At 48.8% G+C, this 286,365-nt stretch overlaps 4 protein-coding genes and 1 long non-coding RNA gene across 9 annotated transcripts; 2 read left to right on the forward strand and 3 right to left on the reverse strand.

Moving 5' to 3' along the window:
* Nucleotides 1-6,209: 6,209 nt before the first annotated feature.
* On the forward strand, nt 6,210-16,217 carry NEURL1B (neuralized E3 ubiquitin protein ligase 1B). The gene is made up of 4 exons (XM_035559863.2): nt 6,210-7,609; nt 10,403-11,110; nt 11,882-12,007; nt 12,761-16,217. Exons 1-4 carry the CDS (start codon nt 7,021-7,023, stop codon nt 13,003-13,005), a joined length of 1,668 nt encoding a protein of 555 aa, XP_035415756.1. The 5' UTR covers nt 6,210-7,020; the 3' UTR covers nt 13,006-16,217.
* A 4,461-nt stretch (nt 16,218-20,678) lies between these two features.
* Nucleotides 20,679-93,163, reverse strand: SH3PXD2B (SH3 and PX domains 2B). 2 transcript variants are annotated; one of them, XM_035559564.2, is made up of 14 exons: nt 92,278-93,163; nt 79,713-79,793; nt 59,446-59,521; nt 48,704-48,780; nt 45,721-45,812; nt 35,622-35,647; nt 35,162-35,197; nt 29,374-29,508; nt 27,789-27,893; nt 25,903-26,020; nt 24,489-24,715; nt 23,879-23,928; nt 23,633-23,758; nt 20,679-22,803 (listed from the first exon to the last, which is right to left on the reverse strand). In XM_035559564.2, exons 1-14 carry the CDS (start codon nt 92,347-92,349, stop codon nt 21,373-21,375), a joined length of 2,652 nt encoding a protein of 883 aa, XP_035415457.1. In that variant the 5' UTR covers nt 92,350-93,163; the 3' UTR covers nt 20,679-21,372. The 2 variants fall into 2 exon arrangements, with proteins under 2 accessions (XP_035415457.1, XP_035415458.1); XM_035559565.2 differs by lacking the exon at nt 35,162-35,197 and having other exon boundaries at nt 92,278-93,161.
* A 5,140-nt stretch (nt 93,164-98,303) lies between these two features.
* Nucleotides 98,304-146,825, reverse strand: STK10 (serine/threonine kinase 10). The gene is made up of 19 exons (XM_035559825.1): nt 146,514-146,825; nt 134,921-135,085; nt 119,930-119,978; nt 117,814-117,963; nt 116,018-116,090; nt 115,098-115,292; nt 113,871-113,952; nt 112,597-112,731; nt 110,817-111,377; nt 106,900-107,030; nt 105,446-105,569; nt 103,573-103,752; nt 103,246-103,338; nt 102,954-103,083; nt 102,420-102,544; nt 101,871-102,059; nt 101,480-101,605; nt 101,120-101,233; nt 98,304-101,023 (listed from the first exon to the last, which is right to left on the reverse strand). Exons 1-19 carry the CDS (start codon nt 146,667-146,669, stop codon nt 100,883-100,885), a joined length of 2,919 nt encoding a protein of 972 aa, XP_035415718.1. The 5' UTR covers nt 146,670-146,825; the 3' UTR covers nt 98,304-100,882.
* A 7,613-nt stretch (nt 146,826-154,438) lies between these two features.
* UBTD2 (ubiquitin domain containing 2) lies at nt 154,439-214,861 on the reverse strand. 3 transcript variants are annotated; one of them, XM_035559793.2, is made up of 3 exons: nt 214,737-214,861; nt 184,128-184,364; nt 154,439-161,221 (listed from the first exon to the last, which is right to left on the reverse strand). In XM_035559793.2, the coding sequence occupies exons 1-3, from the start codon at nt 214,804-214,806 to the stop codon at nt 160,824-160,826; spliced, it is 705 nt and encodes a 234-aa protein (XP_035415686.1). In that variant the 5' UTR covers nt 214,807-214,861; the 3' UTR covers nt 154,439-160,823. The 3 variants fall into 3 exon arrangements, with proteins under 3 accessions (XP_035415686.1, XP_035415688.2, XP_035415687.1); XM_035559795.2 differs by lacking the exon at nt 214,737-214,861 and adding an exon at nt 214,063-214,172; XM_035559794.2 differs by lacking the exon at nt 214,737-214,861 and adding an exon at nt 190,322-190,566.
* Nucleotides 213,258-229,002, forward strand: LOC126913472 (uncharacterized). Of its 2 annotated transcripts, none has more exons than XR_007708834.1 (2): nt 213,258-213,414; nt 228,686-229,002. It is a non-coding gene; the product is annotated as an uncharacterized LOC126913472 (long non-coding RNA). The 2 variants fall into 2 exon arrangements; XR_007708835.1 differs by lacking the exon at nt 213,258-213,414 and adding an exon at nt 218,725-218,821.
* Nucleotides 229,003-286,365: the final 57,363 nt, after the last annotated feature.

Consider the following 286,365-nt stretch of genomic DNA (forward strand, 5'->3'; position numbering starts at 1 on the left):
GTGATTCATCGGAGGGTGGGAGCGGGCTCCAGACGTGCCCGAAATAACAGCCATTGGAAAAAAACAGTGTAGCATTGTGAATCCATGGGGGTTAGACATGAATAGCCCATTTCTGCATGCATTTTGTAAACCAAAGCAGAACCCGACGGCTGCGGAGAACACGAGGGTTTTCCACCCCTCTGCCCCTCTCCTCCCACCTGGGTCCCCGGCTGAGTTTGTTCCCGCAGCCCCGTCTGCCCAGCCTGGAGCGCTGGGGCTTTTGGTGCTCTCGGCCTCGTCCTGCGCTGTGTTGTCTGCTCCTGGAGAGCAGTGAAAATAATAAATCTTAACGATACGTACTTTAATTGCTGACTGACAAGCTGAGCATTTAGACTTGGAAAATATTTAGTCTCCTAGCGCAGCAGTCGGGAACCGTTTGCGGAGTTGCTCAAACAGATGTCCACTGCTTATTTCTTAGAGCTTTTGATCGCTTCCCAGAATTGTGCTGTGTGCTCTGAGCTCAGGATTAGAAGATGAAGTGAGCTAGGCAGCCCTCTGCTCTCCCTGCGGTACCCTCAACTTTATAAAAAAGGGAACAATTGTGCAAGCAGATGATGCATCGAGTAAGAAGCCAGGGTGTGTGCTCTTGGTGTATGAAACCATACGCTTTATTATTTCATTTATTTACTTTTATTATTATTTTTTGTTTTTTATTAGTGAACATAGTCCAAACATTCCCAATAAGAGCTATTTATAGTAAGAGTGGCTGCTCGATGGGTTTTGACAAGGTGTTTTTATCTTTGGCCAGTAGACAAAAGTTTCATCTAGTTCTGCATCCCGCATTTTATGACTTTCAGATCCCCAACATCCCTCAAAGGCTCTGTGAGCTCTTTTTTTGGCTCTTGAGCATGGCCTTCCGAGCAGCACAGGTCTGGGTGCTGGGGCCATGCCGTGGCATCACTTCCAAGGCTCCCCATCCATCTTGCAGCTGCTTTCATCGCTCGCACCGAAGGACTTAAGCAGGGATTATGCCACGAACCCTGCCTTTCCTCCATCTCTCTCCCGCTCGCTCTTGCTCTGTCTGTCATTAACCGAGTCTAAGAATTTGTTACTAGAGTTGCAGACTCATTGACCCAGATTTGCTAATAATACGGGAGAGGAGATTTCTTCCCTGCTTAATCTCTGGCTTCTGTATATTCTTAGAGCTACTTATATGCAGGAGAACTAAAAACCCGCAACAAAGATGGGACCAACTTTGCAGCAGAATTCACGCGTGCACAGCGAGAGGCACAACAGGAGAGAACGGAGGGGAGTGCAGGGGACTTCCCTGTACTTGCAGGCCCATCGGAAGATTTTGGGATAGCAGACCCTGGGGGATAGCAGACGCTCTTCTGAAAATACTGCACCATCAAAGCCATACGTACACTGGCTTTGGATGCATCGGGCTTGCTTTCCTTTACCACCAGAAGACAGTTTCTTGGCTGCGTCACCTGGGCAAGAAAATAAATAAATAAAACCAACTGTAGGTCAAAGTATTTTTTTCATTTGGATCCAGATTAGGAAATACTATTCTGTTTTTTGTTTTTGTTTAAACGTTCTTTCATTTGCAGGTGATGAAAAGATTTATTTCATTAAAACAAAAGCAAATCTATAGCCAAGTTTAAGGGCCAAGCACCTTCAGCCTCAATAAAAGAAGGCAATAACGAGACGTGGAAACTCTTGAAGGTACCAGACAGAAGGAAACTGTTCTGTGCGTTGTTACGGTAGGGAGGCACAAAGGCAAAGAGACATAAAGACCTATGAACAGAGAAGGAATGAAGAAGTGATATGTCCCTGTTAGAGAGCGTGTTTCTGATTACCTGGAGACAATGTGCTGACGTTTTGCTGATTTCCAGCCCGGCTGGATGAGCCTGACCTTACAAGCACGTGCCGGCAGCGCTGCGAGCATTGGATGCGCTCGCTCTTCGTGCCAGAGCTGCCAGGTGGGGACGTGGCCTCGGAGAGGTTCCTGCACAGCCGAGTCCTGGGGCTGGGTGATGGCTTCTCGCTCACGGAGGGGTTGCCTCAGCACCTTTCGGCCTTGGGACAGGCCTTCTGCCGTGGTTTATTTTCTGCTTCGAGCCAGCTGGTGCAACGTGGAGGTTGACGGTGGTGCTTTAGCTGCACTTTTGGTTTTCTGGCTCCGATGCTGCCATCGTTACGTGGCATTCAGTTAACTGGGAGAGCGAGGGCCTGGGGTTGCTTTTCCTGCCGAGGCAACCATTCTTTGCCTGCTGCTTTTCAGATGGCGTGGTCGCGCTTTGCATTTGCAGGAGCTCCCCACGGCATGCAAGGTGCCTGCTTCGCCAGGTAGTTATGTTCTGTAAGAAACGTGTCTTTCCTCCTCTCCCCTCCTTCCCAAGTTAGTCTTGTAGAAAATGTCACCAAAGCCATGTTTCCTGTGAGTCTCTCCAGGCTCTTACATCTCCTTTACACCTCAATTTCTATCTCACTGTCACAAGCGAGCTGTGTGGATTTTTTAACTGGCTGGAAATTTGTCTGGGCTTAGAGGCACAGGCAGGGAGACCTCTCTGTCAAAGCAGGGCTCTGGACTGGTCACGCAAACCACAGGAATGTAAATGGGGATATTTATTAATTGTACGGTTGTGTTTTCCAATCGGCGCATGTTTGAACCACCAGGATGTCTGGAAACGAGGTGGGTCTCATGCAGCAGCCGTGCGGTGCCTTTGGTAGCCTGACTACAAACTCACCCCGCCGAGCGTGGAATACGTGAAAGCCGGCACTTCCCAGAGAGCTCCGACACGTTTTCTGTATTAAAACACGAAACCCAACCGCCAGCAAAACATACCGTCTAGGCAGTGGGCTAAATTTATATGTGAACAGATTTTTATCTCTTGTTCTCAGCAGATAAGATCGCGCCGGGGCAGCACGGGGCTGGGCTTTGTTCAACGCGCACCGGGGCGAGCGCGGCGCGGACCCCGCTCCTGCCGCACCGTGGTCACCTTTCGGTCCGCGAGGGCGGAACTGCTGGCGTGTGATGGGTGCACGAAACGTGACCGCATCGTCCCGGCCTGCTGGGATTTTCCTGCTTGAAAGCAAAAGCCACCTTGCCCCTGCTCTCCAGAAGGCTTGTTTAATGTTCAACGGAGTTGTTGCAGCGGCGCCCCAGCTATCCACTGTAGTAGGAAAAAGTCGTAATGCTGCTGATAGAGCGGCGGCCATAAAGATAAGACACGGGGCGTTGGGTGGGTTCCCTTTCTCTTGTGCAGTGAGCGTTAGTGGGTTGATAACACCCTTCAGCCTTTTCTCTCTCCCCATATGAACAACACGGGACACCATACGGCAGTGGCATGCTGACGCGCCGTGCCCTGCCAGCTGCTACCACCAGGACTGCTCCCAGAGATTGCTGTTCCCCTTACATCCTGCTATATCCTGTACGTGTTCCTGTTCGGCAGCCGGCTGACCCGTATCTTGCTTGCCCCGTGATCCTGCGCTTCATTTGTCACGGATTTATCCGTGGGTCCCAAGGAAAGGGACACGGGTCACAGCAAATGTCTCTTCATGCAGCGGTTGTACAGTCAGTGCAGACCCGGGATTTACGCATGGCGCACCAGGAGCACGGTGCCCTCCTCCTCCTTTTCTCCCTCCTCCTTTTCTTCCTCTGCCTTTTTTTCCTCCTCCTCCTCCTCCTCGCAGTGCTCCTGCTGCCCTGCTGGTCTGTGTGCATGGGGCCGGGTCGGGCAGCGTTGGGGTCAGCTCCCGGCCAGCTGCCCAGCCTTGTGCCCTGCACAGCAGCGGCTTTCAGAGAGCTCTCGCTCTGAATTTCACCTGCTGCTCTCAGGGGGAGTACTGTGCTGCAGCAGACCTGATGCTGTGAACAAACGGGTGAAAAAAATGTGTATTTTTAGAACTGGAACCGTGATACATATGTGGAGTTTGTCCAGGGTCTGCCTGCTGTATCTTCTTGACATGCAAAGTGTGTGTTTGTTAAAAAAACCTCTCCAAAGGTCAGCACAACCTAAGAAACGAACGTGCTGGGCTGTTGGGAAGCAGGTGAAGTTTCGGATGTGCGCTGACACAGCTGGGAGCCTGGGTCCCCATTAGCCCCAGCCCGTGTCACACCGCGAGGATGTGGCCGTTAATGCCGGCTGCCTTCCAGCCAGGGTGTCTGCGTCGGGTGTCAGCAAGAAGCCCTGCCTGCACCCTTCTTAATTCTTCGGTTCAGCTTTTTCATTCCATCTTCTGAAGCCCCCCTTGTGTTTGAGAGACCAAGGCTGTGAGCGTCGTGTGCGGCTGGTGAGGGTAGGAAGGAAAAGCAGAGAACTCCAGCACGAAAAGCAGCAAAACACTGGATGGGGTCACAGGGCATCACCTGGGGGTGCCCAGTGGGTTCGTGTGCCATCCGATGACCCGGGGCTGAATGATGATTCAGGGACTGCAGCATCTGAGAGCCTCAACATTTGGATCCTCCTGGCTTCCCGCAGGCTGGAGGAATGCTCTTTTAGTGAGAAGTGAGGCGGAAGGAGCAGAAAGGACTTGCTCAGAGCGTTGTGGGAACCTCAGGGCTGAAGGAGGAGTTGGCGTAGCTCCTGACTGCCCAGCATAGCATTGGGCCCCCAAGCGGGTGGCGTTTCTGCCCTGGGTTTGGCTGTCATTACCCCTCTGACATGTTTTTGGGTGGGAAAGCCCAGGCAGGAGAGGGGAGGTTCAGTGGGGGTTAGAGAACTAGCAGAGGGACTGAAAGGCGAGCCAAACCGTGAAAGCTGAGCTGCAAATGAGGGCAATTCAGATGCACAAACATCCTGTTGAGCTTGCCTCGTCCCCTTCGGTACATAATGAGTAAAACACATGCCCAAGTTCAGCGCCGAGTGGGTTTCGGTGGGAAAGCTGTGCCTCCCCTGCCTCGGGTTATGTCAGGCTCTAGTGCTGGTGGCAGCCGCCAGGTGTTCGTGCAGGGGGAACGGCGTTATAAATAAATTATCCCTTCATTTCCTTCGGGAGGCTTTCCTATTGTTTACTCACAATATGCTTTCCTGTTTTGAAAAAGAAAACACACCAAAAAACCAAACAAAAATAAAACCGAACACTGTCCCGAAGTTGCTTTCTGGCAGGGCAGACGGGAAGCAGCGCTGGAAGGGGGTGCCCCCTGCACCCTCTGTCCTCTGTGCGCCATCGCCATCCCTGCCGGCAGCCCCCTGCGCGTGGGCACCACGGAGCCTGTCCTGGGAGCACTGCCAGAAATTAAAACTCTGCCTAACGTTAAGATCAATTTAATTTCATAATTTTAATAATTTAAGCGGCTTGAAGGCCCCGTGCATCCAGGAGGAGCGGGTGAGTGCATGCACAGCCAGAAGAGCGGTGGCTCCTCCGCGGTGGTACGGCTTGCCGGCACCATTTGCAGGCAGCCCTGTGGAGCAGCACCCAGGTGAGCTGAGGGTGGTTCTGTGATGACAGCGGCCATCTTCTGTGCCTCATTTTTTTGGGAGGCAAACACCCAGGCTCTCTGCTGGGAACTGGGGGGAGAAGGGGCTCCCGCAGCCCCTCTGCTGCAGGTGGCAGTGAGGATGGCACCACGGGATGCAGCAGCCGGGGCTCCCTCCTGCCCATCTCCCCCAGGTCGCTGCCTTCTTGCCCTTGGCGCTGGAGGGGTGAAGGCCTCGCAGGCACGAGGGCAGGGACGTGTTTGCTCACGTTCGTGTACAGCAGGATGAACGGTTCACAGTCACGTGCGGGTCGAACGAAGCGCGCACAAAGGCCCTTTTCTTTAGCCACTGCGTGTTCCTGTCGTAATTCACGACTGCCCCGTTTGCTCAGTGGAAGCAGGAGCTTCCAGCCTTAGCTCTTCGGCCCCTGTCGCAGACGGATAATGCAGTGCCCAGCTCCTGCCCTGCTCCTTTTGCAGTCACAAAGACAGCGGTTACTTCCCCCTTCATTAATGCCGGTCGTGAACACAAGCCCCAGCTTCTCGCTGCCCAACCCGGTAGGCTTTTTCCTGCTGAAATGGTCCCAGCCGAAGTGGTGGTAGCCCCGTGGTGGTGGTCACAGGGGAGCCTGGTCCCACTGCATTTGGGGCTGTGCAGGAGGGAGCATCTCTGCCTCGGGGAACTTACAGCTAAGGCTTAAGATTAGAAGTGTTTCTTTTTTTTTTTCATTCCTGCTTCATGCTTCTGTGAACTTCCCTTTAGGCCTCAAATCTGCTTTTTCTTGAAATCGGTCTCGAAATTGCTATTGACTTGAAATGCTGCAAGATCTCACTCATAAATTCTCCTTCTCCCATCTGTAAAGGGAGGGCGGCAGGATTTCTGCGCCATCTGTGGTGCTGCGAAGCTGCAAACAAGCGTCGGTTATAAGGAGCTTTGAGCTCCAACGGGAGGTTGTGTGTAAAGGCGAGGCTTTGCGGGATGAACTGTGCCTTCCTATGGCTGCTGGATCTGGTATCCGAACCAGGGGCTGGGCTGGCAGCTTTGGAAGAACACACTGGTGATGCAGGGGGAGTGCTCCAGCTGCTAAATGTCTGGGTGTGTGCACTGCTCAAAAGCAATGTTCATCATTACAAAATTAAGGGACGGAGGAGCCGGTGGCTGCACAAAAACCCGAGGTATGCCTTTCATCCTGAGCACCTCTGATCTTAACATGCGTGGGTCTCAGAGATTGTGGGAATCTGGCCCCAGCCAGCCAACGTGATTATTTACCAACACGTGCATTGAAATAGGAAACGGGGAGCCACAGTTACAGCATCAGGCCCTTCCGACTGCAGGAGGATGCATCTGACGAGAACAAAAGGATGCTCTCTGCCCAACTTCGCAGGGTGCAGAGGGAAGCTGCCTAGCCTTTGCCCCCAGGAGCCACATTTGCCTTATATTTGCATAAAGCTGGGGGCCAAGCTGCTGGAACAAAGAGCAGCTTGTGGCCGAGCACAGCATTTTAAGACTAAATAGCCCTGTTCCCAGCGAGCAGTGCAAAGCGCCACGCCGCCGCCCGGGGAGAGCCCGCAGCGGAGCTTCCCGGGCTGAGCAAACGCGGGGCTGGGGCCAAGCCCTCATGCTGGGTGCCGTTTTCTCTTCCGCAGACACAAGCCACCAGACCCGCTCCGTCTCCAGCCGCCCCTACTACAGCCTGCCCAACAGCAGCCATGAGAGGCGCTCGGTCCTCGCCGTCACGGAGCCGCCGCGCTTCCACTCCCAAGCCAAGGGCAAGAACGTGCGGCTGGACGCCCACTCGCGCCGCGCCACGCGGAGGAACAGCTTCTGTAACGGGGTCACCTTCACCAACCGGCCCATCCACCTCTACGAGAAAGTGAGGCTGAAGCTGGTGGCCGTGCACCACGGCTGGAGCGGGGCCCTGCGCTTCGGCTTCACCATCCACGACCCCTCGCAGATGAGCTCCGACGACATACCAAAGTACGCCTGCCCCGACCTGGTCACCCGGCCCGGGTACTGGGCCAAGGCTTTGCCAGAGAGGTTCGCCGTCAGGGACAATATCTTGGCCTTCTGGGTGGACCGTCATGGGAGAGTCTTCTACAGTATTAACGACGAGGAGCCGATATTGTTTCACTGTGGTATTAAAGTTTCCAGTCCTCTCTGGGCGCTCATAGATGTCTACGGGATTACCCACGAAGTGCAAATACTAGGTGAGTGTGCAGTTGGGCTTGCTCTGCTCGTTGCTCTTTCCACAGTGGCATCTTCATGGAGAGAAAATGCATGCTCTCTCTGGTTGATTGCTTCTGTGGGACACTTAAGAACAACTAATTTTGCCTGTGTTCATCAAATTAATCACTTCTCTTTTGGCAGCAGCGAGGATCCAGAAAGCAGTACGTTTCAGGGATGTCAGTGATGGGAAGTGCTAAGGCTGTGCATTATAGCAGCTGTGTGATGGGCTAGATGGAAATCTCTACATGTAACTTTCCCCAGCTTTTACTTAGCTAGCTGTGCTGCTATGGCATGGAAAAACGTGGTGCTGCTTGCCAGCACGGTCCCAGGGACCGAAGAGACAAATACAAGCAGCTCTGGCTTCCCTTTTCTTTCCCAGCTACTGCCAGTCCACTGGAAAATTATGACCCATTCCCCATCTGTGTCCTGGCACCCTTCCCCAGCCCCTCTCTGAGCTCTCGGCCTTGGTGGCCACCTAATTTGGCAGTTCAGCGAGCCATGTTTGCAGACGTAACCTGACTTATCCTTCCCTTCCACATGGGCATCACTGCACGTCTGCAAAGCACCGGCTGCAGCTCAGGATGAGGAGAGGTCAAAAAATACAGTGCAAAATACAGTCCAATACCCTGGGCACTGCACGTCACACCTCCCCTCACCCCTAAGCAGATTCCTGCAATCAGGGGGGTGCCTGCCTGGCTTACAAGGCACCATCCCTGTGGAAGGCTGCAAGAGAAGATGAATTAATCCCCATTAGCAAGCTGAGCCGGGTGCCATGGAATCACTTTTCTTCTGTGACTTTTACAGCAAACACGCTGAGCTCTAGATGGAGATGGAGTGTTTTGAACTGGTCTATACCAGAGGGAATCCTTTTAAAATACAAGTGTTGCCCTTTCCTGGGGGCTCCTAGGAGCTGATTTAGTGTTAGCAGGCAAGCTGAGCTGCACCTGCTGGAGGGGCTGGTGCCTCCGTCCTCACACCGAGCAGGCACCGGCTCCGGGCTGTGAAATGGTTGGGCTGGTGGGCAGGCAGCTCTGCCACACATTCTTCAGAGCAGTACCAATTATTTTGCAGCTGAGAACGCTACGCATAAACAACACTTTGACCTGCCTGCTCTGCCTCAAATGCGTAATTAAACCTTACCAGTAGCTTATCCTGTAATTGCAGCCGTGACACGCTCCAGCCTCTGGTGCTCATCACAGAGATGAGGGAGCGTTTGCTGCATTGACCAGTGCAGCTGCTTCGCCAGAGCAGTCCTTCTTCCTCAGCACACTGTAGTTAGGAAAACAAAATGCTGCTTAGTTCTGCCCTCACGTCTCCCTGCAGCCCTGCCTGCGGTGGCCAAGAGCTCAGTGAAAGCCTGTGCCTGAGGGCTGCTGTACTCTGCCTTGTTTTGGATCAAAGTACCAAGCCCCACAAGCTGCCCCAGGCATCAGGGCGATGCTCAGCCACCTGAGACATCAGTGGATGCTGCCTCTTCCTACAGATGTGGTGATGCCTTAGGAGACGTGTTTGTCTCTCAAACTCCTCCCAAAATTTCGCAAGTTGCGAAAGCTGCGATATACAGACTGAATGCAGATGCACAAAACGCGTCTTTCAGCATCATGAAGCTTGGATGTGGCTTACTCCTCCCCTGGGGGAGCATTTCTTGCCAGATGCCCTGTGCTTGCTAGAAGCAGCTGGTCCAGCCACCAGGACTGCACTGGCAGCCTCTCCTGCGCAGGCTCCTGATCTAAGGCAGCCCTTCCTTCGCAGCCGCTGGATGCATTTGGGGAGTTACCTCCTTTGGTAAAACCCTGGTGATTTTCTCCTCCGAGTAGCTGGCAGTGTTGGTGCTGGGATGCTTCACGCCTCCCCGTCTTTGGGAAGATGAGGAGTCTGCTTCGTTCCAGCACTCTGACTTCCGTGGGCTTTGGCTTTGCTTGTTTGGTTATTGCCTTCCCTCTGGAGTGAAATGTCCAAGCCACCCCGGGCAGTCCTGGAGAAGGAAGGGCACTCCTAAACCTCCCCACATCCTGAAATCCCCCCTTGGCCTGGCATGGCCAAGGTGAAAATATGGTTAATGAGTTAAGAGTCAGAATCCTGACCTTCCCTTTGCTGTGAAAGGGGAAAATAACTCTCTTACTGTAAAAAAAAAAATCACCTTTCTAACACCTGCAGCAAGGAGCTTCTGTGACAAACTCTCAATTCAAAATCTCTGCAGTGGTGTGAACACCCCTGAGATACAAGGCTTGAAATCTTGTCGTAAAACAACGTCTCTTGGGCACACCTGTGTCTGGACATGTCACAGTTTAAGGCAGCGATGAGTGTGAAAGGAATATAAAGTCATGCTTGTGCTCCTTCACCCAACACTGTTGCAGATTGGGCTCGCACAAGACCTTTGGACATGGGGACATTGAGACATTTCCTCCTGAAGAGAGCAGCCTGAGAGCAATCAGACCCCTCCGCTAAGAAATCTGTAGAACCAGGCCGGTTTACAGCTTTGCCCAGTTCACCAGAGCAAGGAGCTCGCAGGTGACGTGGGTATTTCACAACACTTGTTTCTCCTCAGCTGGTGCCAAGTTGCAGCCATTCCTCTGCCTGCTGCCTGCCCCACGTGAGATTCTCCAGCCCTGTGTTCATTAGTGGCTGACCTCTATCTAATTTTTCCATTGTTTTTCCATTTGGAGGAGCAGAATTCAGACAATCCCTAGGCTGAAATAATAACAATAGTAGCGGTAAGAGTAGCCCGTTGTGCCTTGTCTCTAACGCCCCGTGTCGCTGGCTTTATCTCGCAGATAGCATGTTTGCGGAGACCATGACCAGCGCCCGTCTCAGCACCGCCCGTCTCAGCACCTGCCTTCCACAGAGCAACCACGACTCCGCCAACTTCAACAACAACGAGCTGGAGAACAACCAAGTGGTGGCCAAAATCGCAAACCTAAACCTGAGCCGGGTGCCGGGGCTCGCCACAGACAACCACCTCATCCCCTGCTGCCCAAACCGACGGCAGCGCGCCCCGGGGGTCCCAGCCTTCCTGGACACGGACCTGCGATTCCACCCCACCCGCGGACCTGACATCACCTTTTCTCAGGACCGGATGGTTGCGTGCACCAACTGGCAAGAAAGCAATAGGACCTTGGTGTTTTCTGACCGGCCTTTGCACATCGGCGAAAGCCTCTTTGTGGAAGTGGGACACCTTGGGTTGCCCTACTACGGGGCCCTCTCGTTTGGCATCACTTCTTGTGATCCGAGTACTTTACGGACAAACGAGCTCCCAGCAGACCCGGACTTTCTCCTGGACCGCAAGGAGTACTGGGTGGTGTACCGGGCGTTCCCGGTCCTCAACAGCGGCGACATCCTCAGTTTCATGGTCTTGCCGAACGGAGAGGTGCACCACGGCGTGAACGGAGCCAGCCGGGGAATGCTCATGTGCGTGGACACCTCTCAGTCTCTCTGGGTGTTTTTTACAATCCATGGTGTAATCAACCAGCTCAAAATATTGGGTAAGTGCGTTATTAAAAGGAAGAATGATGGGGAGCACCTGGCTGGTGAGGTGCCCTGGGCCAGAAGGGGGGCGGTGGGCTGCCTGCAGCAGAGCTGCTTGCCTGAGCAAGGCGGTCACTGATATGAGTAAGCAGCTTCTGACCCGACCTTGCGCTGGCAAACAGGAGCAAGCGAGACGTGGTAGCTGTCACACAGATGTACGCAGCCTTTGTAAGGCCACCAGAAAGGGCTGATAGCTGAGCGGTAACATAAGCAGCAGGTAAGGAGGCAGGGACAGCTGTGTGTGGGGCTGGCTGGTATCAGAGCTCACTTTTTAAAGTATTGCTGGTGCACAGCTGTAGTGCTTCTCCCTTTCCCCTTAAGGACAGCCAGAAAAGCACACCTCGGTGACTTTGTAAAGCGGGTTTACATTTAAAGCAGGGCATTTTCCCAGCTGCTTCTGCCCCAACACCGAGACAGCGACAGCCTGAGGCTGCTGTGCTGCAGAGAGCAGGGCTGCGGGGAGGCCGCTTGCACCCTGCACCGTGGCTGTCAGAAGCCGGTGCTCACCTGGCTGAAGTACCGACAGAAACCATACGGAGGCATAGCAAGGCCCAGGAGGCAGTGAACCCAGAGGTCCCAGCTAAAACTCTGTGCCCCTGACACGGCTAAGGGGCAGCACTTGGCTCAGCGGCTCTATGCAGGGTGGGAGCAGCTCACCACGAGGGCTCAGCAGAAGGGTCCGTGCGTCCATTCGCCCGCTCGGGCTGAGCTCTCTCCTGTGCTTGCAGGCACTGTGCAGTCCAGCCCAGTGACCGTCTCGCCCTCAGGGTCCCCTGGCGGCTCGCAGTACGACAGCGACTCGGACATGGCCTTCAGCGTCAACAGGTCGTCGTCTGCCTCCGAGTCTTCACTCGGTAAGGAGAGCCCAGCCCGCGGCACCCAGCTGGGTTTGCCAAGCCAGGAGCACACCAAGGCTTGAACACCGACTGCTGAGGATGCTAGGGCTATGTAAGATAGTGGGGAAAGCTTAGGGGGAGATGCTTCTCCTACTGCAGGGCCAACGGAAATAATTGGAAGGAAAAGCAAACCGTTGGGAAGTTTTCCACAGCCTGAAGGAGAGCCCTGGGTTACTTCCCACTTAGTCTAATGGAAGACGTTGCAAGGGAGCTGCTGCGCTAGCAGGGGTGTGCAGTTTCTGGTCTGGGTGTGTGACACGACCTGGGCTGCTGCTCCCTGCACTGCTGGGTACCCCCATAAATGCTCATCTGCAGTTGTTTGGCCTCAGGCAGGCGGCTGAGAGCTCCCCGCTGGCACCATCCTGGGCACGAGCCACCGTCGTGCTGTGCTGCGGCAGCCGAGCACACAGGGCGAGGCATAGAGGTGCCCTGCGAGGTGCCTGGCTCCTTCCGGAGAGCAGGGGGTCTCTGCGCACCCACACCCCCTGCAAAGTAGTGTCCCTGCCTGGGGGAGCCCCAGCAAGCTGCACTTTGCCTGTCTGCCTGAACGGGTGGGCATGTTCCGCATGGAGGCAGTACGCTGGGTCTTTTTTTGGCCAAATAATACGACTAAGGAAGGGCGGGCCTTAAAAAATTGACTCGAGGGTGTTGTAGGCAGGCTCGCCCCATCCTGGTGACTGACTGATCTTGTTTGTCTCCCCTCCTTTGCAGTGACTGCTCCCAGCTCCCCCCTGAGCCCCCCCATCTCTCCCGTCTTCCCCCCTCCGGAGCCATCAAGCAGCAAGAACGGGGAATGCACCGTCTGCTTTGACAGTGAGGTGGACACGGTGATCTACACCTGCGGACACATGTGCCTCTGCAACACCTGCGGTCTTAAGCTGAAGAAGCAGCTCAACGCCTGCTGCCCGATCTGCCGACGGGTCATCAAAGATGTTATTAAAATCTACCGCCCTTAGCGCCCGGCTCGGGCTGTAGGAAGGGAGAACGCCGCTAGCAGTAACCATGCCTTTCCGTCCCTGCTTATGGGTTATCGTGCTGGTCAGTCGTTATCAAGTGGCTCGTTATCTGTGTTTCCTTATTTGACTGGTAGGGCACAATTCAGGGATAAAATTGAGCTGAGGATCACATGGGGCCCAAAGCCAAGGCTGCCGTGCCGGCCGGGCTGCGTGCCCGTGGGTTAATTGGGTGAATTGTGTTAGGGACCTGCCCCGGCTGCCAGTGGGAAACTCCCTGTGCAAAGGCTCTTTTTTCCCTCGGAGGATGAGGCTCGTGGTGGTGTGGGTCAGGACGGGGACGTTGCCATTTGTTCGGTGCTGGGTGCCACTGGACTTCCCAGCCCCAAAGCCCAAACAGCCCTGGGGTGCCTGTGCTGTGTTGGAACAAAATTAGAATAAGGCCCAGTGGGAGAGCTCAAAGTGGACAAAACTGATCTGAAAATGTAATATCCATCCATTTAAGGTGAACTCGCTAAGGCCGAAATGGTAGCACAGCCAGATTCTCACTTGTTTGGGTTTTGAGTGGAATTCTGGGGCACTTGGAGAAGCTGGTTTGGCCTCAGATAAAGCAGCTTTTGCTTTTTGTGGCAGAGCAGGGACTATTGGACAGGGAGGCTGGGACCTGGGGAGCAGCCGTGGGGTAGCAGCAAGGTGCGCAAGCCCAGCAAGAGCCCCAGACAACCCAAGCTGCTGCAGCAGCAGCGACGGGCAGCAGCAATGGGCAGCTCACACACCGTCCCCATGTCTGGCTGCTGATGCAGCCGTAAATTTCAGCCTGTGGATTAGACTGGTGTTCGGACGAGCGGGCTGTAAGCCCAGTTTGGGAAAAGCGATGGGCTGCCATCGGCTGAACCGAGTTTTTGTCACACGCAGGCACGTGCGCCTGCATTTTGCTCTGCTCCTCCAGGTGCAGGGAGGTGAATCTCACGGGGCCCTGCCCGGCTCATGTCCCTCACCCTGCCCCTGCCGCCAGTGCAGGGCTCAGCCTCCCTCCCTGCCCACCACGAGGACTTTTTGGAGCCTGTGGTGAGAAATCCACATCTGCCCCAGTCCCTGTGGGCTCACCTTTTCTTTCTGGGGACTGCAGATGTGTTGGCTTCACCTTCTGCGTTTCTCCTGCCTCTTCAGGTGTCCCAACATAGCTCCCACTGCCCGGACACTGGGTCCCAAGGGAGGCTTCAGCCATGGACAAGAGCTTATCGAGATGACCAGGGTTGAAACTTGGTTTTACTTGGGAGAAGGAAAGAAAAAGGCTCTGAGGCTATTATCAGATGTTGGGACTTAAAAGGTAGATGGATTTCAGCTGTGATGTTAGACAGCCACAAGCAGCAGCAACCCGGAGGAGCTGGGAAGTGTACAAGCAGGCAGCAGCGGGGGCTTGGTGTCCTCCTCCTTGATGCTCCTGCAGGAGCTTCCCTCCGTCCTCGGCCCCCTTGCAGGCCTCCCCTCTGGTCCTTCATCCCGAGCACACCCCAAGCCTGGTCCAGCTTGGTAAAGAGGTGAAGAGCAAGGATGCAAACGGCACGATTAGAGAGGGGCCAATGCCGCTCTCGCTCAGTGACCGTGTGCCACCAAGCACGAAACCCACCCAAGCACACCCCAGGGCTGCCTGCCCAGGGGGCGGCCTGCTCCTGCCTGCCACTTCTTGCTGTGGGTGCACCGCCGGCTGTCCTGCTACTGCTGCCGGGCTGGGGGCAGGGGCGTGCTGCTGGCAGCGTGACGGGCTGTGTGGCTGCTCTCAGTCCCTGGCCCAGAGCCTCTCTTACCTCATGGGAAGCACACCCAGGGAAGCAGATAACCCGTCCCACGTCGGGCCGCAGCTGCTCGGAGGCTGGCCGAATGTGCCAGCTCACAGGGCACGGAGAAAACTTTTTTTTAAAAAAAAAAAACTTGAAGAGCTAATTAGCATTTCCATTAAGTGTATAAATGAGAGGCTACTTCAGAGTGAGAGCTCTCAGACACTGCCCTGCTGCATCAGCGCGAGAGCCTGCTGGCTTTGCAGAGCCCTTTTTAGAAACTCGGCTCAGCGCTGGCCATGCAGCATCAGCGCGTGCTGGGCCCCGGCAGAGCCATCGGTGCAGCGACCGCTGCACGTTCACCTTTGCAAAACGCAGCGGTGAGCTTTCCAGTTTGCTGTTTTGCAGTTTTCCAGCGGCTGAAGCCTTGTGCCGAGCTTGATGCTGCCCAGCTGAGGACCTCCATGGTCCTGCCCAGCCCCCGGTTGTAGATCAGGGTCCAGCCGTGGTCACCGGGCACAACGCCGGGTGCCGTGGTGGCAAATACGTGACTGCAGGGTGAAACCCGGCCAGGTGGGTTAGGCTGTGCCCTTCTGTGAGCGGGCTGCGGTGGGCAGCTTTGGCCTGACGAGGAAGTCAGGGAAAGCTGTCTGAATTGACAGTGAGCGATGCTGGCTTGGAGCATGCTGGGCTAACAAACGCCAGCAGCCGGCCCCACGCCACAGTCCCTGTTTTGGGGTGCCCAGTCCTGTTCGGAGCCAGCACCCCTAACGCGCAGAGCCCCTTCACATGGCCGAGCCCTCAGGTCTCCAACAAGCAGGGCTGGCTGCACGCCTGGCTTAGTTCTTGGTGTAGCTCTTTTCTTTTAAGCCAACATGGAGAAGCAGTGAAACCACTCGCTCCAAGCTGGCACCCGAGCTGACCAGGTTGCACAGGTTTACTTTTCGCTGTAGCAGCTGCGAGTGATTTCAGGGCACGGCATCCAGCAGGGCCGTCAAGGGAGCGAGCTCGCTGCGCGTAAGGAACCTCGCCGGGGTGCAGAGTGCGGCCGAGCAGCGGGGCGGGGAGCGAGCAGCGGTGGCCGTGGCGCCCTGCCTACCTGAGAGCGACAGGGGTGTTCAAAATAGGTGCAGAGGCCTCTTAAAAAGATTTCCAGGAAAAGGTAGCCTCTTACAGATTCAATCGTTAGTACTCGTATTGCTATTTTTTTTAACCAGTCCGATGATATATGATTTGTACAGAAGATCTGTTTGTGCCTTATAAGGGTGTCTGTGCACTTTTTATCCTTTCTAAAGCAACTTTTAAAAAACAAAGAAAAATGGGGAGAAAATATCACAGATCAATGGTAGTTTTATAGATTTTTTTTGTGTTCATCGAGAATCCTGCTTTATATATATATATATACATATATATATAAATTTAGGAGTGAAAAAAAGTGTTTATTTCTATTGATTCCCCCCCGCTCCTATTTGTTTAAAAAAAAAAAGGAAGAGAGAAAGCAAAAGCGGAGTAGGGGAACCCTTTGACCTTCCCCCTTTCCAAGCCAGTTACTCTCTTGTTGTTACCTTTACGAGTCAATACTGTGATCTGTACGTCATGGCGAAGCTGAATCAGACGGTGCACCTCTGTATTAGGCTTTCCAAGCAAATCATCGGGGGACCGGGGTGGGGGTGGGTCGCACGAGGGAGGGACCTGCACTTGTACATGTCAGTACTCTATAGCGTTGTGTTCAGTGCTGTGTGTGTTTTATTTTTGTCCATTTATCTGTTTTACATTAATATAATTTTACTTGTTTATGAAACAAATAAAATTTTGGCTTGTAAAGAGGGCTCCTTGACATTTAAAAGTGACCAGAAGGCCGAGCAAAAGCTTTTCTTCCAAAGTGGGCTAACAGGAATAGCTAGAGGCTCGGGGATGCTGCCTGCCCCCTGCCCCTGCTCCAGGACAATGGTTAAATACCTTGCAGGAGCTTTGCTTTGCTCCAAAGTCACTGCAGGTCACTGCAGTGCTCCGTCCCTTGAAGGTTCATTTAACCTTGCAAGCCCTTGAAAACTTGGCAGCCCCTAGAGTAAAAAGCAAGGTGCATTTCGGGGCTAACGAGGTAGGAGGGGGTGCCTGCTCCAGCCGCTTGCACCTCTGTTCAGGGAGGGGGCCAAGCACCTCGGCAGGAGGGCTGCTGGACTCTTTATTTTTTTATTTTTTTTTTATTCTGCCCCCCACCCCAAGCTGCCTGGCTCTTTATTTAACAAGCCGAGGTCAACAGGAGGCTGTGCTGTAAACTGTTTATATTCTGAAATGTGGCTGGTTGAAGCCAGACACCAGTCAAATCACTTCAGATGTGGTTTGAAGCGGAGTAGAAGAATTCATTCATAACTCTGCCCTGGCAGGAGCACAGCCACGCTGACGCGTTTGCGCTAAGACCCACGCAAGCTGCAGGTGGTGAAGGAGCCCGACAATGGCTATTTATGGCCAAATGCCTGGGTACGGGCTGTGTGGCCCAGCTTTATCCAGGGGGCTGATGCTCCTGAGCTGCCACCAGCCTCACGCTGCAGGTTTCAGGCAGCACTTGGTGTCAGAGCAATGCACCCGTGCAAGCATGGGGCGAGTCTGCAGGACCATTGCCTGCTCCCATCACTTGTACCCGCAGCCACCAGCCTGGGCATGGTGACACACGTACCATGCGCCTCCTGTGGCCGCAGACCAGCTCTCGTTAGGGCTCTGCCAGCTCAGCTCGCGGTGCTGGCTTGTGGGGCAGCCACGCAAGCGCTGAGCGTTGGGCTGCAGCCAGCATCGCACGGTGCCAGGAGCGGCGAGCCCCGGCAGGGTGGGGAGCAGCGCATCTGCAGGGGTGCAGCGTGGCACCGCTCCCTGCCCCTCCGGCTGGGGACAGGCCCCGTGCGCGGTGGTGCAATACCCCAGGTTATGGCACCGGCCCCGAATTTCTCCCCGATTCACTCCTGCTGCGTGGTGGCTCCGTGCAGAAACCGGGCCCCGGGCTGTCGATGTGCCAGCCACACAGCGTGGGCTCCCAGCACGGGGCACATGCTGCAGGCAGGTGAGCCAACGGCAGCCGTAGGCAGAGAGACCGGCCCTGACACTGCAGGTAATTCAGCAGGCACTGGGCCATCGCCTGCTGCCTGCACAGCCCTGCCTGAGCTCCTCGCAGCCCTGCGCAGGACGGTGACCTGGGGCACAGCAGTGCGGGGGGAGCTGGGTTATCTGTGACCTGGGACTGTAAGACCAAAATCCGTGCTCAGGGCTCCTTGATGTCACTGCCATTGCAGTGACAAGCAGCAGCTCTTTGCGCATGCTGTGTCCCCCCTGGGCAGCCCCCCGCCCTGGTCATCCAGCCACATTTCACACCTTCAGGACACTTTGCTCAGCGCCCAGACCCGGTCCCTGCGCAGAGCTGCCACCGCGCAGACAGGGAGCAGCTCAGCCCAGACACACGCCAGCCAGGGGTTCACAAGGTGCTTGAAACCAGTCAAGCCGTTTCTTTTATTTCTTAAAAAACAAACAAAAAAACCATAAAAACAAACCACAAAAAAAAAAAAGCCCCCAAACCCCCAACGAATTAAAAATAAAAAATAAAACTCAACCCCTAATGGTGAAAGTATAGATACGGCATTTACACGGCTACATCTATCTTCCGCTGCCACCCCCACCCGCCCACAGCAATGTCGATTTATACGCGCTTACATAATACAGCGAGACACAGACAAACAAACCGGCTTCGGGAGCGCGTGAGACGGCGTGGGGGCCTCCAGCCCTCCGCTGCCCCCCGGCCGTGGCGATGCCCCCGCCTCGGGCTGTGCTGGTGGTGGGCGAGGAGGAAGCTCGGGCTTGGACCACGGCGGTGCTCAGGGCCCCGAGCATCCCGGGCCACCCTCCTCCTCCTCCTCACGAGGTAGTCGGGGGGCTCGGCCTCGTGTGACGTGCGAGGCAGGGCGAGGAGACGCGGTCTGCGTGGCCACCAAGCACGTCTCCCCCACTGGGGTCTGGGTTTTCCAGCCTGCGGTCCCTTCGCAGACAGAGGAGCAGTAGGAGGGGTAAGGCTCCCGGTGTCGGCACCCTGCGAGGGTGAGTGACCATGCTGGCACGCACCCTACCTCCTGGGAAGCTCTTTGGGAACAAGGGACCGATGCTGTCACGCGCTCGATGAGCCAAATACAGTACTTGTGTCAGCAAAATGAAGCACTACCAGTTCTGAGGCTCAGTCTGGGAGGAAAGCAGAAATAGCCCTCATTTAGCACGGAAGCAACAGAAAGAGCATTGTTCCCTACGAGGAAGAGGGGGATCAGTGAGGTCTGTGAGGCAGAGAAAGGAGAGAGCCTTCTGAGCCTGAAAGGACACTCAGCACTGAGAGCAAGGATGCAGCGCCATGGGAAACAGGCACCCCTGCCACCCCCTGCGTGACTGCCAGCAGCCAGAGCGGGTGGGGGGACCCAGCTCCTCCTGCCCCCTCCCCAAGCACGGTGGGGCTGCACCTGGCTGCTGGGCAGCTCTGCCCTAACTGGCCTGTCCCCCGTCCATTTCCATGGCAGGAGAGTCTTCATGGAGCAAGGGATGTGCAGAGACAAGGCAGTGTTGTTCCCTGCAACTCTCCTTGGAGCACATCAACACCTCTTTATGTGCCACGCAAGCAGCTTGGTTGTTGGGTTGGGTTGCAGATGTATTGCTTAGTGCCAGCTCAGGTGAGTCAGCCCGATCAGAGGCTGACGTGTGATCAGAGAAACCTGTAGGTGGGAGGGAGAGGAATCAGCCAGAGATCGGGGTGCATGAGTTCCCAGAGCTGAAAACAGACCTCGGGGTTTCTGGGTGGACTAGGACGGTCAGGGCTTCTCTATCTATGAAACAGGGCTGGGACAAACTGCCCCATCACCTTTCCAAATGACCCTGCCCTGAGGCACCACCACATCTATTCTGTATGTACAAAAAGCTATCTGTAAGTCCACATTTCCAGCATAGAAAGCATGGGACGAGGGAAGGCAGCAAGTGCTCAAGGGAGCGGACGACACTCCTCTGGCATGTAGAGTGCCCTCAATTCTGCTAGCTTCAAATTAGAGGGAAAACTCTTAATTGTTTTCAGCAGCAAAACAACGTAGCCGCAGAACGGCATCTGCAGCACTTACACTTGCAATTAGAATAGAAAGGGCAAACGGGCTTGGTCAGCCGCAAACCCACAGAAGTGCTGGGCATGAAGCTCTTCCAGAGAGAGAAACGTGGCCCTCGATCTGCAAGCAGCCACGTACGGACAGGAGGAAAGCAGCACAAGGGAGCAATAGGTGAGGAGACCACATCCATCCTCCCTCTGGGATAAAAATCACTGCTAGCAACATCAGACCTGGCAGGCAGGATGGTCAGCGTGGAAAAAAACCCAGGCTCCATCTGACCCGAAGCCCCCAAAGCTGACCAACATACAGGGGGAACTGAAAGAATCCGGGGGGCAGGATGACAGAAAGCTGGGGTGGCAAACAAGGCAGGGAGCAACCTGAGCACCAGACACGCCTCACAACTGGTTGCGATGAGGAGCTGAACTCCCACATTCTGGATTGCACTTGATAATATCAGCACCTACTGAGGGACCCACCTTCTGGCTGCTGCCCGCCAGCCCCGGGAAGCTCGGTGGGTCGCAGGAACAGGCAGTCCCCTATTAGTCCGACAGGCAGCGCAGTCTGTGTTGCAAGGAAAGCAAAGCATCCTCTTTCCAGGGCTTTTGGGGTCATTCTGGTCCTCTGTGTGTTGCATAGTATTCTTCAGCTACCGAAGCAAAACACCTCTTGTTTGCTTGTAATACTGCAAGCTACGGTCTGCATAGTGCCCTGGGTCAGCAGAGAGGACCTGTTATGTGCGTGCGCATGTTTGCATTTTTTTTTCTTTTTTTTCTATTTTTTCCCACCAGAAGGATGTTTAAGTTAACACTTGTCATTGCAGAGTGGGGAAGGACCATGGGACTGTCCCATGACGTGTGCAGGGGAAAGCAAGGCAGAGCGTGGAGTGCAGCACCTGGCCCCCAGTGTGCAGTCATGGCTGCACATGCACGCAGAGCTATAGGGACCCTGTTCTGAGCAATCATCCCTCTTTTTTGCCACATCTCCTATGACTCTGCTACACATTTGGACTAAGCAATGCGACGTACAACATTCAACCGTGACCCTGAGCCTCAGGGAAAACCAAATCCCTCCATGAGGCCAGATTTCCTTCACTGGTACCAGGGCCAAGCTGCATTTCTCTCCCTGGCTGCTGCCACCTCTTCATTTTCCGGTATAGGTGGCAAAAACCACCTATCGAGGTCTACTTCCTCAGCATGGAGAACCATGCTGGGGCCCATACACCACGAAGCGTGGCCAGGACAGCCCGTGGCAGCCAGCCAAGGGAGAGCAGGAGCTCAGTGGGACGCGGTGGGAGCAGGAGGCTGGGCTGCACAGGGCGAGCGCGCTGCCTCCAACGGACACCAGCTGGAATGTGTGGTATCTCAATTACTATTATTTCTTTTTTAAAGCCAGCCTTACGGAAAACTATAAATTAATAGGCTAATTAAATACTCAGGTGGGAGAACGGGGAACCTCCGACCATGTAAACAGAGGACAGGCTATGGCTTCTTCCGCAGGTAGTTGGAAGGGATCCAGCCCTCCCAGCAAGGGCCCCCAGTCAGGACCTTGCAGAACCACCAGCCGCTGCTGTTCTTCTCACGCACTTCAAACAACGTCCCTTCTCTAAAGCTGTTGGTCTCCTCGTCACCTTCAAAATCTGCTACTGCCACGTAGAGAGCTTCCTTGGAGATGTCCGGGTTGGAGAAAGGGGCTGATGTCCTCTCCTTGGCTTCCCCTCTCTCCACTGCCTTGGATATTACCTTTGGGCCTAAGCTGCTTTTCACTTTGCCTTCGTCTTGGATCGCAGCGGACAGGAAGGGTTTGGCTTTGGGAGGAACCAGCATGGGTCTCCCCGGCAGCGGGGAAGCCCTGGCCTCGGGTGCGGGGCCAGCAGCAGGACACGCTGTTTTTTTGGGTGGCGGTGGCCTGCGGGGCGGTACAACCGGGCGCTGCGGCGCGGGCTCCCGGGCAGCCGGGACGATGGCTGGGCCCGGGGGAGATTTGGGCAGGGGTTTGCTCTCCACGCTCAGTCGCTCCTGAAACCTTCCAGAAGCCTCCGGGGCGACTGTGGTGTTACCGCAGGGGCTTTCGCTGGCAGCGGTGTCCGGCTCAGAGGGTTTCTCGGGGCACTTTGCAGGCCTCAGCTTGCTCCGCAGGCTGCAGATGTCCAGTTTATCGTCGGCTGGAGGGGGGTCAGTCCGGGGGGCTGCAGCAGGTTTGGGCCTGATCTGAGGTCTTGACTTCAAGAAGGGGTTCTGGGTGATTGGCTCAGGCTTGTCCTCCACGGGCTCAGGTTTTGGTTTGGTTGGCTTGACAATGGGTCGGAGGTTCGGCTTCTTCACCTCCTTGGCTGACACCTTGTGTCCACATTCCAGTCCCATTTCGTTTTTCAGCTGGAAGAGTTTGCCCTTCTCTGATTTCAGCTCGGGCTTCTTGCTGTCTTTTGGGGCTACCGACTGCTTTGGCGGGATCATGGGCAAAATCATGCCTGGGGGCTTGGGGGGAGGCCTCTGCCTCTCCAGTAACTCGCCTTCCGACTTAATGATGGACTCCTTCCTGGGCGGCAGGCTGGGCTTCTCCTCCACGTCACGGTCCGAGATCTCCTCATACCCACAGGCGAAGGCAAGGTCACTGCTCTCAGTAGCCTCCTTCCCCTTCCAGTCCTTGGCCCACTTCATACCGCAGTCCATGCCATTGGGGGGAGCCTCGGGCAGAGGTCTGCACGGTCCCGTGGCTTCCTCGCTGGCACTGCTTTCTGCCGCGGCATCGCCCAGCCGGAGCTGGGCCATCTCGTTGGGCAGCGGAGCCAGGAAGTTCGGCCTGGACGCGTTGCTGGTTTTCTTGTACTTGTCAATAAACGTAGCGGGCGCCCAGCCTTCCTTCTCCTCAATCTGAATGTACCACCAACCACTCAGGTTCTTCTCAATGACCTGCGGGAGGAAAGGAAACCTCAGACACACACTCAGCAGCCCCCTCTGCACAAAAGGAGATGCTCAGTGTCTCCAAAAGGGGATCCTCAGTATCTCTGAAATAATATCAGAGTGGCATGTGGCTTCCAGGCTCCTTCCTCCCCAACCTGATATCCAAATGCCGTATAATCACAAGGAAAACGAGCACAAATGATTTTTACAAGTGGGTGTTCAGCTCAGCACAAAAAGCACAAGACCAATATCCAACCAGGAGGGAATCCTGCTAAGGGGACCTGCACATCATGAGCTGGGACCAAGGAGTGACATAGCCACGTCGAGGATGCTGCAGCAGACAGGAGCAGGACGCCAGGTACTGGCAGTGGCCACTGCGCGGCACTGTTGGAGCGATCAACCGGCAGCATCACTGCACTGATCAGCAGCCATCCGGCCTGTACGCACTCCAGAAGTAGGACTGGGATGAGCAGACTGGGGCAACCATGGAGGAAAAATCCTCTTAAATAATCACAGTGTACATTTTGAAAAGCAAAATCACATCTACAACAGGGATTCTGCCAGCAAAACTGGGTGTGGAACTCTGGAAGGGCTTTTAGTGTTACACCTGGCCTAAATAAGAAAAAAAATGTAATTTCTACCCCCATTTGCGATGAAGTTTTATTTCCATTAGCTCAAACAACACAGCACCCACATACTCAAGGGATAGGAGGCCACCAAGAGCACCTGGGACTCTAAAGTCTCACAAGCTCCTGCTGTGTGATGTTAACAGTCCACAGAGGTAATCACAGGCACTGTTCTGATGGGAAGATGCGAGGAGGGAAGATGACAGACTCACCTCTACTTTCATTCCTGCCTGGAAGCTGATGCCGTCGGGGATGGTGGTCTGGAAGTCAGCGATGGTGTAATATTCCTCTTCCACTTGAGGAGGGACAGGAGGTTTAGGCAGGTTCAAACCACGTGGCTAAGACAATGAAAAAGAAAACCCATCAGCATGTCTCTACAGAAGGTGTAACACAATGTCCACATAGACAGAGGAGTCTTAAGATAGCAGAGAGGTGGTGCGCATGCTTTATGCACTTACTATTGTGAGATCTCGGCGAGGAGGGGGTCTCTGCCGCATCTTCGGTGACTCTGTGGAGGAAGAATTTCAGATGCTGTTGAGGGTATGGCTTTTAGTCACACATGCATTCCCATAAGGCAAGTGAAAGAGAAGGCAGAAAGGCAAGGACCAAGCCTGCCTCAGGCAAGCAAGCCAAACGAGGAACCTCTCTGCCTGGTATCCTGAGTGACACGGGTCACCCAGGTTCCAAGGTTATCCCGCTGGAAGAGGAACCAGCTCTGCACCATCAGGCGCTGCTGGGAAATGCAGCTGAGGTGACCCCATGGAACTGCTTTTTCACTGCAGGCCTGACCCAAAAGACCTGACCTGCTGAGGGATTAAACTGTGCAGCTCCTGCGAGAAGAGGAGTCTGCAGCTGAACCTGCAGGCTGAGAGGCTCCTATTCGCACCTCGTCTGCAGCTCCTCAGCAGACCCCTGGGCAGCGCTGTGCCCATGCCCTGTGTAATGCCACCTCCAGACCTTGCTGCAGAGCTCACAGTGCCTTGCAAGCCTCCTGCCTCCCATTTGAGCTTTGTTGCCCAAAATTCTGCAGGACAGGCTGCACTGACACCTTCCCAGCTGGCCACTTACTGCGTCGGATGTCAGCGTTGGGCAGGGGACGGCTGTCGAACCTCCCATCCCTTTGGCCGGCGAGCCCATCCTTCTCTCGGCTGGCCACGATCTGCTGCCGGGAAATGCCATCCAGATCCAAGGCACAGGAATGAGTGGAGGAGCCCGATCCCAGCTTCTGCGAGAACATCTCTCCATTCCCCTTTTTGAGATAGGAGGCGGGGGCCCAGCCTTCTTGGCCCTGGTACCTGCAGTGACAACAATGGCAGCGTCACTGTGCAGAGCCTCAGTGCTGCCCCAAGCCCTACCAGGTGTCCCTGGCGCCAGGGCTCAGCATAAGCCTTGATCTGGGCAAAGTGAGCTTGCTCGGTGCCAGGCTCCATGCCAGGTGGCACCTGGAGAGCGGCAGCAATGACTGATGCTCCCACGCAGGCCGGCTGCAGCCAGCAGGCCGAGGGCTGGGAACGGCGAGAAGCCCGATTTCCTTTTCACCTCAGCAGTGGCACTGGTTCAGGAATGAAATGCACTGGCAGGGGAAGCGAAGGGGAAAACCAGAGGGTTGCTGCTAGGATTGATGTACCTGTTCTCTGGATGAAGCACAGCCTGGATCCCTTCCCTGCTCTAAATCTGCGCTGTTTAGGAGAGAAACCAGTGCTGTGATCTGATTGAAAAACCACATCCACGGAGTCTCCCTGCCATGCTCGAGGGTCTTGCGCCAGTGTCAGAGACTCTCCTGCTGGCTGCGCTGCAGCCACTGCACTCACATGGCACCGGATCCTGAGCTTGTAATTGCCTTTGGAGCTCTTGTGGCAGCTCTCCTCGGCTCAGAAAGTCAATGGACATTTTTCTGGGGATTTGCTTCTGCCAATACCACAGGTTCAATGTAAGGTTAAGAAAACCGTGGCATATGCTCCCACCCTGCTCAAGTCCAGCCATTAGCTAAGACCATAGAGAAGCAAAAACGAGCTTCCAGGAGAAAACAAGTATCAGCTCAGGATGACCGGGAGTGTTTGGCCTCAGCACACCCTGTACACAGCAGAGCTGGCCCGGACAATGGCCTTTCTCCGCAAGAACCTCCTAACACAGCCAGAGGATCCAGTCTGCCTCCAGGACACTCGCTGCTTTTCCTATCAGCAGCACATGATGTAACGTTAATGCTCTCGTACCCGTTCTCTTTGCGCTGCTGAGGCATGTGATGCCGTGACGCAGTCCACCTCCCCAGCACAGGAAATTGAGGGATTTTCAAGATGTTTAACCACAACTATGCTTGGCTGAAACCTTGAACTACAGTTAGCCTTAGTATTTAGGGACGGAGAGAAATGAGTTCTGCTACTCTGCCCTCCCCATTGCCCTAGGCTTGCCCTTGGACTGTGCATCGGGTCTCTGCTTTGCATAGCCTGCAGTGCCAGGGAAGGGCAAGAGGCGGGGACGGTACCTGATTTTCCACCAGCCCTCCAGGTTCTTCTGGATCACCTCCACCACAGCCCCTTTGTCCAGGTTCATTTCATCCTGGTCTCTTGCAGTGTATGGGTAAATAACTGTGTACTTCTCCTCTGTAGAAAAGAAAGTGGAGTTTTACTAAGATATTGTTTTACAGAAACCTGGACCAGTCAAACAGTGGTTAAGTGTTTTCTATGAACAGCAATTCTTGTTGTAACATAGGTGCAAACACACAGAGATACACAGCTATTGAGAAAAGAAATGCCAGTGAAATGAATTCCAAAACAAACCCAGTTGCATTTTGAAATGTAAGCTTTGGTGAGCTTCCCCTATGAGAGCCAACGTGAAGAGCCACTGAATGCCCACTTCCTTTCCTTTCATCCTCTCACATTCCTCCAGTCTGTGGTCCCAGCTCTTGCTCCAGGATCCTGTGCCACTCACTGATCACAAGGATACAGCATAGGAAGCTGCTCGACTCCAACAAGAACCCAATCCCAGCTACCACCATGGTTTTTAACCACTTTCATACATCACTCAAGCTTCCCCTTCCAGTTGCTTTTTGCCTTTATTCTCCTAAATAGCTACTGTTCCTGAAAATGCACTCCTCCAGGGCTCAAAAACACACCCAAACTGGATGCCCAGCCCTTTGCCCTTGCCTTCTTGGAAAAGCACAGCTCTCAAAAGACCTGATTCCCCACCCACTTCATGCGAATGAGTCAAAGCAGCAAACGTCCTGTCCCATCCAGCAAAACCAGGTGGGCTCTTCTCTTGGTGCTGCCTGAGCCACCGACACCAGGACCATGGCTGAGAGCAGGGACTAAGGGAGCAGCTACAAGAAGTTTGCATAAATGTGTTGGGGGACAGCAGAGACTCCAGTCTCTGTACCCAAAACAAGCCTCAAAAAGTTAGAAGGAACGGCTGATAGAGGAAAGAGAGGAGGACGTGAGTGGGCCTGATGGAAGGCTGAGGAGCATTTATAGCACATACCAAGGACTGACACAAGCAGAGTCCCTCCCATGCAAAGCAAACAAACATGCACACAGCAAGGCTGCAGGCACAAAACAAGGGCAGCTGAACACGTCTCTACAAAGTCCACCTTGACCCCATCCATTGGTGTACAAGTCCCCAAGGGTCCGACGGCGGCCAACGTGCCTGGGCAGAGACCAATATCTCCACGGGACTGGGAAGAGCATGTTGGGGAAGCAGGAGAAGGACAAGAGAGGACGTAAGGAGGCAGCACTTCGGGTCTAAGAGGAAACAGGGTTGACAGCAGAGAGAGGCACAGAGCTGTACTCACCTGGAGCTCTCTGGGGGCCCTCCCTGGTTTGAACCCCCATCCCACCTCCATCTCCCCAGGAAAAGGACTGAGCAAACTACAGCACTGCATTGAGCATACAGCGGTCAGTGCGAAGGATGCGTGCTACAGGGTTGTTTCAGATTTACTGTATGCAATGGTTGCAGCTTTGCTATTCTCATAATGTGAACTCATGCGTGAGTCACTGCACGACATCAGAAGACACAGGAATTGTCCTAGGATCTGAGGTTTGCTCCTCCTCCAGTACAGGCAAACCACCTCCCTGGGAGTACAGGGGACGTCGCGATGGCAGGACTGGGTGTTCCCCAGAGGTGGTACCTCCAGCCCCTCTGGGGGAGCAGGAAGGCCAGCAGCTACACTGCCAATATCCCACTGCCCCACTCCTGGTGCAGCACTGGAGCAGAGTGGGCAGACCATCACGGGCAGACACGACTGTGGCACTTGTGGGTTTGTCCTCCCCAGAGTTTTTCCCTTCCCTAGGCCAGAAAGGGCTAAGCAACCCTGCAAGCCGCTCAGCATAGCTCAGCACGAAGAAGCTGGGACAGTTGTCTCCAGCCACCTCTTACCTTCGTCGGGCTGCATTGAGAACTCATCCTGGACGCCATCCTGGGCCTCCAGACAGGTCGCTGGCACCCAGCCTTGCTCCTCTGATGTGCTCACAAACCACCAGCCTGGGAACAAAACAGCAGGAGGATCAGCCAAGGGCACCCACCAGCCAAAAACCACCTTCCTCCCGACAAGCCATGAGTCTGGGGGGCTTTGTCCCATCCGTGCTGCCACATGGGAGGCTGGGGTTACCCCAAAGCAACAGAGCCAAGCGCCATCCGAAAGGGAGTGCACACAGCAGCAAGGGAGAATCGCAGCTGAGCGATACCCAAATGTACAGCTCCCTCCCCACGGTAACAAAAAATGGGACAACTCAGAAGTGAATGACTCCAGCCACCTCATTTGCTTTCTTTTTTTTTTTTTTTTCCTTCATGGTTCATTTTCTCTCAGTATGGGTCAGCAAGTCCAGTCTAATTAGCCGAGATGAATACACTGTCTGCAAATCGATAACTGACTCCTGCTGTGCTCTCGCCTTCTTTACATTTGTGAAAACAGCAAAATTTAAAAGCTAAGAGCAAATGCAGGATTAAAACACGAGCTCTCCCAGCGGAAACCTGGCCAGCTCCACAGAGGCCGCTAGCAATCCCGAGCCACCCTGGGTGTCCAATCAACATAAACGCGTGCTCCTCAGTTATGAAAAGCACAAGCTATTTGTGTCTTTAGGGGGGAAAAAATAAAGACCAGCATTATTTTCAGAGCCTCACCAGCAAGTCATTTAGAAAGACAACGATTGTCAGGAAGGGAATCAACAGCTACCTGCCTGGAAGTGAAAACCAGGGCTGACATTTCATAAATAAATGATTTGCCAAACCTTTTGAATTGGCTGTGCTAATAGGTTTCACTTGCTTTAAGATTGCTTTTATTTTCCTCATTCTCAAGCATAGCTGCTGGTTCAACTCATCCTCTTGGGACTGGGTTTCCTGAATTTAAAAATCTATTTTCTTGATTTATCTATAAACCCCCCTAAGCAACTTCTATTACCTTTGGGGAATAAAATCCCCTTTTCAACAAACTCCAGAAGGCGGACCTATGACATAACACATTCCCCTTGCAGAGGTTAAGAGCAAGTTTAAGCTTTAGCAAGCGAACGTCTGGGCTGCCTGCCCCTGCCCCAGGGCCGAGTACTGCATGGTGTTCTCCTTTGGAGGAGGCAGGAATTGCGAGTGCACAAAGGGGGCTTTACATGGTGCTGCTGCCCAGCGTCCCCCTCATCAGCCACTGTATTTTTCAGCACAAAGAAGCACAAAATGAGAATGTAAAAGATGGACGGCGCCTGGCGCACAGCACAACAGGTAATCAGACCCTTCCTTTAGAGAGAGTCCCTAAGCCTTGTCCATGCTCATACAGAAATCCTACAGGCTGATGCCGCTTCCTCCACATCTCACTTAAGCTGCCCATCCAAGGACATCCCTGCGAGCTGCCTGGAGGCTGTTTTGCTTAAATTCCTACTAAGAAGACATTGACAAATACAGGATTGCTATTCCTGTCGCTGCTCTGAGACGCGGAGCAGATCCGAAGCCCTCTGCCAAGCCAAACTCTCTGTACCTGATTCGTTCTTCTCAATGATATCCACCACCTGGCCCACGCACAAGCTGATCTCGGAGCTCTCCTGCTTCTGGTAGTCCGCCACCACGACATACTGCTCCAGCACCAGGGGATCGACCGACGCAGAGTCAGCTCCTGCACAGGGGGACAAGAACCCAGCCGTGTGCCGGGGTCAGCACCCGGCTCCCGAGCGCCTGCTGGCCTGCGAGCAGCTCCAGGACACCCTGGGGACCCCAGCGTGAGAGAGGTGAGCCAGAGGCTTGGGCAGAGTGAGGACAGAGACCAAACCAGCAGCCAGGTGAGATGGGGACAGCCAGGTGAGACCTCGCGCTTGCTCCCAGCTCCTGCTCTCAGACGGAGCTGTCCAAGCAACACCACCACCGCCACAGGCGCACAGCATCCTGCTCCCTGCTGCTGGACACCAGTGCGCAGAGCAGCTCAGACCCCAGCTCAGCACACACCGCCTGCAGGGAGTTTTGCTGGTCCTAAAAAGCCTGGCCACCCAGACGGAGGGGCATTTGTAGGACACAGCAGCATCCCCCAGCCATCACTACCTTTCTTGTGACTCGCTGGCTGTTTGCTGTCCCAGCTACTTGCTCCACTAACCCTGCTCAGCTCCTGCAGCAGATCCTAATTTGATGCCAGAAGAGCAACCCACTGAGACGAAACACCCCAGGAGGGGCAAACGGGCAGGGTGCTCCGAAAGCAAAGCATTCCCTGAGGCAGGAAGGGGCCTGCCAGCTGACGGAGGGCTGGATGCGCCCATGGGAGCCTGGTGCAGCAGCGCTGGCTGTGCCGAGCCTGGCCAGGCTGAAGGTGGCACTGCAGGCTAAGGCGAGGGGACAGCCAGCAGTGCCCCCCCAGCCCTGTCAGGGGACCAGCAGGCACCAGCCAGGCACAGCAGGGCGACGCTGATTTATTTTTTCCAAGCACGTTTTCATTTAGGAGAGTGGTCTGGATATGGATCCCTTTGCTTGGCGCCTCTTACCAGGACACTACTGGGATAGAGTTTTCAAGTCAAATCCATTCTGCTTTAGAAACACGGCCCCAAGTTTGTCTCTATGCATGGAGCAAAACTCCCCTGTTCCCAAAAGTGCAGGGCTGTGCTGTCACACTGTGTGCAGGGAGATCACGAAGCGACCCAGGGCTTTGCAGACCTGGGGGTGCTCAGCACCAAACCCAGACTCCCCAGCCCCTCTGGGAGGGCACTCACGTGGGCTCAGCCTCACGCTGAACCAGCCACAAGGCACTTGGGTACCCAGAGCACAGGCAGCACTTGCCCAGCTGCCTGCAAAAGCCTCCGAGGAGCAAAAAGGTGTCAGAAACGCCCGCACTCTTCTCCCCTCCTCCCCAAGGCTTGGCTGTAGCCTCCAGCCCAACACTTTGCCTTGCAGCTTCCCAACCTGCCAGCTGAGGATAGACTTATATTACCCAATTCTCCCAGGTGCAGTAGGAATTAATTAGTATTTGCCCAGTGCTTTGGAATTAGAACAGTATTAATTATTATAGCAGGAGTGATTGTGGGTGTTAAGGCATACTTCCAGGGGCTGTGCATGTACTCTGAGCAGGGGGCCTCACGTTTTGGATCAAAGGCAGAAATCACATCTGCTCCAGCCCGCTGGCTGCTAAAGCATGGCAGATACATGGGACAATTACCTCCCAGTCTCAGAAGGGTGTGAGAAAGAAATGATACAGAGAGCGGTGGTCCCTCGGGATATAAAGGCAAAGCACAGCAAAGAAATTGCATCTGTGCTTCAGGAAGAAATTTCCACAGACTGCTATGCTGCAAGAGGACCCAGTGGCTCCCCTGCCATGTGAAAGATCTCGGCCTGATAAAAGAACTTTCCTACGAGGGAACCTATTGCAGGGCACAATCCCGCAGTGACCAGAGCAGGAGGGTTGAGCAGAGATGGACGAGATCCAACAGGTCCTTCAGCAGGGCCGCAACGCTCTGCTCCCCCACTGAGAAGTTCTCCTAAGCCTGAGGTCACCACCTCGCAAACTGGATCTGAGAAAGAAAGACCACAACCACAATTTAACTGAAATGCTTTTTCAGGACAGTCTTATTTAAAGGAGGAAGAGGCTAATTGTCCATGTCATCCTGCCATAAACAGCTCTCTGCAGAGCTGCAGGTGAGCTGGCCAAGTGCAGAGGATCTGTTACCACTAATGAAAGCTTCCTCCAAGCCATAACCCAGAGGTGGGGCACCAGACAAAACTAAAAATAGCCCTTTAAAGTGAATGGAGGATGCTAGGAAATTGGGGACTATCTGTTCTACTAGCTCAATTAAAGGTTTGTGCTTAAAGTGATCAGAGGATTTACCCAGCCCCTGAGAGCAGAATAACAGCTACAGGAAGAGAGCTGTGCTCTCCTTTCTGCCTCCCTAGCTGTAATTACACACAATGCCGTGAGGCTATTTGTAGTTTCACCAGGCAATTCTGGAGCCTCCAATGTACCTATTAAACCAGCAACAGAAGTGGTAAACTAAGCTTGGAGGAAGAGGTAGGAGTTAATTTCAGGAGTCCTTTCACCTGGCATAATCATCCCCAACCACAAAAATACATGGTCAAGTTACAATAAAACATCCTATTTATGGGCAGACTTGGTCTCTTAAGAATAGCAATGGCATAAACTTAATCATCTAAAATAGTACCTAAAGCTCTGTAGCTGGGGAGGGGAGGAAGGATTAGCACAGTACAGAGCCCACAGGAGAGGAGTTGTGCAGAACAACAGTAGCTAGGAGCACAAAGCTTGTATCGCCTGAATATTTTTGAGACTGACACAAAGGTGGCCTAGAGAAGGGATGTGCATTGAGCCAAGAGACCACTGCGGTCCTTGGACTTGCAGAACAGACGCTGGCTATAGATGCCGGAGAGCCGCAGAGGAGATGCACTCACCCAAAGCAGTGAGGTGTACAAAAACAGGTAGGAAATCTCAGATACAGGGTTGCTCCAAGATTTCATGTTTCCAATTTCTGCCTTTGCAATATCAGTGCCAAAAGTGAGGACTCTCTTAATGGTATGGACACTGATGCCTTCAGAGAGAAGCAAAGAGCTCAGGACTGAAATAAAAGTGGGGGCACAGGTATTTGGGTATTTGTTTTTAAATGCCTGTCCTTGCTATACACTCAAGCCCTTGCCTACTGCACTTTCCAAAAATGTCACGCTTTGGATAAACTTTCTTTGTTCTCTGGTCTGTGCTGATCAGACCCAGTGCTCTCAGGCCAGCCCCTCTTCTCCCAGACCTGACGAGCATGCGAAGATCAGCACTGCAATCCCTCTCGTCCCTCCAGGGGTTCTTCCTGAACTAGGAAATAATCACATGTAAATAGCATTCACCAGTGGAGTTTCAGAATGGCCCTCCTATCGCTTCTGTAGGAGAAGAGCTGTGCTTTCGCTGTCCCTTATTAGACCAAACACTGTGGTTTGGGGTCTCTATGCCACTGCGGGAACATTGCACAGCACAGCAAAAGGAATGAAGCCATGCAAGAAAGCATCTAAAATAAAACTAGCAGGGGGATATGGGAGCTCTTCTGCCAGCCTCCTAGGGCAGTTCCACCCAAATAAAAACTGCTGAGAGTTTCAGGCTCCTCTGCACTACATTAGTGCCACAACAAACCCATGAATCTCCATCTGCTTTCTGTAGAACTCAAAAAGGAGGAACAAATAGAAATGTTTGAAACAGTACTGGGGACTGATTACGATGATTACTTTTAGACGTACCTAAACCAGTGGCCAAGTTGGGCTTCAGAGTCCCAGAGCATGGGCAATAATGAATAACGGCAAATATTGCCCACCAGCTCACACCGTGCAAGTCCCTGCCTCTGGGCCTCCTCACAACACCAAACATTTGTCCCTTGAGCCTCTTGGTCACCGAGGAAGGCTGTAGGTACCACTGCAACCCACTTTGCATCCCAGTGCTCGGTTACAGCCCATTAGAAAACAGGGCTCGCTGCTGCCAGGCGCTCAGGAGCGTTTGTTCTTTCCAGTGCTACCCTAAAGAGCAGCTCACCCCCGCTCCGGGGGTGCTGAAGAAATAAGTGACTGGGAGACAATTCCAGTTGCTTTTGTTTGTCAGCAGCTGTTGGATGCCCCCTCCTCAGGGAGATCTCATATTAAAAGAGCCTTTTTTGTGCCATGCTGTTCTGCGCTCAAAGCAGCCCTGGCTTGAGCTACTGATGAAGAATCAGGGGCTTCCTCAAGGTAGACAGGGCTCCATGTGACAGCAGCAGAGCCAAATTTGGTTTCTTTTTGCCAGAAAATGCAAGATGGTGAGAGGAGTCTCTAAGCATGTCTGGCACAAAGCATCAGCCCTTTGTAGTGTTACACAAACACCTCTCCCTGATGGCTACTGCACATATGCCATGGCCAAACAAGGGGAGTACAGTGCCACGGTCTAAACATCCCATCCTGTCCTGCCAGAACAGGGCTCTGGCTGGGAAGTTACCCCAAATCTCCCTCTTCTCTCCCTCACAATGGTGGCAAGCAAGCAGCATCCCAAAGAGCATTTTCTCTTTGACCTCACAACATCACTGTGTCACACATAACCCTGCCATGCCTACAGGGCTGGGGGCAAGAGGCAAGGTGGAGCTGCCCATAAACCTGCTTTGCTAATGGGTCTATGTGAAGTGGGAAGGCAGAATGAAGCTGTGTGCACAAACAGGAGAAAAAAATCTGCTTCTCCAACAGCCAGCATCCTTGAATTAAATTCTGCCCTCAAAGAAAATTTCTGCTGCATAACTCAGATCTTTCTCTTCTCCTCAACCCTAGAAAGGTCCTCTTTTTTTCTCTTGCTTAATGTAAGCGGACTGGGTTCAAAGTGATCTAAACACACACTGATCTCACAGGGAAACATAATACCCTTCCCTACTCACCAGATCTTCCTACTGAGCCATCAGACGAGAGACATTTTGAGACAAGGGATTCTGTGTCTTTATTTTACCTCTGCTTTATCAGAAGAGAGGAGAAGGAAAAAAAAAACATAGCCTGTTTTCATCCCCACCCACAGCCAGATGCTTCTCTCTGCCTCCACATGGGTTTGTACTGAAAGCAATAACTCAGCTTGAAGCAAAACCTTCAGCACATCTCCTCAGACAAAGCCAGTGGAAGACCCACCACTTCAGCATGAGAAAGCCAGTAAAAAAATCCAGTCTGTGATTGCAAATGGCTAATGAGAGCTATAAAACTACCTTCCCAAAGTCGAGCTTTGACAGACATACCTTGCGGCTGTCAGAGTTTGACGAGAGCATGTTTTCCAAAGGTTTTAACCATATCGGTAAACCCCTGATAGTTTACCAGGAGACCACTCAGTTATGACCTGCCCATGAGAATGGAATAAAACCAAGAGCCACTGTTCAAGCAGACAATACGTGAGTTTTTCATACACATCCTACCGCTAGTCCAAGATAAGAGACTGGGACATCAGCCGTTCTTGAAGGAGGGATGCCCTTCAGCTCCAACAGAAAAGAAAGTGGAATTAGGTCTTTGAGTCTCTCCTATACCTTTCCTCTCTCCTTAGGGAGGAACCCACACATCTACAGGTAAATTTGCTCACACAGCTTATGGCAGTGTCAACTCCCAGGCCAGAAACCTTGGGCCTGCAGCCAAGCGCCTGTCCCGCTCCCACTGCACCTCCTGGCTGCTGCTGCCCCGTGTCCACCAGGCACCACAGAAAGCTACGGGGGACGTGACAGCTTTTTGCAAGGGGCTTGCCCACCCAGAAAGAGCAGGTGTCCCCCGGCGAAAGGCGAAGCGAGAGCAAGGCCCAGGTAGCGCGCGGCTGTTACTACCTCTCTGCAGGAAAGAGGCCGTTCTCTGGATAAACCCTGATGGAGGAACAAAAACGATGGGAGACAAGGCGTGAGGAGAGGAGGGACACGACCACGGGGGTGGCAGCAGTGGTGGGAACGACTCGATGCACGAGCGAACGGGGCGGTTGGTGTAGCATGCGGAGCTGTAGGCGTCCGTCAGCCCCGTTCCTCCCTGGGACGCCTGCGGGCCCAGGGGCAGCGAGGAGCCCCAGCCCCTGCTGTCCTCAGCCCTGTCCCTTCCTTGGGGGAGCAGAGGGACATGGGGCTGGGACTTGGAGGGGACATGCTGTGTCAGGAACCCCGTGCCCCGCAGGGGAGCACAGCAGGGGTTGGCAGCGGTGCTTGTCATGGGGCCAGGCCCCCGCACCCCGTGACAGGAGACCAAGGCTGCAAGTGAAAGGAGGAGGTGGTGAAATGGGAGGAGAGGAGGAGTGCTTACCAGACCTCTTCTTTCCAATGGGCTCCCTGAAAAAGAGAAGGAAGAGCGTCAGCAGAGGGATGGGGACGGCTGGGTTGCTGGCCACAGGAAAAAAACATGCAGGAAAACACAGCAGAGCTGGCCTTGGCGGTGCAGCTGACCTCCCTCACACCAGCTAATGTCCCCGTGGCCAATGTGGGGCACAACCAGCTGTGCAAACAGGCTGTCTCCCCACCTCTTTTTGAGTAATTTAATGCTTTTGTCTTTCCCAAGATGAGGGTTGCTGGCCTGGACTCCTCAGCGGCTTGCTCTGACAGCCACAACTCCCATCGTGTCACTTGGAAAAGGAGGAGGGCTGGGACAATCTGGCAGCAGAGTCAGGTGCAGGGGAAACCCAAACCCCCAAAACTGCTCTCAGCACAGACCACAGCTCCCACAGAAGTGGACACCACTTTGAAGACAATGAGGGAAACACTGAAGTTGCTCCATGTCCTGCACCCTTCTTGGGGACAAGGATGGGGAGTGGCTGGGGAAGGGGCAACGATTTATGCCCGAAAAGAAAACAACTCGCTAAAATGGTGTAGAGAGGATGAACACAAGCAGGAGCTACTGGCAGTTATGAGGAGGCAATGAGGTAGCTCCAGCACAAGTCCTCTCATTATGAACAGCAATGGCCACACGGATGACAAGATGGGTTAGAAACCAGAGGTCCTGAGTCCCTTCTCTTATTTGAATGCTGCTAAGAAACATGGTTGCTGAATAGCCTTAAACCCAGGGCATGATTAAAAAACAAACAAACCCAAGAACGCATGGGCTGAGACAAGCCTCAAAAAAATCACAGATAATAAACCAAATTACCAAACCAGGGTGAAATCCAAACAAATGCACCAGCACCGTCCCCAGCTCCAACCGCAGTGGTCTGTCTTGCTACAAAAGAGCTCTCAACACTTTCACACAAATCGCCACTGTGGCCCTGAAATGTTGCTGTAGTATGGGGTGATGATAACCTATAATTCCTCTAGCTGTGAGCTGCTTGACCACTGCTTGGAAAGGCAGCTGGACCAGCCCAGGTAGAGCCTAGGAGCCCCTTCCTCTGCTTATGAGATCCACTGGCAAAACAACCTTTCCCTGTCCCTTTCAGGCCGAGCAGAGAAATCCCTCCATGCTCAGCAAGAAAGCCAGCCAAAGCTGGGCTACGCTTTGTTCTCTTTCAAGCTTATCTGCATTTTCAGACCATAATTACTGCAGATGTTTTATTCCGCCAGAGCGACGGGGTGATGCAGGGACTCGGCGGCCTTCAGAGCCTGCCTGCAGATCCAGGCCGTGCATTCCCTGTATGCTCGGCCCAGGCAGCACTGCTCCTACTGTTCCGGGGGGACCCACACAAAACCATTCCCTGACCTGCAGGATGGGACAAGAAGGGAGCCAGGGACACAGGAAAGCACCAAACTGATACAGCAAATATCTGCTTTTTAACCCCTCCTGTGCAAGGCCCTGAGAAACACATTCAGACCTCCCTGGCTGAGGGGATGTAGCATGGGCATTCACAGTCCTGATCCCAAATGAAGAGGAGGGCACAGGAGCTATCGGACAGCCTGGCATTGCCCACTGCTGATGCCCAGAAGTCCCAGTGAGGAAGCTCAGCCCTCCAGCCCTGTATCCCAAATCCTGTGTCCTAGCCTAGTCCCACTAGTAACCCCCACAGCCTCTTCTTTGGCCTTAGGTGGGCACTGAGGAGTTAACCTCTTCTGCTAGCAATGCTTTATCCTCCCTGTCCCCCTGCTCCCCCTTTCCCTTTGCATCTGAAACCTCTGGAACTTGCCCACTGAGCCATCAATAAAATTAAATTAAATGCAGCAAAGACGGAGCAGAAACAAATGCAGTGTTGTGCCTATCTGTTAAGTTCAGAGAGCACAGAACCATGTGAAGACCTGAACACCATGTCCCTGATGCAGACACCAAGGAGGAATCTTTGGGACAGTGCATCTCTAATACATTTCTAAGCAGAGACCAAAGCGCAGAGCTAAATCCGAGCCCCACCACAGGCTGCTGCAGGGCAGGGAGGAGAAGGGAGGCCTGGCAGGCATGCAGGAGATGGCAGGCGGGCACTGCATCACCCTGATGGAGAGAGCTGCTGCATTTCCCCTGCCATCTGCTAAACTTCTTACTGTAACTCATCCCCCTGCTTCCTTTCGCTGCCTGCTCCGTCTGGGTGAGGGGGCAAGGAAGGAGCTGCAATTTCACTTTGCTGCTGGGTTGTTTCTGGCACGGATGCAGAGAGCCGCAGGTCTGAAGACCAGCAGCCCCGGCCCACCACCTCAGAGGGGACAGGAGCTCAGACAAGACAGGAAGCAGCAACAGACTCCCAGCAGCATCTCCTCCTCCTCCGCCGGTCCCCACGGACCAGAGAAAGGCACGCAGCATAGCCTGCATGCACAGCCTCCTGGAAACCGGTGGCTCAGGCAGAGGAGGAGGAAAGGCCACTGCCTGCCACTGGGAAACTCATTTAACTCTCTCCCTCACAGCAGTTGTGCTGTGCAGATGAACCACGCAGCACGACTACAAGGCACCAGCACATAGTGATGACAACGTGCCTCTACAGAGCTCCCCGAGAGCTAAAACCCAGCAATGGCTCTCCAGCCACTTCCCAGGACTTTCCCAGTCCTTTGTCACGAACACTGAAGGCAAAGGTTCCCATGTAACAGGAATCTCACTTAAAACTCTTTAAAACAAACAGAAGCAGGCTGTTCTTCAATTATATGTATTAAGCTGTTAACCTCCTTACTGCAGGATGTTGTGGATGCTGAGAGTTTTCGCAGGCTTACAGGGTCACAATTCAGACAAGAAATGCTAATTATAAAACCAGGAAAGCCCTGAAGGCTAGGACGGTGTCTAGAGAGGAGCTTCTACAAGCTTGCTTGACTTTAAGCAAGCACTCGGGTTTGGTGGCTGCTGAGCTAGGCAGGTGGTGGTGCTGCAGAGGTAGCTCTGCAGTGGCTGTGCAGTGGGGCTTGGGGGAGGAAGATCCCATGGGAGGGTCCTGGGAGGAAGGCTCCGGCATGGCACAGCGCTCACAGACCTCAGCACCACCCACTGCCCCAGCCAGGGCACAGAGAGGGAGAGGGACAGCAGAGCACAAACATGAGTATGGCAACTCCAGCGGCTGCAATGCCATCCACGCAGGACCCACAATCGGGATGAGATGGGTCTGAAGTCACCATTCCAAGAAAACATTCCCCACAGAAAAGTCTAGCTCTTGTAAAGAAAAAAAAAAAAAAAAAAAAAAAAGGAAAATAAAATATCCTTCCATAATACAGCAATGTCATCAAAATAGCTATCAGGAGGACGTTCTGCTTGGAAGCACTCAGCAAGCGTGGAGATGTTAGAAGCCTTAGCAAGGTTTATGCGAGCAAGACAGAGAGAGAACTGGGGTACAGCAGGGCTCCTGTTTAAGAGAACTGATGTTTAGCAAATGCTCCCAAAGGACTGAAAGGGCCCCTGTCACCCAAACCGCAGTGCCTGTGCCAGTCCTGTATTTAACTACTGGAGAGCTATCTGAGCCAAACCTTTGGGCTCAGAAGGCTGCCCTGTGCCCTGTTAGCACAGAAAACCAAGTGCTCTCTCCATGCAAGGAGCTTACGCTGGAGCAAATCATGTTTCAACCCTGTTAATATTTCTTTCTATTATCATCTAGGAAAGACAGCTCTCAGCCGTGAGGGAGGGAGACCACTATTTTGGTTCTAGCCTGAGCTCCTGGTGAATCTGCACGTAGGCATCAGCAGAACTGCAAAACAAACAATTCATTATACAAGCTGTAATTTGTCTGGATAGCAGGACATGGCTCAAAAGCCACAAGCCAACAAGCCTCCTTACCCAAGTCATCATCCATCAACTCAGGGAGCTCTAGCTTACTGGCAAAAGTGACTGGAATGGCTTCCTACATGGGGCAGCCACTCCATCCTGCAGCAGGGACCTGAGTTTCCCCATTTTCTATTAAATCCCCATCACCTGGCCCAGGATTTGAAGCCCCTATCGCCCCCCAAACACCACACAAGGGTTACAAAGAAAACTTTTGCTCCTGGCACAGCTCAGCTACAAGGAAAGGTAAGCTCATGAAAAGCTACGGAGAAGCAGGAAGGAAAGAGACTTGCTTCAGGGAGACACTGGTTATGAGTCTGCTCACGTTTATGGAAATAAGGGAGAGGACCAGATTTGCCCCCTGTTATACTGGTGGAAACACACTTCAGTCTAGCATCGTCTCCTGGTGCTTTGGACATAACACAAATCTTTCACCCGCCAAGGCTGCTGGCACAGCGGCCCTACGCAGGACCTCTCAATCACACGTATGGAGACAAGCTGGCACAAGCTGATCACAGCCATCTTGAGTCTCATTTTGGCCCAGCAATCCCTTTGCTGATTTATTGGAGCTGGTGACAGCCTGGTGTCCCCGTCAGTCTGGGTGCAGGAAGCGATCCATTACTGTGAGCGCCATCGCCACTCCACTCGACTGCCCAGCACCAGAACCTCGGTGTTAATAGAAGCACGAAGGGCTGCTGAGGTTCGCTGCAGGCACAACACGCTCTCCTCCTCTGGTCATGCCCCAGCTCATCACCATGCACCTCCCCTGGTCCTCCACCCCAGCAATGAAAACCATCCCCAGCAGCAGAGCTGGACTGCCCTTGAAACACTCCCAAATCCTCTCTCTGTAGCCAAGGGCTGTTTGGGAGAAACAGCAGGAATGCAAGCTGGGGCTGTGAGCTCAGATGGGGCCTGCACGTCCATTAGGGAAAGAAGAAAATGATTTCTAAGAGTTGCCCTGGACTTTGGCTGCTGTTAGTGGCCCTGCTACAACTGGAATTTGCCCTGAGTGTTTGCCCCGAGGAACTGCAAAGCTGTAGCCACACAAGGCAGCCAAACCGATGGGGACATTTTGCTGAAGCCCCATGGGAACAGAGAGCTCCAGGTGGGCTCCAGGCCCCGTGAAAGGATCCTGTCCCTGAGTGCCAAGCAGACTCCCAGGCAGGCACAACTGAAGCACAGGTCAGTGCCTTGGGTGAAAATCCTCAGGGAGGCTTGCCTGGAGCTCGGTGACAGAGCCAGAAGACACCACCAGAATCAAAATGCAGCTTGTTTTTGCTTTTTCTCTCTGTTTACAACATCTTTGGTGTGTATAGATGTACACTGTGGCAGTAGAAGCTGCTGCCACTGAGCAGGGACCCAGGAGGGCTGGGAAGCTTGGGCAGGGACCCACTCCTGTGGGGTAGCAAATCAAGGCAGAAGGGACAGCAGCTGCCTGTCCGGGCTGCCTTCCTGCCAGGAGAGGGGACACAACCCAGCCCAAGAGGCAACCTTCCAGAGCTGAGCACGAGCCTGCGGCCCCACTGCTCTCAGGACGCTCAGCAGCTGCCGGCTAAGACAGAGACAGAAAAAGCCACCAGGTCTCGCTTCGAGCAAGCAGCTTTGCAGATCGGCTCAACTGGGAAGCAGCAGCCAAAACGATGTGCACAATGCGTTTCCTGGAGGCTGTTTGCTCAGCAGGAGGAGGTTTCTCGTTCATCTGCAGACCAGGCAAGTCAGACGTGGTGTTCCTGCGGCTCCCACCACCATGCAGCCCAGCTAGCAGGCGCAGGGCTCTGCTCCCAGTGCACGCATTGGGGTGGTAGGGGCTGGGAAAGCCGAGCAGCCTCAGCAAGCACGGGGGAGCAGAAGCTGAAGCTCCCCAGCAAAACTCCCAGCTGGGGGTCTCCAAAGGCAGGACCGGCACAAGGGCAGCCCCACGGTGAGACACAGACTCTACCTCCACTGCCATCTGTTTGTGCAGAGGTCATGATCCCCTACTAAAAGGCCTTTAAAGAGTGGGGTGCTGACACTGGTCTCCACACCAACCCTGCACTAAGTCTCGGCATGCTGTGGGGGCTGCCAAGGGGCATGTGTCGGACATACAGCCCTGTCCTCCCTTTCCAGGAGACTCACTGCGCTTGGGCACACCTAGAACCTAAGGGAAAAACTGTCTGAAAGAAGGACAAGAGGAATTTACATATTTTAGAGACAACATTGATATCTCCTGAAGCCAGTAGCTTTCAAACTGTGAATGCAGAGTGCATGAGGACATCTTTCAAGCACAGTAACAGACAATAAATTTGCTCTACAGGTGCCCGTGCTCCCACTGGAGGGAAAATAAAAAGGAATTGGCTTTGTACGCTGAAAGGTTCAAAACAACTTCTATTGTCTTTCAAGACAAGACAGGATGCCCAGCTACAAAAAAGAAAGCAGCCTTTAATGAAAGATGCCTCTCATGATGAGGTTACCTCCTGTGTAGCTCCTCAGCCCTTGGGCAGCAGATGATGGCTTCTTCCCCAGTGCTCCTCAACTGCACAGCACCAAAAATTACTAAAGGACGCCTCAGGACCTTGCTTCACTACAGAGTTAACCTGGGCTCCTGCACGTGGCAGAGCAGAAATTCAGCTGGCGAGGAGCGCGAGCAGCTAAATGCCTTGACTCAGCAGTGGCTTTGTGCCCAGCAGCTCAGACTTCCCCAGCCTTATTCCAGCAGCTCTGTGCTGTGGTTAAATGACTGCTTTAAACTGAAAACGGGTGGCTGAGGGGTGAGGGGGTACACATGGCAACTTCCCACCTCAACAGCCAGGCATCCTGCTGCTGGTCAGACCTGCTGAGATATGTGGTGAGCAGGAATTTGATGATTCCTCTCCTTTGAAACTACAGTTTTCAAAAGGCTTTCATCCAACACCAGGAGAAAAACCCCCACAGCCCCACTGACAGCTAAGTTTCTGGATGATTTCTCTTTCCATAACTACTTCTGTTCCCCCACCTCCATTCCATCCCTGCAGACCCACTTCTTCCCAAATTTAATCAATCCATCCAGATTACAAGCCCACTCCTACCCACCACTGGGCAGCTCTCTGAGGTGGAAGGGATTGAATTATCCCGTCCACAGACTGCTGGACAGGGATCCACGTCACAAAAGCCACCAGGCATCTCTGCCAGTGGAAACACCACAGCCTCAATCCGCTCCCCTGTTTGAAGTGGTCCCTGTGGGCAAGAGGACGCTGGAAAGTTGGCATGTGTGTGCGGAGGGGATGGAGCGAGGGCTTCACCTCCCTCTTCCACCCCCCAGCTGCTGGAGACTCCTTGTCTCAGCTCTGCTTTGGGCTCTGATCCACTGCCCAACTGGAAGCAATGGGGGAAAAAGGATGCATTTGTCTCTTTCCCTCTCCATTCAGTCCCCTTCTCCTCATTCTTTCTTTGAACATGTCAGCAGCAGGGCTGGGGGGTTGTAGAGTGAGTGAGAGACTAAGATTTGTTTCTGTTGGTGCTCCCAACAGCATCGAACAGACACCAAAGGGAACTTTGCACTGCAGGAAAGCACAAAGCCTGGATCAGTCCAGGAAGAGCTCCAGCACTGGGGAAAACAGAAACGGGAGGCACCCAGGGATAGATGCATGGGCTGTCCTGCCTCCTCTTTCCATTCCCAAACGCTGCCAGATCCAAGAACTAAATTCACCCTTTGCAGTCAAACAGAGCTCTACAGTCTGCAGTCAGCTGCAGCTCTTGAAAGTGGCTGCACATCCCAGCACACTGCGAGATGGGTGGATCCTCTCTGCGTAACCCAGGAAAAGGAAAGCAGAGGGCACATCCAGAGCACCCAAGGGCACGTCCCTATCACCAACAGCCCCTGCTCCGTGCTGTGACCCAGGACAAGCCCTGGGGCATCAGCCAGGGAAGACAAATGACAGGGGACATGGAGCAGGAAGGCTCCTGGCCATGGTGCCATGAGAGCAGCTGCTTGGCTTGGCACAGAGCATGCTGACCAGCCCTTTTTTCCTCCCTCATTCCCACCTTCCAGCCACCCAGCATAAAAAATGTTTATTTTTTTTTTTTAAATACTCCGCTCATGGCCTGGCTCCCTTTCAAGTTCCCGGAGAAAAGTATTTATCTGCCTCATGAATGATGACATCCGGCCAAACCCCAGACACGCCATCACGTCTGATCCAGCCCAGCCGTCTATCACAGCTCTCATATCGTTAGTGGTAGGCTGGCCGCGTGCCAACGCTCAGGGCTCGGGAAAGGGCTCCCACCAATCTCTCCAGAGGAGAGAGTCAAGGACTTTTATTAATTAGCATTTTGAATTGTAGCTAATAAATACCCCTTCGGCATTCAGGCGGGGATATGAAACACAACAGAGACGTCCTTGAGATGCTGTAGCATTTTGCTGCTGGAGGCGAATGGACAAGAGTCACCCGCTAAGTCCTTCTGCGTGCTGCAAACTCTCCTCTCAGGAGAGCAGCAGGCAGGGGGAGGCAGCGCAGCCCACCACCAGATTCAGTGGTGCCTCACCCACTCATCTGCCAGCACTCCAAAAGTCAAACACACAGCAGTTTTGCACCGAGTGCAGTTTTGCACCCAAGAGCTGTCCTGCAGGACACCGCAGGATGTATCCAAGGTTGGATCTTGTGACATAAGCACATGCTTTGGATTATATTTCGGGCTGGTGCCCCACACTTTACCTCTGGTTAGTTCTGTGGGACACAAAGCAGAGAGATGATGAGCAGGACATAGCACTGATTGCTGCTTGGCCAGGTAGCCAGGAGCAGCAAACATAGCTGAGTGCAGACAGCTGCACCACTTTGAGCTGATGCTCAGCACCTGAAGGTCTCCACTCCTGAGTGTGCTCCTTGTCAAGGCCACGGCCCCACCACACCTGATTTCAGGCCAGCATCTGGCTCAGTCTGTGAGGCAAAAGGAAAGGCTGGAAGAGTGGGTGCAAGACTGAAGCTGCCCTTCAATTTCCTATGCGTGCTGGTGCCCCAGCTAGAGCCAGCTCCAGTAGGTGACTCCCTTTGCAGAGCAGCTCATCGTCTTCTCATGCAGGGGTCAGACACACACAGAGAGCTCCCCGTGCCCTGAAACAGCCTCAGGGGCTGTTAACCCCTATGATAAACCCTCACTCAGTGTCTTTGCAAGCTTGTCTTGTTCTTCCGTCTCTTGCTTGCCCCTGAACTGCCAGCTTTGCTGAGGGACGACCACCAGGTTGGCAGATTAAGTGGTGAGCAATAGCGGGGCAGGATGGATGAGAGCAGCAGCTGACAGCACGCAATTAGTTAATGGGCTGCGGGGCCCTCAGACCAATCTCATCAAGTGACTGTGAGCTGCAGAAGGAATGACGACAGGCCAAGTACTAGAAACAGAAGCCAAAGGAGGAAAGCAGGGATGGGGGAAGGGGAAATTAAAGTGAACAAACAAATAAAATGTAAAACCCATGGAGAAGACAGAATCCACACAAGCATAACACCTAGCTGGAGACCTGCAAGACTCCATGCTCCTGCTCAGAGGAGAAAAACAAAATCCCTTATCTACCTCCGCACCCTTCCAATAGAGAATGATGTCAAATCAATTTATTGCCTTTCCTTGCACAATTAATCAAGCCTCCTCCGTTGCTCAACCTTTGGTAGAGCTGCACATAGTGTCACATGCAGCATAAAGAGCGAGCTGCATAGCAGGAGATGGAGGCGGCTGCTCAGACTTATGCTGCTTGTGATTAGTAAGAGATGGGTGGCTCCTGGCCAAAGTAGCTCACAGTCACAAGACTTATAACCACACAGAGTTGCGTAAGGCACGCGAGATTCCTTGCAAACATTCCTTGTTTTGCATGGAAAAAGTCAGGAGTGGTTAAGGATGGGGCTCACAGACATTACTAAGGGAAAGAGCCTTCAAACGAGGCAGAGGACGCGCAGTCCCAGCCTGGTTGCTGCCGTATGAAATGAGGCTTTTCAGCCTGACCATGTTTCTGAAACGAGCATTTCATTGAACAGAAAGTGGCACTGTGTCTGGCTGGCTTGGGGGGAAATGAGCACTTGATGGAGTCCCAGAGAAGTACGTCCACTTCCCTGGTGGAAAAGGCCACACCAGGACTTGACCGAGGGGGTGGAGGTATCCACCTGAAGCCGTGCAGCCCCCATTCCCTCTCCAAGAAACCATCCAAATTCCAGATCTGTGACTCCTGGGGTAACCATCAAAGCCTGTCAAATACTTGGATGCTGGCAAGTTGGAGGCAGTGTGTTTCAACACCACCCCAGTGGCAGCAGCCACCCACCCAACTTACTCTTTGGGGGGAGTCAGGTCGTCGGGTCGGGTCTCAAAGAACTGCAGAACCTCCTCACACTGCGAGATGTAGGGAGGCAGCTGGATCAGGGCCTGCAGGTGAAACAGAGACATGGGTGATATGAAGCACTGCCATCAAGACTGAGCAAGGAGCATCAGAGAACAGGAGACCAGGTTATGGCATTGCAGAGCACCTTGTTGGTCCCTGCTTGCTTGAAGGAATAGGGCCGTGGGTGATGGCAACTGCAAAAAGTAAAACTGACATGCAACTGAAGATCTGAAGTCAGGGAGCAATGCTGCAGCCCTGCTTCCCAACCTGGAGCAGATGTTTGACCAATTTTCTATATAATTCCCCCACCCTCCATTTGCTGTCACAGCAGTCTCATGAAAGGAGTGCGGGCAATCTGAATCTCCACTCCTTTCTGTATCAGAGACAAAGCCACATCTGCAAAGCCCTGGGGTTACCACAAGATCAGATGTGGCTCCATACTGAACTAATTGCTGGGCCCCAAAAGCCCTTCCAGCCATTCAGCACACGGTCATTCCCTGCCAGCACAGCAGACAGTCAGACCACTAATCACAGCCCTGCTGCAAACAAGATCATGTGAGAGACACAGGAGAGAGAAAAGCACTCACTCTGTGGATTTTGTGTGCAGGGAAAGGCTATCCAAAGACCGAGCTTTGCATGGATGCCATCCCCACACGGGTAGCACTCCCCAACACCAAGCATCCCATGATTTGCACAACTTCCCTTCTGCAGCCTGGAGAAGGGATACACATCCTCTGATAGCAGGGAACGGTCACAGAAAACATCTTGCGCTGGGAGCACAGAAGGCAAGACCCGCAGCTCATTTTTCAGGACGTCTTGCAGGAAGCCCAACCAGCGCTGACTCAGTTGGTGCAGCTGTGGCTGAGTCAAGCAGGCCACCCTGAAGCCCAGCTGGCCGTGGACTACAGCAGTTGTGGCCACGAACACAAAAACAGGGACATGAATAGCGTGATGTCTGTCCCACCTCTGGCTCTGACGTCCAAAGGAGTGAACTGGCAAGGGCTGTCTGCACACGGCTTCAGACCACGGTGTTAGAACCACATTAAGTCACTGTGGTCATTTATTGGACAAACCCACCTTATTGCATCAAAATCCATTTTCCAGGGTGTGAGAATGGATTATTCTCTAGCAGGGATTTTTTTTTTTAGAGGTTCACCCAGTCCTGTTGGGCTTGAATGTTGCAGCATTGCAACTCCTCCATCCACACCCCACTAACAGCTTCTCAAAAGCCCCTATATACAATGAAGGCAGAGCCCACTTCAGGGGAAACACCAACAAGTGCAGAGTACAGAGAATAAACTGGAAAAAATGGTAAGAAACTTCTGACCTCTGTTGCTTTCTGAAAGCAGTGGACCCCTCCTTTATAGCTCCCCTCACCTGCTTCCAGCCCAAATCTCACCCACCTTTCCAGGGCTCTCCCAGAGAACGAAGACACCTCCTTTACTCCACCAGGGGATGGCAAGCAAGCAGGAACATTCCTATGCAGTTTTCTGCAGGAACCTGATCACAACAGGCTTGCTTAACCCTCAATTCTCATTCAGCAGGCTGAGGGAGATTTTTTATTTCTGCTCTGCGCCACCACACTCTGAGCACACACAACGTCCACCTCTGATGATAACAGCAGGGAGAGCAGGATGGGACCCCACGTCTCAGCCCTGCAGCGCTACGTGCCCTGGAGGAGATGTCTCTGCTCCCACTGACTCCTTGCTCATCCCACGTCTCCGCAGCTCTTCAGTCCCACACCCACCTTGGAGCTCAGCAGCAGCTTTTCAGCTAAGCAGCAGCATCGGGAAGGCCAGGCCCAGTGTGCGTGTTATTACTTGGAAATGCATTAACGGGGGGAGGAGACAGCAGCTCTCTAAGTGGGTCATATACCATCAGCCATTATGTTCCAGTTGTTAAGTCAAATGGATTCATTATATTTTATGCCATTAGTGGCATCATTCTGAAACAGACAGCTGCAGCATCTCATCATTTAGGGACGTTTTCTTCTCAAAAATTAAATTTATGGCTGTGTCTGTGTGGAGCTGGCACATTTTAGTGACTCGGAAGACAAGGGGCTGATCACTGCTGGCTGGAGCCAAGTTATTTGCACCGTCAGCTTCCCTGGTGCTGCTCCATTTGGAGCTCACAGGTCTAAGTACACCCTGCACCACATCTCCATCACTTGGCTGTCATCTGCTGTCCTGGCCCTCCACAGTTTTCACCCACAGCCCCACTGCAGAGCTGTCAAGATGCGTTCACTAATTTATCTTTACCCTTGTATTTGTTCCTGCAGCCACAACAACCCTTCCCTAGGTCTGGCTGAGGCCACACACCCACAGTCCCTCCTGCCATGCAAAGTCCCAGGCCATGGTCACTGCTACACCTCCTGCACCTAAGGAACATAACAAAAAACTCACTGTTTCCCCGTTTTCTCCACCAGATTTTGCAGTCTGTGTATATGTTTCCAACTGCATGTATAATGGATTCCAGTAGTACCAGTCCTGCCTCCAGACCATTTCATGGCTGCTGCAAATGTAATTCTTTGACATGATGAGACGTGGTGTATTTTGTGTAAATGGGGAATTTACATTTTTTTTAATGGGGAAAAACAAAATACTAACAAAAAACTCAGCAACAACAACAAAAATGTCTGCCCTGACATCATAACTTGCTTTACACTTTAGCACAGTCTTGTATTCTTGAAGAGTATGGATGAAATTGTTTCAGCATTCCTGGTGAAAGGTCCCAGTCTACTGTACCTTGCCTCTGTGATGACACGACCGATGGGTGGGAGAATCAGTGGTAGGTTTTCATCACCAAAAAGGTTTGGTGGTGAGGGACAGCTCACACTCCCCATTCTGCCAGCACTGGGGCACCATTATATGCTACCAGAACAGAACTGAGACTGCTCAAGGTGGCTTCATCTTCAACACTAGCAACCTTCCCTTACCTTGCAGTATTCATCGATGGGTATCAGGCGCTTGACTGCAACATCACGGATGTGACTGCGGCGGAAGAGGATCTTCCCTGAAACAGGAGAGATGAAGAGAGAGGAGCAGGTCAATGCAATGCTCAGGGACGCTCTTTTGAATCACTCTGTTGGGACCTATTCTCACCAAAAGCACCATACCTAAAGCACATTCCCTCCTGTGCATTAAATATTAGAACAAAGCATATTTAAAGTGGCAAGCATATTTAGGCAGAGAGAAGAGGAAACAACTACCAGCAAAGTGCATCCCCTCACCAGTGTGGCAATGACGGAGGAGCAGCCCTATCAAAGCACGTGTCCCATACCTTACTGCCTGTCTGCAACGTGGCGTGGGTGTACAAATCCACCAGAAATGCCAGCATTGGCCAGAGAAGCAGACGTCCCTGCTACAGGCAATGCAAACGTGACCTCTGCTGCAGGCTACGGGCTCTGAACTCAGCTCCAGCACGGGCAGCAGCCAGGCCAGGGGGGTTCTCCCTCTGTACCTCCGGTGTCGAATCGGTCCTCGAAGCCACAGTGTCGGGACTGCAGCTTTGAGTCAGACCTATAGGATTTTCCTTCCTGTCTGGGGTTTATTTTTGTTCTCCATTAATGGGATCCTCTTGCCACTCCGCTTCCTCCCCTCTCGCTTGTGGTACAGACCTATTTCCTTTGAAGTCTAATGAGTCCTAAATGCTTCAAGCTGCTTTCACAGAGAACTGCTTCTCTGGCATTTAATGAGACAAAAGCCATTAGCAGACAGCAAAACAGATATATACAGAGACTCAGTGATCAAAAGGACCTGTATGCGGTAGGATTTCAAACTTCCAAAATACTACGAACATACACTGGCACTACTTTGCAATAAAATAACCAGAAAAAAAGGTGCTTTGGAAGGGGGTGATAAAGTTCCCTCGAGTTCCTTCCAACATTTCCTATACTGTAGGAAAGTCTTGTCTCTTTTTGTCCCTACCTGGGTTTCTAATCCCACCACCAAACCTGCAGCAAGTAACTAACGTGTCTGTCCGTGCAATCCCTTCACTTATCAAGGAGGTCACCACTGGGCAACCCAGAAGCCAAACACCAATACACACTCATTACAAGCAGCACCAGAAAACTGAAAGCACTCTGAAGAGTCAGTAAGCTCTTGGCCGCACCGTGGCCACTTTCAGCCACTCCAGAAAGACTTCACAGGAGCCATGGCAGCGCTGGAAGTAGAGGCTGGATGCTACCACGTTACCCGTGAGCAGGCTGTGTTAAAACGGCCACATACCTACCGCAGCTTTAAAACCCTCCACTGCTCCCTGACTGGTCCAGGATCTGGAGCATGACTGACTCGTGCAGCCTGCCAAGATATTTTTTAAGCAGAGATGAACTGAAATGACCAAATTTCAGCCTACAAGGAGCATGAAACAGAACTTTATGGAGGAGCCAAATCTCTCATTAGGCTCAGTTAATGCAGAATACCTTCAAAACTGGACTGTCAGAGGGAGCACACAGGAATCACACTCAGTACTAGAGCTATGCTTGCCCTCAAGTGAAATGCAAAGAGTCAGACAGGCTCATACCAGAAGGATTGCTTCTCCTTTATGTCCCACTGACAGTGAGGGACCGAGACAGTCATGGTGGGAAATGCTCTCCTCTGAAACGCATTCCTTCCTGCAGTCCGTCTCAGCCAAGTCTGGCAGCCTTTGTGATACAGTGAAAAAAAAAATGCGCCTCTATTCAATCTGTCTTTCAGAAGGGTGAATAGCCTGGGAACGCAGAATTTGTCTGGAAAGGCTGGGAGGGAAAGAGAGCGACAACCAGGTCCGAGCTCCCTACCTTGCCTATAGCAATTATTTTCCATCAGACAAACAAATGATTAACAGTTTTCTCATTAGCAGTCGTGGTGTATTTGCTGTGTAGATTTCTATTTGAATGATTTTTAAAAGATGAATGGATCGGGATAGCTTTGTTGCCAATTGTAAGGAATAGCTGTTTAGTTTTTACATCTGCCAACATGAAATCCCTGATGGATGGGCACATTATAAATGTCTAAAGGAGCAAACTCTGGGTGTGGGAATATTTAAATGTTTAACAAACAGATGCAAGTGAATAATAATAAAAAGAATATAGTTACAGTGAATAAATGCTTCACAACAACTGAAGTGATCTTAAATTAGCCCAGGCACAGAGCACAAAAAACAGCAGGAAATCCAGCTCATCTCTTGATTTGCTCTAGATCTAGTATTTTTCAACAATGAAGTTTATTTTCTAACAGAAAGCTGTTTTTCCATCAAAATGCCTAATTAACATAATTATAGACCTTCCAGTGCTGCCAAATACTGCTATCTACATCCTTGATTTGAAAGGCAGGAGAGAGCAGGAAACTGCTTCCTTCCCTCCTGGGCCAACGAGACAACATTTTCTTGTGCTCCCTTCCCTTAGACCATACCTCCAAAATGGGAATAGCAGTGCTGTCTCTGGGGCTTTTCATGGGGCTGAAGACCATATAATGCAAGAGAAACATCTGACATTATTCATCTTATATCTGCATCCCTCCTTGCTGTAGCTCCTGCCCTCAGCTTCAGCATAAGGAGCAAGAACCGAAAAACCCGAAGGCAGGCAGTTTAGCACGTCTTGCTGACTAGTGTAGGTTTCCATCAGCTGGTAAGGTCACTGGCACTGCAGGCTCCACTTCACCACCTTCTCAATCATGGTGTAACTCAAGCACTTAGAAATGATTAGTTTTTCATGTATTCCTACATATAACGTTTTGCATGCACAAACAGAGCAATGAGTCTCCCTGTTAGCACAAGAGAAGTCACTGCACAAGGAGGTGCAGTAAAATACACCGTCCTTTACACACACAGAGCTGCGAGCAGACTGAACTTTTATCTCCTGGGAATATGTCAGGTAGGTTGATTTTGGAAAAAGAAACCAAGAGAGAAGGCACTGCAATAGAGCGGCTGCCCTGACAAGTCTCCCTGTGCAGTGAGAAGCACCCAGCCTCTGGGACACACCGTCTGCTTCATCTGGATCTGAAAACCTGGTAATACCTACAGGAAAAGAGTGGTGCCTCTGAGGAGGACAGAAGGCACTCTATGTACAATTTAGGAAGCATTCTTTCTCCAGATTAATATACAACACTTTATTTCGGTGAATACATTTATGATGCGCTACATTACCTTACTATAACTGTAATCTCACTAAAGCATCACACCTGCCTTGCTCGATATAGATTTGTTTCACAGCAGAAGTTAGGCGTCTTGTAAGCATATGTCTTTGAGCACAGCCTGGCAGTATTATTATTCTCCATCGGTGTTTTGACTGGAGAAGTCTGAGCAGCACAACCCATCCTTTTTCACTTTTATTTCCTTTAACTGTAAAGAGAGATCTGAAATACTAACGACTCCTAAATCAGAGCAAATGAAGTCTCTCTTTGCTGGTCTTCAGTGCAGCAGTGGGAGGATGCTCCCTGTCTACCCCTGATGTCACTTTTTGCACACTTATTGGCTGGTTGCAGCTGCAGGGGAGAATTAAGCAATGCAGACTCGTTTATTATTGTAGGATTGTTCTGGAGCAGCAAGGATAAGTTTCATTTAGAAAAAAGTAAGACACCATAAATATTTATATCAATAGGACATCGAAGTCAAATGCCAAATGCAGAGCTTTCGAGAAAGCGCCAGGTGTTTTATACACAACACAGAAGCAGCTGGGACGAGTAAGGCACTTCTGCTGCAATGTCCAGGAGAATCCAGGAGAAGTCCCCCAGTTGTCCGTTGTCCCCATGAACAGCCCAGGAAAGGGGCAGGACACAAGGGGCAGCCCTTGGCAGAGGATTCACCAGAGGGGAGGAATCCCACGGGCAATCGATGCCAGTTCTCACCCCGCTGCTCCTCCCCAGCCCCTGGCACCTGTGCTGCTGCCAGCGCCAGCTGTGCTCCTCAGAGGTGGCTTCCAACCCACTGGGGCTTCCACTTACCCAAAGGCAGGACAAATTCAGGAGCAACACAGCGGCAAAAGCCATGTCTCTGGCTCCCCTGCTGACTTGAGCATTTGTTTACTCGTTTTATCTCCTCATTGACCTTGGTTTGTTCTTACAACCAAGCCACCTGGATGGGTGGTTCAATGCTAGGGGCGCCCAGCACCAAGGGCGCTCAGAGAGGCACAAAGAAGGGGGGAAACTTAACAAAAAACCCCAACCCACCACAAAGCCAACATCTGGCCACATCTGAAGGACCTCGAGTCAGCAGCAAGCATCCTGTCTCCCCAGCTCAGGACAACCAGAGACCTTGCAAGCAGCCTGGATACACGCTGCGGGCACTCACCCTGCCCCTTCCCTTTGCCCTGCCTGACCTCCTCTCCCTTCCCTTTTGACCTGCTGATATGATCTGACCAGCTCCGGGGCTCCCTTTGTGTCAGTGCTTCCATTTCCTCTCTTTCACTGCCCTGAGCTCTGCACTGACAGGAGGGAGCCGTAATTGTTCTTTGCCCAGCTGGCGGGGAAGCCTGGAAAGCCACAGCAGAGAGTTGGTACTGCTTTGAGACTCCATCAGCCAATGCATACAGCTCACAGCCTGCTGGGATGTGATGCTCCCTGGTTACAAAGCTCTACGTCCCACCACCACAGAGGCACTCCTCTTTTCTTCCCCTTTTCCACAGGGACATTCCTCTCCCTCCATCACTGCGGCCAGACAAGCACTTTTGCTTGTCTCACACCACCATCAAATTAACAAACTCTGCAGTAAGCACCTCCATTCTTTGTCCCACGCTGTGCCTCAACCTAGGGAGACTTCTCCTGGAAACACGGTTGTACCACTGGCATGGTTTTCTCCAAACCTCTCCTTCAAGCCTTTCTTTTCCACAATCCCTGCACTCATTTCCCCCACAAAATCCCCCCGCAACAGAGCTACAACCAACACAGTTCAGCCAGGACACATGGGACAGCCTGTTGCCTTTTACCCCCCATCCAGCAGTGAACTTGCTGGAGCAGAGGCTGCCCTTCTGAGTTTAAGTTGTGCACCACTGGGCTCAGGGGTTTGACAGCAGAAATAACATTGCTGGGCTGCCCTGTACCCAGCTGGACGGGAGCAGGGGATGCTGCTACCCACCACCCCTGCTCGGGGCACGAGCTCTGACCCAAGCAGAGGAGCTGCATGGTCCGGCCAGAGAAACTTCACTGAAGACACACTGTACCCATGAAAACCCCCTGGGGCCAGAAAGTTTCTCCGCTCCCAGGCCTGGAAGAAACTCCTCTTTGTGGCTGATCAAAGCTGCTGTGCTTTATCTGATTGTCTGAGAGCAAAAGGTGCCGCAGCAGCTCGGGAGGGGGGTGCGAAGCAACACGGAGCAGCACAGCCCCCGCTGCCTCAGGGATCCATCAGGGACTGCAACGTGTCAGAGAACAGCGTGAGGAAAGCGCTGATAAGGACCGTAGGTCTCCAGCGGGATGAAATAGAGCAGGCAGGCCACAGGAGGAGTTAAGCTCTCCAAACAAACAGGTAGGGAAAGAGGGCTGTACAAATTATCCCCTCCCATGGGGATTCTCCAGGCAGAGCTGACAAGAGCAAGCAGAAGAAAACAATGCAGGGGCTTCTCCATCAAAAATAGTTGAGGCTCTTGATCCAAAGGCTGTTACTGGGTCTCAAGCAAGCTGGAGGGGCAGAGAACCTTAAACATATCACCCTGCTGATCACAGCTGCAAGTGAAGCCAGAGATTTCCAGCCTGGAAAAACGTCTGTGCCTCTCGCTTTACCCTGAAGGACTCCCCCCACTTCCCCCACCCCACTGCCTCGGAAAGAATTTACTTCTCTGCACCTTTCAAATCACATCCAGATTTTGCCTGGCACGGGTTCCAAACTGACTTAAAAAAAAAAAAAAAGGCAGCCCCAAATGTACACATAATTAGTCCCAGCCCATGGAAAAGCCAGCTAGCTACGTGGGCTATTCCTAGGACAGGGAAGCAGACGTGGGAGACAGCACTTCCAGGAGCCCTGCACTTAGCATCTGTTTGGCAAAGTTGTGTGCTGAGCACATAGCCTGGAGAAAAGGAGGGGGACCAGCTAAGCACCTCCGTGGCCGTCATGGGAATATCCTGAGCATGAAGTCCTGTGCGTCTGTGAAACGAAGGTGAGCTCAACAGTGCCTCTATCAAGCTCATAGGCTGAGATCATGCTGGGAAGAGCACAGCTAGTTCTGTTAGTTTGCCAATAATCTGAGAGAACTACAGAGCACAAGAGATGGGGCAAGAAACCTCCCAGGTATTGGGTGTGAAGGCCAGAGGAATAGATCTGAAGAGATGAAACCTCCATGGAAGAAAAGAGGGGGGGGAGCCCTTGAGACTCCTATGGGTGCTGCTGGTCACCTATGATACAAAAGAAGGATTTTGGTCTGGGCTAAAACAGTGAGGCTCCTCAGCGCACCACTGGGCCAGGCTGATGATGCAAGAGAAGCTGCTTTTTTGTCCCCACCAAGCTCAGCAGCAGACCTCAGTATCTTGACTTCCTTACTACCAGAAACAAAAATAAAACATTTCTGAAAAGAGAAAAGGTTGAAAAAATAAAAGGAGGAGGAAAGGCAGCTCCCCAGCTTAGTAAATCCTTGCGAATTCTGGTTATCCTATCAGACTCAGCAGCTTCTCTTCATGAGTAAGAGTGGAAGCACATGGAAAGAAACCCCCAAAATCTTCCCAAAAGCCCTACTGCAAGCCATCCATATAGGAGCCAACTGAGAAACGCAAGAGTTCCCTGGAGCAAAACATTCACAAGGCCACTGTTCCTAGGGTCTGCTGGGCCACATAATGGAGAAAAACATGAGATAGATTTGTTTAAAGGCAGCTCAAAGGTCAGAAGCAGAGCAATTACCTCTACATAGGGCTCTGCTTGCATATCAGCAGGATTCATTGAAACCCTACAGAAAAGGCAACCGTGCACATTATGGGCTGCAAAGGAGCCTGGGACTGTCCACACAACATTGCTATGGCAGAGAGGCACATCTTGCTAGAGCAGAAAATAGTAACTAGGACCTCTGCACACCTCCAGCTCTGATGCAGATGCAGTGGGAGTGGGGAAAGTCAGGTACCACAGCTGGACAAGGGACGAGTTGTCTTCCACCTCCTTCACGAGGCCTTTGTGGGAGCTATCAGCATCCCCACAGTTGTCCTGGGAGAAAAGCCCTAAAGGATGCAGACAGCACTGATACCTGTGCCAAGCAGGTTAGTGGGCTGGGAAGGGAGTAGAAAGGAGGCATCATTCTGCTTTTTAAACTGATCCCACCAAATCCTCTTTCCTCTCCTCCCTTCTTGGGAGTTTGCTATTGTCTGTAGCTAAAGCTTCCTAAAAAGCAATTTTACAGCCAGTTAGCTCAGCCTCAGGCAACCCCTCCTTGCTGAGGTTCACGTTTCCAGCGAAGCAGGCTGGCCAGGATCAGCTCCAGGCCACTTGGGCTGTACAGCGTTTGGAAGGCTCCGCTCTCCTTATAAAAGCTGTTTCCTGAAAGATCTGGCACAGCCCTTACACAACTGGCCCAACTGAGCTCATTTGTTTTCTTAGTTCATTCTTTCCTGGGGTCTCCATACCATCATCTCTCCCAGCCAGCATATGTGTAACCCTTAATGGGAATTCCTGCAGCGAGGACGGAGCTGTCATGCCTGCCCTGCCCTGCCCAGCACGCCGTCCCCTGGGATCTTCTCTCCCACCAGCTGCTCCTGACACTGCTCCAGGGACCACAGCTGATCCCATGCACAGGCTGGTGCAGCCAGCGCTGTTTCAAAGGGCCATCCTCAACACCACATGAAGCTGGGCAGGCTGTGCCAGCGGCTCAAAGCCAGCAAAAGTAGCCAAGAGTCCACTTCACATTCCCCTATACAGCAGCAGAGGCTTTCCAGGCACAGTGCTGGAGCTGCAGCATCCCGCCAGGCCAAATCTGACCCCACCAAGCTGTGCTACAGATGAGGTTGGGGCTTATACCTGGGAAGGAACAGCCCTGGCCCTAAACCCCTCAAGTGCAACTGCTCCACTCCCCTTTGGAGAACCCAGCTTTATGACTGAGTGGGCTGAAGGACTTTCACTTGTGAGAGCACTTTCTGATATACAGATCTACTTCAAAACTCCCAAAATCTCTAGAAATTTCCAAGAAGCAAGTCCTCAAAACAAACAGCTATAACAAAAAGTGACACAACGCAAACGGAGTTCCTCTGGGCTGGATGTTGTAATGATGGAGTAATCATGGAGCTTTCTTCCCATTCCAGGAAACCAGCCTGACAAATAAACCCAGATGACACCTTCTCAGGTCACGGTGGTGACCCTAAGTTTGGGAGGTTTAGGGCTTTGCCAAGAAAGCCAGAGCTGTGTGAGGCACAGGGTCACAAGAGACACTTTGGAGAATTTCAGTGGTCACAATGTCTAACGTTACTCTGCAACCATCTTCCCAGACAGCAGCATGCTTTTAGTACATCACTGGAGCCAAATCTCCACCGGTAATGAAATTCAGATGCTAAAAACGTGGCTTAAAATGGGATTGGGAGAAAACTGCAGTACTCACAGAAGCTGAACATAACCAAAAACCTAGCGAGTCTGAGCATACTAGAGCCACATTTTGCAGGGAGAGTGACCCAGGCCCGTGTGTGCTGAGCTCACTCAGATGGCACCCCTAGGCTGAGATAGATGAAGTCTGGGTTCAGCTGCATGGTACAAAATCCACCGCCACCCCAAACTGGGAAGGCCGAGAACTACTGCAGAAAGGAACCATCCTCCTTAGCACATCCCCCAGCACAGCCAGAAAATAAAGCTTTCCCTTACACCCAAGTGAAGTCCTCTTTCAGAAGCAGAAGCTTGCAAGCCATCTCACTGAGGAGGTACGGCTCGTGGGAAAGCCACCATCTCCCCACTTAGTAACACAACTTCCCTGAAGCAAGAGCGCTTCTGAAAGTGTCCCATGGGGATAGAGAGATAGGAGATTTCCTATCTAGTGACGATCTCCTGCTTAGAGGTAGGCCACCATTCCATGCCGCTGTCTTCTCACCACAGCCAGCCCTTACCCCTTGCTGGCACCTGAAAGTGCAAGTGGTAAATAAACCCAAAGAGGCCAACTGTTGTACATCAATGGTCTCTCTTCTCAGCTACTCTAAGCCATTGCAGAAGTGAAAAAAATAATTCAAGAAAACCTTCTGCATCTAGCATGGTCTAGCAGTTTTCCACATCATGTGACTATCTCTAAAACCTGTATTATTTAATCCTGTTGTAAAAAGGGAACCACAGCAAAAGGGCAAACACCTCTACAGAAGAAACACACAAATGCACAAGTTCCTGTAGAGGACGGTCATCCTCACTACCCCGAATTGCTTTATTACACAAGATCCAGGCTTTACTTTCCGGGAACTTCAGCTCCCTTTTTTCCTCCAATGGAAATCCCAGTGACATGCTGCTTAGCGAAAGGAAACTATTTCAACACAAAGAAGAACAAACAAATATCGATGAGTCTGCTGTGAGAAGCAGGGCTCCAACCAGGCTTCCTGAGCCTGATGCTACCTTCCAAAAATAGCGGCATTTTGGTGGGAATTCTTTGCAAGTGCAGCGCAGCCAAACTGTAAGTCCAATTTTTCCAAGTTATGCCCTTTGCCAATTTGGCTTCCTTTTTTTTTTTCTCCCCAGTCTTTGCTGGCAGGAGTGGTTGTGCAGCAAAGGCTTTTCCTCGGTATTAATGTCAGGTGTACTTTGTTTTTGCTGATGTTACAACACAAGGAACAAGCCAGAAGCAGAAATCCCTCGGTGAGAAATCCAGACAAGATTCTCTTACTCTCAGAAGGGGGTGTAAATGATTTTCTTCAAGCCAGTCAGAGAAAACTAAACCCCACTGAATGTCTTTATGTGTCTAGAAAAGCCAGGAGGCAGAACACAGCACAAAGGGCTACATTAAATAAGCCTGACAGTCACTGGAAGTGATTATGGTACCGTGACATTTCTAAATATGCCCGTTAGCTACTTGTGGGTGGGGGTAAAGACAACTTTGTGGTCAAACACATTAGCTATGGGTGCATGAAGGGCTCCCAGGGTCCCCTCAGTCTGGGTATTTTTGCATGCCACATTAGGGCTCTTTTTTCCCCCTGTAACATCAGCCTCAGAGGGCAACCACAAGCAATCCTCTCCACCACAAAGTCTGAAATGGGCCACTGCATCTGGTACTTGGGCACACAAATCCTCCGCTGCACGTTGGACCGGTGGTACATGCGCCATGCCACAGAAATCCTGTCTTTGAGCAGCCAGTCCCAAACATCACAGGAGGAAGCCAAGGCTGTCAGTCAGCTTGATTTAACATATGGAATTCAATCGTTACTTCTTTCTCTCTGGACGGCCCTTTGAATTACATGGGACAGGAAAAACAGCATATGAGCATTTCCTGGGGAGCCTCACACCATCCTCAGCTCTGCGTCATGCTGGCCGTGTCTTTCCCAAAAACAAGCGGGCTGCTGTGGGGTTGCTCCTGGCAAAAGCGGTGCAAGTGGGACTGCTGGCTGAAGTCACTCGTTAATGCTTTCTGGAGGGAGAGGGAAGGGGCTTCACACTCACGGGGTGCCCTGCTAACACATACAGACGTTTTAATGGGCACAGCGCTGTCTGAAGAACTTGCTCAGATGGCTCAGGAGGTAAAAGCTGAAGCATGTGTATATTCTCACATGTACTGGGACAAAGCTCACTGCCATGACAAAGCCAGCATGGTTTTACTGGAGCCCACTCTCCTACCTGGCAGGAAGGGGATGATCCTTTGCTTGGGGTCTTTCTGCCCTCCTTCCATCGGAAACTTGTCCAGCATTTGCATCTAGAAAAGGAAATGCAAGAAAGGTGATTAGAGTCAGTAATATGCCCACAACACAAAGCCACGCTCCCCAGGAGGCAAAGCCTGTTTTCCAAACTAGCAGTGTCCTGAGACATTGTACACAGCATGATCAGTCAGGGTACGGTGACCACAACACCAAGGATCCAAAGAAGTGCCAGAAACACAAGATCTTACCAGCGTTTCAAGTCATTTCTTACCACTGATGCTGCTCACCACTATCATTTTGCTCAGCATGGGTGGTTAACACCACCTGCATTTCTGCAACTAAGTGTCATCCTGATGGACCTCAGTCACTAGAGCTCAGAAGCTCCTCACAAAAAGGCGTATTTTAAGCTCAAGGAATATATTAGCTCAAGCATAGCACAGCACTGACACAGCTCCTGGACTACAACTGACTTGGACTCAGAGCACAGCCTCATGCTTGCAGGCAAGACCATAAAGTTATGCGTCAACTTTGGGGAACGCTTTGTGCTACAAAAGCTGTGACGGATAAATGTTTGAGAACTTCAGCACTGAACGAATAATTTCCTGATTGATGCAACTGCACGGAGACTGCGCTCGGTAAATTCGGTCAGCTAAGAGAGGCGATAGACAACTCTCACTCTTGTCGGTGTCCACTGGGTGTCTGTACTGGTGCTTCAGGGCATGTATACCCCTTACGTAGCTTAAGACCAAGCCCCTAGCAGGATCCATATCCTTAGCATTTCCCACATTCGGCCTTGCTGGAAAACACTACCTGGATTGGACTTTGCACTTAACAGAGCAGAAGAGGGGAAATGTTCATCCACCCATCCTCCAACTCAGCTACTCCCTCCTTCGGAAGGAAAGGGATGGAGATGCAAACTCTCCCTTCTTTCCCCTAGGGTATGGGTCTGAGCTCTGTCTCCCATCACTTGAAGAGCTCCCTGGTCCCCCAGGTGTTTGAAGCGGGCTTTACACCCTCTTCTGTCGGAGCTATTGCACTCCGCATAAATAATTAAGCGCCTATGGAAGCAATGGAGACAATCTGCCCAGGAATTGCCCTAAGCACACCCTACTACAAAGCCTATACAGTCATTTTCCTCTCGCACAATTAATATTTAAAGCATTTCATGCAGAGAGGAAACTACGCAACTGGAGAGACAGAGACACCCATCCTGCAGCAGCCCCACGGGAGGCAACACCGTGCAGCCAGCCAAACATACCGTGCTCCCCTGTGCCAGCTGCTCAGCCACAAAACATCAGAAACCCCCTCATCACAGGGAGCCCATCGAGAGCTGCAGGGTCCCAGCACCTGGGTTTTCATGGATCTCGTTTGGCACCTATTTTCCCACATTTACAGGAGCCATCTGCCCCTAGCTGAAGGCTGTGGGTTCCTCCTCTGCGAGGCATGAGCTTGTTTCAAGTGTGATGGTGAAGCTAAGCCCCATTTTTGTCCATAGAGCACCTCTGCTCTGGCACATCAAATACTTGCCTTTTTTTCCCTTGGATCTTAAATGCACCAGGATAAAATTCTTGAGACTTGGTGGAGAGGGGGCAGAAGGAAGAGGGCATTTTTCCTACTTTGCAATTAAAAAATATATATATAAACCTCCCCCGACACTCCCAAACACAACAGGAAAACCAAAAGAATCTCTCAAATATTCTCTTCAAAATGAAAACAAGCCATCTCCAAACCAGGATGACAATAAGCCCAAGCAGACCGTGCTTACAGCTTCTTTCCACTACAAATTTTAGTGTGTGTGCAACAGAGAAAACGAGCGCAGACTCAGCAGCAGCCAGGGACGGCTCTGACGTTACCGGCAGCCACAAGCGAGCACGGCCAAGGTAGCACGGCTTCACCAGGCTCCCGGGGCACGTAAAACCCTCCCGTTCTTCCCTCAACCCACGAGAACGAAGGATGGCCCAACAGCTACCCTGCACAACACCCACGCTGTGCCACGGCGGGGAGCGGCGGAGCCTGACCGCCTCTAACCCCGACTCTTCCTGTTTGGAAGAGCTCGTTAGGGCTTGTGACAGGCGAGGGACGAGCAAAACAAAACAAGTCACAAACGCCGCACATCTGATTGCTGTTAAGCAGCGCAATATTTGAGTCCCTGGAAGCTTTCCCCTCCTCTCGTCTTTGAGCACGAGCTGAGCATCTCTCATTCCTGGAGCACCAAGAGCCTCCAAGGCACAGGCGGAGCAGGCTGTGGTTTCTCCAATGCGCACGTGCCTGGACGGTGCCCCTGGCCAGAGCTGCTCCCAGCCGTGTGATCCCACCAAACCAGGCCAGAACTTCAGCCCAGAAGCTCCCCGTTGCCTGCTGTTTCTTGACTAAAGTGCCTCTCATGGCAGCAGCTCAGCAGAGCAGGAGGAACCCCGGGGCTCTCCTGCTGCAGCTGCCCTGCTCCCCCATCCCTTGAAGGAGCAAGGCAGAGGGCTCAGTCCCCCGCATCCCACCCAGCCCGGCTGCCACATCACACAGCTCCAGAGAAGGCAGCAGCACACGCCAGTTCATCAGGTTTGCTAGACATAAGCCAGTGGTTGAGGAACAGCTAGAAACCCACTCCAAAGAAAACAGCCCCAGAGCTGGCTCCGAGCACGGCAGGCAGTCTGTGTTAGCAAGATACAACAGCCCACGTCTGCAGAAACCAGCCTGCCAGTCACGGGCTGGAAGGTCTTCCACTGCGGCACCACAACATAAAGCTGCAGCGAGGAGAAGAATGTAACAGCAGTGGGAAAAACTCAGCTTCGGGGCTGGGAGGTGCCACTGGAGAGCTGGAGGAACCCAGCCGGCAAGTCTCGGCATTTTGAGGTTCCCTGGACCCTTTTCTGGCCCAACCTGTCCCAGCTGATTTTGCAGGACAGAGACTAGAGCACAGATTGTTGCACCGCTCTTGCCCCAGAACCCTGGAAAAAGTATAGAAAATGGGCAAACGCCCGACAACAGCACACGCCCTGGGGGACAGATGCACAAACAGACACCAGAAGATGGCCTGTAGAAACCGAGGCACACCAGCGAGAAGCCAGGCACGTTTCTTCGCAGAGCACCTTCCTGCTCAGCCTCGGCAGGGAAATGCGCTCCCCAGCAGGCAAGGAATTTTGGAACAAAGGCAGCGAGCACAGGGAGACTCCCACAAATCATGTCAGCAGCCAGGGTTTCCATCCAAGCTCCGAACGAGACCGATCACATCACATTCCCAGAAGGGAAAACTCGCCCAGCCATCCAAGATCCAGGGGAGGGGGGGGAAAAACAGGCAGACAAGCAGCAGACAGACGCAGAGCCCTTTGGAGCGCAGCTATCCATGCGGAGCGTGGGGCAGCGCAGAGGCTAAGAGCCAGTCTTGCTCTCAGCAATGCAGTCAGCAAGGGTGGGAAAAAAAAAACAATAACCCTATTGTTTCTCCCCCTCCAAGATTATTTAAAAGTACTGGAGGCAGAACCTTAAAAAAAGAAGTAGATGCAGTAGATGCATTTTGGTGCCTTTTTGTTAGGCAGGAACTCGAAGCATTGCAGGCACTTTTCACCGATTCATTTGCAGAAATCGCTGGGCTGGACGGTGCTCACACCCACCCGTGCCCTGCCTCCCTGCACCAGGACCATGGCACGGAGGTCCCACCAACCTGCAGCAGGGCTCCTCCTGGCAGCACATCAGGACAGGGCACAGAGCCGTGGTTATCCCATTATATATATCTCCACCACCAATTTACCTTATCTTATCAATTTGCTGTTTTCCTTATTAACCTGGAGAAGACAGTGGGGTCAGCACTCGTGGCATGAGCCGAGGAGCTCTGCGTTCCCCTGTCGGCCCGTGGCCGGGCTGTCCATCAGCAGGACAGGCGATAACGCCGTCTGGGCACCCGGGGAGAGCGAGCCCTTCGCTAGCAGCTTTGTATCAACAGCTAACACACTGGCAGGCAGCTTCTTCGTTAACAGGAAACTCGTAAGATAACATCCTAATTGAATCAATTATCGGTGCTGCGGGCTGCCAGGGATCCTAGGGGAGGGAGAATGCATGCACTCAGCAGTATTCCCAGGAAGCAGAGCATTCAGGAAGGGCTTTGCCCAAATAAGAGCTGCTAATGCAGACAGCATAACGCCGCAGGGATGGATGGCTGCTGGAGGAGCAGAGCTGCCAGCATGCCCTATCGCTTTCTGGCCCCAGCCAAACCCAGAGAAGTCTCTGCAAAAAATTAAACCAAGCGCCAGTAGCTAATAAGGCACATCATCGCTTCGCTTCTTTTCCACTACGGAGTGGAAAAGTTTCTCACCTTCATATTTTGGTGGGGAAAAAAGATATATTATTTTTCATTTAAATCTGGTGTGGTGGAAAGAAAAACGTGATAGCGAAATGCATTCCCCGACAGCAATGAAGTGGAAGGGGCACAGGTTGACTCTTGCTGCAAGTGCTCTGCAACTGGGGGGGACTGTGGGATTGCTCTTGTCGAGCTGCTGTGGCCAGCTGGGAAGCTTAGGATTTCTGCTTCCAAGTGTTGCGACTTGTGTGGGTCACCCTGGGACTGCAGAAGAGAAAGCCAGTCTTTGCCAGCTCACCAAGGGGATGCTGCATGTCACCGAACAGCCAGATACACCAGCAGGGGATGGTGGTGATGAAACACCCAGGCAAGGACAACAAACTCTTCCACTCTTGCACAACACCAGGACATGATGCATGGGCTGCGCTGAGCTGCAGTTGCAGGGAGAGGGAAGTTCCCTCTTCTCTTCTTGGCAGGATTTGCTTTGGCTACGTGACGGGGGTTCGGAGTGAAGCCGTATTTCTCTGCTTCGGTCTCACAAGCAAGAGCTGACCTAATCCATGCCTGCACCGGGCACTGCCATTATTACCCTGAGCCCAGAAGTCAGCTTTCGACACCACCCAAAGGGGAAAGAAAAAAAAAAAAAAAGAAAAAAGAATTCAACAAAACAAAAGGCTTCACAATCCGGTTCGGCGTGGGCAGCAGAGTCACAGGAGGCTCTTTGTGAAAGCGACAGCCTCCCACTGAGAGGAGGCAGCCGCTTCCCATGGGGAAAAGATGGGCCTGAGCCAAACCCGCTCTCACCCCACACTCCAAAATTCCCCTCGGTCCCTGTCCCTAGGGAGAGGGGAAGGCAGCAGGCGGACGAACAACCTGCGTGCCCCACTGTTCCCATGGAGGCCAGCTCCAGCCAGGGACATTCACACGCACCCCTCACTCTGACCTCCTTGACTCCCTCAGCCAAAATCTCCTCTAGACGTGTCCCACTCATCTCGAAAGGCAGCGGGAAAGGGAAGCAGGTCCAGACACTGCCTGTTTTCACAGCAGCACCCACAGGGCCACTCGGAGACGTGAACCGAAGCCTTTGCAAACGCTCTCCTGCAGATCAAAGCACCCTGGCACCCCAGAGCCAGCTTGCTCGGGGAACATCTGCCAAGCAGACAGTCTGCAAAGAGAGCAACATCTGGCAGCGGCTCACGGGCAGCTGCTGTTTAGTCTCCTTGCTGTGCTCTGAGAGGCACCTTCCCGTCATCTCCACGGACTGCCTGGGAAGAAACAGGAGGCGGAAGCACAGCAGCCCAGGAGACAGAAGGACCAACGTGGAGCAAGCTCAGACCCCAGGCGTTGGTGATGCCGAGCCTGGGGAAGGACTCACTGCTCTGCTGGTGCTGCACCACCACTTTGACCATTCAAAGCCACCTGTCCTGGAGCACCCAGCTCACTTTGACCATTCCGCGCGAGTTGGGTGTTCAAAAGACAGAAATTAGAGGTGACAGCACGACCAAGCAACGTTCCCTGATGACCACAGCTTCTCCCCAGTCCCTGCTTTTCTGATGCAAGGGATGAATTGAAGCGCGTTTGACATGTTACTGGGCAGGGTGATCCTGACCTGCTCAGCACTAGGAAATGGCATCACAGAGGCCAGATTGTGAAAACCTGATGGAAAACTTTAAGCGTGGCTCAGCAATAGACAAAAAAGAATTAACTGAGGTCAGAGAAAAGGGCTACACAAATTGGCAGCAGCTGCCACGGCAAGAGAAATTTCCTATGAAATCACAGGAAACGTTAGACAGAGAGATGTCAGTGTCTGTGAATAGTTCCCTCGCATGGAAAGGGAAGCGGGCACGGGGCAGGAAGCACCCCCGGCCACGTCCTGCCCCGGGCAGCCCCCCAAAAGCAGCGACCGCCAGCTCCGCACCTCCCTGGCCCTCCTGTTCCTGTCCTCCACGTGGGTTCAGGGAACCAAGTGCAACGTGAGGTCTCCAAGAGCAACCGAGCAAAATGCTTCTGTTGTCCAGAACCGGAGATGTTTCCAGCCAGAGCACACGCTGGTTCTCTGAGCAGAAACCTTGCCAGCGCTTGCTTGACACACATCAGCTAGAGCAAGTGAGAGCCAGCAGACTGGGCACTGCACCGCCACCGGGTATTCCCAACAAAGCAACGGCTGGACCCAAGCATCTAACCCCTAAAAGCCTTTATTTGACCTCAGTGTAACGAGTTTTGCATTTCATCATCCAACCTTGAAACTTAAAACCTCAGAAATCACTAACGGATTATCCAGGTCAGTCATTCATTGTGAGAGGCTGGGAGTTTGTAATCACCGATGTCACCATCACAGCCCCACTGCAGCAGATGGGCCAAAGACAAAGTCATGGAGGGAGAACAAGGGATACCCTCGTCTCCAGATACAGCACGCTCTGGGCAAGTTTGGCCCTACTTCCTGCAGTGTTTTGTTTTTTTTTTTTTTTTTTTTTTTTTTTGCTAATGGATTTCCAAAAGCACTGAAAACTCATGTCCGAAGATGTTAGAAGCCTACATGCTTTCACAAGCAATGAGTAGCCCTGGGTGTCCACTCTGAGGCACCCAGAAAGCAATCCGACAAATCTGCACCTTTGCAGAGCCCAGCTCTAGTAAGGCATCAGGTGAGGCACCCCAAAATAGTAGGATCCAGAATCATCACCCATTCCTGGATGGATCAAACTATTCCTGAAAAGCACTACTTGTTTCCCCTTCTATCAAGAATATATTTGGGAAAGACTATACTGCTCTAAAAATAAATTAAAAATAATAAAAAAAAAAAGAAAACCTCACATTTGGACAGGAGCACAGTGCCTCTGCCCCCAGCGATCCCAAAGCAGTGATCTCCATTAACACAGCCTCCTCACCACGTCGGCCCCTCTGTCTGCTTCTTGGGCCATTCAAATATATATAGCTCTTTACATCCGATTTAGGGGTAGTGAATCCTGGAAACCATCATTCTCTGTACAGTACTTTACTAAACCATTTCCCACAGTTTCTGATCACTGCGGCACAGCCTTTAGATGGCATCAGGCTGGGCAGGCTGGCCCCAGACCATACCAAAGAGCACTGAAAGCTGCAGCTCTCCACGTCCACACCAGGAGCGGAGCATTAACGCCAAGCAATCAGTAAGCATCCACACCTCACCAGGGTGACCCAGCCACGGGAAATGACTCTTGCCAGGAGACGCGCTTGGGAACTGAGCAATACCTGGGGGTGATGCTGGTCTGCGCCGCTTCCTCTTCCCCTTCCTCGCCATGGGAACTTCCCCATCCAGCACACCTGGCACCGCGTCAGCCCTGCAAGGAGCCTCAGCACGGGAGCAGGGAAGAGCTGAGCCACCTGCCTCAGCCCAAAGACCACAGGGCAACCACCGAAACCATCCCCTGAGCTGTCCTGGCAGCAGTGGTCGCAGGGAAGACTGCAGAGACAGTTTATATTCACCCACATCCTGCTCTGGGATGCTAGAGGGGAGATCCGCCTGGAAGACCACGAGGTCATGAGACTGGGTTTCTGTTGTGGAAATGGGAACACCGGTGGAGAAACACCAACACATTTACCCAATTTTGTGTGTTGAGCAGCTGAGGTGCAGTAAGGGGGAGGGAGCTGAGGTCAAAGGCTCCAGGCAGGACTTGTTTCACGTCGAATGTCGTGCTTCTTGTGCTTCATACCAAGATGTAACCTCCAGTCAAACATTTCAGCAACCAGCCACCCAGCAGAGGCTCGATGTGCGTGCCACCCCGTTCCAGGCCACGTGCTTGCCAAAACCTCTGGATGACTTCTCACTAGCTTCTTCCCCAAACAGCTCACGATCCAATTTCTGTTCAACCCCTCCCTTCTCAAAAATCTTCCCCACTCCAGCAAACGAAGAAAAGCAGACTGGTGTGCATTCCTTCCGTGAAATTAATGTAAAGTTTTAAATCTGTGGCAGGCCCGAACGTGACAAGACAAAGGAGGCGGCACTCGAGCTACAGGCAGCACCGCAAAAGCTGCAGTCCTACCACTCGGGAGAGCATTGCTGGTCAGAAACAGGAGCCTCATGACCTTCCTCTTGCATCAGACTTCTTCCCAACCAGCTATTTTCCCTGCTGTTCCTTCTCTAAACACATACCCCATTTTCCAGCTGAGCAAGCACAGTCAGCAGAACGGCCTGTGTGGAGGTTTTTTCCCCTCCACGCAAGGGAAGATTTCATCCTGCTCAGGTTCATGGGGGTGCCTGTCACCAGCAGCTCCATAGGAGCCATGGAAATTACACAAGTGGAACAGAAACACGAGATAAGGCAAACCTTTGAGGTCTGTCTGCCCGAAACAAGGTTTCCATATAAAACACATGCCTTCTTAGCATGACCTTGTTCCTTTCCTCCCTCTCCTCTTTCCTCCAGCAGCATCTCTCTGGGGAGCATCCGAGCACCAGGCTGGGTGGCCAGGAGCACCACAAGCTGCCCTTGTATTCCTCTGTTTACAGAAAGGGTGGGATTTAGAGGTGCCAAGTTCAGCAGTGCCCAAAGCCTGAGCACGGCAGGAAGCCTCCACAGCCAGCGCACACACATGCACTCTGGGGCTTCAGAGCTCTACCGAGTCCAGACAGTCCTTGCCAGAGGACTGGAGCTCGCCAAGAAACTCTGCTTATTGCAAAACCAGAACGCTGCTGTTAAAGGATATCTGATGGGGGAGACCGGCCCCGCAGCTTACCGAGGAGTTAATGCACTTACCAGGGCAGCGCTGCGCTGGCGCTGTGCAACGGAGCTGGGATCTCGGGGAGCCTTCAGGAATGCACAAAGCCAGATGCATTGCCTCTGCGGGAGGCAAGGAGAGCACCCTCCTGACCCGGGACACTCATTATTTCCCAGGAGACCGAAGCCAGCGAGCACAAAGCCCCGCAGCAGGCAAAGAGCAGCCCCAAACTTTCTGCTCACTAGAATGCAGATTTCAAACACACACACACACACAGAGTTCAACCCAAACCACAAAGCTGGAACCGCATCTGCTTTTTTAGGACCCAGCAGGGATAGGAGGAGAGAGAGAGACGCCAAGAACTGTGAGCACAACTAAACCCCTACGGAGCATGAACCCGTAACAGCACCCAAACCCTCGGGTATGTTAGAGCTCTTCTCTATCTTACTGTAAAGATATTAAAAGAGAAAGCCTGAAAAGCCTCTGGTCAAATCCACAGGCTGATTAAAAAAAAAAACCACCAGGGCTTTGAGGCTTAAAAGAAGGCACCTGTTTACAGGTGGAAAGAAGCCGCCTCTGATGCAGAAACCTTGGAGCTTCCCAGGACGTCCCAGCAGGACTTTTCTTTTTCCTGGAGGTAGCCAGAGGGGGAGAGGAGGGGAGCTGGAAAACAGCTGACTTGCCACAAGGAGAGATCAGCAGATGGGTATCCATTTCAATTAACATTTCAATTTCAATGGTAAAAGCTAGCCACTACGATAAGAAGGAATTTACATGTTAAGTGACTCATCAATAGGAAAGTTATTTTTTAAAATTAATAATTAACAGCAAGAATTATTGATAGTAATTATTAATTAATTTTTAAATTAAAAATGAGGGAACATTTTACATGTACTGAACTGAGTTTCTTTCTTCGCTAAAATTTAAGCACTAACTTTCCTCCCAGCGCAGGACAAGGAAACTCGATCATTTTGCAGAGCTGCCTGGCTTCCCAGCCTGCTTGGCACGCTGTGTGGCCCAACACAAAGGCTTCTTCAGGGGCCGTTCCAGCACTCATTTTCATCATGTACGCATGCTGTTAAAAAAAAAATACGGGATTGCAACTTTCTGTTTGATGAGGTTGGGTGAGAACTCCAAGATTGTGTGTCTCCACCATGAGTGCTGATAGTTTCTATCACCCAGTTTTTCCTGGGACAGGAGAGTGGTGCCTGATACCAGCAGCAGCTCTGCAGATAGAGCTTTTCAGAGAGGCAGGCAGACCCACAACCTAAGCTTTACGGAGAGTAATGTTTCCCTCATTTTTCAGCAATATCTTTCCCTAGAAACACTCCCAGAAAAATGTCAGCTGCACTCTGTGAGGCTGAAAAGCCCCCAGACACCAGTTCAGGTGACCCTGCAGTGCCCGAGACAAGCTGTCCAGATACCTGAGAGCACAGTTGCACAATACAGCTGAAACAAATTTCTGCCTGCAGCAAGATACAGGGATGGGTCCCACCTCCACCTTCCTCTTCCTCATTCCTGGCCCTCCAGGAGCCACCCTGAGCCCACAGGAATGTTCCTCCACCTCCAGATGATGCTGCACTGCTAACGGGGATCTATCGGCCTTCAGGAGCATCGTCTCTGTCACAAAGCCACTTTTTGAGGGAGGCATTTCCCAAAGTCTGTTATGACAAAATAAGCAACTATCTTCTCTCTTTCCAGAAAGGTTGAGTACCTGACCATTGCTGACTGCAAACGAACAGCAAGCTCTGCTTGCAGAGAAAACAGGAGCACAAGGAGCTCTTGCACGTATCAGAATACACCTCATTTGGCTAATTTAAGATGGTACCAACGCTGGATGAAAAAAAAAAAAGAAAAAAGAAATTTAAATACTATTTCTTGCCCAAACATTAAACGTTCTATCAAAGACAGTATTAAAACAATAATTTCACCAACTTTAATTGCATCTACTAAACCTAATCTCTAAGATCTAATTTCCACACTGCCAGGTAAAGACAGCCACAACCATCATTTGTTATTCATTCACGGCTCATTGACTCACCACCATTGCCAAGGCCTCAAGATATGGTCCCAATAAGGCAGAAAGTATTTTAGAATCAGGGAGGTGAAACTCAGACAGGGAAAATGTTGACTCTCCTCATGCAGACAGCTCAGGAGAGAACATTTTTCACATAGCTTATCACCGACATTGCAATCCTAGATAACATCAGATGATGGGAAGATGAGCAGAAGGGGTGCGATGCACAGCAGCACCCCCAAGTCCCAGCTGCTGGCAGAAAAAAAATGAGGAGCGGCCATGGAGGGGACGTGCAGGAGCCCTTCAGCATCCACCCGCTGGCACCACTGCATGTTTTCCCCTCTCCATTTTCTGGTTAATGAGGTCCCCCCTTCCTGCTGCCGGCCAGCTGGAAGGCATGAATCACAGAGGAAGGGCAGATCCTGCACACCCATCCTTCTCTCCAAATCCATCCAACAGAGCAGCCGGGCTGGCACAGACCTGCCTTCCTTTTTGCTAAGTGTCACATACCCAGGAAAAGCCCGTGCTGGGTCCCAAAGATGGGGACAAGGAGCCAGACAAGCCTCAGGGCAGAATGCATGCTGGAGAAGGAAAAAACAGGCAAGGAAAGTAAAAGGAGAGGAGCATCACTTCTTGGATGGAGCAAGAGTGCCAGAAAGGGAGAGCAAGCAGTTAAACGTCACTTCTCCCCAGGCCCACTGGGACCCCATGGGGATCATACCAGACGTCCACGCCTTGTTTTGCGGTTGGACTCTCAGAGCACTGGGTCCTTTATGGAAAGCTCTTTCAGCTGCCAGAGCAGGTCAGGATTTCCAGCACCACATGAGACCTGGGAAAGCCTGATGCAACTGAATGGAAGGCACAGAAAAGAAGTGAGAAATGAGAACCATGAAAAACCCACCATCCCTTCACCTGTATCACTTCCCTCTGCAAGGCCAGGAAAAGCCCAGAACCATCGCTCTCCATCTCTCCCTGTTCTCACTTGCACCTCCCGCTTGCCATAAAGACACATGGATAGCTCCCATTTCCTAGATGCCCACGCTGTGTGTGTGGTGCTTGTTACAGTCAGTACTACATCATACACACTTAGCAATGTGGCTGGTTCCTAGCCATTTCACGAAAAATTCAGTGCATCTGACTCCTTCGAACTGATCTACTGCTCTCAGCCCTCAATTCCTCCCAAGCAGCATCAGTCAGTATTTTCTTATCAAACGATAAGCTTCAGACTCAGGGCTGAGACAGAAAGAGGGGTGTAGGTCATCTCCTTGTGGTACAAGACAACTTTTAAACACTGCGTTACTGAGATCTGCACCAAACAAAGCCACATTGTATTTCCAGAAAGAGAACTTCGCTTAGTCGCCAAGGAGCCCGAGCCGCTTTAACCACGCCGTGCATCTCCCTCCAGGGGTGAGGCTCAGCACAGCTCCCCTCCGGATCACACCCACAGAGCGACCCTTAGCTTGTGCCATACATCCCACAGGGCTGGAGAGCAAAGGCTGTGACTTGCATCCCCTCCCCGCCAGATTTCCACAGGAGAGGCTACTGGGGGTGCCAAAGAGGCCGAATGAAGGTGCACCATGAGGCCACCGCAGCAGATCCAGGAGCAAAGCTGAAGGGCAAAGGCTGGCCGTCAGCTTGGAGCACAACAAAAATCATCGAGAATTGCTACCAGCAAGCTGCTCAAGAAAGGTTGCAGCTACAAGGATCAAACTTGCTGAGGGTGCCTGCTTGCCCCAGGTGTGCGCTGATCCTGGGGACTTTCATCCAACGCCATCCTTCTGGGAGGACTGGCTGCAGCGTCCCAGGGGCAGGCATGGCTTTCAACAGCTCGGAGCCCTGCTCGGCTGCCAGGTAAAGAATTTAGCAGCTAGTCAGAGTGCCAGCGAGAGCCAATTATAACTCAACTGACCTGCCTTGGCGCTAACACGCACGGGAATGTGCTGGCTGCAGGCTGCCAAATGCTGGAAAGCTATAAATGGGAGACGTTTGGAGAGAAAAGGATTAAGGAGCCAGCTTTTAACCAGGCTGAAGTGCATAGGACTGTACGTATTCTTTACGGAGGGAGAGAGAATGAGTAAGATCTTTGATGTAGTACTGGAAAAATACAGGCTCGCTCTTCTACAGACAGCAGTAGTCCTTACTTAATGGAAAGTGTTTCTTCTTTTCTCAAGTTAGATTATGACAATTCACCTTTTCTATACTTCTGCATGTTGCTTAAGCTCGTTATTCTTGGTAAAGTCTGGACACAGAGGAACAAAGGAAAAAGCCTTGCCCGTGCTTTGTAGCAGGAACCTCACCATAGGAAGTTGTGGGTTTTTTCTTGGATTTGGTCATGCAAGTGCCTGTCTTTCATGATCCAGCTGTCTAAGGGAGAGATCCTGTTGATTTATATTTGTGGCTGGGTGCAGTCATTTCACACACAAATGTGCAGAATTTTGCTGAACTCCACAAACCCTGGAAAAAAAGAAATTCCCAAAGTGTTGAAATAAGATCCCTGTTATGAAATAGCTCTCAGAAGTGCCTTGTTTACAATCCCTGGACACAAAAAGACATCCATCTTCCTAAGCAGCAGAGTGACCGAGCCGCCTTAGGGCCTTTCCTCCATCAAAGAGGCCGTCAGAAACGCCACCAGCAGCCCAGGACAGGCGTGAAATACAAGCGGCAAAGTATGCTGTGTTTCCACCTTGTGCTGATGGGGACAAATTGCTTTGCATTCCTGCCCCTGGAGAATTCTGTGTCTGGAGAATGAAGATAATGCTCACTGCCCTGCTGAGAGCTGCAGCCCCCGGCACAGCGCAGGAGGAGGAGGAAGAGGAGCACAAGTGGAGGAAGACCAGTATAGTGCTCACAGGGTCCACACCCTGTGCCAGCATGTCTCACAGCATGGAAGCAATGCACCAGGCTCATTTTAATTTTTCAAGAGGCCAGCAGCCTGAAACAAGCTGACAAGAACAATTCTCCTCTGTGTGCCAGCCAGCGTCTTCTGAGTCCATTTTAGTGTAACCTTTTATTTTAAAATGGGCTGAATTACTCAAATACTGACATTCCCTCCCCATCTTTGCCTTGGTGCTGCACTTGCGTGGCAGGTGAAGAACCCCCTCCAGAATGGCTAATCTGTCTTTCACGTAGAGACAACATGCACACACCACTGCCTTTTGCCAGTTTTCTCATAAAAAGTAGGCACCACTTCAGCAGTCTGTTTTTTTTTTTTCCCCTTCTTACACACAAAGCTGTTGGCCTGAGGGATGCAGGACTCTCTCCAAGATGACATAGCTCCAGGTGGGTCAAGGCTGAAAGTTTCCAGCTAAGAACCTGAAGGATTTGTTAAACATATGGACAGAGCAGAGGACTGGGAAACACACTCGATGCGCATGCAGTGGTTGAGAAAGCCAGAGCCATTTTTAAGTATGCTTAAAATTCTCATTTTGTCTGTCTCTGAACCATACAGCAAGCACATTTGCTGCAGACTATGTCACGTCTCCTTCCCTGGGCTCACAATTAAACCTTTGTGCAGAGAAGCAGCCACATGGCATCACCCTCCCTTCCTACAGCCTTCAGCTGGGCGGAAGACTAGAAGAAAAGTTTCTGACTGCAAGCAGAAAAATCATGGGTTAACCTGTGCCCAGGGAGGGCACCCCTGTACCGCAATTTGAAGCTTAAGGGCTTGCAGCTGCCTGCCAGAGGAGATACTCCTGCTTTGGTGGCAAGAAGGCAGGCCATGGCGTGAATGGCAAAGCCTGCTCGAAGTAGAGGCTTGGTACCTCCATCACGACTCGCTTCCTAACGGATCGGATCCATTCCTGACTGCAGAGACATCAGTTTTGCTGTCCCCGATACAAAACTCAACAGGACCAAAAATAGCCAGGGCGGCTGCAGCAGAAAGGCAAAGTAAGCAGAGACCACAGCACAGGGCCCTGCCTGGGCAGATGGGCAGCTGACAAGAGCGTGAAACGTGTTAAAGGGTCGAGTTTGGGTGTAAGGACACATCAGGAGCATGGCAAGACAACCATGGCTCTTAGTCACATGAGGACTTGAAACAACTACCACCATGGCTGATGAGCTCATAATTATGAAGTGTGGAAAAAATGTTTCTTTTTTGGGGTTTCCATAAAAAAAAACACAAAATGCAAGCCAGTATCTATTCTCTAACCAATACCGTCTCTCCAGACAAGGGTTTTAAGAGGAGCCTTCCAAAAGGCTTGCTAACCTCCTCCCAAGCAGTGCATGACGTGACCCAGCGGAGTGCCGCAGTCACGGCCAGCCCCTCACCTGCAGGCAGTGCTGGGAGCATCTCTGGGGCACACAAAATCCTGATCCTTGATCTTTGTCTACCAGAGACAGCCCTTCACGTATCCGATCACCAGCTTCTGTGCCAGCAAAAAATTTCCAGCATACCTGCCAGCCTCAATTAGCGTCCAGAACACAACTGGCATCCTTGCAAGCATCAATCTTATTGCCTTTATTTCTTAGGAACAGCATCCATCTGCTCCCAATAGCTCACATCTGGCATGCCACGAGGTATGAAAGAGCCTCAATGCCGTTCGAAGGAAATTATTCCTCCAGCCAAGAGGCTCATGCAGAACCGAGTTTAGTATTTGTCGTTACAAATTTACTACAAATCACACAGTTAGTTACCTGAGGTTTCAGATTTCAGAACTGCAACTTCATGTAGGGTTTGGTTCTGATTTTTGTTTTGTTTTTATCTGTAAAATGTTAATATTATGTAAATTGCCGTGTGATGGAAAACATCACACAGCGGTGGAGAAATACTGAGAATGAAGAATACGGAGAAAAACAGGGAGTGGGAGTAGGAAGCTTAATATAGAGATCTACGTACACAGAGCAGCAAAAATGCTCTGGAGCATTAACCCAGTGCCCTGATTTCCTCCTGCAATGAACAGCACATAGGAGGAGAGAGGTATTAGCCTGTTCAAGCATTCCCTTCCCAATTTCACTGCCTGGCATGGTACACCAAGCCTTCTCGTGATAACCCCAGAGCAGGTCCTGCATACTTCCCAACACATGAAATATTGCATTTATATTTCCAAACAGCTGTGAGGTGAGGAAACAGCCTCAGCCTCATGCTGGGCACACACTAGTTAAATTCCAGAACAAATGTTGGTCACTGGTCACTGTATGGGAGCTGACCATCTCCTGTGCAACCAAGGGATGGCCTATGCTGCAGCCAAAAGGAGGAAAGCAAATAATTTGGCAGAAATAGGTCTTGCTCTGCTTAAAGAAAAGCGGGGTGGTGCTTGGGAAGGCTGCTGCAGCCGTTACCTCTAGAGGGAATAGCAGAGGGCGGCAGCACCCAGCACTGCCCGAGGCCATGGGGTGACTCACTGCACTAATTAGCCAGGTCTGCAAACTAAGATCTTTATTGGTGAGATATTAACTTATTTTATTACCACAAATCCATTGCTGCTTCTTTCTTTTATCCTACAACCTTACACAATGATAATACTGAATTTCCATAGTTTTTCCATTATCACGAACCTGGCAAGTCTCAGAAGTGGCAGACGGGACCTCTCCTGCAGGGCTCAGCATCTAAGGACACTTCTGCCCGTTGGCCCAAACAAAGCAGGGGCTTCCTCCTCTCATCTGCACAAATCAGTGCAGGGAACAGTGAGTGAGAGGTCTTTGTGGGAAAGGGATCTTGCCCCAGCCAGTAAAGTTGCTTGATACACAGCTAGGAAAGCATTAGGGTCCTCAGGGAGCTTACAACCACTAGCAGCTTCCAACAAGAGAACTCAAAGCCTTAAACAAAACACTGATTATTTGGGGATTTTCAGGATGAATTTCACCATAGCTTTTCTCTTGCAACACAGGACAGTATTTATATACCTGCATTTGTGCCAAACTAGGACTTTCGCACACACGAGCCAGTCTCTCAGTATCAATGACAGCCAAAGGAAAGAGCTGTATAAGTTCACAGTATTCAAACAAAAGCTCGAATGCTCCTAAGGTGATAACAGCACATACTGCGGGCAATACCGTGACCACCAAGGTGGCTTTGACATTGTGGGAAGACAAATCCTGAATAGGCGATAGAGATGGGGGCACGGAGCAGTGGGCGTTGAGCACATCTGGGCCAGAGGGCGCATTATTTCAGTACGGGGGACACAGCCACTCTTGCATGTCTGTGTGCAGAGGCAGGGAACAGCACCAGGTTCGCTGCACGCTTCACCCCAGTTCAGCTGATCTGGCAGTTCCTGTTTCAAGCACCGTTCCCATCCGGCTGGGGAGGGAAGGACCCAAAATAGCCCCTGTGCCCTGCAACTGCAGTGGGAGCAGGACAGCCAGCGAGGCTGTCAGTAGTAAGAGTGCATGTGTTTGACTTGGCCCTACTCCTAAAATAATTGTTTGGCCACAATGGAAGGTGACAAACGATTCAGCTGCAACCCCACTGGGGAATACCAGGAGAAAATCCCCAGCCACTCACGCAACTGTGCTGGGACTGCTCTGAAATACCAGCATCACATCAGCCCCTGAGGGCAGCCCCCATCTGGTCCCACTGCCCTCACTGAACCCCAAGAACATCATCTCCCCTCTCCTGCTTGGATCAAACACCCTCCTCATCCCGCTGCCTGGGCTTAGCAGGAGGCTCCCTGACAGCAAAGGAGGGTACACCAACCTTCACCCAAATGTGGCCAGAGCTGCTGTTGAAAAAACAAAACCCTGCTCAGCTTCTGGCAGGAGTGTGCAAAGTGCAGCCAGAATCGCTGGAAACACAGATATTAAATTAACAAATATCTCTCCCCAAACATGCATGTACCAAGATTGCTCAGAGCTGTGAGTATGAGCAAGGCTGGATGGATTTTCACTGGATAATCCAAAAGACAGTTTTTCTTGACACAGGGATCACCTGTGGCTCCAGTTTCCAATTCTTCCTCTAATGCATCAAAAAGATCATCAGAATTGGACACATGAAAACTATTTTTCCCCTCTTACTATGTTTTCAGAAGCAGCTGAAACCTTTTAGCCAATTACTTTTTTTTTTTTAATAGCCAGCAGCATGAATAATTTCCAGCATGGAAAATTTCTGCCTAAAGAGCTAAAATTGGCATAGAATCATAAAACAGTCATATAATAAAGGCCTCCAGCAACTGCAACAGTCACTGCTACCGAGCCTACCTAGAGCATTTTTTTCCACTGTGCTAAGAGGATCTGTTTCACTCCTCTCCTTTCAATCCAATTTCCACTGTACTGCACCACAAGTTTAAAATAAGGACACCAGGAAGCATGTGCGATAACAGGGAAGGAAGGGAAAAACCACAATTTCATTCATTCTTTCAACAGAGCCAAAAAGGAGCAGTTACTTTTTTTTTTCTTGTTCAAGAAAATGCTGAGGGGAGCAGGGAAGGGGGATGTGCTTGGTTTGAACTTTCCCATCTGTACCACGATACTGTAAAGCAACTCTTCCTCTAGAGGTGCCCCAGGGCGTTTTGCAGACTTGTGCTTGCAGCACAGCCAGATTGTGTTTCTGTCTCCAAGCAGCCTCTGGTGACTACGACTTCCACCTAGGAGCATGCACAGCTCAAGCCAAGATGCAAGGGGAAGAAGAGAGGAAGGACAGCCACGATATCCCTGTGCGCCTTTCCCCACAGCAAGGCAGGCCACACAACGACAGGGGACACAGCACAGCTGGAGGGAGGCACTGCTTTGGCAGACACACACCACCAAAGTTTGCCCCTCTTGCAGCAAACGACGTCCCGAGCTTGGCTCTGACCTTGGAGCATCAGCGAAGAAGATGAGATGCTGCGGAGAAGGAAGAGCTGAGCTCCATTTCCTTCCAGCCCTGGCCGCAGCCCAACAGCTGTTCCCTGTTTATTTACTTTCATATTTCCTTGGTTACACAAGCAGCTGCTCGCAGCTTAACCCCTGCCTGCACCAGCAGTGACCCGCACCGCGCTGCCCACCTTGCCTTGCCCCGGCACGATGCTGCGGGTCAGGGGGAGGGCTGCTGAGGTCCTGAATGGAGCTGGGCTCTCAAAAGGGCTCAAAACATGGACATCCTCACGTCCAGGGCTCTGCAGAAGGTGCCTTGTCGGGCAGGGAACAGGGCACGCCTCGCCCAAACCCACCTGCACACCCACGCCGACAAAGGCTTTTCAAGTTGACCTGAAGCAAACTGACCAGCTGAACCTGCTAAAGCCATCTGGATTCCCCCAGGCTTACTTTGCTATGCGGGCCCAGATGCGCTGTAATTTTAGTAGCCTATTTGTGTCAGGATGCATCCAACCCCCAGCCGTTTAAAGAGAGGCATCCTCATTCCTGGGCAAGCACAGCACCCATTGAGATAAAGCATAAGGCTGCCCACAGCTTCGCACGAGCAGGGCGCTGGAGGGTGCCCAGCTCCTCTCCCAGTCCCAAACGCGGGCCAGGAGGGATGTGCCAGTGAGTTTTCTGGCAGGTCCACAGATCACTTCGTGCATTTTCCTTTCTCATCTGTACAGAGCCTGTTCCAGCAGCTCAGTTTGCGTTCTGGCTCATAAAGCTCAGCCAGACCCCTTGGCTCATCTCCACAGTACAAGGAGGGGGTGGAAAACACCCTTTGCCTGCTCGCCCAGAACACCGGCTCCAGTCTTCTGCAGCCCAGCCTGTCCCAATTGCCTTTCCAGCCTCCTCTCCCTCCATTCCTCCTTCATCTTCCTCCCAGCTGCCTCCTCTACCCCACACCGGGAGGTAATTGCTAAAGCAATGCACCTCGCTAGATAACAGGAGCTCCCAATTGCTTGCTCCCTGAAATGCCAACCTATGGCACAGGGACCCTGGGAACTGGTGTTTCTCAGCAGCGCCCCATTTTGGTGTGCTAGCAGTTGTGAAAGGCATGGAATTAGCTCCACAGGAGTGGAATTTGGGGCAAACTGTAACACACACACACAATAAAAAATGACCCACCACCACCTGCACAAATTCCAGCTGTGGGAATTCAAACACACCTATGTCCCCCCTGTAGCCCAGGGAGTGAGAGATGAAACTAAGACTGGGACATGCAGAAGCCCCAGGGTGTCCACACTGCATCGTGAGAGACACTGGAGCTAAGAGTGCAGCTTTTGAGGTTGCTTTGTTCTTGCTTTTTCAAGGATGTCCAGTACTGCACTTAAGTTTCCCCAGATCTAAACATTTTCTGGTACATTACAAAAGGAATGCTTGCCCCTAGCATAAAACATAAACCATTCTTTGCAATTTACCATGTCTTTCAATCCTCTGAAGTCCAAAACCCAAGATCTGGAGAAATGCTTACCTGCAGGTCGAAGAACTTGCTGTACCGTCGGTAGATGACTTCTGTGGACCCATTGGACCAGGTGACTTTGATAATGTACACCTGTAGGGAGCAAAGGAAGAGATCAGATGTGAGTGACAGAACAACCCACGGCACAATCCAATGGCTGCTAAACAGCTGGGCATCAACCAGGGAACTGCACAGAACACTTCAAGCAGCACTTAAAGTAGTTTCAGCAATACTAGAAAATAAGCCTGAATTATTAAGCTCCATGCTACAACTTAGCTGTCTACAAAATGTTTATTCATAATCGTGAATTGAGACAGATCCCTATCGCTAACTACAGCTATACAACAAACATGAAAGGGTGCTTCTACATAAACACACAGTCTCTCCAGACAGATACGTGATGAGTTAATAACGATGCCCTGGTGATCCTACCTATGGCTGCAGCATGGTTTGAGCCCCTGATTTCAAACCTGCATCCTGCTACGCAGTCCCCAAGGCCAGTCTGCACCCCAGAATGGGGCTTGTGAGGAGAACTCAAACCCCATACCATCCAAAATTCTGTTTTCCAGAAGCAGCTTTGCTGTCACCTTAAGGTTTTGTTTTCTGAGGGTTGCTGGGGTGCAGATTGCCCTCCTGTTACACAAAACGCTACACAACTAATACTAGCAATTCTAGGTTATTCACAAATCACATGACCAGGCTTTTACTGGTGATGAATGAGAGGGGGGGAAAAAAGGAAGAAAATACCCCAGCTTTATTAATCTTCCACGAAAGACAACAAGAAAATAACAGAATTGGGAAATTATTTATTTAATGTCCTTGCTTGTTGTTCACAGAAACCAGAGATGACCCTTGATGAGATGCCAGCATAACTCTCAAGTGTTGCAAACCTCATCCTTCGCTAATTGATAGCAGATTGGGTAAGCAGAACAAGGGTACATTCATTTTTCTTCTTACTATCATGTTCCACATATTTCCACCAGAAATTCCAGTATTAACTCACTGAAGCAGGAACAAACCATTCAGAAGACCAGGTGAACAGACCTGTTAGAAACTTCAGTCTAACATAATGAAGAGTGAAGGCTCTTAGGATGGTGATGTTCTGGTATTTAAAACACAGTCCCTTAACAGTTTCACAACGTTTCCCACAGAGACACATTTTTCCAGATGCTGGAACACAACCAACATCCCAGCCCAATATCCGAACTCAAATACCAGGAGACTTAAATGGCTAGCACAGCAGTAAACTGTTTGAGCTAACCAAACCTACTTGAATACTGTACTAAAGCTCTAATCGAAAGGCCATTCTGCTTCCCAAAGGGCTGACGCAGCACGAGCTACCAAGGTGAGGGGACTCGTAAGGAACCACAATCTCTTCCCAGTGGAACCACTTACAAGCTATGATGGAGAAGGAGGCAGCGAGATGAAGCATGTGCTCACCGCTAAAATAAAAAAATTCAGTAGTTTCAAGCCAGCAGTTCAATGACCACTTGTCTTAAGCCAGATGCTCAGCTCAAACACAGCTGCTGCTGCTTTGCTACCTTGCAGCAAGATGGCTGGGAACCACCACCACCACCTTCTCCCAGGCAAATTCAGAATCACCTGGCTTCACCTCCTGGGCCTTATTCAGCTAACCACAATCCTCTCTTTTCACTCAAAATATTATTTTGAACTGAAGGACCTGCACTTTCTGCACACTAACTCAAGGAAGACAGAGGACTCCCGCAGTACACTATTTGCAGCAGCTGCGAATATCTGGATATACAATGATACGTTACAAGAGGGGCTCTGACAACATGCTCAGTTACTACCAGACATGGCTTGACAAGTATTTTCCACTGGATTAGGCCAATACTTGTTTAAGCACATGCTCCTAGACCTCAACAGGTGAGAGACAACTTGGCTGAACTTAGTTTGCAATGAGAACAGGTTAAGTTGCATGACATGGCCTCAAATTCCTGAGAGCATCTGTACAGGTACCACCACTTACTGACACAAAGAAGTCACCTAGCCCAGCTGAACTTGAGCCTTGCACCTACTGCTTACATTTTGTGGATCATACCACCAGCAAGCCAAGCGTTAACTTCATGCTAAGCAAGCATCCAAGCTGCCTTTACCCTCACCCCAGGACTTGCGGGCAGGCCAGCATGAGCTCATTTTGGTTGGAAGCTCAGCTGATATCCCAGCTTTCTTACCAGTCTGCAGCACTTCATGGGGTTATATCACTGCTGGCTGCCTGCCTGGAGAACGCCTTCCACTGGGGCAGGAGGAAGAGCCAACTTTTCTTCATTGTTTATTCCTATTCTGCCTTTATTTGGAGTCAACAGTTTATTAGACTAGGATTTTAATCAGGATGTGGATTTGCTCAAGCCAGAATTAATTCAATGCTCAGAAGGGTAATAAAGCCATGAGATTTGAGGGCACTCCATGCTTTATTATACCCTTTGTAACTGAGGGAAGAAGACCTTCTCCCAGCTGATGAGCTCACTCCTGTTTTGCTGGAAGGCAGATCTCCCTGGGGTCAGGATAATGGTTTCTTGCTCATCCCATTTAAATAGCCGACAGGTCTCTGGGGATATCTCCTCATCTATCTGTGAAAAACTGAAGAGATAGGAAACCCCGCAAAACAGGGAGATCCTCAACATCCATAAAAATACTGTCTTCATGAAGCTGATTCCCCCTCTATTTGTGAGCATCCCTTGTCCTTGACTCCAGTGGCCCCATCCCACCAAGGTACTCTAGGCCAAAAATGCCACAGCTCTTTGATAATTCCCCCCGAGGGATGAAAAAAGAGACACCAGAAAGCAAAACTCAGGTGTTCATTAATTAACAAGGAAGCTGCAGATTTTGAAAGGAATAAATAGTACAGTTGGCCACTCTATGATGTTTTCACAGCCCCAACAAACTCAGTTTAGCCCTGGTAATCACAGGGACTGCACTGAGCAGCTCGCTCCTGCAGAGGCTGCTCTGAGGAAGGGCTGTATCCAAGCCTGGCTGTGTGGGTGAGGGCATGTGGAAACTTATTTCATGGGGCTTCTCCAGCTTCAAGCGAGCACTGCTGGAAGGGGGGAGCCACAGCCCAGGCCCCACAGCTCCTGGAGGGGTGGGGAGGGCCCAGCAGATGGCAGGGAGGCAGCGGGCGGCCGGGTCCAGGAGGGGGCTGCAGCCCCATCACGTGGGCCGGGCCCATGGCCAAAACCAACAGGCGAAGCTATCTAAATATTTACAGGCTCGCCCAGGCCAGCGGTGGTTTCTGCATGGTGGAGGGGATCTAGCTGACTCCGTGAAACCTGGAAACCGATGGCTGCCCTCACTCCAGAAAGGAAACCTCGCTCTCCCCACCCCGAGGGTCCCCATCCCTTGCCCTCCTCCAAACCACACTGCCACACGCCCATCACATCAAACCAGGCTCGATGGCTGAAGGCACCCTAGGCCACACTGAGCTTTGGGACAGGCAGTAATCACGAGGACTGAAACCTCCCCAGCTTAACTGCAGCCATAGGTCATGGCAGCACAGCTGAAACTCATGCCCCTGCTTCCGAAATTGCTGAAATGCAATTCATGGTGTTTGTCCCACTAGTGCACAGTACAGAGGAGGGGTACAAAGTTTTCAGTGCTACTCACGTGCCACATCCTGAAAAACCTGAGCACAAGGCCTTCCCCGCAAGCCTGAGCCTCAGGGCAGGGGGAATACTCAACCAGGAGACACCGTCACAGGTGGCCACCACCAAAACAAGGGAACGAGGTCTCCCCCGTTCCTCCACAGGGCTCCCCTTGGGCAGTGGGGAGACCAGAGGCCACTGGGACATGTTAGAGGTGCAGGTGGGGCTTGTTCAGCGCTGGTGGGGTGGAGCACTTCACAGTAATGCAAAGAACACCATGTGCTCCCATCCCTTGGAGGGATGGAGTGGAACAAATCCTTCACAGAAAATGGAAACCAACAGATGCGAAAGGCTGAACTCTGACAGACACAGCAGTGTTTTGGCTCCCTAGACTTCCTGCAAAGCTCTACGTTACAAGCAATTGGCTGTATACCAACTGTTTAAAAATTACTGATCAAGGAGTTTACCATCAGGCTCTCCATCTTCCAAGATTCTCCTTGGTCATGTTTGAAACCAAGTACCCTAAACAGGAATATAAAGATGGAAAAAAAAATACTAAAATAAAATACTGTAGCTTTCCCAGTCCATCGTCCTTATTCACCAGCTTGGTCCCTGCTGTCTCTTCCATGGCCTGGTGTGCAGTGCAGCCCTCCCACTGCTCCAGCGTTCCTGGAGACGCAGTTCAGAGGGAGACCGAGCCAGTGGAAAGTGGGACTGAAACCCTTCGTACTGGAACTGTCAGAAGTGACAGGTTGCTAAAAGCAATGCAAATGGCACCTGGCCAACCGTAACAGAGCTGTCAACAAAAGCTGCCAGTCAGCCATCATGGCAGCAAGGACTCTGGCAACCGTGGGGGAAATGTGCTGGCAGCTGGAGAATGCTTCCCTGGCTCCACAAGGGAGACCTGTGCTCCCCATGGAGTGGGCTGGGACATCCCTCCTGGGAAGGAGGGCCATAAGAGCCAGCATGGCAGGCACCAAGGAGGCTCCTCCGCTCGCCCAGATGCTGGGCACCACCTGGAGAGGCCAGGCAAGAGAGCTCACGTGCAAACCCACAGTGGTCAGAGGCCCAATGGCCGGGAACTGAGAGAAAGGGGAGGAGAAGCCACTGGAAATTATCTCTATCTGAAAGGCAACCCAGAGATTTTTTTTCTTCTTTTAAATAAATGGAGCAGCATGCCTGAGTCCTGGGAGCTGCCAGACCTGGGAGTGCTCTTCCTGAGACTGATACGAGTCTCGGTGCTGCAGATAACAGCGGCTTCTGGTGACTTCCACAGCAAAAAGTGGCTGAGGACTCTGAAGGCCTTCACAGGCCCTCAGTTTTACGCTTCTCCAGGAGGCATGTTGTCACATAAAACCATGGCTACAGAGCACAGATGGTTCGATGGGCTGACTTGAAGCAATGGGATTAGGAACAGAAACAAAAAATAAAAATAGTTCCCCATTCTTGAAACGCAAGGCCATATGACCTTCTAGAATAATCACGTCTGGACTCCCTACGTAAACACACTAAGGACATGCACAGAGCACAACCAGGAATCTGCCTGGACTGCTCAAATTTGGGGAAGAAGGCAGACCGCAGCTGCAGGAAAGCCCAGAGCTGCGGCTGCAGCCTCTCTCCTCCCACAGCTTCTCCAACGAGACTTGGAAAATGTCCCGGCTGTGGGGGTACACGTACTGCTCTGGGGAGAGGGCAGGCGCTGTGAGCTCTCTCCAGTCCGTGAGCTCTCTGAGGGCACCCCAGTCCCCAAGGAGGCTGCAAGCCCACCCAACACAGCTCAGCCCCATCCTGCCACATCAGCTTGAGCCCAAGGGCAGCGCACCCACACCCGCACAGCACTGCCAGACAAAACTCTTTCTGCAGGCCACTCCAGCACACTGCCGCAGGCTGGCTGGCAGCAGCCCCCACCGAGCTCCCATGTCTCTGAAACAACTCCGTGCCCATAGAGAAAGAAGGAGTGCCCAAGAAGGGAGAACACGGCTACAAGGGATTCTCCTCCTGCTCACGTGGCAGGAGAAAGCCCTCTCTGGCAGCAGGCAGGCTGGAGTCTCAGCCACTGGGGGATCTGGGGCAGCATCCCGCTGGCTCCCCTGCATACTCAAAGGCTTTCCAGGTTCAGTGCCAGCCAGATGCACATGAAGAGCAGCAGATGAGAAAGCACTGTTGCTGTCACCTACAAAGACACTTCCACAGGGGTCCAGAACACCCATCTCTACCCACCCGTCACTGACAAGCATCAGTGTCTGTCCACAAAGGTTCAGCAGAGCTCCGAGGGCACAGTCAGACATAACAGCCTCCAACAGACAGAGCTGTCTGCAGAGCTGTTTCAAATGGGTTTGAGTCTGTGTGGTCCTGGGCCCAGAGAGACTACGTACAATAAACCTCTCTGTGGAAAACTCCACAGATTTAAAGCATCTTTCGCCAGCAGAGGGGAAAAAGCATCAGTCTCTTTATTCCACATGCCCTCTCTCACACCCCGAGAGGCAAGGAAACAATGAGAGAGCCTGGGGAGCCGACAGCCCCAGCCACGAGAAAGGAGCACCGAGAAATTCAAAGGGGCAGAGAAACCAAAGCAGCTGAGGGAACGAACCAAAACAGACCAGGGTTTAATATAGAGAAGGGAGTGGGAAATTGTAAGAGGAAAAGAGAAAAAAAAATAGAGGGAGGTGGCTGGAAACAAAGAAAGTTCTTGGCGGCAAGCTGCTGTGCTTGGCCCTTCTCCATCAGCCTTCTCTGCAGCAGGAGCACAGGGCTGCCGAGGGGAGCAGGGGCTCTGGTGCTGCATGACACCATAACTTGGAGCAAGAGGGACAGCAAGCCCCAGCTCCATCCTTAGAGACCGTGCCAGCCCTGCTTTGAGGACAGGAAAAGCCAGAAGGGCCATGCTGTTTCAGATGGCACCGAGAATGCCACAGAGAAGCAACAGATGCGGGACATTTCGGATGCTGCTGTGATTTCTCTAGTTTAGCAGAGGAAGGGGGAAGAAGCAGGAAGACAGATTGCAGGGAGGAGGTGGGTAACAGGGATACAGGTGGCACAAGGACGGGAACATCCTCACCGTCACGTCAAATAACCAAAGACCACGTGCCCAGGAGCTGCTCAACTACAAGCCAACCACATCCCCCAGCTCTGACTCAACCCTTGTTCCACTGTACCCTTCCTTACAGCTCCAGTGAGCAACAGATCATCCTGTCCTGCTGCTGCAAAGCTGTGCACAAGTGTGTGGTCACGCAGGTCACAGGGACCCCAAGGACAAACCCACCAAGCCTTGCTCAACTATGACGCAGGCTCCTCTCACCAAACATACACACCGGCTTGTTTGCCATGAGTCATGCTGAAGGTCAAACATGGATGCTTTTGTTTCCTATTTCCCACTGCTACGTGAAAGGGCCGGAAAACAGATATACCCTCCAAAGCAAAGCTGTGAGGGACCAAGGTCACCAGACCCCTGAGCAGGCAGTGCAATGGCCCTGACACTGAAGTTCACTGCTGGGATTGCATATGAGCACCAGCTTTCCAGTCTGCAGGCAGAGCCTCAGCAGACACTTACCAGGCAGGATTTGGTCCTTCCACCGACCTGTGACATTCAAGATTTTCACCAGCATTAGGTAACGCAAACAGGGAAGAAAAACAAAGGAGAGTTTGCATTTGATTGTTGGTTTCACCCACAAAGCCAAAAGTGCTCCCTGAAGCCTCAACTCTCTTAAGGAGCAAGAAGTCGGAAGGATTGATCAGATCTCTAACACTGCACAACAGACACAAGAATGGATCCAAATTTCACCCCATCTACAGCTCCAGGCACCCTGCCTTTGGCCTGCCACAAACAGGAGAGCATCAGGCAGCTGACAGGAAAAAGGACTAGATACAGCAGAACCACAGGACAAAGCAGCAAAACAATGCTGAGGATGCTAAGAGCCCTCAAACTTTCAGGGCCAAAGGCCAGATGCTCAGAAACTCTGCTGCAACAGAGACTCCAACATCACGGGTTCAGCCTTGCTTTATATGGTCTAGTTTCACTTTTCCCCTCTTTAACTCCTCACTTAGTTAACAGCCGCTGGATGGATTTCATTCTATTCATTTTAACCTTCTGCTTCCTCTGTCTCAGTGCACCCAGCTCCTCCGGGTCCCCACAGGACATTCCAGCCATGCCAGCAGCACGGTCACCCTCCGCAAAGAGCATCACACTGGGGAGAGTCATCCCCCGATGTCCTTTTTAAGCCAAACAACCGGTGTGATTCACAACAGAAAAAATAAAGCAGCTGTACGTGGTAACTTGGGGCCAGGTCCCCTCGGACCTGTGTTCCAATGGACCACGTCAGGACTGGGCAACTCTGACACAAGCCATGGGACAAGTCGTTCAGAAGGCATCTCCTGCTCTATACATATAAGGCACTGAGGAACGACTGAATCTGTAGATCAGCAATCTTCTTTCCCTTGCCAGTAGAGCATTCTTCTCCGAATACTGAATAATCAATTCCAGATAAGCAATAGGGTTGGGCTGCGTGATGAATTAAACCACAAATAGTCTCATGACTACAAGGCACAGGAGCAGAGAAGATACCTACTAACACTTTATAAATTCACAATTTAAAATAACAACACGTTAATTTTTTGAATGTGGTTTTAATCAAACTTGTTTTAAAATATCTATAGACTCTATAACCTAGACACCAAATTCCAACACCCACAGTTAATTACTTTTACAAGGCAGCTGCAGATGCAAATGAGGCAGTTAAATATGCATGGATATTCACCTTGTTTAAAGTTTGCAATCTTGTTAACTGAGCTTGTAAAATAAATGTATGCTGTACACTTTGTTTAAATTTTCCTTTTTCAAAGTGATATTTGTGTGCATTGAGGCTGGGAAAGGAAGTCCCTGCAAGAGCATAGTCCAGGTTTTCCAATAACCTAGCAAAAACATACAGCATGCTGCTCTTCCCCCCCCCCCGTCAGATGTATATATAATTTTGTTCTGTGCTCTTGAGCACACATTTTAAAACTATATGAGTTATGGAAGTATTCTTAGTGGACAGGATCATAGAAATGAAGGTGCAATTCAATGGCATGGTTATTAACACATAGAACAAAATGCAAAAGCTGCAGCTGTATTACAAAGAAAGCTCCTAAAGCTTCCTTAAGGGCAAGAAAACAACTAAGATCTGGATTTAGTAAGCAAAAGCTGTATTTTTGAGACTTCTACTAGGAATAACAAACACAAAGCTATAAAAAGATCCTGCATGAAGTCCTTTAAAGGAAAATTTAGTCTGTTTCAACTACGGTTTTGTTTTGGGTCTTTTCTGAATAAACATCCATTTATCAGAATTTGAGACTTGGCCAGACAATAGAAATGACAGTCTGCTACTCTGTCGCCCAGAATGATTATTTTTAAACTTTGCTTTTGGATTTTGTCTTTTCAAATGAATTTAATTTGCAATACGGTTCTGGAGCCCTCGCTGCCAGTGTCCCTGAGCACTAGACCTCCGGGACATGAGCTGTAATCACTTGAAATGCGATTGCATCGGAAATGTCACCGCAGGGTGACCCTCACCCTCTGCCTGATGGGAGGGAGTCTTTCTTCTTCATTCCGATGGTCCCAAGCTCAGCTGTTCTCCTGACAGAGCCCGAGCAGCACATCCAGCAACTCACACCTGCCAAAAAATCATTTCTCCAACTGCCCTATCCATAAAAATATTATTTTAATATATCAGTAAAAAAGCTTAAATATACAAATGGCACAATTTAAAGACCAGGGTTAGGAGGTCAGGAGAGAAGGTACAACAACAATACACCGAAAAAGGGTTTCACAGCTAGAAGAGCAAACTCGAGGCTCCTATCACTTGGAGCAAGAATCTAGGTTTTCCTTCCCCTCCTGGCCCTTCTCCTTGTACAATCTGAGTTGGTTTGACAAGAACAGGAGGCAGACGTGTTGGCCTCACACCATGCCAACACTACAGCAGTAAAAAACCTTCCAGGAGTACAAGGCTAGCTGCAGGGACAAAAGCAGCGAGACAGCAGCACTGCCTCTCTTCCACCGGGAAAATGCACAAACAGATGCACTTGACTGGCAAGGTGCAGAAGAACACTGGGCAGCATTAGGGTCCCCAGTTAAATCCTGACACAGCACACGTTAAAGCTAGCGTTTGGGTACCCCCACCCACCGGCATGCATCTCGTGGGGTCCTTATCCTTGTGCAGGGCAGAGCCCTGCATCAGGGAGCGATGCTGCTCCTGGCTCTGCCTCCGTCTGAGCAACCCCTGGCCTCTTCCAGCCAGAAAAGCAGCATCAGCCAGCTGGGAACGGGCCATGAAGGGTTAGGAAAGGATGGAAATACAGAGGCCCCGTGCAGCCTGTGTCCCTGGAAACTGTTACATGTGACATTTCTCGCAGGGCTGTGAAACTCGGAGGCGTTTGAGGGTGAAAGGCCGAGGCAGGGATGGAGGGTGAGCTGTGCTCATGGATGAGCAGCACCGGGAAACACAGGGAGAAATGCTACTGCCCAGCACCAAAATGGCATTTGATCACTTTTTGATAAGGCAGGCAAATACTTCAAAACCACCCCCTCCCCCAGCTTAGGAAATGCGTCTCCTGCTTCACATCAGAGCTTGCAAAAGCACAAGTTTTTGTCTCGGTTGCACAATGCTCTCTGTATCGATTACCAAGGTGATGGGTGAACCCTGCCAGCCCGAACAGAGCTGGCCTCTTCAAAATCATCCCACCGCAGGAATAAACAAGGACTTTGAAACACTGGTTTGCTATCACTTCTCTGGGAAACTGGAATTTCACGGTTTTTTGCTGTGGCCTCATGCAGCCAACACAACTGCACCTTTGTCCAGCACAAAAGAAAAGCCTCACGGATGCAGAGCGGAGGCCAGACCCAAGCGTTACAGGTCAGCCGTGGGTCGGGCAGAGCAGAGGCAACGGGAGGAAGAGCCACAGGGCTCCCCGCGAGCTGCTGCCTCCAGGGATGGCAGAGAGCACATTTATTTCGGAGAGCAGAAGCGAGCAAGCAAAGGTTTAGCACACACACTTAGTGGTTGACTTTGCTTTGCTGTTTGCCAACAGATACAGTCTGAAGTGAGATGACTCAGCCGGGATTTGCTGCCTCTCTTCGCAGAGGAAGGGGAGGAAAAAAAAAAAAAGGTTTTGATTCCATATAATTAACTGGCTTTGTGGATCTGCCTCGTTCCTATCGATCCCCTCCAGCAAGGCGAGCGCTCCCGTTTACTCCAGCACTGCTGCAGGGAGGCCGCTGCCTGCCCCTCCCTGGGCTCAGCCCGCCCTGGCTCGCATGGCCGAGTTTGGGTCCAAGACAAGTACAGGGAAAGATTAGAGGCAGAGGACTCGAGCCGCCAGTGGAGAAGGGAGCGGGCAGCCAAGCAGCCGAGCTGCACAGCTGACTGTCATGAGCTCTGTGCAGACACTTCTCCGCCGTCTCCTCTGCACGCTCAGGATCCGGCCGCGGAGCTGCCGCCCCGCTGCACCCACCCAGCGATACGTCTTCATAAACACTGCTGTCCCCATTTTCCAGCCCAATAGGATTATTTGTGCTATGCCCAACTCCACCCGCTCCCCCACTGCAGAGCTGTGCGGGAACCCTGGCAGGCGAGCAGGGATGGTGCCCAAACGGGACGGTGCCCAGCCCGCGGGTTGCATTTCCCAGCAGTGGGGACTCGGATCTGGAGGGACAGCAGGAGCCCAAGGGCTGTGAGGTGCCCTCAGCCCCTGCAAAGTACAAAAAGGCCCAGAAGAGAAAAGGGAGGAGCAGCCCCAGGCAACCCCAGCACACCCGTTACAGGACCTGAGGGCGAAGCAACAGATCTGCCAAGACAAACACAAGCACACACAACTCATCAAATTTCCTCACGTACGTGTTCCTCCGGACCTGATGCACAGCCCAGCTAGGGTGAGTGAGTCTGGGGTGGACAGAGCAGGAAGGGGGCACATCTGGAGCTGGGGCCAGGCTCGGCCAGACGCTGATAAAACCACAGACAAGGTAGGAGAGGAGGAAAGGGTGATAAAGGGTTGGGTGGTGGCCACCACATCACAGAGCTAAGGCGCTTCACTGGGTGCAAAGAGGGGACATCGGCCATGTTTACCCTCTCCTCAATCCTGGCTACAGCCAGCTTGTTCTTTCACTTTCCTCTGACTGTTCCTGACCGCCACAAGCCAGCTGGGGGGGACCCAAAACAAAACCCTGATCTGCACAGAGCTCAGGCTGCCTGGCTCTGCTGACACGAGGCACTCCAGCCGAGCGCACAGCCCGTCCTTGTAACCCAAATGCAACACGAACAGTGTGTCACTGGGTCACCCCGGTCTAAGGCGAACGGGGCGGGGAGAACATTTTGGTCTTTGTTTTACAGTTGCTGCCAAGATTCACCCACAAGGTCTCCATGGATGCCTGGAAGCGCACCAAAGTGTAAATAACAACAACAATAATAATAAAAAACTCGAGAAAAAGACAACCCCGCAGCTGTTGGGAAGATGCCCTGGAGAGTGCAGGAATGTGCTCCCCAGGACAGCGGGGCAGCAGGGGCACAGCAGGCACGGAGCCACCTTGGCAGGGGACAGTGGCACCGTCCCAGGTGCAGGAGGATGGAAACGGGGGGGTCCTTGTGTGGGGACCCCGCAGCCAAGAGTCCCCCCTGACTCCCCCCACAAACGCTGCCCCTCACCAAGGCAGAGACACTTTCCGGAGGTGACTCCAGGGGTGCAGGCTGCCCTAGCAGCCCCAGTCCCGGCAGCACCCCCTGGCACGTCCCTACCCACGTTCTCCCCCCACTTTGCCCGGGTGAGGAACGGGTCCCGGTACCGGGACAGCCCCAGCAGCGTTGCCCTCCTCCTCCTCCTCCTTCTCCTCTTCCTCCCACCGTCCCGGAGCAACCTGGGGACCGGCAGCGCCCGCCCTTTGTTTGCCCAGGGCCGGGCCGGGTGCGCGCCCCGAGCCGTGCCGAGCCGAGCCGTGCCGTGCCACTCACATAGTGCTTATTGGGGATGCGCCTCTTCTGCACGTCCAGCACCTTCACCTCCGCGATGCTCCTCCTGGGCATGCCTCTGCCCCTCGCAGCCCGGCGCCAGGGGCCCGGCGGGGAGCGGTGGCGCTGGGGGAGGCACAGGCGCACGCAGCCGGGACCGGAGCTCGCAGCCGAGCCGAGCCGAGCCGTGCCAAGCCGAGCCCAGCCACCCGCCCGCTGCCGGAGGCGGGAGGCGGCCCCGGCCCGCCCCGACCTATCCCAGCCGGCGGGGCGGCCCTACGAGAGCCCGCTTAAAGGGGCGAGCGTGGCCGCCAGCCCCACGCGTGTCCGTCTCCTCCACGCGTGGCCGCCCCGCTAAGGGTGCAGCTGGCACGGGGGGGGCACCCGGCCGGCTTCTGCCTGCCCGCCCCCACGCCGTCCCCTGCCCCCAAATCAGGGGGGAAAAAAATGGAAAAAAGCTGGCGTGGATGCGACACGGGAGCAGCGCAGGGATGCGGCGGCATCGGCCGCTCCGGGCTTTTCGCTGTAAGTCGCCAAGGTCAGCGACCTGCTGCTCAGCGGCTCCCCGCGTCCAGTGCTGGGAAGCAGGAGTTGTGGCAGCCCACGAGCGGTGCTTTTCCTAATAACACGTGTGGAAAAAGGAGTGTGAGGCAGCGCAAGTCCTCTGCGGCTGCCCTCTTTCTTTCCCCTTCTGCTCTTTTGAAAAGAGCAACCCGAGATGATGTCAAAGCACGAGAGTCAGTCCAGCGCTGGTCAGGGGCAACTTAGCTGTTTCTCCAGGAGGGCACGGCTTCTTTGGTCTTCTCTGCTGCTGTTTACCTTCGTAGGAAGCTGCAGAGGGTAGAAGAGGGTCCAGGCTGACGCCTCCTGCCTGACATGGGGGACCCGTGTGTGGGCTCCACGCCCAGGGTTCGACTCTTGACCCCGCTCTTGTCCCATAAGAACTGCCCCCAAGGCTTTGCTGACGTGGTTTCCAACAGCATCAGCCCTAAGGCATTTGGGGAATGAATTGAGTAGAAAATAGAGGCTTTGTTGGCTGTGGGTATGATCGGGTCACCAGAACAGCCTTACCCAGGACAACCTCTGTACCCTTTGAAGCTGGGAGCTGAGCCACTGCACCCCACTTCTCACTCACAGCCCACTCCATCAGGCCATGCCCTTGCAACAGTGGAGAAGACAACGCAGCGAACTGGTGCTTCTCTGCACCAGCACCACCCTTGGCCTGCTTCTTCCCAGCAGCTTCTCAACACGTGGCATAACCACAGCCCTCTTCCCTGTTGGGCTTTTAATTACATTATAAAGTTACCCAAGACTCATGCTGGCAGGTCATTAGCTTTCATATGAATTTAATTTAATCATAAACAACTCATCTCACTCCTTGGCAGCTCCTTAAATGTGGCCCCTTTTTTTTTATGCTGTTAGCTTTGCTAGCGCCACCATGAAGAATCGGGGAGGTGCAGGCAGGTTGCCAGGGATTTATCACCCCCCTTGCCCTCCCAGAGCTCTCATCTTCATCCTCTTTCCCCTCAGCTGAGCGCAAGACTTCTGTGCCCCTGCAGAGGAGGTGGTTGCAAGAAGGATGCGAGGCTGTGCGAAGGGGAAACTACACCACTGGCACCTTCTGGCACTGCCCCCACGGGGTACACAAGGATCAGTTGTACATTGCTCCCCTCCCTGAGTGCTACTTAAGAGTCAAAGCCTGGGGAAGCACCAGGGCAGACAAAACGTGGCAGAACTGTAGCTTTTCATCACTTGGGTGGCATTTTGCAGGCACAAGCAGCTAGAGTTGTACTGGGTTTAAAGCCCTGCTAGATGGGCAAATAAATAATCTAAAGGATGACCAGAAAATCATTGAAAGAAGCTGTGTATAATGTTGGTAAGAGAAGAAACTAATACTGAGGAGATGAGGAACACTGGAGAAAGTGGGAGTAAGAGAGGAATTAAGTAATTACTGGTCTTTGTGTGCTTAAAAGAGAAACAGGGAGCTGCTGAGGGCATTGCAGCTGAGCTGGGTGGAGGAGGATGTAACCTGAAGAGCTCAGGACTGAAAGGCTGGGTAGGTGATCACGGGGAAACAGCAGGAGGTGACTGGACATGAAAAAACACACACACAAAAGAAGCACAGAAACCTACTAAACAATGCAATGGATGTTAAACTGCAAGGTGATGGGAATTGAGTGAGACAATTGAGTTACAAATGCTACAGCTGCCATCCCTCCTGCTTCAGGTGCTGGTTTGTTCTGTTTAGCAGTGACTGCTGGATGCCAGGCATCTGCAGGGAAGGTGCTTGGGCTGCTGGTCGTCTGTATGCATAGCTGCTCTCATGCATTCTGGTAATTTGGTTTTACAGAGTGCACAGACTGACCCTACACCCCTCGTGCTCTGAAAACAACAGAGCCAGGCTGATCGTTTTGCTGCCCAGGCCATCTGTACATCAACACAGAGTCATCTAGACCCCTTGGACTCACAACCACGAACCCTAGGATCAGTCTATGCATGCCCAGGAATGTCAGTGAATGCAAACACCAGTATAAAACCACACGTGCAGTGAGTTCTTAGTTTCTGCTGCTTTCCTCATCAGAAAACGGCCGGTTAGCAAAAAATAGTCAGAAATAAATAGGAAAAAAAAAAAAGCTGGAAAGAGCAAATAGAGAATATGATAACAAGTCCCTGCAGCCCACAAGGACACAGTCAGGCTTTGTCTGGGGAAGCTTTGCTCTCACCTCCCGCTTCTCAAAACCTACTGGCATCCCCTTGCTGATAAATCCAGTCCCCAAATGCCACAAGATCCCCCTGTGGAGACTGAAAGCAAAAAGGAGAAGGTGTGAATGAGCTGTCATGGCATCTTGGACCCACCTGCTCCAGGACCGAGACCCTGGTTTCCTGTCTTCACCCTCCCAGCTCCTTTCTGGGCACTGCTCTGGGTGCAGCAACATGCTGCTGGTCTGTCGGGCCATTTCTTTACATCTGGGATAAATCACATGTATGAGATAGCCAGCTTGTTACGCACAGGAGGTTATTATTTTATCTGTGTCTTCCAGGACAAACCCACTCCAGGCTTACGGACACTGGCGGAGAGCCAAGGGACTGCACGAAATCAATCGGAAGCACTTAAGCATCAGCATTACTTCCCCAGGGCTGTAATCTGCTTAGAGGGGGCTGAAGTGACTCCATCGCACCTGGACCCCAAGAACACAGACAGTGTATGTGGCTCGATCACTTCCGAGCACCCAGGAACAAGCAGAGGTTGGAACTGATTGCAGCTGATGCTGTCAAACGGCTCCTGTGTTTAATTAACAGGTCTGATGAGAGCTGTTGAGGAGACAGAGCGTGGCTTTGCATGCTGACCTGGTCACCTCCTGCGGGAGGCATGCCAGGAAGCCAGCTGGAGAGCCTTGGCCGGGTCTCTGCTGTTCCTCAGTTGTGTATCAAGGCACTTGTGATGGCCCTGGAGTCCCATGCTTGCCCCACACCTCTGGTATGGTTGCAGGAGCAGCAGGGATGTGGCAGCAGCACTTCCCACGCTGAGGTTACGTGGTACAAGGGTACAGGTGCAACTGGGGGGAGTTTAGGGATAAATGAGTTGTTCTCTGCTGCTGGGTCACAGCTGGGCTGTCCCCAGGGTCTGGCAGGTGTCAGAAATGTAGTGGAATGAGAAGTGGTGCCCACAATCACCCAGAACACCTGCAGCCTTTCTGCCGCAGACAGTCCACTATTTCTGCTTGCTTTCTTAATTTAAGAACTGTGAGTATTCTCCTAATCCTTCCTCGCATACGGAACAAATTCATTAGTCTTCCCCGAGCTCCCTGACAAAGACGAGTCAAAAACAGGGCTCTTACCACAATATTTTACGGGGCAGGTCTTTGCAGCTGGAGCACAGCGAGGCAGTGGTTACACGCTGTATTGCCACAGCTGTCTTGCACCAGTTCTCAGCCACCTCCAGCAACGATTTCCCACTGGTTTGACCCCAATATTGCCAGGTTCAGCTGCATGTGCGGATGACACCGAAGGCAGCCAGCCTGGCGGCAGAGTCCTGTCCTCCTGCATAGAGGTCTCACAGCAGGGAGAAGCAGAGCCCGTGCAGGGGCACTCCGTCCTTGCCCTGTTTTCACGAGGACAACGCTGGGGACAAAGTACTGAAGCACCAAGGAAAAGCAGAGATGAAGGCAAAGGTGTGCCAGAGCAAATGCCAAACCCGGCTTCCAGGATTAAAGCTGTGCGAAGGGGCCAGCCGGGGCGGCCGTCTCAGCGTGTGTGCCACCTAGTGCCCGAGAGGGGAACGGTGGCCGGAGGTTTAACCTTGTCCCCAAACCTTGTCCCCAGACCTTGCCCCCTGCAGCAGGAGAACGTGCAAAGGCCCGCGGCTTACCGGGGTGCAGGGGATTTGGGGAGACAGCCCCTTGTCTCCAGCTGCGCTCCTGCAGCGAGGGATGGGGAGAGGATGCAGCGATAGCAGGAGGGCAGCGGAGGCACAAAGCCCGGCTCCATGGCCCTCCCTGCATGCCCTGATTTTTCTTCTCCCCTGAGAGCATCGCCGTCCCCATCACAGCAGGAACGCTGTGAAAGGCCCTGGGCAGCTGCGAGGATGTGACAGGACAGAGAAGGTAATGAAGAGAGCCGAGAACAGTACGGCTTGTGCAGCACTACATACTTCTCAGGGCTGTCATCTATTATTATTATTATTATTATTTTTAATAAATAAAGAAAGATTTGTCACTTTTGCTCTGTTTTCAGTGTTCCACCAGGGCAGGTGATAGATAATGGTTATTTCTGGAATATACAGTACTTTCCACGTATTTATAAATTAAGTATCCTCACAGTTGAAGCTCCCCCCAGGCACTGCCAAGGCCGTGCAGATGAAGTTAAATACTCCCCTGAGCTCCTGGGGGTACACTGGGGGAGACCATTTTTGACCAGTGCGCTCCAGGGGATGGTGCAGTCCTGTCACAGGTAAATGAAAGAAGTGGTTAATTATGTGTCCTCAGCTAGTTCCTCTCTTACTATCTCAGAGCAAGGAGACAGACACCTTGCTCTCATCCTTCTCTCACTGCAGTGCTGCTCAATTAACCCCCCCCAGCCAGCTGGTTTGCACTAGCAGCTCCCTCTGCCTTTCACCACTTCCCCTTTGGACTCCCAGCCTGCACTTTTATGTAACCAGGGTGGACCCAGGTAGCAAGGTCACTTCCAGCATGGCAGAAGTTGGTAGGTTCTGGAGCAACTTTCCAAAAACTAGGGGGAAAAACTCACAGCAATTGCACCAGTACCTTTCAAAGCTGTTGTTGTACAGTGCATGTCCCTGCTTGGTGCAAGGCATCTACGTGAAAGAAATAATGAAACCTGCAGGTAAAAATCTCCAAGCAGCAAACAGAGACCACACAAGCCCTGGGGCTGGTTACAGAAGCAGTGGGACCTTTTCTGAGCAGCCTGGGGGAGTAAGGAGAGGTGTCCCCCCTGCACTGACAGGGGAAGACGAGGTTTGCATCTTGGTCTCATGACATGGCCCTAGATCCAAGCAAAACCTCAGCAAGAGCAGCAGGACATAGTGGGGAGGAGACAGTGAGGCAGCCCTAGGACATCCTTGTCCCAACAAAGTATGGGAACTGAGGCATTTGTCTGGTATCTTCTGCTAAAGCCAGACTACCTCATCAAAAAAAAAAAAAAAAAAAGTCATGCATAAACAATTTGCACTCTTCAGACAGCTGGATGCAATACTCCCTCTTCGCCAAGCAGAGGCACCCAAGCACTGTTCTAACACAAGGAAGGCACCGAGGGAACTGCTGACTGACTCGGGTCTGCCACAGTTCCAGTTTCGGAGCAAAGATGTTACCGTCAGTGAGCTGCAGCACACAGCAGAAGTGTTTCTGAAACAACTAGCTGCATTTTAATGAACTGGAATTTCAGCCTGGCATGGTTCACATGCCAGAACTGGCTCTGGAGCTTTCCGTAAGTCAGCAAAACCCAGACCGTAAAAGCAAAACTGTGCTGATTTGAGGCCACAGCCAGCAATCATGCGGGAAAGCAGACACATGCCTGGGTTTCTCAGTTTGTTACTTTATTAGAAGGCTCTATACATCAGTGGTCACCCCACTAAAGACATTTTACAAAATATTAAAAAAAAAAACAAACTTTTATTCAAAGCCACATTTTTAAAAATGGCACCCCACCTCCCCTCAAAAATAAGTTGGATTTATTCATGGTTACTTCTGAACAGGAAACATCAAGACATCCTCTTTTTCAAGGGGGAAAAATAAGCACCCTGTAAACATGACAATCATAAGACGTGCTCCCCTGCCCCCTTCTAGGAGAAGGGTTTGGTGTTAGAGCCTCAACACACCTGGAGAAGGAGCTGAGAACAGGCAAAGGGCAGGGGACAAAACCATTCCCACCCTCTGTTAGCAAAAGCAAAACTATGTTGCTAGCTTGAGGCTGCAAGTAAGGTGGACTGGAGGAGGGGACAACCGATTCACCTTGTGAGTACTTACATCAGCCCTTTAAAAGCCCCCAGAAATATCCTCCATACATTCTCATGGCTGCACAACAGAGAGAACTGATGCTCCTGGGCTGGTGCAAGAAGGCAGTCAGAAGCTACAACCCCCTTCAATGAGACCAGGTACATTATGCTGCAGGTACAGTATGCTGCAAGACATCCTTCCACTAGTCACGCACAACACATGAAAGGCCAGGCCCTGGGTACTGATTTCTGCAACAACAACCATTTCATGGAACAGCTCCAGCTGACCCCAACAGGACAGGGAACAAAACCTCAGGGGCTGCTATCACACATTTCTATTGGAGCTAAAAGGCTGAAACCAGCACATTGTCCTGGTTCAGGATCACCCCTGCATTCATTCGTTTTTATGTTAGCTCCCAACTGGTGCTGTCATTATATCTGAAAGGCACAGTCAGTGTTTTTGGAGACGGGACAGACAGTCTCCCTAGGACAGGCCAGTTCCTGAAAAGCCACTAAGCAGTCTGCTGGCAAAGGGGCCCAGCCCTTAGAACTCTGTCTAGGCTACGTTTGTTAATAAAGATAATAATGGTGTGGATTCAGAAGAAACTTGGAATGGCCCAAATGGATGTAGTCTTGCTAGTTTGCAGGAAGCTTATTAATATGTATTATGAACTCTAAATGGTGGTGAATGCACTCCTCAGATAAAGAGGTGCTAGAGACCTGGGGACTGACTCCTTCAGCTAGGCACCTAGAAGTGTAGCACGTCACATACCACCTTTTCTTGAAATGCCAATATGACTCTGAACCTACATGTGAGATTTTAAAATATATATATATATATATATTTTTTTTTTTTTTAAAGGGACATTTCATTTTGCTAGGGAAGCAGGCATTTAACAATTGTCTGGAGATTAAAGAGAGAAAAACTTAAGTGCTACCACATACCCTTTGGTCACTGCCATTGCATAAGGAGGGTGCTGCCCAGTGACGTCTCTGTCCCCTTACCCAGGTCCATGCTCTGGGACCTGCCCAGGAGCTTGGCCAAGCAGTGCATGGTGCAGGTGGGGAAAGAACAGCAGCCCAGCCGAGACACATCGCCAGGGAGCAGAGAGGATGGAGGGTTGGACCTGCCGCTGCTCTGTCACTGCAGCCTGACTGTAAGTTGAAAGCCCGGAGAGTCATCCAGGAAACTGGCACTTCATGAGAAGATGAAACATCAGTGGAGAAAGCAATGCTGAAGGTAACGAGCCACCGAGACCTGTCTGCATCTCCCCTTCCCTTGCTTCAAGAATCCTTTATTCCATCCTGTAACCCTGACTGCAGAGTGGCTGACCTACCTGCCCACATACAAGGCACTTAAAAAAATATCTCAAGCACCTGCGTGACCGTGAGGGCTGTGGCAATGACACCCTTCTGCCCTTCACTGACTAAAGGCACATGGCTGTGACCAACACCTCGTGGTGTCACCGCAGGACTGGACGCCATTCCAAACCTCCCCGTCCGCACAAGCACGTACTCTTCTGTAAGAGACAAAAGCCTGCACAGTCTGTACTAGGAGCACGAGGAAAAAAGGAACCCAACCCTCCCTGCTAAAAGGAAAAAAAAACCAAATCGCTGTCTCCCTCGAGCACAAGAAAGCCACAGTAGATACAAATAAGGCGAGTGTGGGGGGCCGCAAGGCCAAGGTTAGCATAAGACACCACCAAAGCTGCTTTGCCCCAGGCCAGCCATTTACAGAGGACCAGGAGGAGAAGGAGCAGCCGTGAGGAGAGGCTGCTGGCCGTGGGCTGGGTGCGTGAGGGCTTGCCCGCTCCTCCTGCTCGGGGCTGTTACTGCTCCAGCCTGAGCTGACGGGCCTAGTGAGCACCAGGCTCACGTCCAAGGCGATGCGTTCAGCTAACGGTGCCAGTACAACCACAGAAACAGCCCTCCCAGCCTCCTCACTGAGCGGGCCAGCCTCTGGAAAAGCCAAACCTTCCCGCCAGCACCCCACGTGAAGGACAGAGGCCACGTTTCTCCCAGACAGAGTGAGGGGACAGGCGGCTGCTGTCGTGAGCAGAGGCTGCCAAGAGGGTCTTCCAAGTCCAAGAGGCCCCCCTGCAGCCCAGGAGGACACGGCAAGTACCAGCTGGGGGCCTGCCAGCTGCCACCTGGGGGTTAGGAGCTCTCTGTGGAGCTGAACGGGATGAACTTGGCATGTTTGGTTGGGGATGCGGGGGTCTGTTCATCTGCCTCCTCGCTCAGCTTGAAGAACATCTCCTGCTCACGCTTCTTCTGGTTCAGCTCATCCTCCAGGGCCTGAAGCAGAAGGGAACACATGCAACAAGAGGTGTTTGGCATTGTACTCGATTTATGGACTTTGTTCCAAGCAGGACACCACGGGGGAGGCCATACCTTCTTCCGCGGCCTCAGCTTGTCCCGCCACTCCTTCATGTGCTGGTTGTGGTTCTCGTCCAGGGACTTAAGCTTCTGGGTTTCGTGTTCAATCAAGAGGTGACACTTTTCATTCTAAATGCAGACCACAAAACAAAACACTCATTAAGGAGCTGGGACTCTAAGTCCTGTGCTCCGGCCGGCTGTGCATCAATCAACCAGAGGCATTCAGAGCTCTGAGCTCCAGGGCATGTCAAGACACGGCCACAAAAGCCTCTGAGGCAGAGCTGAGGATGCCAGTTCTAGTTCTCTGCAGCCACTTCTGACAATGGCCAGGACTTTTCTGCACCCCTGAGAGGCCAGACCAGGAGGCACAGGTACCTGTAGCTGCTGGAGCTCGTTCGTGTTGCTCTCGCACTGGGCTAGCATGTCCTTCATCTGCGTCTCATGCTTCTGCTGCTGGTGCAGCCGCTCTGCCTTTTGCCTCTTCTCTTCCTGCTGAGCAAACTGGAAGAGAAGAAAGCAGAAGCGTGTGTAAGAATCGCTTCCTTGAAGCCAGTTAAGAGACCAGTCAACTTGTACTACTACATAAGAAGGAAAAGAAAAGCCCTGATGATGCTCCCCAGTGCTACTCACAAAAGCAAAGACCTCTGTCTCCCTGCAGTGGGTTAGAAATTTGGGAATGGTGGCTTCTTTCCAACTTCCCTTCCTCAGAGAAGTAACTGTACCCCCAAGCCAAGCCTCAGCCCTGGTGTCCTTTGCACGGCCTGACCTGTTTTATCTTCTCCCGCTGCTCGGATGCGCTCCCACTGGAATGGATGTGAAGGCTCTTCTTGTACATGGCCATGCGCGTTTTCCCTTCGCTCCGCTGGATTTTGGGCAGCCGGGCCTTTTCCTGCTGTTGCCGAACCTTCAGTTGCTCTACCATGCGCTGGTTGTATCGCTGCATTTGCTCCCTTTCCTGCAAAGGCACAGGACAAGGCATCAGAGCAGGAGACACACATCAGGTGTGCCAACCTTCACTCAGTGCTGTGGGAATCCACCAAACCTCATACCGGACAGTGAGAAGTTTCCAGAAAAGCCCCCCAAATTCACAGCTGCTTCTTGGATGTTAAATGCAGGCAGCACAGAATATACATCCCAAGCAAGTATGCTGACCCCAGTGTTATTCTGGTCCCTTTGGACTAACTTTGACCAAGTCCCTCAACACTTAGCCCATTCTCCACCCTCATTTAAATCCTAAAAGGGATGTTTTTAGGGACACCCTTGCACCCAGCCGAGCAGCACCTGGCACCAGCATGGGAAGGAGCTAACTCCTCACCTTCTCGTGCTTGCGGAGCAACTCGTGCCTCTGGAGGAAATACTGGTCCTTTAGCTGCTGCTTGACAAGCTGGTGTTTCTCCTGTTGCTGATGCTCTTCAAGATCCCAGATGCACGCCTCCCGGTCTGAGGAAGGGAGAAGAGTCAGGAGAAAACCCACCCAAGCCTCCCAGCTCGGTCACACGCAGCATCCCAAGCACGAGTGGTCCCTACACACGGGAGCAGCACAGCAGATGTGGGGTGTGACTGTTCACCACCTGTTTTCCAAGAGAAACTGGTTGCAAACCATATCAGAGAATCATTCTCGTAATTACGAAGCCTAATTGGTTCATATTTGTAAAGCACTCTGAAGATTAAGATGCTAAGTATTATTATTGTTAAACATTTAGACAGGATCTGGCAGGGCTGTTTTTTCTAAATCCTATCCTGCCAGCTTGCAACTCTGCCGCAGCATCTGTTGCGTGGGAAGAGCCAGCAGTGGATAAGCCCATCGTCACAGCATTTGCTTTCTTCCTCTTCAGCCTTTGCGACCCACCTCTCATGAGCTGCTGCTTTTTGTTGAGGCACTCGCGCTCCTTGTCGCAGATCTCTTTTTTGTTCTGGGCAGTTATATTCTTCATGGCTAGCTCCAGGTCTTCCTTCTGCTTGGCCAAAAACTCCTGTTCCTGGAAGGAAACAGCAATAGCACCATGAGCCCTCCTCCTACTGGAACCTGAAAAGCATCTGGTGGTAATTTACAGACTACCAGTCCTTCAAGGGAGAAGGGTGCTTCAGTCTGCTCTGCCCTATCCAGTCTCTGAGTTGTGGCAATATTCTCTCTGCCTTACCATGATTTGCTTTTTTTGGGCAAAGTCATCCATCTTCACCTTCATGTTCTCCTTGCGCTGTTGCCGTGGCATCTTTTCAACCTCATTCTTGACCTTCGGAGAGGGAGAGGAGATTTATCAGCAGGTAATTTAGGCCAAGAAAAACCCAACCTAATGTTGCTAAACAGCAGAACCTCAGGAAAAAAACAAATATACCAAAGAAAAGCAAGAGCTTCCTGCTAAAATGCCAACTGCTTCCTCCTCAAGATCTGCTATGGAGAAAGGCTGATGCTTTCCTGAAAGAAACAGATGCAGGAGACCACGATTCCTCCATCCTACCCCACTTACCTCCTTCTTCATCTGCTTCAGCTGCTCCATAAATTTCACATGGTCCCGTTCCTGCTCTAAGCGAATGCGCTTGGCCTCCTCCCGCCGGCGCAGTGAGTGATCCTGTTCCATCTTCTCAATCTGCTGCTTCTGCTGCCGCTCAAGGTTCTCCAGTTCAGTGTCGTAGAACTTCTTCTTTGCCTGTATGGGAAGGAAAGAGAGGTCAACCTCAGTCTCCTCTGAGCTTTGTTTTCTTACAAAATTGTATTATTTTTTTTTAAGTGGGGTGGTTGTCCTAGCATGAATCGAGTCTTTTTACTGAATACAGAGGAAAGAAATTTCCGAAGAACGACCCATGAAGTACAAGCCAGCTCTAGTCTGAGCACGAAGCATTTCTGAATTTTTTCTAGTGCCGATGCATTTCAACAATTGCTTAAGTCCTGTTCTGTAACATCCCACTGGGACCCACAGCCCTGAGCAAATATTAGCAGGCAGTGGAGCTCAAGCATAACACTTCTTTCTCTGCAGACAAGGATTTTCACATTTGACGGTACTGTGTTCCGACGGTGCACTTGTGCCTGGTATCTCTGCGAGCAGCAGGGACAGAGAGCACTGCTATCAGTAGGACTGGATTGCGAACTGCCACAGGTAAATGGTAAAAGAAGCACATGTGGAGCTTTTGCACATCACACTGCATGGTGAATAATTTCTCACAAATGAGAAGTGACTGGCCAAGATGGAAATTTACAGACATGGCACGTCAAGACTTCAGAAATATAACAGAGCACATGAATGAATGATGCCTCCCAGCCTGCTGCAGGATGGGGTTATCAGACGCACAAGCTAGGTGAATTAATAAAGGGGTATTTAGAAGATGGCTTATGAAAGCTTTAAAAGGATTTACCTATAAAATCATTCTACTTCAATGTAAGCTGCCCATGGAGGAACTAAATAAGCCAACCCAGTTTATCTTTATTCAGTTTATACTCAAAGACTTGCCAGTTTTTCTGCTCTTGCACTCTAACCACATCACTTTCTTATTTGAAGGGTTTTTTCTGTTAAACACAACAGTACTGCTTCTCACAGTAGGTAGGAAGGGACATACAAGAAAAGATCACTGAAGAGGGAAAGTCCTGAACAACTTTTTTCCTGCTACACCCTGCAATGGCAATCAGTGCTCCCTGAGCACTTAACACCCACACAAGGCTCTGTCCCCCGCAAATGCATCCTGTCCCTCAGATCCCAAAGGGGCTTCTCAGCTGTTTTGCTCCACCCCAAGAAGACGCCCCAGGATTTTTGGGCCCCTTGCTACAAGAAGGACGTCGAGGTGCTCGAGAGAGTCCAGAGACGGGCGACGAGGCTGGTGAGGGGTCTGGAGAACAAGTCTTACGAGGAGCGGCTGAGGGAGCTGGGCTTGTTCAGCCTAGAGAAGAGGAGGCTCAGGGGCGACCTTATCGCTCTCTACAGGTACCTTAAAGGAGGCTGTAGCGAGGTAGGGGTTGGTCTATTCTCCCACGTGCCTGGTGACAGGACAAGGGGGAACGGGCTAAAGTTGTGCCAGGGGAGGTTTAGGTTGGATATTAGGGAGAACTTCTTTACTGAAAGGGTTGTTAGGCATTGGAATGGGCTTCCCAGGGAAGCGGTTGAGTCACCATCCCTGGAGGTCTTTAAGAGATGTTTAGATGTAGAGCTTAGTGATATGGTTTAGTGGAGGACTTGTTAGTGTTAGGTCATAGGTTGGACTGGGTGATCTTGGAGGTCTCTTCCAACCTAGACGATTCTGTGATTCTGTGATTGCCACAACCCAGACAGCACTGCCCTGTGATGGGGCTTGCGGGGCATCTGCAGAGAAATAAAACCAGCTGGCAGCCAGCAGCTTCCCCTGCTTACGTACCGTCATTTCTTGCTCAAAGCGCCTGAGCATCTGCTCCAGCTGCAGCTGGTGCTTGCTGTTGAGCTGGGCCTGGTTTCGGTGCTCCTCCTTCTGAAGGAGACGCAGCTCCCGCAGCTCTTGGCGCCTGTAGAGAGTTATAAAAGGGAAGGGGAGAGAGAAATAAGGTCAGACGAGGTCAGAGCTGCGTGCCTGAGCGGAGATGGCAGAATCAATAACAAGAGCACTGCAGGAGTGAGGGAAAAGTGCACGGGCATCCCTTAGCACTCAGACAGTTGCTTTGAGCATAGACAGGAGGTAAATGCCAACTGAGGGACGTGCTCTTGGGCTCTGCAACACCAGCCCACTGCAAGGAAGCAGGGTGCTAATTACATTAACTGTTGGCATGCTGTCAGTTTTCACAGGTAAGGCCTGTTAGCATTCAAGCCTTCTCCAACAAGCCTTGACAAAGCTCCTAAAGTGATGCTGCAAGGCAATTCCCTCCAGTCAGGATCCAAAATATCCCTTCTGCCATAAAGATTAGTGCACACTGGTCTTCAAAACACAGCTCAGGCCAAGCTGGCGTTGCCCTGGCCTTGCTCCCACGCTCCGTATCCAATTGTGCTCACACCCAGAGGGGCAGAAAGGGCAGTTTTCCCAAATTGTGACCTATCTCCCAAGGTCTTGTGTCACTCCTCCCACTGAGTCCCCCAGCTTCATAGCTGGTGAAAGGGAGCCTCTGCTCGGTCAGGAGGTTGTGTTTGAGCCTGTTTCCTGAGCTTGTGCCCCAACCAAGCTGGAAGCCAGCAACGTACCACTCAAAAGGAAAAGCAGCAGCAGTTTCCCTGCGCAGGATCCCCACTGCTGCTGTGCATTAGTGCTACACACTGCAGTGCAACTCTCTGGGGGCCCTATTGGGAAAACCACTTTGGAACAATTTCTTCTCTCAAAACAAACTCAAGCCCCACTAAATCAATTGGCTCAATAGGATGGGCTCTCTTCTAATTTCATTTTCAAATCGATGCCTTGGTGTGTTCCAAAAACTCAGAAGCAAGGCTCCTAAGTGCAAAACAAGATGCCAGGAGAGTTCACCATGCCCACTAGGTAGCCCCAGTAGAACAGCCACTTTTCCCAAAAGATGCTCAGGGACCTGATACTTTCCAACTCCAGCCTCTCTGTCCCTTCTTCCTCCTTGCAAATGGAGCAGGCACCATCAGAAAGGAGGATTTTTTTTCAGGGATGCTGTCTTCACGGGAATAGAGCTCAGCTGAGACAGTACAGCGAGCCCCCTGCCTGGCACAAATACTACTAAGAGAAGACTAAAGGAAGTGGTGTCCACACTAGACACTTGTCCTGTCCAAGTTGGACCAAGGCAGGAAACATGAGGACTTTAGGTCGCTCCTGGATTTGCTTGTGGAGAAGAAAACACTGCCCAGTGTGTTGCCCTGCCCTCCCTTCCACACTGGTGGCCAACTTGCCTGAGAAATCTCATCTCTTCATCCTTCTTCTCATCCTCGCTGATGATCTTCGAGGTGGTGACACTCACCTCCACTCCATCTACCACAAACTTGCGGGTGCGTTTCAGCGTCTTGTTGTGCATCCGGGAATCCTGAGTTTAGCAAAGGAGGAAAGAAAGAGGCCATGAAGCAGCTCCCCAGCTTGCTGCTCGGGGCATACAGCTGGAGGTCTCAGAGCAATTTTGGTGTTGTTGTTGATAAAGAGCAAATGCAAGCAAGGAAACTGCATCAAAGCAAATGTCATCAGCAGATCTGGAGGTACTGTTCAAATCATGCAGACTTTGCTGCATGATGGAGTGAGGTGTGATTTCCACCCTGCAAAACTGCAGTTCATAGAAATCCACACAATGTGATGTTTGCAGTGTTTCCTTTTAAGTCCCCTGGGCCATCTGACCCACAGGTGCAGGGCAGCCAAGGCCTCTGCATCAGGCTGCGGCTGCAGACACAGCTATGGGGAGAGGAGCCAACCCAGCCCAACATCTCTGCACTCCTGTCCCTCTGGCCCTCATTACAGTACCTCACTAATCACAAGCAGCTCCGAGCCCCTTACGGCGACCTCCCCAAAGCACAGTCCAGGCTTGTTTCCACTGGAGTAGGGGAAAGTGAGCAAGCCTGCCTCGCTCTGCATCCGCAGCCTGGCTGAAGGACTGTGACCAGGGACTTGGCTGCTTTGACAAAAATAATAGGGGCACAAACGACTTGAATCACACAGTCCTACACAGAATGCGCAGGGGTAGAATGGGCTAAGACTCCCCCAGATCCTCTCATTCTTATGCTGATGGCCGTTACAGATAGAGAACACGGCACAAGAGTTTCCCACGAGCCTGCAGTGGTCAAAGCAAGCCCCCAGAGAGCTTCCAGCAAATGGAGGAGTGCTGTGGCTTAACCTCAGTGAGCAGCCCAGCACCACACAGCTGCTTGTTCACACACCCCCCCAGCTGGAAGCGGGGAAGAGAATCAAAAGGGCAGAAATTAGAAAACGAGTGCGTTGAGATAAAGACAGTTAAATAAGAAAGGAAAAGGAAAAAAAAGAAAAAGAAAAAGAAAACAGAACCCCCATAACTGAAGGAAAAAACAAGCGATGCACAATGCAATTGCTCACCACCAGCCGACTGATGCCCAGCCAGTCCCTGAACAATGGCAGCCCCCCTGCTAACTCCCCACAGCCTTATCTCTGAGCATGGCATCCTATATGTTATGGGATATCCCTTTGGCCAGCCTGGGTCAGCTGTCCTGGCTCTGTCCCCTCCCAGCTCCTAGCTCCTTCTCCCTGGCAGGGTGATATGAGAAGCTGAAAAGTCCTTGGCTTGGTCCAAGCACTGCTCAGCAACAACTGAAAACATGGGGATGTTATCAGTGCTATTTTCATTACAAATCCAAAACTTAGCACCCTGTGAGCTACTACAAAGAAAATTAACTCTACCCCAACCAAGCCAGGACAAGGAGCCAGAGAAACACTGAGGCCACACGACTTGCCCACTGTATAATGATGTAGCAGTATATTAGCAGTTAAACCAACACAGAGAAATTGGTGCAAAAAGGCTTGTATGAGATCAGCTTAGGTCACTACGACTCTTACTGCCTGGAACCTGAATTAAAACAGCTGGCTAAAACTCGGCATTTCCGGGGTGAGAAAATGCCAACGTTCAGCAGGTCCAAGCAGTACCCACCTGGGCAAAAATTCAAACTACATACTCAAAATGAGGATCTCCTCCCACAAACAGTTCTATCTGAGAAAGTTTGCTTTACCTTTTCAAAACCCTATCTGTCTCCTTCTACCTGCACCCCATTTCTGACTGCTTTCTCTGCCAGCTGCAGCCTCCCAGACTCACCTGTAGATTTCTACCCTTAATGTTTCTAAAACAAGATCTGAATACTTTCTGGTGGAATTTTTGTTTTCTTTTTGACTAAATTATAAACAACTGGAAAAGGAACCCGGTAACGAAATAGTGATATTAACTTTGCAGTTTAGCCTGTAATAAAAGTATTGTAACAGTTAATGTTCACAAACAGAATTTGGTTTAACTCTTTGTTGTCCCTTCTCTGGCTGCAACCTGCCTGGCACCCTGTGCACATAACCCAGCATCACCAGAAGCACTAGCAGGGGCAGAGCAGGGGAGTCTACATCCACAAAGCTAAGCCTGGGGATAGTCTGTGTGGACAAGCCAGGGGAGGCAGCAAGAGAACTCTCCTTCACCCAAAGTAAATAAATAAGCACAGCTATTTCCTTCAACTGTAAACAGCAGCCCCTGGAAATCACAAAACATCCCAGCCTGGGGCAGTCCCCAGCAGCTGGGAGGAAGAGGAATTCAGCCACAGACAAACTCAAGAGGAATGAAGAGCACTGAAACTGCTGCCAGGTGAGGAGGGAGCAGCACAGCCTGTACTCTCCATGCACTAACAGCTCATTGAGCAAAGCAGAGGCACCACCAGGGCACCCAGGGCCCTCCAGCAGCATCACGCCTGGAGAACAGCTCTGCTTGGAAGCCTTGCTTGGAGATGTGATTTAGTCTGTTGTGAGCATCGTCTCTCTCTGGGTCAAATCAAACTGTCATCTAACACGACCATCTCTTTGGAGATTTACTCCCTTTAAAAACTGAAACAATCCATTTCCCCTTCTAGGGGACCAACTGGGGAGAGCAATTACATGTGTGGCACCACATGCATCTGTGGCTGGCCTCGAGGAGACTGGGTGGCACAGGGAAGGCAGCCCGGAGAGGTGAACAGCTATGCAAGAGTGTCACACCTCCCTCCTTAGCAGATCCACAGCGAGTGTGGGCTCTGTAGGGGATGCCAGCTCTCCTGCTCACAGCAGCAGAGAGGAGGGGAGGTCAGTTTTGCCAAGAATGGTATTTGGGCACGTTTCTGTGCTGGAAAGCTATCACTCATGCAGGCAATTGCAACACATGCTCTGCCCCCTCAAGTTGCCTAAATTTCTTCTCCTGAAGCTCAGCAAATATCATTCGAATTATTTTGCCTCTTCATCTAAGCCATGCTGACCTTGCTGGCTCTGGCTCACAAGCATTCCTAGCCTCCAGAAAGCCTTTGCAAAAGCCAAAAAGCCTGGGAGGTCTTCACGCAAATCGCTGCTGACACAAACCAGGCCAGATGTACAGCAGGTTGCAAAAACCGAGAAAGCCACCAGCCCAAATAAGCTTTCTCTTTGGTTTAGATGTTCTAGGAAAGAGCAGGGAATGATGGGCAACATATAAAGTTTAGGAAGTGACATTTTGGGTTTCATACTTGGGCTTGCTCATACTGTGTACGACTGCACAAGTCAGGCAAGTGGCACAGCTCCTTCAGATTTCTCCAGGACCTACAAGTAGCCTCAAAGCACTGGACTTTCATTAGATTTCAGTGGCCTGGGACAGCAAAGGACATGCAACAGCTCCACTGAGAGCTTCTCCTCCCTTTCAAGACATGCCCATGGCACAGCTTAACCCAGCACTACCACAAGCCTTTCACTGACCATCTCTGCAAGGCTATCCCACTGAACAGCACTCTGCACCACGGTGCACCTGGGGCACCTTTAGCATCGTGCTCAGGGGTTAAAGGTGAGGTTCCTAGACCCTCTGCTGTCATCCAGCCTCTGTGCTCTCCTACTGTACACGCTCCCAATCCAGACACATGGAAGACTAGGGGCAACTTACTTTCTCCTCCTGCAAAGAGTAAAAATCTAAATACCTAGAGTAAAAATCTTCAAGAAAAGCATTCTGCTTTCTCAGGAAGGACTTTCCTGGACTATGGCTGATGCATGCATGTGCTCAGCCTCTCAAGGAAAGGATCTGAATGTCAGGAACTTGGTGAAAAAGAACACCCAGCATTTACCATGGGCTTGCTGCCCTTTCTTCTCTACACCCCCTGCCCACCAGTCTCACCTTCAGGGAGATGGAACCGCTCTCTCTGTTGAGGGACAGGTCGGCAGACAGGGAGATGGTGAGGTCCATGCTTTCTGAGGCCGAAGTGCTGCCAGAATCTGAGTCCCCTTTGGACCGGCTGCCAGGGAACGGAGCTGAGGAATCCAAGCTCCCGTTGGTGAGTTTCTCCTCTGTGAAGTTCTCCAGGTGGCTACTCTCCGGCCGGTCCGCGATGCTGCTCCGCTCCCTGCTGCCAGACTTGGGCTTCTTGTCCCCCTCCGTTGAATTTCCCAGCTGTCCGGGCTGAGAGATGACGTCTGGTTTGCCCGAGGTGGCTTTCCCATCCTCTGGGCCAGAAGGAGCAGAGCTGGCAAGGGTTTTTTTGGAGTGGTTGTTCACCAGTTTGTCATTGTCATTGCTTAGTCCTTCATCTGAGGCTTTGTCACCCTGTCCATTTGCTGTCTCCTTGCCAGTCCCCACAGGGCCATTAGCTGTCTTGGGTGAGGAAGAGTCTGGAGGCTTCTCCCCATCAAAGCTCAGCTGGCTCACTTCAGAGGGGTCCCTCTTGTGCTTTCCAGGTGGCTGAAAAGGTAATGAAGGGAAGATATTGGGTTTTGCACCACCCCTTTAACACAACTGCAGCATCTGTAAGTCACTGCGCTTCAGAGCAAAGTCACCCACAGCTAAAGAGTTACTGGGAAGAAATCTTCCCTGTTAGGACATTTGACCTGGGATACTGATGTCTTTCTCCAGTCCAAAGTGCTCCGGACACTGGCTGGAAGGAAAGAGAACAGTGGAGGAGCTCTGGGAAATGCAAGCGCTTAAGAGGCAGCCTAGGAGTTTGCATACTGGACCCCTCTTCCCTTGGCTAGCACCACCATGGATTCACCATTGACTTTTGCCACTGATCGGAGGGTTCGGGACATCTGCAGCAAAGCTGCCTGGGCAGCCACATGCTGTGCTCCTTCTGGGAGCCCAGCTCAAGGGCAGGACTGCCCAGCTCCCTCCTGGGGCTGGTGGTGCCCACACTGCTGTGCAACATGCCACCCTGTCTGCACCAGGTCCTGTTCTGCATAGAAACATCTTTTAGTTTTATTTAGATCCAGTCATTGTTTCTTTGACTGGGAAGGGGGGTGGCATTTCCTAACCACCCCTAGGGTTAGGAAGCCTGGGCTCCATCGCCTCCAAGCTCCCCCATGCCAGCATGTTCAGAGTCCTGCCCATGCACTGCCCTTTTGCTCCTGGCCCACCAGATCAACTTTAGACCCTGTTTTAACTCAGGATTTGTCGCTTCCCTTTTCAAGGACGACCTATCTCAAGAAACCAGCAACCTGCCACCCTCCCACCCACGCTGCAGCGGTGGGACACAAACTGGAGCCAGGGGTGCTCAGCGCACTCAGCAGCCACCCCAAGCCCCGTGCAGACAGCACTGCCTGGCAGAAGGGGTGGAGGAGAAAGGCAGCTCGGTGAAAACCCAGGCTCTCCATCCTTCGCACGTAACCCAGCCTTGCCCACAGCAGCAGCTCTGTGCACACCCCTCCCGCTAGTGGGCAGCCGGGCTGCCCGCCAGCGCCATTGTTTCCCTGTGCCCTTGACAGCCACCGAAACACAGCTGCTCCCTGGCCAAGAAACTGCTTTCCCATCCACCAGAGGGGCCCCAACAAAGCAGCAGCCTTCTCCCATGGGTGTCTGGGGGACGTAGCCATGAAGCAGCCTTTGGGAGCCAGGCTGGGGGCTTATCCCCCCGCTGCTGCCCCACTCTGTGCAAAGCCTGGTGCGGGGCTGGCAGGGCAGTGCTCACCGAGGCGGACTCTGATGAGTCGTCATCCTCTGCTTCATCCCGACTGTCCTCGATCTCCTCCATCACCTCGGCCTTCGCCTCGGCCACCAGCTCGCGCAGGGCTCGGTTGCTGGTCACCTTGCTCACGAAGGGATGCTGAAAAGCCAAGCACAAAACACCTATGTGAATCACACAAAAACAGAGGGATGGCAAGGATCACTCCTTGCTTTTAAACAACTGCAAAGACCTAAGGACGTGGTTCTCGCCAGCATCATGAGGCTTAACCCCCTAAATGGATTTACAGCTTTGTACAAGTGAGGAAATGATGCCGAGGTTAAGTGCTAGCTCTGCAAACGTTCAAAGCACAATGCTCTGCAAAGCTGCTTTAACATCTCCCCCCTAAAAGCACCAGCTGCATTTAAACAAGGGGCTCTTGCTGCAGAGGCAATGCCCTCCCCTGCTGTGGGCAGGCTGAACCCCGATGCAGGTCCGAGCCCAGGGGACATCACTGGGGCAGAGCAGGGCAGCGGGAAGCCTGCACGTAGACACAGGGTGGGGGAAGATTTAATTGAAATTGGGCGCAGATCACTCAGCAAACAGTGGCATATTTGTGCTGAGCTTTGTCAAGAGGCTGGGGAGTCCCTGTGGTTTCCAGAGCGCATCGTGCGCTTCCTCCTGTTGAGCTGGGTAAACATGCACCCACCAGTGACAAGTGGAGCTGCTCCTCTCCCGCCCACCTCCACACAGCACCCTCTGCATGTGGGGACAGAGCCCCCAGCACACGCCGAGCTGAGCTGCAAGTTGGATGGGATTTGCAGGATGCAGCAAACGTGCCCGTGATGCAGACAGAGCATTTGCAATTAGTGCAAAAAAAAGCACCTTGTAGGGTTTCGTTGTTATTTTGGAAGGGGACAGGAGGAAAAGGGTTGGATTTAAATTTGGTATAATCAGTTATAAAGCAAGCTGACTGCCACATGGACATTTTTAGGAAATGGGAGCCATATCTACTCCAGCTGGCATCAATAGGAGCTCTGCAATTTGCTCCAACGGGAAAAACATCACTGCTCCATCTGGAGCATTTTAGTGGCTAAGTACTATGGACTTTCTGAGAATGAGCAGATTTATCTTCAGCCAGTCTAGGACCATGAACACTTTCTATTTTTTCTTTTTTTTTTTTTTTTGAGTTAAAGAAAAAAGTAGAAGGAGGAGGAAAGAATGAGGATGTACAAACACAGGGACCCACGAAGACACAGGTACCAGTGCAGACCCACCCCGGGGCCGGTGCTGGTCCCTACCTCCAGCAGCTGGGCTGCGCTGGGCCGGGTCTCCGGGTTCTTGTCCAGTGCCGTCTTCAGGAAGTCTCTGAACTCCAGGGACCTTCAAACACAGTCATTGCCAGAAGCTCAGAAGAGGGAAAGGCCTCAAATGCCCCAGGGGTCTGCTCAATCTCTTGTAGGTTGTGTCCCTGTTTGCATCTGACCACGATCCCCATTTCGCTCACAGCATGGGAAGTGCAGTGCTCAATTATTCTGATTATTTGTAAGAGAATCATCAATCTGGTCAAGCAAGGGATTAGATTTTCCTTTACCCAAGATGGCAACAAGACAGCAGGACTGAGCACTGGCCACTGTGCCCACAGCCAGGACAGAGAGATTGGGAGAGGGCACCAACACTTGGCTTCCCAGGTGAAGCTTGGGGACAAGGATGCTCCAGGACCCATCCCCTCAGCCTCAGTGAGGCAGGACCACTGTGAAGGATCAGAAACCCCACAGAAGGGCACCATCAGCCTGCAGAGAGCAGCTCCCGGATACAGAGTGTGTCCCAGATCCAGTTCTGGCTTCTGAGCAGCCCCACAGGAAGCACTCCTGTGTGGAGCGGCGGGCTCGATGCTTACCTGCCACCTGAACCCTGTAACTGCACTTGTGGCCCCACTGCTCTCCCAGCAACTTGCTGCAGGCTATCACCCAGCAGGTTTAGTCACAATAGGAAATCAAACGAATAGGTTGGATTTTTTTATTATTATTACTATTTGGGATTCTTTTTAAATGCAGAAGGTTTCCAAACTCCAGGAAAGGAATTCTGGAGTTCTTGGCCATCTCCAGGTTTAGAGGAAAATTTGCCTTCCATATAAGAATGGGACATTTTGAAACTAATGAGAGGATCCCTCCCGCTTCATCCAGCCAGGCTACCGGGGCTTCCTCCATGCTGCCCTGGCACTTGCAGCATGGTCACAGCCCTGCAGCGCCTGCTCCATCACACCCAACACCGAGCAGCTTCCTTCACACAGCAGTGCCCAGGGCCCCAGGCACACAGCTGGACCCCAAACCCTACGCTAGGCTCTCAAATTAAACAGCACAGTGATAAAAGATTATTTTTTCTCTCTTGAAATACTGCACAAGCTGCAAGATGTGTGTTCCAGGCTTTGCTGCGCAGCTGCACCTTCCGAGGAGGAGCACTGCAGTGCGCATCACAAATCCCAGGGTGCCCCCTCCCAGGAGCTGCCAGCCAGGGCCCCCCCTCACCATTTGGAAGGGCAGCTGAGCGTGGGAGGGTCGGACTTGGCGATCTTCAACAGGACTCGCATGGGGTTGAGCTCATGATGGGGCGGCTCGATCTGGGCCATTTCGATCAGCGTAATTCCCAGGGACCAGATGTCCGCTTTGTAGTCGTACGGCGTGTCCTTCATCGTCTCGCACATCACCACCTCTGGGGCCATCCTGCAAGGGGCACAGCAAGGAGCAGGGATGATGCCACGGCTGCTGCCATGCCTCTCAGCAGAGATTAAAAGTGCTTGAAATAGTCTGCAGCATGGCACAAAAAATGGCCTTTCCTCCTAGCTCTGGGTTTAGGAAGTAGCAGCATCTTTTCTAAGGGTCACGGTCCAACCTCCTCCCTCTTCTGCAGACCAGCCGAGACAGCCGAAGCAGCCCATGAAAACCCTCAGGCCATTGACATCTGGCACGGATGTTGCTTCAGAAAATAAATTAATACTCGCCGACCCCGTTCCTTCAGCGAGTCGGGTGATTTAGAGGTTGCATTTCTGGAGCGAGGCGTTGTGCTCATGTGCTTGGAGCTGCTTCAAAGCACACTCCACCACCCAGGCAGAAGGGAGCAGCCAGAGCACACACGCGAGCACATGTGCGTCCCTCGCTCCTCCGAGTCTGGAGCACGGCAGCACCTCGGGGCACTCGTGCTGTGCAATGCTCCCATGCCACCGATACTCCTCACAGCTCCCTTCAGGCAAAGGAAACCCTTCCGCATGCCAACGCTGGCCCAGGCTCCTTGTTAAAAAATCCTCCCGCCCATGCTTGGTAAGGCAATACGGACAAACACGTCCCAAACACCACCAGCTCCATGTTTCTGAGTGTGCCTGATTTCCAGAAGTGAAGCCATCACACGGCCCCTTATGAACACGGCATTGCTTACCCATCAGGTCACTCACCAGTAAGGGGTCCCAATGAAGGAGTCTCGCTTCTGCAAGGTTTTCATGTTTTTGGCAGACACTCCAAAGTCAGCTGCAAAGAGCAGTAACATTAGATGTTGTAGGAAAACTGAAAGGCCCTTCTGAATTAGCACACTTGGCTGAAATGCAGATTTAAAAGCAAACACACATTTAAAGAAAGAACATGATATAACGTGCTGTTTCCTCTAAGCCGAGCATCAGAAATTCAATTTGCTTTTGGGTACGCAGCCACCAGGGACCTCTCCCTCCCATGTACGATACAAGGCCATAACAAGCCACCCCTGCTGTAACCCAAACCCCTACGTATTTACGGGGAAGTTGAGACCTTTTCCACAAACAAAAGCAGCTCCATGACAAATTTCTCTCGGCACTACTATTTCATAGCAAAAAGTCTCATTTTACACCAGAAAAACCAAAGCATTGTTACATTCTTTGCCTCCCCTTCAACCCTGTACTGTGTGATGCTGTTCCCTGACTTTGTCCTCCTACAGACAGCTGCTGAAGCCAACCCAACCCATTAAGACCTGAAGGGGGTACTAAGCCCACCCCATGTCGGTTTTCTCTCCATGACATCCCTGGTGACCTTCAGAGGAGCTGCTGTCCATCTGCACCCTGGGCCCAGGGCTTCCCTGACTGTGGGTCCCCGTTGGCTCAACCCAGCAGAGCATTTCGTATGGCAGAGCACAGCCCATGGTCGCAGGAAGGTATCCATCATCCTGGGAGGGCTGTGCTTGGGTTCCTGCTGTACAGGCCACCCCTGAGTCTCCATCGGCACCCACAGACACACCTCATGAACACCCACAGCTGCTTGCACCCCTTGGCAGGCTCTAAAAGGGATTTGCACCTTTCTGATCAGACCCCAAAGACAAAGCTGCCTTCTCAGCCCCCAGCGGCTAGCTGGACACGAGCTGAACTCAGACCTGTAGCGAGTTGGCAAGGCCACCCTTTGGCATAACTCGCCCTGTCACCACCAGACCTGCTCTGGAGATAAGACGAATTCTTCCAGCTCCCGGCCCTGCCAGTTGGCACCCTTCACAGGATGCTCGGCAGGCCAAAACACATAAAAATCAAGTTCAAAACGTGATTAAACAAATTCATGAAAGAAAAAGTCCATCAAGGCTCTGGCTGGGGTTGGGGGGTGTCTCCTCTCTCCCGTGGTTTAGCGCAGAGCCCCTGCACCACGGCGCTGTGCTCAGCTGCGTTTAGGGACATTCATCGCAGTGATTTCCTGATGCCAGCACGTGGGGTACACATGGGCTGGGATCCCCGAGGAGGGAGATACTGATGGCCCCTTTCCCATCTCCTCTCTCGCTGACCTATCTGTGGGGCAGTGTGTTTGATAGCTGACCCCAACTGCCTGCTCGGGACCAGGCAGCAGAGCTTCCACTCTTCCCAACCATTTCCTTCCCAACTGTCTTTAACCCCTGCCAGGTTACAGAAAGCAACATCACATTTCTATTTGCAGCAGCTATTAAGAGAACTCCCCAGTTGAGCACAGCCTGATGGTGGATTCAGCCCCCCATGTAAAAAAAAGTTTTTCCCCATCCTTTCCTGCCCAAGCTCAGCAGACAAGAGGCAGGGCTGTGAAACCCACGCACAGTCCCAGCCCTGCAGAGAGCATCCCTCAATCCCAACCACATTTGGGCACAGCCGATTGCTGAGATACAGTGCCCACAGCAGCCTCCCGTGGCACCTTAGCATGAAATGGCCCCAAAAGCACCACCGTCACTGACGGCCCCTCACCGAGCGAGTGCCCGCACCACCCCTGCGCTCACCCAGCTTGATGTCCCCGTCCTGGGTGAGGAGCACATTGCCCGCCTTCAGGTCCCGGTGGATGATCTTCTTGCTGTGGAGGTAGTGGAGGGCTTCCAGCATCTGGCGGCAAATCACTTGGATCTGGGGCTCGGTCAGGCCCCGGTCCAGCTCTGTTGGGAGAGGAAGGGCAGTTAAATGGGATGGGGATCTGGGCTGGGCTCCACCTGAGCAGCAGCAGGGCATGGGCTACCCAGCAGACCATTTAAAAACTGCTGTCTGTGTGTCAAAGCAGCGGGAGACCAATGCAAATCAGCTCATTAGGGTAATTTATTCTCAAAGCCAGCACTAGCAGCTTGGAGCTGCTGGTTCACAGCTCCCTCCCAGGGATGCGCGGCCAAGCCGCTTGGTCCAGGAGCAGCGGATGACGGGGATGAGAGGCAAGCGAGCCCGTGGGGGGACTGCAGCATGGTGGGGTCCCTGTAAGTTTGGGAAATGGGACCCTGCAGATGAGCTGGGTCCCACCCAGCATGGGGACACGAGGGGATGGTGCTGCACAAAGCAGGGAGCCGAGCTCAGCTGCAGGAGGCAGCAGGGCCAAATCCCAGTGTGTGATCCCCATCCACTGCTCCGAGATGGTTTTCTGGTGGCAGCAGGTACCAGCACACCCAGATCATCCCACTCTGTCCCTCCCTTTTTCTGGAGTTTGCAGGGACACGCGACCACTGGCACAACTGCCCTGCTGAGCTCTGCCTGGCTACCTTCACCACCTGAGACCACTTTCCAAAGCAACTGCTCTGCCACCCAGCAAACCTCCAGGTGGTGAGCATCAGCCAAGCCTTCCTCCCTCCCTCTGCAAGCCCTTGGCTGTGCATACACACCCTGTATGGTGGCCAAACGTACCACCGAGCGTGCCAAAACCAGAACAAACCTCAGCTGACTCCAGCCACCTGAGCTGCATGTCTGGGGTGGGGGCTGATGGATGGACCCAGCGAGTGGTAACCTTCTGGTAACTCAGTTAATGCAGCCCCCAGCTCGTGGTGCCCCTCGGCTGGGAGGTTACAGCACTCAGCCAGGCCTGGCTCACAACTCCCCAAGTGCCCTTCTCCCACCCCACCTCCCAGGTCCTCCAGGAACCGACTGCCATGGCCCCAGGAAAGTGCCGAGGGGATTTTGGTGTCCCATGGGACAGGGCACTCCTGCTCAGGTTTTCCAGGGGGAAGGCACTGCTTCCTTCAGCACTTCAGCACAGGCACTTTTACTTGCAGTGATCTGAACCCATCGTTAAGAAGTTCCCTAAATGAGGCGTGCATTTTAGGGGCTGAATCAAAACCAATAAATTTGGGTCCAGCTTCACTTTTCTTGGAAATAAAGAGAAAGTGAAGCCTTAGGAAATATCTGAGGCCTGAAAGGGAATAACCCCCTGGAGTCATGGCTCTGGCCCAGGGGCTTCCCACAAATGGGAGCTGGGAGTTGTGCTGCCCTCCAAGAGGGAACATCACCTCCCCGTCACCTCCCCACGTCCCCACAGCCCGGGGGTGGCTTTGGGGCACACCCACCCGCTCCCAGTCCCAGCGGTTCTACGTGGAAGGGAGGAGTTAAAAACGGGAAGGTTTCTGGAATTACTGCAAACTGCAGTTTGTTTGGATGCTTGGGCTGTTTCCCCAGATGACCGATACCATACGAAGAAGTCAGCAAGAGGATCCTGAGGGAATCACCACGACGGGTGCCTAGATTCAGAGCCTCAGCCCCAGTGCCCTCCCCCGGGAGCTGTGGGAACAGGATCCCGAGCACCCTCAAGCCAATAAATATTAAAAACCTCCTTCCCCCTTCAGTCAGACTCTCCCTTCTCCCCCAAGCTTTGTGATCTGCTGATCCCAGCAGCATTTAAATCACAAAAGGACAGCAAAAATAGCTCAGGAAACACCCAGGGGATGCCACACCTTGTGCTCCAGGTAAGAAAATATGCAAACTCATGGGAGAGAAACAGTAGCTGGAGAGGCTGAGCTGTCTGCTGCCTTCAGGTTAAACCTGGAAGCATGCCCAAAGCTGGATGCTCGTGGGCATCGCCCCGAGTGCAGAGCGTGTCCCGGGCACAGGGCTGGGAGCAGCAGGGGCAGCACGGAGCGCGGCACTCACCCAGCATGGTGGCATCCACTGCCCCTCCTGGGCAAAACTCGATCATGATCTGCGAAAACAAAGACAGAGGAATACAGTCAGGGCTGGGTGTCACCAGCAAAAGCCCGCAGGGTAGGGACGAGGAAACGAAAGCGTTCGTTTTGCCACTTCCGCGCGTGGCAAAGCTGCCCCTTCACACCGTGCAGACCTCAATGCCTTCCTCGTGCCTCCCCGGGGGCACATACCCAGCACGAGCCATCACCCCAGCCCCGGAGCCTGATCCTGCACAGCACCCAGCTGGGAGAGGCTGCCCGCAGCACCCCGGGGAGCAGAGCACCCCGCAGCCCCAGCGGCGGCACCTGGCCTCACTGCCCTACCTGGAGGCCCGTCCGGAGCAGTTGCCCCCAGCTCCGCTCGCTGCGTTTGTTTACATCTTTTTCGATAGCATTTTGGAGCGAGGGCTGCTCCAGAGATGCGTGGCCTTGCCAACAGGATGAGATAGCTGTCATAGCTGGGAGCTGACGTGGCTGGGAGAAATCAGGCAGGATTTTGTTTGGCAAATAAGAGATGGGGAGGGCTGCTTGGGTCTGGGTTTTGGTTTTTTGTTTTGTTTTTTTTTTTCCCCTCCATTACTCAGTAGTTCATTGCTCTCTTGACTTTGAGCAATTTGAGGGAAAAATATGTCAATAAAGAGGTCAAGTACATTGGCCAGATTGTTGCTGTTTGTCTCCAAGGGACACGAGCAGAGCCCTGCCAGTCTCCCATGTTCGCCTGCCTGTCCCCACTTTTCCCCCGGCTATCAGCACCTCCAAGAGACCACGGCATGAAGCACTCAGGAGCATCAGCTCTTTGCAGGCACCCTTAGGCACTCGGGATGCAGGTCCCAGGGGGCTGAGTCCCTCGGTGTGAGACTTGGGACATGGCCCTGTGTGGGGTGCAGCCCCCCAGTCCTCACATTGCTGATGCACAGGCTTGCCCAGAGCACGCACCCATGTCCCCTGCCTCTGTGCAATTCGGTCGGATCCTTCCTCAGGGACAGCTCAGTGCTGACCCCAGATGGGGTCGCTCAGATAAGCAAAGGAAACAATTCAAACAGCCCGGGGTTAAGAGGGACAAGAGACACTTCACAGCCTAATGCCCCGACAAGCTCTTCTGTTCCTCGTGGCAGCGACTCGGGGCGACATACCGGAGAGGTGAAATGCCAGAGGTCGCCGTGAGGACAAGGACTGAACGCAGCGAAGGAGATGTTTACCAGCACGGCTCCCTGAGCCGAAACTGCCCTTTGAGGGGAGGTCACGTAACTCAGCCCTGCACCAGTGGCTGAGGGAGGAGGTCCAAGCTCCCTCTTTCCCATGGCCTCATCCTGCAGCAACGGGTGAGCCACAGCCCAGTCTTTCGTCCCGCAGTTCCTACATGTGGACACAGGAAATGTATTTTCCTGACGTGGACTGTGGTGGAAGACTTTGATCTGGAGAAGGGGCAGCAGGATCCGGCACTCCCTGCCGGGATGCAGCACACCTCCAAGCGTGCCATGAGAATCGGCCCCGGTCCAGAAGCGAGAGGGGAGGCGATGCCGAGAGGGGAACTGCAGACAGGTTGGGCAGCATTGCACAGGCACTGGTGGAGGAAGCCAAGAAGAACAACCAGAGGCCAGGAGCAGGGAAGCGTTTTGAGCAGCTGGGGGAACAGGCAGATGGAGAGAAGCAAGTAGGAATAGGTTTAAACTATTTGAAAACCAGGAGAACAAATCTGCACTGACTCAGAGCTGAGCACGAGTCTGGCAGGGAGGAAGCCAGCAGAGCCCTCTTGGTAACAGGTGATGTTGTTACCGCACTTTTTCCAGCTTGAGTTTATACCTTGCATCAGCACGTCACTAGCAAAGGCAAGAACTGCCTCCTGCTACTGCCTATGTGCTGGGGTCCCCACCCAAACGCAGCACAGATCTGATCCCCTGTAAGCGCAAGCATCACCTCTCTGCACTGCCTGTCTTGCCTAAAACCTGTCCGTGCAAATTATCCTGCCTCATCACTGAGCCACAGCTGCAGCTTCACTCATCCCACAGAAGCAATCCCTTCCTGCTCCCGCTGGAGCCAGGCTCCTCGGGAATCTCCTACCTGAGGGGGAGTCCCTTGGTTCAAGCAACAGCCTCCCTGAGTTCAACCAGTAGAGGAGGCCTGAGGAGAAGCTCTTCCATGCTACCAGGCTCAGCTCTCGAATCTCAGCAGCCTCAGGAGTCCCAAAACTTCAAGTAACCCAGTCCAAATCAGCTGCTAACACGGCATCTAGGTGACTCGGGTACTTCTGTTGCAAACGCTCAACAGCTTCACAGTTCTTTGTGCATCCCAGCTAATCCTTGGCATTCCCCAAAGCTCCTTCTGCAGATCCTCCCGCTTGTACCTTTACTTATTTTGGGGAAAACAGGGTGCAGACAGCTCAGTGACAGCCCAGCAGGGTGGGTGCTGAGGTCTCCTGCCCCAAGGCACAGGTGCCAGCACAGTGGGAGGGGGCTCTGGACACAGAGGCTGAGCTTCTCCATGGGGAAGGGCTGAGCATGCCAGACCCCACTCTGGATCAGCGTGGGCTGCATTTCATCTCCATTGAGCTTCATTCTGGTTCGCAGTCTGGTGATGAGAATGTTAGGGAAATCAGTACCTCTGAAACAGCATGAGTTTATGCAGGCACAGTGGGCTGCAAGCCAGGCACTGGGAATATGGAAAATATGGGAAATTTAAAAATATGCATTTTCAACAAGGGCAGAGATGCCAAAGAATAATTACGGGTGTGGCTAGATAGTCTGAACATCCAAAAAAGCCTAACGGGCTCGTTTCAACCCAGAAATCCTGATTTAAATAAATCCAACTCCCAAACCTATAGTTCACCCACACAAGCCTTCCTTTCAGGAGCAGGGCCAGTTCAAAAAAACCTTTACCTTCAAACCAGGTAGGGGCACAGGCCTGGTATCAGCAGCATGCAGCCTTCTCCGCATGCAGGCTGGAGGCCTGCCGTGCAGGGAAAAGGCAGGGGAGCAGTCAGGTGGGACCTGACACACAGGGTGGGCACCTTGCTGTGCTGCAAGCACAATATAAAAAAGAGCTGTTGGCAAGAACCTGTGCAGTGAGGAGATGGACCCGAGGGCTGGGGCTACAGGTTAGTGCTTCACTTAGGGCTGTTTTCGTGTTCCTTAATTCATGGGTGGACTGCACCTTTATTTACATGCCTCCAAGGCACAGCTGGATCAGTCCTCCCCAGGGGCAGTGCTGGTCTTGATGCTGCACTTTGCCACTCAGCCCTGTGCCAGCCCGGTGCTCAGCTGCCCTCAGCCTTCTCCCCACGACAGGTGAGACGTGGGGACAGGGCTTGCTGCAGAGCCCCAGCACCACCGCACAGCACACACCTGGCCCCAAATGTGCTCCTGCAGTCTTGTGAGCCACAGACTGGAGACCCATGGGGGTCTCGGCCCTGATGCAGATACCCTAAAAGCAGCTCCTTCCAACTAACGGGAGCTGGGTGTGCAGCCCCATGGCCCAGGAGTTGGCTGAGAGGGGCTGAGCACCAGCTGCAGGGTCTCCAGCGAGCAGCCTGGGGCAAACATCCTGTTTGTAACGACTTCCTCCATGCAAGAAATCCAGGGACTTCCTCAGCCCGCCTGCTGCACCCGCTCCGGAGGGGAAGCAGCAGCAGCACCAGCTCTCCCCCCTGCCTCCGCACCAAATGTATAGGTAAAAATAACACACCAGAAGTGCATTTATAAGCCCAAAGGCGGTTGCAAATGCATAGCACAGGCATGTGCAGATATTATTCATCGTTAGCGCCTGCCACTGAAAAAAAGCAACGCCCGGCTGCCTTTCCACACAGCCAGAGCCCAGCAGAGCTCAGCTCTGAGAGCACGGCCAAGAAACCCGCCTGGTGTGCAGCTCAGCGGGGACACGCGAGCTGCATGCACAGGGTCGGATTTGGACACCCGGTTTGCAGACACAGGAAGGAGCCGGCCCTCCCAAACCTCCGTACCACAGTCCGAGCGCTGGGTCCAGCAATCGTGGTGTTCCCTAGAAGGATAAGCATATGTGTATTTGTATGAAAACACAATGTATTAAATTAAGTGCTCCTAAAGATGCAGGTGTTCAAGGAGCACTCGAGCAAAGGGGCACCGCGTGTTTTGCACAAGCAAGATGCTACTTTGGAGGTCCAACACTGTGGCAGGATCCTCCCTCCAGCCCTCTCCTGGGGCAAGGTGGCAGGGGGACAACAGCTTGGAAAATAAACCCGCTGTGGATGGATCAGAGACCTTTGCAGCTTTGTATCAAAGTGTAAATGGCATCTCCTGCGGAGGCACTGCTGCCCCCCTGGGTAGGACACGGAGCTGGCACGCTCCTCCCAGGACGGGCTCTGCCCTGGGTGTGTCGGAACTCGTGGAACTTTCTATGACATGACAAAGAGTGAGAAAATCTTATCTTGAAGGGTATTTCACCAAACACTGCATGGCTGCCCGGGGTGGGACAGCTGATGTCCCTGAACTTTTACTGAGGTTTGCAGCTGAGGCCCGATTAAGAGGACACACCCTCAGCCAAGCTCCTTACTCATCCAATTGGCATGTCAGAGGGCAGAGGCCCATGAACTGTTCCCTCTGGAACAGTGGACTGGAGAAATGCCTCTTCTAGTCACAGAAAAAAAAAGGAAAAAAAGAAAAAGAAAAAAGAATCAGCTGGGAAAGCTGGGGGCAGCTCATCTCTGGCAGCAGTGGCCTGTGGGCAGCCAGGCTTTTCCCAGCAGCACACCAGGCTGTGCTGGGAGGCCACCAGGTCCCTCTGGGATGGAGGAGCCCTCGGCTGACAGCACATTCACTCCCAATGCACCAGAGGTTCTTGCTGTGGAGTGACTTTTGCAGTTGCACATTGCTTTATTGCTCCAGAGCACTGCAGCCACCTCCCTTCACGCTGTGCCCTGTGCATCAGCAGGCACAGGAGGTTTTCTGTGTCCCCAGGATCCTTCTGCTGTCAGACCCACACTGCAGGGCCCTGACACTACTTCAAAACTGAAGTACTTCAGCAATTTCCTCTGCAATCTGCAGGAAAGGGCTTCATTTGGTTTGTGTAGCTGACTGCCTGCTGCTGGGAAGAAGGCAACATGCAGCACCCTGCACCCCGTGCTGCCACCATCACCCACGTACTCTGGTGGCTCTGCCCTCCTGCACAGCCACCAGCTCTCCTGCCTTGTACTGCTGCAGAAGGATCAGGGGAATAAGAAATGTGTATGTGGCAGAGTAAACTGCTCCGTTTATAGACCGAGTCACTAAAGCAAAATGCCTTTCAGGTTTCCCCATTGCCAGTGATCACACCCTTTCCACCTTCCCTTTTCTCCAGGATGCCGAGTGGGCACAAGGCTCCCATGGCGATGCTGTAGCTCAGTTTTTTTCCATCTCTGCTTTCTCAGGGTTTCCTTGAGTCTGCCCACCCTGCCCTGCCTGCCGGCAGGGATTGGCACGAAGATGGAGCCGACAGGCGTGGGTAACGCCGCGCACCAGACCTCGGCGCGGGCAGCGCCTTCCTGGCATGGCCCACCCGCTTCCAGGAAAAGCAGAAGAAAAGGCAAACAGTGGAGGGTGGGGGCAGAGCGAGTCGGAAGAAATCTTTCACATTCAGCAGAAACACAACAAAAGGGAAACAAAGAGAGAAAGAAAGAAAGAGCCTGAGCAAGTCAGAGGCCCCAGCTGCCTCCAGGCTCTCGTGGTGCAGAGGAGCTGAGCTGCCTGACATAAAGGAAGGGTGAGGAGGAGGGTGCAGAGCAGGTAACAGGGGTTGCCACTGAGAGAACCCCAACGCCCTCGGGTACTGCTCCACTTCTTTCCTCCCAGCACACCCAGGTGGGGGACTCAAATTCCACACTCACACAGGAGGTGTGAGGCTGCACAGCCTGGCTCAGCCCCACAGCCAGCCCCTGCTCGTGGCTGTACCAACAGGCACAGGGGGGGAAAGGATGGAGCAAGACACCCCACGACACAGACTTCTACAAAGCTGCTTTTCAGCCTGCAGCAAGACAGCAGACCCCTCTCCTCTGCGCGGGGACTGCCCAAAAAGGGAAGTCTGTGACCTCCTCCCGCCGCAGCGTAGGCAGTCCCGAGCAGCATCACCTCGGGTAAAAACCGCAAGGCCTGTGCCACCACCCGAGCTGAGCAGAACACTGCCTTGAGCAACTTGCCTCTGCAGCTGCAGAGCTTTTTCCCCCTCGCTGCCAGTCCCTGCTGCTATCCGTGCATCAGGACATGGGCTGGGGACACGCATGGGGTCGGTCCCCCCCGCAGAGCCCCCAGCCCTGCTCCGAGGGGCAGCCGGCCAAGGGCTGCGCTGCAACCACAAAGGCTTCAGCCCCGAAACCCAGCACCGCCCTTCCGCCACCAGCAAGGGTGTCGCAGCCTCCGGCGCCTTCCTCCCCCTTCTCCAACCCTGCTCTGCACAGCAAACACACAGGCGAGCCCTCATCCCACCCTGCTGTGCATGGGGAGCCCACCTGGGGAGCACAGTGCCCCTCTCTGTGAGCCGCCCCAACCCACCAAAAACATTTCCTGGCCTCGGTGCAGGACAGAGCCTCCCTTCAGCACAGCCAGCCCGGGGGTGACCGGCTTTCCCGGAGGCTCCCCACGGAGCCAACCCTGGCACCGTTTCACCCTTGACAAAGGATGACTCTCCTGGCGTTGGAGGTGCCGGGAGAGGGACAGAAGGGACGGAGGAAGCTGTCTAGACCTCCCCGTCTGCGAGGAGGTTCGGGGAGCAGCGGCACATGGGGCACAGGCGAGACAGGCTCTTCCCCAGCCCTGCCGGAGCAGGGGGGAAGCAGAGGGCCCAGACTGTCCCCAGGGCTTTTGGTCTCGACTCAGAGGCAGGGATGGAGCAATCCTGAAAAGCATCCTCCTGCAGCCCTCGGGGCTGTTTCCAGAAGAGCGGAAGGTTTCCTCCTCTGTTCCTTTGACAGTCATTCAGCGGGCTCTGAATTCCAGCTTTCCGAGACATTTTTTTGATAACAAAGTCACCCAGGAGCTTGCTGCAGCTGGCATCCTACACTGCCTCTCAGCCCTGTAACGCACGGCATGGAAAATAAAGGGCAGAGATGCAACAGCTAGCTGCATTCTCAAACCCTGCTCATTACTGCAGCTTTGAGAGGTCTCTGGCAGGATCAGGAGCATCTGGACGGGGACCAAGATCTCCACAGAACATGTGGAGAGGACACCACTGGTCCAGACACCCTGGCAGCAGCAAATACAAGGTGGAGCAAGGAGAACATTGATGGCCATTTGCCCCAAAGTCACTCAGACAAATGACAGATGTGGACCTCAGGAAGGCACAGCTGATCCCATCCCCTAGGCTGGCAGGCTGAGCCTGTCCTCGTGGCCCCAGAGGACCACTTTGGATGACCGCACACCTCCACGTGCTGAGAAAGGAGCTCGAGCTGTGACCAAAACAAACCCCACAGGACAGAGCTGTTCTCCATCGATGGAAAGAACAAAGCGATATATTTAGGCACAGAATCCACATTTAGCGACGGTCAAAGGGCATGTCCTTTACTCTGTCTGGTTGACATCTGACCCAGGTTCTAGCGGTTAACTCTGAAGCTATGCTGCTTTGCAGGCTGGGAGAGGAGATGGGAGCAGTGATTCCAGGCCAGCCTTCCCAAAACGGCTGTGGGAGCGCACACAGCCTGCCTCTCACTGTCACACAGGGGCAGGTGTGGTTTTTGAACATCGTTTGGCCCCATCTACCCTCCCCTTCAAGTCAAGGGTCATGCTGCTCGGTGAAGCTTTATTTACAAGCACACTGAGCACCCATCCCACTATCACAGCCCTGCTCCATCCAAAGCCCAGGGCTCGAGCCTCCACCACACAGCAGAGCGAGGAGGCAGCTGACAGCCCCATGCTCATGCCTTCCTTCTGCCCCTCCTGCCCAAGGCTTTTCACCCAGCACACGCCAAAGGGCTGGAGGTGAACGTAGCACGGCGGGGTTACCTGTGAGCCATCGCTCACCAGCCCCGGACAAACGAGCACCCGCAGAGCCCCCCTTCAGCCACAGCACACGCTGGTTCTGCCATCGAACAATGCAGAAGCCCTCATTGCTACCACAGAGAACAAATGTCAACAGCTTGCCTGACACGGCAAGTATGCTGTAGGTGGAAGTGAAATAATTAGATCTCTGTAAGAGAGTGTTCCCAGCTTGCCAATTTTCCTTATAGACAAGGATACCATTCAGAGACTTTAAATATAATAAACCTTTTTTTTCCCCCCCTCCTTCTTCTGAACAAAATAACTTACAGAGTAAAATATTAAAAATATTTGGAATAAAAAAGGTCTGTCTCTGTAACCAGCGAGGGAAAGATGCAGGGCACAAGGAAACCCATGTCCTGGGGAATTTCGGAACAGCAAAGCGTTATCGAGAGCAAAGCCAGGGAGCACTGCATGCTCCTCTTGAAACACAGAGCTTCCTGGTGATCGCAGGGAGACAGGGGATGAATTCTTTCACGTCTAAATCACTCCAAGATGACCAAATATTTCCTTGAACTAATTCCCCCTGGCTGGCAGAAATATTGCTATTCCTACTGGAATTTTGGCAGAGCAAGTGAGAACCCCTTTTAGGCTAACCACGTGGTTTTGACATCGCAAAGAGCATCCTTCCCCTTGCTAGAACCACACAGAGCTTTTTGTTACTTTTGATAAGGGCGATAACTAATCCCACTGAATTCACTATTCCCAACTTTCCTAACCACTATCCCAGAGGGACGAGGATCCAGGAATAGTGGTGGGCAAGAAACGTGGGCAGCGAGGTGGCAGCTGGACAGCGAGTGCTGCAGGAAGGGTGAAGCGTGCTGCACAAGGGTCTTTATGAGCACTGCCTGTGGGGACGAGGGGCTCATCCAGCAACCCACGCATGAGGCTGAGCAGCTCCCAGCACCATGCCTGGCTGCTCTGCGGAGCAGGGAGTAAGGCCGGTGTTCTCCCTTGCTATAGAATCCAGAAGAACACCAAGGCAATGGCTCTCTGCCCAGGCACGGGGCAAAGCGGGTGGGATCCCCCTTCTCTCACCAGGTTAATCAGTGTTTTGAGGCCACTCAGCTCACATTTATCATTGGACGGGCAGCAAAAAACGCAAAATTGTTTAAAATATAGATAGCTCAGAAGCAAATTTGCTTCTTCAGTGAGACAATTCAGTGACCTCAAGTGCCCCAAGTCCATGCCAGCACCTGAGATAGTCGATGCCTTCCAGGAGGGCAGAGCTAACAGTGAGAGGTAGAGTTTGACCCAGGACAAGCCTCGTGAACAGCCAGCAGTGCCAGCGCCTGGCTGCCTGTCCATGAGGACACCTCACTGAAGGAGGGGCAAAGGACTTGGCAGGTTTTCCACTCTTGCCTGGCCTCTCCCTACACGCAATTTTTCATTCAGCTCATCCTCAGAAGGTGCCTGGATCCATCGCAAAGGATGAGAATATCGCTGCTTAACTGTTCCAGTGAGGGCTTTGAAGCCAATGGAAACCACCCCAGGCCATGAGGTCTGTGGAGTGACATCCCTCCCTCCCAGATGAAAACTTTCAGGCTATATCTGAAGAAAAAAAAAAGAGAAACCAGCCTCTGAAACTGTAGCCTATCACTTGTTCAAGGGCATAGCTGGGCTTCAAGGCACTGCCTCCTATACACAGGTAGCTCATAAATATTCATTTAAATGCAAATGTAGTTCCTTAGCATTTCCCTCGGTAGGCCAGCCCAGTGGGATTGTGGCTCATTGAGGTTCATTTCTAAACAAAGTTTTAAAAAAGCTTTGAAAGAGAATTTGCCTATAGGCTTGTTGTCTGCCACTTTTTTTTCATAAATCTATGGCCTCATGGTTATAACCCTGGACTGGGGTGCAGCACACAGGACTTATTCCCAGGTACCATTTACCTGCTGGGTAAATTTTAGGCAAATTCTTGTCTGTGCCTCAGCTCTCCCTTTTAATAACCGGGATAATGACACTTAGTCTCTTTTATAAAAGCGTTCTGCAGCATATATATGACAAGGGTATGTAATCACAATGCATTATGAGAGCTTCAATAACCTTTTCTTGCAACGTTATCCTCTACAGAGGATGATACACAAAGGCTCCTTTTCTAGTTTGTGTTGTCGTGTTGCTACCTGTAGAAGCGCTCTTGAACTTGGCTTTGCTATGGTAATTCGCCTGCTGCATAAATCATTTCTGGTGCTTGATCAGAATCGCTCCATGGCAATCCCTGCTTCAAGAGAAGGCCCCAGTTCTACCCAGGATCTCCAGAGAATTGCCAGGAGCCCAAAAGCTTTGCTCACATTCACAAGATGGAGCAGATATTGTCGTGCAATGTGCTGCCCAGCTTTACAGCAGCAAGGAGGACAGGAGGCAACTTATAGCTCCACGGCTTTAGGAAAGGCAGCAAAAGACCTAGATAAGGGAGAGGCAGAGATCAGCCTTCCTGCTTTGCAGGCAGGAGGCAGGGAGGGAGGATTTACCCCCAGACACCCACCTGCTGAGTCCCGGCTGCTGAAGACACAGCTCGAGCAGCAACATCTGCACGCATCTTCTCCTTGTCTATCCATCCCCTGCAGAAGTTACAGAGACTGTTTTGCAGCCAAAACTGACATGAATTTAAGTTTCTGTCGCTGTGGAAAAGGAGGAGGAGAAAGGCAAGGCTTGTTCCTGTAAGAGGCTGGCCAGGTACTTAACAAAGCTCCCAGTTATGGCATTGCTTCGTGTTTCTGCGGTGAGGTGCGACCCCGTCAGCACACACACAGCGTCATGGCAGCCACAACGAGCACGACGGCAGAGCTGTGCTCGGGGGGCTGTGCTGCTCTCAAACACCACGCAGGGTTTGGGTCTTGCAAGCTGCAAGCAACTGTCCGAGCACTTTCGGGGAGGAAGCTCGGTACGAAGTTTCAAGAGCGTGAGGCCAAGCAGGAAGGGCCAGTTTGGACTGCAAAGCTCCTGCCAAGTGAAACTGTAAAGGCACACGAACAGCTTTCGGAGCACGCAGGGACAGACGGCTGAAGCCCAGAGCCCTGTTCTGCTACTGCAATCCCGTGCTGGGGTCTGCTGCCTGCACCCAGCCATGTCTCCGGCTGCTTGCCCTGCAAAAACATTCCTGCAAGTAGCAATCATCTCGTTAATAAAAATCTTAAGGAGCCTGACACAGTTATCAGCTTTTTTTGTTTGTTTGTTTTACAGAAAAATTATTTCTACTTAAGAGAATTAAAAGCTGCAGATGCTTTACATAGCCCAGCAGTCTAGTGCATGGGATAATGAACATTTCTTTATGATACAGGATTTTCAAGAATGCCCAAGTCTCCCGTCAACATCCATATCAAAGGGGTGGCAATCCAAAAAGTCCCTGGCTAAACAGGTCAGGGCCTGCCCACAGAAAATGCAAAATGCTTTTGTAAGGAAGGTACAAAGACTAGCTACAAAGCTGGTCTATCTGCAAGCTGTACGAGTTGCATACCCACACAGTGGGCCAGCGAGAAGAAACTCTAAGCTGATTAAATTAACCATCCCCAAAACGCTCTGGCAAGGCAGGGTTACCTGCATGGTACAGTGATTTTTGCTTTGATCTCCAGGAAACATCTGTTTATTCAAAAGTCCATTTGCTATAGCAACCATGGTTTATAGAAAAGGAGTGGGGGGAAGAAAGAATTCCCTAGTGCTTCACTAGCAAAGCTGTACAGCCACTAGAGGAGTCGCGTTAAATACCTAGGGCCAGACGACAGTCTGAGTAATTTCTGCAGCACCCTGCAGACGCGATGCTGGAGCATCCCGACGGGCTGTGCACCAGGGATGCTGCTGTCCTGCTGCTGTGGGTAGGGACACCACAGTGTCCTGGGAGCAGAGATCTCCTGCGGGAGTGCCAGAACTCCTCAGTCCAAACGAGGCTCTCCTCCCCGTCTCTTATCGCTCCTCTGTCTGCAAGAGGAGGCACTCGGAAGCAGCAGTGATACCCAGAAGCAGATCAAAAGGCCCTCCCTTCCTCTGAGGTCTCAGTCTTTTTGTGTTGTTTTGGAAAGAAAAAACAAAGAAACCGTAAATCACAAAAGGGACACGGCACGCGAGGTCTGCTGTTTTTCTTTCCCATGTACTAAATGATATCAGCACCATTGATTCCAAGAGTTCAAAATCCATAACTTAGTCCCATTCCTCAATTGCAAAATAGCTTTAAAAAGTTGCACATATGCTGGGTGAGGGGTATTTGCCTTTGTGTTTCAAAGTCCTACATCACCCTTCACAAAAAAAAAAAAAAAAAGCAAAAATGTGGCCCAGCCACAAGGGCTAAACCAGACTTTTTTTTTTTTTAATAGCTCAAGATTCTCAGCTTTCATTTGGTGCCCCTATTTCCAGCAGCTGGGATTTATGCAAAAGAACATCAAATGCCACAGGGCTTATAATAAAAATAAAAGAAAAATCATGAGAGCTCCCAATACTGCAGTTTTGCAAGCCTCACTGGGCTGTTTTCAACCAGCACAAGGCTGCTTAGCCTCTGCCACAAGCAAAGAGAAGATGAGGGAGGAATGGAACAAGACAGCAACCCCTGGCTGAGGGCACTGCATCTCTGCAAAGGATTTATATGCTAAGGAATTTCATGCTGGATGCTGTCACATCGCCAGTTGTATTTTTGGGGACTCACTGGGGTCCTCCAAGCCCAGCCCATGCTTTTCAGTGGGCTCAGCGTGGTGCAGATCAGGTATGAAAGACAGAGCAATTTGCTGCTTTCATTTCGGTGCTATGTACTTAAAGCTGCTCCAGGACACACCACTTCCCTTTGCACGGAAGGTTTTTGCTCCATTAATATTGCACATCCACTTCTGGCTCCCCACGGGCACCCCGCCTCGCAGAGAGGAGCCCCTGCAGCAGCGGCCACCTCTGAAGGCCAGGTGTCCTCACACATTTTCCTTGTTAGTTCAAGAGCCGGGGAACAGCCAACAGACTGATTTAGCAAGAGCCCCTCTCAGCACCGTCAGCTGTGACCGCTTGTGGCACAGACTAGGCCATAAATTATTCAGAGCCCAAGCACTCCTCCTGCCATCTGGGAGGCAGGGCACGTCTGCTCCCCTTGCGTGGCTGTGCTATGGCTCCTGCCCCTTCCTTGCTTTGAACATCACTTTTCCACGCCAGGCAGCAAGCACAAGCAAACCAGAAAGCATGGCCCTGCTCGAGAAGTGTGCTCCCAGCCCGAGCCACAGGTCCACAAACCCACCTTGCAAATAGTCCATTTGCAAATGGAGAAAACAACTGGTCAAAATGACAGCACAGGCAGAAATTGTGATGGGCTGGGGGAGGCTAGACAAGGAAAGACAGCATTTATGTCCCCTGCAATACTGGTGACTGAGAAGCAGAAGCCTTTAAGGTTCGGGACAACCTGGTAGAGACTAGAAGCCTTCCAGCAGGATAACAGTCTGGCTTATTTACTTCCCTCAGAGCCAGTAAAACACTAGAGCATTAATAAGAACAGCCTGAGCACTGAAATGCAAATGCCACTCAAATAATTAAATAAAGAGGACGATCCTCTCCCCAAAACAATGGATGGGGCTGTAACGCCTGCCCTCACGGGACAGCCTCATACAGGAGGCTCTTGTTCCATTAGCTTCAAAGAGGCAGTTTAATTTTAGTAGGTCGGCGAGCATATGACATTACAAAGCACTTCTCAGACAAAAGCGGAGCAGAGGAGATCTGCAATCCATTTTCCCTTCAGGAAGGAAGGCAAAGCTTCCTATTGCGGGGAGGAGGTGGAAGGGAAAGGGGAGGGGGCTGACATTTCAGCAAGGCCAGCATGCAAAATTCAGGCAGACCAGGAGAAAGCAGGGAGGGAAGAAGCAGTAGAGCAGAGTGGAACATAAGGCAGCCCCATCTCCCACCCAAGCTCGGTATATATTTGCCTTTTTAATTTTGCCAGGATTTATTTTGCTGCAGTTGCAATCTGTCCAAATCCCAAGTCCCCTCCTAGGAAAGATGTTTGCCTTCCACTTCCTTAGAACAGCACATATTTACTTTTGTGCTTTAACGTGCCCATGTCTCAGCATCACGATTAGCAGCCATCCAAATATCAAATCTCCCAACAACTTGCAACCCTTCTCCCTCGCAGCACGAAAATGCACAGAAAGAAGGTCCAAGTGCTGCAGCCCCTCTGAGCAGGATGTCACAGAGAAGTTGTGGGCTTCATCAATACTTTTTTTTTGAAGTCAGAAGGGACACTGATGCATGGTGGCATTGCAAAAGGTGCCTGCTGAATAAGCACACCTCCGGCTCACATACAGGGAGTTACCCCAAGGAGTCAGCAAATGCAATTTAAGGGGATATGCCCTCCAGCCCCCTGCACCCAGCACCTGTCCCGTGGCAGCACACAGGAAAGCATCTTTCACACCAACCTTACTCTGGTGCTGAGGAATTAACAGAAAATGATGGGGTGAAAAAAAGCATACCTGCTGGGCTTGGGGACAATAATGCAGGAACCTGCTGTTCCAGCCCAGCACGACTAGCCCTTGCAGCAGCCCGTGGGGTTGCATTTTGTGTCCCCAAACCTCCGTAGCCAGGGGAATTGAGCTGCAACTGTCCATTGTGCATGACAGTTGCTGAAATAGAACTAAGGCATGAGTCAAAAAGTGGGGTTGCCCTCCCACCAAATCCTTCAAAAACAAGTGGCTGAGTGGGGAAGAAAGGCTCTCATCGGTGCTGCCTTTTCTACCCTCACCAGGTCCAAAAGGAGAAAATCGAACTCTGGTTTTCAACTCACAGTGAAGATCTCTTGAACTTCCCGGGGCTATTTATAACCAGCTTGAATTAGAACATAGTTTGCCTATCAAAGAAAGCGGGGAAAATCCAGGCCCTGTTCAAGCAGCGAGCAGAGCACGGCCTGTGAGTCATTTCTAGCTCACTCCGAGCCTTCGAGCTGCTCCAGAGGTTCTGCTTCACCGTGCATTAGCCATTTCCTCCCTGCCAAGTGAGAAATGTGCAGCCGTACAGGTCACACACCGTGAGTCTCTTACCCAGAGCTTGCCATCCCAGTAAAATGCTCCCAGCAGCTTGACGATGTGCCGGTGATCGCAGGTCGCCAGTATTTCGATCTCCACCATGTAATCCTCCAGTTCATCTTCGCTCTTTGTTTCGATGACTTTGGCAGCTGCTAAGGCACCGGTTTCCTTATTCTTAGCCTGCAAGACAAAACCCATATGAGTACAGAGGCGAGGAGAGCCAGAACACGCAGTACTTGCACAGTTCCTGCTTGGCCAATGCATGCTCAGCACCATCCACAACACAAGCGCAGGAACCTTGCAGATGTCTTGCTATTCCCTCAGCCTGCCCAAAGCTTTGGAAGGAGGACAAATGTCATGCAGGGGCCAAAGCATCCTCCCTCCAGTCTCTAATGTCCACATCGCTTCCCATCATGGAGGGGAAGAGGCCTTTGGACAAGGAGATGGATCCTATTGTTTGGAGCATGAGTAGAGATGGAAGCGAGAAAATCTCGGAATCCAGAGGCCCACATATAATACTGTGGGCAGTATCTCCAAAATCCAACCATATTCACAGTACAGATGTGAACTGTCAACAGCCCTGAGCATCCCTACACTCCCTTCACCAGAACTTTTCTGCAATGTGTGAGGGAAACATAGGGATGTCCTCCTTGGCATGGAAATGCACCAACAAGAAGGGTGCATTTGCCAGGCCTGGTCAGCATTCCTGGTGTTGCATTTCAGCAAGCTGCTCAGATCATGGTAAGAAAAATACTCCACATGTTCTCCCGGTTGCCCCCTCCATTCCTGTAGTCCCTTCAGCCTGCTTATTGCAACCTGCTTCACCAAATAGCTAGAAACCTGCCCAAACCTCTTTCTTCTGCTGCTTGGGAAACCTTTGCTGACTTTCTCTCCCCTTTCCTTACAACAACTCCGTTAGTGACATTGGGTCAGTGACTCTGACCTCGCACCAAGTTGCCTGCAGCTCTGCTTGCAGATGCCTAACACAGAAGGTGCTATTGCTATTGCTGGAGGCACCACGCTGCTGCTCGGGGGCTCTCCACCCAGTGTTGCCCACAACCCTCCCCAAAGCTGTCAGGGCAAATTTGCATTTTTCAATTGGAAATTTGCACAACTTCTGCAAAAAAATTGGAAGTTCGCAGCCAAATGCAAAAAGGTTGTTTGCAAGAGTCAAAGGGCTCCACTATCAGCCGTGTCACGGGCTGGGAGTGGGGGCGAGACAGCAGACATTGACTCAGGAGCTCAGTGCCGTTCCCCGAAGTGCATTGAATCAGCAGGTTGAGAAATCCCCATTAGCTCCCTCACCCCACTCCTCCACCCACACAGAAGAGCCCCCAGGGCAGGATTTCAGTTCCTTGCCCATTTTCCATTCATCATGCCCCCTCTGGGCTGCAGAGCCCCAGCTGGGATCATGACTGCTTCCTGGGGGAGGAAGCCCTGGCAGGGATGCTCGGCTGTAGGAACAGTTGGGACCTTTCTGACTGCTCTGCAGTTTACGTATCTGTGTTTGGAAAACCTAGGCGGGAGCTTACAGTAGGATTAATTCCTAGTGTAAACACCCCGAGCCCCGCTGAGCAGTTTTACAAGGCTTAGGTGAGAGCGGGGCTGTGTACTGCCAAACAGGCTGGGGAGGGGAGGAGGGAACGAGGGAAAAGCCATATAACGGAGGGAGGGAAAATAGGGGAGCCCTGCCTCTCTGCTGGGTTTTGAAGGCTTGCTGAATTCACACTGGTTGGCATGCACAGCTGGGTCTTTACTACAGGGGACAAACCCATTTCCACCTGGGCTTGCTGCCCAAATGCAAGACAGCAGCTCAAGCTGGTTTCAGAACAAAATAGGTTTTTTGTATTTTTTTTTTTTCTTTTCTCAAGTTTGTGTCCTAATAAGTTGCCACCAGCAACCCTGAGGAGGGCAGGCAGGCTGGGGCAAGGTGTAAGGGGAGAAGTGGAGTTCTGGGAAAAAGCGCAGCACTTCCCAAACACCACAAGAAGTGCCCCACCGTGTTTGCTATACACTTAGGGCCTTGGGAGAGAGCCAAGGAGGGGAAGTAAATATTGTGAGAGAAGGTGGGGCTTCCCTCTGAGGTCAGCTATCGCATACGCGGGGTCCGAGCCAGCTCAGCCCTGCCAGGACTCTGGGGCCCTGAAGGCACCTGAAGAACATTGGGGCTGAGAGCCTGGAGCATGTAGGGTGTTCACCCTTATGGGACATGCAGTCCCTGTGGTCCCCGTGGTCTGTGCATCCACTTAACCCACAGCCCCCGTTGGCACAGGGCAGGCAGGCTGCCACCCCGGGGTGTCACCGCCAGTGCCACCAGGAACAGGCGCAGAGCTGCTCCTCATGCATGGCAGGGCTTGTTCTGTGAAGAAGGTGAAGAAACAATCGGTATTGTGAAGGTCTCCTGCCCAAACATGGGTCTCCTCTCCTGTGCTGTGCGTTTCGGAGGCTCTGAACAAAGACCTGGAGGACGCAGCTTTGCACACCCGGCTGCAAGCTGTGGGCAGGGGAGCGATCATGGTCCACGTGCTTGGCGGTGGCAGTCTGATCTTATCCATCGCTACCCCTGTGACTAACGGCGAGTAGCCCAGCAACCCGTGGATATCGCTTCCTTTCTAGATATGAACCCACCAGCACACTGCCTCACATTCAGCCCAAACACAACGCAGGTGAAATCACACTACCAGCAGTCAGACAGCTTGGTCACGCTTGCAGAAATGAGACCATCATCTCTGAGGAGAAGCCGGCTCAGGACATCACAAACTCACGATGCCAGAACATAAGCCTTGGAAATAGCAACAGCAAATTCATGCGGGTTGGGATGCAAGGACGCGGTACAGGCAGGAGCCCTGTGCCTCCCCTGGCCTTGCAGTAATGTCTCTGCTAGAAGTGAGTGCTCTCACGTGCCGTGGGAGCACAATTCCCAGGAGGAACCAAAATGCCTCACGGCCCTGTATGAGAGCAGCAGCTGAAGCAGGAAGGTGACCTGAGACCGTGAGCTGAGCAGCAGAATTTAGAAAACAAATCTCCTCCAGTATGACCCCTTACAGCACAGACAGGAGACTGGTTCCCACGCAGCTGCCACTGAGGGGACCAAGACGCCACCGAGGGGACCAAGACTCCACGAGGCGGCACCGCTGACCCCTGCTGAGCTGCCCACGATCCCACTGAGCCCAAACCCAGCCTTCCTGTCACAGGAACCCCGCAGCACACCGAGGGACAGCTGTCCCCCATGGGGCAGGCAGACAGCTGTGTCACAGCCACCTCGCAGCAGCCAGCCAGCCCCCGGAGCTGGGCCAGATTCATACAGGCAGCGTCAGGTTTTGGCTAAACCTGCCGTGCGGCCTCTGGAACTCACATCTGGCAATTTCCTCCAGCTTCTCTGCTGGTATTTTCCTGCATACGACGTATTACAACAGAGATATTCTTCCAGGAAGGTTTGTTTGGATGCTAAATAGGCCAAATGCTTTTGGTGCCATCCCCACAAGTCAGTTTCAGACATCTGAGGCACGGGATGATGCTTTAGGGCTTAAAGGTCTTTTCTGACTTCTGCTTGTCCTTGTGCAATAGGGTAGAATCTGTCCTGAGGCATCAGCACAAAGCAAAATACAGCCCACTCCAACCCAAAAAAGCCTAGCCAGCAATTTTGCAGGGGTAACTTGCATCTCTGGGTCTGTAAGCAGCTGGCCTGGACCACACTCCTCGCAGCGAGGGGACCCAGTGCCAGGCTCAGGAAAGGCAGCACCCACTGCTCGCTCTCCAAGAGCTGCGGGATGGAAGAACAGAGTTGCCTCTCTACAGCTTCACCTCTACCTTAAGCTTCAGCGAGGGTCAAGCCCCGTTTTGAAGCGATGGAAATGAAGACTTCTCCCATGGTGTTTCCAAGACCATCAGATTTTCTGGTGAAATTTGAGGACAGAAGACAAAGAACCACCCCTAACTGGTGAGGTCCCAAGAACAGAAACTGTTTGATGCTGGTGTGCGACCTATGGCTGGTCAGTCAAACAAACAAACAAACAAACAAAAACACAACTAAACCAACCAACCAAAACAAAAAAAAAAACAAGCATTCACTTCTGTCATTTAATCCTCCGCTGGGCATTTTAATGCCATGGATAATTTGTCCCTGGAGTGCTAATTAGTATAAAAATAGAGCAGACAGCTACCAGCATACTGCCCAGAACGTGATGCTGAACCATAGCTGGGTTCATTGCAGTCTCAGCATTTAAAACCCCAAATGCTTTCAGGGCCAGTGGCAGCCTTTGTGCAAACCAACGCGTGTGCAGAGGTAGGCTGACAGGTCTGTGCAGAGACGGGAACGGGGCACGCATTTCACAAGAGAGCCCACATCAAATAAAAGTTATCCAATAAACCACTTCCAGAAAGCCACGCCAGGAGCCAAGGTTCAGGATAAAAAGGAAGAGGAAGAAAGGATCTTGCTGGAGCCCTCCGGAGAAAGGCAGGTGCTGGGCACGCTGCTGCCAGGCAAAAGGGAGCAGGGAACAAGTAGAATCACTCCTCGAAGGCAGAGGTGCTGCTTACTTCATGGGCTTAAGGGGTAAGAGGTGACAGTTCAGGTGACAAAGCTGTTTGGCCTTTGCCTGTGACTCACCCTCTGAGCTATTGTGAAATCCAGGCTATTTTAAGCCTTTCCAGAATGCGTTACCGGCAGGCAGGATCGTTGCGTCCTTCCTCAGGCAGCCCTGCTGCCAAGGCACAGCACGCTGCTTTGGGAGCCACAAGAAAACCCCACGCGAGCCCTCCTTCACCAGTGACAAAGGGAGCAGCGAGGGCGCTCCAGCTGGTCCCATGGGAGTTTTGTCTGGGCTCGCTTGCCAGCGTGGCTGGTGGCCCAGGGTCTTCCAAGCTTGGGGTGACCCTTTTGAAGCTGCTCTGCGATAACGTGCCACCACGTTTCTGTCCCTTCTCTCCATGCGCTGGGAGCGCTGATGTTTCAGATCTCACCGAGTTGGAGAAGCAAGAGGGAAAAGCCCCATGGTTGCCATGTCTTTGGGGGTTGATAGTTCTGGCTTGATTTTCCATGCAGCGTATTCCTGCTGCATGTCTTTGTATGCAAACAACTGCTCATTTAGATATTTCTCAGGGGTAACGTAATGATTAATTGCCCTCCAATGAACTTTGCCTGAGCTGTCTGCATCAATAAGCACAGGACAGACAGGCTCAAGTCAGTGTTCCTATTATTGTCAAATAATCAATGGGAGCTGAAATTAATTCCATGTCCGACGAGACCCATGGAGCCACTTCAGTTTGTCACAACAACTCTAAGTTATTTTTTTTTCTTTCGGAAATGTTTAGTTTACCCCTGGCACCAGCCAGCAGAGACGAGCGGGTGCAGCAGCGTGGTTGGGGCAGTGGGGCACCTGAGGGTGCTGTGTCCTGCAGCCTGGGCACTTGTGGGAGGCAGAGAAGACCCCGAGCTCACATCAGTCCAGGGAGGGAGGGAGGCAGCATGTCCTGCTGCAGGTGGTGCTGAGCAATCCCAGCCAGACCCAGCCTGGCTCCAGCACGGGCCTCCCAGGAGCTCAGCTCTTTACATTTTGAGCTCACAAGTTATGACTTCAGGTGCAAAACACGTGCTTGGGGAAATTACTCTGAGCCTCATGCCGACGTGATGTGGGAGAGCGCCAGCAGGCTCCCTCATCTGCCAGAGGGACAAACACAGCATGCATGCAACAAGCCCTTCTGCCCCACCTGCACATCACACCACCAAGTTCTATTTGCTGAGCATCCCCAGTAAATAAGCACCCACGCTGAGGTTTGTCTGCAGGCATCAGGCCAGGCTGGGCACCGACCTCGTGGCTGCATCAGCGCTGCTGCCCTGGCAGCTATGGCAATACTTTTGCAAGAGTTAGGGGGAAGTGGAAGTGGCTTGCAAAACACACAGAAAGGCGTTAGCAAAAACGCAGAAACGCCTTCCTCTGGTTTGACGTGCTAGGGGTAATGGAAAAGAAACATTGCCAGCGAGTTTGAGCAATGACCAAGGGCTTCTTTTCTACAGGGGCATGCGAAAAAAGCATGACCAGAGCATGGCACGTACTGCCGTTTTTGCCTTAATGGCTCGGCAGGAGGCAGGGGGAGCCAACAAGCCCAAGCAGCAGTAGATTACTCAAGGAGCAGAGAAGCTCCATGCAGTGCTATGAACCTTGCACCTGAGCACAGCAGCAGAGGCCAGAGGAACAATGAGGAGTTTCATTGCTGATACACCACACCATAGCCCTCCAAGAGACACCAACTGGTTTCTCAGGCCCAGCATGAGCAAGAAATGAACAGAAACCCATGCAAGGTTCGAAGAGATGGAAGAGGGGAAAGATCTACGTGGATCTAACAACTTCAGCCCACATAGACCTCGAGTCTGGAAGCACAGAGCATCCCTCAAACCACCTGGAAAGGCACAGCGCCTCAAGTCAAGTACGCCTGCCTTGATCTTTGCTCAGTCAACACCACAACATTGGGGAAAAAAAATAAGAACAGGAAAAAAAAAAGCCATGAAACCACTTCTGAGTTTCCTAGCAACTTTCTGCAACAAGTTCAGCACATGGAGTGCTAAGGGCCTGGCCGTGGGCTGAATGGCTGCATGCCTGCGTGGCAGGGAACAGGGACACGAAACCCCCAGCCTGTGGGGACATGCAGGGTCAGAGCTCCCCATGGCCAAGCACTGTGGCACTGAGGGTGAGCCTAAGCTGAGGTTTGTTAGAAAAGCCCCAGACTTACAGACAGCAGCACCCCAAGGATCAGAAAAAGAACATCTCCCCCCCTCCTCACATGCCCCCAGAGAAACTGGGCACTCAAAGGGAAAAAAAAATTAAAAAAAATAAATGAATCAAGTGGCATGTTGGGCAGGGATTTTTCTAAGGGACAACAATTGCCATGTGCTTGGGAGTGAAAGGCTCAAAGGCTTCTCTGAGCTTTCTCTTCCACGCAGCTGCCCACAGCATTGCCAAGCTGCGGGCCATGACACAGAAATCATTGTCAAAATATTTAGGCCATGCAGAGGGATCCCTCTCCCCCTGCACACAGAGCGAGCAGCAGCTCCACAGGGCTCAGGACAAGCTTCTCTTGGACTCGTGCAGGGATGGAGCAGTGCACGTTTCAGTGAGTTTTAAGTGACCATTAAGTTCAATCCAGTTTAAAGTTCACCCTGGTTTAATATTGTTGCACCACAGCTCTAAAAGTAAAGGAGTGGTGTCTTCCCACTCCTCTTTTCCTAAGATGTTTTATGGGGGGAAAGAACCCATCAGCTAGTCTAAGAGACAAAGTCATGAAATCATCTTAGTTTTTTTTTTTTTCCCCCCTGTTTCTGGACACAGTTGCAATCAATCAACTTAAAACTTTTTTTTTTTTTGATTAAAAGGAAAAAAGAATAAAAAAGCTAACCAGCAGATTAGCATCCCTCCACAACACCCTTTCCAGGAAGTGCATGTTAAAATCCCCATGAATCAGACTGCCAGAAGCTGAGCCCAAGTCACTTGAGAACCAACCGAGCGCGGTGCAACCTCAGCTGGCAAGCAGAGGTTTGCAAGCAGAAGAGACGTCCTGCAACTTCTGCTGGGCCCACACTGTGGAAGCCAAGCTTACAAGGCAGTTGCACGACACCTCAACAATTAGTCCTTTATTACCCAAATTTCAAAACGGAGCATTTATAGTCTGCAGCAGGGAGAGCATTAAGCACTAATGCCGCCATAAAAGATCAGATAACCCAAACATGGCTTTCTGAGCTGCATCTGGAGAAGAAAGGAGAGCCGCACAAGAGGCGTGCTTATGAATTGCTGTGGCACAGGGCTGAGCGTTATCTATCTCGGCGCCTGTTTCAAATGGAGAGATGTTTGAAGGCGAATTCAAATGAAGTTTTCCACTGCACTGGGGGCTGGGAGCAGCGTGGCAGCCCGCGCTCCCGAAGGGGCCATCCTGTCCCCACCCTGCGAGAAGAAAGCGCTATCAGGGAGCCAGTGTCCCCATCAGCACACTCTGGAAAGCCAAGATAGCATTTCACAAGAGGCACGAGCACGGCAAAACAATCCCACGGTTAGAAGTGCTGCGAGCCTCCTTCCAGCAGAGCCACACTTTTGTAAGTCCGAGCCCTTTCCCTGCCAGCCCAGAAGAGTCTGGATGTATCCATCTACTCCTGCTGACACCAGTGCATCTGTCTGCAGCAGTAAATCCCCTATCCCTGTACCCAGTGGGTTTTTCAGGAGCTGCTTGAATGGCTCAGGGCTGAAGCCCACGGCTGCAGCTGGAGCATCCTTGAGGCCCTGAGCCCAGCCCTGCGCCAGCAGCCAGCTCACGGCGCCACTGCCACCATCCTCCCTCCCCACACACACCCACAGACGTCGCCTTCGGACCAATACAGGCCCAGCCAAGCATTTTATGAGATGTGTCTTAGGTGTTTCTGCAGCAAAAAGTAACTCTGTTTTTAAGGCTGTTTGGAAAGGGCCTGAGTTAGGAAATTGTATTTTTATAGGCTCACAAATGTTGGGGTACTGCAGACTTCACAGGTTAGCACACACTGCTCGCAGCTCCTGGTCACCGACCTAATGAGTGATGTAAGATCATTGATTTAATGAACTTTGGACGGGGCGGGCAACAAATTCTATTTGGCATGCAGTGCGTTGCTATCTATGGGCTGCTATTGCTTCCTTATCACAGCCACTGGAGGTACCAAAACCAAGAGATTAATAGAATGAAAGCAAGGAAGAAAGTCTCTCCCCACCCCCTTCCTACTTTTCAGCTTTCTAACCCTCTGCAACAAGTTTCGCCATTTCCTCATGCCATCAGGTCCCTCTTTTGCAGAAGTAAAAAGTCTTTATATAGAAATAGGGAAATCCCACTGGCTGCAGGTTGGTTCCTTAAGTTCTGCCATACGCATTTCAGGCTCTACTGCAGGCTTGATTATTTTTAATTAACAAACATTTAAATCACGCTTGTCCTACTTTTGTAGACGCTGTGTCAAACCAGTTCAAGTTTGCTCAGCTGAGTGCACGGGGAGCCTGAGGAACAGCTCCCTGAGTGTTTTGCAGGCAGTAACACCAGCAAAATCACAGCACAGCAGAGCCCTTCTTCCTCCTGCTCAAGCCTGGCATCATAAAAACTAGACCTACTAAACCAGACATTTTTTCTTATATGAAAATCAAACTTGCTCCCAGGTCAGAACTTTCTGGTTGGATTTCAGACCATTCTCTGTACAAATCCCATCTTTCTGCCCTGCACAGGGACCACAGGCTCTTACAAGTGAACACAGCATGCAGGAGGCAGGGCAGGATGCAAGCACAGGCGGATTATATCATATCCCCGTGCTTCCGTGTGTGGAAAGGGGGCGGAAAGCAGGCAGGAACTCCATTCAAACATCCTGAAACTCTCACAGCCCTACAAACACCCTGACTTGCTCTGAATGATTGCTTTGGTGTGATGAGCAAATTGACTTAAGTAACTTCAAGGGAATTATTAAAAGTTTTCATAGCACCTCGGCTGCCTGTGTTTTCCTTGTGCGCAAGTGTTGTTTGTTTTGGGCTTTTTTGGCAGCTGAGCAGAACAATAAGGCAAGCCCAGTCATTCACGTCACCATCCTATATGCATCCTATATCGTCACCTAGGGTAGTGCTGCAAATTTAGAAAGACAAAGGAAGAGAATATGCAAGTTAAATCTTCACGTGGCAGGAAACTACTCCGTAACAATGCTACTGCCTATTATCTAAAATAAGGCTTTAGAGTAATGTGTCACCTGAATAATTGGGGAACCGTAAACAAACAAACAAAATCTTGCACAAGAACTCCAACCAAGATGACGGATGGGCAGAGAAGAGATCAAAGAAAATGGAGAATTAAAAACTTTAGCAATGCGAAGCATAAAACATCCGTTTGCTTTGTCACAAGATTAGTCCCCTCCCCATGACCAGCCACAGTAAAACATCTCTAAAGCAGACAGTTGTCTAAGTGTACGTTAACAACTTCACCTACACTTGGAGTGAACTTTGGGTTGTAACCACACGGTCTGCACTGTATCGTATGCTACAATCCCCATTCTTCTTTGGGTTGAAGTGGGGAGCAAAGAAGATGGAATTAGGGTTGAGGAAGTGTTATCCGGCACGCTGACATCCTTAGCCCACCATACATAAAGTTACTGTGATAATTTAATGTATTAATATCAGGCTGGAGTTAATAGCATAGGCATTCAGGTATGACAACAGATTTAAAAACCAAACCAGCCGCTTTCAAAGTATGTTCGTTCTGAAGAGTTCACTATGTAGGATATGTTAAACACATTTAAAATAGAGGATATATAAATCAGGTGTTCGTCTAAGTTTTCATTTGTCTCAGAAGCCTATTAACTTGTTTTACAATGTTTACCTCATTCCTATCATTGCATGAGAAACCTTAGCTAATACAAGTAAATAATTACCCAGGAGAAGAGTGAGCGTTGCTATATACAAACTGGTTTCCAATGCACAACACCGAGTAAACTGGTAACAGATGCACTAATTGCTACCGGTGCTACTTTTAAAATTATAAATATATCAGATGTTAAATTATGATTATCAGCAACTGCATTTTATTAGCAGAAAGGATCCTTTAACAAGGATTTCCACCCAGTGTGTGGAAAGCACACTTTAAGCCTGCTTTTTAGAGAGTTTCTCTCAAATAACATGATAGAGAAAATAAATAGATAAGAGCCAGAGTGCTGTGGTAAAACACCCCTGTCCTGATCTGAAAACAACCAGCTTCCTTCCTGACCTTCTCTGCAGTTACTACTTATTTCTCAAGGCAATGCCTTGCTGAATGTTCCAACGAGGCTGTCAGAAAGCAGCTGCCAAGCAGCAAATTCACAGCTCCAACTCCAAATTATCTTTGTTATGCAGCTTGCCCCAGAAGGCTGGATCCCCAACCTGCTTCTCCAGCCAGCCCCAGCCAAAAGCCTCCTGTCTCAACCTCGCAGAGATGACCGGAGCATTTCAGAGCCAGATACAGGCGAGAATGCAGTTGCTTTGGAGAGCAAAGTACAGCCGAGCATTTGGCCTTTAAAACCCGGCTCCCCCAACATGAAGGTTAAACTGGCACAGCACTGGACATGTCCCCACCAGTGAGGAGCTGGGCTCCTCTTCTCCCTCTAAATTTTCTTTTTGCCAGCAAGGACCACAGGAATACAAAATAATGTCACCCCCGGAGGCTCACAAAACTTGGAGGCAGCCCGGAGCGTGCTGACTTCCAAGAAATCTCCATTCATTGCACCGCCAGGTTTGGCAGGGAGCACCTCACACACTCCGAAAGCAGTTGAGTTGGAGGGAGAGGGGAAAGAGAAAAGGAAAAAAGATGGGGTTGGGGGCGAAGAACACTTCTCTCTCTTTTGCCCCAAGCACCACCCCACACTCAGCACCACCAGCCACCCCGCTGCCTCTGCTCCTAGGCAGGAGAGGCCGAGAAGTGGCTTCTTTTCCCCTTCAGCAGCTCAGGGGACGTGGGGAGGCAGCGCAAGGTGCCGGGGGTCCAGCTCCCTGCTGCTCCCACGGCTTCTAGGGAGGGGAAAACGATCGGGGGCTCCCCCAGCCCGACGGGGCGGCCGCAGGCGAGGTCCCCCCGAGCCCCTTGGCCGCGCACCCACCTTGTACACCTTGCCGAAGGCTCCGTCCCCCAGCTCGCCCACCACCTCCCACACCTCGCCGGGGTCCAAATCGCGGCGGACGTGCTCGTACTCCTTGGAGCGGCGCTTCTCGAAGGTGGAAAGGCGAAGGATGCGGCGGAAATTTGCGAAAGCCATGCTGCTCCCGCTCCTACAGCTCCCGTTCCTGCTGCTCCCGTTCCTGCAGCTCCTGGCGCTGCTCCGTGCGGAGCCGGGAGCCCGGCGGCCCCGAGGTCCCGGTAGCAGCCGCCGAGCGCCCCGGGGAGCGGAGCCGTGCCCGGAGCCGCCGCCGCTCCACCTGCTGGCCCGCCCGCAGCCCCCGCTGCCATTGGCCCGGGCCGGGCAGGGGCCGAGCAAAGCTCAGCTCAGCTCAGCTTCGGAGCATCGGGATGGAGGGCGCGGGGTTGTTTCAGGCTCGCCAGCCGGTTTTGGGGGGCAAGAGGGAAGGCGCGCGTCCTCCCCCTGCTTAAAAAAACCTAAATCCCTCGGGAAAGCCGCGTGAAAATCACGCATTGAATGGGGACACCTAGGGGAAATACCCGACGGTGCAGCCGCCTTCGGTAATTTCTGGGGCCAACCCCCTCACCGGCTGCGGGTGTTTTGCTGTGTGCCCCCAGGGCGGGGGTCGGGGCTGGATTCCCCCCCTGCATCCCGCTGTGTGATGCTGGCAGCGCCCCGCCCGGCCTCCCGGCGTGAGAACTCCTTACTTCCCTGATACATCACACCCGGGAGCGTGGGGGATGATCGCAGCCTCTTGCTGCCTTTGCTGTTAAGAAGAGCTGGATTTATCCTGGTGTGAGCAGCCCTAGCATTTCGGCTGGGAGTTTCCCAATAGTGATGCTCGAAATGCTATTTAAAACTGCAGTTCCTGGAAATCTGTGGCTATAGTAGAATTTTAGCTGCCTTTTTGAAGTAAGCTTCGTGTTCCCCTACTTATTCCCCTCTCCCCAGTGGGCTGTGGGAAAAACAAGCTGAAAATACAACCCAAGTATATCCCTGGAACAGAAATAATGGAGCACTTTTTAAAAATCCAGCTTCCTGAGTCTTGGATACGATGCAACATGCAGATTTGGCAGTGCCGGAGTAAGAACAGAATCAGAGCAGCTGCTTTTCAAAATCACACACCTTTTAATCTCAATTTTTCCAGTGTTTCAGGTATCACTCATTTTTTCAGTTACTCATATCAATAGTAGTGTATTTACTTCATTGCACTAGCTGGCCTGGGCGCTACACACAAGCGTAGAAATGTTGCTCGGATGGCACCCCCAGAGCCCACCCAGCCCAAGTTCCCACCTGGGGCAGGGGTGTCACAGCACTCAGCAGGACAGGCAGCAGTCTGTCCATCCGAGTGCTGGCAGCCTCCCAGGACGGAGCAGACACTACCTCCCCAGGTTACCTGCTTTGGGACACACACCATCCCAGGGGAAGTTTTTCCTAATGTCCTGCTGGACCTCCCCAGCTGCTACCTGTGGTCATTTCCCTTGCTCTGTCATCTACCTCCCTGATCAGTGTTTGCATCAGTCATCTTCATAATTGCCGCCACAACAGCTGAGGGCAGGTATTGGGAATCTCCATCCTTATCAGGTTCGGTAAAGATAAGTCCTGTGCCAAAGGGCTCGCAGTGTGGGCGGGTGCTCTGCAGCCTATCGGAGGGTAGCCCGGTCAGACAGGAGCTCAGACAGGTGATTTCTCTGCTAGCATAAATTTTGCAAATGCACGTTAACCCTTCAGAAGTTTTTGAGCAACTCTGATACAGCACAGCATTTTGAGGGCCGTGGCATTTTTTATCCAGTGCTTGACATCCTATAACCAGATTTGCTGTCTCTTCACAGCCAAGAGGAATCAGCCAGCTGCACTCTTTCCACCTATTTCTTGCAGAAAGCTCACAAATGTTAAACCAAGTCAGCAACCAGGCTAATCGCCTGCCTATAGATTACTTTTCCTTACTGTTTCCCGAATGCTAAAGAGAAAGAGAATATAAACTCCAAAAACAACAACAAAAACCCTTGAAGGTCTGCCCCAGGCTCACAGGAGCACCCCGATCGTGTGAGCAGACTGCCACGAGCATCACCACTGCGTTAAACACGACTGCTTGGAGCAGTCAGCGCAGCACGACTGATGGAGCAGAAGCTGCTAACTTGGTGATGAGACTACACGCAGCTCTGCATTTAAATGTTGACTGCAGAGGGTCCTTGGACCAAGGCAAGCCAGTGGAGTTTGGTTTTATTATTAGTGATTCTGATGTAGTGTAGGTGTAAGGACTCATTCTGTATGGGAAGAGGAATGGGTGATTGAGATAAATATGAGTGGTTCAGCTTCCTGACAGCTAACCTGGATAAGAAGTTGGGCATTCCAAAGCAGCCATCTCTGAGCTATAGATCGCAAGGACATTTCAAAGGCCATTTGCTTTGCTAAAGTCCTTAAATCTGTGTTATCTTGCACAATTTAATCAGACTTAATGCTCTTAAGCATTGTCAGAAGAATTTCTGTCACTCGATTTCATTATGTTTTTTATTATTATATTTATTATTTTTTATCAATGGTAGGCAAGGCTTTGCCTCCATATCCGATGGGAAATCTTGAAAACATGGAAAAAGCGTTGAAGTGTGTGACAGAGGCTGTGTTCTGGTTCTAGGGCAGAGTTTTCTTATTGTGAGGGGTCAGTGCCCTGGTGCTAGTTCTGTTTGGGAGATTAAGCTGAAATCTGGGTGTTTTCTGCAGCGTCTGTACTTAGATGAACCGTTCTGCTTAGTGTCAGTGGCACTGGCACAGCATTTCCAGCGCCTGGATTTTCAGTGCGAGAAAGCCCTAACAGTAAGCACTTCTCCAAAATGAGATTGGCATTAATGCTATAAAATTACAGGCCCTGTGTAATGTTTTGAAAAGAGATATACGGAATGCTACATTGCCTAGGATTTAAATCCGGAGATTACAAACACTGCACTTCAGATGTTACAACAAATGCAGTGCTCCGTAATACTAATTACCTAGCCGCTAGCTGATACAAATACTTGGAAATACCCCAAAGAGCTTTCGGTTACGGCACACACCAGCACGTCCTCCCTGCTGTATCACACCCTGGATGCAGTTACCTGGCCTGGCTGCTGCTGATCCACGTACGGCTCGTGGGACCTCTTGGAGCAGCTGAGGGGGATTTTCAGCTCCCACTGAGGGTATCCCTTTCCCCCTTCAATTGCTTCCTTCCCTATCTGTGAAACAGAAAAAGGTCCGAAAGCCCAATAAACCTGTTTGATTTTATAGTAACATCACCCCCTGCATCCCAGCAGCTCGTAAAGCCCCCAGTCAGGCTTGCTAGCACTGCACAAACACGATAACCAGCTCGTGGCCCCAGTGAGCAGATAATTGACATACAAAAAACCCAGGGTGGTGATAAAGGAGATTTTTACAGCTGTACAAGCAAGATGCCAGGAACATAGGGCAGGAGTGAATTTCTGGCTCACCGAAGCTAATTCCTTAGTACTGCAGCAACCCCATCATGTAATCCTTTCCATAAACCGACCGTGCTCCACGCTACAAAGCAGGTGGGTTTGTTGCCAACAGTTTTCTCCACATGGGGCTGTTCGCAGATGCTGGTCTGCTGGTTCACAGCTTCCTCATGTCCTGCCTGCAGGTCTGGAGTCTATTCCCATGCTTTTGCAAGCCACCACGGTGCTCCAGCTCAGACGACACCTCTTCCCATGGACTGAGCCACTGGCAGCGATTCAGGAGAAAAATAGTTTTTTTTTTCCCAATGTTTCTGGTTTACTGAAAAAAGTTTTTTGCATTTTTTTTTCTTTGGGGTATAGTGGAAGAAAAGGAAGACAGAAAATCATGGGTACTCTAACATTGCCTTCCTTGTAGAAATTGCATATGCCACTTTCATAAATCAGACATCTCATTAATGCCGTCTATTAATTCTGAACAGTATCTCTTGTCTGCTACTGTGTTTTTAATTGCCTGTGCAACTTGTTTGGGAGCAGCAGGCATTTAAAATAAAATAAATCCTGCTAATTACTGCTCACAGCTTTGTGCAGACAAGGCCTGAGAGCTCACTCTTTTCCAGATCTGCAGTTTTATTACATGCTCTGTTATGACAGGCCTGAATAAAAACCAGCTCGTGCTGCTATTTGACTTGCTGGACCACAACGTGATGGGGAAGATTGTCTTTAATGACTTCTGCATCACGATGTGCATCCTGAACCACAAGGAGCCCCCCGGCACAGCCAGCAGCCCCAACCCATCCATGTGCTTCTGCCTGTGCACAGGAAGCACCAGGGGCTTTGTATTTCCTGCAGGCACAGCCAGAAAGAGGTCACCTTTATTCTCTGGACACGAGCACTGTCTGGTATTCCACGTATTCTTTCAAAGCAGGAAATCAGCGCTCATGACCTGTTTCTAAACCTTTCTGCCCCAAAACAGAACCGTCTTGAGAAGCATTTCGTCCACCGGCACTGGGGGACTGCTGTTCAGCTGCTGGACATAGATGGTGATATGATTGTGTCAGGAGTTTCAAGCTACAAAGTTTCTCTTTAACATCCAGAAAGAAGAACTTACGATATTCAAAGACCGATATTTCTGGAGATGAGGTAAAATTAGAGAAATTACAGTCCAGACAGAGGTCATGAAAATGCCCCTGTGTTTAAAATTAGTCCTTGGGTGGTGAAAAGTTTGCTGCGTCTGGGAGAGGAAGTCAGAGCCTACACGGAGAAAGCAAGAAGAGCAGCCTGTCTTCTTTACGGGTGTAATTCCCAAAGTCTTACTTGAAAATGGTTTAACAGCAAAATAGCAAAAGGTAGAGAGTATTTTTTGGGGTAGCAGCCCAGCTGGGTATCAAAGCATCAGTCCCGTTGGGGACAGCTCTCCAGTGCCCTCAGAGCAGTTTCCTGGACCAAGCAGCCTCAGTCCTGGGCTGCAGCGATGCTGTCCTCTCACCTGAAGGCTGCCTGATGGAAAGGATGCTGTCGGTAGGAGCAGCCCAGCTGTGTGAAGCAGTAGTGAAGGCTCTCTGCTCTCCCCCTTTATGCCCAGCCACACGATGACCCCAGATGTTATGAATCACTGCCACACCTGCAAGTCATTACAGAACGGTGGAGAAATATCCGTTTGCCAGGGAGGTGCCCTATGAGCCTGTAACATGTCTGGGGGGAGCTGGAGACAATAAGTTGAATCCAATTTCTCCTGAGTGAGCTGGGGAACTGGAGCAAGCTGGAGAAGGGGGTGAGAGCTGGGGTGCTGAGTCTGCCTCTGCAAGAACTGATTATATTGGCCAAGGCTTTTTCACTAAGCTAGATACCCATCTCCAAATCTAGAAACTGAGCTATGTGGAATTCAAGATGTTTGCAGTCTTCTGCATTGATAACCAAGAGGAGAAGAAAAGAGGAGAAAGAGGAAAGGGAACAGTGGCTGACCTCCCAGAGGGACCAGCATGCTCCCAGCAGACCAAACAAGACTTTCCCCAGCTGGGAACAATGCAGCCTTGCTCCTCCATCCTCCAGTTCACTTTATAGACACCAAATAGGTGGATCAAACTTGTAGAAGGTGAATAAACCAAAGGGATGTAGCCCAGCAATTGCTTGTTCCGTTTTCTCCATTTCATGTTGCTGCTGCTCTACCAAGATGAATTCCAGAGATTGACATCCGAGGAGGAGGAGGAGGAAGGATGGGCACAACTCAGACTTCAGCCTCATGCTTCACAACTCTCCCCAGAAGTAGCTGATACCAGCGCTACCCCCTGCCCTGTACAACAGGGGGGTCTTCTCGGCATTTGAGAGACAATCTCTGCCTGTCCCCCAGTGCCATCACACACTGTCTTAGCGAGGAGCCTCCTCCCCGGCTGTTTTGGGATGCTCAGACGCAGATGAGCACAAAGAAAGGCCGATTTGAGGTTCGGCAGACTCATCTCTCCAGCGCAGCACCCAGTTGGGGTTGTCAGCTTCCCTCTCCCGTGTTCTCTGCTTCGGTGTGTGTGCCTGGGGGTCAGGCAGCTTCCCTGCGTCCTTGTCGCTGCTCTTATGGGGAACAGCTCAACTAAAGGAAATGCTGTTTTCTGTGTTAACTAAACCACCTAATTAAACCCATATGGAGGGAAAGCAAGAGAGGCAGTTTCTCTTGCTAAATGTTGATTGTTTACGCTTTGGACACAGCAGCCCAGTGAATTTATTTCCCCTCTCACCTTACACCGAGGGCATCACACCATTCAGCCTCCTCCAAACTCGCTGCCATTAAAAGACCTCCCCTAATGAAGCTGCAAGGCTGTAGCATAAGGGATTAATTAGAACAGAAAATTCCCATCTCCAGGCTCAGCCACTGACCCCACATGAAGCCAGGCTTGAGCACGCCCGCAGCATAGCATCCTGGCTCCCAGACCTTTACAACCGCTCCGACTCCAGAGAAAATAAACTGAGCGCCTGAAAGCCCCGCTTTCAGGGATTGTGAAAAGAGAACACAAGGAGCCACTCCTCGCAAAGCTGGATTTTACCTTTATGCCCTGTGTTTTTATGAGCTCTCAGCCAGATTCTCCCTGTAGCACATGGGGGGCATCTGGAGTTCCTGCACTGACCAAGGCAGCTGCCCCAGTACGAACAGCAGCAAAATTAGGTCCAGTCAGGACAGTCCCTCCGTGCAGCAGATGTGATGCCTTTGGAGCTGACCACTAGTTACGAGTGCAGCACCAGGTTGCAGGAGCCCAGACGCAGCAGGATGGGTGCATTTGCCAAACCAGGGCACGGTGCCAGCTCGCCTTTGGCACGCAGCCTGCAGGGATGTCAGAGCACCCACCTGGGGGAAGAAACGCTGCGCTGGCCCTAGCATGCTGTGCAACCTCGTGCAGTGAGATACAGCTCAGTTAACTATGAATACGGTCACACTATAAACATTAATTATATTCTATGCTAGAAAGAAGGGAAACAAAATAGTCTATATAACTGCTCTACAAATCAGCATATATTCCCCTAAGCTCATACGTTGCAGGGTATGAACAAACACCCAACCTCACTGCTTGCAGCAGCAACTGGGAAAATTTAATTTCTCGTGCACTTTTGACACAAAGTCCACTTCCTGTTGGGGTTTTGCTTAGGTTCACAGTCAGGTTGGTGTTCCCCTGCTCATTTCACACACCAAGCTTCTGGACACCACAGACAGCTTGGAGTGCATGGGGCTGTGCATGCACACATGCAGCAACGTAAGATGAACATCCCTCCTGCTATTTCACAAGAGACCACACTGCTCAGCTAGAAGACGGGTGAAGAGGGAAGATCACACGTTATTTATAAATCATGGTGTTTGAGGGCATCAGCTCTGAGAATGGGAATATGTGTATATATAAAAGGGATTGTGTATATATATATATACACACAAAAATATATATAAAAATTCAGGCAAGTTTATAATTCACATGGATTCTACAATGAAAATATCCTAAGACTTAAATAAATATTAAAAAAAAAAAATCGAAAGTCTTGGTTGTGACAACATTAGATCAAAGCAGACTACAAAAAAGATATTCATACTCCTCTGATACATTAGGTAGTTAATCAAGACTAGGCAGTAGTGACCTGAATTAAGACAACACATCAGTTAATTTAATTACAGGACAATTACACCGATCCATCATTTTGCACTTTCCCTGTTCACCAAGGAGCCTGAGGCACATTTGCAGGAGCCATGGACACAGGAGGTTCCCATGAGGTACCCAAGGGCATCTCCAGGCTGCTCTACCCTTCCTTAGGGCCCTGCATTTCCACGGATCGCACACTTTACTTGCAAGGTGCTTTGGCACACACCAAAACAACCACAAAAACATGGCTCTAGGGTATCAGATGGTAATGAAAAAGTCGTGGAATTCCAGCTCAGAATTAAATGCCCTATTTAAGAAATTCAAAAAGAAAAACAACACTGAATTTAGTTCTTAAGACATGGCATTTCCAGTATTACTTTTATTTTTAAAGGCAGGAAAAAAGAAACTTTTTTTTTATTGTTTTAAATACAGGAGATTTTGTACAGCATTTCCAACTCATAGAAGATCATGACGGTTTGCTCTTAACGGTAAAAGATCTTCCCTAGGTTAAAAAAAATCAAATAATTTAACAGTCTAAAGACAACCTACTTGTGCTTTGCAGTTGATTAAAAATATGTGCACACACTACTGCGATATGTCAGCCAAGAAACAGAGGTACAACGTAAAAATACAGAATGCATTTTAAAAGTTACCTGATGTTCACAGCATCTTTATATAGGCCTAGAACTCTTCATTGGCTGAATGAGCCAGGAAGGGGGGAAAAAGTTAAAAGCCATGTCTTACACAGTTGTATATTTGATTCTAAAAGATTTTATAAAAGTTACGGGGGGGGAAAAAACGATCACGTCACTGGGATTCCCTCGTCCTTGTTTCACTGTGTGCTGGAGCTGTGTATTTTTTGTGTCAGTACCAAATCTAGCACTGTATCCTACGCAACATGAATGTTTCTTTGTTACGTGGCACACACAAACAAACTGCGTACAAAAGGTTTTTACCATAAAAATGAAGATATTTATTCAAGAAGTACAAATTTGATGGTACCAGCCATCTTTGAAAGCCATTACCATGAGGCAGAGAGGACACAAACCTAAGTCTCTTGCTCAGAACATATGAAAGCAAGTGGCTTACAAATCTCCAGCTAACGCAGTAATTTCAATCATTGCTCAAAAGCCACCTCCACTTTTTAAACATTCCCTGGACTTGAGAGGCACAAACAGAGTTTTTAATACAAGACCAGTTAGTTATTTTAATAAAGACATCAGCTAAAATTTAATTTGATTTAAATTTCCTTAAATCGTCTCCAGCCTTTAACTGGATTCAAATTTCCTAAGGAAAAAGGGACTTTGAAACAAGCAGGTGCAGAATTTTTGGAGCTCAAGATGAACTACGAGTTTTAAGGCAGGAGTCAGGATTTTAAGTTCTCTGTTTGCCCCATGGCTCTGATCAAATGGTCATCGTCTGTAAAATATACAAATACAGAGTTCTACCGGATAAATACCCAACAAGTGGTCCTGCTTGAAGGACAGAAACATACTTCTTCATGGAGAGTCCAGTCGACACGTTTATTAAAAGTTTCCAAGTCCACAGAAAGAAGCCCGCTGGTTAACACATCTCTTCTTCCAACTATTTGAATTTTGGAGGCTCGGTGGCATGTATATGTCTCCCGTGGAAGGAGAGCTATAGCTCCATCTCCTAGGAACAAGAGCAACACACATGCGGCTACGGAGTATCTAAATGAAATATGGAAGAGGAGAGCCGTTTGCAGAGCAGAACAATCAAAAACACTTGATGAAAATGAAAGTCTTAAAGCAGGCAGACTTGTATATACAGTCATTAACCAACAAAAGTGTTTGTAGCTGCAGATATAATAGTAGGACATTCATCTTCTTTGGGAGAAGACAGAAGCACAGCTGCTGAAAAGTTTAACGCAAAGACTTCCTAGAGCTTGCAAGGCAGACCACCAACATCTAGGGGGTTGGAAGGTTTTGTTGTTGCAGAGCGTACATTATGTTGTTGCAGAGCATACAAAGCTCACCCCCACCCACCCAAAACAAGTTTTCAAAAACTCCTTTCTCAAAGTACCTCTACGCTCTATTCCAAAAGGGTGCGAGCCATCCAGGAGCTGCCAGCCATCAACCAGGAGGGAGCCTGACGTACGGAGGAAGTGGTCAAGGGCAAAGAAAAAAAGCCCCTTTCTAACAGAGACTGCTTTTATTTCAACATAACAAGGTCTGAGCAGCTTACTGAAAAAGCCAAAAATCTTTTTTCTTAAAAAACCGTAAACATTCTCTGCATAAGGTGCAGGGTCTTGAACGTATTTACAGTGACATAAAAAAGTTTGTAAAATACAGATCAAGAGTCAGAAATGTAGCTACCACTTGTGTTTCTGAAGAAGATAGAAATGGAGAAATGTACAGCATTCAGTTCGTCAACACTTACACAGCTAAAATGCTTTCAAAACTCCATGGCTAAAAGCATCCCACCATTGTAACAAACTAAGATTTTTAATAGCATTTTTGAAGTTTTTATATTATTTACTAACAATAGATATATATGCAGAAGCATGTCATACTACAGCAATATTTTATCAGTTGGCCACCTGGTTTACTAAGTGTTATGCACATGGCACGTGTTGCCTTGTTGCATCAATGGATCCCTCTCCTCTCCTCCCCAACTTGTGAGTTTTCTGTGAAAGGCAAAGAGGTGCTGTGGTTTTGTCTGGTTGCTCCTGGAATGAGTTTTCTTTTTTTAGTTTTGTTGTTGCTGCTTTTAGCATTTGTGTGGCTATTTAAAAACAAAACAAAACAAAAACTAACAAAAAAAACACAACAGAGAAACCAACTCGTTATACTGATGATTCACATCAGTTAGTTTTCCGAGCTCTAGAGAAGAAAAGGCTTTCAGAAAACTAAAAAGAGGTTTCACAGAGCAGCTATTCCCAGCTATGTTTTCTGCAGAAAACACTAACAAACAGAAGAGCACAAAAAGCCAACGTAGTGAATCAAGCTTTTGGGTGCTGGATGTTCTGCAGGAGTGCTGTCACTTGACTGTGGAGGATGACCTGAAGCATCTTTTTGCAACGTACCTACAGCATCCGAGGCTTTCCTGGAGCTCCCCAGCAGACTCTGCAGTGTTCACACCTCTCTGCCTCTCAGGCTGTGCAGGAGCATGGGCTTTCACTGGTTTACTACTTCTGGGTCAGGCAGAAGCAACAACATAGTATGAAAATTTGAAGCATGTCAAACAGACCTGTCATTGACGTGGCAAAAAATGTACTCTACTGGCATCAGTTCGTGGCCAGAATTAATCAGGAATGACACAGAGGTCTGACGGGTCTAACAAAACAAAACAAATAAAATCCTATTACTCCTCTCGTCAGCGCTTGGCATTGCTGTTCATGGCTGCGTGCGCTACAAATCCGCTGTGTTACTTCAGTTCTGCTCAGGACACCACACCAACCAGCCTGCCAAAAACCAGCACAGGCCAGGCTGCCAGCAGCACCGAGCTTACCCCTCAACATATGCCCATGCTACAGAGTAAAGGTGCAGCACCACCAGCAGGCTTTTCTCTGTCCTCCCCATGTGAGCAGCCACATGCAGACCTGCACCTGGTCCTGTAAGCTAAATGGCATTTTAGTACTTCGTTAGTCTTGCTTCAGCCGTGCCTCCTCTGCTCTGCACTTAAGCCTCCCTCCCTTCCTCCCTGCTCCGGGAATGGTCACGAGTCCTGCAGGAGCCCAAACCTGGTCCCCTGCACTTGCACTGAAGACAACCTCAGAGGACAAGGAATTTCACAGAGACAGCAATGACTGCTTTCGATGCATACTGCAACCTCTAGGTATGTACAAGGGATATGTCAGTCAACATGCTGTATGCTTTCATTACTGATTTTTTTATAATATATATAGATACACTTTGGAAACTTAGAATTCTTTCCTAATACAAATCTTGCAAAATTCGGTTCCAGTAGGGTACGTGCCTAGCACATCTGCCATTTTATAAAGAAGAAATTAAAATCGTCTTCACTTCCACCTGTAAAAGCATTTTACCATTTATTTCAGGTTTAACTATGTACTTACTGGACAGAAGATGAGAGAGGTTATTAGAGAACAGTGCACCTTCATAAACGAGTTCTCTGTTCTACTCAAAGCCCACTCATGACATAGCCTTCAGATCATTGCCTTGCTCCCCGCCATAACAACAGTTGATATAAAACATGGTAATCTGTTACAACATAACAGGACCGATGCTTTTCTGAGAGGGGAAGGAAGGAAAAGGAGCTCTCCCAGCTCCTACATGCTGTAATCTCAAAACCAGGACATGGTAACAACTGCCTGAACAAAAGGAAAAAAAAAATCTCCAAAACGCAATCTACAAAAAAATATTAGTGTTTTAGTGTTTGCAGTTGCAGAATTGTCATCCCGGTTTCAGCTTTGCTCTTTCTCAATCAGCTATCACAATTCTGCCCATCCCACACCCCCCTTTCCAGAAAGGGCTGGAAGGTAATGACATTGCAAAGACCATTTACATGAAGATGTAAATTATGCCTTATGAGACAAGTAGTGTCTTCCTGGCACAAAACCATCCTTTGACCACTGAAAATCCAGGAGATTTTTGAGTTGTTCACATATCAAATAAATATTTTTCCCTCTGGAATGCAAAAAGATCTGGCTGCAAAACCCCAGTATATTAAATCATATTTGTCTTAAAAAAAAAAAACAAAACTTTTGTTCTAGATTATTGATCAGCTTTGATTTCATCTTTAAAAAGAAAAAAGAAAACCAAGTCACTTGGGTGTTTATGAGAACAGAGAACTAATTTTCCTTTACACACCTCTGCCCCTACCCTTCAGTCATCCTGTACAGAACTGGGGTTTAAGGAACTGTCAGGAAATCTCCGCATACAACACAGGGGTGAAAATGAAAGCTATATTTATTTGGGGTAGAGTGGGAAATGCACAGAGAATGTGGATCTGTTTTCCAAGAGGTGGAAGTTGGCTGCACCAATATCAATGTAAATTTCACATCTGCTTCCATCTGTTGGGAAAGACTTGCAACATTGCACGCGTGACCTTCGCTCATTCTGGCTCTACACTGATGCCTGTGGAGCACGAAACTCCATTAGATTCTGAGGAACAGGAGTTCTACAGCATTAATGAAGCAGTAACAAGTTTAAAATTGTCAATCCTAACCCAACAGCTTCACTAGCAGATGACTAAGAGTTGGGACAATTGTAGGTTTAGACCCTAGACTCAGAGAGGGAAGACAGAAACCAGTAAAAAGGATTAGCCTGACCAGCATATTAGCCTTTGGAAGAAATAAAGTAATTTCAGTAATGGCTGAAAAAACAAGCCAACCAGCAATCAAGTTTAAAAGGGAACAGGGAATTTGATCTCATCCAAAGGCATTGCCAGACAAGGGCACAGAGCAGCCAAGGAACAGAGCGCATCTCTAACCAAGGTAACCATCAAGTTGTTTCCCCCACAGATATGCTCATCTGATTCAGATTTTTGAGACTAGAAAAGGATTTCTTGTGTGCCAAAAGGGCTGCTCTTACACTCTGAAGGAAAAAGCCCTGGTTATTGAACACCATGACCATGCTCTGGGCTGCCAGCGTGCGTTGGTGAGGATACCTCCAATTGTCCTGGCTACAGGATCATCAGATCTAGACAGACAGACTGCTGCTGCAAATGACACTCAGAGGAAAAGCTGAAATTTGTGTGCTCATTTCTCCACCTATTTCCACACTTTGTGCCCTCTAGGAACCGAGCAGGGGAAGTTGCAATCCGTTACATTTGGGTAAAACTGCAGTTTAACCTGGACCTATTACAGCGAGCACACCAGTGCCACTTGACAAAGGTCACGCACCTAATCCTTAATCGCAGACCAGTGCATCACCCACCTTAGCTAGCTTGTTCAATGCTTGTTTTAATGATCTGAGTGACATACAGTAATTCAGCAGGCACGTACTCAGGTGCCAGTCAGCCTGTAAACTTCAGGCTAAGTCAGTCTTGTAGCGTGTTTACAGTACAGTACACGAAATTATACATTTACGAAGTTATTGCCTAAGGCTCCAGCAGGCTGCGTCCCCAGCGCTGGAGCCAGCAATGGCACAGGACTGCGTTGCCACCTTGGAATGTACAATTGCTTGGTCTGAGCATCGCCAGGAGCCACCCACGTGGGGCAGGGACCGAGCCCCCAGCCCAGGTCCTCCGCCCAGGGCTCGCGGTGCCTCGGCAGCACCCGGACGAAGCACACAAGTTAGGTCAAACCACACACAATCCCCATGGACACGCAGCACAGCTCCTACTCAGAGCAGCTGCAAGTCTTGCATGAACTGCAGGTGGTGCTGATATGAAATATTGATTTTCATATTTTATTTTTTTTTTTTAATAAAAGTGCTCTCTGTTACTCCTGCTCTGTAGATCAGGACACCACTTACAGTTTTAAGAATCATTACATATTTGTATTGTTTAAGTGAAAGACCACCTCTTCCCACCCTCTTTGCGTGTCCCCCCTTTTCCCTTCCCCTCCCCACTCCTTTCTTTGCCCTTGCCCTGTGCTGCTTGCTGTTGTGTTAAATATGAGATCAGGCAAACCCCAAAGGCCAGTTTACATTTTTATGTTTTGTTTTTGCAGATCTCCATCACAGATGGAATTTTTGCTGGTCATTTCTTGGAACCAATCCATTAGCAGGACAAACCGAAAGAAGAGAGGGCAGTGAAAACCAATCCCATGACAGAGACGGAGGAAAGAAGAATCAATAAACAAGCAGAAATCAGTTTTCCACCGGGGTGGGGTTCGCTAAGGGCTGGCTCACGATGACTTGCACCACGTAGTCCTTTGGGATTTTCAGCTCCTCCAGTTTCATTTTGTCTGCGAGCGGCCTGCCCGAGAAGAACCAGCGCTGGCTGCCAGGCTCCACTCCCTCCACCGCATGCAGCCGCCTCTTCATGTGGTACACCGTGTCCATGCTGCGGACCATCAGTTTGAGGTCTTTGCCTGTGGACAGGCGCAAACGAAGCTGGCATTCGTGCCCCGAGTTAGGCGGCGGGTCAGGGATATCCAGAGTCTCCAGGTCGCCCTTCTCCTCGATCATGTTGATGGGGGGCGCGAGGCAGTAGACGGGGAGCTGGTACCGGTTGCCCAGTTCATCGTAACACTCTGTAAGAGCACCTTCAGGAGGTAAGAGAATGGAGAAAAGTGAGCGTCAATACATTTCACATTGAAAACTGAAGCAGTCGCACTTGGAAGCGTTGACCCCACTGTTAAGGCACCTGGTGAGGCCTGATTTCAGGCTTTAAAGGATCAGTAGAAAACCCTCAAGTATCATTAGAAATTGCTTACCTTGTTTTCATACGGAACCTTGGGGTTGAGTTAAAGCACTCCCCACAAAAGCCAAACGCACCCAACCCGCCAGATAAAGCAGGATAAACTTCAAAAGCAGCAGGACGGAAAAGCTGAGGAAGGATACTATTTTCTCCACGTGTAATTTAAACAAAGAGCATTTCACTGGCAGCATGGATGAGATTTAGGGCATGCGAACACCCAGAAAGTACTACTGGGATGAAATGCATGATCTCAAACCCCAAATGGCAAAGACTGGAGGCAAAAGACTACTATGAAAGAATGATTTTGTAACTTCTCAAACATTCAAAAATTGCTGAAACGGTTTTATATAGGATTTGTGTTTTAGTGGTAACTGCCAGAGAAAATAAACATGACCATCCAAGTTCAACAGCTCTGTGGCTGCGGTGTTATCGCCGGAGCAGTGACATGCAGCGACACAGAACTGATGCAAGTTTAAAGCAGCTCCCACATTCAAATCCCTGAAGTTTCAGGAATGATTTTTCTCCTCCCAGAATCCTAAGAGGTTCCCCAGGATGATCTGGGTGCTTGTGTTAAAGGAAGACAGGGAAGTGGTGCGTTGCCTTGCACATGGCATATCCTTCCCTTATTATACAACATGCACACAGAATTATACAACATGCACACAGAACAGCTCAGTATTACAACTCTTACAGAACTAATGAACAGCTTTTTGCCTTTTTTTTAAACCAACAAAAAAACAGTATGAAACACCCTTACACCCTTCATAAAGGCATTTCGAGAACCACCCCAGAAAAACAGCAGCACATTTTTCATAACCTCTTAAGAGTTCAAGTGTCAGAAGCCCAAAAACGAGAGCCCTAACACACAGCACGTATCACCTCTTGCAGCAAACCACGAAAACAAGATGCAGAGGAAGTTACATCCCAGTCCCAACACAAATCCCTTCTCAGTGGGGTTAAAAAACCCCAGATAGTCACACTCCAAATAAATGCTTCACCAGCGTCTTGGATTTACCTGCTACAACAGATTTCCACATTTTTGCCCCTAGAGGGGGCACATTCACTTGCAAGATTCTCCATCCTTTCGTAGTTGGAAATGTTTGAAGAGAAGCCAAGACCTTAAGCTACAAAATATTTAAAAAAACCTCTTTGACTCGGCAGTTCTGCACACAACGCTCTACTGCTCCTTGTTATGAACTAAGGCTTGTTTTGTTTTGTTGGTTGGAGGCTTTTCCATGCTGACAGTGAGTTGTCTTAAAAACTTTGCTGTTGGATCAGCAAAATTACTGCACTATGAAATTGTAACTTGGGGATTCACTGTTGCTTAGCTCACTCTCATGCCAGATATGTACTGTCTTTCAGACAAATTCCCCCCCTTTTTTTTTTATTAAGGATAATTTGTGTTGATGAACACAGGAAATCTTTGGCTAAAATGTCAGTGTTTTAGGTACAGCCACTTTGGGGGGCTATTCTGTTTGTACCAGTAGTGCCAAGGCTGTCAGGCTGTGACATTTACTGAGAAAAATCAAAAAAGGGAATTCAGAGAAATACAGTTATACCACTCAGTAGGGTCTTGTATCATTTATGAATCTCAGAGCAAACCAGCTTTATCAAAATTGTATTGGATCCAGAGCTTCCACGATACTGCGAGTGTGATTTATATACTAGGACCTGAAGCGCTCATATTTTAGTTTTAAAACGTTAATTTCATCCTGTACACCTAATCAATTTAGTAAATGCCACAGTACTACGTTCTAAATCAGTGCATAGGAAAAAGCAGACTGTTTTTTTTGCTGAGAAGAGAAAAACCCAAACTCCAATAGTTCTTGAATTTAGGTAGAAAAGATAAAGTTGTCCCATTGCTAGGTATCTTAAAAAGAATGTCCCTATTTTAGGGAAGTACATTAAAGAGTTAATTTCAAATACAATGGTAAGCTTGCTATGGTATTTATTCATCATTTATATCCTTGCCCAGTTGAACCAACATCAAGGTCAAAGCGTATGCTATAAACATGCAATTGCTTAATCATAATCAGATAAACAAAATTAAAATCCTCTGAAAGAGCAGCTAACTTGGAGGTGTGGGCGAGGGGTTTTTTGTTTGTTTTTATTTAAGACAGTACAGAAAACCTCTTGCCAATAAAACCTGCACAGTTTCATCCGAGGCTGACAATCAGTTTGTGACAAATTGATGATGCAAGCACAAGTTACCATAAACCTAACCAACAAACGCCCATCCCTCCACTCTTGCTGGTAAAAATATTCCTCAGACCTTTGAGCTGGATCACATACCACTCGATATTTTCAAGACCGGACATATTGATTAAAGCAGAAGTCTCCTGCAAGCCAAAGAGACTTTACGACTGCACCTGCTTAGCCAGACCACGTCTACAAGAGCCCAGAGGGGGGTCAGGAGGTGTCAGCCCTCTCTCCCGACAGACGTACGGATGGCTGGCTGCGCACAGGCACGCAGCACTGCCCCGTCCTCTTCAGACAGCTCGTTCACGCAGGACTTCTCCGGGCTCTAAGGGATTTTTGAAGAGGATCGGGCTCTGCTGACAACCTTCAAAACGTTGTCAATGGTAAAAAAAACCTCAAAGGCACAGCGCGAAGAAGCATCGTGTTGGTTAGAGCTCAGAAGTTAAGGGATGGCTGAATGCTTTTACCTGAAGGGACAGTGAGTCTGGAGCTATTTTAAGCAATGCAGGCAAAGCAAGTTATTGGAGAGGAAAAGAGAAAGCGAGCACATTGCCCACAGCCATCAAGACCAGGCCTATCTCCCCAACCAGATGGCAGCTCTTCACCGAGGCGTTTGCTGCAGCGTCCCATGCACAGGGCAGAGCACACGGCGAATTACACGTCGGAACTGCAGCCCCCTTGTAATTTCCCTGCTATAATTGAAAAACATGTTTCTGATCCTTCCTGTGAGATGCATCAGCTCTGGCCACAGAAGTTATTCGGCACAAAGGGGCATGAAAAGAATGTCAAGCTCTCATGAGAAAACACAGAAATAAAAATTTTTTTTTTGCAAGGTTTCCCTGTTCCCTAGGCAACAAGGGTCCTCAGCAGCCAGTTACGGCACAGGAAAGATGCAGCCTCCCTTAAAACGGAGGAAAAGCAAGTGCCACGCAGAGAGGCACACATGTGAAAGACCAAGATTTTATAAAAAGACTCTAAAACAATAGCAAGGAGAGAATAAATTAAGCACATCGATACTTTATATGCTTGAGTATTCATCGTGCATTTAAATAGTTTTCTAGATGTTCGCATGACTTCAATAAACTCCTGTACAAAGCACCTGGGCAGCAGTCTGAAGAACTGCCTTTGAGCAAAGACAATGAGAAAAACAAACAAGCAAAAAACCCATCGACACACTAATCCTTTCCAAAGCTAGAACCACAGGCAGGTGGTGTTTTTGTTGTTGTTTATTACTATTTTTTAATAGTTCAAAAGTAATATAGCCCTGGAGACCGGGGAATTCTGGAAAGAACCACAAGACCGAGCTTCCTGCTGGTTGTTATCCAGGTAGGAGACAGCTTGAGAGTTTAGGGCGGAAAAATAAGCAGATGTGATCATCGAGCATATGGAATTGAAACATTTTGAAATGAGTTGCTTTGCAGGCCATAAAATTGTTTTCCTAAGATTATTAGGATGTGGATGTTTCTCTGGATTTGTAAGGGAAAACACTGAAAAAGGACTGGCTGAGACACTGTTTCCATCCCCAACGAGTTCCGAATTTGGACATACTTGGCCTTTTGCACATGAAAGCACTACCAGTTAGAGACCTAAACAGCACGAAGGTAAACTTTCCTAAGAGTTACTGAAATTAGGCGTATATGAGCACCTCCATCCAGAAACATGAAAAGCTTTAAAGCATTTTAATGGCATTTCTAGAAAGAAAAGTGACATTCTCTCTTCAGAAAAAGCAACAAATTTCTCGTTTTCTGTTCCTAAAGTGCCTTTTAAGATTTTGAACAGTTTTGCGGAGGGTTGCTCAGAAAAACCGAGCAGATTTTTCTTACTCCCCTCCCCCAGACAGACTTGCTGCAGGAATAGAAATTAAAACAACACAACCCAAAATCTAGCATTGCAATGAGACCACCTAATTTAAAGGAGCTTAAGTGTCTGCGTATAACACGTTTGCCCTAGGAACAGCTGGTTTGTTTGTTTTTCTTACTGAAAAACTCCACTCCAAAACCAAGCTCAGCTTGGATCACCAAATAAATTGGCAATAGCAGAGCTCTCACCTGTAGACTGCTGTTTTTTATCCAAAACAGGTCATGAATGCCTGGAACTCATTACAAGTATCAGGAAACAAGTGGGTCTTATTCTGTATCCTACAGCACAACAATTCCTAGAGAGCACTGATTAAGTCAGGCAGAAAAGCTGAACTCTCTCTTCATCTGTATTAGCAGCTGATTCCAGGTCACGGCTGGGAAACGCAGAATCTTGTAAGAAAAAAGCACACTGACGTCAACAGCATGCAAGAGTGGTGAAGGGTGACTTTGCTCACTAAGAGAACAGGATTGAGACAAACAAGTGAAAACACGCAGAGCTTTGTTCTAGCTCACCTACAACCATTGCAAACTGGGAGAAATTAAAAGAAAGAAGCTATTTCACATTAAAGTCCATATAACTTAAGAACAACTGTAAGGGATTAATGCTGCAGTTAAGAGCTGTACTCTCCCATTTTCTGGAGAGCACCGTGTGGGAGTACATGTGGAAGCCAGTCCCTCATATCATGTATGGAGAACAAGCTATGATCATTAATGGTGTGGACGAACCATTTCATAATAAACCAAATATGAGCCCTCTCTCATGTTTCTTCCACACTAAATTTCCATGGGCCATGCAAATTTAAGCTGCCATAAGCTAAGTACAGAGTCTCATTTCTCACACTCTTTATGAAGGTACACACTTGCCTCATAAGCCACTGCACGACCGCTGACCCAACGCTGCTCTGCTCTCATCTTCAGCCTCTTTTTATTCCAAAGAACTTACTCCAGCACCTTAAGAAATGTGTTTTGTAAGTAATAAGTGTTAAGCATTTAATTCCCATTTCAAGTTCCCTGAGAAAGCTCTTCCATTAGGAGAGCATCATCAGTCTGGCTCTGTTCCACGGAAGAGCCGCTCCCAGAGGCGGCAGGGGATGCCAGCACTTTGGGAGCTGCTCGATGAGCAGGGTCCAGCTCATTCCTGCTTGTGGCAACTGGCACAAGACAGACTGGAATTGCACTTAGTGTACTGCAAGGGAAAGGAGCAGGAAATTTTGGCACTCTGCTACTGCCTTTGTAATCGTCCCGCCCCATTCCTGGCAGGAGATGTAGCTAGTGGGTGCTGCACTGAGTCAGCTACCGCACCGTTCATGTTCATATCTGCGCTTGGGTGTTCTTCAGCAAGCCGAGCTCACCTGGGCTGCAAGATAGCTGATAAAATAACATATGTTCAGCGGTCTGAAGGAGCTTGCAAAGAATAACGTGACACGTTCGCAGCAGAGCACTGAACAGCCTCTTGAGGTCCCTTCCAACCTGAAGGATCCCAACTAGCTGTAATTAACAGCAGATCTTAGCCCGAGTGTCTAGCCCGAGACAGTGTGCATGTTTAAGCCCTCTGCTTCCAGTGAAGCAGACCTCACCCTAGCGAGGGGCAGGGTTTGCGAACCAGATCTCATGAGTAATCCATTCTTAAAACCAGTTTTGCAACTCACACCTGCAGGCTGGAACACAGGAGGGTAACCCACGCTGCTCTCACCAAATCAGCAGCACGGGGCGCCTACAGAAACAAGCCAGAGAAACTGAGATGCAACGAGACGAGTTTGGTGCAGCAGCTTTTGCAGCGATTTGCTGGCTAAGAGGAATACACCATCACTTCCCAAGTGAGAGATACACCTCATGCATGTGTTGTAAATTAAAGCCAATCTGTCTGCACGCCATTACTACCTGCATTTGTCTTTGCATTTGTATTGGGTTAGATTTGGGGGGTGGGAGGGAGCAGGGAAGGAGCAGAGGTGTTTCGTTTGGAAAAGGCTGGTGCAGATATGAAAGGTGCATTACTGGACATGCTGATCCTCTCTCTCTATCGTAACCCAGCATCAGTTAATTCATTAGCACTGATTAACTGGGCTGAAGGTGAAAGTTAATTAACATCTTCTGAAAGACAAATTTCAGCACTAGATTAGCAATCCACTCTTCCTCAAATTTCAGCCACAGTTAGTACAGCCCTGCGCATCTCCTGCCCGATAACCCCTCTAAGTGGGGGGCTCAAATCCAGGCTGGAAGCAAAGCCCCCCTGTGTGACACTTAGTACAACACCAAGCCACTCGACTGGGTTTCACCACAAATGGTCCACGTGGGGCATGCAGATATACACACCAGCTACTACACACTCCACATAACATGGACTGAGTTGACCCTATAATGGTCTTCTCTGTCAACTCTGACAATGCATCATTTCACCCCAAAACTTAAGGGGCAGAGGAGGGAGCAACTGGTTTGCTTGCAGCTGATCTGACCCTACAACTGATGCTACCAGAGTACGGATGCAGGATGCTGCATGCACTGCTTGTAGTGACTCTCCCAGGAACTCTTACCTCATGCTAACGCCTTCGTCTTTTAGGGAAGAAGGACACAAGCATGTTTCTGCTATTCACGTTTTAGCCAGAACAAATTGCTTTCTGTCTTTTCTCTGATAAGAGAGCAATTGTGTTTCAAGCATGAAATTTGTAATTTGCAATTCCCCCCTCAATTTGCAGGGGACCACAGCAGCGGTAAACCCGTAAGAAAAACTGAGGTCTGCAGTCTCAGCTTGCTTTCCTGGTGAATGGCACAGTGGTGGTCTGCTGGACAAGGAGAGGAAGCCAGAGAAGAGGTGAACTACACCAGAAAGCTCAAAGTCGAACAGCGATGTAACTTACAGAACAGTTATTTTTTGCTTTATACTTTCAAGCAGAGCACGAGTACCTACAGTGAGGTTCATTCGGTTTTCACCTTCTCTAGTTGATGCAGTCAACTAAGCCACAAGTTGAGCTAACGCGTACCTGTAATTCACAACATGGCAGAGGACAGCCAATAACTAGACCAGGACCATCACTAATAACTGTGAACTAAACATTGCAAGAAGACAGTGAACTTTAACCACAACTGTGGGTTCAGAGGCTGGTTAACCAGTCACACGGTCATAGCATCATTTACAGTAAATTTCCACTTCTGTTTCCTTGCGGGCTTTCGCTGTGCTATAAGCTCTAGAACGGGTTCATTGGTGAGCATTCCTTTAACCAAATGAGGTTTGATAGAGAAAGTCAATTATGTATTAACTCTCCGTAGTTGTCACATTAACAATACCATATGTACTGCCACTTCTCTATCACTCAGTAAAACTTCAATCTAATACTGCAAGAAGGTAACAGCTTTCAAGAAACATTACATCAGGGTTCAAAGATGACAAGTCTTTTTACTAATGAAGTATTCATGCACTATTCTGCTTTGCATTTCATTAAAATGGATGTCTGTCTAGACAGGCTTCTTAGATAACCAGATTTTCATTTTTTGGTAAAAGAGCTCCTCTGTATACCCTTTTTATTTGCGTTTGCCGTTCTCCATTATCCATTTTCTTTAAGGGGGTGAAGCGGTGTTAGGGGAAAAAAAAAAAGGAAGGATGGTATTCTGATCATCTGAGCCTGCATCATATCCCTCCACAGACAGCTAACTCGGCAATGTGACCTGGTTATCTGGTCAGTGGGAGGATGCACAGAAGCAGAAAGGCCACCACAAAACAAAGCATATCAGCTCTTAAGTTACAAACATCTCTTTTTTCAGAGATAGAAGAGAAGACGTCATTCAGACTGGAGAAGTTGTGTTAAACCTAAACTAGACCCCTATATTTACAAAAGAACTCCATCATCCAATGGGCAGCAACATGCTTTGTGAGCACTGTTCTCGGTGTACTGAGGGGAAAAAAGCTTTTGTCCGTTACAATGGGATATTTTGCATAATAACCACATAAAGAACGTCCAGCTATTCAACCTCACTTTCCTAACACGACAAACTGCTTTGCTATTTCCAGTTACTCCTGGAAGACAAGGTAACTGCTCTTTATTTGCATTTCCCTTTAAGAGGATTTTCCTCTCGCTGAGATTAGCAGGGCACTATTGATCAACACCATAAACTACTTCATCATCCTACAAATATGCCAGAGCCTGCTGCACTCCTTTCCAAATAAAGGACAAAAGGCAAAGACAGCTTTACCTTTGCTTGGGACTAATCTCATTAGGTGCAAACCACTTGTCCTTGCTGCTTGTTCTACCTTGCACTGACTCCTGTATCGACCCCAAGACACAGCACGTACTTTTGCTTGGCAGGCAGAGAAGGCATGGTGTGACCAGTGGAAGTAGTGCCCTGCACAGGGGAGGTCCCAACAGCAACTCAAACAGTTGCTGTAACTCGAGCTGCTCCATCTCCACTGCACGACCAGTGTCGGGGTGCTTAACCTTGAGCAACCCCCTGCCAACCACAATGCCCTCTCTGGGCAGCGGAGTGATATTTGAGACTTAGCTTAATATGAGCTAGAAGTGGATATGGATGGAAATTTGGCTCAGGACAGTACTTATTATAGCTTGAGCTAACACAGCATTAGAGACAACCCCACAGACTGAACACAAAAGCAAATGTAGGCTTTTACGGAATGCACAGAAGTTCCACATCGGTTTACAGTTGAGAGATGGACATGTGAAAAACGTCTGCTTTCTAAGACTAAACAGCAATCCATTCCCCTCCACAACCTACCTACATGCAACAGGGGGATGGGAAGAATGAACAGAATAACCTAGACAAAAGTTTGCCCTGTATCATTTTGTTACTACTCCCAAACTTGCTCATATCCCTGTGCTGACATTCAAAGCCAAGTTAATGAGCACCGAGTCATTCATTTGCATGCTCAGTCTCCAAGGATAACCAGGAAAAATGTTAAAGGCTCCAGGGAGGTCAAGCAGACTGACATAATCCCACATTAGTACCTATGTCCTAAAATAAAACTACAATACAGGACTATTTAAAAAGAGGGGGTGGGATGGGGGGAAGAGGGAGAGGATTAAATAAGGTTACAGAAAAGATTTAAAGCAAATCTGCAGAATTGCTTTTTACTCCACGTAATGTCCTTTTTACCCTTCAAGATGCTGTTCCTTCAGAGTTACCTTACTTGTAATTAAAAAAAATACTGAGTAAGCATAAATGTAGAAGACAATGTTAGTTAAATCTGTATCACCCTCTAAATGTGTAAATCTGGGGGAGTCTGCACAGATTATGAGAACCCGGACAGGTTAAAAATGCAACACCTGGCTGCAGCTGTAATCTACAAAAACTTACTTGATTGCTACAGAACAACTAAAGACAGGCCTGTGATTTTTTTCTGCACAATGAAATTACTTAGAAATTAGTACTTTTTCTCCTTACTAGTAAATCCGTATTTCACCAGATGAAGCCAGTGTCTATCACATGCTTTCATGAGGCTTCAACACTCCTTTGCTTACCAGCCTGGTAAACCTGCAAAGCACTGGGCACTGCAAGATATCCAGGAACCGGGGAGTTCTCTCTATTTCCAGTGGTAAATCTATTCTGTAATACTCACTGAACCCCTGTAATGACTTAAAGTTACCACCTCAAAGTGTCTATTGAAAGACAATATGGAAGATTTAGAGTACTAACAGCTCCTTTTGGGTCGCTTGTAGACTCGTGAGTACCGTGCGGCTCTGTAAAGCACACCATGTAGGACTTCTCCTTAGTCATCACCTGACCCCAAAAGAAACCATCTCCCACAACTCAGACACTTCTGAACATAACTATCTTGCCTTGGTCCTGTAGAAAAGATACCATCATTGTGTTATTCAGGTATCTGAAGTCAAAACAGAAAGATGACAGATATCCTGACCACTATCCACTCAAGATCATGGAGGAAGAGCGGAGTGCACCCATGGGCAGGGAGCAAGTGAGGCGCCTAAGGCCTTGCTGAGCCCTCATTTACCTACCCGAGCCTCCTAATAGACAGTGCTTCAGGTGCACCAGTTTGAGGGGAAAACGTCTCTATCAATTACAGAAACAATACCACCTCTGAAGACCAGCTGTGCAGAGCGAAGGCAGCTTCTAGATGGCTCCCACTGGCTTACACTGACATTTTCTATGAGGAATAGATTTTAAACGCTTCATATTTCTTTTTCTCATTTTACTAGCAGACAGCGAGGCAGAGTAAGCAGATACTTATTCTCACTGTTGTAAGCAGTCAAGGAGGGGATAGAAGTCCACTGTGGAGTATCTAATAAACTACACATCACGTCCTGGTCACTACCAGATGCCAAAGGATTATTTTTCACCTAAGGCAGACATACTCCTACCTGGAAGATCTGCAACACGCCATCAACAAGCAGTCTGCAGCTCGTTTGTTGCTAAATGGTTAGACTTGATGATCTTTGAGGTATTTTTCAACCTAAATGATTCTTCTGAAATTAATTTGAGGCATTTTTTCATCACGAGGCCAATTTTATTTTGAGCGTTTAATGGCCATCATGTACAGTCAGTCTTTTTTTTTTCTTCTTCACCTTAAAGGAGTTAGCTGCACCTTCCTGGCCACGTGTTAATGGTACAAAAAATGGCAGTTTTGAAAACAGTGCTGTACAGTCGTTCTTACCGCAGCAGAAAAGGCAAACTGAAACTAAAGACAGAAAACAGACAGGCATATGCTACCAGGGGAAGAGACTCGAGAAGAGTCCAAGCAATTATGTTGACGAAGCTCCTCAAAATACCTTTCAAAAACAAGAGCAGAAGTTAAAAATATTTAAGGAAAACAACTGTAGGATGTAGCCATAAGTGGGTTTTTACTTGAAGGGTTGATGCCTTCTAACCTGCACTTAGATATGTAACTATTTCAGTCAGCCACAACTGCTTTACATCCTGATGACTTGATTCAATATTCCATTTGAGGAAAACATGGAAATCCAGCATCCCTCAGAAAGGATACTGTGCATCTATTTTAAAAACATTAATCACAGCAGTAATGTCAGACAGCATTATCTTAGCTGCTGATCATCAGGATTCAAGAGGTTTTTGAGAAAACACACTCTGTTTCAAGGTTAGGAGTCCTGCCAAGTACCCATTCCAGCCTGCACAGCAGTAGTGTGTCCTTTGCTGGCACCAAGATGCTTCAGCAGGAGCAGCAGTGAGAGTTGTATAGTTCCTACTGAAAACACACGATTCCTCAGAAAGCTGCCACAGACACACCACAGTGCCACGAGCACTCACGAAGGCTGTAAGAAACCACAGAATGGTTTGGGTTGGAAGGGACCTTAAAGATCACCCAGTTCCAGCCCCCTGCCATGGGCAGGGATGCCACCCACTAGATCAGGTTGCCCAAAGCCCCATCCAGCCTGGCCTTGACCAATTCCAGGGATGGGGCATCCATAACACCTAGAAATCTGATGAAAACATAATAAAAATAAAAAGGGGTGCACCATTGAAATAAAACTACCTGCAGTAGTGATACACCGATCCAATTCAAACAGTTATAATTATGGCTCATTGATCAGCTATTGTCATTTCCTGTCATTCTCCTCTCACAAAACTGTGTTGAGCTTTCCACTACATGCTATGCAAAGTGGTTGCAATACAGAAAAAAACAGTAAATTGGCCAAATGTTAGTCTAGCTGTTATTTCCTTCCTCAAGAAGTAAAGAAACATGCACACTTTGGAGCACTGTGCAGTAGGCACTCTAGATGCATCCTTCTCAAATGGAATTTGCCAATTACAAAAGAATTTATTGGCATTTCTCTAGTTTTCAGCCAGGGGATCTCTTGAAGGGCTCACTTTTATGAGCATTCCTCTAATGAACGATGCTATATAAACATATGGTTTTCGTTTGGCTACAAGCTGCACAGTGACAGCCTAGCAATGGATGATAATCAAAGCACCTCTCCAAGTACCTCTGCTTCTCACCTCTAATCGCACCACAGTAGAACACTGTCCTCCCAGGACACAGGGGATACGTCCCAGAGCTCTTCAGAAACCTGGCATCACACCCAGCTTACAACTCCCCAGCAGAGGGGATGGAAATGATCAACGCATTTAACGATGCTGTTAAGAATCACTTTGTTATGTGGCGGACCAAGGTTCCTCTGCAGCGCATTGCATTTTAAATCAGTGCTGGTGTACATACTTGTCCAAAATGCACAGAAGCTGCTAGTTGTAAAAGTAAAGGTCCTTCATAAATGATCCCTTCCCCATCCACTTTTGAGGCTGTAGATAGATGGATATTTTTCTAAGCAGCAAAACTATCCTAGCAGTTGCCTGACTCCCAGCTCCTGCATCACCCATTGAGCTGCTCTGCTATAGGTGCTTGCAGCTACATCAAGAACTGGACTTGGGAACTGATCAATGCCAAAAGCAACCTGAGGTTGTGGCAAAGGACATTTAAACCTAGAGATGTTCAATGACCCCACTCACCATCCCGCGGCCCCAGGAACAGATGTACTGGGGGAAAACAAGGAAGTTACATAAAGGAAAGCAAGCAACCTGCTTAGTCTTGCTTCGCTGCTTAAAGCTTTCAGGGTCCACAGCCACGATCTGTGTTGGGAAGCCAACTCCTTGCTCTCTTGAACTGAGAAAATGCATGTTCTGCTTTCTTCCACGCTGCCTCTCATACCTGTAGTAAACTATGAACACCGACACACACACCCCACCAAAGTAATCAGTTCTTGGTGCTTGCCCTGCTAAAATACACACTCTTCCCCCCTCCGAAGTGTCAACAGCTCTAAAGATGGGAACATGGCAAACAAGCAGCCCCATCTTGCTGTACAGTACTGCTTCCATGCTTCACTGCATCCATCTTCTGATTCCAGTAAAAGCAATCCAAACAATTGTATAAAAAAAAAGTCTAGCTCTACTATTTAGGAAAGCAATCTTTTATACCACTTCACATAAAAAAAATCGAGGCGCTCTCTATCTCAGTTTATTTTATACCTTACAGCCACCTTCCCAGTAACACTCCACTTTGAATGGGTCCTTCTGGAGTAAAAACTGAAGCAAACACAGGAGAAAACACACCTCAAGAGTAGAAACAATCGGCTGTGAGATTCCAGGTCAATGCTGGATTGCGTTATTCACATAATCTCCCTGCCCCTCTCCGCTAGATGGCTTTCAAAAGGGAAATGGGTAAAGTACTCAAGAGCTTAAGCATTCAGAGCTCCACTTAAACACAAAAATCAAATCAAAGGTTTCTCCAAAGCTTTCCACTACCAGCTCTGAAGTGGTTACTAGGAAAGATGTTTCTGCTGCACCGTAGTCTATAAATTAATGCTACAAATTTGCCCCTTCTCAGTGTGAAGGTAAACAAATGCATTTCTTTAAGCATCCAGGAACTGAAATAATGTGCTGTATTTTCAGCCAGGAAGAGCTGTATTCTCACTCATTTTTGTATGTTAACTCCTCCTCAAAGTTTTAGTTTAAAAAGAATAAAATCAGCTGAAGCTGCCAATTGTGCAACACAGTCATGTAGTGAGGCTTATGGACTTACTGCTCTTAAATGACCACAAAGTGGTAGAAAAGAATGCAAAACAGGGCTTCGAAAATCATTTAAACATTTCATAGTTTGCATCTACATTTAATTCCTTTTCCAAAGGACAGTAAAAGGTAACATCATTGGTGCAGTGATTTACTTTTGTCTTTTTAAATGTCACATGGATCCAGGGCAAAAATTAAACAATTCTCTCCCTTTCACCAGACAACTTGTTAGACCTCCTAAATATCTGGCCAGTCTTACACGATGGCAACTACAGAACTGAGGGATCCTCCCTGACTCAAGTCTTACATTTTTAAAGGACTTTGCTCATGCAAAGGGCTGCAGCATAGGCACAGCACATCCACTCTTCCCCAGCACTGCTTGCACACACACCTTCCTGGAAAAAGGCATTTCACAAATGGAAAAAAAACACCTTGCCAGGTGTACAGGCTCTGTGACAGAGGAAGGAGATGCCAGGAAGCAAGGAGACAAGAGGCGGTAGAGGAGGAGCTGCCACCGAACAGCCCCAGGGCACGGGTTGCAGCAGGCTGAATTCGGTGTCTGAGCAGGGCGTGCACAGCCTGGGGTGCACTGGTTGAAGATCCCTGACTTAGAAGAAGTCTCCTAAGAAAAAAGCAATTACTATGCCTGAGCAGAACCGAAACGGCCAGAGCATTCCTGATGCTTCACACCAGCAGGCAGTACTCTGGGAGGACAGAGAGGGCAACAGGAGTGGGCTCAGAGGCGCTCCCTGAAGAGGATGCTGAACATGCGAGGAGCCGGTGCCCAGATCTGGCTGGAGATCGAGCAGCTTGGCGGTGGCACTCCTGTTCACACTTGTCACACCCCTGCGCTGTGTCAGTGCCCCAGAGTAAAGCGACACCTAAACCGCAACACCCAGCGGTCGAAACTTGTGGGAGGCACCACCAAAGCCGAGCTGTGGCTCTCCCCAAAGCGTGCCAGCCTTCTGCAAACGTCTATTGGCACTGCTCGCAGGCACGATGCTATTAACGCAGTTTGGGTGCAGTTTTAGTAAAAGCTGGACTCAGTGTATTTATTCACTAACCATTTCAGCAAAGATAAGCCTAAGGGAGGAACTTGATGTCAACAACTTTTAAAAATAGACACCGATGGGTAGAAGAAACACTGACATAAAACGAGCACCCTCCTAATACATACTTATGTCCTCGGCGCTAACAGCGGCCAGACTGCTTCCTTGCAATGCACCAGCACTTCTTGGTTTTAATTCCTCACCCTTGTTTGGTGGTGGCGTGTTTTTTTTAACTGAAGAAAGAACAAAGGAGAAAAACCTCCTCCCAAACTAAGAACTGCTTTCTGCTTGGGAGATCTTCATACAAAAATAATTAAGTAGCCTCTGTTGTAAATTTTATGATATCTATGACAGAAAGATTTTCAAGTTTCCTTAACTTTTACAGCCTGCATGCTCATCTCAGTACTACTGCTGATCATATTGACAGATATGCTTTCAGAGTCAGACCTCCCAAAGCTTTCATAACTCTGCTGAAGTCTAAAATTAGACAGCTAGAGTCACTATAAATATCATTCACTATCGTTTTAAACAGACATTAGAAAAACCTGACCAAGGATTCTGTATCCAGACAGAAAAGCACATGGCTCATCATGATTTTTATGTTTGAATGTAGACAATATAATACATTAAAAATATTTTCTTAATGACAATTAAGAAATCTCTTCAGACAAACAAGCTACTGAGAAAGCAATTTCTATCTTCTGAACCCACCAGCACTGGATACAGCAGCTTGCAGGCAAGGGTGGAAAAAACCCACAAGGATTTTACAGCTGAACAGGTAGCAGCAGATGAAATTTAAAACACTAAAGGTGCCACTGTGAAATGTACTGTATAGATTTTTGCAACTACAGATGCATCAACACAACAGTTAATAAATCGAATATAGCTATCACGCACAAAGCATTGCAAAAATTAGAGTTCCACTTTTGTAGCTACTTATTTTTAAGTGAGACGTATCTTAAATGCTCAGTGTTAAAGATCTACTATACAATTTTGCAGTGGATATTTCTGAATTACTGTACAAATTTAAAGACCAACTCCTGAGCTTATTGACTACCTTCTACTGCTTCCTCTCCCGTCTTTGTCTAGCAACTCACTTTTAGTTATTACAGTTTTGGGAGCCCGGAAAATCAGGCTAAGAGATGGATACGCAGGGCCCTTTGCAGGAAGCTCTCTTACAGTAGCACCCCACCACTGGCATCCCCGTGCAGCACCTCTTGGATGTTAGGAAAGGTCAGGCGTGTGGCACAGGGGTCTTCACAAAGGAAGAAAGAGTTTAGCAGATGTTCCCCATTAATAGTTAAGACACCACAGTAGATGTATTTTCTAGGACGTGATGCGCAAGATCTACAGCAGAATAAAATTCATACCTGCTCATTTGATGATGCTTCAGCCCCACTTAGGGGAAAAAAAAGTCCGATTTCTCTCCTGTATACCAGAAACCTTCTTCTGAGAAAGGATCTGGCTTTAATGCAAATGAGTTCATATGTCTGTGATATGTAATATCTTTAATTAAATTAATGCCAAGTGGCTCAGGCACCAAGGGCTGACAAAACCCTAAGAGGATGCTTGCTCTCGGGTGCTAACTTACCATCTCTAGGACAGAGAGCTGCCTGGTTCTTTTTCAATAAAAGCACTGAACATTATTTTCATCCTTAATTACTGTTGCTACAAAAATAAGCTACTGTGACTCCCTCCCCTCCCTCCCTCCAAGCCATACGCAACCTTGGTCCGTTTTGTTGTGCAAGGGAGGGTCTTTACAGCCTCCTCTCTCCTTATGAGCAAGGACGAGGCTGGTTGGATGTCTAATTAGTACTGATGGCATATACAGATCTGCATTCCCATCACTACTGGGCTTCTTGGCCCTGCAAGGAAGAAGGAAATGGTATTTTGCTTGTGGTTTGCTTTTACTGCCAGTATAGCCTGTGCAGTCAAACATGCTGGGGATAACTGCTTTAAGCAAAATGTGTTCTCGTGTACCAGTGTGATCTTGATATGAAAACTTCTCATAACTACTTAATTCTCTTCTACAGAGCAAGGCAAAGTCTATCTGCCCGAAACTTCCCCAAACATCAGAATCATCTCAGTAAGGACGGAAACAAGGTAATATTGTCATCTGAATGAAGGTAAAATAACACAATTCTAATGAAGCTAACACAGAAATAGCACGTCAGCCATAAACGGCTAAAAAGCACACAGATATCCAACATCAACACCCTGTGTGCCTGTCCAACACTTCTGAGCACAGATGCAGCTTTCATTTCCAAAAAAGCTTCAATTCTCCTTCTGATTTACACCAAGGCCAGTGAGCGAAGGTGAAATAACAACTGCAGCAGGGAGCAGAAGTTTTCCAACACTCCCAGTGATTTACTAAAGTAGTATAACAACCTCCTCAGGACTTTCTGCACAACGAATGCAATCAATGCTAAAAGCAACACTGACATCCTGCCAAACACACCCAGGCTGTGGGCTTGTCTCCCACTTACCCAGTGTCATGCGCTGTTTGATCGTGTTTAACTATCACCCTCTCTCCTCTACACCTTGCACTCTCAAGGTCTTCTCTAACAGTGTGAAAACCTTCATTTGCAAACAGAAAGAGTTTTCAACACTGTAGAGGGTAACTTTCTTTATAAAATAAAACCTGTAAGTGTTCTCCTAGTACTAGTTATATACTTCAAGCAAACAAAAAATTAGTGAGGAGTAGACACATCCTGATGGTCTGCTGAATCCCGGTCCCCATCTCCTGATGTTCTGCACCAAGAAGCAGTGAGCACTAAAGGACAACATACATTAAGCCATTAACGCGTCCTTTCAGATGATGGAAGCCTCGGAAATCCAAACGCGCCCAAATGATAGACAGTGCTCAGAGGGATGCAGGACTTGAGGCACAAACATTAAGAGCTGAGCTTTAGTGCAGGCAGCCCTCAGCCCAGAGGCAGCAAGTACCACAGCACGATGTATAATTACAGCTCAACAGGGGAGAAAAATAGTTTTGCCAGAGTCAGATATTTCTGTTGAATCAGGGTGGGGGTAAACAGAACATGCACACTTCCTTTACATCACCATCGTTGGTTTGGGGGGGTCTTTTTTTTTTTTTATGGTCTTCTGTTGAATATTTCACCTGAAGCTGTAGAAAATGCTCTACCCATTGCTAGAACATTTGAGTAATTTCGCTTACTTTTCCCCAGCATTTAAGGTAAATATTCACCTCCCCACTTTTCATGATCTCAAGTGTTACACACAGTAAATGTGACAGCTCTGCTTACACACAAAAAGCCAACGCTGCAAGACTGCTCACTGAAAAAGCTCGCTGCGAGCTACAGTAGCTGTATTTTAAGGCACAGAGAAGTTGGCTGCTCCTGAGCACAAAGCCACCAGGCTTAACAGAGAGGCCCTTTTATCGTTCAAATAGTATTAAATGAGATAAATTCAATACACTGGTAACTATGCTACAGTGGATTAAGTGTCCATCCTGAAATTTTAAAACTCCACTTAACCCCAGAGAGATTCCAATTAAAATTAACTACTTCCAGGACAAGTTCAGCTCAGCACTAGCGTTTGGTGCAGACCCTAATAAAATACTACACACTCCAACATTTTGTTCCTAGTAGCTAAGAAGCATGCAAAAAGTGTTCATTAAATTTAAATGGACTCATTAATAAAGTATTGAGGATGTGCTACTTTAAGACATCAGAAAAACATATAAATTGGTGAGAACGTTATTTCTATTTTTAAGTACATCCCACAGAGGCACCCAAGATAGATGAGAAGTGCTAAGCCCATCCCACAAGCTTATTTATTTATTTAATACTTACATGCTATTTTTAACTGCAGAAGACAGCAAAAGGCATCCATTAGAAAAATTACATTGGTTAGATTTTTTCTCACTCAGGTTAGACACGGAAGATATCTGGCTGAAGGCAACAATAAAGAGAGATGCATTTTTCCTCACTTCCCTACAGGTTTTCAGCATGAAATAGCAATTTTATATTTGCAGCATCAGCCAGGCCAGTATCTTTATCTGCAAACCTCTGCCACTCCTTAATCCCCAGACCCTTCTTCCCACTCCTCCACTTCCCAAAGGTTTAATTTTGTAAGCAATATACAGTTGCATGCAAGCCCATCACGCAGGGACAGTTAAAATGTAGGTGTTTGGCTATGTTATTCTGTTGTGGGTTTTTTTTTTTTTTTTAAAAGCCTTGGTTGTGCTCACACAAAAGAAATGAGAGGAAATGCCACAGTCTCACGTTAATGTACTGCATCATTCTCTATTTCCACTAAAGTAATTTATCTTAGTTGATGCTTGTAACACAGTTTCCCTTTGGAATTGAGGCTCTTCAGTGAGCTATGAAATCAAAAGAGGATGTCCCATCCTTGTCTGTCAAAAAAAAAAATCCCACCACGAATAGAAGCTTTCATGGCCAGAATTACCAGAACCACGCCGTCAAGCTATTTATTCAGAAAAAAAAAATCTTGACGTGATTTCTACACTTCATCTTACTAAATGCTTTCTTGCTTTGAGGAAACAGTGTTTTCATGCACAGCCTAATCAGTAAACCTCCTTTTTTCCTCCTACCTGAAGGAGCAAAGCCTAAGCTCCAAGGAGGCACATTGGCACTCCGGAGCAGTTCCTACCAGGGCTTGTTGTGGACCAGACAACAAAAGCATGCGTGGGCATTTGTGTGTGTTATTTCAGGAGGCTTTGCAAGCAGTCGATTCTCATGCTAACCGTGCAGGACAGACAGCCTGAACTGGATGTGTATTTGCTGCACAGACAAGTAAACTGCTGTAGAAAATAAAAAAGGGTACAAAAGCTGGATGCGAGCGGTGACACAGGTGGCACCTGCCATGCTCCAGTGTCAGTGCAAGGAGCAGTTCACCCCTGGGGGGCAGAGCTGCAGCCGCTGGGAAGAGCTCTGCACTGCTGGCAAGCACACATGTAAATCTAGGTGGTGGCACCAGTCAGGTACACACAGGATTCAGTATTTAATGCATATGCAAGCAGTCAGATTACTTAACAGCTAGCTTCCCCTCTTTTTGAATTTCACCCAATTTGAGGTTTTTGTAAACAAAGATGTGGAGGTTTTTGGTGTCACTTGGAACAAGGACAGTTTGTTTGTTCTACCTGCCTGGGGATAAGCTCAGCTTGCTGATAACAGGCGCTACCGAGCCCACAGATGAAAGGGTTTTATTCATAATCTATTCACGCATGACACTAACAATGCTTGATGACTAAGAAACACTTGAGTTTCTAAATGAAGTGACTTTCTCTGTAGTGGAAAGGTCACACAACGTTGAGAACCATGCAAGCAGCTGATGCACAAGACAAGTGTCACCAGCAGAAAGATGGACAAAGAGCGAGTAACTCAGTTTTGTGGGTACAAAAATCACTGCACTCAACTCAAGATTCCGGATAAACACTCAAAATATTCTATTTGGAATCTGACCAAAGGCCAGGCCTGCCTAGGCAACAGAGGCTCTGATACAAGCTTGATTCCTGGCTTATTTCTGAAATATTCTGAATATTCCGTATGTGGGCCTCAGAAAGCAGGCCGCAGTCTGCCAGTAGTAGGCAGTACCCCGAGCAAATTCTCTGCCGAAGAGCCAGAATTTCACAGCGCACATACTTCTTCCCCCTCAAGTATTACACTCAGGGTCATTGAAAAGGCTAATTTCCAGGGCAGGGCATTCATCCTAAATTCCTCAGACTGCCCAGGGAGGAGAAATGTGAGTTATCTGCCCAGTTTCGCATTTTTGCTTGCAACCAGAAACTTAAAAGTCCGGGAGTTCAAGTCTGAAACTCTGAACGGGATTAGTAAACTGCTATTCAAGAAACTAAGAAACACTATTTTCAAGATGCGGTAGTGTCAGAAGTATACATAGCACATCCTCTCTCCTGCTACGAAAAGTGGACGGACACACAAGTGACTCCATCTCAGAACCCAAAGGCTCCCTCTTCCCAGAAGACTTGAACTGCTTCAAAACCCTCCTCTGCAACAAGTTGTTGTGCCATTCTAACCAGAGGAAGTAGGGACCTAACACGTTGAGCAGCTTCTTAGCATGACTTGACGCTATAAATTTAACATTTCCCTGCAAGTGCTCTTCGTATGTATACTTGTGCAACACTTAAACTGAATACATAATCTGATGCTGTCAAAATAGTTCATTATCAGGGTCTTGTCAAATTCCACGATTGCATTATACAAATAATATCCCTCTCTCCGCCAGAGCGTGCTCTGTGACTCAGATTGTCATTTACTGAAACAATTATGTTTCCGTCAGTCTTTTGTGTATGGTCATAAGCAGAATGAGACCCTCTCTGCAGAGGGTGAGCTGCAGAGGGAGGTTATTCTTCATACTAAGCTAAAATCCCATCTGGAGATCAGCTCACATCCATCATAAGAAACCATGGTGGAAGGTAATCTGCATTTTGTTCATCTTAACTCACTTGTAACATCGAGTTTTCCTGACCTCTACCATTTTTATTTCACCTCCTAAGCAAGACAATACAGCGGATATTTTTTTTATTTTAGGTCTGCAAATACTCAGTTTCTGAAATATTATTTCCATTTGAGGGGTATCTTAAAATTATCAGTATCTTCACCAATCCATTTTGCCAGACCCCTCTCACTTAGGCAGTTCCCACTAGTTCACAACTTGCCTAAATATCCAGCTGCTTCATATTTTCAGCAGTGTAGATGTTTTGGAAGGACAACAATTCAGTAACGTTATCAATTTAGAAGGAGAATATTCTGGGTTTTGGACACAGTAAATATAGCGTGCTATTTAAACTTGATACATAAAATGTGTATTGATGCATAAAATCAAGAAACCTAGTAGGTAATTCAGGATTTCCATATTCTGACCAATTTTATGAATCACTGCAAGGGAAGAAAAACGGTATGACAAACAGAGGCACAAAAATGTTACCAGTTCCACATTAGACAACCTGACTCCTGTCTCTATCTTTTGAAAAATCACACTAGCTGATAAGCAGGGGAATTACTTTTCTCTCTCCAATTGATTAGGACTGGAATATTGACAGAACTGTTGCAGGTTTGTATAAGAGGAACACTGAGATTTCCTTGGCATTGGCAGGTTCTGGAAATAATTGACAAAACCCATTTCCATATGCATAACTGCCCTTGACAAAAACTCACTCGTTATCAGTCAAACCAGCAAAACACAAACCTCCTTGAAAACAAACAAGGATCTGGAGGACTACAACATGCCGCCCATGAATTATGGAAAAGACAGGTCATGTTGCAGCACTGAAACTTTCCACCTCTCAGCTATGTTAGTGACATCCTACTGACAGCTGAACAGGAGTGGGAAAAAGAACATCCTGAGCCACAACGACTAGGAATGTTCCACACTTCAGTATGGAAAAAAGACACCAAATCCACCCTTTCCAAAGGAAATAGGTGATCAACTGTGACTGCTTAAGGAAATTGTGACCCTAAACACAGCAATGAAAGAAAAAAAGGGCAACATGAGTAGTCAACCTCATGAAGAGCAGTTACCGCAGAAAGGAAGGTGTGAGATCTTCCAAGTCAGCCTTTTTCTCTTCCCAGGAGACCTGAGTCAGCATATACATAGTGTCTTTTATACTGCATTCAGTTCCAGGTGTCTGGAAGTAGTTCATTACTTGGCATAAACCTCTTCACTTCCCTTCTGGTAGAAGGGACACCAAGAACAGCCTCTTTTATCCACCCCACCCTCCCTTTCTACTTTCTCTTGAGATTAGTGAACCTATAAATCCATTAAAACTTTTTTTTTTTTAATTTTCTGTATTTCTATTTGGCATAAAGGGAAGCGATTCATTTTTGAGGAACAGAGTAAGCACAGAGCCTGAAAAAAAAACAACAGAATTCAGAATGACAGAGTGAAAGGGAAAACAACTGAAATGGTAAGTGCTTACAGTGCATCCTGTACAAAATCTTAAAGCAGATTGTCAGCACCAAGTTTTTGGGAAGGTTTTTCATCCTCTTCTCTACATACTAACATAATTTTGCTTTGAAACACCAAACAGAAGACATTGTGCATGCCAAAATACCAGTGTTTGAGACTACTGCTTGCCTCATTTGATTTTGATGTTAAAACCTCATTTGCTTAACCTCCTGTTACACTTCTCACTGGCCACATCCATCTCAGATGAACCTACCATGTGGTAGTGTTATGTTTGCACCATCAATGATTGCTTGCGCCAGTTCATGATCATTGCTCTCGAAAGCGTGTGCAGCAGCCTTGAGGGCATCCCAAATCTCCTTGCGGCCTTCGAAAGCTGGTGCCGTGTCCCAAAACTCGTCTCTCTTACTGCGCAACTGTCCGTCTGTCATGGGGTAATCACTTTTCCATTTCGGTTTCTCTTTTTTCAAGGGTTGATTCCGACCAAGAGCAACTGTGGAGTAGAAAGAGGAAGAGAAATTAAAAAAATGGTAACAGCACAAAGTTACTCAAGTGTACCTTGGTTATTCTGCCTAGGTTTTAAGACGAGAAAGTTTACTTTCAGGTAATCCTGATCCTTTTTTCACCAACCTTCTCCAGGACAGCCCATTCCTCCCTCTGGGCTCAAGTTTGCTTTTACCTCTCAGAAAAAATTAAGGACGACCTCACGCTTGCTGGTTCCACCTGCACATCTGAGCACCCCACAACTTCTCTCCAGGCTCCTGGGAAGTGCATCCCTCCTCCTGCACCACGTGCACCTGGCTGGCTGACGCATACCCCACAGAAATTCTCTAAGGCAGCAGCAGCGCTGCAGGCAGAAGCCCATTATCTGCACACCAGGGTGCAGGGAGACAATGCTGCACCAGGATCTCCTCTCTGTGCCGCCAGCAATGCTCTCTGCTCAGCAAATGGGATACTCTATTACATGCAGAGTTTTGAGAGACTAAGGATTATTTTTTTGCATTATCTGCTTTTAAATGGTTTCAATTCAGAGTAAGTGTGGAAAGGCAAATAAGATGCACAAAGACTAGAATCGTCAAAGACAAATCCCTGAAGAATAATCCAGGAATCTGTCAAGCTTTAGTAAGTAGTTACTTCATTCACAATAAACGTAAGAGTGTTTGTTTTATTTTAACTACCGCTATGTTTATGTAATAGCCAGTTAAGATAATCACTTAGGTCTAATGTTGGTGGATTAAAACTACCTGCTCAGTGTAAATTACAGCACTGCTAAGAGCATGCTAAAAGCCTTCTCTCTGTTTGTCTGCCTCATTTCTGTGAGCAAGGGGTTAGTTCAACCCCTGTCTGAGCACAGTGCCCAGAGGTGCCTGGGAGCAAGATGTTTGAATGCCTCTTTCCTACGTATAGGAGAGGCTCTGTCGCTAGTATCTGCCCAAAACAGATCCTGGGGACTGAAGAAGTCTGTCACTGGGGCTCTCCTGCTGTGGTTCATGTGAGAAAGCTGGAAGAGACCAGTTCCAAAGACAACCTTCAATCAACATTTTAACATTGTGATGGAGACCAAATACACGAAACTGGCTTCTACTGTCCTACAGACAGGAAAATTAAAATTGTACTTTCCAAACATTACTTCGCACTTATTACTTAGCAGAGACTAAAAATTAATTGTCCAACTGCAGAACACTGAGATGGTACAGAGAAGCTTTTATTACTATCTGAAGTACAACGACAACGAAGGGAACAAAATTCAGTGCACACGGGGAAGAATTTCTCCCTGCAAGAGTTAAAACCCCACTTACTGAAATCCATTCCTGGCAGCAGGGACCTTGCTGAAACGGGACACTGTGACAACAGTATGGGGAAGAGAGCAATGACAAACCACGAAAACAGCTCTCACCACGGCTCGATACCGCAAAACCTTGAATACATAGTTTAAATGTCTCCAGAGGAAACAAGATGTCCTTCAACAGTTAAACCCCATTTAAGGGTGTCTGCAGCTGAAAATAAGCAGCTGCATCAACATGGAAGCATTATAAAAATTCGGTGATGAATACCAAATGCTCCTGGGGGACAGGTAAGCTACCAGACCTGAAGTCCATTAGGGATCCCACCACATGTGCTGCTGGGGAGATGTCCCCTCCCATGCCGTCCGTGAGGAGCCTTCGCAGTCCCAGGAGAGCAGAGGGACCACAGCTGCTGCCAGGCCGGGGAAGCACGAGCAGACCTGGTCTGTCACCCGACGTCTGCGGCACCGAGGCTGAAACAAGCTCACACAAGCAAGACACCGCAGCTGCCGCGGCGTCAAGGCCCGCGGAGCAAAGCTGCCACTTATCAGGCGCTCCTGGTTCATCTGCAAGGAGCAGAGAGCCCCAGGACAAACATGAGGAATTACCTCCGGCATCCTGCATCCCACATCTGTCCTTAGAGATAACAAGGAACACTGCCTTTCTCCAGGCCCTCTTATTTTTCCGGCACAGAGTTGGCAATAGCTAATAAAAAAAACTTACGTCTCTCCTCAATCTTACTCCAGCGTTCAGATTTCAATGGAAGAATAATCTCATGTCTAAGTATTCCTCAGTTCTTAATCTAAATCTACGCTGTATCTCCAGTTAGCTACAAACCATACCTATGGCAATTCACTACAGCTCTTTAATACAAATGTCTGTGTGGCAGGGTGAGGGACGTGACTGAGAACATTAAGTTTCAATACACTAGAAATACTAATTTCAGATAAACTGTAATGCTTTGCAAAAATACTTTACTCAAATACTCCCATTCCTTCCTTGACTTTTTCTGCCACAGACACATTCAGCTCTGCTTTCAGAACAGCAGCCAACAGCAAGCGTTGTGCCTGGGGGCTGACCATCAGCATCTGGTGTCGCAGAAGGCATTTCAACTTCTCACAGTCTTTAAAACACATACTCACGGTTATGGCTTGCCCCCTTATACAGTCCTACTTGCTATGACCACGGAAGCGCCAGCTTCAACTCATAGCTCAGAATGACATTCATGCTTAATAAGCTGTGACTTAATTGAAAAATGGGTATTTAAAGGAACTTCTGATGGCAAGGTGACATTTCCAACTGCGTGAATCCATAAGGCTTCTTCAGGTTATAAAAAGAAGTCATGGCAGTTTCCATACAAGTGCATCGTCTAAATCAGATCACAATCAAAAGTAGCACATGACAATTGCACAGCACCCCACCCAATAACCAACTTCTGAAACAGAACCCTTTCAAGTGACCACAAACATTTATTGCCTTTTGTTTCCGCAGGATTGCTTCCACAAGATTGCTTCCATTTGCTTTTCAGAGAAGCGCTGACCATTTAACAGCTTTCGGAGCAGCAAACCTAAGTGTTTACAAAACACCAAGTTTCCTGGCAGAGTCCCACCGCTGACAGTCCAAGCCTTGGTTGAGCGCATGCAAGCTGGGAGCTGAGGACGGTTCAGCCTAGAACAATGGCAAAGGAGGCAGCCCAGACAAGGAGGACTGCGTGCATTAAGCAGTATATTATGAAACTGTAGAAACATATGTGGTGAAACACTCGAACGAGGAACTGTTTCCTTATTAAGGCTTAGCAGGCAGAGCATGAAAATTTCAGACAGAATAAACGTGACAACGCAACAAATTTGGGTCAGTGGGCATCTTTTCTTCCATTTTACTTAGGCTAACATCTGTTAGCACGTACACTCAATGGCCGCTAATTTATCCCACAGGGCCCTCTCCTCCTCCCCAAGCATTAATTATGAAAGCGGGTTAAAGGCGCTTCTTGCAGTCCCCGAGCACGGCGGCGGTTGCTGCAGGAGCCCTGTCTGCCGGGTACCCACCAACACAGCACAAGCTGCTCCAGGCCGTTTCTCTCCCGTTCCCACTCCCTGCTCCCATCCTTGCCCAAAACAGCAGCTGAATACACGGCTCTTCACCAGACAGGAATGGCAGAGGAGATCCTAACAGTCCCCAAAAAACTTCCCCCTGGAGATCCAACCCTGCCCACACAGGCAGCGGTGACAATGAACCCAGCGATAGTTTCTCAAGCTGGAAAGAAGGATGGTGGAAGGAAGTGACTCTATAAACACCGCTAAAGCCATTTCTACTCTAACAAGCCACTCATCCCAGTACCGAGCCTTTAAACACAACTTGGCTTCATGAGCTGATATTTAAAAAGGTTTTTAGCGTGTTTACTATTTATTAAAGTGTCTCAAGAATCCCCTAAAAGCTTTAAAAAGCTTTAGGCCCTCCTGAAAAAATGTTAATCTCTTTTAGCTGTGTTGATAGATGGAGCAGAAAGGATACAAAAAGCCACAAGACACGTAAAAAACGTGTAAAATGGCCCATTTTTCACTTCAAGGTTTAGTCACTAGACAGAAACATCACTACACAAACTTCTATGCTCAAAGTTTTGGACTACGTTGAAGGACTTTTTCCTAAAATAAGGTTGATAATGACAGAAAATGCACTGAAACAAACGTTAGCAGTCTGAAAACACTTTGTCAGGTATTTATGACTCCACTTTTCTATTCCTCACTTCTGAAGTTAACGAGAGCTCAAAAGAAAACATTGACTTCATTTAAGACCACGTACATCAGAGGCACTACAGCTTGCAAGATCTGGAAGAGAAGGTAACATCCCCATTAATTTTTCATCTTACATCACTTCAACAGAAGTAACAAATTATTAATATCGTGCTTGAAAATATGAAATACTGTCTTATAAATGCCAAAGAGGTATGTTCTTGCTGAAGCAATATTGAAAGTCACATTTCTCTTGCCAAAAAATAGCAACCATCACCATCTAATGAGATTTATTTAGACGGAAAAATGAAGACCATTAACAGTCTGCTTTTCAAAAAAGGCAAAGATCAGCACATCAGCGACACCTCCAAATAATTCAGGGTGTTCCTGTTCCAGCAGCTCACGGACACCCAGGTGGTGCTGCGTATCCTGAAGCGGAGCTAAGAAGTTGCTGACAAGCTGCAGGGCCTTGCTTAAGAGCAGCCTTTCTCAGGGAGGAACGACCACAGGCCATTCCTGTGGCCTCGCAGATGTTTTCCTTAGGCTGGTCAGAGGCCTTGCTTGCGAAGAGACTACAGATGCTCTTTATCCTCCTGGATGCCCGACCTGAAAGATGCCTCTCGCACTGCTTCTGCTCCCCTCCGGTTCAGTCAGACCCACCTACTGCTGAGCACAAACTCCAAACACCATTTTTAGGACTTGCCAGGGTCCATTTAGGTTAATGACAGCAGAAGCAGCAGCTAAGAAGATAAGAAGCCCTGATAATTACCAGCTGCAAAATGAACTTCCCAGGGCTCAGCATGCAAAGGAAGAAGAAACGCCTGTGTAAGACACAGCAGGGTACAGCAGGGGTCGGGGCAGGAGAAGACAACAGGCTGCAGAAACAGAGGCAGCCTCGCCTGAGCTCTGCGTCCATTCTTCTGCCATTCCTACACACGCAAAATCCAAGCACTGCTCAAGTCTCCTTCCCAGTCAAGAGTCCTTTATAAGACTGTTTCATCCCTCGAAGTCTTCAAGGGACCTAAAAATACTTCCAGACAAGCACGTAGGCTGTTTCTGCCCCATCAGCAGCCGCACATAACGTGCTTTCACTTCCCAGGTAAAGAACAGCCCTGGATCCTGGAGGTAGCCACTCCTGCCTGTCCTGCTAACCTCAGCTCTTGAAAAACTGTGAAGTCTTATTCTTCAGAAAAGACATTTCTCCAGTCCTCAGGCTATTTTTTAACATGAATTGTGAAGGTTTGTTTCCTCTCCCCGCAGCTTCCCGTCAAAGCAGTGGAATCAGTGTTATCTGTGCTTCTTTTGAGTGAGCTTATGCAGATAAATCCAGATATTTAAATCAGTTTCTTCACAGAATGTCAAAAAATGTCTAAGTAGAACTCTTTAAACAGCTGTTGTGTTTGCTATGTCACTATCGCTGCGGATCAGAGCACTGCTGCCTCTTTTTGAGGCAGGCCAGATGAGCAGAAGCAGCTGGTAATGGAAGAGTCTCATAATAAATACCAACATCCAGCTAAAGCATTCCTAATTCCTAGTTTATATACCCATGAACTGTAGCACTCGATAATCAAATTGGATAATATTTCTGCCCCAAGGGGCTGGCTGTCAAATCAAATAATACAAACGCAACAGCCGAATGAGACATCAGGCAACTGACACCCTCCACAGAAGGCTAGGTAGATCTCTGCGTTAGTTGTAAATTCGATTTTCCTGCTTCCCTGTTATTAAACAAAGTGGCAACCCTCTAAGACCACAGGATTTGGTCCATTTTAAGAGTCTGCAGTTACCTCCTCAAACTGAGCTACAACATAACCATCTGGGGAGACATCTCCTTTGCTTTCAGTCATCCTCCCGTCAGCTTCTTTCCTCCCACCCCATTTTTTCAAGCATCTTTCACCTATTCCTTAAACCGAAGCGAGGAATAACATTTGGCTTACGTTAAAATCCATGCAAATGCTCCGCAGCGAATTTCTTCCTTTTCTTTTGAAACAGAAGCATATGCTTGTAGCATAAGAATTTTGCTGCTCTTCTCAGAGAACACATCCAAATTTGGCCAAAGCATGCATTGGAAACATCTCCACGGGCACCTAATCCACCAGGGTGGGGAGGGCTTGGCAGCACAGATCTCAGAAGGAGACTTACGGACCGGTCGCATGCTGACTGGGGGCTGCAGGCCCAACGCTGCTGATCATGCATTTGCAAGCAGTTGTGTAGAGGAGCTGCAAGAACTGGGCCCTGCTGTGCTTTCGCCTCTGCAGACTCATAGCAAGAACGTTGTGCATCAAGAAACAAGCACTGGGAAGACTGGCATGGAGGTCCCTGGACCACGCTGAGCCTGGAGCAGGAGTTTAGAGCAGATATGGGCAAACGTTAGCAGAGAACATCAAAATGTTGAAGTGCCAACAGTATCGGGAGAAGGTGGGAAGATATGATAATTTTCCTTTTTTTCCTTTAAGTATGTAAGAGATGAAAACAACTGTTTAAGTGTTGAGAGATGAACGGTTTTGAATAACTGTGGGGAAAAGTGCAGGAACACCCAAAAGAAGTGCGAAAGAAAGGGCAGAAAATTAACAAAACAGTCTATTTGAATAGGAATGAAGAGACATTTTTCAAGAACTGCTCTCAGTGGAAATGGGAGGTTTGATGACTGCCAGGCTCCACAGGCAGAGGACAGAAACGATACACCATCGAACAAGACAGACCAAGCTTTGCAGAAGCAGAGGCCAGCAAGGAAAGCGTGGCACACAGTTCCCGTTCAGCTTGCTTAAGCTGTAGGCATGCACAGCTTCAACAGGGGAAACGATACCCTCGCGGGGAGAAGCAATTTGAGAAACAGCACAGAGTAATTATTTGAAGACAGTCATGAGAAGCTAGCTGAGTATTATACAAATTGAACTAATCATCAAAAATATTCTTTATAAAATTGCTTTGCGGTTGAGGATTGATTACTAACAAATTACTTTTTGAAGACAAATGAAATGCAAAGTAACAGTTTGCTACCTATAAAGTTCCTTTTAGTAACAGTCCCATGGGCTTCCCTCCCCAAAATCAGTGAATAGCACTCTATCATCAAATGAGTCTCATTTTAAATCGAGTCTCAGTTTAAATCCATGCTGCTCCAATTTCTTCATAAGGTATCTTGTAATTTGGTATCAATATCTAGATAGAATTTATCCCAATCATTTTCTTTGCATCCATCTGTGGCATAATCCTTCCAGAAGCAGAATTACAATAGGGTTTGGAGAAAGGTACAAAGGTAGGTGCAGAAAAGGGTAGGTGCAGAAAAACAGAAACTGAGGAGGGGGAAAGGGGGAAATGCATTGCACCTAAGCAGCAGACAATTTGAATTACATTGTCACATAGGCTCACACAATCTAAACTACATTAAGTAGCACAGGCTTACACGACAATGGGAAAACAGCAGAATCTTATCTGCTCATTGCTAGTTTTCCATATTTTTCTTTAGAATGTTACATTTTTGCAAGGCAAGAACAGTATTTTGGAAAGAAAGTGTCCCTGGGCAGCAGTAAAAGATTTTCAGCCTTACAAATGAAATATTTCACTGAATAATCAAATTTTCGTAACAAGAAGGAACAGCAGGATTTCATAAGAAAACATCTATTAGGACAGCCCTGAGAATATTCAGGGTAGCGTAACACATCCGAGGATGCTGTGGGGCTGAGGGACTGGGAAAGCGTGATCTTACCAGATGTTGTGCACGTACATATATCTATGTAGGTCCATCTATCTTGATGCTTGAAACTAAGTTTCAGGCTTTTTAATGAAGGGAGATTGGGAAATGAATGCCACAAGAAAAACTCCATTTCCCAACAGGAATGAACACAAAAATTACATTTCCTGGTAGAAATTCAAGCTACATATTTGAATAGATGTGTCATAAAACATAAGGTTACAGACAAATCCAAGTTATAAAGGCGTAGGCAAAACAGTCAAAATTAAGCCACGCAAGTAGTAAACCTGTGGTGCAAAGATTTTTAGAGCAGCAAACCTAACAAGGACAAACCTACGCAGAAGAATTAAACCCACCAAGCAACCCCAGGTCTATTTTCCCTTTCTCCTTCCTGAAACGGGGGTGAAGGAAGAGAGAAAAAGGTGGAAAAGGGGAAGAAGCAGTGGAGAACAGGGGATTGATCACTCGAAGCCAGGTCTGCACTCTTCTGTGAGCAGCCTACCAGACACTTCACGGGCTGGTGTTAAGCGATGGGGTCCCCCCGGGGAAGGGGCATCATCCACTGTGGGCACCATCCTGACACCGAGAGCCAGCAGGGCAAACAGCACCATGTCCCCTGATGGCTACTCACCGGTGCCGGGAGCGCGGATGTCGCAGAGCACTGCTCGAAGCGGGAGCAGGGAATACGCCTTCCCTGTTTCTTCAAGTCTCTCCTCAACTCTTACCAAGCACCTTCCTCCAAAACCAGCTAATTGCACAGAAACAACCGTAGTGAGTAAAGCGCAAGTCACACTGGTAATTACAGTCAGCTCTGGACAAGTCACGCACAAGGCACTAAATCTTTGCGGAGTCAATCCAGAGGCTTCACAGCATGAGATACAAAACACATGAAAGGACGAGGGCGTATGAATGTGCTGGACAAAGAAGAAAATTGACTCTAATTACCAGCTATTACACTGTATTTTCCACTGCTCCCATCATTTTCAACAGGAACTGCAGAAGAAATCAAGAGAGCCTGGTATTTCCAAGCAGCTCATCACCTCTCACATTTCAAAGGAACAAGTGGTATTGCAGCAAGAAATAAAAGCTTCAAAGTTGTGAGATCTGCTCCCTGACTGTACACCACATCCAAACGTCCCGTCCTGTCCCACAACGCGCACACAGGCTCCATCCAGATAGCCAAGAGCCTTGCCACTTGCTTCACACTGGGATGGGCTGTGATAAGGTAGGTGGCCTTTCACAGAAACCTGAAACCCATCAGTGTATTTTGTCTAACAGCGGAGAGCCAGCTGGCGAGAGTAAACTTCAGCCTCTGGTCTGTTCATTCAGATTTTATGAGGATGATTTCTCTGCTTCCAAGGCTGTGAGAACAGGATGGCAAACCCTGACATTTACAAACGCTCTGAATAAGCACTGTAGGAGAGAGCAATAATGCAAGAAAAGCCAGTGTGAGGTTCTCTATTGTTATTTGCCTCAACTTTTCATACTGTTTTTCAAAGGAAATTTTTCGCATTGGTCTGCCACCAAAAAGCTCAGCATTATTTCCTAGCATTAGTTCTGTGGCTTCATTATTAGTTTGCAAAAGCTGCAAAGCACATTATAGTTACTCCTGGGCCCTGCCTGCTCAGCTGGCTTCCTGCTAGAAGCACAAGCAGAAAATTATATCAAAACTTTAGTTTAGATATAATGTATCTTCTGACAGATGAAGACGTCTAGGGGAGCAAACACCCCTGCAGAGTCGCCACATCAAATCCTTAGCTCCTCCATCAAGGGAGGACTGCAAATGAAGCCAGAATGCTGCCAGGCAGGGTGATGACCAGGTGATGCCCACCTGGCCCAACTGCACCCCATCAGAGCCATCTCAGAGCCATGAATTCTGCTTCCACAGAAAGTAAGGAGCACGGCAGTGGTGGTACTGACTGCACCGTGCCAGCTTCGGCATCCCAGTGATGCTCTGACAGCGATATGGTGGATGAGCTTCAAGGGACTGCCATTATCAACACAATTACCTTTCAGTGCTGTTTACACTAGAATTTAAACTATTCCTATCTACCAGAGATAGGAATAGCTTTCACGTTTTCAGCTAGATGCAAAACGGGATAAGATTTATCCATCTGCAAACCACAGCATGCAAGCCCCAAGACCTTCAGTGTTTACCCCCTAGAGTGCACAACCAGACTATCTTACTGGATACCTGTAACAACCACCATTAAGAAAGCTGTCAGCAACACGAAAATATTCTATTTGACACAGGCTGCATTACACGATTTAAGACTTGATCACAGCTGAGAGCTTAGCATCAATGCAGCTTCTCACGTGCACCCAAAATCATCATAGTAAGCTGCACGGCGGAGTTGGAAAACGTGGTGATGCAGTGGGAAGCTTGTGCAGAGCCTAACAAAAAAACCCCAAGGCCCTCTGTCTCCCATTAGGAGGAAGAATGGGATTCAGCAACTTCACTTTCAACATACTGAAACCCTTTTGTACCTTCCCCTCCGTTCAAACAGGGGAACTTGAGACACACCAGCTCAAACTGCACAGCGATGGTTCCTCTGGCGGGTCAGCTGCGTGCCCACTGGTGGCGATGACGGGAGCACCAGCCTGCTGCTCAGCCAGCAGCACGGGCTGGTCTCACCTGCCAGCAGGGATTTAACGTACCAACCGATCTAGTGCTTCCAGCTGCAAATGAATGCTGTCCTGGCTCAGAAGCCCCCTTCCCTCCTCAATAATGTACTCCCTCTGACCACTGCATAACAGTCATGTATATGAACTGCTAAGGAAAGATTTAAAGACATTTACCGGAGGCTGACATCTCCCGTCAAAAAAAATAAATTATAATTGAAGTGCTGCAAGCTTTTCTCTGCAAGCTAACAGCCAAAATCTGTGTGCTTCAAGCACGACAGAAGCCGGCGTCTGGCTCAGTGCAGTTTGAACTGAAGCTTTGCTTTTATGGAGGCCTTGGCCACGGAAGCCGTGCAACCAGCACGAGCCTCTGTCATGCAGCCACAGACCGACCACACAAGGTCATCACAAATTCTCTGAATTTGCTAAGTGACAGACAGGGACATCTGCTGTACATCTGGTCTCCATTTGATGCGCCACAAGTACTTCCAATACCAGCACAATTTTCATTTAAGAAAAAAAATTTAAAAAAATATCAAAAGGCAGCCTTATCAGACATCCTGCCAGAGTTACAGAAAAGATTAAGCTAATAATTTTCTTTAAACAATGCAGCCAGCTCCACCCTGATTAGGTGCAGGAGTGCTGAAAGCCAGCAGAGTCCAACAGGCAAACCCTCACCAGCAGAACCACGTACAGGGTGTGCGCACTGACTCTGCAACTTCTAAAGACTTTCTGGGAAACACCGTCGGTGAATTTACTTTGTCACAAAAAGTAAACCCAGGCTTCTTTAAACTTTAAAACCAACCGAGATCCCAGAAACTCATGAGGTCCCCCTAAAGTAAGATCTCCCGGGAGGAGCTGCAGAAGCTAGCACCAATGGAACTGAAGAGTTCAGTTGGAAGGGATCTTCAAGGATCATCTAGTCCAACTGCCCGACTTCTTCGGGTCTAACCAAAAGATAAAAAACATTAACAACATTCATGTTAATAACAATATTAACATATAAAATCATATTAATAACATTCTCGTATCCCATCTCACCAGTGGCAGTTTGCATCAGGCAATGCTGCTCTGAGCCTTCCACCAAAACCTGAAGTGTAACACGGCTTGTTCTGCAGTGTGAGGTATAATGCCCATGACAGGCAACGTTACGTTCCTACGAGAGCTTGCATAAGCATGGCACTGCTGGCCATGCCACATCTGTGCACAGAAGTCACAATCTCCAGAGGGGAACGAACAAGAAAGCCTCCAAGGTAACTGTTTTTCCAATGGCCAGTGATTAAATTAGCTTAGTTACAGGACCTAACACCACGTCTTGAATTTATTCCCGTGTCATAGTCATTGGCAGGGATAGTTTCACATTAGCCAATTAACTAAATGCACTATTACTGTATCTCAGCTACTTAAGCTCATCAGTTAATTAAGAGATCAGTATAAGCTGAAAATAGGAATCTTACCTGACACACATACCAAACATGCATTACCTTAATGATTTAATTTTACAGTTCTGCACTATGTTCCACAAACGCCATTTGGAAAACCAATTGCTCAGTGTAAGGAACAGGCCAGATGCACGAAAGCAAACATTTAAAGATTCTATCAGCAAGCTGTGTTTCTTGCTGCTTTACTAAGCTCTATTTTACAAGGTAGTTTTTCCACGATAAAGTTACTGTTTCAAATTAATTCACAAATTATTTCTTCATCAATTTTTAGATGCTTTCCACTTGCTTCCCATTAACGAGATGTTTTATCTTGGTGTCTAGCTGCAATCTATCACCCATTTTCCCAGGACTCCACCCCAGGAGTTTGGGAGAAGTGCTTCTGCCAGCACCCGCTGGACCAGGCAGGGGCAGACGGCAGTGTGCCGATGTGCAAGAGGGGGATAGGTTGCTCCTGATGCTCCTCAAACGTCAGGCTTCTTTCTACCAGGTCATCTCTCACCCATCTCTTAACACTAGGTGGTAAAATCATCTTTAATAGCTGTCAAATCAGTCCTGCCATACACAGGACTAGCATGAGTGATTTAGAAGCAGAAGTTCCTCAAGTACCCTGCTCGCTGTTTACCCTTCAAGGGCACACGGCGCAAGTCATCACACCTTAACATCACTCAAGACTCCTCCAGAACACAGACCTGGTTTTCTGCCTATCACAAAACCCATCTTTTGGGGTCGTGTGTCCTTTCTGACATGCTTAAAGCCAAAAAAATACAGACTTGCAAGGGTAAGACTTCATTTCTGAGATGGGTTGATTAAAACAAGACAAACCACCCCCCAAAGCCAAACCAAAAACCTCGTATACTTCAACTGCCCAAAAGCACAAAAGGCTCTTCATCCAGAGAAGGTTTCTATGTGCTTCACTAGCAAGAGTCATCCTCCTCCCCTGCTGTCTCTTGCTTCCCGTTAGCAAAAAGCAATTCATCACAACATTAACAAATCAGTATGATCACAGAAGCTAAATGACCACATCACTGAGCCTCCAGGTGCTCCCAAACAGCGAGATACCACAGGAACCAGATCCATTTTAGTTTTCATCCATTTGACTGCGCACACTGAACCCCTGCAGGGCAGGAGTCTCACAGAACAGTGGCTTAATGCCCCAGAGAACAACAAAAACACTTGTTCACTTCTAGTCAGTACTTTCTGGATCCACAAGCCAGTTAATAAGCTTGAAAATTTATTCATAGACATACCAATGCTCACAGCCTAAGCAAACTCCAAATTTTTATTCGACAGCGCGTCGTGTTAAACAAGGGGGGGGCGTCGGGAAAAATGATGATGCAAGTTGGATCTACTGGACAGTCATTTTCCAGATACTCCAGAACCTAAGACTGGAGAAAGCTCAGTAACTGGAAGTCTAGGAATCAGTGTAAAGGCCAAGCGGCATCAAGAGCTTACAGAGCAACATCCAGACTTCTCAGACGAGAGTAATACAAAGCATCAGTAGCTGCCTTGGGATGCTAAAGTCTGCTCCTCCCAATGCCCCCATCAGAGGTTATAATGTACTGCGAAGAATGACTGAAGACAAATTTGGGATCTGCTTGAAAATTAACTGCTGTCAAAAACTCCAATGGGGCCAATCCTACGTTTGATTTTTATCCCAGGGGAAGGATAGGAATTTGCATTAAAACAATGTGTAAGAGCCAGAGAAACTGAAGTGGATGCCGGAATCTGATTAAGTGTCTGGATCAAGTGGTGAAATAAAAGACGTTACTTACAGGAGTTTGAGAGGACCCCAAAAAACAGGACCAGGTTATAGCAATTGACTGACAGCTCTGTTCTCTGGCTGAGGATGCTGGAGATTATGAAACACAGGAAGAAAAAAGCAAAACCCTGAAAGGAAAGCAGTTCAATAAGGGAAGCTCCATAGTAGGATCTCCAGACAGCATGGGGACAGGACAAAAGCCTACTTTCTCTCAAGTTTAAGTGAAGCTGGGTAATTTCCCACTACCACCACCATCCATACACACATCCCAGCCCGTGTCTTGTGGTGTATGCAGTTCCCCTCCTGCGTCACGAGGCAGCACGGTGCCACCAGGACTCCTGTAGACTGCTACTCTATGCTGACAGGGTGGCATCCGTCCTCTTGCCTCTCATTTCCATGGATATGTAAACATGCAGGTCATGGAAGAAAGGTTAAAGCATGCCAGGAGTTGAGTTTTTGCTGCTGAAAACAAATTTTAACCCTAATCTCCAAAGTAGAAGATTTTAGGGAAAAAAAAAAGTGTTACACAGCATCAGAGGGTTCAGCCCACAGGTTCAACAAAGCTCCCATTTGTTTGCCAGTACTTAGAGGAAGGGAAACAAATCACACCCAAGAACTAAAAAATAAATCTTTCAGCTAACTATTCTTCTGCAATCAGACTAAGGGCTTACTTTCCATACCGTTTTACCATGTAATTAATAAGTTTAATGATAATAATTGCATCATTAATTAGCACAATTACCTTTGAGTAATCCCTATTTTGGTGATAAATGCAGAGAATTTTGTGCACTGCTCGCGTATAATGCAAGATGACAAGAACCAATAGCATACACGGTTAATGTGAACAAACTGCACTCAAAGGTTTGGCGAGGTGATTTTCTTTAAGCAAAGGACAAGACGGGCATATTCTACAAGTTTAGTTACTTCTCAGTGTTGTTCAGATTAATACTAATGGAATTTATGGGACTGGGCGGGTGTCAAAAAGTCCTTCAAGAACTTTCTTAGCAGGTGATGCTTCGTAACAGCTCAACATGGGGAGGTTTTGTTAACTGGCATCTGCAAGCAGGACTTCTCTAAAATGGCACAATTACACTATTTACTAAAAATGCTCAAGCTTTTCTACTTCAAGAGCCCAAGCTGTCCTTTGAAAAACAATGTCTATATTACACATGTAAGACCCTTAGACAAAGGATTCCTACTTCTCAAGTATACTTTTTGTTAAGAAAACCATATTTAACTTAGAGTCAGAGACAATTTATAATACATTAGGATACTTAGTATGCTGCTTTGATAATTAGGAATCTATCACCCATCTTCTGAACCTAAAATGGAAAGTGTACGCAAATATGTACAGGTTGCAACAAAGGCTTGTGTCTCTCATACATCCAGGCAAAAAAAACAACAACAAAAAAACATCTCTTAAATCAGAGCACTTGCATAAAGTAGCCTTAAAATTACATTCATTCAAGGCTACGTTAGGTCCCTCTGGATCTACTTAGAAAAAAAAGGAGGCATATTATAGCCTATGGTGGGGGATTACTGATGCAATCCAACCTTAAGCATTTAACTGCGGGTGTTGAAATCAGGAGCATAACCTTCTGCCTTAGCACAGTCAGCAAACCCCGGCAGCCTCCTCGGCACATGGCTCAGCTCCTGCTGCGAACCTCCTGCGGGAGCCCGCTGCTCTCCCTGTGATGGAGGGACCGAGGAGCAGGCCAAGGAAACTACCCTCTCCGTTTAAATTGCTTGAATTAAGATAGATTAGAGTAGCCAGAGCCCTTCCACCTTTAGCAAATTAATTTGATCTCCTCCAAAAGTCCCTGAGCGCACAGGTCTTTAGCTCTATTAATGGACTGTGCGATGCTCGCTCTGTAACAAAGGGCAGCCTTTCCAACAGGCACAACAGCACTTCACTTAAGTAGCTTCTCTTCCTTTTAAAGGAAGGGGTGACTGTGTAATGTGATTTGATTTAAAATGCATTTAATTCTCAACAACTCAGAGCAAGCTAAAAACTCGCAGTGCAATGATTATGTTGGCAAAGGTAGCAGCCGCTATGTTCCCAGGCACAGCTGAAACAGACCTTGAACATGGGCTACCCTTGTCTTTTTTTTTTAAAATCTGTTCACTATGACACTCAAGGCAGCTTACTTTTCTCGTTCTACCATCTATTCATAGGCAGAAATGGTATCGTTTGTCAGGAAACATGCACCTTCCTTTCCTTGTCCTCTAATTTAAGTAGCAAGTGTCGTAACAGCAGGTTAAACTAAGTGCACGTCGATTCTGAACTTGAGAGTTAAGCTCCTGTAGGTTAAGCTCCTGTAGGAAAAGTCTGGTCCTAAAGTTAAGGCAGAGCTCATCATTATTAGACAGACCCTTTTCTCATCCCTTCTCCCCCTTACGTTATGAGAAAACACTTAGCTTCAAATGTAAGAATGAGAAATTTTGGCACGTAATGAGTATGAGAGCATCAGCAAAAAGATTTTTATTTCAGCCACTTAAATATAACAGCCCAGATCTCTCACGGGTTTCGTACATTTGTTGCAGAGGTACAACTATTTTATTTAGGTGTAGCGACTGCTGAACGCACTGAACAAAATGCTGGTTGATGGTTCCAACAGAAAAAGGAAGAATTCCCCAAAACAACTGGCTGCAAGCGCATTTGTGATCCGCCCAGCCTGCTGTAGTAATTGCTGTGCTCTACCGAGCAAACTATGCACACCAAGTGCTGCTCCTGCAGCTCTGAGCAAGGGCGCCTTGAATCCAGGAGCGCTTTTTGGACGGGACCCGTCAGAGCTGGGGGCTCCAGTGCTGCCTGCCTTACAGTAGAAATCGCATTGTAAACGTGAAAGAAAACCATTCAGATCCCCCAGTGAACAGCACGAATTCGCAAAGAAGTATGTAAGTTTTCCTGCTTTCAAAAGCCTGTATCACAACTAAGAATCGAAAACGTACGGCCAGGACTGGAACCCATCAATCCGGCCCTGTTATCACAGGCAACCTGCAGGCAGCGATTTTTCCAACAGCAATTTCTCTCTCTGCTTTTTAAGCTCTATCTTTGGTTCACAGAACTACGGCCAGCGTTCAGTACCCGCCCTACTCCAGCGACGTTTAGGCACTACTAGCAACAGAGGCTATTAAAAATAACCAAAAACGCAGCAAGAAACAAGAGATTCCTTTGCTGTGAGAAGAGCGATCTTTGCTGGGGTATGTCCAAGATGAGCGAATGCAAAATATTTTGAAACGGGTGGAAAAAATCACCTAGAGAGAATAACCCGCTTTTCATGTTCATTTCATGCTACACCTGAAAGATTGATTTCCCATATTCTGAACCAACTTCTATTTTTATGACCGAGCTGTAATTCCCCTCCCCAGATCACAGCATTTTCCTCTCGGCTACCACAGAATAGCTTGTGCCTTCTGATTCATTTGGTATGAACTTGGTAAAAAAAAAAAAAAAAAAAAAGACACATTTCTAGCTAATACTGTTCCTTTTTCAAAAGGCCTATTCCCAGATAGCGAATATTTGCCAAGATTAAATTTTCTAAGCACCTATACTGAACATGCCTTGATGTCACACACCTCCTCTTCCCTTCTAAGCCCCTACTCTTCAGATAGTTGTAAAAATAATGAAAAACATTTAATTTAGACTGAGTCAGGCAAAGCTATTTTTAGTCTCATTTTCAAGGCAAGGATCTCTTATATCTTCCTGTAGTCCTTAGAAGCAATACAAAATATTCACTGCCCCAAACCATTCAATGAATTATCTTAAGATACATTTTGTGGAGTCAAAACAGCTTTGGCAGGAGTTGGATTTTTAGTGAGGTCCTTTGCAGCTTTTTTTTTTTTTTTAAAAAAAAAGAATCAGGTGCAGATGGAGACAGGTACAGAAAATGGCCCCCACTTACAGAAAACTGTAGAAGAAAATGTGCCATACTGCCAAAGCTTATGCTTTCATCTCCTACTGCAAGAAATGGATTTCAGACAAACTGAAAAGAAAAAAAAATCCCTGTTCAGAAGAAAATGAAGACAGAATCCCTTCATATCCAGCAGAAATATACATAGCTTCAGCATTCAGAATCAGCACAGAAAGGTGGACCGCCCTGCTCCCTTCCCTGCTTCCCTAAATCATTAACTAAAAATGCAAGAGAAATCCAGATTACTATTTTTTTAAACAAACGTAAAATTTACCAAAAAAGTTTTTCTTTTTTCTCTTCCTCAAGATGAAAGCCTACCTAATATTTGACAATATTATTAGATTATGGTAAATCCATCTGGTTTCTAAACATGTATATAAACAAAAGCTGAAAAACAGCAACAAAGCAATTTTTGGCATTTACATTACCAGTAACTGGAACAGCAGGATCGGATCCAAACTGTCCCAAGCTTTCAATCCAAACTGTCATCCCAAGGAAACAACTGCAGCACGCATGTTTTCAGCGGTCACGCTGCTTGGAAAAGCTAGTCCCAGAACATTTAAAGACTCAGTTAATCAATGCCAAGTGCATTTCCAAAGAGCAGATAATAATGTAATATCAGCCACAAAGGGAAGGAAAGAAAAAAAAGGAATGTGCATAATCTGAAAGTTTTGACCTGTGTAAAAGCTAAAGATGAGCATGAGAAAAATGCACCAGGAAACATTTGTGTCTACACAGCATTCACCAGAGCTATCCTAGCTGAGAACAGCCCATTCATGTGGGCTTATTTTTTTTTTTTAGCCAACACTGACTTTCATACATAATAATCTGCACTAAAATATCTTGTTAGAAAATACTTGCTTTCTGAGAAACTGTGTGCTTTATTTCTTAGCTTTAAATATGAACAAGTGAATCTGCACTGGAACGTGTCCAAATCAGAACAAGAAAAGAAGTGGTGCAGATACCCAAATCCGACTTGCAAGGCAAGAGTTCCTCCAGTTGGAAAAAAAAATCCTCATATTAATTTATGATAATGAAAGACGACGTGAAGGAAGGAAGGGTCTCTGCACTAAGCAGTTAGAAGCAGACTTTATCAATGGAAGATGAATTCAGCTTGGAAATTTGGCAGGAAGAGCAATCAGATAGTGACAGCATACTTGAGTAGGCAAACCTGGAAAGAGTTTAAGAGAAGATTAGTTCGGCTGGTACTGGGAATATTCTGCTTGACGCTGCACTGAACTAGAAAATACAGATGCCTCTGCCAGCACTGCTATCTTGGACTTTGTACAGCCTCATATAAATATGAAACGTCATTGCTAAAAAATGCCACAAAAGAACTCTCATTAACAGGTTTAATTATCAAATAGCAGCTTTCACAGTGTCTCTCCCCATGTAGTTTGCCAAGAGACATTAACAAGGTGGGACACTTGCAGGAACCGAAACACTTCCTCCCCCACCTTCAACTATCTATAACATTTTCCTAACTAATGTGGAGCTTAATGCAAATTATTAACTCTTGGTAATAAGTTTCCACCACAAAAAGATAAGATGCTAATGTTGTTTCTTCCACAGCTGTGCAGCATGCCATTTCCCCCCTGCCCCCTGAATATAATCGACAGAAAGAGAATGTAACTGGAGTGAAAGAGTTGCACTCGCATTCCTAAAACATAGTGAAACACCTCACTTCTTCAGGATGGATAAAGCCAGAAAAGCGAGATTGCATAAGTGAACAGTTAAACTTGTTTGTTTTCAGATCCAGTATTTTGAGGAAGTTGTGGTAAGTACTGTTTTAACTATGTTTACATATAAATTATTGAGGAAAAGTTGTTCCCTGAGAACTGATCACGAGTGATCACATCCTGGGGCTGATGAAGGAAATGGGGAGAGTGAAAGAGGCCACCCACTGTGCCCATGCCATCACCACTCCTACACATTAGCTAGCCCCCAGCAATGGGGTGGGCACAAGGGTGGCGTTTCTTTCCAGGTTTACCAGTTAACATAACTAATGGTAAATAAGCCAGGTAAGAACACTATAGCAAGATGAAAAGATCAGGAATCAAAACGTTCGCTTTTGATCAGACCTATTTAACCAAAAAAAAAGTGGGCACGGATGCTCAGAAAACGCAGATGTTGCTTCCAAGAAAACTGCAAGTTTGCAATCATCAGACTAAAGTCTTTGGGGCCAGTACTGTTCCTTTGGTTCCATTTATTCCATATCCATTGGCTTGCCCAACAAAGACTCGGTCTATGACTTTACTAAAATAGCATAATTCCATCTGTAAGCACAGTTTCCCCAAAGAAATCCATTTTAAATGAGAGCAGTAGGACCGAAGCCAAGAGAGCACCGCAAGGTCGCAGCAAGTCACGAAACCCTGGAGTTTTCCTTTTGGCAAGGCTTCTGTCCATAAAAAACTAAATGTATGAAAGCTTTTGGAAATCTGCATTTGGACAAATGTCATCATTTACATAATGATCTCTTCAAGGTGGTAATGGCCTAGGCAGCTCTGTCACTGGTTAGGAGCACCAGATGTTTCCACAGGGTTCATACCATTTCAACACGTGAAAATAGCCCCAATAGAGTTGAACTGGTTGTAGAGGTTTATAAGAAAATCAACTGTTTACTGGATTGTTTTTCTTCATATTGAGAAAAAAAACACACTTTGAGTCTGTACCGTGGGTTACAGAGTTTGGGACTGGAGGGTTACTTACACCCGCAGGACCCTCACGCTGGTACCGCCTCGCAGCGCCGATGCGCAACATCCACGCGCTCTTGTTCTGACAGTGCTGCTGCTCCTGTCTTCTCCCAGAGGAGAGACTAAAACTCTGTATTCCCTCTTGTTCCATTCCGAAGGCGTTCCAGCTAAAGCCAAAAACTGAGTCTGTAGTATTTTTGGAGCTATTTTTGTGCTGTAATATCAGTGCAGCAGCTGAAGTGCCTTGGATACGTACAATGAACACGTTTGTTTCAGCCGCGCTAAGACAGTGATGGAACGTTGCATTAAGTACCATCAGCGTGAGGCTATACAATACGTGACTGATTTAAAGCATGTGACTTTAATCAAGCAATGTGATTTCAATACACATGCGGTTTTCCATTGGAATTCACGCTGTTTTGGCACCAGAACTAGTTTTCGATTTGGATAAAGATACAATGGAAATATACAGATGTGAAAAACTGACATACAAACGAATAAGAAAACTTATCTGAAATGAGCATTTAAGCTTGTCTTAGAATAATATCAGATATTGATAAGCACTTTACACAACATACTGCTATTCAATAATTGCTTGTATTTATAGTAACCCACATTCTTTTAATGTGGTTCTCTAGGCACACAGCAAAAAAATCTTTTAAAAAAAAAAAATCAGTCATGCATTTTACTGAGCCAAGTCATCAACATGCAACTCAAGTCGGTTCCAATTCTTTAAAAAAAAAAAGTTTAAATAGATATTTGACAGCTTTCCCCTTCTTCACCCCTGGAAGTGCTAACCCTCAGCTAGGACCCGCGATTCCACCAGCCACTCAGCGGGTACGCTCACTGCGTGCATTGTGTGCGCTACAGACACGCAATGCAAAGGAGAAGATCTGCTCACCCTCGGGACATTCTGATCACGTCCCCAAGAGGCAACCACACCAAATCCGGCAGCAGCAAAGGATGATGCTAGTTAGAGGTGTGAAGGACTGGAGCGCGAAGCTTCATCTGAACGTATGCTTAACTACCGCTGCCACCAAATATAGCTTCCTGAAGAATGCATCCCGCAAGCCTGAGTGAAATTGTTCGCCCAGCCTTCAGATAACGTTTGCTGTTTCCAAACTGTTTTCCTCAGACTAAACCTTGCTGTTTCCCATTAATACTTCTTGCCCCTTGCCTCCTCAGCCTCGCTTCAGCCCTTGTGCCATGGATCAGCCACCACCGGTGAGCGGAACAGGGATGCGAGCATCCCTCCCCAGGGCCAGCAAGGCCCTGCACAGCTCAGCTCCCTGGGAAGACAGGGGAACAGTGCAGCGACACTCGCAAGAGGGGCTCCAAGATGTCTGTTGGGCAAGAGCCCAACCAGAGCCCAGCATGCTGCACTGAAGACATTATTTTGATGCACGCAGCTTTTGCTTATACCACAGATTAAGCAAATGCAGCTGAATATGCACTGAAATCATTAAGTTCAATACATATGACATACGCAGCGTTTCTCTACACCTCTGCCAAGAAATATTTGGTGCGGTACATACCAAGTGTGTGAATTAGCGATTTTTACTTCAACTATTTACCTTTTCACCAGACAGACATTATCCTGCAATTGCCAGTGTTGTACAGTAGGCTCAGTCGCTCAAACAGCGGCACGTTGCCAAATAAAAATTGGCAGGAGAAAATGGCATTCGCCAGCTGCAGGTACTATCCGATGTTTTGTAGGTAGTCTTTTATAAAAGACTGTATTTATCCCTACAGACAAGAAATCACAGGAGACGATAGTTCTGCCACAGAAAAATAAAACGACAAAGTAAATGCCAGAAGAGATCCTTCTCACGGATCCGGAGCGCCCTTGATCACAGCATGGGAGCAAAAATTGAGTTCCAGAATTGAATTTTAAAAATACAAAGGTAACAAGCTTCCAACCCCAAACTATTGTGCTCTGCTCCTGATGCAATTTCAGGCCCTGGGAGTATTCTCAAAGAACATGCATCTCTAATGAGAAAAAGGTGAAAAATGACAGCAGACAATGTAGGAAGGCAGCACTCCAAGAAGTATTTACAGTTCGTACAATTATTAGAAGTTCTTGTACATTAAAGGTTATGAATTATAAAATGTTTATAATGAACGGTATTTTAGTTATTTATTGAAGAGTGTCAATAACAGGAGATTAATCATACTAAGGGTAAACATCCCCTGTGAAACATGAAATATTAACATGCAATCTAAAGCATTATAGATTACAGGCTATTCCATGGAAATGTTTTTCCCCCGGGCAGAACCTGTTCTCACCGAAAACTACTGAAGTAGTCCTCACTACCATTTGTTAAGGGCCTTCTCTTTCATGTTTGGGATCGTAGGAAAACCACATGACAGATCACGCAGGAACTCCCCAACCCTCCTCTCCTCTACCTCATCTTAAGCACAAGGATGTCTTTATATACACACACGCATAAAAAAATCCTTCATCACATCTGAGTTTCTACAGAAGGGAAGATTCATTTCTTCAAAACCGTGCCTATCTCCTCCCACAAACGGCTTTCAAGCAGTGCTTTGAATTTTTCCTTTTAAATCATGTTCACTGAGGAGGTGGGGAGAAGGGAATAGAAAAGGACACTGGGAAAAAGAAGAACGGAGGAGCTGTAAAAGTGGTCTAATGCACAAGCACAGCAGCAAGGACACCCCCCCCCCCCCCCCCCATATTTGTACTTTATGAAGTACAATTTTCAATTGCTTCACATTAGCTCCTAACAGGTCAAATGGATGTACAACAACTGCAAATTCATTAGCTGCGTGTATTAGCGGCTTCTGCACTTATCACCTGCAGAATCTGCAGTTGCTCTGCATCTCTCACTACTGTGAAGTCTCCAGATGACAGGCTGCTTATGTCATTTTAAATATTTAAGGTAGCCTAAGAGACTCTAGCACCGTTCAGCATTTAAAACGCCGTTCCATTTATTTCAAAGGCAGGAAACAGAGGAAAAACCATTTACACAGTTTGCACTGCCCCATCTTTCGGCCATCGCTCATTTAAACAAACCTACTCGAAGCCTGCCAGGAGCAAGAGCGACTACCTGGTAACAGCTGGGAGATCAGCCCAAGGTCAGCGAGAGGCAGAACGTGCAAAACTCAGGTTCCAGCTGAACCTTAAACCACATCAGATATCCTGCATATTTTACTGCACGCAGGTCAAGACAGTGAAATATCACGTTACGCCGTGCTATAGGTGCTTGCCGTAGACCGTACGAGCAGCGTAACACGAGCACCCGGGCGGCTTTTGGATGTGCCGCTCTTACAGCTGCCGCTGATCTTTGATAAATCAGCCTGAAGCACTGAACTCCATCGTGCACTTTTCACACTGGAAATGCAATTACAATGTGAAGGGAAAGCTTTTTCTTAAAAATAAACAAACAATCCTCTATTTCTTCTGCTTCTCAAGCAGGGGAACATTCCTGTTCCTTCAAACCTTAAGATTTCAGCTTTTTTTTTTTTTTTTTTAAATCCTTCCTTCTGCTCTACCTGCTTCACAGAGTGGGTCACCTCACTGATTTTGGGTAACTGAGTCCTGCCCCCCCTCCCATGCCAAGTGATGCCCGCACCAGTCTCCTACTGCCTTGGCACAGCCGATTCCCCAAGGAACCGTTCCGACGTGCCGTGTCCTTGCTCCCGACGCGCAGATCCACCTGTGCCGCGCCAAGTCCCCAGCTGCAAAGTCACAATGCAAACTCCAAGGGCTTCGCATCTCTGTGAGTAAATAGAGCCCGTAGGTTTTCAGTACGCAGAGCAAACAGATGACTGAAAGCCCTGAGTATACGCACATAACACTCTCATCGCCCTGGCATCCACCCAAGGTCAACCACCTTTCAGCACACTTACGTTCAGCATCCCAAATGGGCAAGGCATCCCTGAGTACTGCCTCATCAATCTGCTGACTGTGTTTTTACTACGATTAAAATAACTACAGCCATCTAAATGGACTTGCTTTTAAAACTAGATATAGCAACATTCAGAGAGGCTTAATTTCATAATCTGACTTTTGCAAAAGAAAGAGGAGACCTACAGAGCTTCCAGCTGGAAGAATTATAAACCAAACCTCCACAAGCTCCACCCTAAGCACCCGCGTGTAGGAAAGATGAAAGCGAATCAATGGCTCCTGCCTTTAAGCTGACACCGTGGCAACATGCATCCAACAGATGCCACGCAGAGTCTTCGCCCCCTTCTTCACCCTGGCTGCTGGGAGGCAGGATTCCCTGGAACAGGGATGCCACCAGCTCTGGGAAAGGGAAGCTTGGTTCTGCACACTCGGCTGGACCTCTTCTCATGGACTATCCCACCAGAAATGGAAACCAAGCCTTTGCTGTGTTTTCTTTTGGAGCACTTCTTTGGAAAGCCACGAGGCATGGCAGCAGGTACTGGTACCTGGCCTCTGCAGGACAGGATGTTTGTACCGCACCAGCCAAGCCCAAAAAGTCATCTGAATCTGATGAGAAAGAATTGGGAGAATTGGGAGGATCACAAAGCACCTACTGGCCCTCAAACCATAGTTTCCTGTGGCCAGCACAAGCAACTTGCAAAATTACGTGTTTATCTCTGTGTGTGTGTGTGCATATATATATATATATATATATATATATATATATATAAAAACACACAGGCACACATACACCATTTAAGAGGAAAAAGTAAATGAAGAATAAGAATTTGCATCGGAGCAGTCTGAATTTTAAGGAAGTGAAGGAGACACAGCAAACTAGTAACAACTGCCTAAAAATGTAACTGACCAATACAATGTTAGCCTACAAGACAGGGTGAAAGTGCCTTTTACATAAAGCCCTTTAAGCAAAAAAAGGATTGTGATACTTAAAAACAAAGGAATAATTGTATTCATTGCTTGAACAGGGTCATGTGGTCAGAAGTTCTTCAGATTTAGTTATATATTTATTTTTAAGAGTTGGGTAACTAGACCAGCTGTGGCTACCTTGATCCTTCCTTGTACCTGCAAGACTTGCAGCAATTGTCAAGACTTAGCTATAAGGCAGATCTTTATTTCTGCCTTCAGTTGCATTATAACTTGTGACTCATAAATTGTATTATTCAACATTCAGATGAAAAATAATAGCTATCACATTACCCGCTGTAATAAGAGTGGATTGCTGACTTCGACTTTATTCAAACAGAAAACAAATAATATTTTCCATTTATCAAAAGTCTCCAATGCACAAAGAACATTCAATTTATTATATTTAATATTCAGGGAGGGAGGATTTCATTGCTTTCAACACTGAAAGCCCAAACAGAGAAATTAAACCAAATCACTTCATCTAGAAACCAAACAAACAATTACATGGAGGAACAATGCCAAAAAGGAAACAGAACAGCTGCATTAGTCAGCCCTTATTAAGGGCACGAATAACACCTTATTTCATTTGCTACCAGTTACTTGTTATCACCTGCAAAACAAATAAGGTCTCTTGGGTTACAAATGAAAAGTGCCATACCAGCAAAGTGATATTTGGGTGCTCTCTGCACTAGATCTGCAGATCCTACCCATCCCAAGCAGGCTGTGGGTGCCCAGCCCTTAGGAAACCAAGTCATTCATTAACAGCTACTTTTATTACAAAGCCCCAATAAAACACACACATGCTGCTGTGGAAATCACGAGAGATTTACAGCAAGTTGTGAAAACCATACTAAGCTTTCCTTATTATTCCTTTTTTTTTAGGAAAGCCACAGTAAGCCGTAACGCCTGATGCCAGCTCTAAATTTAGCGTTACGTTTGCAAAAACGTATCCAGCACCTTATTTCAGGGTTGCATTACAGAACAGCAGGAACTACCTGAAGGCTAGAACAACCTCCTTTAGGTAACAGCAAACTCCCAGGAAGGTGTTACGTGCTGGCACGCGCTACCCACAGCTTGCAATCAACAGCCAAAACACTGCAAAACGCAATCTGGGAGATCCTTTGTATGCTGATACGTGGGGTCCGCACCAAATGCTCTTAACTGCTCAGTCATAAGAGCCTTGTTTAAAAACCCTGTGCAAGCTGTGCATAGGCCCGCTGTATCAGGCCAATTGTGAGCAACAAATCTGACTACTTAATATGCAAATTCCCCTGGTCAGCCTGCCATGGAGGCACCATGAAAGCAGTCATTGTAGCTTCAGATTAGACACGTGATGTGCAGCATTACGCAGCACTCGACTGAAAATATTTAAGAAACTGTTGTCCAGTTACCAAAAGCAGAGGTCAAGCTTGGCATTTGGCTTTCTAGAGCTTAATGAAGCACCAGTACTACATCAAATACTGCAGGAAGAATTTACGCTTCTAATATATTCTGGTGTGTCACTCAGATGGGCAGACCTATTTCCGCTTGTTCCTATTATCACTGCTGGGTGATAGGGGCAGCAGTAAAGAAGACAAATTTCAAACAGAATCATCGTCTTTTATAAGAAAGAATAGCGATAAGAGCTCCAACAGGCAGGCTAACATCACATCAAGAGCACAGCAGCAATCAGACAGCTGCAGCTAAAAGACTTAATCTATAATGACTTGTCATGCCCGCGCTTCGAGACATTGGATTTCCTGCCCTTTCGTTACTCCACACAAATAACTGTCTCGCTGAACTTTACGAAGTCAGACAAAGTAATATGCGACTTATAATAGGGGAAAGAGTTCACCAGAAGAAAATGAACTGGCTCGTTTTTCTCCTTTGCCTTCACAAACTTCCCACTCCTCCCCTCCAAAAAGAGGAAAAGAAATTTAAGAGGAGACCTCCGAAAAGGCCCTGCATGTGGGAACGCAAATTCCCTGATTTATGCTAAACCAAACATAACTTGATAAGCTGTTAAACCATACGTACAAGCACGATGCATACTTCTCCAGCTGCTAACTCCTAACCCGATGCTTCAATACTTTTCTTGAACGCACAACTGAAGAAGTCCCACAACCTGTAAGCAGCCAGAGAACAGCTATTTCTCCCTCCACTCTCTCTCCTGCAGATATTCAGTCACCTTTGACAAGGCACAGCAAGCAGAGATTGGTTGGCTCCTGAAATATCTGATGGGAGACAGCTGAGCTAAAGGAATGGGGAAAAACACCTGTGTCTATAAAGCATATAACGATCATCTTTTATTGTTCTTTTATCTCCTTTAAAGAGTCACCAATAAATCCATCTCATCACCTAGGACATACGCACACCGCAATACAGCTCTGCTGGACTATAATGCACCAACCTTTGAGACAGGAACTTTCCCTCTAAATACAGCAATATTCTATTAAAATGAAAACTCACTAAAAAGAGCAGTGATAATGAAACAGCTGGTATCAATCTGAAAAGACCATTTCATTTCCAGCAGGATGGGCAAAGCAGCATCTGCTTAATTCTTGTTAAGTAACAGACTCCTCCTGCTTGGTCAATGTGAGCAGAGATGTGCAGTGAGCTGGTACACATGCAGGAGAGCTTGGTATGTTTGATTAACTCATTCTTACACTCAGAGACACACCAAGCACATTAAATAGTTCTCTGGGTAAATGCAAGCATCTCTCTGACCTTGAAAAATACCATAGGAAAAGACAAAGGCACAGCACACGGTCAGGGCACTGTCAGCTTTGCTGAGCAGCAGGGAAATAACTGGAAGTGCCAGTGATTGACAAAAGGACCAAGGACAGTCTCGGGATGTGACAAATTCTCATCTCAATTCCAGTGATACAATCTAGCAAGATTTCAGCAGCTCCTCACAGCACTGTAATAGGTTGAGACTGGTATGAATTAGACTTGAGATCTGGCTCCCACTTTTATGCAACATCAAGCATGCTACTACTATCTAATCAATGTCACAATTGCTTGTAATTCTTTAAAAAAACTCTCCTGTTCTGGAGGAAAAAAACACAAAGTTCCCCCAAAGCAAGTCTATCACTGGCAATGTTCTGGCTGTAAGTGAGATGTTTCTGTTCTAAATGATGCAGCCCTGCTGACTGACAGCAATTTGAAAGTGATTACACTGCACTAGGTCACAAAACAGGAGCTGGAGGAAATAACCCTTGTATTGGAAACAGGAATAGGCTGCTCTTCTGTCCAGCACTGGGCTCAAAATCATGTTCACTTGGGCTTCAGCTGTTTCCTTTTCTGATGTCTCAAGACATAAGCTCCCTCCAGAGCTCAAGCCAGACTTCATACTCAGCACAGGCACACACACAGAATTTGGAAATCTAAGGATTAGTGAAGGCTGGACTTCAACGTCTCAGGAATTAGATTTATAGAAGATGTACTGAGGTTCCTGCACCTTAACACCCTCCTCCCCCTTTTTTTTGTTTCCTTTCAGAGAAGCAAGAACAGATATGCAACATTACAAAACAGACTATTGCACACTGTAACTCATTGTTTAAGACAGTCCTAAGAAGCACATAATTCCACTGAAATTTCATCACTTCTCACTTCAGCAAGACAACCTTAAGGAACATTATCCTTAGAGCATGAATCAACATGAGCCAGCTGACATGCATTTTGCATCTCTTACATCTTGAAAAACCCAGCTGCTGTTCTAATGCACCAAGTACAATAGGTTATTTAACCCCAAAGCTGTAGCGTGCCATGCCATGTAAACACTAGGCAGTAACATGCTCTGAGTAAGTCTACCCGGGACAGCAATTTTTAGACAACTTGGACAGAAACTGCCTACCTCACACACTGCTACCGAGGGCATAATAAGACAGCATTACTATTTTACAGCATCAGCAAAATTCTGATTTTTTTTCCCCATCTCATTCATTGGGCATCACAGGGAAGATAAGAGCGAGGAAACTAAACCACAGCTATTTCTGTGACATGATCTCACCTCGCAACACCTAGCTACTGAAGCAGGACTCTGAAAAATCGTCAGCGCAGCTTTTAATGCTATTTTTTGGTCAAGATTTTACAGGTATGTTACTATTTCTTCCATTCTTTTTCCTTGACATCTAGTATGCTCTAGTCCCTTACTAGCTCTTGCATCTCTTACTGGTTGGTAAGTTTGCTTAGTACTGATGTAGTTTTTAGGTAACTTGATTTTTTTTTTTGAAAAAAAAAAAAAAAAGGGGAGGGGGAGAGTAAGAAAAACTCACATTAGGCAAAGCTATAAAATTCCTTTTAATGTCAATGATGTGATTAAATCCCACACATCTGGACTTCCTGGTATTTCTGTGAACTATGTATCTGGCATTAATCAGCAGGTGGCTGCTTCAGATGTAAAAGCTGCGTTTTTTGGACATTATGGAACAGCGATAAAGTCACTGCTGTGACAGAACACCCATCAGCTGGGCTGTCTGAGGTAAAAACAGACCAATAAATAACACTCCGTAAGGTACAGAGGAAGATGTAGATCTAGGTCAGCAGTTTTCAACCTGAAATCTGTGGACCCTGCATGTGTGAGGAATACTTATACAAGTGTCCTGTTGTTAGGCTGACTTTAAATGACTACACAGCATACAGAGCTCTGCTGGAGAACATCAGGGGTCCGTAAACCTAAGACTGAAAAAGCAATCGCTCAGATGTTTAGGTAGGGAAAAACATAAAGGCTGAGGCCACTTACACTGCAGAAGTGTTTCCACACAGGCTACACTCGCTAAGGAGGTGTGCACTTGCACATGAGCGCGCACACGCTGCTCCAGCATCTGAAGTCCCTGGAAACTGACTATTTAGCACGGGTGATCCAGGCTAGAGGAAAGCATCCATCTTCCTCGGAGAGAATAATAAAAAAAAAAAAAAAAAAAAGCCCAACCCACAGCAGTGCCAGGACCTTAAGTTATCTGAAGAATTATTTCCCACACACCACAAGGAGCTGAGCCCAAGGAAAACAAAGTTTGGGAGCCCTGGGCAGGCCGTTCCCCCAGCCCGTGTTTATTTCCCCAGCACCGGGGCTGGGGGCGGCGGGGGGGGGGGTTCGTCCGCGCTCCCTCGGGGCACCGGGGGGCAAACACAGCTCCCGGCTCCGTCCCGGGACGGCTCTCGGCGAGAGGGGACCCCCCCGAAGGGCTCCGAGCGCCCCCGGTCCCCTCAGTGCCCTCCCCGGGAAAGTTGCGGCCCGGCCGGCCGTGTGTCGGGGAGGGGAACCGGGCACAGCGCCCCGAGCCCGGGGGGCGCAGCGCTGCTTCCCCCCCTCCCCGGCCCCGGCCCCGCCGCAGGCCCCGGGTCCCCGCGCGGCTCGGTGGGCAGCCAGCCCTCCCTCCGTCCTTCCCTCCCCTCCCTCCGGGCCCCGGCTCTCACCTCCGGTGCCGTCCGAGTTCTCGTTGAGGCTGCCCGAGGAGTCGTGGTGGGAGCCCACACACCCGCCCATGGGGCCCGCAGACCCGCCGCCCTCCGCTCCCCTCCGCTCCGCTGCCGCCCCCCCACCCCCCTCCCCCTGGAGCCGAGCTCCGCCGCCGGCCGGCCGGGCAGGCGCGATGGCTCCGGAGCCGCCTCCGAGCTCCGCAACGCCGCCCCCGGGGCGCGGCCTGCCTCGCACCGCGCCGCTCCGCCTCCGCCGCCGGGCCCCGGCTCGTCCCGGCCCGCTCTGCCCGCGGCCCGGCCCGGCCCGGCCCGGCGTAGGCCGCGGCGGAGCCTGAGGCCGGGCTGGGCCCGTCCAGGCGGTGCGAGGCGAGGGGCCGGGCGGCGGGCAGGCCGCGGGGCTTCGTGTGGGGAACCGGGGCCGCCCCCGGCTCCTCGCAGCCCGCAGGGTCCAGGCCGAGACCCAGGGGTCGTGCGGGGCCTGCCCTGACCTTGCGTTGCAGTCTGGGGCTTTCCTTCCCCCCCAGCCCCCCCCTTTTGCCAATACCGTTTACATTTTTACATAGAAAGTACACACACGCTCGGATAAATCTATATCCTGCTAATAACGCCTCAGTGTTAATAGTGTGCCGGTTTAAATTAAAAACAACACTAAGAAATACTGCCTCGTGGCGAATCAGGACTTGTCTTCAATCCTCTGAGAAGAAAAGTTTGCTTTTTTTGTGCACTTCATGCCCAGAGAGGTTATATTATTTTAGTAGCAATCTCACTGTGGAATTACGGTTCGTACGCTATCAGATGTACTGTCGCTCTTCAAAACAGCTAGCAATAAGAACATTGAACATTGAAAAAAAGTAAGAACATTGAAAAATGAAAGCAGACGCTGCAAAAAATAAAACATGATAACAGACTGAGCTCTGGGTTCCCCTATGTTCTGCTATACACAGCAGCTTAATGTTCCGCTACACACAAAAAAAAAGCAGAAAATGGAACCGAGTCTGAACGTATTTTACCTACTTACAGATAACAATGCAAATACATATTTTTTTTTAATTAAAATGCCATAGCTGTTCATAGGGCTCATAGTCACCACATGAGAGGAACATACAGACAGGTCCATTTCTACCATTAATTTTCATATGTATTCTTCATGCTGGAAGACCAGCCAACCTTTGGGAAGACACCTGTGTCAATAATTAAAATCCCAAATGTATGAGATAAGCTGAGTTCAAGAGGCTGAACACTTTATCATCTGAGAACAAAATGACATAGAGTTGATCTGCTTTATGGGCCCAAATAGGAATTTCACAAATCGTAAGAAAATGTGGGGAAAGATCATTAGAATCTGCTTGCATTCACGCTGTTTACAAGAAAAGCAAAATTTTCTTCTCTGTGAATTTAAACCAGAGAAAGGAAACACATAGCACTCAAGTTGTTTGAGCTTTCTTTTCAGCTTGTATCTGTAGGCCACACAGGTTGTCTGCTTGAGTGTGCACAGGTATTTTAAAAAGTATGCTGGGTACTTTTTTTTGTTTGTTTGTTTGGATTGGATGTAATTGTTTCAAAATTGTAGAAATAGAGAATAAAATAAAGGATGTTTACAATTTTTGATGAGAGTAGGTGTTGATGTGTGCATATCATTGTAAGAGTGTAACTGTACAGAGAGAAAGCATGAACTGCGCTTAGGTACTGGGAGGGCTTCTTCCGCTGGCTATCATCCTGCCCAGTGAGATCCCAAAAACGGCTGTCGGTGAAGCTGGTGGGGGTTAACCAGAATGTGACTCTGTTCCATAACGGAGTGGCTGCAGGACAGCGAGCTGGCGTGGGAAAGTATGTCCACCCTGACACAGCAGTCTGCTTGCGGAGCATTGCAACAACACATTGACGCATGATGCTCTGAATATTTGGTACTAAACCCTTCCGTTAACTACCTTGTTCTCACACACGCACTGTATTTAGTACAAGGTAGATATATACATGTATTAGTGTCTATGTAAATATTCAAATTAGCCAAGGTCAATATTTACTGCTTGATCCCGTGTATCTGGATGCAGTCGCAATGTACTAATAAAGTACAGAAGACAAACAAAGGCTTTTCCTAAACAAATGATATATTTTGAAGATTATACTCCTCAAAGTACGTTTCACGAGAAGCGAGGACTAAGCTTTGCAATGAAAGTTTTTGCAGTCTAATCTTTGCTGTGTCCTAGATATCCACTGTGGCCTTCAACAAGTCACATAACCTCAATTGCTCTATTTCTGTCAGTAGATTAATGTTTGTCTACCTATCTCTTGGGGTATGGTTAGGATTAATTAATTCTTACTCTTCATTACTTGTTAACTGCCTGCAATCTGTGGGATGTAAAACACTTTGAAGATCGGAAGTGTCATTTCACAAATTAGATGCTGTAATGAATCGACTATTCCATACAGGTGCAATGGCACTATATGGTTGGAAATTATTCTTTGTAGGCCATAAACCCTACAGCGCTAACTGCTAAAGAATCTTCTTTTGGCATAGGATGCTACTGGACTGTGTGTTGTACCAGGAGGGTCGTAACAATGGGGTTCCTGACCCAAGGAATGCAGTGTCTGGACAAGTCTGAAGTGAATCTGCATTTGCATTGTCGGAGTTATTTCCTGTACATTCCTATACATTAAAACATTTCATATACTTCACCTGGCTTCGTTTCCAACTGGAATCTCACTGTTTGCTTGCAGTCAATGGCAGTGGTTTATGCCATCACGCGACGATACAGTATGATAAATCCCTGTTCTCTCATGATTCATCTTTGCGTGGGAACAAGAATGAGCTACTGACAAATTGCACCAGTGCTGAAACTTCTGTCTCAGGCATCAACATTTTGATTTTTATCCGTGCTACCCAGGACTGTAGTATCAAAGTCTTATCACTGTAAGTGAAAGTCTGCCCAGATCTCTTTCATCCTCCTTTGACAGATGGGAAAGGGAGACACAAGAGATGAGGTTATTTGCCAGAAGTCCCACAGGAAGCAGAAGCAGGAAAGAACGATAGAGCCCAACCACCGTGTGATGCTGAGCCTGTCTTCCTCCTCAGAGAGCCTGAAGAAATTTAGCAAGTTGCTATTTTCAGATTTACTTCCACATGGCTCTCTTCCTGAAAACTAATGAGGCTGTAGCCTCATTTTCAAAGGCAACATGATCGAGATTCCCCTGCCCCCATATGATGCATAGTGCTTTCATTTAGATGCGGTTTTGAGGAACGCCAGCTCCCATTCCAAAATTCCCACCAGCAATTTTTAGGCTGACTCCAAGCTAGTGTAATCTGTCCTTTAGAAAACCATACCAAAGCATCTGGTACCAATCCCTACCACCTAGAGACCGCAAAGCTGTGTCAGAAATGATGTTAAACTGGGCAGAGTTTGTTTTCATGGAATCACAAGCTGAAAGAAATCTACTGCACAGTGGGGTCCCTGTGGCTGAGAAACCCATCAGACATCAGGACATTGACAGCTGGCTGAGTATATACAGACAGAGTGAATGTCTGCCCAGTCCTGTGCCTTCTGGTAGAGCATGCCTTTCCGCAGATCTCCAGAAGCATAAGCACACCACTCGGAATGCCTTGGCACATATTTCTGCTGCATGAAGTGCTGGGATGCGCAGGTCGAATTTCTGGGGGATCTTCCATCGGTCAGAGAGCATATTGCTGTCAAAAGCAGGCTGTGTTTCTCTCCTGACCTCTGCCAAGCTCCTACACCTGTGGTCGACTTTTGCTGGCTTTTGTTCTCATCTTCTCTGCTAATAACAGAAGTAATTGTAATATTTCAGCCTTCTTTGATACATTTCTGCAAAGCTCTGTGGTTTCTTTCCTCAGTAGCCGTAGAGAAGGGTTCACTGGAAAGGCTAAAAATTGCTCTCTAATGTGCAGCATCAGAGATGACTGTAGGAATCTCCAGCAGGAGCAGGGGTTTACTGCAGGAAATGACAAAATTCCCTCAAATATTCCTTGCTGGCTGTTTCATTCTGCAGGAGACCCAGATGTCCAGAGTGCACATTGTCCAGTGGTGTCAGTACTGTCTGCTGACAGACAGTCTTCAGAGAAAATGGTAATTTTCCATTGAACATTTCAGTACCAGTACTATTTTACAGGGACCATAGATTATTATATTTTTTAAACTTGATAACCTTGAAAATAGATAAGCTTCTCAGCACGGAGTTTAATTAGATAATTCTCTCTCCATCAATGCCATTAAAACCAGAAAATTGTGAAGTTATGTTTGTCAAATAATTTATGTCGGAAAAGAGTTGCTATATCTTCAGGCTATAAGTATATAAGCAATTCCACTGTAAGTTCCATTTCTTGTCTGCACTGGAAATCAAGAACTGACAAACTCATTTTTTAAATGGAGAGCAGGACCATATATCCTAAAGTATTAGCTTTTGGCCAGCAGGTACTGTCATGACAGGCACACATTAAGGCAGCTGGCAAGTGAGCTGTCCACTTTCATTTTATGTTTTGTGACAGCTTTATTGCTTCTTCTCCTTTTAAACACGCTTCTCATTTTTAATAAATTCTGAATTCTGCAAGCTGTTCTGAAAGCAGATTTTTTTTAACCTGCAGTCCCAAACAGCTCCTGTCAACTTAAATTCTCTGAATAAGAGACTTACTGGGTGATATTTATTGCTTTGTCACATCAGGGAGGTTGTTCTAATGGTCAAAATATACATTTTTAAAAAGAATTAGCCTCGAATACTAAAGAAACGAAAGTGAAACACTGCTTCCCTCTTGTGGTGTCCTTTCCTGATTGCACACTGAAATGCTGTATTAGTATAGAAAAAAATACATTGCAAATATTAAGTGATTATTTTTCGTGTTATTCTGACAACATTTGCAGACTATCACTTTCTTGTTGACCTGCAGCCAAGTAGTCATTCACATCCTGCTGTTATTGTTACAGTGCTGGATGGAGGTTTTCTTTGCAAAGTTTAGCTGTGCTGTTTAAGCACACACAGTGTCAACTTTTAATAGGCTATGATAGAAGATGTGCGAACTCGCGTCTCATTAGGACTTGCTGTTTATGGACAAGTTCTCCTCTTTCAGCTGCATTTTAATTGATTCTGTGTTTGGGGGGGGCATGAGTACTGTGTTTCAGTGTGCTAAATAATGAAGTAGATTAGTGGCAGTGGGACAAAGGGAGCAAGCATGGATGAAGGCCATAATCCTGCTCGCAGAGCACACTGATGCAGCATGAGCTGTTTTACAGGCTGCTGGCCCAGCACAGAGTGACAGCCAGCACAATGGGCTGTATTCTTACCATTTCTGCACTTGCTACTATTATAAATATTGTATTGATATCTGGAGGGCTCAGCCAGGGTCCCATATCACCATACAAAAGGATGCTGAAGTTTCAAAGGGAAGACATGGAAATGTGGGATGTGGTTTACTTTAGAAAAGGAACGTAGCAGGGGACATGATAAAAATATCTGTGGTCATGAATAAGTGCGAAGAGTCACGTCGAGAGATTTGGATTTCTTTGTAGTGCAAGAATGAAGACACATGCTGGCAATGATAACGGGATAAGCCAGAGCTGGTAAAGGAACTTTTTTCCATGGAGCATGTAACTGAGTCGAGAGTACAAGAAAGTGATAGCCCCACGGAAAAAAGTTCCCAGAGGTTCATAGCTGGAACTGGAGGCGTGTCAGGGGGTGGCCTGTCTTATCTGCACCTCCTTCAGGGTTTTCTGCACCTCCCTGCGGAGCAGCTGGTGCTGGATGCTGGGTGCTGGAAGGGGAGAGACCCCAGGTTCAACACGGCCTCTCAGCTGCTTGCTCTGCTGATCCATAGGAAGAGGGTCTCCTGCCTGTCCAGAGCAGAGTGGAGGGAAGAAAGTTAGTGGCAGAGTCACAAACTAACAGGCACACAGGTGTGCTGACTGCGGAGTAGAGTGTAGGGGATGGGAGAGGGTGCGGATAAGCTTTCCAGCAGCTAGTTCATGACCCATTGCTTCCTTCTTGGCTTAGCACTAAGGAACACCAAAAATTCTTTTTGGAAAGAAGTTTGTGTTCACTTGTTCCGGGGATTTAGCTCTGCTTCCCAAATACAAAATATTTGAAATCTGAGCTAAAGCCTAGACAGAATATCCAGACAAGCTTCTCACACAGGACCAAAGGAGGGGTTCATCTGAGGAGAAATCATACAGTTTTTGGTGGGAGGAGAAGGAGGGGTGGAAAAGGAAAGATGCTACCTCCTGTCAAAATGCTTTTCATACAATAAAAGCTGAGCCAGATGGGAATGGTACAGGCTAATGTTACCATATGGCAGGATCAGTCATGCAAGAAATATGCTACATTAAGGAACGTGTGAAACTGATAGATGTTAATATTCCAAATATTTGAGATTTGTATCTTGAGCATTCTCATGGGCTCTGTAGCTGAGAGAAGATGCACGTGTTCAGGAAGCGTTTGCTTGGACTGCCGTTGCACGCCGGGGGGATTTTCCTCCACCACTCTCCTCAGCAGAAGGAAACATCTGGCCTAGCTATTGCTTTGCTCTCCCCACGTCACACAAGGGTATGTGGCTGGGCAGGTGCTTGCCTGGAAGGGAAATGGTGACACTGAAAGGGAGAAGGGCTGATGGCACGCAGGGGCAGGGCAGGGACACTGGCAGCCCCAGTTAGTCCCCGTTCTGCAGCGGTGCAGGACATCGGAGGAGAGGTGCAGTGTGTGGACATGCCTCCTGCACGGCTCTGGTGGCAGCTGAGGGGAGGGAGAGGAAAAGGAGCAGGGGTGAATGAGCATTGGCTCCAGACCAATTCAATTCTGTCTGACAGTCGTACAGGGAAAAGCAGAAGTCACAGCAGCAATCACAAACAGTGTATTTAGGGCAAAGTGGACACTGCTTGAGGTAACTCAAGTAGCTCAAATACCTTCTGCCTGCTTTGTGTGTGCTGGAGGTCTGGAGAACCCACTGAATGCTGCTTCTGAGAGGGGTTGAGGTCTAGGTGATGGTAGCTGTTGCTGAGACATGGCTTCGAGGAGCATAAGCAAGCCCGCTTCTCCATGAATTGACTCCTTGTCCCTCTGTCCCACCCCTAGCTGTCCTCCCTCCCTATCCTTCCCATGCAGGGAAGATGAAACTGTGGCTTCTCACCCATGGGGGAATGATGTTCAGGATTGCTTCAGATGGTGAAATGCTCAAAGCCAGTTCTGTCCCAGGGCGCCCGTGAGTGTGTCGTGTTCATGGTATGGGAGAGATTTCCCATGTTGGTGACCCAGACACTACCAAGAAGAGGAATGATAAGACATCTTCCAGATTCATGCCGGCTTTCCTAGTTGTGACATGTGGTATTCAGAAGTGAAATACTTTGTTCTGTTTTATATAACTGAGTTTTGCATGGAAAAAAAAATCCAGCATGGCAAGACATATTCACCCTGAAATGTCCAATGACTTTTCCTGGATTTACGTCAAAGCTTGTTTCCTCTTATCCCTATTGTCTCTGAGGATAAGCTTATTTCATATGTACTGTAATTCTAATGAGTTAGTGGAATTATGTCAGGGATAATTCAAAATCTGTTTTGAACTTTTGATGACGATACACAATGACAACAATAGCAACAATAGCAAGAAGAGGTCCCTCTGACTGTTGTTTGTCCCCTGTGCTGTATACTGCCTCCTGCTTTAGAATAGCATCGTATTGTTATATTTCCAGTAAACAAAGAGGCAGTTTCTCCTCCTGCTTTATTAGATACTCTTTGTATAAATAGAGGAAAATAATGATGACTGTGTGAGACAGAGCACGGCACGAGGGACCCGTCCTGTCCTGTCTTGGTGGACGTGGCCTACAGCACATGCAAGGGAACCAGATGAGGGACACACACAGCGAAGTTTGGAAATCTGTGAATTCAGATAAATACAAGTTGCTTTAATTTCCACTTCAGAACTCCAAGCTCTTCTGTGAACCATTTCCAGTGATTTAAACTGGAGAGATGCTGGGAAAGAGTGAATGCCACCCCCTGAAACTCCGTATAGAAAAAACCTGAAGAGAGAGAAAAATGGTTTATATGTTGATAGTAGTAAAAAGGAGCATGATATTACTGTGTATGGAAACATAAGAGAACTCTTAAACTTCTGCTTCAGGACCTGGATCAACCCCTTTCTGCTGGATCTAGCAAGAAACACATTTTTGGGTATGGTACTGAGAAGTGACCATAGCTGAGATTTCCTGTTTTGGCTTAACCATATACAGAGCATCTCCAGTCCCGTCCTTCAGGTAGGGATGGCCTGGGACTCACAGGGCTCATCGGGATGTGATGGCACAGTGCACACACCACAGCTCATCCATCCCAGACAGGACTGTAGTACTGTGATTCTGCAGCCTGGCGCTTAATGCTTAACCCTCACACTCATCACGTTTTCTCCACTTAGCCCCCCCCCCCCCCCCCCCAAAGTTACTTTTTAATGAATGAATCTCGGGAAAAGAAATTTTCTTTGCCAAAAATAAAAATGTGTGAGCTGCCTCCAGCTCTGTCAACATCAATAGTATCAGTACACAACAGTAAATTCTAGGTTAACCATTGTAATCAGCAAAAAAATACTGTACATGCAGGCAGAAGTGTTAGAGTAATTGGTATCACCACCCTTTCAGCGACGCTTTGTTAGTTATTTCTCATTTTGCATTTGTACGTTCGATTTTTCCTGCCTAAGCACAGTATTTTGCATTTGTCCTCATTGAGTTTCAGCTTACAGATTTCATCCCATTATCCAGATCAATTTGAATTCAGATCCTCTCCTCTGTACTGTTTACAATACCTCCCAGCTTATAAGATTGTATTATCTTTGCTATCATACAAATCAGTTACTAATGAACATGATGAAGAAACTAGGCTCCTGTGTCCTCACTTCAAATGGCCTCTTTGAGAAGTGCTTTTTCTCCTGCTTATGCGCCCAGATTATGGTAATTCCGTTTATGTTCCCATTTTGCTCACATGCCCCTAATTTGCTCATGAGACTGTCATGTAATACTGAGTACACAGTCTTTTTACAGTCAGGATATATCACATCTGCTTCCCCCTTGTCCACCAGGCCTGTTATTCTGTCAGAGGAGGAAATTAGATTGATTTGATGTGATTTGTTCTTGAGAAATCCACGCTGGCTCTTTCTTGTCATTTTATTATCTTCTAGGTGTTTATATTGATTATTTAATGATTTGTTCCAGTATCTTTCCAAGAAATAGAGTTAGGTAGGGTGGTGGATAACTCCTGGGGCCTCTTTTTCTCCTTTTTAAAGCTGGGGCACTGTTTGTTTCTCTCGTCCCTTGGGGTCTGCCACCGCCGCTTCTCAGAGATAACCACTAGTGCTTTAGAAATCCCCCTGGCTGGTTCCCAAGTGCTCCGGGATGAATTCCATTAGCTCTGCTGACTTCCAACCATTTTCACATGTACTCTTCCCTTAGTCTAGCCTGTGTATGTGGCTCCTTTCCCATCCCTGCACCAGGTGCTGCTTCCTGCAAGGGAGGACACCATGGTGGAGCGTGTCTGCATCGATCCAAAACTGGGGGTGCGTGCAGGCAGACAAGTACCCAGGCAAGGAGCTGGGAAGTCCTGGCCTCCACAGCATAGACCTGGTCTGGCCGACTGTAACAAACCTCTGAGCTGGAGGTTCATTTCCCTAAACATCTGCAGGAAAAATAAGACCATGGTTTTGCAGCACTTAGCCCTAAAACTCTTGCTACCAAGCAGGGATAATTTCCTGATCATGTGTTTATTCATCAAATAATAAGGCTACTGAATTAAAAGAGGAACTGTGAAACTGAAAAATTGGTCCTACATCCAAATTGCTCTATGAGGACATCTATGGCCCAGAGAAGAATGTAGAATTCAAGGATTTCTGGCAGTTGAAACCCTTACAGCTGAAACTGTACCTTCTAAAAGGTATTGGAGTATCGGAGCACAGATTGCCTGCTGCCATGGGGGATTTTCTCTTCCCTTGCTGTTTCAGTCATGGTCCAGATCATGGCTGCTGCCCATGGGCAGTTGTTTTGCCATGTCATGACCTGAAAAAAGAACCGGGCATTTTCTGCATCTTTACTTGGGGGCAGTTTTGCCCAGGTGTGAACCCAGCAAACTCACTCTAAGAGCAGATTTACAAACCTGAGAGATCCCACTGGTGCCAAAAGCACAGCCACACATGTGCTGATACACACACCTGGGACATGCCGCATCTTTATTTGGGTAGTGAATCTGGTTACGCTGCACCACAGAGGCACTGGGACATGCAACTCAAACATGAAAGTGTTAATTATCACTGGCCAGGCAGGTGGGCAGAGTAGGGTGTGAGCTTGAAATTTCCAAGTAATTTCTTGCATTTATTAATTATTAACTTTCAGACTGTTAGGAATACATTTACAAGGTCTGGGAATAAGAGTGGGCAAGATTAGATCATGCTCATACCTTTCACAACAATTCAGCTTTTTATTAAATTTCCATCCAGGAGGAGACTTTATGCTGATGAAATTATTTGAAGAACTATGAAAAAAATACCATAAAAATCCAAATTACATTCAGGGCAGCAGAGAGAGGACATTTTATGAGATTTGTTAAAAAGCATTTATCACCTAGAAACATACCATTGTTAGCAAAATCCAGTTTGCTTTTAATTTAACTGCTCACAAGTGATCGGATGACTTTTCCTTAATACTTAAATCATCCAAAGCTATTAAAGAGCATTACATACATCTCATTAAACTTCAGACCACTAGGGTGAGCCAGACTATAGCCAATGCCAACTGCTGTGTAGCATGAAATGGAAATGACATTTCAGATCGTAAGATCCAGAAAAAATAAGTCGAACTGTGTGATTACAGCTAATGCCCATCAACTCAGGACTTCACCTTTCCCCTTGCTTATGGGCCAAGGGATTGCCTACCTCCTGTGGAAGTCTGTCTGCACCTGGAGAAGTGGTTGAATTAGCTCCTGCAAGCGCTTCGGAAATTCTGCCCTCTTTGAGCATAATGTACATTGGCTGCTTGCAATCACCCATTTCTTCTCCTGGGGCTTTCTGGTACTAAATTTCATTTTGTGCCTCAGGAACTCTCTAATCTTATCCACAGTATTGCTAGGAAAAAAATAAAATAAAATCTTTTAGCTGCAATTCTTAACTAAGGAAAGTTAAAAATTCTACCTACCAAAGTGTCCCCTTTGTCACCTCAGTCTGGGGCACATACAAAGTGACTTAATGTGATGAGCAAATAAAGAACATTTCAGTTCAGATTTGGAATCAGCTGCCCCATGTAAGGACATATTCTGGTGGCTGGTCTAGGGACCAGAGGTAAAACAGCTCCAATTTGGGAATTACATCGTAGCATTAAGCTGACATTGAGTCAGCACTTCCATAGCCTGCCCTTTGGACAATATGAGCACACATCTGGCAGTCCCCTACCAAAGAATCAGCCTTGTCCACTGATGGCATAAATTGTGCAAAATCATGTTCAGGAAAGAAATGCTGGAACGTGGTGGTACTAAAAAAAACAAGACATGAATGCTTAATAGTAAAATCTCTGCAGGTAGTGTTGATGATCTAAGGGTATGAGTGAGACAGAGTTGGCAGAGAAAAATGGTAACTTGTATTACATTGATATCATGGGAAAAGGAAAGGCCGACAAATTCTTGGGTGCACAGTATCTTCTTTAAGTCTGGAAGAGAAAGAGCAAACTTCATGCTATATACCAACTGAGGTCAATGGCTCTGAGTTGAACTTAACCAGCAGGCCAAGAGAAGAGAAAGGGCTGGTAGGGCACAGAGAAATGGGAAATATTGGCTTCCTGCTTAGAAATAAGGTGCTAGTGTCTGAGAGGGATGGAGCTGGAGATGAGGGGTGGCAACATTTGTAGTGTGCCGTAAAAACCTCTGCTGAGTCCATGGTTTTTAATACCAGGGACTGTTAAAATAGTTCCCACCCTTGTCTGCTGAAGCAATTTTCAGTTTTCTGTGGAAAATCAGTAGGAGAATAAGTGGCCTGTGAGAAACGTTCCTCCACTTTTCACGGGGTATTTCTGTCCTTTAGCAATGGCCTGGGTGGATTCACTTGGGTGTGTGGACTGGTTTCACCCACATCTTTGTCAATGGACAAAACATACAACCTTCTGGATGTGTGGGTGGGATCCCTAGATGTTGCAGGAAGGTGTCGTTGTAGTGGTTAAGGTAGTGCATATGTGCGCTGCCCCTTGGCCATCTCCTGACCCCTGCATTGTGTGATGTGACCCGTGTGTGTGTGGTGTGAGTGCATGCTGCCGGGGGCCATCCCCTGCTGCCATCAGGACTGCTGGTGGCACTTACCTCTCCTTGGTCATCATGCCCGAGTTCATGGGAGAAGGCGGCACCAGCAAATGCAATGCAATTAAAAATACATGAAATCAAACAGTGCCCCTTCCTCCTTATTTCTCCATGCTGGGTGTCTGGGTGGTTTGTAATAACTTTCATTGGAGAAACCCTATGAATCCTTGCATTAGAGAACATTGCAAAGGACAGCAGGGGTCTCTTGTTTAAGGAAAAACTTCTTGGAATAGTTTGAGAAAAGCCTGCCAAATACTTGTGCATAGCATCGCTGGATAAACAAACAGGGCTCTGCAGGCGAGCACAGCCGGCTTCGCATCATTTAGGTTAAATGGTCACATAATGCTCCCTCTTCATCTCCTTCCAACACCAGAAAACAAAGCAGCAGTTTGCTATTATTTATCCCCTGCACTCATTGATGTCAGTCACTGAATAGCCCTTCTGGGGGCTTTACTGCCCTGAACAAGCTGCAGAAAATGTGCTCTATTATCTGAGAGCAGGTTGAGCCCATGGCTGCCGCAGTGTGGTACTCCAGCTCTTGAAGGTTTCCCCTGGCAGTGGCATGTCCTTGTCACCGGGCTTTTGTATAGGCCCCAGGTGGCTGAACTGGTCCAGTGATTGGCCTTTCCTTCCCAAAGCTTGACTTGAAAATCTCTGCTTTGCTGGAGCCAGAGCTTGGAGGCTCCTCGCTGTGCTGTAACAGTGAGAGGCGATGCTGGATCCTGTGGCTCAGGCAGGTGCCTGGAGCACCGCGCGCCGCAGCACATTTCATTTCTGCTCGACTCATCTCCTGTGCTGTAAGCACACAACTCACAACTAAATATTAGAGCTCTTAGGGCTGAAAAATGATAAATTTCAGGCAGTTTTAGGAGGTCACATTCCGAACCCTTTGCTGCTATTTTGTGGCAGTGGGGACTGAAAGGACTGAGATCTCTACTATGTTGAAATAAATCTTACAGGAATCCTGCCTCATTTTCCTTCAGTGTTGTCTGTGTCTTCACAGCACGTTGTAATCCAGAATGCAGATTAGATAATACATTCCAAGGAAATTTGCTTGTCCAGGAAGCTATGTACCTACGTTAATATGGCCATAGTTAGCCGTCATATCCCGTGGCATCCTGTTCAGAAGACATATCCTCCTCGTGTACCTAGGCACAGCAAATGAGCTGTGGAGGGGAGATGTGCCTTAAGAGCAAAACGAGCTCTTTATCTTGGCTCTGTGTTTAAGGTGGCAGTGAAAAGCTGCCACTGCCTCCACGGACCCAGGCCACCCACCAGGACCACCGTGCCACCCGCTCTGCTCCACAGCGGAGCCGTGAGCAGGTGCAGGTGACCCAGCACAGCGGGGAGGCAAGCAGCCAGACTGAAATACCTGCTGCAAGCCTCTCCTAGGGACACCTCGCTGGGATTCCTCCCATGGGCACGCGGGTGTTTGTGCCTGTAGAGCATCACTGGGATGCATGCGAGAGAGCGGATCTGGGATGAAGGACACCAGGGCTTGGATGGCAGTGCCAATTTAAACGTATACCAATGTACGGCCTGATTTTAATTCTTCTGCTTACATTGCTTCTTATTCCCTTGCTTCCTGCGCTGGAGGATGTTTGAAATACTTTGACCATGTGTATATTGTCTTTGCACAGGCAGAACAGCATCTTCTCTGTATCTATCCAGTCTGCACGCCCGGACTGACGCAGATCCCACCGGCGAAGCTGACGTCCTCCAAGATGTTTGCTCCATCAGTTGTTCCCACTCCCCCCTTCTGCGTCTGGGAGCAATGCACGATGCTTTCGGCGGCCCCTTTTCCTGCGGTGCTCTGGCATATGCTTCTTAGCAGTGTAACTATGTTGCTCCTTTTCAAATGAAAATATTTGGGAAAACAGGCACTATTTCCTCAGTACCCAACTCCCCACAGATCCATCCACTACCAAATGAGATAAAATACAAATGTACACGTCTCTTCTCGCGTGGCCATTCTCTTCAAACATGCGGTAATCCCAGAAGCTGCAAATGGAAGAGCCTCAGTGGAGGGGAGCTGGTACAATTTCATGCTTGTTGTAGTTTCTGGTGTTTTTGACAAGACCCACAGTTCAGTTTAAATACCTCAAGTGTTTTAAACCTTCCTGGCAATGTAATGGTACACAATTTTCTTGCTAACTTGATTTATGCAGAAAACTCAACCCAAGCAAAAACAGCAATAGCTGCAGGCTCACACAATTTTTTCAGTTGTAAAACAACATTTACTCATAAGAGCTGGCTGACAACTCCGGGAATACACAATTATAAACAACTTTTCTTCGGCAGAGTCGTTTCATTCTGGTTTATGGCCCTCCTTTGAGCAGTTCCGTCATTGTCAAGGAAGTGATACTTGGCACAAATGACAAACAAGGGACATGTCAAATGTCAGCATATGCCTGCAGCAGTGAGGTTTTGGGGAGAGTGTTTTCAGGAACAGGCCATCTGATTTGCTTCCTGAGGGAGGAAAACACACACCAGGAGAGCAGGTACCCATACAATCCTCGGTGTTTGGCTTTCCTGGAGAACAAGAGGCCACGAGGCCATTCTGCAGGTTCTGGATGACGAGTGGTGAATGGTGAGAGATACAAACTACCTTCTCAGATTGCTGTTACACTGCAGTAAAATCCATTTTAAAAGTCTTTCCTTCCCTCCATGGTCTCCACCTCAATTCCTTGGTCCTGTTTGAAGGAGGATGTGCTCCTGAACAGCTTTCAGGGCTGTTAGAACAGCCTCTGGTTACCTCTGCAGCACTGAAGAGGCTGCAAAGAGAGAGGTGGACAAGTGGCTGCCTGCACTGCTGAAGGAAGTGTTTATGTCACGACATCCTCCATCTCCTAGGTTTGATTCTCCTATTATACCCTGTAAGCTGCATTTCCTTTCCTGAACACCTTCCAGTTCCCACCCCACAAACTCCAGTTCCATTTCTTATCTCTTACAGTTCTTCATAAACATCAGCATAAAAATGACAGATTTTGACCAAAGGTGTTTTGTTAGATTTTGGGGTGAATTCTTCAGGGAGTTTGAAAACCAGAAATTTTGGAATTTGCAGCCAGTCTTCAAGGCTGTGTGCAGCCTCTACCCTCATTGCAAAGGAAGGATGAGGATGTCCTGGCCTCTGATGGAGTGGCTTCCTCCTCTCGGTCTCTCAATCATGCTGTGTGGATCTGGTTAAACTCCGGGGCTGATAAACAGTCCACTGAAGAATGTTTTTTCCACTTTGCCAGGCAGCTGAGAAAAGGCTCTCCTGACACTCCCGGTTCCACGCAGCGCCGTGCTGAGCTGCTTCATCAGTGCACTTAGTGGGCTTTGGGGAACAAAGCATAAATATTTCAGAAGGGATCTCTAATAGGTGTTTGTTTGCTCAAACGCTGCTGATTCCTTCTTTGGTAGTTGCTATGGTAAAACACGCTGATTTAAACAGGAAAATGAGCACAGGCTGGAAAGGTTCATTCCTCATGTGTATATGTCAGCTCCTGAAACCCATCTCACCAGCAAAAGGGAAGGCTCTGAGAAGGTGGAGAGGCAGCCCTGGATGTGGCATCAGCCAGGCAATCACGTCAGTGTTCACCTCCAGAAAAATGCTGCTGGATTTCCCCACCACTAGTACCTTTATCCCGCAAATTGCACTCACTCCACTTTTAAAGCGAGGTTTGTTGAGTATCCTGAGGATTGGTGCGATGTGTATCATGTCCCTGCCACCTCCACTGCTTCCTGAGCGCACAGGGCCTCTGCTGCTGGAGAAGGACCTCTCCAGCCAGAGCAGCAAGGCTGGGCATGAGCATGGCTGTGGGGATGCTCCTTGCAGATAATGAAGACAACCCTAGAGTCTACCACTGTTAAGATCATCTGCATTTCTCTTTTTGGTCTGAAAAATAAAGCTAAAGTGGAAGGGGAATTGTGGGGGGAGCATCTGGACAAAGGATTCTGCTACATTTGCCACAGTATGAGCAAAACACCACCACGAGTTTCTACCATTTCCCTGTTGCAGAGTAGCAAAACAAGCACAGAGCTGTGGAGAAGTGCAACGTGCTATGGGTTTGCCAAGGTCAACAGCATCCTTCCAGTCACTGCTGCAAGATAAACTTTGCCCTTCTGCCAGCGTTAGTGCGGGCAGCCTAGGCAAAGCACCACCACAGATAATGGGAGGGACTGAATGTATTTCCCTCTTCTGGCCCAAGGCTCTTCCTAAAACAGGCTGCTTTTGTTGCTGAATGTTCAGGAAGCTTTCCAGCAGCCTTGGATGCTGAACAGCAGCATGGCAGTGCTTAGCATGGAAAAGCTTTAAGGGACACTTGGGAAAGCTCTTGTAAAGACAGAACACGTCTAATTCGCGTAGGCACAGTATGGTGCTGCCTTTCCTGAGTGTGTCAGAGAAGAACAAAGGCATCAAAGCTTCTTGCTGTCTCTCTTTCTATGGCAAGCATCCAGAGCACAGGAATTTAGGTTTCTTCCTCATAATATGTTATTTTTTTGATATGAAGAAGAATCATTGTGAATCACTAGGGCTACAAATATCAGGCATATCATTCCTTCATGTGCTAGAGCACCTTTAGGAAGGTAGCTGGAGGCAGCACTAGAGAACTACTGCCAGAAAGTACAATACAAATAAAGAAAATATGCTACAGCAAATAAACAAAAATAGAAAGGCTAACAGATAAGGCCCTGACAGGAAGCTAGATGAATTGTGCCACTTGAACCGTGCTTGTTTAGACCTGTCCTTCTGTATTTATTCAGTAGATTCCAGCATCTCTTACTTGGAAGCTGCTCAGAAGTGCTGGCCAGTTCCTGTTCAACGAGAGCACACAACCTGCTGCGTCCCCTGACAATAAAGTGCTTGGCGAAGAAGCGTGACCCGGACAGGAGAGGATGTGCCCTTTCTGCTGCTGTAGGGGTGTTGATATGGGAACAGTAGCTCACCATACAGCATGTTCCTTCTTTTAAACCAGCTGGGAGTTCAGACTGGGAAACAGGCCGAAGGAATAGCTCAAAGTGCCCTGTGCTGAAGCCAGCTTGGTCCCCTTGCTGATCAGAGGTCTGGTGCCTCTCTTCCTCATTCGTGTTGCTGCTCTGTGCCAAAGAAGAACAGGCTCTGGCACATGCAGCCTCAGATGGGAGATGCCTGCTGAGATCTTCTGCTGAACCTCTGCGTGTGCTGCAGGAAACCCAGCCTGGTTCTCCTCCCTCCTCCCCTCTGCTGCTGTGCAATGCTTGTACTCACGGGATCCATTTAGCGAGCTGCTGGCTAGTTTAGAGGAAGATAAAAGGTCTTGTAACATCGGGTCCAAAGACTTTAAGACCAGGAGCCAGGGCCTGCAGTGTCCTGGGGCTCCTGCGAAGCAGCTGAACCAGCCAGCACTCTCTGCAAGCACGCACGGAGCTAGCACGTATACGCTCACAGCCTGCCTTGCAAACAGGGTAATGCTTCTTGAGAAATTATTATTTTGGACATTTCATCTTCACAGGCGGTTCTCTCTCTGCTGTATGTTAAAGCCCTATTAGCAATAATGTGACATCCAGAAGATTCTAATAAAATCTCGAAAGTTTAGATCAATAGTTAATTAGCTGGGGACCTGTGGCAGACAGTGCAGTCAGATGGAGTTGTCAGAGCATAACTGTCTGCTGTATTAAGCCTTGTCATCTCCGAGTCGCTGAAAATTTGAGGAGATGGCAATATGAGCTTGCTGTACATAGAGGAATCCCATCCAGACACCTATACATAGCTAGAAGGGACTATTATTTCATCTCAGAAGGAGTTGAGATAGTGCATTTTTACATCTCCTTCATCTCCTTTTATGTCTCCTGCATCTCCTTTTCCCACTAAATTTCAGCTTTGCAGAACGGCATCTGTGTGCTTTAAAGCAAAGTATAAAAATTGTGTGGGTCTGCCTTGCAACTGCTAAGATTTGATCAAATTATACTGTCGGATATGATAACAGCCAAACCCAGTGAACGCTCCATAGAAAGATGTAATAATCTTTTTATTGAAACTCTTTTCATAATACACACAATATAAAGCATATTTTATATTTATCACAGTGATTTCTTTCTCTCTTTGTGTGGGTTGCAAATTAACTCAGAAATAAACACTGCAAAAATCAATAAATACTTCATCCCTTGGCCTCTGGGCTTATTTATTCACCAATAACTTACACTTCGTAGCCAAGGAAAAACAATTCTCTCTTCATTATTTTTTGGTTGAACAACTCTGGAGTAGCAAAAGTGGACACACTCTGCTATTTTCCTCTGCTGCAGTAGCCAGAATTTCTCCTGATCTGTTAGAGGCAGAGCTGGGCAAACAACAATTTGCAAGTTACATGGAAAGTGGTGCCAGGAACATAACAAAGTGATAAGTCCTTGTGGCATTCAACTTGCATGGGCTATTAGCAGTTGAGACAACTGAGAATTTTCTGGAGAAATAGCTTTTTTTGGTTTTGTTTTGTCAGAAAATGCTGATTTACTGAAATGGGAACTCTTTGTGCAAGAGGTTCTGGAGGGGATATTAGGAGTGTTGCTAAACCCCAGGGTTTGGGCTGGAAGTGCTGGGATGGAGGTTCCTCTTTGGGAATTGCTGATTACATCCACCCCAAGTAGACCAGTAATGACTTCTGGGCACCCCTGGTAAACGCCCTCTTGCCCACCAGCCTCCTCCTTTCATGCAGTGCCGTGACAGAGAACAAAAAGGACCCTTAGGAAATATGGGAGCTCTTTCCAGGATAGCAAAACCTCCCTCCAGTCTGTGCCTCAGTGAATGGCCTCCTGACTTAAATCCAAAAACACAGCAGTCGGTCAGGCTGGGGTCACCGGGGAGCCTGCAGGGAGAGTGGGGCTGAGAGGGGGCTTGGGGAGACCCTGAGGCTGGCTCCCAGGGTGGCAGCCTTGTTGGGGTCCCAGGGGTTCCTTGGCATCACTGCTGCTTGGGATCATTTCTGTAACGCAGATCTGAGCTCAATTTACCAGGAAATCTGTTTTCTGTAATTTCCTCCCTGACATGGCTCAGGTGGAATATTGTTCAGTATTTCATGTACTGGGATGGCCAGGGAGAGTCCCTGTTTCCTTGAATAGAGTTTGGAACTGGTCTGGGGGATTAAATCAAGCAAAAAATCCCCTGCCATACAACCTGTCCAAGATCAGGGATTGACTGCTGACTTTGCAGGCACTATTTTTACACCTGGAAAGTGTTTCCAAGATCCCAAGGGCTTAATAGAACAGATCCAGGGGAGACATTTGCTGGGGAAGGGCTCTGCTGACCAAAAGAGCTTTCTTCCTGTTTCTTAGCTGGACTTGCTGTGTTTAAAAGCAGGAGGGAATTACTGTGTCTGCTGTGCGAGGAAGCCCTGAAACAAAGCATGTCCCTTGCCTTGTTTACTGGCCTGTGAAAACAATTGGGGAAAAAAAAAAAAAAGCACCACCACCAAAAAAAAATTAAAATAAAATAAACACAAATCAAATCAAACCAATAAAATAAAACAAAAACCAAACCAAAGCAAAACAAATAACCAAACAAATAATAATAATAAAAAAAACCACCACCACCACCACCACGTCTCTCCTTGGGGGAGAGACGTGCATTGTCCTAAGGTGGCTCCCATCACAGATTTGGGGGCTTCTCTGCACTGCAGACTGTATTCCTCATGGCTTGTGTTGGCCAGCTGTCCCAAACCTAGCTCTCCAACCATCTCTCGAGCCCACCAAGAAAACTCCACCTATCCTCTCGGGAGCCCTCCAGGTGTCAGCTCATGTCGCAAAATATCCCCTTGGTCAGAACTGTCACAAAGCAGTCACTTGATCCCCAGCAAAGCTATTTTGAGTGATAGGAGGCCCATGACCAACGCTTGTCCAGTTTTAATTCTAGCCAGCAGATGGTCATTGGTCCTCGAGAACCAGGTGACAACCCACCTACTGCTGCGTGTCCAGTGAGAAATATCCGAGCAATTCCAGTCTGACCCAGCATGAAATATACATATACAGCAGGGCCAATGCTGTGTGCCGGTGGGATGCTTGCCAAGTAGTTTTGGAGTGAAGTCAGCATTGAGAAACCTCTGCATCTATCTAATAACATGGGCCGAAGCAAAATGTATTGGACAATCAGTAGGAAACTAAGTATGAAATGACAGAGAGCTCTGCAGGCTGCACTTAAGAGAATTACGCTGGGAGCCCTGTATCCACATCTGATCCCCACGCACACGCTGATTGATACAGCAAATAGCTCATCTTGGAAGGGGACTTTGAGATGCACTTTATAAATCAAAGTCTAAGTAAACACGAAAACTCTGCCAAGTGGGAACATTTACAAACTTTTTAGCTTCCATTGTAAGCTCTGAAATGCCAAGAAGAGAGAAGCCCCTTGAATCCCACCGGCTGGGAAGGCTGCTCCACTCCAGGGCACTGTTTCTGCTTCTCTATTAACTCTTGCAGGGAGAAATAATTTGTTGGGTATCAATGTGTTAGACACAATAAATACATACCTAAAAAAAAAAAAAAAAGAACATTTTCAGGGCTTAATGACCATGAGGTTCAGAGTGTCTGCAATAGTATCCTATGGGATCCTCTGTATCACCTCCCCTCTTTAAGCGACATTTGGGCCAGAATCTCCTGTGGTGTACAGAGAAATAGTCAGGATGAACCAGAAGATAAAAGAAGGGTGTGTCTTTTTTTGCATGTGGAGTTGTAAGGACAAATTTATCTGGCTGTGTGCTTGTGAGCAGCACCATGCCTGAAGGCACATGCAGCACGTACCTTCTCCCAGGTATAACCAAAACTTCCTACACAGGCACCATAACCCTGTGCAGCTAAGAGAGCTTTAACTCACACGTCTGAAGGCCAGTGATACACAGAACTGAAGAAGACACAAACTTGGCTTGGATCACAACAAATTGATGTGAGCTCATGTTCAGACCAGGGAGTGAGGTGTAAGAGAGCTGGGCTGGGGTGTGGGACAGCCCCAAGTGCCTGTGAAGGGCTGTGCTGGGGCAAAGGGCCAGCCTGCAACAACAGGGGGACAGGAGGGACACAAACAGCTGGAGAGGCGTGAAAGCCTCCTGTACCAGACGGGGACATGGGGATGTGACAGTGCAGACCCCAGTCATATGGAGAGGGTGATCAATGCATGGTGAAGACTCCTCCACGTGGCAATTTTCCTCTCCTTTTCTTCCCACAAAGCAGGTGGCTGTCATTCACCCTTCCCAGCTGGGTGGGAAATGCCACCTTATAGAACATGGCAATAATTTCAAGCATTTAAAAATAATGCCCTCTTTATTTTTTTTTCCTCTAACCACAGAAAAATCAGAGGGTCAATCAGCTCAATGTGTTCCTTTCCCAGAAGCCATGGAGGAGTTTCTGAAGTGCTCCCAAAATAACTGAGACTACGCCTCGACAAATTGCTCTGTCTGTGTGGTTCCGTGCTTGGTGCGAGTGGCCCGAGATGAGCAGAGCAGCAGCCTCAGCGGAGGGCTCACAGCACACCCCAGCTCCTCACCTCCCTCATCTGTTCACCCAGCAGGGGGTTGGCAGAAAAGGGTTTTTCTTTCACCAGCTGCAGGAGAACATTTCCTCCCTGTCCAAAGGCAGAAAAAGTAAAGAGGGAGGTGTCTTTTCCTGGCCCCCAAATGCTCCATGTTTCTGTTGACTCCGGCAGGGAAGGACGGGGTGTGCGTGTCTGGCAGCCTCCCGCTCCCAGCCTCTTTGACGTGCTTGTGTTCCCTGATTTCCAGTCAAAGCTGGGGTGGACACAGCCGGGACGTGATTGCGGGGATGTGCAGCTACATGGGCGCTCTCCTGCTCCCCACCAGCTGCAAGTCACTGCTGATGGGGACACCGCTGCCTCCTCTGCTGATCTCTCAAATCTGCGCCTGGCCACTGCTGAAATCCAGCAGCCTGGGGTCGTCGTTGCTTTCCCGGGGCACCAGGCTCTGTGACAGACACACAGCACGTTGTATAAACACACACGTTATTCCTGGCAGTGCTGCACCACTGCATCCTTTGGGTACCAGTGCTGGGACAGTTTGGGCTTAGTTAGGAGGTTGTGTGCAAGTGTCCCGGTGCAGAGCGGCCGTCCTGCAGCACCATCCCTCAGCTCTTCTAGGGCTGCAGGGAGCTGACTGCAATGCAAGCTATCTGTGCGTTATCTCCTTAGTTTTTGGACCCTGCAGATGAGGAGGGAATAACTCAGCTCTGCTCCCCATCCAGCCTCTGGAGAGCTGCAGCGTGACTTCAGCCCAGGCACTGTGCTGGCATCAACCAGAGGGAGAGGAGCTCCTTCAGGACTCGGGAGCCAGCCTGAAGGTGCAGAGGGTGCTCTGCGTTCCTGCAGCAGCGTGAACCACCCCGAAGGCTGCAGGGAAGCAGTCCATCTTCTGTACGTGCTGGCTTGCATGCTTGATGTCCTTCTGCTGAGCTTGCAGAGGATCGTGGAGGTAGTGCCGGCCAAATCCCACCCAGAGATGGCTGCAGTGAAGCGTGGCATCTGTGCACGTGTGTGTGTCAGTGCCAGTGTGCACACCCACAGATGTGTGCCAGCTGAGTGCCTTGGGAAAGGCTGACGGCTGAATATTCACTCTCTGGTTTTGGTGGGGTGCAGAAAAACAAATTTGAGGAGTTGTGCCTTCCTTCTCCCCCATGCAAACTTTACACCTGGGAAATAGCCCTGTTATCTTGCCAGCTCCTGATTTCCCCCAGCAAGTGTACCTCAGCAAAGGTTTTCACTTATGAAAACTTAGGTAGGTAAAGCAATAGAGAGAAAGGAATACCCAGGAAGTGCTCCATGAAAATATTTGCATGGTGTAATGTTGTCTGATATAAGTGCTTGTGCTGTTCCTGCCGATATTGCTGGGCTGCAGTGCAAAGCTGAATAAATGGGAATTAGTTTTTGCCTCAGACTGTTCCTGGATTTTTCCCTGCATTCCTTTGTGTTGCTCATCTGGACTGATAAACTGCTAATCCAAACCGCCTTTTGTGCTGCAAGACTTTATTTACAGAGCTGATAGGAGACGTAATTGTGCTACAGATATAGCTTGAGTGCCAGAAGTCTGGAGAGTGCAGAGGGGGACAAGCCTCACTTTGTGCAATTTGCCACCTAAGTAAGAAACAGAAATGCATCTGGAAGATCTTGTGACAGTCCCCCCACCATCTGAGGCTCTCCTCACCTCAGAAGGGGTGGAGGATGCTGTGTCCCCCACGGCAAAGGTGGGGAGAAAGAGCCGTCAGCTACTCCTGTCTCAGCCACGGTCTCTGCACCAGCCTCTGGAGTTTTCCTATCAGTGTTTTCCCATCAAACTCATCACACACTCATACAGCAAGGCCAGTGCACAGAGCATGTGAGAAAGGGGAAGCGGTGAGATGTCTCCTGCACTGCTATGTGGCACCACACTGGGAGCCCACAGCGCTGTAGCAATGGAGCAAGGATGCTTAGGAAGGGAAAAGTTGGGGTAGAGGAAGCGTGTGTGTCCGTCCTTCCTGCTGCAAAGGAAGGACAAAACTCTGCTACCGTGTGCTCCCTGTTTTTTCAGGGCTGAGGTCAATGAAGAACATCACCTCTGCTGCCTGGGAAGTGGGACAAGATGTCCTGGTTGCTCGTTTCTGGGGCTGCGGGGTTTTATCACTGCCAGGAATAAGAGACATCCTATTTTCCTGTTACGGACAGGCACGAGTCCGTTGCCACCTCCCTCCTGTGAAGTCCTGTGTCTGCCCCCAGTGGAAAATCCAAGCTGCCATCCCAAACAAGGTGTTCTTTCACCGGGTGGTGAGAAGGTCGGATGGCCTCACCTGGTACGTGTCCTGGGGCTGGTGGAGGGGCTGTCCTCCTGGCAGAGGCTGGCTCCGCAGAGCCAGGCAGTGAGCTGTAAGAATTTATATATAGGCAAACAAAGTGGAAGCAATCAGGAGGGAACATGATATCTGGAGTGCGTCACAAAGCAAGGGTGAGCAAATATACTTTCCAATTAAATGGCTAGAAAGAAATGGAGGGGACTACACGAGAGGAGGGGAGGGAGGACAGGAGGTCCTTCTTCGTGGCTTTTTTCCCTGTGCGTCATCTTTTTTGCCAGTGGAAAATGCTTGTAAGAAGCAAGCAGATCAAAATGGTAACCTTTCGCTCTGGTTCCAAGCACTGAGATGCTGACTCTGGGAATAAGGACACTGCAGCCTGGCTGGTTACACCTTATCAGCCTAGTCCTGCTCGTTGGTCTTGGCTCTTGCAGGAGGGAAGATGCTATTAAGCCTGCGGTGCTGGAGGGCCAACTGGTGCTTTGCACTGCGAGTTAAATTTACATGTGATTGCAGGATTATTTTGCAGACTAGAACCCTCTTCTGGTAGAAAGTTTGTGTTTGAGGTTGTTTTGGAAAACTCTGTTACTAAGAAGAGCAAGGGTGAGAGTTTCATAACATTTCATACCAATGGTTGCTGGTGTCAGGGAAGATTGCTTTTTTAACGAGCTGACGATGGGGGTCAAGCACTTTTCCGAGATATCATCACTGTAAAATACCCAGTGTTTCCAGAAGGAAAAGTGTCTGTGTCCTACGGGATGTGCTCCGTGTTGTACACTCTACCTTCTGCACTCTAGATTTGTCACTTGGCTGAGTAGCATGACTCAGCTTCTCACCGTCCCGTGGCTCTCAGACTCTTGTTTAAGTTATTGTCAGTGTCATATTTGGGGCACTTAAAACAAGTTTCATTCTACAGCCAGAGACTTAAACCTCGCTCCCATGGGAGGCAAGAGCTAAGCTCTGTGCTCACAGCGTCTTCCCCTGTGGGAATGGCTGTTTTGTTTGTCCACTTGTACACCCATCTTCCCAGCAACACAAACGAGAAAGTCCTCTGCGAGGAATAAGCCCATCTCCATTTGTCATCTTGAAGGGTTTGTTTATAATGCTCGCTGGCGTTTTCCAAGCTGGATGATTAAGGGGCTGAAAGTTTCCCACAACTATATCCCCAGATCAGAACAGAAACACTGATGAGTTAAAACGAACGTGATATAAAAGAGGGGGAAGCAGCCCTGCCTGCTTCCTGTCTCTGCATATCTTTGCAGAACAGATCTTTGCACATCTCGAGCTGCTCTCCTGGTCCTTGCTTTTTGCACATCTCGAGCTGCTCTCCTGGCCCTCGCTTTCCCACACCGCTCTGTCACAGCACTTCTTTCCTGGCCCCCGCTGCCTCCTGCTCCATCCCAGTTTCCTTCAGGAGGAATTTGCTAAACACACCAAGTTATGGTTAGGTTAAGTGGAAAAATTATTCTTGGTATGACACGACGAAGCACAAATGAAAAGCTGCTTCTTGGGGATGTACCCTCTCCTGCCAAGAGTGCTCTGAATTAGCACAAGGGAAAAAAAGAGGGCTTTTTTTTTTTATTGATGCTTGAACAGAAAAAGCTAATAAAAATTTTTCCTGCACTGAATCAAAACATTTTTATTTCCTTCTGAAAAAAAAAAAAAGATGAAAAATGTTATTTTGGCTCAACTCAAAAGCTTTCATTTAGTATCATTTTTAGCTAATTTAACCCTTTAAAGCCTCTTTTTTTGTGCGTGTGTCTTTTTCACAGAATGGGGCAATTTGGCAACAAAGATCATTTCGAAATTATAATCTGACCACTTAGATTTTAGCCCATCTGATCTTGAAAATGATGAAACACTGCATTTTGACTTTCTCAAGATGTTTTTTTCTTCCATCTCGGCTTTTGTCTCTGGAAGTGTTCAAAGTATCAAAGAATTCAGCTTTCTTTTTTTTGGGGGGGAGGAGGTTGTAAATCTACTGTTCTCTGAAAACCAGTTCCCACAGTATTATTCTCAGCTTTCTTCATCTTTAGCTTGTCTTAGCTGATTCACTAAGAGCTACTGTAATCACATGCTTTTCACACAATAATTGTTTACAGCCAACTTCAACCCATTTTCATCTGTGCTTTATCAGTTGCCGCTATTTAAACAATATTTTCTGTCAATAGCTGTCAGGAGCTCCCAGGATACTAATGTGTTTGGGCCACACAGACGATGAGAAGCTCACAGATTGTGGGGAGGAAAAAATCAGTCATCCAAAATAATAAAAAGCTCTTTCCAAAGGGAAAAAAAAAAACACCCCTGAAATGTAGTTGCAAAGCCCAGAGGAGGGGAAGTGTCCCCAGAGAAGTGGGGGCAGTCCCCGTGTTGTAGGTTTTGCTCACCATCAGGGCACCTGCGACCCCAGCCTGGAGGAATTTTTGGTGCCCATGGTCCCACCAGGTGTAGGGGCAATGGGGCAGCTCAGCCAGGGGCAGGTGGGGAAGGAAGAAGGAAGCCAGCATGGAAGTACCAGGTTAGGGTTAGCATCACGAGCACACTGGTCCCAGAGGACAGCAGGGAGCGCGAGGACCTGCTCTGACTCTTGTGTTAGTCTGGCACAAGAATAAAGGTGAAGCCGACCTCTGCTTGAAGCCTGACTGTTGAGCAGGTCACTTCCCCGCTCTCTGACACGGGAGCAGGAGCCCAGCTCCTCACACACGGCGGGTGGGAGGCAGGACGGCCCGGGAAAGCATCATTATTCAGTTCAAGCCCTCGCCAGGGCAGCTGGCTGCTTCTGAATCTGCTAACTCAATAACTGCTGTGCCCTGCAAATCCTCTTCAGGCAATGAATCCCCTTTTACTCAAGAGGTTTATTCAGTTACTCTCTGCTATTTTCAGTAGAGAAGGCATTTTTATTGCAGCAATTCAATAAATTAGCAGGGATTGGTGTCAGTAACCTCCTTGCAACGTCAGAAATGCAAAGCTTCATGTGGCACCAATCCCATTATGGGCCTAATCTCATCTACTTCTCTACAGATAACAGTGTGATAAAGGGTCAGATTTCCTTGGCTGCCTTTGTGAGCGTGCTAAGCTTATTATCCTCTCCTCATCCCCTACAGGAGACAGGCTTTCACCTCCTAACCTCTCCTATAATTATTCACTCTCTGTTAGTGGAGCATGGCAGGCCTGGCTCTTGAATTCTACTTAATATGATATTATTTATCTAGCCAGTATTCTCCTCTCAGTGGGTTTCCACTGATGGCCTTTCCCTCTGCTGCTTCCCCCCCCCAGTCTCTGCAGTTCCTCCCGCTGTGTAGTCTGACCTTTTAAAGCATTTCAAAGGCCATAAGGATCCTCCCGAAGAAACAGGACTTACAAGGAGAGAGGACAAGAGAGAAACATTCTTTGCCAGGTTGTGTTGATTATAGAGAAATGAATGGACTCTCTGAACAGCCCATGCTGAGTTAATGTGAGTGCCCTCCTTCTCCTCACATTCACCACTGGTGATAAATATTTGCTTTCTCTTCTGGAGGCTGGATCACGTTGGGTTTCATTTCAAGAAAGCTCTTTTATAAGAAAATATCTCTGCTCAGTAAGAAGAATTTCAATTTCTCTCCTCGACTATATTTAGTTTATTGGGAATTTATGGGTTGAATATGCTTTTGTTAGCACAGGGGTGGTTACAGATGGCACCGGCTGGCAAAAATGGGAGCTCTCCCACTGGAGTGGGTTGTAGGAGGGGAAGAGGAGGCACACTTTGGCAGGCTCCTATTAATCGTGATAAGAAATGCTTTAGAAATATCCTTCCAAAGAAGGGAGCTCAGCAGCAAGTCCCAATTACACGGTGAACTACACAGCCTGTTCCGTAATAGATCGCTCCTCGCTGGCCTTGCTGTTGTCAGCTGTGAAACACTGCTTTCTTCAAACAGGCTTAGATTAATGAAGCCACAATCATAGATCTACAAAGTAAGTGTGTCAATGGGCACCGCTTTTATGCGGAGCACAAGACTGCATTTTTCCTACTTGGATCCTCTCCTTTCATCTATGTGCATGATAGTTTTCATCACAGATCCCTTGATACAATCATTTTTATCACCTCAACTGATGGAGGAGAAAGTCAGGATGCTCAGTCCGGCCATCTGTATGCAGGATGTGTATGGATGTGAAGGCAGCTGGCAGCAATACGAGCATGTCTAAAGGTCACTACTGATGCTTCAGATGTCAAAGATCCCACTCAGGCTAGGGGATCTGAACACAACAACAAACCAGAGGACATAGAACCGCTTCTGACTCCAATTTCCCTTGTCTACTCTTCTTCCAGCCCGCAGACATCCAGCACGTTTGTCTTTGGCTGCCTTCCCATCATTTCCCCAGAGGCAGCCAGTGCTCACTGCACACCTAGCCTGTATATCGAGCTTGTATATTGGTTAATCAGCTGGAAGTTATGTTCTCTGATCTTAGGAGCTGCATCCTTCCTCTGAACTGGGAAATGCAGCAGGAATTAAACCCTCCATCCTTTCTTTTTTACTGCTCTCCTTGGCACAGAGAAGTTGACCAAGAGAAGAGAATGAAGGAACAGAGGCCAAATCCATTTCGTAGGAGGTACCTCAGATCCACAGCGTGCTCTGAAATCACTGCTGGAACTCTTCTAAATCCATAAACAAGAACTCAGAATGGATCTCAAAATGGTCTACAAATATTAACAAACAAATCCTTAGTGCTCCGAGCTGTTATTCTTCTGTTAGTGATGGGAAAATTGATAGAGCAGTCAGGAAACATAGCCAAGCCTACATACTAAGATAAAATTGATGATAGAGCTAAGCTTCGCACTAAGACTAAGACTGCTGGATGTGCAGTGCCTGAATCTAACCACAGCATAGGACAGATTATTATTTTACTATATGTGTTTAGTTTTATAAAATTAAGATTTTTTTTTCTTTATCTCCATTAAATTTTGGAGCCCAGCAATATTCCCAATGACTACCAGAGGCAGAGGCAGTAAGAGGGAAATTGTCATCTCCATAGAGGCACTTATGGTACCTTAAACATACCTTGAGCAGAGAGGCAGATAGAGCAGCACACCTCCTTAGTCCTACAGATGCCTGTGAACACAATCTGCCCTTCGGAAAATGGAAGCAGGAGGCTATTGGCAGCTGCTGAAGCTATGAATTAAATGATCCCAAGAGTCCAATATTTAATTTTCGCTCAGTGCAGAGGCTGGCTCCTGTGAAAGTGAGAGCCCTCACCCCCTCACCCCAGTGACACCAAGAGGAAACCTCTCACCCCTGTGACCCCAGGAGGATTAACGGGCTGGCTCCTTATCCTTCCACTCATTTTTTAATGAAGTGTGATGGCATGTTGAGGGAACCTGTAAGTGGAAACAGGCCATATGACATCCCCCGTCCTCAGTGGCACACAAATGGGTCTGTTTACAAAAGCAAGATGAAATGAAAGGAATACCGTGCATCCATGCCAGCAAATGAACATTCTGTCCTGCATATGCTTCCTCTGGGACACGGGGAGGAGGAGGATTGCTAATCGACCAACTATTTCTCACCATATACTATTTGAGGTTGCAGAATTGCTTATTTAAAGCCACTGTGTATGCAGATGGTTTGGTTTGGGGTTTGGCTGAGGAGATCCTAATTTGTAAAGAGCTATCTCATTTAAAGAATTTGAAAGGACAACAGATTGGAAGGACTGCTCTGCCAGTTTGTCTCAAAGTCCCTTCCATTCTCCAAAGTGTGTATTCTGCTTCTCTAGAGGCTGCATGGGCTCTCTAAAATAAATACCTATGACCTGAAAAAGGTTCATTAAGTTCCTATAATTGCAGCTCACCAGGAGAGGAGGAGAGTGACTGTATAAACAAACAATGCAGGGCTTCTTGTTCATTTGCCAAGCAATGCCAGACAATCTTTTTCTCCAACTAGAAATTAGGAGCTGATTTTCCTATTTACTTACATCCCAGACTCAGCCTTGGGACTTGGAGCCTTGTAGCGGGATCATTCCTGCCTCTTACTGGCCATCCCAAGGAAAAATATCCTTCTGGATGGGGCTGGGCTGGACATGGATGTGGGCAGCGGGGTGATGGGCTGCATCCCCTGTGGGGCAGCCAGAGTAACTCTGTGATGGATCTGACTTCAAAAGCTGTGTGGAAGAAGCAGTGCAGGCCCAAGGATGGACAGAGCATGTTGTGTCCTCAATCGTACTTGAAAAACAAATTGTGACATTAGATTTCATATCCTGAAATGTGGTCTTCAGCATATATGAAACAGACCTTTGCTTTGCCTGTCAGTAACCTTTACCCAAGGAGCAGGTTGCATTTTGACAAGGCAGTGTACGAACAGCAAGCAGAGAAGAAAAAAGGTGCAGTAAATGCAAATGCTGACTATGCCCAAAAATCTTCTGCAAGTTTTAATACAGAGAAAAAATGTGTATGTGTGCCCAGCCTGTTCCACAGGGAATTGCTCACAGTCGTGCTCGCGGAGCTGTTTATCTCAGACCTCACAAGATGCTGCTCGCCCTGTAGCGACGCTCTCCGAAGTCTTCCTGCTGTTACATCCCCTCATGCCAGGCATCTCTGAGAGCTTAATGACAATAATCTAAGCGTGGTGGAAAATAAAAATCACTCCGTTCCCTCTGTGTGCTTGTGAATATAATGCCAGCAGCTTTTCATAAACTTTCCCTGTTCTTCTAGCTCATGAAATGTTTTATGTTTTGTCGCCTTCGGGGAAGGGCATGTGCCAGGCAGACAACGCAGCAGAGGAGGATGATTACGGTGCAGCAAGGCTTTCCCCACACCCTCCCCTGCCTATATGTAAGCCAGCCCCAGGGTTAGTATCCCATTTCCACGTGTCCTTTATTGCCCCATGGCATTCTGCTGGAAGTTGTAACCAGCGGACTGCAGACCTCACCAGCTGAAAGCTGTGAAGCTGACGTTTGGTGGGGCATTCCCTCCGTCCCATGGCTGGGGTTGTACCAGCCACATACCTGTCCGAAAAGACAGGCTATGGACAGTGCTAAGGCATTTTAGAGTGGTGCAATCAGCTATTGTATTGAAATAAATCCTAATTAAGAGCTAGGAAAACCTGATTTCTTGGTGCAATGCTGATTGCCAGGTATGGACCCTTCCAAGTTGTTTGTCCCTTTGTTTGTTGCCCATCAGCTCCACCAACATTAGTAGATAAATATTTGTGGGGAGCCTTCGATGCAAGCATCTCTGGGGTAAATAAAGCTGCCCTCACCAGGTGCTGCAGAGCTGCAAGGCAGTGCTGCAGAGCTGGGACGTTTTGGTGTCAGAAAACATGGAAGACAATCTGTAATTCAGTGGGAAACCACGCAGGGCTCGAAGGGTGCTGCATTGCCTCGTTGTTTTCTATCTCCTTGTGTTTTGGTGGCTTTGCTGCTTTCTTGGGTTGGACAAGAAGCCAAGAGCATCGCAGGCACGGGAGCTTGGAAAGTTGGTGTTGGGGCCAAGAACAGTAAGCAGGCTCCAGCTGCAGGACAGACGGATCCTGCCCAGGCTCTGCGTCAGCATTTGGGGTTCCGAGCTGCCTGCCTGCTGCTGCAGTGTGAGGGCGAGCCAGGTTTGACCAAGAGAAAACAGCACAATCATTAATATTCTGCCATTATTAATTCAGTACAGCACCTGAATGTGAAATGAGAGAGAGGGATTCAACTTGTGAGTGGCCCAGAGTGGAGCCCTGGACCTAAGCAAGGTCCTTTCATTTGGGGAGGTTATTTCTGCTGCTATTTTGGTACAGCTACCGGGCAGAACCTCTTGTGACACAGTGATTACCCAGCCTCCACAGCAAGTCCTGTGTCCCGGCTGTGCCAACCAGGGGATTGTCCTCTCATACCCCAAAACCCATCCCATGCAGTCGGGGAACCTGGCTCATGGCTCACTGCATGGCTTTTCACCCTCCCTCTGTCCTCACTGGGCATTAAACAAACCGCCCAGTGTACCAGGGCTGGGTGCTTGCCACCAGGCCCAGGGACTGGAAAGCTCTCTTGTTCCACGTTGATCTTCCTGCGTTTCCATTCATCACAGGAAGGACTCCTTGTTCCGCTGCCAGGATTAGTGCTGGCATCTCTCCTGCCTCCGTCTGAATGCCCTCCTCTGAGCGCGTCTCGGTCCTTTCCAGGAAGGCTGCACGTGGAGGTGGACAGGCATTGATTTCATGGCCAAGAGGAGGGAGATGTGGCCACGTGCATCACAGGCAAGAGCCTGGAAGGGGCCTGGCATTGCCTTTCTGCGTACCTGAGACATTCAGGACCCTGCTCTGAGGTCCTGAGCGATGCCTCCAGCATGGCCTCAGGCTGTTCCCCATTGTCACCTGAACACAGCTACAAAAATTATACACTGTAATTCCAGATGGGGGGCAAACCTCACAAAAGTTTTTTTTTTTTGGTCTGGTGTCATAAGGAAATAAGGCTTCAATCATCTTTCTCTCTCACTACCTGTCCCACTGATGACTTTGGGGTTGTTGGAGAAATTTCACCAACCAGAGGGACACGGGTGCCAAAGAGAACGTAATTCTTAAAAAAAATTGTGAAAATAGATGACCGAGCATCAGAAATTAAGTCTATCTCTGAGGAAGAGGCTGCAGCGTCAGCAAAACTTTCTGAGATCTCAGGGCACAGGCATGGGCACTGGATGTGGGAACAACTCCAGCACTGGAGTTGCTGGTAGGAGCTTGTGTCTTATCAGGCAGCAGAGATTCCAGAAGGGCTGGCCTCACAGGCATTGTGTCCTGCACGGGGACACTCAGCCCCACTGGTACACAATAAGCCAGGTTTGGCTGCCACAGCAGAGCTTCTGGCTTTTTGCACCTCGACCTTTGCTGACAGCCCCTTTCCCTGCCTATCCTTTTGGGCCAACAGCAGTTCCACGCCTTCCCTCTGCTTCCTAGTGGGGCCATCTGTCTTCCTGCACACTGGAGGTTTTCTTGAAGGCAATAGCCTGCATGCAGCCTCGGGAGCAGGACAGGTGCTAGCAGGCACTTACCTTGTGGAGGCAGCGAGCCCCTGCTCTCTGGTGACCCGCAGTAGATTAACGTGCTGACTTAATGGGAGTGAAGCTCCATTAGTCACCAACAACCTGACACATCTATCCCTGGGCTGAAAGCACTTTGCTCTCAGTAGATGAATAAGGACAAGCTGTTGTCAGAGGCTGCAGAGCTATAAACAGCAGGTTGCAGAAGCTGGCAGAGCTCTGGGAACCCTCTGGAAGCGTCTGGGTTCATGGGTCATTTTGGGGAAAATTTACCTGAGTTTGACTTCTTGGACTGACTTTGGAGCAAGCATGGTATGATCAGGGGATGCTCAAGCTCAAGTTTGGAGTCTGGGATATGAGGTACACCTGATTTTGTGGCCCAGCTCTGGGATCCAGAAATTAATCTGTAGACCAAAATTTGAAGTAAGCCAAAGACTTACAGAGCAGATGTACTAAGACACGTTTTGGAGCTTGAGAACACTTTAAGGTGTCTGTTATGAAGCAGGCTTTGTAACTCATTGCCTATCACTTCTCTGAATTCACCTCATAGATGGATACTAGTGAGTAAAAATAGAAGGTCTGATCCTTAATTCATTGCACGAAGTGAACTGCTTGGGAAAACCCACCGGTTCAGGGCCATATTTATTCTATGGACAAGCTGCCTTGTCCAGTCCCTGGAATCAAGAAATAAGCATGCACAAGCTCCCTCCACCCACCCTGTGTGCAGCAGGCAGCATGAGGGACCTTACAGAGCAGACGGTGCTGAAGAGGCAGAGCTGCAATGCCATGGAAGCAAACCAGCCATCCCAGAAATCACACACAGCTGCAAAGATCTGGGTACATGTGACCAGCCATGCCCAATGTAGTGAAACTTATATTTCCTGCTGTCTGCCAAGGGCACAGCTGAGTTTCTAGCTGTTCCCCTCTCGCCATGCTGTTAGATTTCATGGATGTATTTTACATTGCTTAGAGACAGCTCTGCAGTGCTACAGACCTGCAATGCCTTTTCATTAGCTTTGAAGCAGAATGATAACCAGAATGGTCCCCATATTTCTTTGTGCCGCTGGCAATCAATAGAAGAGTTTTTATCTGTAGCAGCCAGGAAACTTGTGTGGGCAGGTCCTGCCTTCTGGTTAGAACTGATGGAGTTTTAAAGACCGTTCTCCGCTGTTGATGCTGCTTGGCTTCCAGGGTAATGCTGCTACTCCTTTGTTTTTATGAGGTTGCTCATATATCAAAGCTGTGGGCACAGCCTGCCTGCTCGAAGGCAATCGAGATATCTGCACTTTGGCATCCAGATTCAGCTGTTGCATGAGAGGATCCCACATCCCTGCATTCATCTTATTTATTACTGCACCACAGGGATTCTGGAAATTTTAGCCAAGAGCACTGCTTCTTTTATAAGAGGCTTCATGTTCAGAGGGAAGCACTTTGTAATTATATAGACCATTAAGTGTCACGTGGCATTTCCAAATCAAGAGCGGGCAAGAAAACACTGGATCCTATTTCTTCCTTTCTTTTCTCTGCCTTGGACCAGGTGTCCTCTGTCACATCCTGCTGACCCAGCCGGGCTGGCTCGCTGTGCCCATACAGCCAGGCTGTAAACAGAGCTATATGGACAGGAAAGTTTTTGCTGGCTCAGCATCTTTGGTATGGACATCTGCTGCCATCCAAGGGCTCTTCTTGTTGTGGGAAAGGTCTGCAGCTCAGATTTGCCCAAGGGCAGATCCTGTGTGTCTTGGGCTCCCTGTGCCCCCCTCTGACTTGCAGGAGGCTAAAAATACAAGCTAGTTCATAGGTGCTATTTTGGGGGCTCTGTGTTTTCCCCTGCTTTAGCTCCCCTCACATTTGCTGCTATTTTTTCCAGTAATGATGAGAATCACCCTGTACATTTCTCTTTGGAATATATAATTTTAGACCCAATTATGTAATTATTACTACTCTAAATCATTTGCTGTGCAAATTCTTTTTTCTTAATTAAAAACAATAACAAATTTGGATTCATTTATAGCTTTGCAAAATGGTTAGCCCCAGGAGTAGAGCCGGCTTCTCTAGGGATTGCATTTCCCCAACACACATCAGTCTGTGCCCTGTGTTTCCTCCAGAAAATCATCAAAACACGTCAGCTTTCATATTGTTGTATGAGGTGAGGAAATACTTGTAGGAAAGGAAGACAAGACCGTTCATAACTGCAGGCTCAATTATAACATTATTACCAAATCGGGGGGAGTTGAAAACGGATTGCCAGAAATGAAGTAACTTTATCGTCTTAATACTTTGTGTTGTTTTGTTTTGTAAAAGCACCATGGGATGCATTTTCTCATTTCCATTTGAAGGAGTGAGAGGATCAGAGATGCACTGGAAGCACAAAAATGTTCAGTACTAGTAAAGGAAATGTTACAAGTTACTCATTTTTTTGTCCCAGGGCCGGCAGGCTTTGACCATCTTGTCTCCTCCTGCTCTGCTCACCTTGCATTTTATCTGTGGTGCTTGAGTTTTGATGCTGGTGTTTGGGGGGAGCTGGGAGGGCTGCTGGGGAGCCTGGGCACTGAGCTTCCCCTGGGGATCCTTCAGGAAAAGCTGAACCTGGAGCAGGGAGCAAGACCAGCTGGCCTCTTGCAGTCTCTGGTTTTTATGGCGCTATTTATTTCTTCCAGGTCTCTTTTTGTGCCCTTCCTCTGATTTTGGCCAGAATCTACTATTTATTGCTATTAGTGTGAAAATGATTCTCGTCTTCACCCCATGCTTGTGCAATACATACACCCTTAGTAAAGGTATAAATTGAACATGGCACAAGTGTCAGTATGTGGCATTCTACGGTGTCCAGGCAGCAAACCCTTTGTCAGGGTTAACCTCTTGCTCTCCTTGCTGGTGCAAGCCAATACACTTGAGTAAATGAGTCCTTTGTGTTAGCAGAGCTGCTATTCTGTGCAAATCGTCAAAGCTGCAGACATTCTGGATCAGGACAGATGGCCATTCCTATTTCTTTAATAGATAAAGTCTGTGAGTCCTTTTTTGGTACTGTTTCCCTTTCTGCAGTTTTTGACACCCAGCCTTTTCTCCTGTGGCACAGACCTCAGCAGCGGCACAGGCTTGACACGCAAGGGGCCTGTGCAGCTGCAAACAGAACATGTTGCACCTGGGCTTTCAAATAACCTCATCCGGAGTCCTGCAAGGGGTGTCATCAGCAGATGTTCAATGGGTTGTTCATAACTTTCCTTGGAGGATAAGAGCAAAGACGCAGCCATTCAAGTCCAATAGCTTACATGCTCAGAACAGGAGCAGCCACGTCAACATTCAAGCGGGTTCAGCACAAACATGAACAGGATCTGTGGGAAGAACCGATGAGTTCTCCATCTGGGAGGCTATGGCTAAGGGAGCGATGTGAGCGACTTTGACAGTGCTGGAACTCAGACCTGGAGTCCTTCTCTGAAGAAAGGCAGCAAAACATGGCCTGGGAGCGTGTGTGGCCCTGTCTGCAGGCTGCCAGCTCTGGTTTTGTTTCCCTTCTGCTGCCTGTGCAGAGCTGAGCTTGGCTCAGCTCCAGGCCCCGAGGCTGGGCAGCAGGGGGGGGGACCCTGACATCCCGTGGAGAGCAGGAGCATCACAGAACGCTGCCCACACTCGGCTTTGGCTCCAGCCCTTCTCCCAAACCAGGATTTTAATTGTCTTTTATCCCACTTTGCTGCAGAACAATGATGGAAGACAAAAATCTCCTACTGTGAGCTCTATACAGTGGGAGGTGGCCCGAGGTGGGTAATTCATAGGTGTTTGCTGGAGACTTAAGAGAAAAAATGAGAAGACTCCCAAGCTATCTTAATGTCAGCTGATGCTTTAGGGATGCTTCCTGGGTCTCTGCTCCTCTTGCTCTCTCTCTGCTCTGCTCTGCAGGACCACAGTTCCTGGCAGCTGTCTGTAACACCAGTGCGTTTTGCAATACCAGGAGCTCAGCAGCAAACTGGCATTGCAGAGTTCTTGGAGTTCAAGTCCCCAACCCAGAGCACACTTGGTGTCCCGCCAGGATTGAGGTCCTTCTTCATCTGTGGCCTGAGGGAAAAGAGCTGGAAGGACTCCTTTAACTTGGCCTTTATCTTGTTGAGAGAAGTGAGAGAGTGGTTCATCATGTCCACATGGTAGCTGAGATAATGGTTCAAATCCTCACTCTGTCCCTGCCTTTAATAACAGCTGTGGGGGAAGTTGCTGAGGGCTTTGATTCCTGGCTCTCTGTGGGCCAGTGGCTGAGTAAGGCTGCTGGAAATGGGAGGCTTTTATCAAGGCTGTGTTTGAAGAGTGGGAGAATATTAAAATGGGCTGGCTGCCTGTGATAACCCATGGCAAGTCAGGGTGACCCTCTGAGGCACATCCAGCCCAGTGTCCCTGTGAGACAGTGTCCCTGTGAGACAGTGCCCACGGTGGGAAACTTTCTGGGCGGTCCAGCTGAGAGTCACAGGCAGTGACCAGGCACAGGCAATAAGATGCTGGGAGCAGGCAGCCTTCTCATCCAGCAATAACACCCACCTGGGGCAAGGAAGAATGCACAGCCTGGGCTGGTGGTGCTCCTCTTACATTTAAACACCTCAACCATTTTGAGTCATCTCCATTCACACCTACCACTCTGAAAACAATATTGAACGTGGGGAAGCTATGGGGAAGGATGCTACATCAATACAGAAAGCCTCAACAAAGCTGAACATATGGGGAAAACCTTGGCTCAGAAGCATCCAACCACCATTGTGTCAGGAAATGTACACATGAAATGGGGTGGATTCACCTGGCCTGCCAGCCTCCACATCCCTCCTGCTCAAGGCTAGCTCTTCATCCCCGTGAGCAGAGCTCTGGCAACACCACCTTGGTCTGAGAGGCCAGGCAAGGGGAAGGGAGGGAACTGGCTGGCGTGGGATGGAGACTTCTGAGCCCAAACCTGAGCTGGGGAAGGAGGATGGGGAGAAATCTGCTTAGTTAAAGGAGAGGGAGAGTGGAGCTTGCAGGAGACAGCTTGGGAGCTGGCTCTGATTTTGAACCATGTATGCATCCAGCCTGCCTCACACCCTGACACACACCATGGCCTCCTGCAGTCCTGCAGCTTGTCAGCTTGGCTTCTCTTCTCTCCTCCAGCTGACAGAGTTGCCAAGCTCTTCACGAGTGTCCTCCCAGCTCCAACCACCACCACCACCACCAGCTGCTCTCTCACCCAGGCCCCAAGAAGGAACCAGGCCTGCAGGCCCTATTGGATGACGTCATGTTTGCTGGAGCTACTGGTGGCTGTACTTGCATACACACAGAGGTGTTTATGTGAGGAACACGCCACACGAAGGCTGACATGATGCATGTGGGCCTTGCTGCCCCATACGGGGAAGGCCCAGCTGCACCCAAGCCGTGCTGTTTCCCATTTTGCTTGGGATCAGCAGCCTTGTGTTCCCAGTGGTACCGATATAGAGAAGGGAGGGGATGTGAATTTGGGCACAGTCTCCAGCTGATGGATTGGATGTCTCTGAGGAGACTGAGTGTGACCCAAGGTGGTGGGGGCTGGCACGTGGTCCTGAGCGGAGGTCTCTGCCCCTTCCTGGGGATCGGAGGATGAGGGGGAAGGTGAGGGCAGGAGGGTGCTTGTGCATCGATATCACCCAGGACAGAAGCCAGCGTGTGGCATTGACGTCAAATCTGACCCCCATCAGAGCCGTGTCGCCTTACAGTCCAGCAGCATTTAGCTTCAGGAAAATGCCTCTGTGCTGAAGCGGTTACTAATGTGATAAATGCTGGAGCTCCTGAGGGACTGAATAACTACAAGGTCCTCACAGGAATACAGCACTGCCACCTTTAAAGTAATGACAAAATAAAACTTCCGAGCTGGGAGAAGTGAACTGGCTCTCAATGATGTAAACTCTGGAGTTAATCTAGACAGCTTCTGACTGCCCTCACATTTAACCACCGTGTTAAGGGGCTCAGAAACTGATGCTAAGAAATCCTGAGGGCTATTTATCCAGACCTGGAAATGATGATACCACCCCATGAAAGACATGTTTTTGTGTGGAGGTTTGTGGACCAAGGCCAGCAGCTCCAGCCCTGTTACATTTGCTGCAACAGTTTGCTGATCCTCGGCCACAGGCAGCGTGCCCTGGTGCCCTGATGGAGCTGAGCCAACAGGACAGGAGATGGAGCTCAAAGCCTGAGTAATCCAGCCAGCCCTTTACAGCCTGATGTGTGGCTGTCTGTACATCTTAAAGCTTGATGTTGGGTCTAGGGCTGGGTTAGGATACTCAGGAGCAGGGATGTTTGCACAGGGCTGCTGCTGATGGCTGAAGATGGTGGTGTTGGTGGGCTGGTTCTCTTCCAGGGAGAGCTGGAAACGTGCAGCCAGGGTTGTGCTGTCCCTCTGGGCATGTCTGGTGCTAGGTAAGGGCTCTAAGAAAATCAAAAACATTTCAGAGTGTCCAAGCAACAGCATGAGGATGTCTGGAGGCAACTCCTGCTCCCATACGCTTCCTTGCATGTGACATCCACTGCAAGAAGTACATCGTGTTTGACCTGCCCCAAACTGTGTGTGTTCTTTACTTTTTTTCCATCTGATCCTTGCCTTTGTACCAGAAGACACTTTCAGCCCTTTAAAGAAGCTTTTCTGAGAGAAGAGTGATGTGCCAGGGAGGTGCTAGGCACTGTCCACCCCATCCAGGCTGCCAGCAAATTCAACATGGTTAAATATAGGCTCTGAGCTGAGGCCTTCGAAGCAGCACTTGGAACCAAGTTCCTCGAACACGGCTGGAAAAATTCCACTTGGCATCAGGCTATTCACCATATGCTGCCGTTCTCCTCTGCTTTTATCTGGACAGTGCCTCCAAGCTCCGTGCTGTGGAAAAGCAGCTATTTTAGGAGGAGCATTTGATATCTTTCCGTCTCCCAGCCATTCTTGAAGGGGCTGTCTCCCTTCCTCCAGGCTGGGACACAAACTTCCCAACTTGCTGCACCAGCCCAGCTTCCCTGATTTGCAATGGTGCATGGCCAACAGCTGGGCCATGGGGCTCTGAGAGAGCTGAAGGTCTCACCCTGTCATTGCTTACGTGTCAGGAGGCTGAGACTGGCAGACACCAGAACATTCACCATCTGCACTAGGTTTTCTCAGATACAACCTGTGAGGCCAGGAACTTTCCTACACAACTTCCACATTCGAAGAAGACTTCTGCATTTCTATTTTGACTTGCAGTTTTTCTGAGAAGGTGTCTAGGAAGGAATTTTTGTGCCTTCTATTTTGACCCAGTGTCTAAGGCTTTATTTATTTATTTATGGCTCTGTGAAGGAGAAAGTTCTTTGAACATCTACTCTCAAGTAAATGTTTCTGCCATCAGGCTGGGTCACACAAAGTCAACATACACCTAAATCATCAAAATATGTTTGTACCACCCAGTGAGTTTGTCCTGGGATCGCTAAGAACATGGGTTTCACAGCAGGACTGGTGCAAAGCTGCTGTAGGTAGTAGCCTGCAGCAAATCTCAGGGAGGACCCTCCTGCTGGATCTTCAGGACAAGCCTTTGCTTGCCCATCACTGCCAGGCAGCTGCATGGCAGAGTGAGCTCTGCTTGGTGCAGCTATGCGGTGCAAAAACCCTATGTGGAAGCAATTACTTGGACAACTTCTATTTGTCAAGTCTGGAACAAACCTCTCCAAATAAATACAGCTTTCTCAAGGGAGAGGGGAAAGGTGCCTCCCTGCAGAAGTGTTGGAGGTGCCTAAATATTTCTTTTGCAGCCTGTTCACTAGTGTGATCTCCCGTCTGACACTCTTGCAAAGACCCTGATCAAAGATCCTCAGAGAGCTTTCTGAACTTGTTTCTGCAGGGGCTGTGCCTGGAAATAAATTTCCTTCCTCCAGACCTTCCTCCCCTTGCTCCCCAAATGAGGACAAGCTATACACCTCTCCTTCATGCCTGCATCGCATCCCTCTCCTCTCGCATACATGGAAAATAGTATTGGGAGCTAAAATACACTTGCGTATTTTTAGCTACTTCTAATTGAAGTAGCAGCTGGAAATAAGGAGCAGAGCCAGCGCTGCGGTGCCAGCCAGCTCTTCGCAGACACCCAGCAGCTGCTGCCCAGCCCTGGGCTCACAGTCACTTGGCAATTTGGGACACCTGGGTGCATGTTTGGGGCAGTGCTGAGGGAGGCGCTGTCCGGGCAGGGGCAGAAGCCAGGAGCTGTGAGTACTGTGTGTGCTCCCATACATAAACCTGAACTCAGGGTTGTTCAGGCTATCACCAGCTGCAGCTATGCTGCTATCGCTTGTCTCCCATGCAGCCGGAGGCTGGAGGCTTACAGCAAGAAGAGTCAATATTTGCCATCTCTTGTGTTTGTTAGCATTATGAGAGCACCTCGCCCAGAGTTGTTTCCCTGACTAATCCATGCTTATGTTTATCTCTTAATAAGAAACTGTTATATAGAGGTGGCAGGGAGAGGGTGACAAAATAGCAACTGGTATCACCCATGGTAAGAAACCGGAAGAGAAACTGCACATGCTGCCAAAAGATCAGGAATTGTGGTGGCTTTGGAGAAGCGAAAGGAGACAAGTCAGCAAGCAAACCCCCCAAATAGCTCTGAGACCCTGGAAGGAGTTCAGCTGCTGAATTATTAATAGGCAACATGCCATCCTCCCTCCCTGGTTGCAGAGGGAAACACATTTCCTTGCCTCCTTACATACACACCTATGTGTGAACGCCACTTAGACTGGAGACCAGGCAGGGCATCTCTCCCTGTTCACAGCCAGCCCGAGGAGAGCTGGCAGGGCAAAGAGTTGGGTTGCTTGTGTGGGGTCCTGCTGGTCGGAGGAGCTTGGAGCTTTCCCGGGGTGATACGGGGTGGGAAGTCAGGTCTGCGGGCAGGGCTTGCTGCTGAAGCAAAGGCACCTGGGCTAAAGGAAGCAGAACCTAAGTTTGTACTGCTGTAAAAACTGCACAACTGTCATTAAAGAAATTGAAATCTACAACCTCTCTAAAGAACAAAACAGCTCAATTTTCTTAGAAATGCTCTCTTCATTCAAACTGCTTGCACAGCTCTGCCTCCAGAATAAGTAAAGCTGGAGTTGTGACTGTGCTCCTTCCCTGAGTGCTCCCAGACTCAGTACTCTCCAGAGCAGCCCAGAGTGAACACAAGCTGAGATTGTGAAACCTGCACTTGACACTGTGCTAAATTCGTGCTTAACAGCCGCTGCACAGAAAAGAGAAGCACAGTTAATTTTCTGTACCCCAGTTGGAGGGCTGGCTTTCATCCCAGTGCTCTTCATCTTCGTCTGTTTCAGTGCGAAAGGTCCACCAGAAAAAACCTTTGACACTGGGGATTTGTCAGCCTGCCATTTTTATTCCCATATAAACACCTACTACAACCATCAGATTTAGTGCCTGGCAGGAACAAATAATTTCTGAAAGGCAGGAACACAGAGCAGGTGGGTAATTAGGAAAATCCAACTCCAGTGAAGGAAACATGCTCGGCAGGCAAAACACTTGGCAGTGCAGGAGTGGGCTGCACATCTGGCGAAGGCAGGCATCAGGTTGGCCATCATCCAGCTACAGGAAACATCTGGGGGAATGCAGCCTGCAGGAGGGATTTGGGATGCATCTTTGGGTAAAGTAAATCCTAGTTAATCTGCACTGCTTAGCCTATGTGAACTGGCAATCTTAGAAGGAAAGTTGTGTATATTCATGAGGTTTTTTTTCCCTTTTGCAGAAACTTTTCTCTCTCTGTATTGCTGCTGTGATTTCCTCTGCTGCTGCAGGTTGTTGGAGGACACCCACAACAGCTGCAATGAGCAGACAGTTGACATTTTGCAATGCTTTCTTACAGTCAGAAAATACTGGGCCTGTTTACTCCCTGCTCTGCCCAAGAGAGTCTAGAACAGGCCCTTGGGAACGGTCTGCAAGTGCAGCAGCTCAGTGGCACCCCATTCTCTCCCTGAGCCATTAACAGAGAGGACAGGGAGGAGACCCAGGAGGTGGTGGTGGGATGCCTGGTCTTGGGAGCAGGGTGGCTCTTGAATCACAGAATCACATGGGAATTCTTGCCTGTGTCATTCATCAGAAAAGGGTCTGGCAAATTGTTTGGGGACTTGGTACACCTCCCTGTACTCGTTCTTGGCACTGGGTTCCTACTCCACCACCAAAATCCCAGTGACAATAAGTGCAATCATTCCTGACTGCTCTCAGAAGGACCATCCATTTCTTTGCTGGGCTTAGTGTAGTTCTCTGCAGTTATGTGTGACATTAAAAGTAGCAGAGCTTTTATTGTCAGTTGGGGGTGTGATGAGCCTGAAGCATCCAGCTGGACTCCTTGTGTTTGTAAAATGAGTAGGCTCAATCTGGAAGCAATTTGGAAGAAAACAAATGGAAATCATTGCAATGGTTTGTATCTGATTTTACCTTGAAGGACACAAATGCCATTTCCTAGTTTTGCAAGGTACAAGGAAAATATTCCCAGGCACACCTCTGAAATTCGGTGATAAACACGGTAATCTAAGAACTAACAGCCACAATTAATTCTCTTCGCCTTTTCTAGTAGCAGAAGAGGCTTTCATCTAGCCGGGTATATCCATTTCAAGGCAATTTCCTTTATTATTCAAGCTTGCAAATTGCCTATTCCTATTGGTCTCCAAAGCAAGTCTTTCAAAGTTTAACACATCTGCAATATTGTAAAGTCATTAGTTTTAATTAATAGATAAAGCTCCTCCATTATTCTCAGAATTAACTCCAACCAAGAAGACACAGAGCTAATACATGGCTGTATGTATTCACAACAAAATTCTTCTGAAATGTTGTGATTAAAGGCTCGAAAAGAAGGAGGAGGTGGAATAAAGATGGATTTGCTGAAGATAAAGCATAAGGTGGTCAAACACATCACCCTGAGACCCAAAACCTGGAGGTTCTAAATGACAGTTTCTAAGCTGGGATATGTGGAAGTGTTTCCTCTTGATGGTCCATCCTGGACAGGAGCTGGCTGTGCAATTTCTCCTGTGCTGGTCTGGCAGTATTAAACTCCAAGAAGCCATCCCAGAGCTGAGCAGCAAATAGGTTTCCCATTGTAAAAAAGGTCCTGAGCTTTCAAGAATTCAACCCTGCTGCTAGAAGGGGACATTTACAACTATTTAGCACTGTGCGATGACAGCCTAGGGCTTGCTTCATGTCTGCTGAACCTTTCAGCGAGCAGCTGAGCTTTTTAACAGCAGCAGCTTTACACTACGTGCAGAGCTGATCATCAGGATCTTCCTTCCTGATCCCAACCAGATCCCAGCCCAGAGAGCCTGAACCCAGGGTGCAGCACGGACTGAGGTCCTGGAGGGACGTGCAGAAGAGCCGCTCACACACAAAGCAGAATAAGAAATATAGAAAATAGAAATATAGAATATAGAAATAAGAATAAGCTTGGCACTTTCCAGCATGGACAGCAGCTGCTGCCAAGCTGGTCTGCTCAGCTGAAATCAGCCAATTTGCTCCTTTGCTCAGCAAAAGCCAGAGACAGAAGAATGGCCTGGACATAATCGGATCAGCTGTTCCCCTGGTGGGATAAGGCTGGAAAACTCAAGTGGAGCAGGAAGGCTGGGACAGATTGTAGGGGACTGTCCCCAGTCCTGCACCAGTACAAGGCACTGAGTGACATCCACAGGCTGATCTTGCCGCACTAGTGCATGCATTCATGGGCAAAGAATACAGGAAAACAAATAAATGCCACAAGGCTTAAGTGGGAATTAATTCTGCAGAGCAAAAGGCAGCATGGTGATGACAACTCAGCTGATGGCCGAGCAGTGAGTGGCAGTGTCATGTCTCTTTGGGCCAAATATGGCAGTTCCAGTTCAAAGCAGAAGTCAGAGGAGCTGTCAGCAGCTTTGGTGGGATAAAACATGGTGCTCTGCAATATTTATGCTCCATTACATGAATACAAAGAAGCACCTGGACTATGGTAAGTCAAGATAAGAGCAGTGTAAGAAATGGGCTTCTGTGACACAGGGGGGAGAGATGCATGAGGTGGTTTGCAGAAGGCTGAATTTCCACTGAAGTCGCTGCTGGCTCCTCAGCTCCTATGGTGGCAAAAAACAAGGGCAGCTGAAAGGGACTGGATTAGTCTGAAGTGATGGGCTCAGAAGGAAGCCACCTCTTCTCAGCAGGTTGCAGAGTCTCTGGCATTATTTAAAAGCCACAAAACAAAGGCTTTGCCCAAACCTACTCTCAGCTGGCAGTGCAGTGCAGAGCTGTGTGGGGCTGATTTCATGGGGCTCCAGAAAACTGGAGCTGCTGGCTGGGACACTCTGCTTTCCTGCCGCTGCCATCTGTAGCTTCCTAAGAAATCAGCCAGTGCGAGAATTAGATTGCCTGGTTCAGATTAATGGGTGGAAAAGAGCAGTGGAAGGTGCTCAATCCAAAAATTAGAGGTGCTTGGCATGCTCCCTGGGTAGGAGAGAAGCTAGAGCTGGTGCAGGGGAGATGTCTCGTCTGACATGGAGGCAGGGTATCCCAAAACAACTGCACAGCACAGCTGAACAAGGAATGAGACAGGTTAAGGCTTTACACAGGCTGTCTTGGTCAATTCATCAGCCCCACAAAAAGCTTTCTGCCATGCCTGAGTTGGATGCAATGCTTCACTGTGCTCTGTTCTGTGCTGCCCCATTGCTTCTCAAACACCAGCCAGAAATATCTGTGACAGAGCACAGGTCTGTGATGTGGGGGAAATGGTGAATGGTCCTAGTGTCCTGTAGCACTTCAGGAGACCTGTAAGCTTGGGAAGCCTGGTCTGACTTGTTAGGAGATGGGAGCTGCTGTGCTGGCTCTTAGGAGGCTGGGTGTGCCTTCAGTCGCTGTCCAGAGCCATCTGAGCTCCTGGGATGGCAGGCATTCAACCAGTGCTGAGCACTATTAACCTGGGCTGTTTCCTTGCTGTGCCCTCATTTCCAGAACATCGAAAACTCAATAAAGTCCTGTGCTGCTGATTTAATTCATCGGCTACTTCAGATGAGAATGCCAGAGCCCAGCGGCTCCCCAAATTGCCGTGAATGATGAATACCAAGAGGAGGGCGGTGAGGTGGAACAGACAGGGAGGACATGGGGTCTGCAAAGAGCCAGGGGTGACCCAGCAGGGCTGGAACTGAGCTGAGTTCCAGCAGCAGGACAAACACAGGAATCGCAGCTCTGCAAGATGCCGCCAAACACCGAAGAACAGAAGCAGCCCTGATGTGGATATCACCCATCGGGATTTAGACACCTGGCAGAGGCCTGTAGTCTGTGATCGCCAGGCCTGGCACGTGGGCTTGCATGGCCCAAAGTGAAGATGTCAAAGCCCTGTGGTCCCACAAACAGCCTCCACTCGGCAAGCATCCAGGTGAGGCTGATCTGGCTGGTACCAGCACCAGGCTGCTTCTTGTGTCCCCACAATCAGGGTTCAGAGCAACCCTTTGCATATTTACAGGACATGGAAGGCATCTGGCAATGGGAAAATGAAGACCCCAATCTCCAGCTAAATAACTGTGAAGATTTGAAAGTAGCCAGTCTTCAGCAGGAGTAAAGCAGCAGCAGCAAACCTGAGGCAGCAGCAGTGTAATGCTTTACACCACTGAGGATATGGCCCCAAGGGTTTTAGTCTCTGAATTTGCAGTGCTGGGAAGATTTGCACAGGGCTGGTTAATAGCACCTACAGGAAGGAAGCATAGCTACTGTCTGTGTTCTCAGAACTCAAAAATGGGTGCTTTTATTTTTAGCATTCTTGACAAAGAATGCTCCATGGTGATTTCCTCTGCTGACATTCAGCCTCTGTTGTCACATTGCCTCTTTTGCCCTGCTGCTGAACCCATACCACACAAAGCCAGCTGTGTAATGTGCTCCGTACACTCCTTTGCAGAGACAAAAGCGGGGTGCTCAGAGCACTTGGCTCTAGTCAGGAGGAACTGAGCTGGGGAAAGGAGGCCAAGATAGGCAAGTGTGGGAAAGGAAAGGATGAGAACTGGGGAAATAAAGACTGACAAGTGGGTGTAAAAGCTCTCAGACAAGTGTGGGATGGCAGAGAAGCATCTCTTGTTGGACTGTTTTTCCATATCACTAACCCTATGTATCCAGACTTGCAAGTCTGTTCCTGTTCTCTCCTTCCTTCCTCCTTGCAAGAAAGGATTTTTCAGAGGCATCAGGGTCTCCCTTCACATCTGATCTTTAACATTTACTTGCTTCGAATTTTTAAGCTCTGCAAATGCCTAGAACCTTCTTTTTCCTCCAAAAAAGCTGAGATCTTGATGCAACTTCTCTAATGCTATAAGTGAGGCTATAATCCCCGAATAGCAAGGAAATCCCAGGCAGGTAAACTGTCTTTAAATCTCTGCAGTGCCTCTCAAAGCACTCTGATTATTCCTGCTACCTTTGTAGCAAGGAAGCTTCTCACCACTTAGCTGTATGCTGTCTTGTCTACAAACCGTGGCTGGGAATGGCTGTGCTCCTGCAGCTGCTGTAGTTTAATGCTGGCTGTTGCCTGTGTGCTGTCACTGCCTTGCTTGGGCCTCAAAAGGAGCAGAGGAGCACTCCATCCTCTCTGGCAGGGAGTCCAGCATCTCCCAGGATGGTTTACACTAGCCCTGCATCATGACACCCATGTGCCACTGGCAGCACGGCCAGCCAGCTGCTGGGGACGGTGGCATTTTGAAGAGGACAAAGTGCTGTCAAAGCCAGCCTGGATTAAAGCCTGAACCCAATTACTTTGCCCCCAATTACTTTTGAAGGAGGTCCACTCCTCTGAAGAACCACAAGGGACTGCTTCATCAGCACACCAGAGGTAAAACTGCAGCTACTGTGGGATGCTATCAGCTGCAGTTCTCTGCTGATGTGTATCGTCACTGCAATACACGTATTGTTTGTGCAGATTCAGAGACATTTTGGACCTTCTGTATCGTTGTGGATTATAATTCTGGTTGACATACCTACTCAAACTCTATTTGTGGCTGGTATAACTGCAGCACTTAGCTGGCTGGGTGAGCGGCCTGCAAGCTTGCTGTGGCCACGTGCACAGTGCATAAATACAATAGCAAGGGCTTGCAGAATTACAGAAACCTTTGGGGTACTGATGCTCATATTTAGTGTTTTTTGTTTTTCAGTGTGCAGAGTGAGGGAAAAAGCATGGGGAAGGGAAAGGAGAGAGTAACAGATGAAAGAGGAAAAGAAGAAGAAGGGAAGCAGAGAGCAGAACAATTCTTTGAAGAATGTTGCTCCAACTATTCATGCTCTTGGGCTGTTTCACTGTCATAGCGCTCCTGGAGCAGACAGAGCAGAGCTCCTGCAGGTGGGTGTGAGGGCAGGGAGCTGCCAGCTCGGGCAAGAAGCAAAGGTATTGAAAAATTGGGCTGCAGCAAAGTCAATGATTCTGCTAGGACTCTGCCCTTATAGAAAAACTACCTCTTTCCAAACCAGGCTGAACCTGGGAATGCACCCATAGACCGAGGAAACTGATAAAGCACTGTAATTATTATCAGGGCTGGCAGGAGGAAGCACAGTGAGCATCAGAGGGTTGTTGGAGCGTGTGGCAGGATGATGGCATTGGTCCTAGCCAGGCTGTGCCTGCGAAGGTGTGCAGTGACAGCTCCCTGCTGCAGCGGGACAGCTCGCTGCGGTGTGGGGCCAAGATAAGGAGGTGCTGGGTGGAGGAGCTGGCACCTTCCCAAGTGACTTGAGGGGCCTTTGAGCTTCAGGTTTCTTAACAGCTCCTGTGAGGCTCAAATGTGGCGCTGAGCCTGAGTTCAAAGAGCAGCAAAGGAGTGCAAATTGGTAGGTGCTAAGAAGGGGAAAGGGCAGGCTGGGTGTGTATCAAAACCAAGATAAAGTCAATTGTAATTCCTTGCTGGTTTATGACTCCTTCCCATCTGCACAGTGCAAACAGTGATGACCTATACCTTTCCATCTACTGAGACAAGCTGATTTTGCTCTCATGTTGCCATCAAGGAAACTGAGGCACAGCAGTGCATAGGGTCTTACCTAAATGGGTGCGTGATTAGCCAGAAAAGAGTCCCAGTCACTAGGTTTCAGTACTGGGACTTTCTCCATGGGAGAATCATGCCATGGAGAAGGCTACAGTCAGGATGACCAGATTATATTGCCCCATGCAGCTTGCACTGAGGTCTATCCATATTCACATATTGCCTGGCCAAAGGATTCTCTTGTACTTCAAAACTCAGCCTTCCTTTCCCTGTTGGTAAAGCAGGAGGGTTTTCTGTGACCCTGGGAAGGACAGTCCATAGCCTGGCATTTTGGAGAACCCTTGGACTCCCTCACCCACACATTCCCCAGCAGCTGCAGTTTCCTTTGCGGGCTGGAGCCAGCTCTGTGTGCACATACCTCACACACTTGCAGCATCTTTGCCCTTCTTCACCCAGCACCTTGTGGCCAAAGTTATTTTTCTAATGCAGTGGTCACTCTTCTCGGCCACAGAGGCAACAAGGAGCACTATGGAAGCATTTTGTCACGAAGAAGACCTCTTTCTGGGAAATCCAGCAGCAGGTTGAGCCAGGCATATCCTGCTCCAGTGCAGCGCATTGCACCGCGGCTGGCCACTGCCTTGTGGGTGCCTCTGCACTGACCTGGGGCTGAGATACAGTGGGATTTCCTGGGCACCTGCCCACCAGAGACAGCCCTGGGCGAGGAACAGCCTGTGCTGCAGTCTGAATTTGCTTTTCCCACTGTTTGGGCTGACTTGTGATTGCCAAGCTGCAGTTAGGACCATGGGCCAGAGCCGAGCTCCTTGGGAGCTGTATGTCAGAGCCTCTTTTACAAGCCTGGTCTGGAGACCATCTCATCTTACCTGGGCTGCCCCTGCAACCAAGCAGGCCTGGTGGAAAACAAGGCTGTTAAAGTAGCTTTGACACAAGCAAGAGAAAAATACCATGTCAGAGCATTTTCCTTCAGCCACTTGAGATACTGGCTGCTAGGAAACTGTAAACCTGGATCCAGGCTCACAGCCTGCTTTGAATGGCTCTTTGAGAAAAAAATAGCTAAATCCCAGCCTGAGCCCCAGCTGGATGTTGTCCTTTGTGTGTGAGAGACATTAGCAGGATGGGTTTAAGCAGCAGAACGTATCCAGGGTGGCTCAAGCAAGAGGGAAAAACACGAGTAAATAAGAAAAAGGTTACTATGCGAGGAGGGCTCCAGGAGCAGGAAATGTGAGCCTCTCTGCCCATGCAGCGGTGTGCCAAGAACCTCTGACCCTTGGAGAGAGGCAAGCTGCCTGATAAAGCTACCCAGCAAAGCCTTTTCTCCGTGTAAATGTAAAGTCAGCCTCACCTTTCTATAACAGATGAGATGTTTGTCAGTCCCTTTGGTGTCTTACTGGTTCCAGACAATGAGACGTGGCTGTTCTGTTTAGTGCAGCAGGTGACAAAATTCAGCGTCTTTGTGGAAAGGGTTGTTCCCTAGAAATTACCATGTCCTGGCTTCAAAAGGAGAGGTCAGAGAGATGAAGGGGTAGTGGAGAAGCTCCTGGAAGTCCAAGCAGAGAAGACAGGGTGGTGGCAGGCACTGCAGTACCTCATAACGTTTGGTCTCATGGGGGAATGGGAGTTGGAGGGGTGGGGAAAAAAGAAAAAGAAAAAAAAATAAAAAGTGAAAACTAGCAAGGCATAAGAATCTATGCCCCTTAAATAAGTATCAGTCAAAACATGAAAATCCATCCTAAGCACAGCAAGGAAATCGTGTTGGCAAATCAAATATAATCCAGAAATGAGATTATTTACTTGGCACTAATTTCCACCTTTCAAGATATTTTTTCCAAGCAATAAACACGAAGAAATTGTCTAAAATTGGAGTGAACAAAAAAGAAGTGCTATTAGCAGTTTATGAGTTGGTTCAGGGAAGGACTCCAAGCAACTTGAGAGCTCCCATAGATTGGGCAGGCTGAACTGCCCCCAGGAGCAGAGAGGCTTTACACAAATGCTCATGGGGTGTTACAATGGTTGACAATTTTACACATTTTAAAGGGAGAAGGAACCACGGTCATCATTTGGTTTTCAGTGTAAGGCATGAAGTTTCACATAGTGCTTCCATTTTGGTTTCTTTCTGGTCTGGTTACAAGGCAGAGGAAGTTTTCTGGCTGAGGTCTGCAGATAGCTGGAGCCCACAAAAGGTTTCTAAAGAAATCAGCTCCACACGTTCTTCATTGCAAATCCCATATGTGACTGATAAAAAAAGTTTCTATCTTCACTGGGAAATTCACTGTCCCTAAATGAAAGCAGCTAAAGAACACTTGGAAAAGACATCAAAGTTTAAGCTAAAGGCCAAAAATTGTTAGTTTTCTTTGTAGCTAAAAAGAATAAAGTAGCTGAAGCACTGACAAAGAAAGACTCGCTAAACTATCTCAGAAGACTATTTCATGGCAAAATGCCTGTCTTTGGGTCTAGGAATTGTCTGAGATGAAACTGGGGATTAAAACTGTGAATGCTTTTTGGCTTTAGGAAGCACTGTGTAAACACCAAATAGATATGGCACAAGAACCAAAAACAAGCATAATTTATATAAAGGATATTTGTGCTCCTCAAGTCTACTATAATTATTTGACTACAATGATAAAAGTATAGATACTGGAGAAAGAGAAACCCTTTGCATTTCAAAAATTAATTTTAATTAGGCCAGGAAAGATATTGATTTATTTTTAAAGGATGTCAGACACTCAAACAAACAAACAGCACCATGTCATATCATATGCCAAATACTAGGTCACATTGGAAGGAATGGATTGAACACCTCGTACAGTGAGAGCATTGCTGAACTCCAAATGAACGGTACCCATAAAGGGAGTGGATCTGGGCATATACACACAGCTAAATAAAGAGCAAGGCTTCCTGCGCAGCACTGGCCTGAAGAGTAAACAAAATGGTAGGAGGCCTCAAGGTTGGGGTAGGAAATCCTCTGCCACAGATGTGTAACCTGGTGGAGCTCTGACCTCTCCAGCCTTGTGCTGTGATTACTCTGTCTCAGAAAGGCAGACGCTGGGAGGGAATGAAACACCTGAAAATGGTCAGAGGTCAGAGGCCTCCTGGTGAAAAGAAGCTAAGATGGGACCTGTTGGTCTGGGCCCTGCGTGCACTGGTAGGCCTTGCTGCTAGGGAAACAATGAGCTAAGGAGGAATACAACAGAAATATGCTGGGAAACAAGCAAATTTACATCTGCTATAAATGCAAGGCAATCAAGAGAATCAAATGGCAATGTGTTTAAATTGATAAAAGGCCTGTTATGTGAGTCACGGTTCATCTTTGGAGCTCGCTGTTACAAGATCATACAGGCCAAGAAGGCTTAAAAATCAGCTGTCTTCCATATTATATTAAAACATTGATGGTATAGCCTTGTGAAAACCCTATCAATTTTGACAGGCATGTGAGTATCTTGAAAGTATTGAAATCCCCCAGTCACAAGCACATGAGGAAGACAACTTCAGGTCCTTCCTCACCTGGGACTTTTGCTGTGTATCCACGAGGAGCTCTGGCAGTCAGCCTCCCTCTGATCAGCGTTAACTAGATCTTTGCTGTTTGACAAACAGTTTATCTTCCTGGTTAGCTTCTTGGCCTAGGAGGCAGCAGCACACCAAGAAAATGCCAGTTCTACCAGGAGCTCCTCACCAGCATGAACTGAAAGGCCAGGCGTCCATCAGCCATCCGTGTGTTATCAGTGGTGACATCCTTCAGGGTGCAGTGAAAGCAGTGACTGCTTACACGTTTGAAATGTGCTACTGTATAAAATGTCTAAAAGCATCCTTGGAACTAAATATCTCTACTCTGTTTATCTGTAACATGCAATGCATAAAGCCCTCTCAAACTGGAGGCTTTTCTGAGCAGCCTCCAGACTGATGGAGATTTTTAAGCAACATGCCTGTGGTTGGGTGCTGTCGTAGCTTAAGAGCAAAGCACAGTTTAGGGACAGGAAAATGCCAGATCTGTGACTGTAAAGAGCTTGTTGTATAAATACAACAGCTTTGAGGATCTTTATGGTGTACTTGGTATATGGCATATGGCTCTGACCTGTTAGCATCCCCAGGGTCTTTGTGGGATGTACCTGAATTTTGGAGCACTCTCCTGGCTCTGGAGCAATTTTTCAGGTGTGGGGAAATTCAGAGAATAGACAGTAAATGGAGTCAACCTTGAAAAAGCGCTAGAGGGCTGTGAAAGCTTGTAAAGAAGAAGGGAACTGCTGAAGTGCTGGAGATGTCACAGCACAGCTCGTGGTTTCACTTCACCCTCCTCCAGTTGTTTGTCTATAAAAGGTTCATTCAAGCTTCATTTCTTAGCTGAAAGGATTGATAGCAAAGATCTTTATCCTCTGGTCAGCTACTATTCTGATGAGCAAAATAGAGAAGCGCTGCCAGAGAAGAGCCTGTTCTGTGCTATATTTGTAGCTGTGAGAACACAAAAAGATATGCCTTTGGAATATAATTGCCTGATTTCTCAGATGTCCTTCTGGACCCAGGCCTGGCAGCTAATTTTCCTATCTCCAGTGTTAATCTCCAGATTATTCCAATTGTGTACCCAGAGTTTTCAACTACAGGCACTGATGCTGCAAGTTCTCACTGCTCAAAAGGAACATGTCCTGGGAGTATTGTTAATCACCGAAGTTATTATCCTGCAAACAGGGGAAGGGGGGGAGGAGGCTGAACGGCTCCTTGTACCTGCTGCAGAAGCAGAGTGATCAGGGGAGCCCACACTGAGCTCACCCCTCTTCAAACTGGAGTTGTGGCTTTTTTAGGGCATCACAGAGACAAAGCTCTTACAATTGCAGAATCAAAATCTTGCATGGAGGCTCTATGAGGAGCATAGAAAAGGCTACAGGTAGGATGCTGCTCCGTCCCCATCCACCACTTTTGGTGGGAGATGGACATGTAGCCCTGTTTAGAAAAGAACAGGAGTGACCATATTTGAGCCCCAGCACATGCTGGGTATTCTGTCTTTCTTCCTACCCCTTAGGATTGTAATTCCACAGCAACCAACACCCGCTCGCTTTCTCCATCAGGCAAGCAGCACCCACAGATCTGGGCAATCCTCACAGTAGCTCCTCCCTTCTATCACCTTAAACACTTTGTTGTTGTGTCTCAAAGCTCCAGACCCACAGCCCAAAACAGACCTTCTAGGTTTGTTTTTTGCTTGACCCAGCAGAATAAAGAGCTTTCTGCCCACTTTCTTCCCCTTCTAGCTGTGAGAAAAACAACATCCGAAGGAAACTGAACAAATCAAGCTGATGACCCAGATGCAACGATGAGGAGCAAGCAGTGTGCTGGAGCTACGCACACAAAGAGCTGAGGCAGCGCTTTCCCCAGCCCAGAGCACTGAAAAGGGGCCAGAGTAAATGAAACCTATGGGCTGAAAAATGACGCTGAGAAGGCTGGTTAGCTTCCTGCATTACATGGTGCTGGGTAACGGGATGATCACATGCTAGGCAGACAGTGAGGAATCCTCTGCCTGCTGCAGACAGATTGGATGTCTTCTCCTGATCCGGTGTTTTTCCACTTTGCATGTACCAGGATCCCAGATGCAAGAGCAAAGGAGCAAATAGCTGCTGCCGGCCCAGCCAGGGAACCTCTGTCCCTGGGGCAGGGTTTGGAGCACCCAGGACAGGACTCTGCCTTCCCTCTCACACTTTGGCTCCCAGCTAGGAGAGAATCCAGGAAGGATTTGTCCTCCTGCATGAGCCAGGAATGGAGATGCAGGGGAGGGAAGGTGCACTGATGACAGAAGAAAAGACATTAAATCATGTCAGCTGGCAGGAATGGGCCATGAAACCCAGCGATGCAAAACTCTGCAGAAGGAAAGCAGCTGGAGGAGGTGGCCCCAAGGCAAACATCTCAGGAAGAGGAGTAGAATCACCTGGAGCGTGTCCCAGCTGCAAGAAGTGAGACCGTGTGCCTGCTAGGGGACAGCACCAGAGCCAGTGCCAGAAGATGGCAGTCCTGGGCATGCAGCCATGCTGGAGATGCACTGAGCTGTCACGCTGGGGATGCACTCCAGACTGGTCATACTAGGGACGTGCACCATGAATCCCATCCAAGCTGCCACCAAGTGTGACTCCTGCCCAGTCCCGGGTGAACACACAGCCTCGGGGCTGTGCAGAGTCAGGCCATGCAGTGAGGCTCTGAAAGTTGGAGGGCAAAACATAGCCATGCTTCTCCTACCTGTGTGACGGTGCCCAGCCCTGCTGCATCCACCCCATCTCAGCATCCTCCATGGCTGTCACCTGCTGTGCAATTTGGCCATTGGCATGAGATCCCTCACCATGCTGAACTGCTTTTCAGACCTGGTGAACTGAAGGAACTGTTAAGGCTCCGAACCTCCCGTGAGTCATTGGCTCCCAGAAAATTGCCAGGGCTTGCTTGCCATGCATTGACCTTCAAGGCTGTGAGGTGTAAGCCCTGGTGGTTCAGGCCCACCATGCCACACAGGACAGGAAAAGAGGGAACAAAACAGGGGAAAATCACAATTGAACAATAAAAAGTCAGCAGAAGAAGGGAGATGAAAAAAAAATCTAGTGAATATACATGGAAATGAGGGCAAAGTGAAAAACATGCAATGAAAATGAAAAATGGAGCAGAGAGAGTGTTCCCATGAAATTCATTTTGTATACAGGGCAAATTCTCGGCAAGCCACATTTGGACCACATAACATAGTCTTTCTTCTAACTAGAAAAACAATTGCAAACCGAATACTGACTCACACTTGGAAAAACAAAATACAGACCACTTTTGGTTGCAGGAGAGGAAAGTCTAGGAGCTTCAGTGAGATCTACAGATGCCAGGAAAACACCTCATAGGGTTCGGGGGAAGCTTGTCCCAGCATGGCCAGATCCAGGCCTGGTAGGAGAGGGAAACTGGCACGGGAAGGAGGAAGAGCAGCATTTGCAAGAGCACAGGCAGGCAAAGCAACTGTGCAGCAGCCCCAGGAAAACTGAGCCTCTCCCCTCTAGGGGTCATGGTGACTTCACAGAGAGCCTCCCTGAGCCAGGTCTTGGTGTTGAGCTGTCTCCTGCCTCTCTGGGTGAGCTTTGTAAAGCTCTTGAATGTGCACTCCCTGAGGACACCTTCAAAGAGATGTCACTTAGTGGCTTCTCAGCATCTTCAGCTCAGCAAACAGCACAGCAAGGGGCTCAAGCTTTGCTGTGCTGCTTGGCTTTGCCTGGTGTCGTGGTGGTGCTGAGCTGCTTCCAGCCATACCTCTCTGTGGTTGGTATTCAACCTGCCCGGGAGGGTGTCCTGGAGAAGGCAGGCTGAGGAGCACAGCCTGTTCTGCAGCTCCATCTAAATGTGTGCTCTGAAACAAAAGAGGGGCCCAAGCTTCCATCTCAGCCTGACAGACCCAGGGATACATCCACAGCCAGGATGCATGGCCAGGTGATGCAGAAATAAATAAACAGATACAGAGCAAAGAGCCAAGGCCGTTCAGTGATGGGGAAAGAGCAGAATGATTTTTCAAAGATAGAGATGAGTTTTAATCGACACACCATCCCTACAGGGAGCGCTGGGCTGAGAAGCAGCAGCAGCCCCTCCTGCTTGACCCCTGCGTGATGAGCTCTCAAAGCCCGTGGACCTGTTGCCAACATTATCAGGGTCACAAGCCACCCTTTGTGGGTGACAGCTGCTCTCGCTGGCTAGCAGACAGTGTCTGGAGGAAGGTATTAATTTGCTTTTCCATTGAAGTTCAAAACAGAAAAATCCCATCTTGCAACTATGACCAAGAAAGGAGGCAACAGCACAGGCAAATAAACAGTCACTAATGTGCTTTGGAGAGATGTTTATGCTTCATTCCTGAAAAACACAGGCTATCTGCAGTGCAATGCCCCAGCCTGGGACTGGGGAAGGGCAGAGAGCTGTGGGAGATGGCCTGGATGGAGCAAGGTCCTGTCGCTGCCTGCCCGTGCGAGGGGACAGTCAGCATCCAGATGGGGAGAGGTGTCGGGCAAGGGGGTGACAGCTGGATGCTGGGCTCCTGCCTGCCCTGCAGTCCTTTCCTGTAGAGACACCCCTGGCAAGGCACTCTCCGTGTCCCCACGCAGTGAAAGCACCAGGGACAGAAGGGGAGCACTGAGGCTGGGTGGGCTGAGGGCAGGGGTGAGGACACACAGCCAAATCCGTGCACACGGCTGTACCAGGGAGGTTGCTGGAGCGCATCCTGCTTGCAGCGTTGGCACAACCATATTCTGGGTGCTGGGACCTGCTCGGGCAATATTTATCCCCTTGGAGATGAAGTGATAAATGGTGACATCTGCAGCTCTGGTCTGTGTAACCCGAGTCATATAAAACCCACCCCAAAAAGCCAGGCTGAGATTCCTCTCCAGGCTTTGTTTGTTTGCAGCTTGCGCCTGGCTCCTGTGTGGCTGTGCCCTGGGCAGGCTGGGGCTCTCCTGGCCCAGCTCGGGTTTCTCTTGCATGGCCTGGGTGCAAGCACATGGAGAAGATCTCTTTGCTGAACTATCAGAGAGCCAGTCACTGCACAAAGCCATTTCTGAGTGGCAGTATTCCTCACCATGGTGCTGCTAAGCTCCAGGGTGAATTTCAAGAGAAATTTCCAAAGGATGGTACTTGGATCATTTTGGAATAGCTGATGGCTTGCCAAAGAGAGGCAAAATGCTGGTCCTAACCAGCAGCGTTCACCAAACTCTGTGTTTGTCATGGGAGACTCTGGGCCCCAACCTGCTTGAATTCCCCTTCAGCCAGCTGCATTCTTCTTCCCCCAGACTTTGGACACAAAACCTGACAAAACTCACAGTGTGCTTTTTCCGTATTCTGCTCCTGCTCACATGCAAGGTTGTTGTGTTTCAGCGGTGAGCAGTGTAATCCTCACCCATAAATTATGTTTATAGCGTGCTGTTGGATCTTACAAGCTGAAGAACACTGGAACAACAAAGTTATTATTTTTCCCATCAGTTCAGATGGGAAAGGGGGGACTTGAGTCCTCTTTAGGAAACTCTTCTCCATAATTAGGAAAATGTCACAGTAACTGTTTATGTTAATCGACGGGCCTAGAACTGTGAACACCACGAGCTCTCCATGGCCAAGCTGAGCTTTTTTCCTCCCTGATTTGATTTAGTGATGAGCAAAGGGCCGAGGGAGGTTTGTGTCATGCAGGAACTGAGTCCTCAGCTCACCTGCTGTTTGTGGAAGAAGGCAAGAGCAGACAGAACTGCTTCAATGTCACCAGCTTTGTGAGGACGGTGTTTTGACTGTGCCAGTGGTAGAAATCCTGCTGGGAACTGCAGCTGCCTGTCCCTGGAAGATGAAGGTGATCCCAAGAAACGGTGCATGACGGGATGATGGACAAGGAGACAAGCTCAAGAGTTTGTGTTTGTTTAGGTCGTACATTCAGGAAACCATCTGACTATGGCCACCTCAGTTACTTGCATCTTGCCAGGCACCAAGTTGTGTTTGTGTCTCCCCTGCATCTCTGCAGAGCTGGATCCATGTGCTACAACATCTCCATGGCTCCTATTTAAAGCTGCCCAATGCCTCTGTGCCAGCTCTAAGCTCCAAGACTGCTCTTTGGAGAACCATTCTGAGGAGCAATCCCACCTTGGGAATACATGAGTCCTTGCTTGGTTGATGCAGATGCGTTCAAACATGATTTGGGCCCTTTGATTTCACTGCTATTTGTCAGATTGGGATAACCACCTCATTAAATCCACCCCTGCCCTGACAAAGCATTGGCAGGAAGACTGCAGAGATCAGCTTTGTCTCTGGGACAACTTAATCTGCCCTCAGGCTGTAGCTGTTATGGAATAATAAAGCTCCCCAGCTCGGATGTGCTCTACAAAAGGTCACATCCTTTCCCAACGCCCTCCACAGGAGAGCTAGACTGCTATGGGAGGGGAGGGGAGTTCCTGGCCCCACCAGCAGATGCGATTCCAGTCCCCTGCTCCCATTTCAGCGTGTTCCCCCTGCCCTGCCCTGCAAGCATTCAGGGTGATACGGTTTTGGACTGGCTCCAGTGCTGGATGAGTGTCAGCCCCATCCCGATACCCAGAGAATGGCAGAGGCTGGATGATTCTTGCTGGCCATTTTGTGTGCATTTCTCAGGGGTGAGGAAGGAGCACTGCTGCCCTGGGGGTGCTCCTCTGCCTGGATGCTGTGGGCATGAGCTTTGGTAGAATGAGATGTGAACTGGTATCCTCTCCTGCATAGAATGAAAAGAAAAGAAAACAAGATATGATCTTGCTGCATTTAATGGTAGAATACATCTCTATTTCATTTTTCAAGCTGAAAGATATTAATAAAGAAAAATAAATAATAAATAATGTTTTTTCCTCAATCTTTCTGTAAATCTTTCCAACATATAAAAACGTACCTTTCCCTTTGGAAGACTAACAACATTTAATTTAGCCAAAAAATGTATTTTTTCTTTTTCAGTGGAAATGTGCGCTTATCATTGCAAATTGAAGTTTCATGCACTGTCGAAACATTTTCCACCGTGATAGCCAAAGAGTGGGCTCCAAAGGAACTACAAGCCGTGGTGTGATTGTTGCAATGAAGCCACTGCTGTAACCCAGAGCCATTTATTTTTCTGTGCTTTCGACAAGCTTCTTCTCAGAGCTGGGATAACTTTCTCTCTGCTCTTCACATGGCTTTGATTTGTTTCTCAGCTCTGCAACACACCTCCTTTGCAAGTGCTGCTACTTTTTCTTTGATCTGCTTTTTCAAATGTTAATTGCCCAGAGAATAATTAATTTAAGCTTCTCTCCCCATTGTGTAATAGGAAGGCTTGCAAGACCAGCCTGAGCTCTGGCACTGGGTTTTGTCACCGTCCCACCCCTCTGTTACACTGGACTGGCACTTTTGTTTGCAGTTTGATTGTTTTGTTGCGGTTTGATTTTTTTCTCCCTTTCTTTAACCTTGTCAAAGCTCAGCAAGGGATATGGAGGTTGTCCTGGGCTTCTCCTGGTAGCCAGCACCACGCAGCCATTAATTACCAGGGACCCTGCTTGTTGGCTCAGGAGAAAGCCTGAAAGGGGAAACAGTATCCCCAAGGGCCATCAAGGCTGGCAGGAGAGGGATGTTGGACAGAGCTTCTGTGTAGTCACTTCTCAGGCCATGAGGATGGATGTGTTTTACCTTCTCCTGGACAGAGGCGGTGGTCAGACCAAGACTCTTCCTTCCATGTATCCCATAATAACCTTATCTGAGAGCCCTTAACATCAACACCAACTTTTAGGCGATTGCTCCCAAGTAGCCCCTGTGTCAGCAAGACAAGGCTGTGGAAAGATTATCACCGTCTTTCAGCTTTGAAATACTGCCCTCAGCTTTGATGGATATCTAATGATATCCGGGACTTAGGAAATCTCAGCGCCTTCTTTTCAGACTAAATCTTTGTCAGGTGGCTCCTGTGAAACCATGAACATCTGGGGGACCTGAGGGATGAGCAAGTGAGGACATCAGGTTCTTCCTTCAGCATGTTTGAGTGAACAACATGAGCAGGCTAACAAAGATACTTCTGGAGAACCTTATTTCATAAGGTTTCTTGGAGTCCAGTGAGACACTTCTGCTTTAAGATCTTATTTCATGGTGAAGAACCCTGTCTTTTCCCTGCAAAGTTGGTATTTTCATGACTATTTAATATTTAATGTGAGCCAGAAAAAGTAGCACAGTACAGTCAGCTTGTGATTGCATCCACAGGAAATGTGATCATATTAGAAAACACATGTAGCACATGTAGCTTCTTATTAATTTTGCAGCACCTAATAAATTGCTCAATATGGCCTGAGCTCAATTGTCTCATTTTTTTCCCATGCACAACAGAGTGGAACTAAATTCTGCCAGATTTGGGTTTCTTACATTTTAATTCCTCTGGGGGGAGCATGTGAACATTTCTTATTAGAAACTTAGAAGCAGAGTGGGAAATAACCCTCCACATTTATTATTTTCTCCTGAACCCTGATCAAAATACATTCGCTGTGGCTTTAAACTCAATAATATCTGAATTAGAAGGAAACTCATTTGCTGCCAGAAGTTCTTCTGTCCCTTGTTCTTGCACTTTTGTCCCTGGCTCTCCATGTCTTTCTGTGAAAGGCTTTCTGCTTCGTACAGATTTATCCCTTGCTCCAGCGTAGTGCTGCAGAGGAGATTTAGCTGGGAAATTGGGCATTTGTCCTCAATGGAAAACGATTTTTGGGGGAAACTGCAGCTCACAGGAGAAGGAAATTATCCACCCTTTTTGGGTTGAGTTTAACGAAAAATTCCCCCCTCCGAGATTACCCTTCCACCAAAGGTACTGAAGTTTTTTGTTTTGACATTTTTGAAAGAAGCCTTTCAACCTGATCTTTTAGAATCACCATTTTTTTTCTTTTGAAACTTCCCTTTTTTATTTATGTATTTATTTATTTATTTTGAGAAAAAGAAGAATGAATGCTTCCCAAATAAATTAAGCTTCTGGGTCTAGTTCATCTTCTTTGTCATTGTTATTCTGAAAAGCAACTTGGGGAAAAATGCAGTTCTGTTCAGGCTGAGCTAATATATTTTTCTCTGATTTTTTTTTTTGTTCACCAACAAAACTGAAAATTCAGCTGTTCCTACAGCTCTATTTGCAGCACAAGACATATTTGCAAATGAGCTGGACAAGTTCCTTATTCAAACAGTAAGACTGTAAGAAACATCCAAGGGCTCTCAAGAGGAATAGCACCAGGGCAGAGCATTTTGTTTGGAAACATTTCTGTTGTTCTTCGGAGTCAAATTCCACATTTCCCAAAAGAGTAACACAACATTTGTTATTTAAAAATAGCAAAGACTGCTCTTTAGGAATCAGGCTGGGCTGATGGTCCATTTGACGTGCTGAGGATGGTTCCTCTGGTCCTGGTAATATCACTGTGCTTGTGGGTGCTAACAAAGTATAGGGCTATGCAGGTAGAGCGGAATGGGAAGGATCCTGGGCTGGCTTGAGCAGATCGAGAATCAGCCTGAGCAACTGAGGAACTCCACGACTGGGCTTTGGCTCTGTTTTTCCAGAGTTATTTTTACTCCTCATGAACCCTTGGTCCTGGTGGAAATGAGCTCAGTAGCACAATGCTTCCTGTGGTCACCTGCCAAGCCAGTGGCACCAATCCCATCCCATCCCCCTGTCCCCCGCTAGCCCAGGAGCTGCAGGACACTGCCTGGGGACAGCAGCCCCCCCGGGACCCCTCAGCATCCCCGCTGGTGCCTGGGCCAGGCAGGGAGACGTGCTGCAGGTGGGGGCTGGCAGAGGGGACAACCTCCCCATCTAGCTCAGGGTACGGTGCCAGCAGGCAGGCTGAGCAGCCGTGCCCCACATCCTGAGCCACAAGAAGCACCCAGCTCCAGGGCAGCACCTCTGCTCTCTCCCCATGGTGTCCACAGCTCTGCCAGCATCCCCAAAACCACAGCCACCACGCCTGTGCTTCCTCCCAGCAGGCAGTCACACTCCCAAAGCATTTCCCAGAGGAGTACTTTCCTTTTTCCTAGATCACTGGGGTGGGTTTGAGAGCAATTGCACAGAGAGCTTGGAAAAACCGAGCCCTTTCCGCTGCCTCAGATTTGGACTCAGGCATGACTTCATTTGACTGTTGGGATTTTTAATTTATGTTTCAATTATTTGCAGCTGGTGATGCAGCAGAAGGGCTCAGAGAATGTCCTACCTTCCATGTGGATAACTTGCAGGTAGATATGGTGAGTGGATGTTACAGGCAATAGATAGCAAGGTGAACAACTGGTCCCTCTCACCTATGCCCTGTCCTCCTCTTCCTCCCCAGCTGCTCATAGTTTCAGCCCCCACCCTAGGGAACATGCCAAGAGGTTTCTCCAAGGACAAGATGAATGCGGTGTCTCATCACTGGCCTGAGGATTTCTGCTTATTTCTATCTAGGGATGGGAAAATTAGGAGGGAATAGTTCATTACCTCAATCTTTCCCAATGAACCTGCAAACTGCTGGGCGTGGGACGGCAGAGGAATCGGGTCAATGCCTTCTGGGCCACGCAAAAATTCCTCCGTAATTCCCCAGGTCCCAGCAACATCACAGCCGCTATCCTGGAGCACCTTTTCCAGCAGGGACAGCATAAACAAGTCAGCCTTAATCTCATTAGCTCAATGATGCTCTTTATTAGCCTAAACCAGGCTGGCATCCATTTGATGTCTGTCCAAGATAGATTCTGTCTCTCTCTCTCTGTTATTGGAAAGGCCATTAAAGTGCTCTCTTCCTGGGCTGTAAATAGAAAGAAAAAAAAATTCCTTGCTGATGAACTGTTGTACTGGCAAGCCAGCAACCAGCACAAAGGAGGAAGCAGAGAAGCAGCTGAGAAAACGCGATGAACAGAGGTCAGACTTTCTGCAGACTGGGGCTGACTTTTGGGAGGACGAAGCCCCTGCACTCAGCAGTGAAGCCCCAGTGACTCTGCCAAACCTCCAGTCCCAGGTGGGACTCGTGCTGCGGGCTGGGAACAGCTAAGCCAGCTCTGACTGCTGCGACCTCGTTTGTGTCCGTGGTTTTCTTCCCATCTGCCTCAGAGTAGATGAGGAAGCAAGGCAAGGGGAAAGGAGCAGAAAGATCAAGACAGGAGGGAGAAAACTGATCAGGGCAGGGCAGGAAGGGACTGGATGCAAGGTATGGTTATCCTGGCTTTGGCTACGGGTCCGTCCCATCTACTGTCCCCGCTATCCTGTCCCTGGGAGGATGACTTACAGGAAAACTTGGTAGGAGTGGGAGTTTCTTCACCCTGAACAGTGTGTCCTGCTGAGCACAGCTGTGTGAATGTGTGTGGCTACTTAAAATCCTGAAGGAGTTAGTGCCATTGGCAATCCTACATGGTAGAAAACTTCCTAGGCATCTCCTTCCCTCTTCTCCCCCAGCACAATCCCAGCTGCATCTAAACCCGGCCAGGAGACTTAGCCAGCTCACAGAAATGCATTTGGCAGAGTGGTACTAAAAACATCTTTTTTTTTTTTTTCACATACAAGCAGGATGGAGAAAGAAATTAATATATGGATGACAGGCCTGTTGTTTTGTACTGCCTGTCTCAGTGTTAAAGAAGCTGATGTTCACTTGAGTCCATACCTTCAGCCCGAGACAGCCCTGATGACAGACAGCAGCTTTTCTCTTTCTTCTGCCAAAAAGTGTTGAATAAAAGACCTACATTCTTCCAGGGTGTGGCTGGTGACACCACACATGATAACACTGCCTTGGCAGTGCCAGCACCTGGGTCTCGTGGCACAGCCCAGCATCTCTCCAGGTGTGGCTTCAGGAGATGCTATCTCCTCTGCCTTGCTGCGTCCTGCCCGAATGCCACACCGTGACACCAGTTTCTCCCAGACAGGATCTAGTCTTGGTTTCAGCTCCTCATTTCAAACTGATGTTGGCAGTGCTGTTGTGTAACCACGTTTTTGAGTATGGTTTTGGTGTGTTTTTTTTGTTTTGTTTTGTTTTGTTTGTTTGTTTGTTTGTTAATTATTATTTTTTCTAGTGGCACTTGCTTGATCTTTCTCTTCTTCTGTCAGCAAGTATCTCTTCAAAATAGTCTTCAAAAGTTTTGTTGCTGTGAATTCTGCCCATAGGTCTCTGTCCCAGAGCCGTGCCTCTGTCGTAATTAACTCAGGCAGTAAGGTGGTTAATGATGGCACATCATGGCCTCGGAGCCTGGAGAGCACTGGGTTGTGCACAGAGGGAAAGGGGAGCTGCTGGCACCAACCATCCCACAGCAGTGCAACCATTTGCTGCCACTGTCAGCTTTACAGGGGCAATGCTTTGCCATAAATCCAGCAGCCTGCTGGGCTGCGGAGCTTTCTGGCACCAGGGAAGCTTTATCCCTCAAGTGTGAAATTACTGCACTGGGGAAATTAAGGAACATTAATTCATGCTGTAGCTTTACTATGGAAAGATAATTCATGTTTCCCCTATGCAAAATGCTCCAGGCATACTAATGGCCCTTGAGTGGATGTGCTGCTCTTAGCTTTATGTTTCATTGTGGGAATGAAAATGATGGGCTGAACTTTTCCTGGACATAAGCTGATGGCCTGCAATGTGACTACCAGGAGTGGGAAATTGTCACTCTTGTTTTGAGAAAAATATTCTGAATCTGACATTTCTCACATTTTAGTAAAAATTAAAATATATATAAAAAAAAATCTAACAGGTGAAGATGCTCACTCGTGTAGCAGGTATCATTTCTCAAGTACTTTTGTCTAGGCAGATAAAGAGAGATAAGATGCTGCCTTGGCACTTTTTCTTCCAGTTTTCTTTCAATACATTAGATACAAGCTGAATAGGGAGCTAGATCTTCCCCTGCTCCCACTGTTCTGTTTCATTAAATACCAGAACAGTAAAAAATGCCACCTCATTCAGAGAGTTTTCCATCAGTTAAGAAACAATTGCAGTCAAAGCAGGAACAGAGGTGGCAGCAAAGAAGAAACACTTCAGTTAAGGCAGAAAAGTCTCAGTCCCCTTTGGGGCTTTTGAGAAAAACGAGAGAAAAGCCAGCTCCCTGGCTTATCTGATCAGCAATGCTGAAAGATGTTTGAATTGTAAGGAATTGCTGCAATATATTACTGCAATTTGTCTTCTGCACAAAATAATTACTTGAATTCTAGTTTGCTGCCCTCACTGCTCTTGGCTGGTTATAAAGACAGAATAACTCCAGTTACAAGGGACTTCTGGAGGTTATTTTGATCAACCCTAAACTCAAAGTTATCTGAAGAAAAAAAAAAAGTCCTATAGGGAATTAAACTGGGAATAAGATCTAGTTTCAGTCTGAAACAGGGGCAAAACATCTCGCTGTGGGTTCCTTCAGCCAAAAGCCTATGCAAATAATACTTCGTTACGTGGTAAAGGAATGAATGCCCAATTTCTTGCTTGGTTAATGATGCTCTCCACAGAAAACTGGCAAATGGCAGTGACTGTTGTTCAGATCGGATTGGACTCACATCTCCATGCCCAGCAGCAGACAGCCATCTCCCACTCCTGCTGCTGGGGCTCAGCATCTCTTTCTGCATCCTGCATCCAGAGCCTCCTCCAGAGCCGCCTAAGTCTTGCCAAGAAAATGCCTCTTCAGTAGCCATTTGTCAGCAAACTGGGCAGTCTGAGAATCACAGAATGCTTTTCAGCACCACACCAGGGAATCATTAATTATTTCTGCACATTCAGTAATTGATAAAAGCAATGCTGGACTGTTAATCCAATGCAGAGAGTGGTACTAGTGCAGGTGGAACAACTCCTGTGGATGAAAACCTTTCTCATCACTCTGTAAGAAAATATATCCAGGACTAATTTGAAGAGTTAAACACGTGTGACATAAACTCATTTCTTTCCTCCAGACAAGAGAAATTTCACGAGTTTACTACCTACTAAACAGAAGCCATGGAAGTCTTCTAAATAAAATGACAGAAAACTGATACTGGGATTTCTACATTGTAAAAAAAATTATAGAGCCATCTTAAGTGGAATATATGGCAACCTACTGCCAATACTAGGTTTAAACTCTCAGCAAGAAATAGCCTGGGGAATCTTTGGAGCACAGTGTAAAGAGGGTCACAACTTCACTTACAATCAACTTGCACTGAAATTTGACTTCAGCTTTGAGTTCTGGAACAGTCATAGTGAATAGTATCAAACCCACATATATATATATTTGGTATGAGAAAAAAAGGCTCCAAATTCATATTGCACTGGATACATGCATATTTGTCCTAATAACAATCTGATATTTACTAGAGATAAACTCAAACTTTGTCAAGAACAATCTTTTTGCAGCAAACTCCATACTAGCAGGTCTGGTAGAAAAATAAAAGCTTTAAAGAGCTCAAAAAATGGTTTAGTAATGATTGTTAAAATGACAGATTGTGATATTTTGATTTGAACACTGGGTAGAATGAATATACATATGTATGGCCCAAGTTATTTAAGGTCTTAGATTATTCATGAATTGTTTGGTGTTTTATATTTAGCACATGGTATTAAAAAAATAAATAAATCAGCATCTGTCATTAGAGCCCACACAACTGTATCTGGAAATAGCCCAGTTATTTGCCAGTTTATATTGCAGGGATGGACTGTGTTATCTCAGGGACCACCTGGATAGTAATGGTCAGCAAATATTGCTTTATTGATGGCGACTGTTGTCAACATTAACGAGCAGATGGAATAATGAAAAATTTATGCTCACATTATCTGATACAGAATGTGCAGCCTCCATTTGACCACCCCTTGGTTTACAGATCAAGTTGGCTACAATCTGAACAAAATTTTTAGGCAAAAATTATCTAGTGAAAACATGCCAAAACACACATTATTCTCTTAGTGAGCATATTCTACCAGTGCATTATTGCACTATTATGTTATGTACATGTTACTGGCAGAAGATTATTTCTAAATGTTATCATATTGATATTTTGGTATTTAATTACATTGTGTTTTGTTCTAAAAAATAAAAATATGGATGACAAGAAGCCATAGGGGCCATCTCTTCTTCCACTATATAAATGTTTCCAAGTCATAAAGAAGTCTCAAGAGACCCATCATAAATATATGACAAAAAGAAGCCTAATTACTGGTCCACTGGAACTGAGACCCAAACCCTTACGTACATGAGAGAATGAGCCTCTTCCCTAAATAATTGATACAAGTGTTGTAGTTATGTACATTGTGGCTAGAGGAGAAAGGAAACAGGGAAGAAATTCTGTTTTTCCAACTATCTTATTTGACCAGTCTCTCTCCCATGATGTTATTTTTCAGAGGTGATTGATTTGAGCATGGTGAAACATGCCAAAATGCCATGGTTTCTCCCTTTATTCGCCACGGGAATTTGGTTCCTGTTGACAAGTTGCAAGTCATTAGCATAGACAGTCTGCTTAGGAAAAAAAACATCCTGGCCCGGCTGATTGTTCTGCAAGTTCTTGGTGTTCCAAAAAAAAAAAAAAAAAAAAAAAAAGGAAAAGAAAAGAAAAAAAGCCATTAAAATAATTGGGCTCCTAATTTAGTTATCATCAGCAGCAGTGTATATTTTATTCTCTAGGACAAAGTGTCCTACTTTAGAGAGTTGGGGACGCTCGTTGGCCCAGCCCAAAGCGAGCTCCAGAGCAGGAGGCCGGGGCAGTTTGGCCCAGGATGAACGCTGCATCCTGCCCTCCGAGGTGCTGGGCTTGTGTCAATAACCAGTGCCAAGGCTCCAGCAACCCACTGCCAAAGCCAGTAACAGGTCTGAAAAACACTCACGGAAATATATCCTCTCAGCTTCAGTTATCTGTGGGACAAAAAAAAGCAGGTGCTTTTGTTATGGCTCTTGGACAACAGGAATTGCTGGTCCTTCAGGGCATCTTTTTCTCTGCAGTAAAGTCTGGGCACTGTTACCCCACCAGTAACAAGCTATGATGCTGCCAACATGAGGCCAGAATGTTTGCCTTTATGTAAAGGAACCAGTCTCTAGCCAGAAGTACTGTTTTCTGCCACTCAGAAACACTCTGCAATTAGGAGAAAGGAGGAAAAATAAAAATAGGAACCTCCAGATAGCTAAAAGAAATGAACAACCATCACAGTTCTGCTAACGGCAATCTCAAATCATCCTCAACTGACTGTGACACTGCTGCGATGGGAACTCTGCTGGCAGCAGGCTTGCCTTTCTTATCAGAAATAATGAAAGCCCTTTGGTCTTTCCAAGACCAAGTCCAAGCCTGGAGAACCGTGCTATTTAGTTCTTAAAAAAAAAAAAAAAAAAAAAAAAAGCAACAAGTAAAAGCTCCATGACAAATGCTGTCTGTGCAACCTCCAGCCCAGCATGCCCCCTGCAAGCCGCAGGGGCTGGGCTGTGTTTCTCAGCTCCCACCACATACCTGGAGCTGCCTCTGCACTGTGGCATGGAATCAGTGCCCGGTTTGGCAGGGCTGTACCTATATTAGAGCCCTGGTGTCCCCCTTCTGAAGAGGGAAGAGGTTTTTCAGTATGCTCTTACAGGGATCTGCCCCAATCCATCTCTAGGGAGGAGCTGCAGGGCTTCCTTGCCAGCAGCAGCCAGCCCCTTGGTGGGCAGCTGATCCCACATAGCAGTGCCTCACTAATCCCACCACCATCCTGGGCTGCTCTTACATCCAGAGCCCCAAATATGAGGCTTCCAACACAGCTCTCATTTCCTGGAGGTTTGTTGTCCAGGCTATGTAAGCCTCACTGCAGGGCAGGATACTTGCAATAAACTGCTTTTTTGAGAATGATTTAATGCCTAACCATCTCTCCAGTTATTAATATAGTCAGGGTGGAGGTTTATTGCTGTGCATACTGCAGACCAATAAAGATTATCACTTAATTAATTCACAACTGGTGTGTCATTAGGCTTGAAGCCAAATGCTCTGTTTTATCAGTGTGAATAAACGCTCTGGAGTAATTTCTCAATGAGTCCATCTTAAATGGAGTTCTAAAGGAAAATCTTTAGAAATAAACTATCTTGAAAGTAAAAAGAACAAACACCACCTTTTTCGGGTGGTAAAACTTTTTTTTTTTTTTTTTTTTTAACACCTGGTGTCTTCTCTGGCCCCACCATCTGCATCCTGTTTTAAGAAGGTGCTTGCAAGGAGCGTGCATCTTTCCCAGTTTTTAGCCATTAACCTTCAAGGGCACTTCTGTCTTCCTACTTTCTCTTGTCCTTTCTCAGCAGAGCATTATGGCTTCTCTTGCACTTTCAGTTTCTGACCATGGGCAGTGAAGCACTCTCCCTTGCTGCTGACTGTTTTGAAGGGAGCAGACAGTTTATAGAAAATAAAACTACAGGGGTTGGTGATGACAATACATTTAAAAATAAGCCAAATTTTGGGAGGCATTGGCCAGAATCATTTTATATTTGTGCAAAAGGCAGGAAGTTTCTATCACCTGCTGAAAATGATGTTAAACTTAACTTTCCCTAAAGTGTTGCAAGTCCAGAGACAAGAGCAGATGGTGTGGAGGCTGGCAGTTTGGAGTTCTTCACCTGTGAGAGGAAGGGAAAAAGATTCAAAAATAAGGGAAGGACAGGACCTTTTTGACACTTCATTGTTTTCAGCTGAGCAATATTTAAAGCTTATTTCAACTGAGAACAGGCAAGACCAATACGTCTCTTCCCTGTACTGCATCTCACAGTTTTAAGGCTGTGTTCTTGCTGCCCAGGTCCATACCATGAGATGCTGTATGGCACAGATTTGTGTTATTTGCACCTTTGTTTAGTAGAGCAGTGCCAGGGGTGAGTATGACTTCATCTAGCCCTTCCTTCCAGGAAGAATCACTCCTTGGCACCGCAGTGAGATATTCCAGGACTCTGCAGTGAGGCTGGGAGCAAGCCTCTGTGAGATACACAGCACAGAAACATTTTGAAAACTTGGCAGCACCTCCAGCTTCTCTATTAGCTAGAGGCTCTTTCATTGAAGATGCTCAAGCACCATGAAGTGGGCGCTGTCACTGTGCCCACCTGGGTGCAACAAGGGATCCTCAAGGAGTATCTGCAGATTTGTGGAGCTGCCATCGTTTCAAGGTGCGGCGGTGCTGGGTGAGAGAAATGTGCCCTGGGCTAATGGGGTTTTGCAGCAGTGCTTCACAAACAGTCTTAGAAATCAGCCCATAATTTATTAGGGGAAGGGAACTTGGCCCACTGTGGAACTGGCTTCTATATCTTAAACAAACCAGTTAAAGAAAAGCAACATGTCTCATCTTTGCATTGGAAGACATCCCAGCGCAAGGTCTGTTTGCCTTACTTTGGAAACTGTGGCTGAAAAGGAATTTGTGAAGAGGAACAGCAAAAAGAATAAGTGATTTGGAGCAGCATAGATCCGGCTGACACCTCCATCTGCCTGGCTGGTCAGGCCATGCTGACACAGGGATGTTCTCTGCCAGGCTGCCAGCTCCTGCTGCAGGGCGAGCAGTCAGGCGCAGGGCGAGATCACTGCCCGCAGCTCCCTGTCCCAGCACAGGACATTAAGGGACAGCTGAGGCACACAGACCAGATGTGGGATGTATTGGCAAATTCTGACTTGCCTCCTCCATCCTTTCCTTTAGAATGGTAGTGCTATCTTTCTGGGAAAAAAAATAAATAATAATAATAATGGCTTGGGCTGGTAACGTGGCACCTCCGTTGTGCTTAGAATAAGATGTCAAATAGGATCTGTGCACTTTCCACTGCTGAACATAGGAGTGGGTTCACACGCTCATGTGAGAGATGGCAGCATGAGTTCAACAGGATTAGCAAGCTTGAAATCCTATTAGCCATATCTACATAATCATAGTCTTTTATGGAGCTGGGCAGGGCAGTATTTGAGTTCAGTTGGCTTTTCTTGCCTCTCCCAGTAGGAATGCCAGGACAGCATGGTGGCATCGCCAGCTCTGTACCCCCTTCATGCCTAAGGGTAGCTAATGTAGAAAAAAACAACAATAATGCATCATTTATAATTCAACATTTGCACTGGCCTTATGCTGGATCTGTTTTTCTGCTGTTTCTTCTGTTTGCCACGAAGACTTTGTGCTCCATAAACTGTGTTAAACTTGAGAGCGAAGTCAGACCAAGCAAATGGCTTGGTCAGCCCTGCCTCCCTCTTGTCCACACCCAAATCACCCGTAACTGCTTGCATCCCCACAGCTTTGTGCTTTCTCTCACCTGTGGAGGAGGCAG

This window comes from Cygnus atratus, chromosome 14, assembly GCF_013377495.2.
Source record: "Cygnus atratus isolate AKBS03 ecotype Queensland, Australia chromosome 14, CAtr_DNAZoo_HiC_assembly, whole genome shotgun sequence".
NCBI lineage: Eukaryota > Metazoa > Chordata > Aves > Anseriformes > Anatidae > Cygnus > Cygnus atratus.

What these genes read in the sequence shown, in the direction of transcription:
- UBTD2 (XM_035559795.2), bottom strand. Translation starts at nt 214,144, where the DNA reads ATGCTGGAGCAGCGTGTGCGCGCTCATGTGCAAGTGCACACCTCCTTA. An exon ending in TGTGGAAACACTTCTGCAGT is followed by an intron (nt 184,365 to 214,062) that starts GTAAGTGGCCTC and finishes TCTACTCCACAG; the next exon opens with TTGCTCTTGGTCGGAATCAA. An exon ending in AAACATAACACTACCACATG is followed by an intron (nt 161,222 to 184,127) that starts GTAGGTTCATCT and finishes TACCTCCTGAAG; the next exon opens with GTGCTCTTACAGAGTGTTAC.
- STK10 (XM_035559825.1), bottom strand. Translation starts at nt 146,669, where the DNA reads ATGGCTTTCGCAAATTTCCGCCGCATCCTTCGCCTTTCCACCTTCGAG. An exon ending in CCTTCGGCAAGGTGTACAAG is followed by an intron (nt 135,086 to 146,513) that starts GTGGGTGCGCGG and finishes TTTGTCTTGCAG; the next exon opens with GCTAAGAATAAGGAAACCGG. An exon ending in TGAAGCAGATGAAGAAGGAG is followed by an intron (nt 103,339 to 103,572) that starts GTAAGTGGGGTA and finishes CCCTCTCCGAAG; the next exon opens with GTCAAGAATGAGGTTGAAAA.
- SH3PXD2B (XM_035559564.2), bottom strand. Translation starts at nt 92,349, where the DNA reads ATGCCCAGGAGGAGCATCGCGGAGGTGAAGGTGCTGGACGTGCAGAAG. An exon ending in GCATCCCCAATAAGCACTAT is followed by an intron (nt 79,794 to 92,277) that starts GTGAGTGGCACG and finishes TGCTCCCTACAG; the next exon opens with GTGTACATTATCAAAGTCAC. An exon ending in CTCGCCGAGATCTCACAATA is followed by an intron (nt 23,759 to 23,878) that starts GTAAGTGCATAA and finishes TCATTGTCTTAG; the next exon opens with CCACGTGGTTTGAACCTGCC.
- NEURL1B (XM_035559863.2), top strand. Translation starts at nt 7,021, where the DNA reads ATGCTGGGTGCCGTTTTCTCTTCCGCAGACACAAGCCACCAGACCCGC. An exon ending in CCACGAAGTGCAAATACTAG is followed by an intron (nt 7,610 to 10,402) that starts GTGAGTGTGCAG and finishes TTTATCTCGCAG; the next exon opens with ATAGCATGTTTGCGGAGACC. An exon ending in CAACCAGCTCAAAATATTGG is followed by an intron (nt 11,111 to 11,881) that starts GTAAGTGCGTTA and finishes CTGTGCTTGCAG; the next exon opens with GCACTGTGCAGTCCAGCCCA.